Source organism: Coturnix japonica, chromosome 14 (assembly GCF_054131305.1).
Source record: "Coturnix japonica strain WE chromosome 14, WE-NBRP24, whole genome shotgun sequence".
Classification (NCBI taxonomy): Eukaryota; Metazoa; Chordata; class Aves; order Galliformes; family Phasianidae; genus Coturnix; species Coturnix japonica.
This window is the reverse complement of record NC_140676.1, coordinates 6,840,586-7,118,706: the sequence shown is the minus strand read 5'-3', so window position 1 is coordinate 7,118,706 and position 278,121 is coordinate 6,840,586. Positions and strand designations below refer to the sequence as shown.

The window sequence follows — 278,121 nt, the reverse complement described above, 5'->3', positions numbered from 1 at the left end:
ACTGGTATCATCTGCCCTCTCAGTGATCCCTATGTAACATGAACACGCACTGCTGACTCTGGACCTACAGTCTGGTGAGTGCCAACTTCTGTCTCAAGAAATAAATAACTTCTTTTCCTTTGATAATATAAGCCAAGATGTGGCTTGGCCACCAACTAACTCTAACAGCAAGCCACGGCTGAGGATTTGGGTGAAGAAATGCAAGTGGGAAATGCTGGTCTCATTGCTGCTAAGGGATCTGAGTGCAGTGAAGCTGTGAATCTGGAACCTGTCCTAAGCACTACATTTCCCATTATATCCACACCTTAATACGTGGGACATTTTTACATTAATGACAGTGTGATAAGCAGCTTATTCTGCTCTTTTAATTTTACTTGAAAAAGTCCAGTGTAATAAGGAGCTTTGGAACCTGCATTTAGGGACAAAAGGCCACCTTGGAGCTTATCAAGTAAGAAAAGCTGCAAGAGTGTTTCCAGTTGGGTAAGCTCCCAGAGAGAAGGGAACAGAGTCAGACTTGATCATGTATCAGAATGTATTTGAGAAGAGAAACTTACTACCTGGATTTGGGCATTCATGTTTCAGATTTTCTTTCCTGATCCTCTCTGTCCTTCCATCATGACAGCAAGTTTGGTTGTGTGTTCCCTCTCTGGTTCTACCATTTGCAAATGCCTTATGTTTGCCCTTGCGACTGTATAACTGCTCTTCTTCTGGCTGGGAATGATTGCCTGGCAGTGTGAGCTCAGTTAGAAGAGAACTGCTGTGTCCAGCAATCTAACAGCTTACACGATGTGCTGTCTTTGTTGCTCCTGACTTTGCAGAGTATCAGTTCTAACACCATCTGAGAGTGATTTGCACATGTCATACGACACAAAATTATTGCTTTTCTTCACCAGAGCCAGGCCTGTGTGTTCTGTTGCTTTCTGACTGCAGGGGCTGCCTGTTTAATCCCTCAGGAGATGTGAATAGAGATTATCCTAACCCGGACCAACATATTCTCTTATTATTTCTAATTCTCTCTGTAAACAGAAAGTAAAAGGTGCTGTTCTCCTTTATTAAAGGAGGAGGCTGTGGAACTGAGCAGGCATGGTTATGCAGTGCCCCAGTTTACCTAAAGTCATTGTGGTTGTGCTTGGAATTACTTCCACTCTGAATGTGAAGTGTTTGAAAATAGAGGTTGCTGAGCAGGGTAACTAAGTGTGTCTGAAGACCAAACTTGGCCTGTAGCAGCTCTTCTTTTTAATATTGAAATGAATACCACTAGAAGTAGGGCACTCTGCAGGTCAGGCCTTAATGGATGTGTTGTCTTCAAGGGCTTTTTCTTGCTACTTGTTTAAGGGTTGGGTTTTTTGTTGTTGTTTATTTACTCCATGTGCCTTTGAGCTGCTGGCGCTGTGTGGTCCATCCCTCTCTTGGTCAGATTTGGCCATTATCGTAGTGTCAGCAACCTGGTAAGGAAAGGAGAGGAGTGTTGGTGATCTACCAGCAGAGCCCTGGACACTCTTTGCCTACAACATGTATCTTCTTGCAAGAAGCTGCATTATAAATTCCTCTCAGGGGACCTCTTGGGTACAAATCAGATCTTAAGCTGGTTTGAAGACTGATTCCTCTTTTTCCCATGCAGTTCATGGGTAAGGGGGAATGGATTCACACACGTATGTAGCCCTGGCTTAGATAGATGTTCCTGTGCTCTGCAGAGGGAGCAGGGTGGTTTCTTGCCCACGTGCCCAACAAACACCGTGCAAAGACACAAACCAGTCCTTGATGCTCCTCCTGAAGGGGCTGGGGTGGCTCATCAAGTACAGTCTTAACCTGGGAGATGCAGCAAAGAATTTTCAGCCTTTCTCAGCCTTACCTGTTCCATTTGGCATAACACGGGTCAGAGCATACAGGAGTAACTTTACTTGATCTCAAGCACTAATACTGCCTTTCTGCTCCTCCACTGGAGGATAGCAGTTTAACATACCTTAATGTAATGTGACTGAAGCCATGGGATTGCAAGCAAATGGAGAAAATCCTTTTAGTGCCTTTTGTGTGTGTGTTTCTAATTTGACAGCTGGAATAAGGTGAGCTGTTTGAACACAAGCAATAAACTTTGGTGTGTATGACACTGCATCTGTGTGTGACTTTGAGGGTGGGGAAAAGCAAAGAGATTCTGAAGGAGTCCCCTCTCAGATCACTGAGATTTCTGGAGTTGTTACAGACGTTTAATGATGAATTAAGGGCGGAGAGTGGAGACTGGCATCTCCATCTGTGGTGGGGAGGGATGGAGAAGGGATAACCAGTGCTACTGAGCTCCTGCTGGTATCTTACTGCTTACTCCTATCCCCTGCAACAAGAGCTTTACAAAGGCGAAGGCTCCAAAACATCATCCCCTGAACAATATACAAAGCATTGCATGCAGCAACGATTTAGCAAGACTTTCCTTCTGAATGACTGCTCTTACACATGCATTTCATAATAGTAGCAATTAACAGCAGAATGGTAAGTGAGATAAGTAATCTACTCAGACAGGAGGCTTTCCTAATGTTAACACTGCTTGGTGTGGTATTTCAGGAAGGGTGAGCTACTCAGCATTCCCAGGTGAGCAGCAGGAGCGACCAAAGGTCTAAAAACCAACATCTCCAGGGAGGGATCAAATGAGCCGTTTTGTGGAGGAAAGGTGACTGAGGGAGGGTGTGCGTGTGGAAGGTTTGCTGTCAAGTGGAAGGCAATAAATTAGTCTCTAGTCCACCTAGGGGGTAATACACATATGTTGTCACAAAAGGGAATTAAATCGTGACTGAAGAGATTGCCTGGGATGACAGTGCCCCATACGAAGGGGAGGGGATGGGCACAAGTAGGGCAGAGGCTGTGCTGTCTGCTGATCCCTGATCTCACTGGGCAGAGGGAAGGCTGGCACTGCTCCTGGTATCATGCCCCTTCACCATGGCCAATAGAGCAGAGCTGTGAGCAGGCACAGCTGCTGCCCTTTGTCCCACTGTCTGCAGAACCCTGAATCACTGCAGCACTGTGCCAAAACCTGACAGACACCCATGTGCCTCTGCCTGGGGTGAGCCCGTTAATGCAGGGCTGTGGGTAAGCCCAGGCTCTTCCAGGAGTCATGGAGCACTAAGATCACCCAGTACAGCCATCAGCACACCCCCACCATGCTCACAGACTAACTCCATCAGTGCCACATCCCCATAGTTCTTGAACACCTCCAGGGACGGTGACTCCACCACCTCCATAGGCAGCCTATTCTTCCTGCAGAACACTGCCCATATGCCCGTCCTTCTGGTCCAGGTGAGTAAGGACCCAGCCAGGTCTGCTTTCCCTGTGCTGACAGTCCCTTACTTTGTTAGCAGTAAGGGAAAGTGCTCCTGCTCATCCCCACTCAGTCCTTTTATCCTCCTGTCCTGCTGCTTGGCTACACCACATCCACTTTTCCATCCCTTCTTCAATTCCCTTCTCTGTATTGCACCAAACCCAAGCTGCACACCCACACTTTCTATCCCCCCCGCTTCTCCCTGGCCTTGGTGCACTGCCACAGCGCTGCACAAACACAGAAAGGTCTTAATCTCTTTTGCATTCATCATCTCCTCATTTGACACATGGGGATGATTTTGCAGCCATCCATCCCACAAGATGAGAACCTTTGGGGAGCTGTTTGCCCAGTTTCCCCAGCAACGCACGTCCCCCCAGCCCAGCCCAGAGGTGGAGCCTGGGGGTAGTAGTGCCCCAACACCACATATCCCAGGCACAGGACCCGAGTGAGGACAGATTGCTGAGGAGCTCTAGCAGAGGAGCATTGGCTCTAGAGTTTAACTGGTAAAAAGTCAAAGCTTGGGCAATGCCATAAGCACAGCACCCAAGGGAGCTGTGTGGCCCAGCCCAACCCCTGCACATCAATGCTTTGAGCCCCAGCCCAGCTCAGACCTCACTGCACAGTCTGCAGCTCTGCACTTTGCTTTGCAGGAGGACGTGGCACAATGACGGCAAGGAAGAACCAGCCTTTGCAGAATGGAAGGGCCAAGGTGAGTGTGGGGAGAGGGAGAGGAAAGGGCAGAGGAGGGGAATAGCTCATACCATGCTGTCTTGTGTGTTATCTTTGCTTGTAATAATACGGAGCAGCCATCAAAGTACAACCATTCACATACCTGCAATTAAATAACTGAGAATCAACAAAGATAACCTTGATAGCAGCCTTCAGCACTGTATCAGCAGTACCTATATTTCATCTTTGTCCCCATGGTGGACCAAAAACCTCCAGCAATGCACAGCTGGGAGCACAGCTACAGCCACTGGGGTCACTTATCCATGTGATTTCTGGGTCAGCTGGCTCCATGGCAAGATGAAATTAGCAGGAGGTGTATTTTCCTTATTGAACACGCAGACTCGCAGACCAGTCAGGCCACAAAACCAGACTCAGCTTCTCTTGAGGTGCAGCTGCTGGCTGGCCCCTAACTGGTCCCCATCTGATGCACAGGAGAACGTGCTGCAGCGGGTCCTGCAGCTGCCGGTGGTGAGCTCAACCTGCGAAAGCTTGCAGCGGACCTACACCAGCACCAAAGAGGTCCACCCAATTGTGGCCTCGGTGTGTGAGGTCTATGAACAGGGCGTGAAGGGTGCCAGCGCCTTGGCCATGTGGAGCGTGGAGCCTGTGGTGCGCAGGCTGGAGCCCCAGTGTGAGTCCATCAGGAGGGATGTGGCGGGGTACCCTCAGTGGCACAGCCCCCAGCCTTCATCTCCACCCCATTCTCATGCTTTTGCCCTTGGCAGTCTCAATGGCCAACAATTTGGCGTGTCGGGGCTTGGACCACCTGGAGGAGAAGATCCCAGCCCTTCAGTATCCTGTTGACAAGGTAAGTCATGGGTGGGAAAGCCTCTGGGACCCTCTAGGCCCCCCTGCAGAGCCCACAGTACTTCTCCTCTGGGCCAGATCCTAGTTTTGCTTCCCACCTGGTCACCAGTGATGGCAAAGGGCTTCCATAGAGCACCTCAAAGCAAGGACTTGGCCACAGGTGTGGTTGAATTGCTTCTCAGTATAGGCCAGCAGTGTCCTGTATGGCTGGCTACCTGCAGCTCAGGCTATAGGAAATTGTTCTGCTGCTCTAGGTTATGTCTTCTTGTGCAGCCCACAGTCACTCCAGCTGCCCCGTGCCATCCAGAGCACATCAGAAGGGCTCTTCTCCATCTCTCTGCCCGCAGCTTGCCTCCAAAGTGAAGGACACTATCTCCACTCCCATCCAAAGTGCCAAGAGCACCATTGGCAACTCTATGGACAAGATCCTGGGGCTGGCAGTGGAGGGCTATGAGACCACCAAGAGCACCGTGGAGACCACAGCAAGGTACACGAGGAGCAACTCAGTGAGCCAGATGGCAGCTGCCGGGATGGACACAGCTCTGGATGGGCTGGAGAAGCTGATGGAATACCTGCTGCCAGAAGAGGAGGAGGAAGCAGGTAGTACTGGTGCCAAGATCACCTCGGGGTGTCCTGGTAAGGTCTGCTGGGGTGGAGGAATCACCCAAGGCTGGCACCATGGAGGTGGGGTCTTGTTGATGGGGTGCAGGTAGAAAGAGGAGGATCTTGGAGCAGGGCCGTCCCATCACGCTGTAACATCCCGCACTCCCCCTGTGCTGTTCTGCCTTTAGATCTGAAGCCCAAGCAGCCCTGTAGGCCACCAGCAAAGGTCTCACAGCAGCAGTCCAGGACTTACAGGGCTCACAGTGCTCCCAGTGCCCCCAGCAGTGCACCCAGCACCCTGGGCCGGATCGGAGCCCTGGTCAGCACCGCCTCCCACCGTGCTTACTATCACACCGCCCAGAACCTCCAGCGTGCTAAAGCCAAAGGGCAGGAACTGGTCGTCTGGATCCCCATCCTGGTGAGTCCCAGCCTGTCCCAAAGCCCTGGGACCTGGGACTCACCCCAAGCACTGGTTTCTGTCCCCCCTGCAGGGCAGTCTGGTCAAGCCGAGCCAGCCTGTGGTGCAACAGAGCCATAGTGAGAGGCAGAGCACTGCAGGCAGCTGGCGGCAGAGCAGGATGCCAGAGCAGAAACAGGAGAAAGCAGAGAAGAAGGAGGACAAAAAGAACAGTCATGCTGGTGAGGTAGGGAAAAATGAAGTGAGATGGGGTCATCTCAGTCCCACCATGTTCTCGTTCTCTTCTCCAACAAGCCAAATCAAGGCACTTCCCTTCTGGCATTCTAACAGGGGCTGGGTGCAGAAGGACCCAGCAATCAGCATCTCTTGCTCAGTCCTCCTTAGGAGAAAAAGCCCTGAATTCCCAAACAGGGCTGCAGCAGCCTCTGGGCCAGGCAATGCTCCAGTTTCCAATCAGCATCTTGATCACAGTTGTTGATCTGGGGTCTCAACACAAAACATACTCCCACTGTGGTCCCAGCAGTGAACAGGAGGACCCTGGGTGGGGGTATGGAGGTCTGGGGGTACCCTGCTGACAGCACACAGGCTGGAGGACTTACCCTGGAGGTAGCAGCTCTTCTGGGACACAGGGGCAGGAAGCTGCAGGTCGGGGTCGGTGCCCTTCACCTTCACTTACAGCAGAAACGTGAGGTCCCAGAGGGCTGGGGTCTGCCTTAAATGATGGTGTTTTCTGCCTGCAGGCAGGGGATGGCCTTGGGCTGGTGGGCAGCATGGCTCACAACCTGCAGAGTGCCTGCGCCTCTGGCATCTCCACTGTGAAGAAGGTCCCCGCTGTGGCCTGGGATGCGGCGGAGGGGTTGATCCTGTTCACACCACGCAGGCTGTCCAGGGCCATGGAGACAGTGGATGCTCTGGGAGGGACACTCATCAGTGCCCCTAAGCACCTGCTGGGCAGCCTGTACAGCTATGTACCGGTGAGTGCATCCCAGCACCTTGGGGACATGCAGGGAGCAGGTCCCACCCACCTCCAGCAAAACCCCTTTGATCCACTCCCTGCATAAAGGGGAGGCAAAGGTTCATGCCAGGACCACACACCCTCCCTCCCTCCTGCTCCCTTCGTGCCTGCTCTCCCCCGGGGCTGTTCTGCAGCCTCCCATTCCCTGCTCTGAAAGTCTCCATGGGCACAAACCACCGGTCCCCAAAGTCTCCCCAGGGAGAGCCCCGGTGCTCAGCCCAGCCCTCAGCTCCGCAGGCAGTCCAAGGACGAGGCGGCAGCGCGGGGCAGCAAGACAGGCCCTGAGGCCGAGCAGAAGGAGGAGGAAAGCAAGCAGGCGGGCAGCAGCGCTGAGGAAAAGGCCCAGCTGAGGGGTGACTGGCGGATGTACCGTGGCCATCACCCGCTGTCCTTCCTGGGCCTGGAGGACCCTCTGTTCATACGCAGCAATCTGTACCGCAGCTCGGCCCTGGAGCCTGAGGCTGCACCACGGAAATCAGCCTTCGCACCCTACAGCCGGCGTGTGAGCGAGGGCTCATACCACTTCAGCCCTGAGGCCATGTACAGCCGGGCCTACTACGCCAACCTCTATGGCCCACCCTTCAAGAAGGACTGACCCTGAGAACCTCAGCCCCACATTGCGCCACAGCACGCTTCACCTTCATGTACCCACATCCCACATTGCCTGCTTACCCACATCCCCAACCTGGCATAGAATCATAGAATTACCCAGGTTGGAAAAGACCTTGAAGATCATCAAGTCCAACCGGCACACATATGGTTGCCCCTCTGGGGTTGTCCATCTGTCCATCGGTGTTTGAGGGTCCCTGCTCTGCTCCAGGCTTGGTGACAGCTGTGCTAGGGGATGTCCCCTCCTCAGGGCCAAGAGGAGAATAAAGGCAGCCTGAGGCACTGCTGCTGGAGAAGTAGGTAGAGAAGAGGGGATGAGGGAAGGAGATGCAGTGAGGGAGAAAAAAGGGACCAGCCAGCTCTGATACTGGGCCACCTGCTGCTCTTTAAAGAAGTGGTGTCAGCTGGGTGAGATACAGAGCGCTGAGATGGACCCGAGGGCAACACAACCATCAAACATCACCATAGAATCATCACAGAATGGCTTGAGTTGGAAGTGACTTAAAGTCCATCCAGTCCCAACCCCCTGCCACGGGCTGGTTGCCCCCACCAACTCAGGCTGCCCAGGGTCCTGTCCAACATGGCCTTGAGAACCTCCAGGGATGGGGCACCCACATCTCGGGGCAGCCTGGATTCCAATCCCTCCTCCCACAGTTTTGGGATCAGGCACAAGACCAGGCAGAGCACTGGGACTCCTGCACAAAGGCCCCATTTCCCACAGCTTGTGACTGTATCTGCTGCAGTAATAAACCTTCCCCACATCACCCCTTGCACAGTCTGCTTTACACGAGCTGCCCACTGGCTGGTGAGCCATAAAGGGCTGGGAACACTGAGGGTGGGTGAGCACTCCGGGTGCCGAGGGCTTTTTGCAGTGCGTGAGCATTGCCCAGCACTGTATGTTCCCCTTCCCATGCCTGGAATACTAACTCAGAGCCACCAGGGGCTTCTTGCCAAAGATTTATTCCATTTGCAGGAGAACAGCACAGAGAAATCGCTGTCTGCACTGCACACACACAACCTCCTTCCTACACACTGCATTCCCAGGGAAGGGGAAAGGCCTCCCTGCCCTCCTCCCCCAATCCCTTCCTCCCTGGGGAGGAGCAGGCTCAGAGGTCTGCGTTTATGAGACACGCAGCGCAGTCCCACATCCTGGGAAAAAGGCCAGCGCCTGACTTTCCCATGCTGAGCATGGGCTGTCACCAAAAGGCTGCAAGAGGGAGGTCAGCAGCACAGCACTGCTTGGAGTCACATAGGATGAGATGGGGTGGGAGAAGATGAGATGCGATGAGATGGAGGGGTGAAGGACTCTGCCTGCAGTCCTCCAGGCTCATTACTGGCACAGCCAGGGTGACAGCAAGGACGCAGAGTGGGATATAGCTGCATGTCCTCCCTGTTAGCCTGCAGAAGGAGCTGGGGATGGTGCAGCCAACAACAGAGCTGAGGGCTGAGCAGAGGAAGGCCCTTGCCTCACTGGCCATATACAACCAGAGACCCAGATCCTGGGGTTTGGAGAACGTGATGTGCTCCTGGAATGCACCCAAACTGCACAGAACACAGGAGGCCTCATCCAGCTGCACAACACAGGAGTAAAGGCACAGCTCAGAGCGAGTCCGTCCGCTTACGGGCAAACACAGCTGACACGGTCTTGACGATGCCCCGGATGCCAGCACCTCTTTTCAGTGCCAACCTGGTGTCGGGGATGCGCTCAGCCAGTCCATGGAACACCATGAGAGCCCCGTGATAGGCCTCAGCTGCAGAGACCTCATAGAAACCACAGTCCAGAGACAAGGCCAGGAGCCGCCCCTCCTCACTGGAGACCACCCGCTGGTGCTGCAGGTCCCGCTTGTTGCCCACGATGACGATGGGCACCTGGCCCTGCCCCTCCTTGGCCGCCCTTATGAACTGCACTTTGAGGGGCAAGAGGTCAAAGCTGGCGCGGTCACAGATGCTGTAGACCAGGACAAAGCCATCCGCCCACTGGACTCGTTTCTCCTCCGAGGAGCCATCGTCAGCCTGGTCCTGAGGAATGGGAAAGGGAATGGACTGGGCTTCCTCCTTAGGAGGAGGGCACACAATAGGAATGGAGCCCCCTCACCTGTGAGTTGGGGACATCCCAGATGTGGAAGAGAACCTCTCGGCCATCCACGGTCAGTGTGTGGCTGTAGATGAACTCTGCCAAAGAAATGAGACTGAGGCCATTTGTCTCTGCAGACAGATCACTCACAGCTGATTTCCTCCAGAACCTTTAAGGACCCGGGGCTGTTTGCCCTGCAGAGAGCTCTGGGGATACAGAGCAGCACTGCCCCTGTGCTCAGCCCACACACAGCTGCCTCTGCCACAATGCAGTGCAGTGACAGTACAGCTCGTGGTCAAACATGGACACCAAGGCTCTGGGGAGCTCTAGAGAAATATGGGAGAGGACAGGAAGGAAACAAACCCCGCAGGAAGTTAAGGCAAACCCTGCAACCTCCCTGTCCCTAATGGGAATGGAATGGGGCTGGCACAGCCGGTACTCACCCATGTCTCCGTACTCCCCAATAAAGCGCCTAGTGAGGAAACGCACAGTCAGGGCTGCAAAGGGGAGAACAAGGATCACAAAATAATTCCAAACCTCTGAGCTTTTCATCTTAAACCCAGCCTACATGCAGCTTAGACCTGACCACACTCAGGATACATTGCATTCCCCCACAAACTCCCACTGCTGGGACCAAGCTCTGATTTTCCCCTTTCTGGACACCAGCAGAGAGGCAGAACTGCTTCTTTCAGCTCATTCCCCAAACTGCTGCAGTTTGCAGCCTATTTTTGCAGTAGAAATGGGTTTCCCTGCCTGTAAGCTCTCAGCTCACGCTCATTCCTCACCTGATTTCCCCACGCTGTCCGCTCCCATCACCAACACGTTGGCTTCTGCTCTCAGGGTGGCAGGGCAGGGCAGTTCCAGGAGGGCCGGGTGCTCAGGGTTGAAGCTGACACTCCTGCGCAGCCGGAGCCGCATGGCAGCACACCCAGCTCCTCCATGTGCACCCGGGGGACCTGCCAGGGCTACAGCACTGCCCGCAGCTGCAGGCAGCGGGATTCAAAGTGATGCTATGGGTTGGATCATCCCCATGGTACGTCAGCGCTGGGGCTGGCCCTGTCACCTCCCAGCACGCAGGGCTGGCTGCAGAGCATCCCAGGAGGCTGCTGTTCCTCTGCAGGGACGTGCAGTCCTCTGTCTCTTCCCGTGGAAGGGGGAAAGTCATCTAAAGAGCATCACATAATAGATGTGGCTTACAATAGATGTGTCTTACAATAGATGAAGCACCTCAGAAGTGATGGAGCGTATCGCTGCTGACGGACCATACCATGGATGGATGATAGAGCATGTCGTGACCAAGCACAGAATGGCTTAGATTGGTAGGTACCTTAAACATCACCCTGCTGCGGTGGGCTGGATGCACCCCACCAGCTCAGGCTGCCCATAACACCTCCAGGGATGGGGCACGGCATAAGTGACGGAGTACTTCAAAAGTGACGGAGGACCCAACCCCATCCATCCCACCCCACGAGCATCCCAGCCGGCACGGAACACCCCCCGCCCCTCCTCTCAGACACTCCCACCTCGCTCCCAGCGCTGCCGGCCGCCTGACGCCATCTCTCGGCGCCGAGCAGCGCTCCGCCCGGCCATGGGCCCGGAGGGGGCGGCGGTGCGGGTGGCGGTGCGGGTCCGGCCGCTGCTGCCCAAGGAAGTGCTGCGTGGGCACCGCTCCTGCCTGCGGGGGGATGCGGACACCGGGGAGGTGGCGTTGGGTCATCGCCGGCGATTCCGCTTCGCCGCCGTGTTGCCCGAGGCGGCGGGGCAGGAGGATGTGTACAGAGCCTGCGTCCGGCCGCTGCTGCGGGCTTTCTTCCAGGGCTTCAACGCCACCGTGTTCGCCTACGGGCAGACGGGCTCCGGAAAGACCTACACCATCGGGGAGGCCAGCGTCGGTGAGTGGCGGCGACCCATCACACCATATCTCCATCCCGTCATCCCATCCCCTGCCGTCATCCCATAGCCCCCATCCTGCTATATCCCATCTATTCCTCTTTTAAAAGCTGTATCCCTATTTTAAAAGCTGTCTGTAGTTACCTTAGTCTGTGTGGCCATGCTTAACTGCGCCACTTAGGAACGCTGAGTTATGGCCGTACTTTAAGGTCCATCTCTGCTCTTAGATCAGGCTGTAGCTCCAGGTGCAGGGCTGCATTTCTGCATGGCTGCTGGAGATAAAAGCAGAACAGCTTAAGATCACAATGGCAGAGCAGACAGATAATGAGCTGGGGGGGGGAACTCTCATTTCAGAGGGCAGCACTCTTTGGCTTGATGCTCAGTGTTTGTTACCAGTGGGAACATTAACATCCCACCACCGCTGTGCAGGGAAGCAGTGAGCTGAGGTTTCCCTCAAGTCCTACAACCCCTTGCAGGGACAGTTTGAATTTAGGCAGTGCAGGGCTGTAGGAAGGCTAAAGGACCGCTCCCCTCTGGATGAAACCCATGCTGCAGACCTGGCTCCAGCCCATCCCCAGCCATCATGGTTCCAGGCACACACCATATCCATAACCATGTCCATGTCTCTTTGCCAGCTTCCATCAATGAGGATGAGCAGGGCATCATCCCACGAGCCATGGCAGAGACCTTCCAGCTTATCGATGAGAACGACCTCATTGACTACACAGTGCGCGTGTCCTACCTGGAGGTGTACAAGGAGGAGTTCCGGGACCTTCTGCAGGTGGATACAGCCAGCAAAGACATCCAGATCCGAGAGGATGACAAGGGCAACATCGGTGTGTGCAGCTGCCCACGGGCTCCCTTTTTTCCCCATTCTCAAGGTTGTTGTTAGGCTTTGTCATTCTGTTGGGTCCCTTATCTATTTGCCATTGCAGTGCTCTGCGGTGTGAAGGAGTCTGAGGTGGAAGGACTGGATGAGGTGCTGAGCCTGCTGGAGATGGGCAACACGGCCAAGCACACGGGTGCCACGCACATCAATGCGCAGTCCAGCCGCTCACACACCATCTTCACGGTGACGATGGAGCAGCGACGCGGTGCCGGCCGTATCACCCGCCTTGCGCTGTCCAACCAGCCCACCATCCCCGCTTCAGGACAGGTCCTGGTCTCCAAGTTCCATTTTGTGGACCTGGCGGGCTCAGAACGGATCGTCAAGACGGGAAACACTGGGGAGAGGCTGAAGGAGAGCATCCAGATCAACAGTGGGCTGCTGGCCTTGGGCAACGTCATCAGTGCCTTGGGGGACCCTCGGAGGAAGGGCAGCCACATTCCTTATAGGGATTCCAAAATCACCAGGTAAAGATGGGGAAGTGGGACCCCAGACATCCCATGGGCTGGTGGCCCAGCAGCGGGGACGTGATGCTTCTTGATGGTCCTTCTCAGCCTGATTTGCAGTCAGAGACCCCAGACTGAACAGGGGAAGCTGACAGGGCAAGTCATCCCTTCTGCTCTCATGCCAGTGAGCACAGAATTGGGTAGTACCGGGCTCCAGAAGTTATTCAGGCAGAAACTTGTTGTGGTGCAAGTTGTTACTCCTCTATCCTCTGCCATTCAGAGATCTATACAGGCTCGAGCACCTGATCGGCTGTTGGTGTTCCTGTTCAGTATGGGGGCGTCAGACCAGATTACCTTTAGGGTTCCCTTGCAACTGAAACAATTCAATGATTCTATGTTCTGTCATTCTACTCGCTTCATTCTCCTTGGGTTTAGCCTCTGAAAAGGACTGGAAACCTTCTGGTTCCTGTGCATTCCAGCCATCTCAGTCACCAATGTCTCTGCTTTCTGCAGGATCCTGAAGGACTCCCTGGGGGGCAATGCCCAGACTGTGATGATAGCGTGTGTCAGCCCTTCCTCCTCCGACTTTGACGAGAGCCTCAACACGCTGAACTACGCCAGCCGAGCTCAGAACATCCAGAACAAAGCGGTGGTGAACTGCCGCAAGGAGACAGAGCAGGTGGAGGAGCTCCACCTGCAGATAAAGAACCTGCAGAAGGCACTGGAGCAGCGGCACCGCTCCGAGACACGTATCATCAACCGCTCGGACACCGCCAAGCGCTGCCCCCAGGAACCCACTGCTCGGCTGCTGGCTGAGTGCGCGCACTACCGGACCTGCACGGATGCTGCTTACCGGCTGCTGATGGAGCTGCAGGAGGACAGCAACCTGACGGTGGAGCAGATCCTGCGGGTGAAGGAGTGGCTGTGTGCGGTGGAGAGCGAGAGGAGTGAGCTGACCTCAGCCGGGCTGGATAGCGGCATCGAGAGCACTTCTGCAGAGGATCAGAGCCTCGAGGTGCAGGGCTGCAAGCTGCCCAAAGCCCAGGTAGCAAACGGCTGGGGGCTTCAGCTCACAGGGACTGTCCACCTGTCCTGTATCTGCAGACTAACGTCTCTTTTGTATTACAGGGGCAGGCAGGCACCAAGGACAGTGAGGCCATCAAGGACAAGCATGTGGCCAACCTGCAGAGACAAGTGGAGCGCCTGGAGGAGGAGAACCGGGATTTCTTGGCTGCCCTGGAGGATGCCATGGAGCAGTATAAGCTGCAGGTATTGCCGAGATGTACTTTCTTAAACAGGATCTTCCCTGCTCCAGGGTACAATCCAGCCTTGGAGTTCCTCTGTAGCACCTCTGGGATCTGTGTTACTTCTTGACACTTTTCTCACTGCCTCCATAGAGTGACAAACTGCAGGAGCAGCAGGATAAGATCTCAGAGCTGCACGTGCGCCTGGAGATGGCGATGCCAAACCCATGTGTGCCAGAGCTGCTGGAGAACCTGCACCTGGTGACTGCCACCCAGAGACCACACACAGCCCCACTGGTGGCCACGCAGCCCCACAGCCTCAGTAGGATCCCCACCGAGCAGAGCAGAAAGGGCCTGTGTCAGAAGGTGAGTTGGAGCTCTGCCTTTTTGCTGTGCCTAGCAGCAATGCCCAGCTGAGAGTCAGCTGCCTTCCTTAACGCTGGCTCTCCTGCAGCATATTTCATCTCCTCTCAATTCTCTGCCCCATCAGCTTAACAGCAGTCCCTCCTTAAAGGCAGACACAGCCAGCTGTCAACCAAACCTACCCATCGGTGCAGAGCTCAGGGACACGGCCCTGAGGAGGGAACACAGCCAGGGCTTGGAGAAGGCAGCCGAGCTGTCCTCAGAAGAGGATGAAGAGTGGGAGCAGAAGCGGTCTCTGTATCAGCGCCGGTGAGCTGAGGCTGTCCCAGCACCACACATTGCCATGACGGTTGTGCAAGTTAGAAGTGACAGTGCTGCAGAAGGGGGTGCCCAGACCCAAGTGATCATTCGCTTCTTTTTCTAGGAATGGGATTCCCAGCTGGAGTAGGAGAGAGGTGAGCAGCAAGCTGAGTGAGGAGCCGAGCGGAGGCCATCCCTTCTTGATTCAGGAGGAGCAGCTGGAGCTGCCCAAAGGCAAGTGGCAGCCATAGGCTGAGGGACAGCTGTCCTGGTGCTGTACCAGTCCTAAGCTGCAGCTCTTACGTGTGATTGTCTTGCTGTCCCCTGGGCATCCTTACCCAGCAGTTTCTGTTACAGAGGCATGCAGGAGGCAGGAGCGCCCTGCAGGGAAGGACTCGGAGTGGAGGCTGGTGCAAGCGCAGCAGAAGATCCGGGAGCTGGCCATTAACATCCGCATGAAGGAGGAGCTGATCACAGAGCTCATCAAGACAGGTGCAGAGCTACTGGTGGGCAGAGCGAGCACCGGGCAGCTGGGGAGCTGCTAGGTGGGATACTCAGGAACCTGCCTTCCTGCAGGGCTGGGACAGCAGGGACCCAGAGGTGAGCACAAGGGGTTGTGTTACAGGCAGGGACGCGCAGGCTCTGAACAAGCAGTACTGCCAGAAGATCGGCGAGCTGGAGCAGGAAGCAGAGCAGGTGCGGGCTGAGCTGAGTGACAGCCAGAAGCAGCTCCAGGAGCTGGAGGGCAAAGAGCCCTGGGACCCTGGGGAGAAGCGCAAGCTGCAGGAGTACCGCACACGCGTGGCAGCTGCCCAAAGCAAGGCACAGGTGAGTATGGATGGAGAGCACATGGCTCTGCCCCAGTGGGAGCTGGCAGCACTGCCCAGAGCACAAGGGCAGACTTTGGCCTTCCGGCAGGTTCTGAGCAAAAAGAAGCAGGCAACCGAGAGGCTGGTGTCGCTTTCGGCCCAGAGCGAGAAGCGGGTGCAGGAGTTGGAGAGGAACATCCAGCTGATGCGGCGGCAGCAGGGCCAGCTGCAGAGGCGGCTGCGGGAGGAGAGCGAGCAGAAGAGGCGGCTGGAAGCGGAGATGAACAAGCGGCAGCACCGTGTGAAGGTAGGAACCAGCAGGAGCAGGGGTAGCTCTGATGGTGGCTGTGGTCAGCACAGCATCGGGCTTGGGGGTACTGTGCTTTTTAAGAGTTGAAGAGGTGCTGTGTTGAGAATGTAAAAGCTGCCCATCAGCCCACAGCCCTTGGTTCTGGAGAAGCAGCTGACATCCCTTCGAGATGGCTGTAGGTTGTTCCTTTCCCCATAGGAATTGGAACTGAAGCATGAGCAGCACCAGAAAATCCTGCGCATCAAAACAGAGGAAATTGCAGCTTTCCAGAGGAAGCGGAGGAGTGGAAGCAATGGCTCCGTCATCAGCCTGGAGCAGCAGCAGGTACAGGCACCATCCTGGCCTGAAGGGGCTCCTGCAGCAGTCCATCTTCCCTTTAAGAACAGCCCACGATGTCACTTCAATCCGATAGCAAAAGTCTCAGATTGCACCTAAACTGTAGAAATGTTTGTTTACAAAAGGGTAGTGGGAGATTCAGAAGGATAGAAGCAGTGATGTCAGGGCTGTGTATGTTAGCAGAAACAGAATCAACTCTGCTGCCCTTCAGTCTAGCAGCCCCTGGAATTGTTGCTGTCTATATACATGTATATGACTTACGCCTCCTCCCTTCAGAAAATTGAGGAACAGAAGAAGTGGCTGGATATGGAGATGGATAAAGTGCTGGAGCAGCGCCGGGCCTTAGATGAGCTGGAGGATGAGCTGAGGAAGCGTGAAGCTATTGTGGCCAAAAAGGAGGCTCTGCTGCAGGAGAAGAACGGCCTGGAAAGCAAGAGGCTGCGCTCCAGCCAGGTAGGACAAGAGTGTGACACCTGTGTCCCTGTTTCATTGCCAGCAGAGGTAGGAGGCTGAAAGACAGTGGTGCCACCTGGGTCTGGCAGAAGGCTGCAGGTCAGGATAAGGTGATGGCCACAGTGATCCCCAGAATTTCTGAACACCAGCAGGGATGGTGACCCCACCACCTCTCTGGGCAGCCTTTGCCAGTGCCTCACCACTCTGAAAATATTCATTTCTTAATATCCAACCTGAAACATCTGTTGCAGGCCCTGACAGATGACATAGTCCGTGTGTCAAGCCGCCTGGAGCATCTGGAGAAGGAGCTGACGGAGAAGAACGGGCAGCTGCGCCACGGCAGTGCCCATGACCAGCAGCAGATCCGACAAGAGATCAGCAACCTGCGCCAGGAGAAGGACCAGCTGCTGAAGCAGAGGCTGGAGCTTGACAACAAGCTGCGCCAGGGCACGTTACTGTCCCCAGAGGTACCTGCTCTTTGGCTGGGCAGATGCTCTTCCACCTCCTACCTTCCTGCCAGCGTTGTCTTGGCTGTGAGGTGATAAAGGAGGTAGGGATGGTGGTCACACAGCAAATCCTTTGCTCTTTTCTAACTGCTGCTCTGCACTTGCAGGAGGAGCGGATCCTGTTCCAGTTGGATGAGGCAATTGAAGCTCTGGATGCAGCAATTGAGTACAAGAATGAGTCCATCACATGCCGACAGCGCGTGCTGCGGGCCTCAGCCAGCCTGCTGTCCCAGTGCGAGATGAACCTCATGGCCAAGCTCAGCTACCTGTCTTCCTCTGAGACAAGAGCTCTGCTCTGCAAGTACTTTGACAAGGTGGGAGAGAACGCTGTCTATGCTGGAGGGAGCTGTAGTGTGTGACCAATCTCTTGTTTTCCTTTGCTGCCTCTTTTCTCACCCTGCACAGCTATGTGACCCTGTAGGTCCCTGCTTCCCCCAGCATCTCCTAGGAGTGGGGTTTAAATACCAGGGATAGGATGCATGCACCCCTGCAGGGCTCTGCCACACCAGTGTAGCCACACATGGCTCTTTCTTCATATGATACATCAAAAAAAACTAACTTGGTGAAGCAGAGCAGGACAAGTAAGGCTGCCCAGGCTCTGAAGGAGCTTCCTTTTGTGCCCTGGCCAGGTGGTGACACTGCGAGAAGATCAGCATCGGCAGCACATTGCCTTCTCAGAGCTGGAGATGCAGCTGGAGGAGCAGCAGCAGCTGGTGCACTGGCTGGAGGCAGCTGTGGAGCGGCAACGCCTGGAGATGGACCGGCAGCTCACCCTGCAGCAGAAGGAACATGAGCAGAACATGCAGCTGCTGCTTCAGCAGAGCCATGGTAGAGGCCCAGCTCCCAGAACAACATTGCTGTTACCTTTCCTAGGGCTTGTAGCTTGCAATAACCTGCTTTTCCCCTGCAGAGCACATGGAGGAGGGGCTGGCCAGCAGCAAGCTGCAGTACGAGGGGAGGATTCAGGTGCTGGAAAAGGAGCTGAGCCGTTACATGCGGGCAAACCAGGAGCTGAGCCAAAGGCTTAACAGCATCAATCTCCATCCAGGAGCAGCCAAAGGTGAGAGCAGGCACAGGCTGTGCTTTTCCTACCAACTTCAAGACAGGAATTTCTTTTCCCCATTGGGGAGAGCTTGGTGCACAGCTGAGCCCCCAAGGAACAGTGCTGGCACAGAGCAAGTGGTTTCCAGGAAGCAATTCTGACATAGCAGTAGAGATCCTAAAACTCATCTCATTCTTTCCCAGCAGGGATGGAGAGAAACACGCATACAGGGACTTGTGAGGAATTCAGCAATGGGGAGCTGCCCCTGCCTCCTGCAGAAGAGAACCATCGGGGTAGAGATGAGAGCAGGGACCTGGTGCACGCTCCTCTGCCTGCAACATGGAGACGTTCCTCCCTGCCCACTGACAGCACTGGAGACCCAAGGCATGAGGTGCACTTGCCTCGCAGCCTGGGGCCTGCCAAGCCACGCCGGGAGCCCCGCAGAGCCAGCCTTAATGTCACCCCCTTGCCTTACCACCCAGAGATGATCGATGTTAGGAAAAATCCCCTTTAGATACAGGCTTAATGCTTAGCTAGCAAGGGGCAGGAAGGATTAGATATTGCTGGCTTGAGATTAGAAGCCTTTCTGCCCCTCTAAGCCAGCCTGATGAGGCCCAAAGGAAGAAAAAAAATGCAACTTTTCACTTGCAACAAGTGTGCAAGGTGTGGAACAAACAGATTACACTGTGTTGCTGCCACTCATGGCAGCACCGATCCAACACTTCCCATTGCACCCTCAGCAGCTTGAATGCTGGTAAGTGGGAGATGCCTCCTACCCTGTCCTCTAACACTAAGAACATTTTTACAGCTTGGAAACCTCTGCTGGTGGCCTTCTCAGCCTCAACAGCCTGAGAGGGAAATGCTCAGCAGTTCTGGAGAATTTGTACATAGTTTTTTTTTTGTAGTAACTTCTTTATAAAACAAACAACATTTCTACTGTAACTTTTCTAATAAAGCAGAATGAGTTCTGTGAAACAGTGAAGCAGTCATTCATCAGAGATTTGGTAGACATGGCATGTAGGAAAGATGCATGTCCAGACAGCAACACAGATGCCTTAAACATCCAGGATAAAAGCAGCCCTGGTTCAGCACCATTTTCTGCTCCAACAGGGCAAGAAATAAAAGCCCAGGTATCTGATTTGAGGAGGGCAAGAGGGAGGGAAGCAGGTGCTCATCCCTCTGCCTGACTCTAAAAGCAAACCCCCCTGCTTCAGCTGAAATCATGAGCACCACAACTATTCTTCTAGGCATAACACACCAAAAGCCAGCATCTGAAGCACAAAATCACCTTCCTACATACTTAACCTTAGCTGCAGGGCTGGTTTTGATACTTGAAACAGGAAGTTAACATTATTGAGGACTCTTGGTTTGGCTAAGCTGCACATTTAAGTTCAGAGCCCTTATTTTCTACAGAAATATTCAGCAGAGAAAGGGAAAACTTATTTTTCTTTCTTAGAAATAATGAGTAGACTTAGAGCTCCACTGTATAAATTCACATCCCCAAAGCTTGTAAGAGAGGTGCACCTATCCCTCAAGCACACCATTCCTCTGCTTGGGAAAGGAAGCAGTCAGCTTTCCTGCCCTCAACAAATAAGGTTTCCATGAAGCAAATACCTTTGCATGAAAAGCAAGTTCCATTTGACACCATTAGCCCCTCGAAGCCTTAAAACCAATCAACAAGCTTCTGAATTGCTGGATTCAGGATGAGACAAGCCAGATTTCTGATGAAGTGACACAATGAGAATCCACATCCGTTTATTTTATAAGTAAACTAGAAGAGTGACAATTCCCCTTCTTTACCTAGCAGGACTGAACCCTTCACTGCAGAACTCAGCTACTAACTATACACAGGAGAAATGCCAGAAAGGATGGAGAGATGTTGCAATTCAAGTTAGAATATTTAGAGTAGTTCCTTATTTCCGCAGCCATCCCATCTCACATCACTGTAGACAGCTCCAGGCCACAACCAAGTAAAAGAGTTCCATGTGAAAACCCATACAGCACAGCTCACGTAACACAGCACTTCCCATAGTGTCCCTGCTCCAGACTTCAGCTGAGCAGCCTTTTCCGTGAGTAAGTCCTGCTGAGGGAACGCTTCCTGGAAGCCATGCTGTGGAATGGAGACAGCTCCTGATTGGTAACAACTTCAAGGTCATCAGATTTCTCATCTACAAAGAGGAAAATTAAAGCCACACTTTACTAAAATTCACTTCCCAGAGGCTCCAAGAAAACCAATACCTACAGAATCAGCATGCTGCACTTCCTGTTAAGTTGCTCTTATTCATTGCTAATGCCTCACCCTCCTCAACTTCCCAGCTCATGCAATAGTTTATTGGAAGCATGCAAGACAGGCATCATACACAGAAACGGCAAACAAAAGCACACACCTACATGAAGAACAATCCCTAGCACAGCCTGCTTTTGTTCTCAATTAGTTGTATGCACGCAGAGCACACACGCAGCCCTTCCTTACAGCACAAGAGGTTGGTTACCTTGAACACACTTCCTCCGAGACGGCGGCGTTTGTCCCTTACAGAGCAGCGGAGACTGTGTCAGTGCCAGGAGGCTGCTGGCAGACAGAGAGCTCTTCATTGGAGGGGTGGCACCTGGAGAAGCACAGTGACACATTGCAGCCAACTGACAGCTCAAGAGTGCTTTCAGCTAAGCCTCAAACACAGCCCTTATTCTGCCTTGAAGCTTCCATCAGCACAGTGCTTGGTGTTTATCCCTAGCAGTCTAGGCTGGCACAGTGCATTGCTACCACCAGAAGATGTCTGCAATAGCTCTTTCAGGATTTAGCTTTCTTAGTAGGAAAGCACTCTACTCTTACTGAACTTATTACTGCTCACAGCTCGAGTGCCCTGAAGGGAAATCACCACTACAACCACAGCTGGTAAATGAAAAATAAGGTTTGTAGGTACAGATGGTCCTCTTACAGAGCCAACTCAAGGTTAAGTACTGCTGCTATTTCACATCATGAATATGGACTAATGTTGCCTGTAAATTCACTCACTTCTTGGTAATACCTGTTGTAACACTTAAGACGTCACCTCTGTGAATAAAACTTTAAGAGATAAGACACTGAAATCTGGCACTTCAGGGCATGCAATGATTATAAAACACCATCTGCCTCAGTCCTTTGTAAAGCTGAAGGTTGTTGTAGAAAATAAATACTGCCTTAAAAGTATTTAAACGTGGCAGGGCCAAGTGGCAGACACCAAGTAAGAGCAGAGACATTGCCTAAACTTAAATGCCCGATACAATATCACTGCTACAGAGTAAAGGTTTCTGATACACGCTTTTAACAGATACACTGCCACAGGCCCGGGGAGAATTGGAGCACCAATAAGCATCAGCATCTGCCACATCCACTCCAAGGTGCTGCTCTACACTGAAGAAGCCAAGAACTTGAGACAGTTACATTCAGTGCTGGATAGAAACAGGGCAGAATCAGCCAAGAATACCCACACAAACTCAAAATCTGCTGCCCAGCTTAATTTTCAAAACACACTGCAGCGTGTTGCTGCCTGTCCCTCAAGTCATGCTTTGCATTCCATGCTGAGCACTGCAGTTACCTTACAGCATCCTTTTCCCCCCTACTCGAGTTTTCATTATTTGCTCCTACAGACAGCATTTGGTTGTAATTAAGATCCTCCCTTAAACAAAACCAAGTTCTTAATATTTCAATTCTTCCAGCCTCCTGCTCTTCCCTATTTGTAGTCTGTTAATTATTACTCCATTGATTAAGTGCTCGCACATGATGACAAAACTGAGGCAGAACTCCTCACACCTGATCTGCCTCTCTACATCATTAGCTTACATTTCATTTGCAACCCACTCTCCCCTTCCATCTCAGTCTCCCTCAGATAGTCAGACAAAACAGTTGTATTTTTCTCCCACTCTGCACTTCTAGCTCTCTCTGAATTTCAGCAGTGTCACTTGTTCCACTTTATTACCTGACAAAGGGAAGACATCATCATCCCCTATACAAATAGGCTGCACAGGAGTTGGAAGCAAACAGGCTCTGGGCTTCTCAGGAAGTACCGAGTCTGTCCTTGCTTTGTTTATGTTGCCCTCTTCTGGGGAAAAGGCACTGAGAACCATGCTGCACTTCTCAGTGCAAGCTCTTTTGGCCTCATGATTCTCCTCCTTCTCTGGTGATAGATACGTAAAGACACGTTTACGAGACATCACAACAAAAGCCCCCATGGAAGATCTCTCTTCATCTCTGGGTTCAGTGTCATTAGGAGATGTTTGATCCTGGAGCCTGTAAATCCCCTCCAGCTCAAACTCTCCAAAGGCACATGTTAGTTTGCTACTGCAGTTCTCTAAGTCCTTCAGTTTTCCTTCTCTGCTTGTAGATATTGCTTCATCTGCACTTTTTTCACTTTGACCACAGCTGCTATTAGCAGTGCTGCTGGCTGCTCTCTTTCTCCGAGGCCAGTCCTTAATAGCATCAGGAGTTGTCTTCCCCTTCAGCTTAGGAGGAGTCAATGGAACTTCTGCTTCCAATGGGGATGGGGAGGTGGTGTTAGAAGCGCAGCTTGTTGGGGTGTATGACTGACATATGAAGGTCTGTCCTCCACCCTTCCCAGGTGTACCGTGGAAAGAACGAAAGCAGGAGGGTGAAACACAGGCAGCTGCTAGTTTTCCTGGGTGTTTGCTACACCACGTCATAGAAAGATCGCCAAAAGGGCTTTCTCCTCCCTTGGGTTTGCTAACATTTGCTTCAGATTGAACATCTAATGCTGAGCAAGACCCGATCTTCTTAAAGCGAAGTTTGGGCAGGCCTGAAGCTTGCATTTCAAGCTCAACTTCGTAAGTTGTTGAGCTCTCAGAAGGTTGTTGGCAGTGAATTTTAGGAGTTGAGAACTTGGCTGGAAGCTCTGGCTTTCCCATCCGTGCTGCAGCCTCCCGTTGCCTCCTGTCTGCAGTACACCGTAAAGAATAGGCAGGAGCTGACTTAGGCAGGGGAGGTGAGCAAGTCTGGGCAGACCTAGAGCGTCTCTTAAGACTCAGTGCCTTTGGCCTACTACATTCTTCTCTCTGCAGAGTTTTTTGTTCCATCTCATCAATGCTTGTTTGAGAACTGCTTAGGAAGGATTCACAGGTGCTTATACTGGAGTTACCCTCCTTACTTGATTGCTCACATTCCATCTCAGCATTCAGCATATGTTCTCCAGCAGTCAGCTTTGGGGAGGAATGCTTTTTCAAGTCTTCTGAGTCTTTCCTTGGAGAAGAATGTTGTGCCATTGCATCCATTTGCTTATTCTCCAGTACGTGGGTGTTCTCAGGAATTTGGGATTTAGAGAACTGGAGGTTTTCTACACAAGAATTGTCACCATTATCATGATGACCATCCTTACTTCTGGAAGGTGTTTCACATGCATGTGTTCGGTTCTCTCCTGCAGAATCTGGTTCACTTTTGGCCTGCTTGGAAGTGTTAAGTGGGGACTCCAGCAAAGTGCCACCGACACCTGGAGATTTTAGAAGATGTTTTTCAGGCACATTAAATTCCCTGTCAAACTCTTTAGCCTCTGTGTGGGAAGGAGAGCTGATTGCTACAGAGTTTGTAGCTTTTTCAGAGAGAGGAGAACTGAAGGGAGATTCCAGTTTCACGGTGAGCTGAGACATCTCTACATCACTCAGTGGGCTGGCTGAGAGTTTCAAACCTGAATCTTCAGCTTTCCTGGGAGTAGATTCCATTGCCTGAGATGCTGGTTCTGGCTGCATCTCCATTTCACTTGGAAGGATTTGCCTCCGAGCACCAACTGGAGATGCCAACTTTGAGAGGCATCTCAAGGAACGTCTTGGAGTTCGCAGTTCTGCAAAAATGCTTTTCTGGGTGGCAGGCAGAGAATTAGCAGCTGGAGTTGAGTCTTGTAGAGGTAATAAAGGATTCAGAGTGCTCAGCATCTCCCTGTGTTCTTGCATATGTAAACTAGTTTCTTTGTAGGGAGAGAAAAGTTTTTCTGCTGGAGAACAGCCCTTAGTCACTTGTAGTAAGGAAGCCCTTTTGTCTTCTGTTAACGCAGATGGTGACCTGACCCTTTGTACAGGATGAGAGAAGTACTTTCCCAAACATTTAGCTACAGTCTGCTTAGCAGCTGGACTTCTGCTGGGAGTCTTCTCCACCTTTTGTGGTGTCCTGTGGAGGATGCGAGGTGATCTCCTCAGCGGTTTACTGGCAGAATTCAGTAGTTTCTGTGCAGATTTATGAGGTGTTTTCCTAGGAGTCTACAGAGAGAAGGAAAAGAAAGAAAGAATAAGGCTTTTCCAGAACTGCTCTTTATCCCTGTACATCTTCAGAAGTAAACTGTTTCATTAGACTTTCAGAAATGCTAAATCTAAGACACATAAGTCTCACTAAACACTAACAGAATAAAGGGATTGAAGAAAGAGTAGCAAGTGTTTGCTTCTACCTGACAGGTAGGCAGCTCCTCTAAGTCCAAGCAATCTTTTCCTGTTCTCCTCCTTCCAGGTGAATGCTTCACCACAGGACTACACGCATCAATGACTGCGCCAAAAAAAAACCTCTTGGGAGTTGGACACCCAGAAGGCAACCCAGCACCTAGAAAGTAGAACAGTATAATTGAACTAACATGATATAAATGATTGTCTCAACCACTTCAAAATGCATGGACAGGCAGCATATGCATCTCACAGCCATAGCAGTTCTTTTTTAGCTTGATGTTAAAGATTCAATAGAATTATTATTAGTTTTATAGTTTGGGAAATAATCATCCATAGAAAGAGTGCTCTAGAGAAAAAGAAAAACCTAAATAGCTCAGCTTTTTATTCTGTTTATTGCTCATAGCATCAGGAAAATTTCGTTCATGACTAAGGATCCTAGTAGGTATAATATAAAGAATTAAATGTCACCATTTATAGCTGATAATTCTACAAAGAAAGCCTGCAAAGATGCCATCAGTCATTGCTTTATGCTGACAGAAGAGACTGAAAGTAGCTTTAGGATTTCTGTCCCATATTTTACAGGGATTTCTTCACTGCATTTAAGGAATGCAGGCTGACAATCAGCTGTATTCTGTTACAGAGGCCTGACTAGTTTCTTAAGTTGGCAGTATATTATTCATTGTAGAAACAGCTGCCATTCCACCCTCCAAATTCAGATTCTCAATTCAAAAATTACTGGGGATTAATCCTGCCTACAGAAGACATTACATAATAGCTCTTAGCTCCTCACAGACTCTTGAAGAACCAAATCAAATCAAACTTAGAGGTATCCAGGTCAGCTTTTCAGAGCAGCAATATGAGCCTACTCAAATTCCATTTGGTACCTGCTCCATCCCGCTGAGTACAGCTCTCTTCTTGTCCCCAGTGGACTTGCTGTGAATTCTGTGAGCTGGGCTGCACAGTAGAACAGAAAACACCAGAATGGGTCCTATTCAAAGTCAGCTTTCTGATGCGTGGACTTCTTCTTAAACTTGCTTCTGAAATGTAATGATATCACAGACTGAGCCCTCTTTCTCTTTCAATGACGGGACATCTTTAGGAACAAATCCAGTGGAAAAAGCAACACTCTAAGAAGCAGCTTTCATACACTTAATATCTACACTGAGGTATTCATATGAAAAAAAACTTCAGCTATCCTGGAGCTCTGGAACACTAATGCACACAAGCCTCCTTCCAAATCACAGCACTCTGTCCTTTAAGTCATGATTACTTTCCTCCCCCTCCAGCAATTAAGTGAAAAGGAATACTAGAAAAATCCATATTCAATTCAAGTAGCATCCAGGCTTCAAGATTAGTTCTCCTATCTCTTTTTAGTAGAGATTTACTTCTCTATTTACCCAACCATCCTCTTTTTCCTCTTCCCTCTTGGACATAAACAGCAGCAGCCAGTTCTTTTGCAGAACACTTGCTTGTTACAACAGAAAACAGAGCATTAATAGGGCCCAGCCTGGTCCTATCCACTTGATACCCATCCTTTAGATATCTGGGGAGGTTGTGCTCCACCAATAGTATAATAACATTGTATTGCGGGATGAATGTGCTTTGAGTGCTTCAACACAGCAAAACCACCTTTAATAAACAACAACAAAAATAGTGCTTACCACTTATGGCTTTCTCTGGAGACTCTTCTACAACACCAGTCTCACAGCCTGGATCAGAAGACCTTGAACAAACAGCACAACGTTTGACTTACCATACCATTCACATTTACACAAACAGGACTTACCATGATAACTGAAAAGCAGTACCACATTCTACAACAATATTCTGCTCTATGGGGGTATTCTGAGCAATTAGCATGAAACTTTACCTTCTATTAAGTACAGCTAGAAAGACAGTGTCTATCAGTAACAGTTTTAGATGTTAAGTAAACAAGGTTTTAGCCTGAACTGCACAGGTTACAATACAGCACAGGCCTTTTCTTTGGAAGTCCTTAAAGCAGAAGCTAAACCTAAACAGCACCTTGTTGCAGGAATTAAAGTACCTTGACATGCACAACAAAGCAAGCAGTCGTACAACAGGACATGCCTCCACCGACATTCTTTGCTATCTTAGGTGAAAACAACACTCTGACCACAAAAAGGAGAGCCAGGCTCATAGCCATTAATTAAACATCCAGCACTTACTGAAGAAATTAAGAGCTCACTCACCGGCCTTTAATCTGCTTGTGCAGTAGCCTCCTAGAGACCTGTTTGTGTAGAGGTGTTTCTGCAACTCTCTTGGTCAGTAACTTGTGATGATCTTGAAAACAGAGGTAAATAAATTCAAGCAATGGATATAACAGCACACAATTATAAAGCAGTTAGAACAAACAGTTTCACATGGGCTTCAGCTTAAGAATAACTGCCAGTACAGAATCACTGTGTATCAGCTTCCCAGCACTCACAAGCTATAATCATATTTCAGAGTCCAGTGTCTATATCTATTTCCTACTCCTTCAGTATTATTTATTAATAGTACTGACTTTGATGTGACAGACGTAATAAGCCTCCTGAGGCAACTTTCATTCCTCATCCTTCATTCACACATCATTTCTGTAACTATTTTTAACATCTGATTTCTTTGAGAGGTGTATCAACTTGAGTTAAAAGTAGGTTTCTATTTCAGAACCATCCTGTTCACTACACAGTAACAACTACGATCCAAAATGTTTTCTCCTTGACTGAAAATAATGCACAATTAGTTATCAGCACTGCTCTTACAGCTGTTCTACACATGCAAGCCACATCCTACCTTTAGCCCCTTCATCAGTGCATTTGTATCTTAAGCCTTCCACAGCAGACACTGACTGACTTCTGGGCATCTTCTTTGCAGTCCTTTTTGATGGTGAACGTATCCCTTCATTGAAGAGGTTCCTCCTTACCTTTGTAACCTCTGTGAGAGGAGACAAAGCAAGAAATTAAAAGGGAAAAAAAAGACATATTTCAATCAGGCCACTGGAAATATAATCATATATCAGTGTAGAAAAAAACCAAACCAAAGATTAGGCTTTTTTTATGGGGGAGGGAGGAAGTGGAGGTTTTTTCTTTAAGTCTCAAGGTGGAATAGTTGTTACCAAAATATCCTTCCCTAAATCTATCCTGGACTTCTTACAAGTTTATTATACTATTCATTCTTTACAGGAATATGCTATTAGCAGGTGCCCCAGCAGAAAGTCTGTTATCCAGCTAAAGCACACGTGGGCTCAGAGAACACATTCAGGATTTAATTCTTAGACATTTCACGGAGAGATGCTTTTAAAGAAGTAAATGCTTCCTCCTGTCCTCAATTCCAATATACATATATTCTTCCAATAGAAGAAATAACCACAAGAATCAAGGAAGAACTGAGACATTTCCTTTTCAGGACATGACACAAGTCTCCTGTGTGTAAGCAGACAGTAACTATTTTTTTCCCCAACTCTCAATTTTTCTTGCAAAATTCAGCAAAACCTCCTTCAGAATTCCAGCATGCTTCAGCATGATTGCACCACAGCTCACTGAAACTATCAGGGATGATGTGCTGAAGACGCACCTTTCCATGGAAAAGCTAGAAGTCAATATACCTTGCACTGCTTCTTTCTGCAAAGGCATTTGTTGGGATTTCTCAGTAGCAAGGTAAGAACGTGAGCTCTCCTAGAAATGAAAGATAAATTAGACTTGTCAGTAGTTCTTATATCAATAGTGCTTATAATGCCTACTGAGTTACAGAGCAACTCATGTTACTTCACAGCAATGTTACACCCCTGCACGAGCAACCCACCCGCAATGCTTCTGGGAGAGTTTTACCTTCCTGATGGGATTCTTGTCTATCTTGGGAATCTCAATCTGACGCAAGTTCTGTGATGCTTCTGTCATGCTCCTGTGTCTGGCTAATACATTATTCCTTTAGAAGTTACAAAGACTCAGTTAAAATAAGATCAGAAATAGGGTTATCAATCTAATTGACAATAAAACACTGGTTTGACTCTAGGGATAGAAAATCTTCACCTAAACTCAGACTGCAAATTCTTTGTGGTGGCACCTCACTTACATTACAACACAGAGGTGATGTGCAACGTAAATAACTGTAATTAAATTTAAGGTTGGTATTAAAACTCATTTCACAGTTTGCAAAAAAATGAACACGGAATCCCCACCACAGAGGTCCACAGTAAATCTCAGTTCTAACTTCAATGATACAAGATCCCCTCGTGCATACCAGAACATCCTCTTGCTCTTACAGAAAAGACTCACAAACTCTATTCATGAATAGAACAGACATAGAATCCACCAAATTCACACAGAGCAGTAACAGCAGGCAACTAACATGAAAAATAGGAACCCTTCATATTTCCCTCAGGCTCACAGAGTTCTCAGCAAGAGTGAGCTTGCCCCAGAATCAGCAATAGAAATCGGAACAATTGAGCTACAGTTTAGATAGCTCCACCAACACACGTTAGATCACAACCAGCTGGCTCCCTTATTTAGGATGATTACCTTCTCTTTTGGGCAGATCGAGTGCGCAGTTCCTCCAGCTGATCACCCTCACTGTGTAGGCAAGCAGCAGTGGGAGTTAGGATAGATGATAAAGATGGAAGGCCTGGAGATTTGCTATCCACAGTCATTGAATCATCACTGAAGAAGTCTGAAGGCAGGACAGAAGCCAACTTCGGGGGTATTTGTGTACCCAGGCTGTAGTAAAGATCTCCAAGGGTCTTTGGTATAGAATCCATATACCTAGAACATCAGAGAAGCCACATCAAATGCAATAACCAACAAAACAGTCAATGCTACAGTCCCAAGACTTAAACCAAATCTTTGTTTTTTTAACTAATGCTTAAAAACATAAAACATTATTAGTTTACTTGCTTATTAGCTACGTTCCATTTAGCAGCAAACAATAGTCTAAACTTCTCCATGTTACAACAAAGCAGTAAATCAAAGCCGTACATTGCTGTTCTCTATAAAAGGTAAGTGACAAAACCCACAGTTCCCTGTAACATTCAAGTCACCCCAAAAAACTTACAGGTCTAGTATTTCCTCTAAAAACTTCGTAAGGTACCCCGGGTCTTCAGTCAGACACAAAATACGCAGCATATCTGTCATCTGGAAGAGAACATCGAGTGGGAAAATGGATTAAGGTATGACAGTTGTCAACACTAGATTTTTAACAAGGAACATCGAATGTCACAATAAATTCAGGGGAAAATTACAAGTTCTGGGTTTACTTTCTTGGTCTCTACAGTATACTTGCCTCTTCTAATAGTTGCTCCATTTCATCAGCGTTGCTTTGTAGTGAAGGACACTGAAGACACAATTCAAGCCTCAAAAGAACTTGAAGTCGGCACCTAAGAAAAGAAGTAGTCATTTACTGCCCCATTTCCTGGTGGAAACAGGGTATTTACTTCAAAACAACTGCTTACAAAGCAGTAAGGACTGGACAGCATAACTTGGTTAGCATTTCCTTTTGGTAGCAGGGGAGGTGCCACATTTTATATTTAGGCTGCAATGCTCATCATATAGCATATGTTATATTTGCATTTAATGTTTCTATTTTACCAATGTCAGTATTTTTACTTGAACATAAAGAGCTACCACTACAAAGTGCTAACCAACTCCCCTGCATCTTAGGAGTTAAAGTAACTAGGGTGTCTCATACTCTCTGACTTTGGTTTCCTTCTCTGAGCCATGCTGTTGTCTGAGCAACTTGCTTGTCTTCAGGAGATGGTTCCTGACTTTCTCCACACAGGCCACCTGCAGATACACGTAATCAGAACAAAAACTTCAAGTGTGTTCCTTGTGTGCAGGACAGGCTCTTCCCACCCCTCCCTCATCCCCCTCTTCTTAGATTTTGTTTTCCTCCTTCAAGGAAGGAATTCTCCCTTGCTTTCAGTAGTAAAGTCACAACGCAAGATGTAGAAAAACATGCAGCCTAACAACAAAAGGCACAGGACTGCTTGCAGCTTCAGGCCTTCAGTACCGATAGATCTGTCACAGTGCTTGCTTTGACTAGTGACAACCTTACCAGTTTAAGCTTAACTGAGATACAATCCATCACACTACTCAAAATTCAAATACTTTTGACTATTTCTCTTTCTTGGAGAATTAATCTGCCCAGATTAACCACAAAAAGCAAAAACAGGCACTGTATTTTAAAAGCTGTCTTCTAAGAACTTCTTTTCTGAAAATACTGTCTTTAAATGAAATTAAAATTCAGATGGAGGTCAATGTAAAGGACATCTGTAGCAACGCATTACCTAGAGGTGTAAAGCAATACCCGAAATGGATTTTCCTATGTTTTTTATAACTATTCATAACTTTTACTACCAATCCAGCACAGGTAGAACAACTTGGTGAAAGCCACTAACAAGTGTGTAAATAAATAACTTAAGTTGAAAGAAAAGTAGTTTTTAAGATCTTGCTGTTTCATACTCAAACAAGTAACAGCTCTGCTCACATGTTCTTACCTACCTCTTTCTCTTTGGTATCCTGTATTTTCAAGAACCTTTTAATGGCCATGATCATATTCTGGGCACATACAGATGAAAGAACTTCCTCAGCAACTGCCTTCTGATAGCTTGTAATTAAGTGAGACTGCAGCTCCTCTTCAGTTTTCAAGTCTGAAAGGGAAATGGTGCGAGTCAACCAAACACCAGCTTACCACACTTTACTGGTAGAAGAAAAAATAAACCAACTCTTTCCAGCTGAAGAAAGGAATACAAGTTATCATGCAAATATGCATGCAAGACCACAGAACACTAACAGAAGCAGCAGCCTTAGGTCTTAGGTAGATAGAAAGTTCAGATCTAAACACTTTACCAAGCTTCTAGGCTACTGTAATGACTCACTGCTCATCACACCAGCCCCATGCAGCTGCACAGAAATGCCTTACCCCACATCAGAATAAAGTCAGTACACACCTATTGGTGTTTTAAGTGCCTTTTCCTTTCCTTCCAACTTCTCATCCAATCTTTTTGCTGAAAGCTTCTGTGGAACCTTCTCACTCACCGCTGGCATACCATCAGGTTGAAACTTCTGTGCTTTTACATTTAACCTCGCCACATTGAGCATCTGCAAGGATCTGGACATGGTCTTCATCTTCTGCCTGACCGGAGTTCGAGGAACCCCACCTGTAACACCACAGAAGGTGGTTTAGAGACATTTGAGACATTAATTCCCATTAAGAAGGGAGTTTTAGAGACATTGGGTGGGGTATGAACATCAAGTTAGAACACAACACTGAATTCTGCATTGCAGTCAAGCAAGATGAGTAACCGTTAATCAAGACCACACTCTAGAAGGTTTATATTTCTCCATTAAATAAAGGTACAAGCAGCACAGGAGGTAGCAAGCTCTTAATGTCAAAAGCAGATAAAGGCTTTTGCTCTGCTTATGAAGTAGAATCAGAAACTGCATATATAGGAAAGAAATCTTGAGCCACAAATAGCTGACTTAAGTATACATCAAATGAGTATATATGCACCTTGGTTTGTACACTAAAAAGCAATGAAACTCTTTCATTTCAAAGTTTCAAATAAAGCAGAGGTATTACAATATTTAGCAGCAGTTGCAGTGGTCCCTGTTCCAAGAACCAGCAAAACTGCAGAGCTCTGCACACTGCTCTCTTAACAGTTTTGTAAGTCACCAAGTACCCCGCATTTAGGAGTCATTTGGATTGTTCTATACAATAATACTGAAATGTTAGTTATGCTGTCTTCAAAATAGAGAAGAAAACCTGAAGTATGTCACTACTCAAGATTCTGTGTAAGGACCATTAGGGTTTAGGCAATAAGAAGGCTTCTCTATCATCTTTAATTGATAAAATACAAGCAATCCCACACTATACATACGTCTTCTCTTGTTATTTCCTGCTCCAGCAGATATTTCGCTTGATTTTCTTTGGTACAGCTCAGATAAACTTTCTGAAAGTTCCACTTCAGTTTGGTCTACATTATCCTTCACATTAGTACACGGAACCTGCAGGAGTCTACGGACAAGAACAAGTCAATACAGGTATCAAAAGCAATGAAGACAGCACACTTCTTGTTCTTATTCCACAGGACCTGTTTTTCCTACATGTAATCTGCTGGGAAATACAATCCTATACCACAAGTAACACATGCTAATATTCTTCCAAAGCCTGTTCCCTAAAAGCCTTACTTCAGAAACACTGAGGGAAAAAAAGGCTATCTTAAAAGAACTGCACCAAAGAGAAAAGAAGCATAGCACTGTTTTAGAAGAGTACCTGAATGAATCCATCAGATCTGAGCTTGCTCCACAAGCATTTGAAGAAGAATACCACGCTTCAAGCACTGAAGGGTGCCAGCCCCCAGTACTGGACAGCTCTCGTTGGACCCACTCTGGCATAGGAGTTTCTTCTGAATAGAGAAATATAAACACTAGAACAAAGCTATAAGTGAAATGGCAGAATGCCTGGTCTCCACAAAGGCTCTAAAGGCAGAAGTTCCCAAAGTTCTGCTTATGGAGGGGCAGCTCAATCTTGAAAACACAAAGATTTGACTGGCCAGGAATGATCCATGTGACAACTTTTAGGAACCCTTGCTCTAAAAACCTATGCCCAAACACATGCAGCTGTGCTTTATCTATAAGCTATTAAAAACGAATGTACTTTACAGTCTTCTTGACAGCATAAGAGCAGATTTCTGCATATCAAAACCTGAGCCACAAAATGAACAAGCCCTAAGAAATGAGACTCCTCGCTAAGGAACTCATAAGCACCAGAGCCTTCCATCCCAAATCAAACCTATAGATGAACAACAGACTTGCTTTCTATTTCCTAATGCCTACCTGTATTAGGCAGAGAGTCTTCCACTGCCATATCAATTTCACTCAGCACACTATGTACAACATCTGGGAGACACAGAGCATCATCTTGGGAAGAGGCCTCCACTACAGCTCCCTCAAGGTTGCGTCGCTGAGCCTCAGCTGTCTTTTCAGTACAGAACAGAGTGAGGACAGCAGCACTCTCAGAAAGTGGCGATAAAACAGCAGTGCAGGGGCATGAAGATTTAGTTTGAGACACTTCAGCAACCTACATTAAAAAAAAAGAAAAAGTACTTAGATTTTCCAGAAATATACAGAGATTTAATAAGATGGATGTTCTGAATTTAGCTCCAAATGACCAATGCTGGTGGTATTTGTTATACAATACCACTATATATATACACCACTATATATATATACCAATAGTAGTGGTATATATACCACTACTACTGTCTTCATGATATGACATGCAAGAATGCCACCTTTCTTGCCACAGTTCATATAAAAACAGCTACTAACTTATGGCAAAGAGGAAGATTTACCACGTGCAGTTCCTTCATCACTAGATTCCTTAACAGCTGATGCAACCAGTTCTGCTCTGTGCATTCAGTCTCAGGGCTTCTCACTATCCAGCTCTCTGTGAGAAAGCTGACAGCCTGCATCCAGTTCCAGCTCGTCACACTGCCTTTCAGGATGATGTTGAGTGGACAACGCTGTTGTCTTTGGCACACAGTGAGAGGTTCCAGAATCACAGCACAGCTTTCCTTCTTTCCTTCTGTGTAAGGGTAAAATAAAGTACAAGTCTTAAGCATTACAAAATGTACTTCTCATCTACATGAAGAGAACTTTAACACAAGAAAAACAAATTGCAACATCAAATAGCTCTACAGTGAGTTCCCTCCAGCTTCTCTCATGAATGAGTGCAGAAAGGCCCTGCTAAACAGCAGATGCACACAACACATTGCTTTAAAGCTAATCTGTTTCTTTTGACAGGCCTTTCATAATTAGCTCCTTTAGATTAACCATATAGAAGAAACTGAACTAAGCCTGTAGAAAAGCACACACACCTCTGCAGTGTGGGTCCAGCAAAGAGCGGGTCCAGCAAAGAGCTCATCAGACTCCAAAGCTTTCCCAAAGTTAAGGTACATAAAGAGAACAGACCAGGAATGCAGACCAACAGCTCTCATATCAAAGCAATTAGAGCACCTGGATAACTTTGTTAATAAAAAAACAGGTCTTTAAATATGTTTCTCCCATACACACTCTTCATAAGGGAAACTCATCAAGAACTCAACATCACAGACCAATCATTATTATGTCTTAAAAAGAATAGAGATTACCAGGCATGCTGAGAAATAATGTCCCTTCTTGCTGGGGGAATGCTGCATGAAGCACAGAGGGCTTTGAAAACAAACTGTTCAAGGCTGAGTCCGATGGCAGAAGGGTCGTCCATGGCACAGAGCATGGCACTGGCGAACTTGAGTCTCTGAGAAAGTCATCAGTAAGGTCTGCCCTGTGGGGTCTCAGCCATTGCACTAAGGTTTCAGATGGCAAAATGGTGCCTCCTATTTGCTGGAGCAGTTGAAGCATTATCCAGTATCCACCGTGATCTGGGGATTTAATCAGCTGAAATAAAGACACAGAAAGGCCTTGAGTTAATGCTGCCCAAAGAGACAATGGATGTTCCAGCCCTGGAAACATTCAAGGTCAGGTGAGACTGGGTTCTAAGCACCTGATTGAGCTGTAGATATTCCTGTCTATGGCAGGAGAACTGGACTAGACTTTAAACAACCCTTCTTATCCTACAGTTCTAAGTCCAGCAGTAAGATATCATCCATCCAAACAGACAACAAGGACTGCATTGCATCCTTCTAGGACTGGAGTATGAGATGTGTACGGAGTACCTCAATGCAGCATCTTCCAAGTGTTTTCAAGGGAAGACAACAAAGACAACACTGCCATTGAAATAAGGTGCAGCCAATATTTTCAAATGTGGGCTTTTAAACTTAGCATTAAGTTACTTGAACTGTTGGGCTGCCATTCCAGATACCTAAAATCTCCACCCAACTCCAAGAAGGAGAATGCCCATTAATAAACTGCTGATACAGCTCAGTATATCCCTGCGGACAGGGCCCCACAAGGAATAGGCTCACATAGCATTAAGCAAAGACCCTTTATACTTCCCCCACTTAAAGATTACAACTGAGAGAGCAGAGGGATGGCATCAGGGCTGCAACACAGAACCACGCTCCCTTCACTCACCTGCGAGCTCTCGGCGGTGTCCACCCAGTACAGCGTGATCCTCTGCTCTGCCAGCAGCTCGCGGACGCTGCGGGGCAGCAGCTTCTCGGCCACCTCCTGCAGCGTGGGGGGCTCTGCAGGGACCGCGCCGCCCCCGGACACGAACTGCCGCAGCTCCCGGTGCGAGCGGGGACACGGCGAGAAGATGAACACGGCGTTCACGAAGCCGTGGGACGGAGCGCAGCTCGCGGGCAGCTCCCCACCAGCCCCGCGGCTCCTGCGTGGCGCTTTGGCGGGGGACGCGATCTCGGGCCGGTCCCATTGGAAGTCGAGGAGCGTTTCCTTCAGGCCGCTGTGAGTGAGGGTGAGGCGGGTGGCCGGGCCGGGCAGCGCGGAGGAGCCTCGAGCTCCAAAACGCTCCGCGAGCTCCGCCTCGAAACGCGCCCAGGAACGAGGAGCCGGAGGGCGGAAACCGCCACCACGAGAGGCCCCGCCGCGACCCCCGAGGGAGTCGAAGAAGCGGTAGGCCCAGCGCAGGCGGGGCAGGCCGAAGCGGCAGCACAGCTGGTTGAGGAGGCGCAGGGCGCACAGCTGCAGCCGCTCCCGCCGCCCCGGGCTGGCGGTGTCCAGGAGGAACACGGCGCTCGGTGAACAACCCGCCATCACGGCCCGGCCCGCAGCCCCTCACGGAGCCGCCATCGCTACGCGCCCGCCGCCTCCATCGCCCTCTCCAACCGCTCGCGCGCTCTCACCCCGCGCCCTCATTGGCTGCCGCCCCCTCCTCTCCTCGCTTCCCATTGGATCGCTGAGGCACAGTGGGAGGGGCGCGCTTGCGCGGTGCGGCCCCACGTTACGCGCCGCCAGGTGAGAGCGGAGCGGAAGTGCCGAGAGGGGGCGGGCATTGCAGAGCAGCTCTTCACCCATTGGTCAGCGGCCGATCGCAGAGGGGCAGAGCGCGGCGTTCCATTGGCCAGTGTCCGTGTCGCACTGAGGGAGGGGTGGGGCCAGCGGTACGAGCGAGCTGATTGGTCAATGCTGCAAATTTAAAATTTAAAGGCGGGAGTGACGTCACTTGTTGTCACCTCCACTCGGGCAGATTTGGGTGGGGACCCCTATGGGTGCAATAGGATTCTGCCAAGGGCGCGGGAGTATGGAGAGTTAACCACATATATGGGTGAAGGAATAGCGACACGAGTGTGTCACACACGAGATCGTGGACCCTATAAGTGGCCTAGGAAGTGTCCTATAAGTGACCTCCAGGCTCGTTCAGGGCTGATCACGCATTAAAAACACCCCTGTGGGGCTGCTGCTTTGTGAGCGATGCTCAGCACTCAGTGCTGCAGAACTAAAGCAGCCCTTCCTGTGGGTTCCACATCTGTGAGCCGTGTTAATGAGCTGGAACGGGGCTGGGCTGTTCCATTGAGAGCAAGGAAGGACCCAGGCTAAGTGCTCAGCCTGTGGTTCCTGCCGCTGGCCCCACCGCTCCCTTGCTGGCATCAATGCTGGTTTTTGGCCTGTCCTGTGGGCCAGCAGCTGCAGCCCGGCCCCGGGAGCTGCTGGGGATGCTCTCAGCCCCATATATCAATATTGTGTTCCTGTCCTGACAGAGAGCCTTTAAGCTCTCACTGTAACCACTGTCAGCTGGCATCTGTCCCAGCATCCTGATCAGGACACTCAACAGTGTGACTAACCCACCTTACCATGGGCTGCCGGGGACCAGAAGCACAGTCAGGACACAGGGACAGCACAGCAGTTCCCACTGTAGCACCCTACAGCCACCTCCCCCTTCCCCATGCTGCTCCCTCCCTTCCCACTCCAGCTGTTTGCTCCTGCAGCTGATCCAGCTCTCAGAAAAGCCACAGGAGACAGCTGAGCCGCAGGGAACCCGCTCGTTAGGCAGCTGGAGCTGCTCACACCACCCCTTGTCACACTGTCCCGCTGCTCGCTGGATCGTTTGCCCTCTCCACCCACTCTCCAAGGACACCACTGACTTCTCTTTCCACTGGGCTCTCTGGGCAATCATTTACCTGCTGATAAATGTGGTTTCATGGGAAGAGGGGAAGGATGCCAGAACAATCATTTGTAGATTGGGCTCACGTTTGGTTGGCGTTTTGACTTGCAAAGTTACGGTTTAGGGGTTTTTTTGTTTGGTTGGTTGGTTTTTGTCTTGTTTTTACTTGGCAAATCCTTGATCCATATTGACCTTTTTCCAGTGTTTCTGAGTGATATTTATGGGCGAGCCTCTCTGTGTACAAAACCCCACACCTAAAGGAAAGGTCTGATCTCCTGCTGTACCAACGCGCTCTTCAGTTTTGTTTTGGATTGCCTCAAATGCTTTGCTTACAGGACACTTCTCAAGGACCTGCATGAGAGAGAAGTCACCTGAGATGCTGCACAATGCCTGGGTACTGCCCTAAAGCACTGGGGACTGCATTAAAGCTTTGGATCTTCCCCACATCCCCTCACCCTCCCCATGCAATTGCTGGTAGTGGTCGCTGCTCTTTTTGCTCCTAATAATGGAGGAGCAAATTGAGAGGACTGGATATGCTTGTTGGACATTACAGACTGCAGAGATGGCTTTGGTGTTGTGATTGCCTGCAATTGAGGCAAATTCCATGTTTCACTGTGTTAATGGATGAGATCCGTCGCCATCTGCTTGTCAGCATGAGCTCCAACATAAATCCAGGCAGGAGCTGGATGTGCCCCACCACTCTCCCTCCAGATGAGGGTGATCTCTGGCACGTACCTTCTGAGGTCACCTTTGGGACCAGCTCCTGTGTCCCAGCAGTAGTGGTGATAAGATCTGCTGGGACAGTTCGCAGTGAACCAAGGAGCCGCCATGCCCTCCTCTCCTGGGCAAAGCTGCCCAGACTGCTCCAGGCAAGAGGGAGGGATTTCTGCACACTTCAGATTTGGTGTTTATGTCTCTCAAGTATTTTTAGTGCTCATAAAATTGAGAAACTGGGAGAGACCCAGCTGGGACCAGTATGGTACAACCCTCACCCAGAGCCTTCCCAAGGCAACCAGGACCTACCCGGTCCCATGTCCCATAGCAGAAGGACAAACAGACCTGTTCCAAGTCCCCTGCACAACCCAGTTGATTTCTTTAGGAAACCTTGTGGGAGTGGGGGGAGGTTAACTCTCAGATTCATTTAGTCGCATATATACTCATGAGGAAGTGGTGACTGAACTTCAAGGGTGCTAACTGCTGTGAGGGAGGGGAAGGGCAGCTTGCAATGAATCTGGTTTTATGGGTGCTGGATGCAGGGACAACCCTGATGTGGAGATCCATGATTGCCCATTAGAACAGCCTGAGAGCAGCTGCTACTGAAAGAGGTTCCCAAATCATGGGTGGGTATGAGCAGGTGAGGGGTGAGCCTTGAGTATGAGCAGCCAGTGGAGCATGCCAGCTCCAACAGGCCAGTAGAAGCATGGTGATGATCTGCAGATTGATAAGAAGGGGCCATGCAAGGCAGTGCAGCAAGGTGAGACTATCAGGCTAGTGGAAAAGTTAGTATCTTTTGTGCTCTGCCTGCAGAGGCTGGGGAAAGAGGCAGGGACAGAGCTATTGCCATGGGATGGCCCATGCAGGTCCTTCTGGGCTCTGAAGAAACAGGGCTTAGCACCCAGATTGGAAAACTGCAGTGTGGTTTCTTCTGCTGAGTTGTAACCATACAGTGTAATTGCTGGTGACTGTGCTATCAGGGTATAGCAAGTTCCCTTATGTTGTAAAATGCTCCTTTGTACCTCTGTGTCTCCTTTCTCAAGATTTCTAAGACCTGCTTGCAGGGTGGGGTAGTCTGGTCCTGCCACGAGGCTGTTAAGAGAAAACACAACTATCAACAGCGCTTTGGGCAATCAGCTCCAGTATTGCTTAGGGTTCAGCTTCTTTCTGGCTGTGTGTACAGCTGCAACTGCCCTGCAGAAATCACAGGTAATGGGATGCCCCGTCAATGTCACATAGATAGCTCAGATTGGGCAGCATCACAGCTTACTTGCTGCTCTACTCCCAGATGTCCCTACATGGTATGCCTGTTCTGCTATCGAGAAGTGTTCCTTGCACCTGATCTGCATTTCCAAGGCTTTTTCCAAAGCCCTGTATGGGGCCCAAATGAGATCTGACAGTGATTTTGTGTAGCCATCAGTCTCTTCAGGATCATCCCCAGCATTTTTCTGCCATTTGTCAGTTTGAGAAGAAAGGAAACAAGAAATAATAATCAACTCAAATTATTGCCTAATCAACACAGAAATCAGTGCTGCTTGCTCAGCCTGCAGGCCACAATTAGATGCCATCAGCAAATTCGGGCAGCTTGCCTGGGCTGCAGTCTTTCATCTCTGGAAGACTGACAAGCCTCTCTCGGATCTGCAGGCAGTGGAAGGAGCTGGGATCTGTCTGAAGGACTTGGCTCGTGGGGAAGGAACACATGGTTCAAAGCCACAGAAAAAGGAAAGTTATGTTTAATATAACACTAATGGAAGCCCTCTGTGCTGGAGGAGGGGATATTAAGCCTGCAGCTGAGGGCTGTAGTGCCAAGCTCTCCAGCCCCCTCTCTGTCACCATCTCAGGACACTGCCCTGGTCCCTGAAGCACCAGCTTAGCTTGTCTTGTCAAGAGGACAAGGTGGTTAAACCACCACGAAATGATGAGACGTGTCAGTTCTATATCCCTGTAGATATATGGCAGCTTTGGCAAGGTCACTGCATGCCCGTGCATGATCTTGGCTTTTGGTTGGAAGCATCCATCTTCCTCTTCCTCTTGGGACTGTCCCACAGACTTTCTTCTCATCAACAAAGAGCAGGACCTGCACCCAGTGACTCAGGCTGACTTGGTGTCTTCAGTAGAGGTGCTGGGAAAGGGCATTTGCAGAGCAGGACCAGCGGTGACAGGAAAAGGACTTGATGCAGGCAGGGAGGCAGCTAGGGTGGCAAGGTCAGGATGCCTGGCCCAGGACCAGGAAGGGGACAGGAAGGGGTGTGGGGCAGGACTGAGCAGGGGGCTGGACACCCAGGCTCCATAGCTAGGAGTCCTGGGGAGGCAGGGCTCATTACTGCTGCAAGCCGCTGGGAGAAGAGGTGCTGGAGCCCCGTCCTCCCTCCCAGAGAGGAAGGAGGGTGAGAGCAGAGAGCGAGCCTGGAGCCTCCCGCATCTGAAATGTGATCCTGCTGGAGGCACCTCCCTGGGCCCCACCTTGCGCTCCCCAACATATATATGTCACTCTCCAAGGGCACAGGGGACACAGGCTGACACACTGTGCCAGGGCCCCAGGCGTCCCTGCGGATGGAGCGGCCGAGGCACCAGGGGATGGCAAAGAACACCTACATGCGCTGGCGGCTCCCACTCATCTGCCTCCTCTGGGAAGTGGCAATGATCATCCTCTTCGGTGTCTTTGTGCGCTTCGGCCCTGAAGCAGATGCACACTGGGAGGAAGAGAAGCATGAAATGAACATTACCAGTGACATTGAGAATGATTTCTACTTCCGATACCCCTGTGAGTATTCAGGAAGCCCAGTCCCAGTGCTGGCTGGCCACCATCCTCTCCCATCCCATCCCATCCCATCCCATCCCATCCCATCCCATCCCATCCCATCCCATCCCATCCCATCCCATCCCATCCTGTCCCGTCCCGTCCCGTCCCATCCCATCCCATCCCATCCTGTCCTATCTGTTGTTGACCCAAGGGTTTTGGGAAAAGGTGATAAGCAGGTTTCAGGATAGTAGTCCTGAGTTCTTAAGTGCTTTATTTGTCTTTCCCAGTTAAATCTGGTTTGGGACAGAATCTGTCAGAGGTGATGTCTCTGATGACTGCTGAGGAGTTAGGCTTTACCTTGACACTGCTTTAGGGTGCCCCAAAGCATGAGAGAAGAACCTCGTGGCCATCCAGTGCTCTGGGGATCTGTTGACAGGGTGCCACCAGTACGTGATGTCTTTTCTCCAGGAATAGGGCTGACGCATTCTCAGCACCCTGCAAGTTTCAGCTCGCTGCCCCCTCTCTTGGCTTCCTTGTACATACAGAGAAACGGCTGTCGAGATCCTGTGACATCTTCCCCCTTTTCCTACACCCTCCCCCTCACTAGCAAATTACCCTTTAGCTGCTACCATTTTGATGAGTCCTCCCAACCTGCCAGCCTCCCATTGTCCTTCGGTCACTATGCCTTATTGCCATGGGGATCGCTCAGGTGGTCAAAGCTTTTCTGGCCAGGTGGTACACTTGGCTGGCTTTGATCTCTAGGGCTGGTCATCTTCTTTGTGAGCTGATGGGAACAGGCTGCTTCTGTAGGCAATTGTTTCCAAGGAAGCAACAGGCTTGAGTCATGCATCTATTTAGAATATTTCCATTAAAAAACACCTGCTAAATCAAAGGAGCTATAGAAACCTGTAGCTGCTGAGGATTAACTGGTTCAGAGAAGGATTTGCCTGCAAAACTCCTCAGCTGGTTGGTGTGAAGCAGCAGCAGTGCCCCAGTGCTGCTGTAATCTCTGACAGGACAGGAGTGCAGCAGAGAGGTCAAGAACCATGACACCCATGTCCATCCAGCTCTGTTTAGAAGAGAATGCAGTGGCTAAACACCCAAGGATCGTTTGTGTTATCAAATCTGTGACTGCTACAGCCTGTAGGACCCATCCAAAGATGTTGCAGTGGGTGAGCAGTGACAGCCTGAGATGATTAGTTACTGTAGGATGTTTGTGCCGTTGTGCCATTGGTGCCCATTGCCAGGGCTGCCAGTTCAACTCTAGGCAACACGACGTGTTCTTCTAATTTATAATCACACATTGATACTCCATAGTGAGTGAATCATCTGCTCTCCAGGGAAAAGAAATGAGATCCTTCAGCACAGTTAGTATTCTCAAAGCCCAAACACCACCTCTGGATAGTGACTGCAATTGCCTTCCCACAAAAGCAAGGTCACAATATCTCTTGAGCATGGCAGCACCTGGGCTGCCTGTAACACAAGTATTATTCTTCCAAAGGAAAAAAAAGGCAAGATTTAGAAAAATGCTTTAGGAGAAAGGTGATGAGAAAAGAAATATAGCTGCAGAGGGAAAGTGTGTGTGACTGCATGGTTAGAACTAGAGTTAAGAAGACTATTTCTTAGGACGTGCAGAGAAGATCACAAGAAGAGACTTCAGCTGAGCAGGGTCACCTGCAGGTCTAGTCTCCTTCATCTCTCATGAGTAATTTCATAGGTGTGGGGACATTTCTGAAAGCAAACAAATTAATCTGTCTCCACAACCTGACACTACATGGAGCCTGTCCAAACGTTTGTCCTTACACAAGCTGCAAGGTCTTGTAAAGCACCAGAGGGCAGAAGCTGAGACACACACCCAAATCCTCACCTGGAGCACAGCGGAGGTAGCAGGTACAGCCCCACCATCCCTGCAGGAGGGGGTCCAGGGTTGCTGGATGGCCAACATGCCTTAGGGCCAGCACAGGGTCAGGGGCACAGCAGATCCTTAATCACTGAATTTTCTCTGCCCTGAGCTTATTACATCTCCTGCTCTTTATACTGGAGTGGCCTCCAGTGTGAGGGTCTGCATGGTTCAGATTGTAATTATGCAGCATTTCAGCTCACTTAATTGCAAAGTGATGCTTATCTGAAATAAACGTTTAGCATTAAGAAGTACAGCAGGTTTATCGCTCCAAGAATTTCCCTCAAGAGGCTCATGCAGGTATAGTTTCCCCCAGGGAAGGGCATCTGAGGGGCTCCAGTTAGCAGGTATGAGCACTTGTTGGAAGAACCGTGTCTCTCTGCTTTAAGCACTCAAAATCCCACAAGGTGGGATAGCATAGGTATCATAGCAAAGGTATCTTGCCACTGATTTCTGTGGCAAATAAAAACATGTTTGTAAACTTCCCTTGTTCTTGTCTCTTCCCTAAGTGCTCGCACTGAGCCGTCACCAGGACCCTATATTGCATAGGCTTACCCAAAATGACCATTCACAAGGTTTAAAGAAATACTTTATCTTGCACATGGCTTGCAACAAAGATATTTAGGTTTGAAAACTGAACGTTTTCACCAAAAAGCCAGTTTCCAAAAGCCAAGTCATTTTCAGACTTAGAAATGGGAGGACATGAGCCAAATGCATGCATTTCTCCTTGATTTTTTTCCTTACTGCCACCATTGTTTGTTTTCACTGCTAAATTCAAAAGACACCCAGCTCTGCCTTCTCCTCAATGCTAATAATTCCCTCCCTGTGCACAGCTTTCCAGGATGTCCACGTGATGATCTTTGTGGGCTTTGGCTTCCTCATGACATTCCTCAAGCGTTATGGATTCGGAGCTGTTGGATTCAATTTCCTCCTTGCAGCTTTTGGGATCCAATGGGCTCTCCTGATGCAAGGCTGGTTCCACTCTTTCCAGAATGGGAAGATCCTTATTGGAGTGGAAAAGTAAGGAGGGACATGGGCTCTGGGATGCCACCTCTTGACTGTGCGATGGAAGAGCTGGGATAAGAGCCAGTGCCTATCCTTGTGTTATGTGCAAATTACAGCCTCCAAAATGTTATCTTCCTTCTGCATAACCCCACTTGCTTTCCACCTTTTAGTCCACAGGTACCTGTATGATGGTGGTACTGTTACATGAGAAATGTGAGATGTGTGCCATCTCTTAATACCCAAGCAGAGCACCACAGACCCCAAGGTTAAGAACACATAAGATCCTTCATTCTCATTATTTAAACAAATTGGATGAAAGCTCCATAACTGGACAGGTCAAGTTGGGAGAAAAGTCACTGTGAAACCCAGGGCTGGCTCTTAATCAACTATATGCCTTACAGTGGGATCTTCTAGAGTTTGGTGTGGGTGAGGGTGAGTAATTATGGAAGAGCATTTTCTTAGAGAATCACAATATTCCTTCCTCTCTTCCAGCCTGATCAATGCTGATTTCTGCGTGGGTTCTGTGTGCGTTGCCTTTGGAGCCATCCTGGGCAAAACCAGCCCCGTACAGCTCCTCATCATGACTTTGTTTCAAGTCACACTCTTTGCAGTGAATGAGTACATCCTCCTCAACCTGCTTCACGTAAGCTTTAGACAGACCCCTTCTCCCCAAGACTGAGTGCAGACTGGAAAGACAGATGGGTAGACAAGCTGGGCATGATGTAGAACACACCTCATCTCCAGAAATGAACCTCTGCTTTCCCATGGCTGCAGGTTAAGGACGCAGGTGGCTCCATGACCATTCACACCTTTGGAGCCTACTTCGGCCTCACTGTGACCCGTTTCCTATACAGACCCAACCTGGAGCAGAGTAAAGACAAGGAGGGCTCTGTGTACCATTCTGACCTCTTTGCTATGATTGGTGAGTCAGCCATAACCTCTGTGGCACTGGTATATGTGTACCAGTCAGCTGCAGAGAGCTGTTCCCTCCCATGTCTCTGGGGAAACCAGACCAAAGCCCAGGGCTGGGACAAGAAGCTCTGCATCCTAGTTTTCAACACCTTGGAACTACTCATCTCCCCTCACTAATGGTTGGGCTAACATGGTGCCTGTGAAGACAAGGCAGCATTTTGGTTCCTCTTCACTGCAAGCCCATTCTGGTGCTGGTCCCATCATGGAGGGCACAGCACTGGGGCATCATGACTAGGGAATTTAACTTCACCTCCTTTAGAGGCTTTTTCCAACCTCAATATTCTTTCTTTTCACTTCTTTTTTGCTTCCCCCTCCCCATCCCAACAGGTACCCTATATCTGTGGATGTACTGGCCCAGTTTCAACTCAGCCATTTCTGAACATGGGGATGCCCAGCATCGGGCTGCCATTAACACATACTGCTCCCTGGCTGCTTGTGTCCTCACCACAGTGGCCTTCTCCAGCATGCTGCAGAAGAAGGGCAAGCTTGACATGGTAAGCTGGGATCAGAGAGCACTACACTACCCAGGGAACTCGCAATGGATTTGACCAAGAGCCCAGGAATTGAGTGAGACTTGTCCTTTGCTGCAATGGGTTTCACAGTGTGTTGGTGCGATCGGCCTCCAGCCAAAAACTCAGGCTGCACTGAAACAAGCAGGTGGGAAGTGAATCCTGATGTTTTCACAATGCAAGCTGGTGCTGTCCCTGCATGTGATGGGCTGAGGGCACAACAAGGGCTGCGTTTACTCTCCCAGGAGAGCTACTGATGGGCATAATGCAGAGCCATGTTTGGCAGCACTCTCCAGCAAGCTGAGCAGGGCCTTGTGCAGCAGCTTGTGAGCAATCGGGGGGCTGACTTGTATGTGTTATGTGTGTGGGTGCACAGTGTGTGACAGCAGAGCTGGAGTGACACATGGCTGAGACAATTTCCATCTCATCACAATTCCCCACCCAGATTGGTGGATGCAAAGAACGTGTGTGGTATGGAGAGTGGGAGTCTATGTGTGCCTGTGCTACAGACAGAGGCTGCCTGTTCTTGTCCTCTTGTTTTTCACCAGCAAGCAGGAAAGTGGGCCCCAACATTTCCTCTGGAAGTATTTTCAGAGCTGATTCTCCTGCTTTACCATTTGCAAACAGTTTGAACAACCGTGTTTTCTCTGAGATGCCAAGACAGAGTGGTTACTCCTCCAGGTCCACATCCAGAACGCAACGCTGGCTGGTGGAGTGGCTGTGGGCACCAGTGCGGAGATGATGTTGACCCCATATGGCTCCCTCATCGTTGGGTTCATCTGTGGCATTGTGTCCACAGTGGGGTATGTCTACCTCACGGTGAGTGCTGCTCTGGGGGTCCGCAGCCCTGGTTCTGTTGAGGAGACCAGGAATGGATTCACTTCCCTTTGAGGGTTCCTGCTTTCCACTGTCCCTTATGGAGATGCACTCGTGACTCCATTTTCTGCCTCAAAATGCCAAGTAAGGCTCAGTCTCCTAACTGGAAAGTGGAGGAGAGCTCTTATTTTGTCCTGAGCTCGTTTCAAATATTTCTCTATCAGTCCTTACCTCTAGAATGAGACACACAATACCACTTTTCTTGCTCTACTTATCCCAGTCCTCCATGGAAGGAACTAATTATTTCCAGGGCTATGCTCATTCCTCTGATTTCTCTCTACCTCCCTCTCCTTCAGCCTGTTTTGGAGTCCAAGTTACACATCCAGGACACATGTGGCATCCACAACCTCCATGGTATGCCAGGCCTTATAGGGGGCATTGTGGGAGCCATCACTGCAGCCGCAGCCACAGAGGATGTATATGGAAAGGAAGGGTAAGACAGCTTGAAACTTTCACAAGTGTTCTTCTGGGAATTGTGAGCGGTCCTCACAATTTCTACCCTATGTAGGTTTATCAAGGCATTCGACTTCACTGGCAGCTATAAGACACGGACACCCAGCATTCAAGGAGGGTTCCAGGCAGCCGGCATTGTCGTTTCTCTGCTGATGGCTTTTGCTGGGGGAACCCTTGTGGGTAAGCAGGGATGAAGTGTGGAGAGGTGAGAGCCTGCAGCTGAAATGGAGACATCCACATGCTTTTCTGCCTTGGCTGGATGGGTCCTTGCCGCTTGTGTTGCAATGGACGAGCCATAGCGTGGGTCAGACCACAGCCTCCACTTGTGCTCGCAGGGTTATGGGGTGGGAGTTTGTGGGAGACAAGCCCCCAAAACCAGCCCCAATCGGCCCTGCTTTAGGAGCCATCCTGAAGCTGCCCATCTGGGGCGACGCGGCGGACGAGAACTGCTTCGAGGATGACATCTACTGGGAGGTGAGGCCCGGGGGTGGCGGGCGGCACAAGATGGCGCTGCCGCCCTCTGCATGAAGGCGGGCGGTGGAGCTGAGCGGGTCCCTCCGTGCTGCAGGTGCCCGAGGACGAAGAGAGCGACGTGTACCACATGCACAACCCCGACAAGGCCGCCTCGCCCTGAGCCGCCATGCTGCCGGGATGCCGCCGCCTCAGCGGGATGGCGGGGCTGCTCCCGGGGGCGGGGAGATGGCGGCCGCCATGTCAGCAACACAGCCCTGCCCGTGAGGATACAGCCTAGTGGGGAAAGGGCTGCAGGTGGAAACACGCACTTCCCTACTGGTTCACTTTTGTAATTAGTTCATATGAACGAAATAAAAGCATGGCTCTTTTTCATAGTACAGGCCTCTGATGAAAGCGGAGGGCAGTGGGGCACGGCATCCAAGCTAGGGAAGACTGGGAAGACCTCACTGTGGGCTCCCAGTACTTGAAGGGTGTTTATAAGCTGGAGGAGGACTGACTTTATACGTGGTGATAGGACAAGGGGAAATGGCTTTAAACTAAAAGAGGGGAATTTAAGGTTAGATATTAGGAAAAAATTCTGTATTTGGGTGGCGGTGAGGCCTTGGTACAGCTGCCCAGAGAAGCTGTGGGTTCCCCATCCCTGGAGGTGCTCAAGGCCAGGTTGGATGGGAATCTGGGCAGGCTGGTCCGATGGGGGACAACAGGACAACAGCCATGGCAGGGGGTTGGAGCTGGGGGATCTTTAAGGCCCCTTCCAACCCATGACTCTGTGATCAGACCAGTCTTTCCATTTTGTGGTCCTGTTCTGATGGGAAGGGCCCAACAACAGATCGCTGCCTCCATCTGTTAACTGGACCATCTTCCATCCAGGAAAAACATCAGGGTTCAACCGAAGCTGAAAAAGACAGGAATAAAAATCAGGCCTAAACCCTGTGTGTTTGCCAGCATGATATGTGAGGAGCTGGAGAGGAAAAGAGGGGGGGGGAAGAGAGAGAGAGAAAAAAAGGAGGTGGGAGGGCTGATAGGTCTCTTCACCGTGTCTAGCTGTAATTCTCACACCTGAGGGGGGGAGTCAAAAGTAGCTATTCACATCCCCTTGGGATATGACACCCTCATTTTCCATGCTGGGTAAAGACAAAAACCCTTTACAACATGTTTCTGGAATTTGTCAGCGGCTGCCAGCAGCAGCATGTTAATTAAATGTCGGCAAAGATGGAAGCAAGAGGCTCTGCTCTAATTGGACACTTTGCTTGGTGGAGCTGAAAAACATTGTGACAGAGGAGGAGGTGCCGAAACACTGTGTTCCCCCGCCATGTCGAGGGGACGGGGACAGCCAGGCACAGGAGATGCTCTGTTCTGAACCAAGGTTGTCTTTGCTTAGCCTGAAACAACCTCAGTAGTGGGAAAAAAAAGAGGAGTAGCGAAAAAGGAAAAGGCCTAAAATCCTCCACAGGAATCATCACCAGCACAGCAGCAGCGTAGGATGCAGGGAGACGGCTTTGTAGTCAAAGAGGAAGTTCAGCTAAATTGCTGTTCTAACAGGGCATTCCTGGATCCTTGGCTATGCCTGCTGTGGGATGAGCTTGGGGTATCTCAATATAGCAGAATCAGCATCCCTAACTAATAGACTTGAGCTACGAATCTCCCTATCTCATAACAGTTGCTGATGTTGTCGTCTATAACTCAAAAGGCTTCGGCCAGGGTAGTTTTGCTTCTGCCCTGGACTGTCCAGCTGGCTCACGCTTTTCACCTTGAACCAGTACAGGGACAGGAAAATGAGAAGCTTCGAGGTTTTGGACACGTCAGCCCACACGTGCTGGGGAGCCAGTGTCCCACTATGGTCTCTCTTTGCAACAGCTTGAAAACAGCCATGGGATTCAGTAGCCAAAAAACTGAGCAGCCCTCATTGCTTTAGCAAGGCTGTTAGCCCCCATCTCATACATCTCTGAGCACCAGGACATAGTCCTGCCCCATGTTGTGATGTGGATGGGAGCCCCAACCCCACTCCTTGTCCTCTGAGCTCTGCCTCCTCCTCGTGGGAAGACACCTGAATTGCCCAGACTCCAGGGCAGTGAAGCGTTTTATTACCCGTGCTCTCGCGGGGCTCAGTCTGGTCTCAGTACCTAAATCACTCTCTGGGGCTGGCCTTGCACTTTTAATTCCCTGATGAACAATGCCGGGGTCGGGCCAGCGCGTTTGAAGTGTGGTCACGGCCCCAGCGGTGGACAGAGGGTTTCTCAACAGGGAGCAGAGGATTGGCCTGCTTTGGCAGGCAGGAGGAGGTGTGAGAAAGGAGCTGTTGATACCCATGGGGATTAGGTGGTACAAATTGGCTGGGAAGCACCGGAGGCATTGACCAGAGCTGTCCTGGGGCAGGTTCCCATGGGGGGGCTGCCTGAAACAACCCTCCTTCAAGGAGGCTGGAAGGGCCAGCCTGGCTGCTAATCCCCTGGGAGCTATGGAACACGAAGCAGAAAAGAGGTTAAAAAAAAGAGAGAGAGAGAAAATCTCATGTAAAGATGGTGGTTTCCCCAAGGGGATGATAGAGAGAGAGGGAAGGGGGCGGGAAGGGGGGGGGGAACAGCACCATTTAATCCAGCTTTTAATAGGCAGGTGGTGGGCTTAGATCACACTCCCGCTCCTGCAAGCTGCTGCAGAGATTTTGGAGAACAGCCCTGCAGACTGGAGGGGACCCCCACATCCTTGCAAAGGGTCCCCATATGTGGCAAGAGGACATGTGCTTCTGTCTGTGCTCGTGTGTGTGTCTGTGTAGGTGTAAGTATACGATGTAACCCCAGATTGGGGCTGTGGTGGGCTCACTGCATGCCCCAAATGCGTGCAGAGCCCCTTGTCCCCGTGCCCACGCTGCAGCTGTGTGGGTGCAGCCTCACATGCACACACACACCCAGCACACACACACACCTTCTGAGCACATGCACACACTCCCTGGCACAGCAAGCACCAAAGTGATGTGCACATATCTGTGGGTGCGTGCTGGCATTGCACGTGCGTGTGCCCTTCAGGGACGTGTGCCAGCTGTCCGGCCGCATCGTGGCCGTGCCCATCCGTGCACCTTTGTGCTGGTGTGAGTGCGTGTGCGTGTCGGACCTGGTGCGTCCACGCCTGTGTGAAAGGCTCTCCAGCCCCTTCTTCAGGAGTGCTGTAAATTGTAATCAGATTAAGGCAGCCAATCACTTAGGGCCCTTGAAAAGGGCATACGTTCCCTAATCAGTACCTAGCATTGAGTCTCACAAAGGGTCTAAGTAACTCGGCAGGGGTCGGGCCCTCTGGAGCGCAGGGGAGGGGGCTTGCCTTTCTTTTCTCTCTGTCCCTTGTAATTATGTCAATTTGCTAGCCAAATTGTTTGCTTGAGTGGACAGTGGGGGCTTGCCCCCCTTCCCGCCTCCCCCCCACCCCCGGCCCCATTCATGTGCTAATATGGGAAGGAGCATGGCCTCCTGACTTCAGGAGGTGGCCGTGGAGCAGCACGCGGTGCCCGCACCCAGCCCCGTGTCCACAGGCTGCTGCCACCCCATGCCTCAGCGAGGACTTCTGGCCTCCATATGATGGACATGAAGACATAGTGTTGCTGCTTCTTGAGCTTCGCATCTCATTGCAGGGCTGCCTGGCCTCTGCCACACCAAGGGATTCACCCCTCTGGCTCTGGAGACGGAACAAAACCTCAAGACCAGCACAGAGATGGTAGGGAGAGATGGTGTCATCATCAATGGACAAGGAGATGCTGCCTACCTCTCTCATACCTTATAAGCAGGCAAAGCTGCCTGCTGGCACTGCCAGTTGTCCTGTGCCTACAGGGACGTGGAGAAAATGGTGACACTGAGAGGAACTGCAGGCATCCATGAGCTGTAGATGCTGCTGTGACAGACACACACAAGGCTCTCAGTCACCTCACTGCTACCAAAGGCCACCTTTCCCCACCCTGCCTTAAGACAGCAGGCAGCAAAGTACATGTGTGTCACAGGGAGTCCCTCTGCATGTCCCTGGATGCCTTTACATGCAGCCCAGATGACCAGAACCCTCTCCTGCTGGCTCCTGCTTGTGTCACCTCCCTCACCTGCACCACATCCCTTCCTCACCCGGTCGCAGGGCCTGAGCTGTGCCAAGCTGCACAGCAGCTCTTGCGACACACCTCCCCACCCACCTCCCAGTATTTGCATATATTCTGCCCGCAAATCCTTGTCAAGGGGAGCCTCTTTATTGCCTGTATAGATCACAGGGTGTTTGTTAAGGGGCTTCTTTGTATTGCCTCAGACAGCTGGGGTCATCAAAAGTCCTGCGGTGGGAAGGAGAGACAGGAGGAGGGGGGAAACCCTGACAATACGGACTGAAGGATTAAAGGAGCATATAAAGTTCCTATTGAGTGAGACAAGAGGCTGTTCACTCCCAAGATTGACAGCAACCAGGAGGCGATTCCCAACACAATGTCCAATTAATTCTCTACCCTCTTCACTGCCGTCTCCTCCCTCCCTCCTCTCCAGGGCTTGTGTATGAGCAGGGAAGGGCTGAAGCTAAGATCCTCAAGAAGGTAATTAATTATTCCTGACCAAGAGGAGCTTGCTGGGGCGTGAGCCTGTCCCTAGGCTCACTGGGAACCCTGTGTCCCAACCAACAGCCTCCATCAGCTCAGGTCACTTCAGGAGAGTTTTCCTTTCAATCACAGGCAAAGCTGTCCCTCTGACGGTCTGCAAAATAACCATGGTTAGTGCTGAGCCTAATGGGAAGATCTGGGCTAAATCCAGGCTTCTTTCTGGACTAGCAGTCCTTGCTGCAGGGCAAAGTAGTGAGAAAGCTAGGGAGCAGAGCAGGGCACGTGGACAAGATGCTCGGGTATGCACAGCATTTAGGGAGAGACAACAAAACCTCCTGCATTTTCAATCGGTTTCCGTGGTTTGGGCCGAAGTGTTTTGGTATTCAATTCCCAGCCCAAAGCACCACCTTCGCACTGCCTGTGTTCACTCACACCAGACCCCTGGCTGGGCTTTCAGCATGGCAGTGTTTGGAGCACTGAGAAGAGGGGCAGTGAGAGCACAGCCAAGCAGAGACAGGGGTCCACAGGCTGCATTGTCCCCAAGGTGCTGCTAGGAGGTATTTGTGAGTGTGCTCCTACCTCTCCCACTAACAGCACCTCTGGGTTCAACCCCCATGTAGGGGAGAGCAGAGTCTGGGTCACCATGTGAAATTCCTGAATATGAGTTGCTTGATTTGTCTGGTCTATTTTATTTTTTCCCTTTGAAAATTCATCAGCTAAGAGGCAGGGAACAAAACCAGGAGGGCACCTTCCTCAGAGCCGGCCACCTTCTTTTGTTACCCTGCACTGCTGAGCTGTGCAGGCACATCCATTCCACACCAACAAGCATCTCCAAACCAGGCTGGAAGGAGCAGGACCACGGGGACCCAGCTCTCACCACAGGGAACACTTTGGCCAACCCATCACTTCTGGCCTCAGGGGACCAGAGTTGCCCATCCCATGCACCCAGTGTGCAGGAGATGCCCTGGGGCTGCCCGTGGCTCCGCGCCGCCGCCTGCTCCCTCACCGCACACGCTCCCAGTGAAGTTGTTTGAAAGTCTTCCGGCAGTTTTAGCGGGCAGGAATAACAGATTAGCCATGATCTGATCAACCCAGTATCTAAGCTGTATTCTCCCCGCTGACAAGTATTTGAAAGAGGGGAGGGGCCACTTTCAGCCCAGCGATGAATCTTTCACCGACAAGAAAAGGCCCTTTTTTCTCCTGCGAGCCACAGGCTGCTCTGTGCCCTGTTGCTAAGTGAGACCCAGGGCTGTTGCTTGCATGCTTGCACGAAGCCCTTGGGTTAGCGGGATCAGGAGATTCACACCAGACATCTTGTTTTGGGGGGGGAGTTCTCTTCTCCCCCACCTTTGACTGGCAGATAACAGCTCGCAGGCGAGGCCCAGGGATGCCCCCGCTGCGCTGCTGGTCCTGGGGAAGGGAGGATGCAGGAGGCTCTGCTGAGCGGTGTCAGGGCTGGGAACTCAGCCCTGAATGTTTGGGGTGTGCTGGAACACGTGTGAGTTTCACCAGTGTGGCTGAAGGAGGACACTACAGCCCCTGTATCTTATTAGATCAGGGTGCATAGGGACTTTGAGGAAGTGACCTTAAAGGATGCTCCAGTGCTGGCCAAGCAAAAGCTGCCAGCAAGAGCCACCAAAAGTAATTTGGCTTCATGGATTGGTGCTTCTGGTTATAGTTTGAGAAGGGAACACAAGGCAGAGGAGCAGGGGGGCCGTGTGCAGCCCTGGGCCTGCTTTGTGGTCCCTGCAGCCCCATGCTGCTCCAGAGCACCCTCTCCCCCTGCCAGCCCCAGTCGACCCTGTGAGAAAGAAATCACTAAAACAAAGGTCTCCCAGACGATTTCTTGAGCTGCCAGCATGAGGTGCCCTCGGCTAAGCCATAGTGCTCACACCCTTCCTCTCCTGCAAGGCAGCAATGCAGGCAGGGCTGCCCGCTGCCAGGCTAGGGGCTGGCACCTTCCCAGTGCCCTGGTCGGGGGGATGGGGGGAGCAGGGGACTCTCCTTCAGATGAACCAGATGCCAGAAGGGCTGTGAGAGTTATTGCTGCTCTGAGCAGCACCAAGAGGAAAGAAACCCCCCAGCCATTGGGTTTGAAACACAAAAGGCCGGATCTGTGCCTGCGATACAGCTCCTTTCCGGAGCTCAAGCAGCACAAAGCAGCTGAAAAAAAAATGGCTTTTCTGGCAAGATGAGCTGTCCTCCAGTGTGGTATGATGGCAGGTCTTTGCCTTGCTGTGCAGCCAGGACAGACTGGCCCTTCCTTCATGGTGCAGTCTGCAGTCACCTCACACAATACTTCGTGGATGTAAGGACTTGCATCTGACTGTCCCCAGCCTTCCCATCTTGATGGCAGCGATGTCTAGGACCTATATGTGCTGCAGGTCACACGCCTCCAGCACAACATGGAGTGCTCCTGACTTCATTATTTTTACCTCGCTCATTTCTCCTGGCCTTGGCTTTGCTGGGACCAGTGCTTGGAAGGGTCTCAGTGCTGAGAGCTTTGCATTTCTGCTGGAACTCTTCAAGCACCAGGATCCATTTATTCTTCCACTGTGCACTGAAATGCCCCCAGAAAGCTCCACTAACAGGGCCCAGCTGTCCACCTACCATGCCAAACCCATGGGCAGCACGGGGGCTTTTCCCAACACCACATCTTCTAGAAGGAGAAAGGCAAATCTGTCTTCATGGAACAGTCAGCAAAACCCGAGCTGAGAATTCATGTCCCGGTGCTGAAATAAACCATTGTGCAGCAAAGAATAGTACACAATGTAAGCACTCAGGAAAGAAGCAAATAATTTTATCCTGATTTCTAGTGTCTTCCTGACTTTGTGCGCACCCTCCCATACTCACACATGTCAGCAGAACAGGCACACAGCAGAGATATTTACATGAAAATTCTGCTATCTCCACAGCTATCTATAGCAGATCTATCTGTGCCCATGGTTCCATCCCATGCTTTGGTTCCCTTGGTATAGCTCAAGAATCCAGACTGTCCCCATGCATCATCAAAAGGGACCAAACCAAAAAGCCACCGCGCCATGGAGGCAGCGGTTTGGTTGGGAGGACATGGGGGACAAATGATAGGGACCAATGGGTGCCGATCATCATTATTTGGGGTGCCACTGTGAGGGTATCGCCCCACTGCCCCCTCTACAGACAAGGGCCCCCATTTGAGAAGACGGGAAGGCGAATCAGTATGCAGAAGTGGTCTCCGCTCGCCAATAAATTAGCATAAACCACTCTAGGAGGTAAATAGACATACAAGGCGCCAGTGTGTGCAGCGTGGGCTGCGGCTTTGTCTCAGCGCCACTATTGTCACGGCCCCTGCTGCACGCTGACCGAGTGGGGCTGTGTGGTGGTTTCTTACACTTTTGACTGCTGGATAAAAGGGGGGAACATAAAGAGAGGGGAGAACTTTTTTTTTTCCTTTTTTTTTTTTTTTTCCTTTTTTTTTTTTTTTTTTAATAAGTCCAGACGAAGTTACAGACGTCTGTTAAACGTCAATTACAGCTGAATAAAGACGTCTGCTTAAGGCTTAGTTATGGCTCCTTTCAGCCACTGAGATTTTTCCAGGGCTGGCCCGGGATGCCTTCGGCAACCTAATTTGGAGATTGTAACTCTATAAACAGGCTCTGGCATTAATCAAGGCTGGTGGAAATGCAAATGACGGTGAGGAGGGGGCTTGGGGATGGGTTGGGGTCCTGTGCCTTGGAGCCTGGGCAAAGAGTAAAAAGAGGAAAGCAAAGGCAAAGAAGAAAGGGGCCGTGTGGAGATGCAGGGACCCGTAAATAGTGAGCTTGGTGGGTTTTTACCACTTTCCTGCTGGTGCTCAGAAATCTGGGCCCATCAGGTCCCTCCGTACCCTCCCAGTGCTCTCAGATGCACAAGCCCAGAGCCAGCTGGCCCTGGAATCTTTCCACACCAGTCTGCCTAAGCAGTTTCCCCAGCCAAACCAAAGCCAAAACATGAACAAAGTGGGCATTTAAGGCTTTCAAATCCCAGAGGACCATCAGGTGCTTGGGAGATCACAACCTATATGAGAGTGTCCAAGCAATGGGGAATTCAATGCTGCTAAGAGGTGCTGCTACAAAAGGGCAGATTGCATATTCCCATCTTTTATTGCACAGCCTGTTGATGTTGTCTCCATTTTGTTGTAGGAAAAGGGCCTCTAGCTGAGCAGGAAATAAAGTTCCAGAGCACGTTGTGCCCACTATAATAAGCTGCCCTGATGACCACAAGGACCAAAGCATCTTTCCATAGGGAGAATCTAGGGACCTTCTTCCCTCTCAGATATCTTCATGGCAGGTGGATGAGGGTGGGGATCAGTGTCATTGCCATTGTGTCATTGCCACCCCATGGGGAGCACCCTTCTCCACCTTGGGATCGTTATTGAGAGAGAACAGCATAGAGGGAGGACAGGGATGAGTTTTGTTGGAGAAGGTTAAAATCAAAAAGCACATCCCAGGTCCTTCCTCAAGAGAGTCTGTGTCTTTCCCAAACCAGCAGAATGAAGCCAGGAATATTTCCCTTGGCTGACATTCACCCACCCGTATGTCCACCTCAATGGGCTGAAAACATCAGAGACAACATCTAAAGGATCGTGCCCAGCCTGGGCAGAGAATGCAGGTGGGACTGGAGCTGGAGGAGCTTCTTCTGGCTGTGCTTTCTACGCAGCTGTGATGTTTCCTCACCAAAGTCTCCTAAGAAACCCAGTGCCTTGTCCCAGGGAGGTGTGAATGAGGGAGGTGATAGGTCCGGGTTGTGGGGAAGCCTTTGCAAGGGACCTGTGTTAATGAGTGTCTTTTGTTTTTGATGTCTGGGTGCCATACCAAGAAAGACCAAGAGGAGGCTGGGAGGAGAGACCTGGTGCAGGCACAGAGGTTAAGAGCTCTCCATGGTCCCATATTAATGATATCATTCTCCCTTCACCTGGAAAATAAAACAGACCAAACCAAAACAAATAACAGATAGGTCACTATTTTTTCCCCCAGGTAAAATAAGGTCAGACCTTGCAGTGAGGAGGTATCACTGAGCCCAGAAAACAGGAGACAACAGACAAAAAGATGGGTTGGATGTAGGGAGATCAGAGGGTCAAAATTGGAGATGTGGGTTGAGGTCTAGAGCAAACCCCAATGGATAGAGCCTGGGGCTCCCAAAACACAGGAGGATGGTGGACCAGCGACAGCTGGAAGATTTAATTGCTCCTCTCCGCAGACCTGCTCGGCTCCCTCCCTCTCAGATCTGCATTTCAATATGAGAGCAGCAGTAAGTGGGATGCCGCTGGAAGGGGTTAGAATGATTAATCATTTAAAAAGCAAGATCTTAATTACAGGGTGCAATTTTTGCTATTTAAGGAGTCCATTAGTTTCCAGAAAGGAGGGGGAAAAAAAAATATATAGATATTGCAGGTTATTCTCCTTTTGAAGCAAATTGGGGGGAGGGCCGAGGGGGCTGCAGCGCCCATGTTGTGGCCTGCGGGGCCGAGGGTTTCACAGTGTGAGGATGGTGAGGGGGAGGTGGTGGCACTGCTTCCCCCCATGGATATTTTTGAAGGGTGCCAACCGTGAGCATCCACCGTGGCACAATACGCGCCGCAGCCTTGCACAGCCTCCTCCCCGGGAACAAGGGGAGGATGCGGCCACAGTCAGCCCTGCTGACCCCTCGGCCCAAATAGCTCCCAGAGGGCACATCGGGGTGTAATTGCCGTGATAACAGCGCGTCCGCTGGGAGCCGGGCCGAGACCTCTCACCCGCGGATGGGAAGTGGCCGGGGGCTGCCGAGCACCGCACACTCACCGCCAGCATCGCGGGGACGCAGGGAGTGGGATCGGCTCCATCTCACCCCGCGCCGCAGCCGGCAGGGAGGTGACGGGGGTTAATCGCCCACCGCCTCCCCTCTGACCCCTCTGTGGGTTTTTCTCTTGTATGGTCATTTAGCCGTCCCCCGACACAAAAGGGAGCGATTAAACACAGCTCAGGCCCTTCATGCTTTAGTGGATTAATTTGCTGATCCCCCACGGATTAAAGGTCTCGACAGGATCAGCGGGAGCAGCGGTGCAGACCCCGACGGGAGGAGGACAGCGATAGTGCCGGGCAGGGCCCAGCCCCGAGCAGCCCGCGGGGACCTCGCCCCTCCTCACGGTGTCACCGAGCCGTGTCAGGGTTCAAGGCATCGGAAGCTCGCCTAAATACCGCCTAACCCAAATCCTCCCTCTGCATGTCGCTCCCCTTGGATGCAACACTTGGATGGAAAGCCATACCCAGTGCTGCTGGGAACACAGCGTGGGGTGCGCATCCCTGTTCCTGCTGCAAAACCAGAGCAAGGCTCGACCCCAAAGCCTCCAGCCAAGGTGCAGAGGGGTGACCAGGGACAGGGGATGGGGTGGGGGCACAGAGCTGGTGGGGGCTGCTCGCCCTCCCCAGGCCTGCGGGAAGCGGGGATTGCATCTGCCTTTAATTACTCCCTCTCTGCATATCAGATGCTCGTGCACCTTCTGCACATGAATGCTGATTAATTGCAGGGTTAGGCTCTGAGGCAGGCCGGACCACATTATTTCTGATGTTTGCTCTTTTCACGAGGAGAATAAATGCCATGAATCCACAGTAATCAGTGGCTTTTAGCTTGTCACTCTTATGACACTCTTTACTTAGACCAGGAAATGGCAAATGTGGTGGAAATAAGAACTTTATTATCTATTTCTTTTTCTTTTTTTTTTTTTTTTTCCGATCCCAAAAGGGAGGTGTGCGCTGGGGAGGAGGGGTGGCAGAAGAAGGTGGTGGGGCATCTCACCGAGCAGGAGATGGAAAAAGAGTCTCCATTTTCTCTGCAAACGAGGAGCTGCACTTCACCACATTCAGTGATGGAGAGAAGAAAAGCAGCAGCCGTCCCTTTGTGGCGGCTCTTGGGGAGGAGGCCCAGCAGGCAGGAGAAGGCCGCACCATCCCAAGCCACTGCTGTCATGGCTGTGAGCGGTGTCACAGGAAGAGAAGGCTGGGGATGACCCTGGGCTCAGCTGAGATGCTCAGGGCTGCTCTGAGCTGCTGGTGGCTGTGCACTTGGGTAGAAATGGTAGGCCGCAGGGCTTCACCCCACTGTGACCTCCGTCATGGCCTTGCCATGAGGGACAGCCCAAAGTACAGAGTGTGTGCAGCCCCCACGTACAACATCCCCTATCCCTCGAGGGTCATCCCATCCCCTCACCCCTGACAGCACAAGGAGGCCCTGTGATGTAGTGCAACCCAAGGCTCCCATTGCCCGTCCCTTGTCGCAGCCTTCCTCGCCAACAAAGCCCGCCCGGCCCCATCGGCTCAGGTGGGAGCGCCTTTCAGCGCCTCCCTCAATGCCCTGCTAGCGATCTCATTGCCACCACTTAGCTCAGTGCGAGGGCAGCCCTCTGCTTTTCAGCGCCGAACATCTGGCGTGCAGCGGGCGGGCGGCCGCCGGCCCCCTCCCCGTGCCCCCGCAATTAGGCAGCCCCGAGCCCCAGCCCCAGCCCTGCTCAGGTGAGCACCCGGCCGAGGAAGGGTAATTAAGGTTAATCAGAGGGCCGGGGGTCAGGGCGATGGTGGGGAGACCCCGCCAAGTCTAATGGCGGCCGTAATTAGGCAGCTGTTGAGAAGCGGTTAATGAAGACGGCGACCGTTAATAAAGCTCTTCCTGAGCAGCCTTCTGGCCTGGGTAATTGAGGGATTTGCAAGTGCCATCTCCCCCTTAACCCTGTAATGAGGAGACCTGCGTTAACCCTTCCGGGCACGGAGCCGACGTTGGGGCCATGGTGTGCCCGCGGGGACGCGCCATCGCTCGGGCTTCAGCCTCTCCCACGCCTGGCGCTCTGCACCGGGTCCCCGGGAGCCCTTTGAGCCCTGCTCAAAGCGGCTGGCAGGGACTTTGCTCGCAGATGCTTGGGTTTCCCACGCCCGCCTCGGCATTATGCAATCCCCCCCCGGCCCCACCACCCACCAGCGCCGGGATGTCATCATCAGCCCCGGCCCTGGGAACCCACATTGTTAGCTTAGTAAATAGAGAAATCCCCACTCAAGCATTGCAAATGAGGGCAGAGGGGGAGCCGGGGAACCGCTGCGGCCGCTGCGGCCACGAGGTCTCTTCCCTCGCTCGCTCCCTTTGAGTTGTCAGATGAATTCAGCGCTTAACAAAGAGCGAGGAAGGAGCGGAGCTGCCGCTGCAGCTGGGCAGGGCAGGGGGATGCAGGATGGCGATGCCGCTGGGCCGTGCAGCACCAAACCCATTGCTCCGTGCACCGTACTTGGGCATCGCGGTGTGCTGTGACAGGGGGGACATCTCTGGGCATGGGGTGGCCAAGGTGGGGAAATGTCCCATGCCCTCTCAGCATCTCTGCTGCTGTTTGTGCCTGCGTGGCTGCAGTGCCCAGGAAACCCTGCAGACATATGGGGCACGAGGACCCAGATCCCAGCCCCTGGAGGCTTCTGAAGTCTTCACAGAGATGCAGTGATGTGGGTGCCTTTCTCTGACAGACATCTTAACTCTGAGCCTGAGGAGGTCACGGTGCCATTTGGGAGCTTAGCAAGCTTCCTCCTCTCTCATTCCCTGCATGGTGCTGCCCCAAAAGCCTGTGTTCTGCAGCGTGCTGAAGTGTGCTGGCCATGCTCTGCTTTGGGATGGGGGGATGGAGCACCCACACCATGGGCACCTGGCTCTGCCACAGCAGAAATCTGCTTCTCTGGCACAAGACCAAAGAGGGAGGGTGTTGCATGTCCTGCCCCCATACATCTGCATGTGTGGAGATAAGGAGCTGGGAGGAGAGCTGCCCCACATCCCACAGCGCCTGAGGTTGTCACTTCCAGCTATTTTAGGGGATCTTTTTCTTTTGTCTTGAGCAGATCAAATTCCTTTTAAACTGTAGAATAAAACATTAATAAGAAAAGGCTCAGAGGTGACCAAATGCAGCCCGATAGCAGCCTGGCGCTGCTGGCATTGGGTGTTACCAGCTCACTGATAAATACATTCTCACCCCAGTATTTGCCAGCAAACCCGCTCGGCAGATCCCACATGAAACACAACACTTAGATTTTCATGAGAACGTTTATTTCCTTTATTTGTTTCTTTGTTTATTTATTTGGCTTTGGCTCCGTGTTCCCTACCGCACTTTCACCTGGTCACATGCAAAATACATTTATCCCATTTCCTTAAAAACAAACAAAATAACCTCTCTTCTCCATCTGGCCTCTTTCTGTGCTCCTTTCTAGCCTGGTCTGCTTCTCTACTCCTCGCAATATGGAACATGACAGGGTATTTTCAATGCTATTTTTGTCCGTTGTGTCATAGCTTATATTTAAAATAGCATTTAAATCTGCCAAGTAGTGCAGTGTTTTAAACTGCTGTCAGACTGAATTTCTCCTCCTACATACCGCATATTTCAGATACGGCTTCAAGACAGCTGAGGGGAGCTTGGAAGGAGGAGGGAAGTGGGGGTGGCTGGGGACCCAATTGTCTGCAGGTGTGAGGACAGCCAGAGGGAGGGCAGAGCAGGCAGAGGTGCTGATCATGGGGGCAGAGGGGGGCACAGAGCTGTGCTTAGTGCCCAGTGAGGGCCCATTCCCCCTCCTTACATCTGCTGGGGTCTACAAATGCATACATGGGGAAAGGGATGCAGCTTGTGGGGAACCTCATGGATGGGCACAGGCATCACTAACCAGCAGCCCCCACACTGGTCATGGACCACTATGGGTGCTCCCTATATGGGAGGAGAGATCTGAGCATCCTTTCAGCATGCAAAAGCTGCTGGTCTGTGCCATTTCCCCTCAGAGAGGGCTCTGGGATGGCTGGACATGGTGTACAGCAGCCCTGGCCCTTGTGAGGCAGCTTGAGAACTGCTAAATCCCTCCCAAAACTTCTTCAGCACCATTTAAATTACACCTATCTCCAGAATCTGCGCCATGCCCAACACTTGCTATAAACAACTGCCTGGTGCCCTGGGTTGAACCTGAAGCTGTTCCAGAAATGAGTTTTCTTTCCTATATTGGCTTTTGCTTCAAAATGATAAGCTTCAGGCCTACATTCTGGGTGCTGGAACAATCCTGCATGGTGATACCTAGTACAGCAGAAGGTGGAGCATCCCTGCTCCAGGCTCTATCCCATAGCAGAAACTCCTAGGATCTCTTCTTTCGCATCTCATCTTCGGGTGCATGGGCCAAAAGCCTCGTGCTCAGCAGGTGCAGGGATCTTCTCACTCCATCTCACCTTCCCCAGCACTGGGGAAGCTGTGAGTTGGTGATTCAGGGGCCTCCAGCTCTCATGTGGGATTTGAGGTTTTTTTCCCTGTGGATGCCCCATACTCGCTCTCATTTCTCTCTCCAGCATGATGCCCAAAGTCCTGCAGATCCTCTCCTGGGACGCACATGTCTGCTGCTGATATCTCCTACCCATCCTCTTCTGTCAACACCGCCTGAGGAAGGGAGAATTTCATTTTTAGCAGCGTGCCCTCTGTGTCAATAACCCTCCCCATCTCTGCTCAGCAGCACAGCCACATCCTTGCCCACCTCCCTCCCTACTTCTCCACTGTGGGGACTTAACCACACTCTCCCCTTCGCAAAGGCGGCCCTTCCCCTGGAGGTGACCCTTCCCCAATCTCCTCATTGTCACGGGGCTGCCGGGTGATGGATCTCTCCTGGCAGGGATGTCAGAGGCCGGGGCAGCCCCATTTAGATTCCACAACAGCTCCTGCCCTGCGCGAGGTGGCTTGGAAGCGCCTGGAGCCGTGACAGGCAGACAAAGAGCCTCCCGTGGCCGCCCCCCCAGCTCCGAGAGGCAGCGCTGTCTCCCCCCCCCCGGCTCCCGGTCCCGCTGCCCCGATGCCGGGTGGCACCGCGCGGTGCTCAGCTCCGTCCCCGTCCCCGCAGCCACTCCCCGACGGAGCGCTCCCCGAGTGGAACCTCACTCGGAGCGTCTCCCACCCCCGGCTCCGGCCCCCTGTCCCTTTGCCAGGGCCCCGGTGGCTGCAGTAATGCGTTTTGCCACAGGGTGCCACTATGGCAAAGCTGGAAGTGGCCCCGTTGTGTAAGCGGTACCTGGCGCTGGGCTTCGTGCCGCTGCCCCTGAATCCCACAGCCAGAGGGCAAGCAGGACACCCCGGGGCTCGGCCCGAGGGAATGGCATAAGGAGGGTGATGCAGTCCCTCCACGGTGTCCTGACATAGGGACAGTGAGACTCCATCTCATCCAGTCCCAGTGGATGCAGAAGTCCCAATGGCTCTGGGCTGTGAGCAAGGGGAGATGCTGCCTCGGCTACCTGGGTGCCCATCTGCATGGTTACAGTGTGCCCACTCTGCTCCCACCACTCCGATGAAGGGGCTCAGCTGAGGGATGGGGTGAGAGCGAAGGCCTGGCAGGGTTGTGCATGGAGCCTTGGGCTGGCACCAGCCCTTCCTTGAGCTTAGAGCCTTCCTGCTGGAAAGGGGATTCTGCAAACAGGGCTCCCCATCCCATCCCATCCCATCCCATCCCATCCCATCCCATCCCATCCCATCCCATCCCATCCATCCCATCCCTTCTCATCCCAAAACAATGACATTGTGCCGTACTCAGAGCACTTCATCCCATTCATCAGCCAAGCCACAGCCCTACAGAGCCCAGCACCTCACCCATGTGTGTGCATGGCTGGGATGGTGAGAGGCCACAAAGATGGGATTTTTGAGGGTGAAAAGTGCTCTCTGCCAATGGCAGGAGGTGGGATCCTGCGCTGCATCCGCCGCAGGCAGAGAGAGAGAAGATTCTCTTCTTCCCTCGCTAATAAAGTCTGGCTGAAATGACACAGTATAATCAGTGTTTACCTGGGAGTTTACATACGGTTTGTTGTAATTATAGTTTCAATTCCTGCTTTTGCTTTTTTTTTTTTTTTCAAACATCTATTTTTCAATCAGTAAAAGTAAATACTATTTTCAGCCCGATGTAATTCTTCCACTCCCGTGGCCACAAACACAGCGAGCGGAGCGATTCCATTTGCGCTCTGTGCAATTGAACAGAGAGAGGAGCCCGCCGGCAGCACAGCCCCATGAGCGGGGCCACAGGGCTGCCAGCCCCACTGCCAGCACCAGTCAGACCAGCACCAGGCCCAGGCACTGCTTCCCATCACCTCTGCATCTCATCCAGGCACCAGGGAAAGGCTCAGAGCCGTTAGACTCAGCGTCATTTATTTCTGGCTGGCAAAGCTTTGTTCCAGCCCAGGGACTGAGTTGGCACTAAAAGCATTGCCATCTCCCCTTCATTTATTTTTTTCCCCCTGTTTTTATGGGCATGATTTATACAAATAGAGGATGTCAGGTCCCTTCTTCACCCAACTATTGTGGCTGATGGGAACCGTGCGGCCCCATCTGGGTCCTCCTCACCCATCCATCAGCACTGGGAGCGAACACAGACATCGCTGCACCTCCCCATAGCCAATACTGGGCATCTGTATGGAGGTGGATGTTTATAGGTGGCTTTGCTGATGTGGTGCCCCTAAATCCTTTCAAAATATTAATAACAACAATAGTAATAGAATGATAGAATCACAGAATTGCTGAGGTTGGAAAAGATGTTAAAGATAATCAAGTTCAACCGCAACCTGCCCATACTACCATACTAATATCAGGGAGGTGAGGAGGCAGCAGGCATTGTTGGGATGAATGCCTGCAATGTCGCGTGGAGCGTCGCTGCATTTGCCACTCTGCTTTAATATGAGCATTACAGCCCTGAATTAGGCGCCATCTGGACACGCTGCCAAGCCACAGCGTGAAGCAGGCAGGTAAGGGCAGCACAGTGCAGAAGGACACTCTCCCAGCCCAGGGCTGCCCAGGACCCCCTCCACAATCCTCATTTTGGGGTAAAAAAGGAGATGCAGACGCCTCCTAGCAGCTGCATCCTTGGCCCCTGCTCTTGGGGAAACAATCCTATCACTCCTCCAGCACCCAAAAGTGGTTGTGGGAAAACACATAATTCCTCCCACTATTTAAAAAACATCTTGGTTTCCTTTAGAAATAATTTCAGGGCCCGCACCCATCGCCATCACTCTGCATCCCCAGCCGTGTCCCTGGCAGCCACATCCCCATCCCCACACTGTGCTGCAGCAGCCACACAGCAGCTGGCAACCCTTTGAAGTTTGCAGTGCTGATAGACATGGTTGATCCCGGGGCGTTTTGCCCCTCTGTGCCCGTGTTTGGCCACCGTGTCCCCGTGATTCTTTTGCCTGTTTGGCCAGCACAGAAGGACACAGGAGAGTGTGGTGAGTTGAGTTCTTTCTCTCTCCCACCATTGCACTGCCATGAGTAGGAATTATTGAGAAGTATTCATCTATTTTAATTAAAAAACATATATCCTTTTCCTTGCTGCTACAAAGCTAAAGCTTTTCTCCCCGCGTCCCAAACTCGTGTGTTATGCTGCCTATATTTTCTTAGTAAATCATTCTTAGTACATTTCCTCCAAGCCTACCGCATTCAACCTTTTTTCCCCCCAAATTAAGAATTATCTGTTTTAAACCATCACCCAAAATATTTATCGCGCAGAACAAAGGGATCGGGATCTTCTCCGTGGTTTGATTTCAGTTCTCCTTTTCAGGCTTTTATCTTTTCAATCCAAATTTCAGTGACAATAATCAGGTTTTGATTGACGTAAAAATTATTTATTGTCACGTTGTGGCTGTTTAATAAATTGTGCCTGATTTTTTTTCTTTTTCTTTTTCCTTTTTTTTTGCCTACTAAATGCTGTATCTTTGCTACCTTGTTGCTCAATCCACGCGAAGGAGTCAGTGCTGAAGGCATCAATACGCCGAGCCCAGACAACTGCACAAACGCCTTCACATGCAATGGCCCCGAGAGCAGAAAAACAGCCCCACCTTGCCACTAATTCATACATAATTTTAAATACCCCCGTCCTACCAAATTTAGCTGGATTTTATAATGGCAAAATACGTTTCTGCGTGCAAAAGGGAGAGGGTTTTAATCTCCATTCAGACGCAGAACAATTCATTGGTCGGAAGCGTCTATTTTAAATCAATTCAGAACCGCTTCTGTGATCCAGATCCAGATCCGGGAGTGAGTTCATCCCAAACAGAAAGAAAGAAAGAAAATAAAACAAAACCCCAAGACGTTCATTTTGAGTGCTATTAAAATCTGGGTCGAGTAGCAAATTATATATGTATATATTTATTAATTTCTATAAATTACTGAAAGTTAAAAGAAGCATCGGCCCATTTTACTGGGGGGAAAAAAAGGAAGGGGGGGGAAGAGATTTTTTTTAAGCCTTGAGAATCACACCCTTTTTAGAATAAACCAAAAGCGGCAGGGCCGTGCTCTGCACCTTTGCAGGAATATTTTCCCCAGCAGAAGTACGGCAGCAGAGCTTTGGGGCACACAGACTCCTTTTGTTGAAGGATCCCCATAGTTTTGCCCCCATCTGAGATGGGGAGCCCCATCCTACCCCCCTCTCCCCCAGGACCACAGACAGGGGCTGCCCAGGGGGTGCCCATAGCGGGGATTTGGGGCACGGCCGTTCCCAGGGATGTGGAGCCGAGTGGGACAATGGAAATGGTGGTTCCCACTGCAGTCCCCTCCTCGAGCATCACCGCCGAGCATCGGGCGGCCGCAGCCGCGTTTGTTTATGGGCTGAATTTGTATTAAAACGGTTCATTATTTCCCTGACTGGCAGGTTTCCAGTGTCCGTGCTAGTTAATAATTGCAGCCAATTAAACGTTCACAAAATATGCATTGCGGGAGTGCAGGGGGTGGGGGGCACGAGGAGAATTTCTTGCCAGCCTGCGCCTGGTGTGGTGACACCGTGGGGATGGGGCGGCTGCAGCACATGGCACCGGGATGGCACTGGGGTGGGATGGGGTAACATTTGCAGCGGGTGCTGCACCCAAAGCCCTACACCTTCTGGCTGGGATCGGGCGGGCATCGCCATGCTGTGTGCACCCCAATCATTGCTTTGTTCCATTCCCCTTCATCCTTTCCCATCTCTCCGATGCATTCAGGCCCTGCCTGGCAGCACATCCCCTCTGTATCTGACAAAACATTTCTCACTGTACCCAGACACTAAACCCCATCCAACCTGGGCTGAGGCCGCTCAGCTCATTCTATGTGTGACCTCAGGTCCCTTCAGCGAGCAGCGAGGCCGGGAGCCCCGTTTATCTGTAAGGCAACTTGAAAAACAGCCAAAGGGAAGGAAGAAAGGAGCGTTCTGGCTTCCACATTTGCACCGTTCTTTGATGCTGCCGAAATGCGAGGTTTGGTGGGGGGTTCCGAAACCACCCCGAGAGCATGGGGAGGGCGGCTGGGGGGGGAACACCGCCTTTCAGCAAGGCAAATAATCACAGCCTAGGTTAGGGCTTGTGTCGGGAGAATAATTGTGCTTCTAAAGGCCCTGATATGATGAGCAGCACCGCTTTGAAATAGAAATAAATACATAAATAAATCAGGGATCTTGGACTGATTAAGGCAATTGCTTCCCTTGCTTTTGCAACCCCTTTGGGTCCCGGTTCCCAGAGCCAATTACATATTTAAAAAGTTTCCCTCTGAAAAAAAAAAAAAATATATTAAAAAAAAATGGGCTGCAACTCTAAAATAAAGTTTCTTTGTGGTTGCCTAATGAATAGCGAGGGCTGGAGTGGTTTGCAGATTGTTAATTGGGTTTAAATGGCTCTGGCTCGGAGCACCTTTAGGATCCGGTTGCATTATACACATGGGCACCACGCTCCTCCTGCGGGGCTGTAGCACAGAGACAGAGCCAGCATGGACAGAGTCTGCTCCCAGCACATGAATGATAAGGACATGGATCTGTTCTGGTGTATGTTTGAAGTGTTGTAATTGGTCCAACAATTTGATAAAGCGTTTTAAGCAACCTGTCCCTGTGTTTCCCCATTACCTGTAATTCTGGTGTTTTTAACCCAGCAGTGCCAGCTGCAAATATCTGTGAGCAGGAGCATGGCAGCCTGGTACCTTACTTCTCTTAGCTAAAAATCCCTAAGTACGTGACTGTGCACTTCTACACGTGGCATATAAGCATCCCATAAGTATCCCTGGCACATAAGCATTCCCTCAGAGGAACGGATGTAACTGGGGCAGAGGAGCTGCAGAAGCATCGAGGATCCTCAACCGCTGCTTTTGCAGAAACATTCCTCATTTCTCCAGCTACTTTTTCTCCTTGTATCGCCAAGGGCTCCCTGGTAGGGAGATTTGCTTTGCCACCCTCTCTCCCTTCTGTCCTCTGCTATGGCACGCTGCAAAAACAGCCCCAAAACATACAGAAGTTGAGTTGGGAAACACATTGAGCATGGGGACCTTTCCCTGGCACCATCACAGATCAAATTGGGATCTCAGGAGTAGGCTATATGGAGAAACACGTTTTCTCTTTTGCCTCTTCCAGTGTCTTCTCTCCATAAATGTGCATAATTATATTGGGTTGGGTTTGGGAGGTGAGGAAATGCCAATAGTTATTGGTATTTTCCATAGCTGCTTTCCAACCTGGGGGTATTCCTGGGCTCAGGTGCACTGTGTGTGTTGTCAACAATGAGCATTTTGGAGCTTTAATTAAAAAAAAGAAAATAGCATAGTGATGTACTACTAAATAAGGTCTTATCCTGGCTGTCCGTGCATGGTTGGATGTGTGCTTGTGTGGGCCTGGTGTGTGCACAGTGATGTAATGAGATGAATACCCAAATCTGGAGCGCCTGGGGAGAACAAGCTGCTTGCTTTGGGTAGTTCAGTTTTGTGTTATGGGTGCAGGGTCTGAACCAACACATCCCAGTTCCTAAAACTGTGTACAGGTCAACTGCAGCAGTGCTGTAGGTGCGGTGTGTGGTTGTATGTGTCGGTTTGTGAGGGTGATGGATAAATCTGGGGTCTCTCTGATAGCACTTTGCTGGTGATTGCTCATGGTCTCTGCCCAGCTCTCCTGGTTTTATAAAAGGCTCTGGAATAACGCTGGGAATAGCAGTGTGTGGGAAGGAGGAGGAAGGTTCTAGCTGCATGGGGTCTTCCATCTCCAGCTCTGTTTCTATGGATATCTGAAGGGAGTTTATATTTATCCCTCCTGTTTGAGCCATTTGTGCAACTTTGGAGGAGGAGGAGGAGGAGGAGGAGGCGGAGGAGGCAGAGAGGAGGCAGTGGCGGCCCCCCGCTGTCAGATGCGGACAGAGCATCACCCCAGGCACCACTCCTCCTCCCTGCTAAGGGCCGAATTTGTAGAGAGAAAGGGATCCCCCATCCGTCACCTCACCCTCTGCTGTCAGGAGAGGAGCTGGCACGGGCTTGCAGTGGGGCACCAGGGCAGTGGGAGCCTCAGCCTGGCCCTCATGCACCAGCTCCCAGAGCACTGCCGCCATGGCTCCATCATTAATTGATCAATCACGGGATGACAGTTAATTAAGTAGAAAATAAAGCTGCTCTGCCCAGCCTGGCATTAAGATTTCTGGATTACAAGGTGTGTGGGGGGGAGGTTGGGGGGGGGGGTGCATAGAAGAACAAACGCAGCTGGGAGAGCAGAGCCTGGCGCTGGCTGGGGGTGGCACTGCCACCAGGAGCTGTCCCTGGTGCTATCCATGCCCACGGTGAGCAGGAAAGCTCTGCGAGGTGGTGGTGATGGCTGTCCCATGAGTGAGGAAAGACAGACAGACAAAAAGCACGAGTCCCTGTCCCCATCGCTTCATGTGCCTGGGATTGTCTCGATATGAAAAATTATGGTTTTTGTTAAAAACTATTACTAATGAGGCGTCTTTCCTGCCCTTAATTGTTGCCAAGGCGATGACCCCAGCCAGCCATCTTTAATTAACTTAGACTAGATCTCCTGAAATGAGTTCCTCGGGTAAATTGCTCACCACAGCTTTCAGGCACGGAGCCGTGTTTGCCGAACCCACCACCCCAGCACACCCAACATCCCTGACAGCATGGGACAACATCCCCTGGCTGCTCCCTGCCACCCGGCCCCACGTTGGGCAACCCAGAGCAATGGGAACTCCAAGCAATGGGGCAGCAGCATAGAGTCCTATGACAGGGAATGGGATGGAAGAGGTTTTCTCCATCAGATGGGGACTTGCACTGGTTCTTGCTCCTCCCGGTGTGCTGGCACCTCTCCCAGTGAGCGGGGAGAAAATCACATTTCCTGCCTGACAGATAACGCCGGTCAAGAGAATGCCAGGACAATTCCTGAAAATGCCATAATTGTTTTAATCTGATCGCGGATAAAAGATAATGATGCTAACAATATTTAAACGTAATTATAGTTTCCTGCGGCTGTTGGTCTCTCTGAATACTCTCCACTCAAGTGGCTTTGTTTACGAGCGGTTTCAATACCACTGGGCCTATTGCTGTGGGTGCTATTTTCTCTTCTGACGCTTTTACACCTGCACCTCCATCCGGGGGGGGGGGTTGGGGGAGGTGGATGCTGGCCAAGGGCTCTGTGCTCAGAGCTCAGCATCTCCCCCTGGACTGAGACGCTGCCTTGAAATCGGGGCTGTGAACTCATGGCTTGTGCCCCAGTGGGACCCAAATCTGGGGGAGACATAGAGAGAGTAAATCCCCTCCAGATGCATCCTTGGATGTGACATTGGGATGGGGGAGATGGCATCAAAGAAAGCAGTGGTAATTCCACTCAAATAGTCCCAAATGTGTGGGGCGCAGCTCTCACAAACCCCATCGACCCCCAAGCCAGTCAGCACCTATCGGTACCCGTGGGGATGTGGATGAAAATCCAAAGGAGCATGAACAGAGCAACTTCAACGCGGGTGTAAACAAAGAGGTTTTTGAGAGCACTTTGCCAATGGCAAATGGAAGCCCCAGAGGTGGACGAGCAGGCAGAACTGGGTGGCAGGCAGAGGGAGGGAATCAGATGGATTCCCTATGCTGGTAATCGTCAACAGGACCCCACTGAAATACCCCACCAAGGAGCTTTCTAATGGGAGCTGGGTGTGCTCACAGGCTGGATAGTGGTCAGAAAGGTTGTAAAACTGCTCACACCTAAATAAATAGTGACAAAAGATGAGATTTACACCAGAGTTTTAGAAGGGTTTAAATATGAAATGGGTATTTCAGGAGCTGGATTGTACCTCCCGCGTGAATCGGTCTTTGTAAATGGGAATGGAGGATCGCCAACTGCCGAAAAAGGGCTCTATGGGGGGTCCGGAAAATCACAACATCCCGAGTTTAATGGGGAAAACAGATAGAAATTGTAACAAAGAATGAGTCGAAACAGCAACAAACCTGATTGTTTGGTAAATAAGGCCAGTCCTGTCGCTGCAAACTGAGGTTTGAAAAGCAGCTCGGGAATGAATAACCGGGTAAAAGTTAGGAGACAAAGTGGTGTAACAAAACCTGGGGCTCCCGCGGCGGAGCTCGGCAGTGCTTGGGGGGCTCAGGAGGGGCTGGGAAAGGAACGAGCAGCCCAGTGACAGTATCCAGTGCTGGTACAATGTGGCACTGTGCAGAGGGGCGTAGGAAGGTCTTTCTGTGCCAGGAAAAAGGATCTCTCTGTGCCAATGAACTCAGCCTTAAAATAAGAGGGGGATCCCATGTTGAGCATGGGCAGAGAAAACAATCCCATTGCTTGCCCAGCAATGGAACAGCCACAGTAATGCCGTAAACTGGGACTTCTCAGCCTACAAAAAAAGAGTGGCTGAGGAGGGTGAGAGAGTGGATGGTGCAAGCATGAATGGAGAGAGAAGGTGAACGGGCACTTCTTATTCACTGCTTGGCTCAGCAGCAGAGGGCACTGGATGTGCCACTGCGTGCCCAGCAAGGGGAGCAGCATTCAGCAGAGGGTGTAGGGACAGAACGTTCAGGGAGGTTGGGAAAATATTCGAGAAATGAAGAGCAGAGAGGTGTCTGGCTGCTGGAAGGGAGCTGGTGGGGGGCTCTACTCTGTGATGGCAGCAGGAGGGGACGTTGCTCTCTGCCATCGCACTGTGCCCTAAGATGCATGTGTGGAGAAAGTGGCTCATCCTTGAACTGCCACGGGGTTGGGATCCCCTGCTCACCCCCAAGCCGGGGCAGCACCTCGTGAAGGGATCTCATTCCTAAAGCACCAGGTGAGACAGACTCACTCCTCCCAAAATACGTTTCCCAGAGGGATGCTTTGCAGGGGAACACACACACCTCCATTACAAGACTTGTGAAACACAGCTTATCCACCCTGCTCGCACATGCAGGACCGACCCACGGCTGTGGGCTTTGCGAGGGAAGCCCTGCCCAGCCCTGCAGTTCCCGGCCCCGACGATGGCCCCGCGGCCGCGGACACGCGTGGCAGGCACGGCGCGGCCCCGACGGGGCGTACTGACATCTGTAACCAACACGCCGGCTTCGGCAAAGGCAGGGCTGCCCGGCCAGGCGGAAAATTAACACTGACATTGAGTTTAATTAAACAAAACAACCGGGCTGCGAGTTGGAAGAGAATTGGCAGCAGCTGGAGGAGCCGGGATGGGCGCGGTTCGGGAGCGACCCCCGCCGTAGCCCCATCGGGACGGGCCCGGTCCCGGTCTGCCCGGATCACGCTGCCGCTGCCGGAGCGTCTCTTTAGGGACGGGAAACGACGTTCCTTCCCACGTTTTCTACGTATTTCTCATAAAAACACGCGAAGCGAGCCAAATAATGGCAGGCCGCGCGTGTCCGTGCCCCCGCATAGAGCTGCGCGGCGGGGCGGGATGCGGGTGGGAGACGAGGGGTGCTGCGGGAAGCAGATTTCGTTGAAGGGTTCGAAAAGACTCAGAGAACCTCAACGCCGAGAGACACCGACGGCCATCGGCAGCACCGAAAGGGACACGGGAAAAAGGCCGGGGCTGGGCAGAGAGAGCTCGGGAAGCTCCGCAGCCAGAGGGGAAGAGGGAGGGCATTTCCCGCAGAGCCTCACAGCCGCGCACCAGTGACACCAGTATCACTGCTGGTACTTGCGCTTCTGCTGCCTCGGAGACAGGGAAGCGGGCAGTGGGAAACGACAGCCCGGCTGTTCAGCACGGAAAACGCTCGGCTCCAAAACCCTGCGAAGGAAAGTGAAGCAGGGCTGGAAATAGCGCGCACCGCTGGCTCAAGGCGAGTCATGGGCAGCCCCATAGAGCCGGGCAGCTGCAGCGCAGGTGTCCCGTGTTTGGGGCCGGGAGGTTTTCCCTCTCCTTGTCGTTTCTGTCCCCCCCGCCTCCAAACCCTCTGCTCTCTCAGGGGTTCCCTCCAGTCTCCAGCCCCCGATTTTGCTCAGCGCGGGTCCTGTGCTCAGAATCCTCTTCCTCCGTTTACAGTCCGTATCTTGGGGGCTCTTCGTCTGGTCATTTTCTTTCCTTATTTTTTTCCCTTTTTTTTTTTTCCCCCTCCTCTTTTTTTTTTGGAGGGGGGCTGGGGGGGGGGGCGTGAAATGTCGGCTTTGAAGGATATTTGTAATAACATAACCAGCAAAATGAATGTCATATTTTTGCTCCAATGAATTGGATTTCCTGAAATATTGTCTCCGTAATGATGCCTTTAGGCTCCTCTGGATTAGATAACTCTCCAACCACATCAAGAAGGCTAATTATCCCAAAGCCACTTTCCCCGCATTTTCACATCTATTTTATATATGTATATATATATATATATATATATGTGTGTGTGATTTTTTTTCCCCCCCGAAACCTCCAGAGCTGCTTGGGCACACAAAGCAGGTGGGGAAGGACGGGTTGTGCCCATCATCGCGGCGTCCTCCCCGTCCCAGCAGGCAGAGCTGTGCGCGCCGTCGGGGCAGATATTCCCTCCCTTCCCCCACCGATTAGAGCCGGGACGGGGTAAAGCGCTTTGGGAGCGAACTCCCCCCCCACCGCGGCGGGGAGCCCCGTCGAACAATCGTGATGCCACAGAGCAAAACCAATCGGTAGGGCCTGGGAGCACGTCGTCAGTCCGAGGTGGCCAATGAGAGCCGAGCGGCGCTGGTGCGATCCCCTCGACGGCACGACGGGGCGGCCAGGGACCCGCGGGATGGGGAGGAGATGGCGACACGGAGCCGGGGGGGGGGATAAGGCTGTGGTGCCCGGTGCGTTTGGGCTGTGATGGCCGCGAGGTGCAGTGGGGAGAAGGCGCTGTGCTCGCTCCGAGGGTTCCATGGGATCCCCGCAGGATTGGACAATGGGACACGGGGACAGCACGGAGCAGGACGCGCCGGGCGCTGCTGCTTTCCCAGCTTCTCACTTGGGACGGGAGTTTGTCCTTCGGGATTATTCATCTCCTGCAAGTTTTTTGTTAGGCGGTCCTGAAAGGCCTCAAAGGCTGGGAATACCATTCTAATTACAGGGAAGCACAGCTTATTTAGAAGATAAAAAGAGACTTGTAGTCTCATAACAGCTTCTTATATCCGTCAAATAAGGATCTCTAATGACGGGGTGAGAGCCGGTGAATGCCTAAAACAAACTAAAAAAAGGAGCGAAAATAAAGCAGCCAGGGGCTTAAGATATATTAAATTACCCTGATTAGGAATTTAGGCCGTGGCTCGAGTCTGCTGGAGAGGCTGACGAGGGGGGGGGACGGAAAGTGCTGCTATTCATTTCTGGGGAGAGGGGTCAGTAGGTCGGAGGAGTTCACAGGGCCTGGCTCTATTCTTATGCTAACAGAGAATACAAGCGCTGGCCTGGAAAATAGAAATGAATTTGCAATAATCCGAGCCCCTCTGTTTGCAAGGCGAGCGGCTCTATAGCTAATTGCAGCCCGGCCTCCCCCGCCTCGCTGCGGACAGTTGTAACGATGCATGGGAGATTAGAGCCCGAGGGGGCTTATTTTTTTTTTAAGCTGTCTCTCCCCCCCTCCCGCTCCCCGACGGTGAAATATTCCGGGGCAGACACTGATGTTTGGGCTGGCTCACTCACAGGGAGTGGGGCCAACCAACTTCTTGAACTTCCCCGGAGCCGGCGGGGCTGCGGTGGTGCGCATGGAGCGAACCGCGGGGCAGCGCCGTGTGGCTGGGGGGGGGGAAATGGGGGGGAGCGGTCGGGCCGGCTCCGCACGGCCCCGGGGCGGGGGGTGGCGGGGCAAGTCCCAAAGAGCGGGGAACGCATTGAGTCGCCGGTGACAAGCAGTAAATCGGGGAAGAATAGCTGATGGAAACGCGCCGTCGGGGCAGCGCTACAGCTGCAGCCCCGTCTTCCCTCCCGTAGAACCGGTGGTTCTCCCGATGAACGCGGCGGAGAGGAGCCCCGCGTCCCGACGGGTACAGCCCGAGCCCGCCCCGTCGGAGCTGCCGGCTCCGGTCGAGCGGCCGCTTTCAGGACCCTGGACAGGAGGGGGCGGGCGGGGCCGTCCGTCGGGGCGCGGCTCCGCGGGGCTCCGCGCTTCCCCGGGCGCGTCCCGCCGGATGCTCGCGGTGCTGCCGGGCTCCGCTCCTTTCCCTTTACCCAACGGGATGCACGCGGGCACAGGAGCCGAGCACAGAGCAGGATGAATTTGCCTGCGAGGGGGAAAGGTTTATAGGGGACGGAAAGGCAGCCGGGATCCCCCCCCGCCCTCTCCGGTGCCGGGATGCGCGGCTGCCGGGAAGACAAGAGCATCCCCGGCCCTGCCCCGTGCGAAGCCCCGCCGGGCCCCGATGGCGGAACGGGACGGCAAAGCCTCGGGCTCGCCCTGCTCGGCCCCAGCCGTAGAGAACCGACACAGATACGGTTCCCGTTCGTTAACCGGCGCTGGCCCCAAAGGCGGGGCAGGGGATGCGCTGCGTGCGGGCTGTGTCCAGCACCGCTGTGTGCGCGCCCAGAGCCAGCGCCGGACCCACACACGGGAACTGCTCCGTAGAGCCGGGACACATCCCGCACCCCCACCCACGGCACTAATAAACTTTGTTCTGCACTCCCCCAAGCCCGGCACTGTCCGTGCGGCGCCTCTCCAGTCGTTCTCCCGGAAACAATCGGGCAAGAGGAGAAATTATCAGCGTCAAAATAAACAAAACCGAAGGGACGGAGAAGGGGTGAGCGGGGCGGAGCAGCCCCGCACGTCCCCGGGAATCGCTCTTTTCGACCCCGCGTTGGTTACCGAATTTTCTGGCTCGGGACTGCAATTAAAAAAGATGAATCCCGTTAAGTCGTGTCCGCCGGACACGTCCAGCCCCGCTCGGCATTGTCCTCCCACAGCGCTTCTCCCGCAGGCTTCGCCTAATGTGGAGCTAACCAGAAATATATACACGTATATTGGTCGTTTTAAAAAGAGAAATTCTGGCTGTTATTCGGGGTTATTCCGCAGGGCTGCCTAAGCTTAAGAAAATTAGATTTCGGGTACATTATATATATATATAAAATAATAATAAACCGACAAACAAAACGGTGTTTCTAAGTTCGGATCGTGCATCGAGTCGCTGAGAAAAGAGGCGGCATTATTTGTGACGATGATCTGTTAACTCTGTTTGGGAGGAATTTGCAGCAGTCACAATTCGCTCCTGCTCTGCTCCGTGTCCTCCCGAGGAAACACGGGGGGAAACGGGAGATGGATACACTTGAAACGTTACAAATGGTTTTGGAAAACCAATTGCTCGGCGCTTTCCTCTGCCGTGCGGGGACGCAGGAGCGGTGCGGTCGTTCCACGCGAAGCGGTGTCAGCCCGGAGCCGCAGCTCCGCACCGCAGAGAATTGCGGGGTTCGTTCCCTCTCAGCGGCCGCAGCCGCGTTGTGCCCACGGGGAGCGGCTGCTGTGGGACGTACGAGGAGATTGAGGGAAAAGGGATCGTCCCTATCGAAGTGAGCCCCGAATGGGGACGGTCCCGGGCTGCGGAGCGCTGCCCCGAGTCGGGCAAGGAACGGGTGCTGCCCGCTGCCCGCTGAGATCCCGCATTGAGGCGCGGGATTTGGGGGAGAAGCGCGTCGGGCACCTTTGACATTCGCCCCTATCGGGCTGGATTCTCCCCCCGATGCTTTTTCCTCGCTCCGCGGCCCAATGCGGGCAGGAAGCCGCGAGCTGATCCCACCTCAACGAAAACCCGCGGGGCTGCGCACAGGGCACCGTGTGGCTGCTGCCCCCCGCACCGCAGCCGGCAGAGAATGGGGTGCGGGGCCGGGGGGGGACACTCCGAGTGTAGGGCGAGCGGTACCCGCGGGGTGTGCGCTAACGGCCTCGTGTGCCGAGTGCCCGGTGCCCAAAGGGATGGATGCTCCGCACCTGAGGGGGCACCGCGGTGTGTGTACCCCGGGGTGCGGGTACCCCGAGGTGGGTGGACCCCGAGGGCTGCACCCCGATGTCCCCCAGCCCCGGGGACTCTCAGAACCCTCTGCTTGACCCTGCTCACAGCCCGGGCCGCGCTCTGCCCGCATCACCGCGGGTTTTTATTTCCTTTCCCAGCGCTATTTGGGGTTGCAATGGGCGGCGGCCGAACGGAGCCCCCCAGCTCCTCTGTTCCCGTGCACGATGGGGAAATAGGGAAATAGCCCCAAGATCGCGTTGCCTCAGCTCTGCCATATCGCTGTTGCCTGTCCCTGTGCCACACAGGGCCGCACCCGGCCGGGAAAGGGGCACCGAGCACAGGGTGTGGAGGGGCCCGGGGGGGCCCAGCTGTGCCCGCATCGGGGGATAAGGGGGAACCACGGGGCGAATCGGGGCCCGCAGGTGCCGCTGCCAGGAGCCTTCGGCAATGGCTGTTTGGGTGTTGCATTGCCACACGCTGCAGTGCGCACATACAGGCAGCCCCTCCCCCCCCAATCTGCCTGTATGCTAATGACATGCAAATCGCTTCATTTGCATGTTTATCTCTGTCAATGGGCGAGCGTGGCGGCCGAGGGAATACATTTCCCACCGTGGCACCGAACTACCCCCAACCCCGAGCCCCACCGAGGGCAAAGCGCTGCGCCGGGTCACCCCCGGCCCTGGCACGACGGCAGAGCAATGCCACAAAATGGCTGCCGGGAGGGGGGGCCGGGGGGCGCCCACCTCTGCCCCCAGACATCCCCCGGGCCCCCTCCCCTCAAACCCAGCGCCGGATTTTGTGCTGAAACAGCCAATCAGGGGCGCGGCACCCTTCCCCCCTCCCGCCCTCCTCCATCCCTCCTTCCCCCTCCATCCCTCCATCCGTCCTTCCCCTCCTCCCCCCCGCCGGGGAAGGGCCGTTTCCATGCGCGGGGGATTTCTGATTTCCGACCGATCCTGTTGGGGAGGTGGAAAAGCCCCTTCTATCCCCCCGAGGGGCCCCGACGCCGGCCCGGCCGCTGCCACCGGGGCACTGCGGGACAGCTGCGGGTGCCCCGAGGGCGCGGGTGGGGACCCGGAGGTGATTTGTCCCCCCCCCCGTTCGTCCGCTGAGAGGGCAAAATAGCCGTGTGTGCTGACACGGGGGTGGGACCCTATTCCAGCAGCAAAGGGGGGGAACGCAAGAATGGGATGAAATTCGGAGGCACCTTTGCTCTTTTTCTTTCATTCTTTCTTTCTTTCATATTTTTAATAGCTACAGAAAAAAAAAAAATACTAATAAAGCCACATCCCCCCTCCCTTTCCCTCCCTTCATAGCAGGCGTGTCCACACCCCGATGTGCCACAATGCTGCGATTTTCAAACGTGCGCCCTTTCGGAGTGCTGCGCTGTGATTTAGTGAGCGCCCAAAGGGGAGCGATGAGGGTGGGGCTGCACCCCGCGACCCCCCAGGACCCCCCCCCCCCCAAACCCCCACCTCCCCCCGCAGCCCACCGGGATCGCGGCCGTGGGGAAAGATGCGCGGGGTCCCCGCTGCCTGCGCGGAAACGGTGCGATCCCGGTCCGGGCATCAACGGGGTGAAAATGGGGCACCCAGTCACTGGAGCAGCCCCCGGGGGGGGCCGCGTTGGTGGGAGCACAGCACAGAGCCGTGAGCCGAGCGCTACATCCCTATAATACGGCACAGCGCTATTTACATGTTATGCTGTATTTTATGACACCGGATTGCTACGCGCTCTGTTGCTGAGCTATGTGACATTCTACGGATGCGCGCAGGGCCGCCCCGCCCCGAAGCTCCGCAGAAGGGAACCGCGGTGCTGTGCCCGAAGTGGGGCAGTGTCCTGGCACCCGGGGACCCCTCTGCCTTCCCCACACCATAACCCGCAGCCTTTCAACACCCTTATTTTATTCCTCCTCCCAAATCCCGTCCCCTCTCCCTAATTAAGGTATTTTCGTTCTTTCCTTCTCTTTTCTCTGTTTTAATCCCGGGAGGAAAGCTTCATTTCATTTCCTTCACCCAACTTTGCCTTCAAAAATAAAACTAAATTCAGCCGAAAACCAAATCTGGAAGAGGGCACAACCACGGCCCCGTGCCCCCCGACGGCGCACCCCGCCTGGTGCCGTGCTCCCCATGGGCACCCCGACAGCACCGGACGGCCCGAGGGGCTGTGCCGAGGGCTGCCCCCCCTTCCTCCCCGTCCCTCGGGCTGCAGGAACCCGGGGCTGGGGTTTGCCCCGCCGGGAGCTCAGTACCCTCCCGCTCCGCCAGCAGCGGGCCCGGTGCCCCGACGGCTCCGGCTTGCAGGTGCGAGGCCGTCGGGGGTGCCTTCTCGCCGGGGTCCCCCTTGAGCCAAGCGGCCCGCTTCGAGGTGGGTGTTCCCCTCCCGAGGGGGCGGAGAGAGGCCGAGCACGGGAAGTTTGGGGAAGTCTCCGTGGCCTCCCGACCTTCCCCGCCAGGCAGCGCCAGGCAGCCCCGGGCCTGGGGGGGAGCACAACCTCCGTGCGATGTTTTATTCTAGACGGTGGCAGAGGGGGGGGGAGGGTGGACGCAGAAAGATAGCCCATAAACGTGCCCGTGTCAGCGCCCCAACACACCAGTGGGGTGGGGGTCCCTTACCTGAGCGCTGTCCCGGGGCAGCACAGCCTGGGGGCGGCTCCGGGGGGGGCTGTGTGGATCCGGTTCGCTCCCGTGTGTCTGAGCAGGAAGTTCGCTCCGGCCGCGGCTGTACCCGACGGGCCGGGACCGGTGCGTGGAGCCGGGGGGGCCGCACCCGGGGAGAGCTGCGTTTATACGGGGAAAGAGGGGGAATTGGAGTGCTTATACCAAGAACCGGGGTTGTTAAGTTTGCAGGCAGACAGCTAAACGGTGCCAAGTGCGGGAAGGCGGGGGGGTGGGGGGAGGCTGGGGGGTGTGTAAGAAATAAAGAGCAATTGTCAGAGGCGAACAAAAGGCGGAGGATGGGAAGGAGCCGGGAATCCCGGGGCAGAGCCCCTCGGCGTGGACTTGAACTTGGGCTTTGACACCGTCTGCGAAGCGGAGAGCGGCTCTGCCCCGTCCGGGCCCCGTCCGACAGCTTCGGGAGGGCATCGCCCCCTCCCAGACAACCCCCCGGAGGGGTCCCCCTCGATTCAGGCCGTGCCGGGGGCACTCGGAGGGCTGAGCGCTGCTCCCGGTGCGAGGGGGGCGGGGGGGGGATCCCGTCGGGGCGCCGCGCCCGGGGAGGGGCTGCCAGACGGCCGGTGGGGGGGCCGCCCGGTTCTCACAGTCTGCGCCCGAGCCTGGATTCTCTGCACGTCCCGGCCGGTCCCCCCTTTGCCGCTATTCAGCACTTAATTGAACATTAATGGCAGCTGGGGATGAGGTCATTGGAGCCGGCTTTTCTCACACATTTTTCATGCAAATCCGCTAAACTCTAAACAAATTTGAATAAAACCCCCTTTGTGCGGGCCCTCCATGGTGTTTTTCCACGGGCCGCTCCGCCTGTCTCCACACACTTCATCCGGGCCGGGGGGAGCCGCGCCGCAACGGGGGAACCGGCGGGGAAAGGGGGGAGGATGCGGGGGGGTGGGAGGGGGCGGCTGCCGGGAGGGGCTGAGCCGTGCCCGCATCCTCTGCGGGCGGAGATGCCAAAAACAGCCCCATCCTGCAGGCACAGCGTGGGCAGTGCTGCACCGTGCCATCTCCTCCCCGTCTCCGTAGCACCGTTTTCCCCCCACGGTATCAATTCTCAACCCTCCAGCACCGGTATCCCCACCGATATCCACCTGCGGTCCCACTACTCTAAGCGGCGCTCACCCACCCCGGCAAGCAACAGCACCCGCATTCATCCCAGCACCCCAAATCCCTCCCAGCAGCATCAGCACCCCTTGCTACAGCGGGCAATCATCCCCACTGCTGCCCTGCAAGGTGCTTTTAGGATAACGGCACGCAGAGTCCCCGCTCCCCCCCTGCTCAGCGCAGCCCCATTAGCATCCCCGCGCGCCCGGCCCCCTGCCCAGCCTTGAACTTGGCCATGCCGGGCTGCGCTCCTTCTGCCTGCCTGGGCGCGCACAATGCGGGCCTTGACCCATTGTTTGCTTTTTTCGGGTTTCAGCTGGGAAAGCAGCCACCTCGAGCGTTCTGCCGAGAGCACGCCGGGAGCCGGGCACAATGGGGAACCCCGCTCTGCAAGCAGAAGGAGCTCCAAATCATTGCGGAGACATATTCATTATGCCCTTTCACAGGGGCTGTTTGCATTGGGTTTAACGGCAACTTCCCAGACAGGGCTCAGACCAAATAGAGATCGTTCGCTGGGGCGCGGCGCTCGGCTCTGGGCTGCTCCCATCCTCCCCGGGTTGTGCCTGCAGGCAGCTCCGTGCCCATCGCCTCCTCTGTCTCAGTACTGTACCACATCACACAGCTGGCTTTTGCAGAAAGGAGTGTTTATTTGTAACAGTGCATGGGGTGGGGTTGATTTTAATAGGGGAGAATTACAGTGCATTAATCTTACAGTGCAATGGAACACTGCCTGGACCAGGCATGGTCAGCCCATGGTCAGTCCATCACACACAGCACGGACAGTGTAGGCCAAGCTCTGCTCCATGAGCAGAGTCCCTAAGCATGGCATCCATCCCGCTCAGACCTCCCTCCCGCACCCAACAACACCCCCAGACCCAGCTGGGACAGTGCTCACACATCTCTGCCCAGTGGTATTTGGGTCCTGGAGGTGATAAACAGGAGTTACATGGGATTTCTGTCAGCCTCCCCATCTCCTGGCTCCCTCCCCACAGGTGTGATGCAATGCAGAACCCCTCCATGTCCAGCAGCCGATGCTGCCTCTTGTTGGGGCTGTGACAGGTTGGGTCCCTCCTGGAGAATCCTGGAGATATCGGGCACAGTGTGAGCAGAGCACAGCCAGGAAGGAGCTGCTGGGCTGGGGACGTCTCTTTTCTCTCTGGGATCTGAGAAGGAAAGGAAAAGCACACGGGTTACTGTCTCTTCATCAGCACACAGAATCGCAGAAGCTGAGAACAGAAATGGGAGCATGGATGGACCGAGGCTCCGACCCCATCCCCATTAACACCCCACCACCTGCTGCTGTCCCGCCGTGTGTCACCTCACTCCTTCCTGACCCACGGAGCCATGGCCCCGTGCTCCCCCTGCCCCACTGAGGGGCTGCAGCTTGTCCTTCCCTGTAGGCTTTGGGGCAAGGGATTACTCTGCATGTCAGAGCCACTAAAGGAGCAGCCCTCTGATGTTTTAATCTCCACGTTAACTTTCCCTGCCCTCAGCGCCCTTGGCTGCCTGCGGAAAGTGATACCTATGAGGCACGGAGCTGCGGCCGAAGCTGTGACGCTGAGCCAAAGTGCCCTCATCCCCTCCAAGGTTCCCCCTGCAGCTCTCACCCCACACCCTATAGCAGGTTCTTCCCTCTTTTCCTGGAGTTTTCCACCATTTTCTCCGCATTAACCACAAGCACGGGCCTTTAGCATGGAGCCCAGCCCCGTCCTTCACCATCCTCCCTTCGCTTTGCTTATAAACTGCAGTGCTGGGAAGAGCAAAGTCAAACACACCTCTAATTCTACCACGCGCTTGGATCTAGGGCGCAAAAAGCACCGTCAGGCAGCTCGTTTATTCTTTTTAGTGCACCAAATTGTGATTTTATAAAATATTGCAAATTGTATAAAATATTTGCGAGCCCATTTTAAGATATAAATCTGACGGCGTGGCTCTAATGAGGCGCCCTGGGAGCAACGCCACGCGATCCGCTGTAGGTCGCAGCGCTGCGCTCGCGGGCTGCGGCTGCGTGAACCACCGGCACTCTTTGAACTGTGCAAATACTCCTCACTCTGGGGTCCAGGCTGCCATTTCCATGGGTGGTTTGTTATGTGGGTTTTTTTTCTTCCTCTTTCTTTCTCTCTTAAAAATAGTTATCTCCTATAACCCCTTTATTGCAATATTCATAGAGCGCTTGGTGGGAATCCGAGGAAAATCCCTTTTCTCTTGCACAACTTCGAAGCGAGCTGACACGTTAGAAGGGCAGAAGGAAAATGCAGCCCACATGCATTGGTTTGGGGATGGGTCACAGAGGGCTGACCCCACGCTGATGTGTGTGTGTATGTGCAGGGAGCACAGAGCCAGGCTGCAAAGCAGGGGAGCAGACCGATGCTGCATTGCCCTATATTACACAAAGTCACCCCAAATGTCCTCACATGATGGGACACAAAGGATAGTGAGCACATCTCCAAGCCCAGGAGAGGAGGCAGATGCTGAGCCATTGAGCTCATCAGGCAAAACCCACGCTGGTGTTCTGGTGCCATGTGAACGTGCTTCATACTGAGAAACTCAACCATTGTGCCAATGAAGAGGATGCTCTCTGCAATGGGACAACATCCACTTGCCCCAGCACGGGGTAACTGGGGCTGGAGGGGCTGGAGGAGATGGCTGGGTGGAACCCAGTGCCAACAAAGACAACCCCAATAGTGACATCCCCTACAGCAGTACCCCCAGTGATGACACCCCCAATAACAGCACCCTCGATAGTGGAACCCCCAGTGCCAGCCCACCAACACAGGCGGCTCTGCCTGACGGGACCACCGCTGTGTGCCAAAGGCCTGTTGTTGGGGCTGGGCAGGAAGGAGGGGCTCTGCTCCTCCCCCAGCTCAGCCCCGCTCTGTCGGTGCGGAGAAACTTTCTGGACAATTTAATTGTGCCGAGGTGTTACTTTGAAAACCTTTATTCACTGCTTATTTTTTTTTGTCCCTCCCTTCCTTCTCCCCCTTTTTTTCCTCCCTTCCACCCCTGACTGCATTTTGCAAGCCCCCGGTATCTGCCGTTTTGCACACACACACACTTTGATGCAAATAGAGACTTCATACCTCATCCCTGGCTCAAGATCTCCAACTCCAAAGTGACCAAAGCTGCGCTCTCTCTTGCAGCTCCTCAGCATTACACCTCCATTCTGCTCCAGGGACCTGGAGAGAGAAAAATCATTTGAAATTAAGAAGATGTGCTGTTTGCTTTGGGTAATTACAAGCAAGCTTTGGATTCTTCAAGCAATGAAATGCTGTGTGCAGTGGGAGTGGGTTCTATCTGGGCACGGTAGTGACGGGTCGGTGGTTGGATTGAATGATCTTAGTGGTCTTTCCAACCTTTACGATCTCCAGCACTGCTCCCTCCATCCCACACCCACCCTGTGCACCTGGGCACATGGTTGCATTTCCTATGGAGGAACTTCATAGTGCTTTGGGCTCAGTGAGAGGAGAATGCTGCTGACATTTTCTTATCTCAAGTTACAATTTCCTGTGAGCATCACAATGATAAAACATGGGTGATGTGCAGCTTGCATGGGGTGAGTGCATCGTGCACAGCACCGGGGGGCAGAGGATGCCCGCGGGATGAGGCTCTCGGTGCTGTCATTGTTGTCCCCCTGCCTGTCTGCAGGGAATTTTATGGGGAGGGCTTTTGGCGGGGCGAGGAGGAGGAGGAGGAGGGGAGCTTTCCCCCAAAGCACCCAGGAATCTGTCAAAAGAGGGACAGAAAAGAGAAGAAGAAGAAGAAGGGAGACAGAGAGTGGGAACGTCAAGGACCCCTGACTAATGAATAGCAAGTTTGCCCTTGAACCTCCCTGGGCTTTGCCATTCCCAGGCTCCAAACAAGGGCTGATGCATGCTTGGGCCCAGCTGCAGGGGGACCGGGCTATGGTTCATCTCAGACACTTTGACAGCCCGGGCCTTTTCCCCGCATAGCTCAGACTCGCCTAACTACTCCCCTGGCAACAGCTCAGTGCAGGAACCTGCGCGGAGGCCCTGCCTGCTGCATACAGAAGCGCGAGGAGGAGGGGAGCGCTGGGAGAAATTAGCTGGAGACCGGCTTAACCCGTCAAATGCTGGGCTGGCACCCTCTGCCCGGCAGCACGGCACTGGGGGGATCCCCAAGAGTGGCAGTGGGATGGTAGTGGGGTCTGTACATAGACACTGCCACGGTGCTGCTGGGGATGGAGCTCCAAAGGGTGGTGGGAAAGCCCAGGCTGGGATGGAGGAGATGATGAATGGTGAATGAATATTGAATGCTGCTTGGTTACAGAGCTTGTGCCAGCCGTGTCACTTGTGCCACCAGTGTCACTTGTTTCACTTGTGCCACTTTTGTTACCTGTGTCTCAGGTGGGGCAGCAGCACCAGCAAGGGTGCAGCCCAACCCCAACGCAGCAGGCACAGAGCATCCCTCAGCAGCTGAAAGCAACGCCTGGGACACGCAGGAGAGGCACCAACTTTCCCCACCACTCTTTTTGCATTGCAGATGAAAGACGCGGGGAGCGCCAGCCGTAGGGGTCTGCACTGAATGGAGCAAACAGGCACTGCAGACGGCTGCAAACACCCGACGGCTCCAAAGCACGACCCAGGAACGTTCCCACATCTCGGCCCCTTATAAATCAAGGGGGAGAGGGGGAGGGCTCCTTGCCGGCCTCTGTTTTTACAGAACATCTTTCATGTGCAGCCCCTGAGAGAGAGGGCTTTGCCGAGCTTGTTAAGGAGGGCTCCTGCACCAGGCAGAGAGGGGGACGCACCATATGGAGAGGAGAAAAAGAAAAGGGGACACTGAAAATGGAAAATTATGCAAATCAGGAGGAGAGAGGCTCCAGTGAAAGGGGGGAGGGAGGCGGAGGGGGATGGGAGGGAGCCCTGACTTGGGGACACCAACAGGAGGGACGGCAGTTTCCCACGATCGGTGTCCAGGCGTTGGATGGCTCTGGATGGCACCTAGGTGATGTCACCCCCACCAGGGTATGGCCATGGGGTACCCCACTGCAGGGTACCTCTCCAGCCCAGCCATGCTCAAGCCATTGGGGATGCCCAGCGCTTGCCATGAGCGGCAGCAAAACAGGGTCTGCGGTGACCTACTTCATGGAGGTGTCCTCAGGACCTCTGTTACTATGGCAATGAGGTGGAGAGCAAAAAAAAAAAGAAAAAAAAAAAAGAAAAAAAAATATTTTCTTTTTTGGTCAGATCTTTTGGTTTGGGGCTTTGTAGCAAATGGCTGTGAGCAACAGCAACAAAGCAAAGCATGGAACTGCCCCACACAGTGATAAGGGACACTCAGGTGATGCAGCTGCGTGTCACTCCTGTGTCAGCACCACCTCCAGCCCTGCAGCAGCTCTCCCATTCCTCATGGCATGACCACACTCCTCCTCATCCCCCCTTGCTCTCTGCCAAACCCTGCCCTGGCTGCTGGGCTCAGCTCACCTTTGGTCCCTTCCGTCCTGTTCACACCTCTCAAATCTGTCAGTCACTTCCATTGAGACCCACCAGCCCTTTTGCTCTATGCACCACACAATACCTCACACCACTCCATCCACCCTCAGCCCATAAGAAGCTCTCCATACAGGGCTGGTGTGCCTGGGCTCTGCTGTCTGCCTGTCCCTGGCCATCCCATCCCGCTGCCAGGGCAAGACAGAAACGTGCTGCGGTTGTGCAAAAAGGAGGCAAAGTCATTGCTGGGGAAGAGCTGGCCCTGGTGGGTTGCAGGACTGAGATGTTTCACAGTGCCAGGCTGGGGCAAGCCGGGGACATGGCCCCTAGTTCTTTATGTCCTGCTTTGACACATCAGTGCTTGTCAGTTCCTTCCCACCTTGGCAATTCTGAGCTTGTGCATGCCCGGAAAGCTGGAAGAAACATCCAGCAGATAAATCAACCTTTGCAATCAATTCAACTCTTTCTCTTAGAGATCCAGTTCCATTTAAAAGGCTCTTAAAAGGGATGCCTCCATCCTCCCCCTGTACCCCACAGATTCAGGTAGGTGAGGAGCATGGGGATGGTCTGCCATGCAGGCACACGTGTGACCATGATGGTGCAGATGGGCACGGCTGTCCCAGCACACGTGTGTTCCTGCCTGCACCCGCCAACACCTCCACGCTCCTGCCCACGTTCCCTCTGCTGCTCCCATGCTGCCAGGAGTGGGGGGAGCTCTGCTTCTCCCCCACCCAGGGCACGTGTGAGATCTGTGCAATGTGGGATTTGGACTGCTCAGCCCTGTAGCCACTGGGAAAACATGCTGTGTCCAGCTTGGAGCTTCTCAAAGAGCCGTACCCTGGAGGAAGGCTACATATGTTGGCCAGATCCTCGGTAAAGCCACGGAATAAGCTGTAGGCACTGAAGAGGATTCATGTAAGCAGCACGCAGAGAAAAATAACAAAAAATCAAGTTCACAGGGGTACAAGGAAAACAGAGCTCCCACCCACAGACCAGCTGCGTGGGGCCTCAGGGACAGCAGACCATGCAGGAGACAGTGCAGAGCTCATGCTCAAGATGATGTATTTGCAACCACTTGCTCCTGCAGCTGCTGGAGGTACAATGAGCAGCCAGTCCCACAGCCACACATCTCCACCCCACATGCGTCCTTGCCCCACTGCTCACCTGGGCTGCTTTAGGGCTGGACACCACCATGGCCAAATTATGCAAGGAGAAGACATGGAAGACAGAGAAGGACATCTGATCACTTTCTGTATCATGAGACACAAGCAAGAAACTGCTCCCCTCAAATAAACCCAGAAGAAGGGGCTGCAGATTCACACTAACTCTAGCAATGAGTGGCTGCGAGCAGAAGGGAATTGTTCAGGTGTCCTTTGGATCAGGCTGGCCTGAAGCTGAACCCCTTCCAAGGAGGATACAGCAAGAACAGTGAGTGCTGCCCGAGTGACGGGCCGGAGCGCTGCTGGCACTCAGTCCTCATTCAGCATCGACCCAGATTCCAGCCCCTGGCTTAGATCCAGGTTTCTTTCTCCTTGACCCATCTCCATCAAAAGAGACGCAGTGATGAGTCTCTGCTCAGAGTTTTTATTCTACAAATAGAAGCAGAGAAGCGCCTGCTCTACGGCGGAACATTTCCACTAAACCCTATTTTGATGCTTGTCCTGGTGCAAGAAGCCTTTGGGGACTGTGCCCTTGGTGTGAGATGGCAAGACAAGACATTAAACCACACGACTGCCACATCCCCACATCCCACCAAGACACACCTCCAGCAAGCTTTGTTGTGAATGGGGTTCTGGGGACAGCCAGGCACAGCATCCCCAGCTGCCACAAGCATTTCATTTCCAAACAGGGCCCTGGGGACCTCTTGTGCAACGGGGATGGGGACTCAGAGCAAAGAGACACAACGTGCCCGCGCTGCATGGCACCGAAAGCAGCAGAACCTCCTGGCCATCAAACTGCTCCCTGGATGTGAGGCCAATGGGACTCCACTGCCCTCCTGGAAGCAGAGAATGGCTGTAATTCCACCACCAGTCGGGAAATGGTGAATTGGGATTTTTTTTCCCCTCATTTCCCTCCCCCGGTTCCTTTTCCGCATCATAAGCAAAGTCCTAATAAAGCTCCCATCCCTGCTGCCAGCCCCGCGCCATGCTCCCAGCAGCAAAGAGATGCAAAGCCACGCTTGGAATCTGATTCCCCGGCTTTAAACGCTGCTCTGCCAGCAAAGTGCGACTTGAAAGCTCCCCTGTCACAGTTACAAAGCTCCGAACAGCCCTTCTTCGGATAATCACGCTTATCTCCAGATTAAGAAAGAGAGACCTGCAGCTGAGGCTGGTCACATGGGCTGGGATGTGGGCAAATCTCTTTTAAACAATCCCCATATAGCTGTGACCTCCACCGCAGCCCAAACGCACGGCCCCTCGCTCCCACTCGGAGCGTGCGGGAGGGGAACGTGCTGGATGGAGAGAGCGGGGCACGAGAGGGGCCGGGGGAGGAGTGACAGTGTGATGGAGATGGGAGAGATGAGTGAAGGGAGGAGGTGGGAGAGGAAGAGGTGGGCTGCGGTGAGGGGGAGGTGAGGAAGGACAGGTCTGTGCCACCCATCCAGCTGGGATTTGTTGTCCCCACGCTGTCCCCATGTTAACTCTTCCTGTTCTGTCCCCGCTGGCAGCCGAGCATGATTACGTGACTGTAGCAGTGCCAAGAAGCCTTGGCAGGGCGAGCGCCTCACCTACTTTGCTGCCACGGATTCATTAAGAGGCTTTGCTTGTGTGGGAATAGTCATCCCAACAGGGGAAAAAAAAAAAGCCTTTCTGCAGATCGGGCTGGCACAGAGCTCTGACAAAGCGGTTTCCATTGCCCTGCATGGGGCTGGGAGCAGAATGAGGAAGAGGTGGGATGCATGGAGTGGGATGGAGGGGTGGGAGATGGACTGGAGGGGTCTGCAGTGGGTCTGTGGGTCATTTCCCAGCTCTTCCTCATGATTAAAGGCCACGTTGCACCAGGGTCAGCTGTGGATAACGCGTGCACCCCACAAGCCAACAACAGGTCCAAGCACTTGCATGGTGACCTCTTCCAATGGCACGTTCCCCTTTGGTTTACAGGGTACATACTAGTGACTGGCAACCCTGCCCATGGCAGCGTCTTTTAAGTCCCCTCCAACCCAAGCCATTCTGTGATTCCATGATTCCACGATCCTACGATTCTATGATGTGGAGTTAACACAAAGGCTTTGCAACAGAGGAGCCCAGCAGCTCTGAAAGGGGCACAGATGCAGAAGATGGGGCTGGCCCTCTCTGAGGACCCCCACCATGTGCTGGCACTGACTCGGGCTCTCCAGACACTGGCTGCAGCCTGTCAGGAGGACAGCAGAGCTGCCTCCCCCACTGCTCATTATTCACCCTGCGCAATTAGGCACCACTGATAAGCCACATGAAATTGCCTTTGTTCTCCAACCTGCATTTCTTGGGGGTCCTTTTTTCCTGCACACTCCCCACGAGTGCTTTGAGTTGCCCACTGTGCCTATTGCTCCAACAGCAGGGAGGATTCGATGATCCTTATGGGCCCCTTCCTACTCGGGCTATTCTATGATTCTTTGATTTAAGACATTTGCCCTATGCTCTGCTGCTCCAACCAAGCCATCTCCCAGCCAGAACCAGCCCCACTGCTCTCCACACCCTTGGTGCCCACGCAGGGAACCCAGCATAGAAGAGAAAGCAAAGCCACCGAACCCTGCATACAGCAAAACTTCCCCAAATGACCTTCGCTTCAGAGCAGCCCTGTGGCAGTCGCTGCTCAGCCATGTAATTCCCTGCTCTTTCAGCACAGCAGCTGCTCAGCAGCAGAGGGGGGAATGGGGAGGGAAGGCATCCCTGGCCATTCTAGAGCTTCTCGCTCAGTAAATGTATGTTGGCTCTCGAGCTTTGCTGGTTTAAGTGGAAAGATGCAAAAAATAATTAACAAAGTGGCGTTAACATCCCTACATCCTATAGATCCTTGTGTGAATCTGAAGAATGCAGTTGGGCGGATGGATGGACAGACGGGGGGATGGATGGATGGATGGATGCACTCTAGGAATGACACTATGTGCTGGTCCATATGCTGGGGAAGTGGAAAGACTTTTATCTTTGTAATTAATAACTCTGTTCTGAACAAATGTTGATAAATCCTTGGTAGCACTGCTCCCTTTGTCTCTCCAGCTCTTGTTCCCACTGCTCCGTGCCCTGCACACCCCAGCTCCGCTCCTTCCCATGCTTTGTAGCTGGCAGTGGATCCAGCTGCCTCACTGGAGAAGCAGGCTGAGGTTTTGTTGTTGGGGCTTTGTGTGAGTGATTGCATGTGTATGTGTACATACAAAGATGGATACAAACCCATTGGAAATAAACACCTTTTAAGGGACTTGAGAGAGAGACACAGGGCAAAGGAGAAGAAAGAGCCCACAGACCCTCAGCCAGACAATCAGTAAAGACGAACAGAAAGACCCAGTGAACCAAAAAAAAGCTTCAGTTCTCTTTTAAACTCTCTGCAATTTGCAAAGGAGGCAGCCGACCCATGGCTGGGAAGCCCAGCCCCGCTGATGCAGTGGGCTCTCAGCCCTTCTCCTCCAGCCCCGCACAGCTCAATTACCCCGGGCTGCTCGGAGCACACCCCCAGCGCCCTGCATCTCCCCTGCCGCCGAGACAGCTTTCGCCAATGGAAGGACAAATATATTCATTGGCACCTTATCAGACATGCATGCAAAACTAATTAACATGAGGAGACATGCAAGCTGCCACCCAGCCACAAATACACACCCACGAGCATGCACACACACACGCACACACGCACAAGGCAACCCTTGTCTAGGGGGGACATTCAAAAGGCTTTGTCACTAATTTAGGCATCTGTCTCAGTCTGGTCCGGTCCTCCTGGCTGGGCTGGAGTTGTGGTTTTTTTCCCACTCTGTTTGACAATGCTGGGAACATGCCCGGAGACCCCTCATTCAAATCACCCCTTGACAATGGTCTCATTGTGTGAGCGTACAGAAAAGGGAAAGGATGGGGGAGAAGATGGGGAGGGGGGCAAGGAATTAAAATGTGAACCCAAGGAAGTGTTTACTAACACAAGCCCCGCAGCTGCCCCGGCTCTCCTCCACCCCCTTCTTCCGATGGCCCAGCCTGTCCCCATGGAGGCTGCAGAGCACAGAGACGAAACTCGGAGCGTTTGAGTTCCCAGAGCAGGTGTGGGTTTGGGAAGAGAAGAGCCTGCAGCACCTTAGAGAGGATTAGGGACTGAATGTGTCCTGTACAGGACGTCTTTGTGGGGGTGAATGGTGGCCGGTGGAGCGAGGGATTTGTCGGTGGGACCGCTCCCAGGCTTTCTGGATAGGGACAAAAATGGTTTGAACTTGGATTAGACTGGTAGTGCCGTTTGGATGCTTTCTGCAGCGCCGCTGCCAGCGTGAGAATGGAAGGGGGGGAGCAGAGGGGGTCAGGGTTGGGGGTTGAGGGAACAACCCTTCGAGGACCTGACCATCTTCCTACGGCGAGTCAGAGAATATTAAGAAAAAATGCCCCTGATGTCCTGACCGCCCCCCAACCGCCCCACTGCCCTCTAGGGAAGGAAGCAGCAGACAGGGCTTAGCCCCCAGCCCCACATGCTTGGCTGGGCTCGGCAGCACCGTTCAGCTGGAAATGCCCACGAGTCTGCAGAGCAGCATGAGCTGGGGAAGGGGGAGGAGATGATGACAACGTTTTCCATATATGCAAATGCATCTGCACAAGGTACTCAGAGGGAGACAAAACAAAGAGACCTCCGAGACCCGCACAAAGGCAAACACCTCCGTACACCTATGATGCTCTCGTGCAGCGCTGCTCACAGGTCCCCCCCATCCCAGCAGATAGCAGCCCAAAGAGAGCCTCACCAAGCAGCACAGCGCAAGCTGCCAACACAAATGCCACAACCCACGTCCGCCTCCAGAAACAGATGCACCTTAGGAGTAAGAAGCTATTCCTGTCCATCAGCTTAGTCAGAAAGGAGACAAGCTGTGATGCAAACCCAACATAGCCCTGCCTCGTTGCGGCAGAGGTCTGGGGGCTGGAGGAAGCCCAGCTCCCATCATGCAGCTCCTGCAGCCAAACCACCGCCTGGAGCTCTTTTGTTTGCCGCGGGAGATTTCTGGACATCGCTACCAACAAACCATGGCAAAACCTCACACAGAAACCCAAGGACCCGAGTGTCAGCACAGCATCCTTCCCATGACCACTGTGACAAAATGAAAGCCTCTGTGCAAATATTCCTGCTAAAAAGGGGAAGCTACTGCCAAGTAAGCAAATCTGTGCTTTTTATCCAAACAAGTAGTCGCGAACAGTTTTATTGCCACATCCCTCTGCTCCAATACACATGGATATGCACTTGACATGTACAGAATCGGGAACAGGGCTGTGGTTTTAATAGGGCAATGCAGACACCATATGAAATAAAACTCTACAGAGATTAGCTTGCCAGGACTCAAGGCTGAGAAAAGCTATTTGACGGCACCGAGAAACAAGGACACTTGCAATTCTGCTCTCATTTCCGTGCTGTAAATTTGGGCAGATTTTACTGAATGCAATTAAATCCTCACTTAGGATTGAACCCAGCATGGCTGAGAGCAGAGATTGGTACAAGAGCCACCTCTGGGCCCTCCTCCCTGCCCTGCTCTGAAGGAGTTGGGAAGGAATTGAGCACAAAATGGGTTGGTAGATCCCAGCCAATGTGGCCATTTCAAAGAGTTCTCCAGCTGTCTGGAGTTCCTTCTGGCTGTTCCTTCCTTACCCACAGATTTGCCACTTGGCTCATAAAGCCTTGGCTGCAGGGGAAGGTCAGCACCAGCCTCTTAAGCACGGAGATGCAGTGAGATGTGGGCATCTCCTTCCCTTTACCTCTAATGGGGTCTGAAGACCTCAGGATCTTTCAGCACACATCGCTGTGGGCTGTTCCTGCCTTTTAAAGACCTCAGGGGTCACAGAGTGAATCCCACGCAATAACCTTGCAAGAAGCTACGCAAGACCCTTCATTAACGTTTAATTGAACATGCTCTGCATTTTACCTTTTCCTAAGACGGTGCCTTTTGAAGCGCTGGCGGACCTCCTCCCCTGCCTGCATCACCCGGGTAGAGTCACCTCCACTTCAGGACAGGCTTGGCAGGCTCTGAGTGCTTCTGTGACCTTAAATCTATCTATCCCTGCCTTTAAATCCATCTACCCATGCTCCTTCTCTCAGACATGGAGACGTGTAAATCTCAACATCTCATTAAATAGATCCGCCAATCGCTCCAAACGGATTGCCTCCCAACATAACTTTTCAGCTGGTCACTGTCCATGAGCAGATGGTTTTACATGACATTTATTCATGCAAATTGCAGAGGCTGTAGTCTGGTTCCCCAGTTAGAGCGTAAAAAATTACAGTTTAGATGCATAAATGCTGGCACCATCAGAGAAGGCGAGATGAGACTGGAAATACATCCCTGGCTTTCAATACAACACGAGAAAATTTAGAATGAGTCCTCATCAGATGGGAGCTCAGCAGAAACAACCCCCCCCCCCCCCAGCCCCCAAAATACTCGGGGAGACAGAGAAGGCCACGTGCAAAGCTGCAGCGATACAGAGAGATGAACTTCTCCTGCTGCATGTGCAGGAACCTGCCACGGGGAGAGTGCACACGACATTTTACGTCACTCACAAAGCCTACCCCGTCCAATAAAGTGTGGAAGTAAAACAAAGCATGAAATCCAGGCATAAATTAGCATCCCTCCAGTCTAGCTTTATTTGTGCTGCTGCTGCTGCTGTGGATTAGCATCTAGAGAGCTGACAGGCTGATAGGCAGACAGAAATGGGGAGAAATGAAAAAATCAGTGGGTGTCTTTTTTTCCCTACAGTTCCCAGGTCGTCTGCCATCAAAGTGCAGACAGTGCTCATCCCTTCAGGACCAGAGTTTTCCTCTCTTCCCCGGAGTGCAATAGGATCTGCAGGAAAGCAAATCCCCCTGAAACATTTGTGCCTGCACCCTGCAAAGATGGCACCCATCATCTGACTGCAAGCCTAGCACATCCATGCTGGTATCCCTCCAGCAGCATTTGCAGGGAGCTGCAGAGAGCTTTAGGACAGCACTTTGCTGCAGACATGCAGCAAACACCCTGAGATTGGCTCAGGATCATGTTCACCAACACTCAGGGCAGCTGCTGGCGGCCACGGCCAGGCCTGGTACCTGATCCCAGCTGACATGACCAGGATCTCACACCAGCATCTCCTCTCTGTTCATGTCAGCAATGTGTCACCGCTGGCTCCGCAGGCAGGAGACCTGCCGAGAGCATCCACTGCGCTGTCACGCAGCCTCCCGCTCCCCGGGGCAGTATGGCAAAGCAAGCAGTGGTCAGCAGAGACACCCCTTCTCCCTGGAGCTTGAGGTCCCCTCTGCCACCAAACCTCTCTCCCTGGTGCACCTCTGTGAGCCCCACATCAGGCAGCAGAGGGGAACTCAGGGTGGATGGTACCACTGTGCCCAAAATAGAGGAACAACAGCGGTGAACGTGACTGAGTTCAAAACGACCTGCAAAACCCATTTCCACCCTTGCTGAGCTGTTCCCAACTTCATCAGGCTCTCAGGTCACAGGAGATCTCAAGTCCCTGCCCATCACTTACAGAGCCAACGAGAGAGCTCAGTTTTTAGGCTAAGGAAAGCAAATTTTCAGCCATTTTCGAAAGTGGCCTAGAAAACGCAGAGTAATTCTGCATAGCCATAAAGCTGATCCCTCAGGGGTACAAGTGTACGGTTTGAACAGCCCAGTGTACCCCTGCCTGCCAGTGTGACACTTACTGGGTCTGATCAGAGGATTCAGGTCTGAAAATTCACCATTCTGTGATTCAGGATGATCAGAGGTGCCAGCAATCCCAGCAGCTGGGCTCTGCCATCGCAGTGGGCAGGATGTGAATCCTGCATGCAGCAGGCATCTGTCGCCAGCTCCAAATGGCCATGCCCAAATGGGGCAGGAGAATTAGCCCTTGCACAAATGAAGATAAGTAGCCCAAGCCTTTGTTTCCCTAAGTCATGTTGCAAGCTGTGGATTAGGGAGTGGAGTCACCACATCCTTAAGCTCTTGTGGCTATCACAGGCACTCATTTAACCTCTGGCATTTGGGATGGGAGGAGGCAGAAGTCTGAAAGCCCACCAGACAGAGCATTCAGCAACACAGACAACTGCAGGTAACATCTTCCCTCTGCAGGGGAAGCCCTAATGGGCTCCCCAGCCAGCACTTATGTACGTGAACCATTTACTTCCTCCCCAAGCTCCCAGCTTGCTCTGCCATGTCACCCATGAGCCTGATCACAAGCAACATGATGGGTCCCAGCTTAGCACCCGCTCATTAGCCCTGCATTTCCACTCCTCAGTTCCACCCCACTGGGAAAAGCCCAGCCTGGGGACAGTGCAGGACCAGCACTGCTGTAACTGCTGCAGATGAACAGTGAGGGCTGTTAGCTGAAAGCAGACCTGAAAGAACCTCAGAAGCCACAGGACCAGCCCATACAAGTCCCAGCTTGCTCCTGCAGTTTTCCTTCATTTTGGTTAGCTCCAGTACATTCCCACATTAAAACACATTTAAAACCACACTGGTTACAGCACATTCAGACGTGTCCATCGGGGTGAGGGTGATGCTTATGTAGCACATCACAAATAGGCTGAAGGAGCACATAACCCTGCAAGTCTGCTCTGAGTGGAAACCTGGATGGAATGTGCCTGAAGCAACCCAGGGAGCTCCAGCACAGCCCCAGGAGGACAGCACAGGGACAGCATCTCCCCTGGTTCTTAAGCAGTCTTCCACGATGCTGAGCACAGTGCTGAGTCCAAAGCAAGTTTTTAAAGGCAGTGTGCCTGTGCAGCCTTGTCTCCACCACCTCCATAGGCATGTACACACATGGACATCCCTTGCTTGGCCCCTTACAGAACAGAGCAGCCGGGACCAGCATTACCAATTACTACATTTCAGAGACTGAAGCACAAGCTACAGAACTTTGCTTCCAAGTTTCCCTACAACCAGTGGCTTGGAGCACTCCTAAGAGTCATTGGTACAAATCCAAACCAGCCCCCATTCAACCCAACATAAACCACAGTGCTTGGGTTTGTCAGGCTCTCCTTCACACCATGTTTGATATTATGAAGTATCCTACACTTCCATCCTCCAGCTCTGAATACCAGCAATATGACTACCCAAAATTGCTAAGGCTGACTAAAAAAAAAAAAAACTAAAAAAACCAAAAAACAAGGAGATAGAGAACCTTTCTTCAGATTGGTAATTCCAGGCCCAAACGTGTCTTTGTCTTGTTTCCAGAGTTTTCCCTGTAATAATGATGCCCATAAACCCATTTCTCATTAGCACCATTTGATTCTTTTTAATCGAGACCGAAGCTTCCAAGCAGCCCCTGATTCCAGGTGCTGTGGTTTTGCAACAAACACCCCAAATCCCAAGCCTTGTGATAATGCCCCTGAGAGCCATTCTGGCCAAGCCTTGCCAGCTGCTGTTCTACCCAGAAGGCATCCACCCGAGAGAACAGGATGGCAGGAGAGGGGAGGAAGGGTAGAAAACAGCGATTTCTGGGGCCCTGAAGCGACTGTGGCTTGCTAGGTGCTCAGCCAAGCTCATCCATAAGGCACACTCAGCCTGCACAAACCTGCCCTGATGCCTTGGACATTCTCCTCTACCCCTCACAAAGCACAGAGCAGCCGTGGCCATGCAGCAGCAGCCCACACACTCCTAACCCAAGTCTTTCTGCCAAGCCAGCCCCAGCACAGGGCACGCAGGCAAAAGAGCTGCCTGAGGAATCCACGCCAAGCGGCGCTGAGCACGACCTTTCTTCTTTACAATGGCAACCTGAATCCTAAATACTGGATTTCTAGGCACGCATTAAAGCCATGAGACAATGGGGACCATGAGGCTGGGGCTGGCTGCAAGCCAGCTCCTGCCCTGCCAGCGTCCTACATTTCCCATTTCCTTCTTTTTCACCCTAGCAGATAAGCAAAGTCCCGCTAAGCATGCAGAAGCTCGCTCATGACCCAGGGACTCACCCCCACCGGACGGTGGATGCCTGAGAAAGATACAGAGAGGTCTTCCCCCCCTCTCCCTCATACAAGCATCGCTTCTCCTTTAATTGGTTTCATTCATGGCGGCCCTCCACTAAATGTAATTATGCCAGGCTCTCTCCATCTGTCTGTGTTCAGTGTTTTTATTTTCAATCTTTATTTCTGCATTAATTCCCACTCTGCAGCTCACATGCACAACAACGTCCAGGACCTCACGAGGACATGCAGGCACCAAATGAAGAGCCGGATTTGACCCTAAGTTTCTCCTGGCTGGACCCACTGAGCATTTTTTCATGGGGTAAGCCCCATACCTCAGCTGCTCTCCACAAGACCCACACAAGTGGGTCTATTTGTGAACACTCAAGAGCTGTCTGGCAGCCCAAGAAAGAGGAGATGTCTTGATTTTGTCTGCACCCCACTGATACATAGGTATCTCTGTGCTGTCTTCCCAAGCCTGGTACCTACAGCTAGCAAGGGGAGATGTCTGCTCAAGTGGGCATGAACCCCTTTTTTTTTTCTTTTTCTTTTTTTGCATGAGGACAGTATTTAGTCCTACAAAAGCAAACACGCTAATTTTCCTTCCCATGAATGCAGACAGGGTGAACACAGCTGAACATGGAAATTAAACAATCTCAGCTCTGCAAGGGCAGCTCCTATCTGCAAAGAGCTGAATGCTCCCAAAAGTATCTCCTCTCTGGAGTACATCACCCAGTGGTCCCTACACCATCTCTAACTAGAGTGGGTAGATCTTGGGGGGATACAACATTGCAGGGCTTGTTGGCTTACAGAGAGACCAAACCCAGTGACACATACCCTGGGCAACCAAGCACCATCTGGTGACCGCCGGCTCCCGACACAATAGCCCACGTTGGCATGTTTATGATAGAGACCAGAGGCGGATTCCCATTATCCCCATCGGATCCTGTGATGTGGTTTCAGGAGAAGGACCACGAGAAGCAGATGGGATAGCAGAAGAGAAAAGAACACGGCGAGACAGACAGACAGGAGAGATTTATACGAAGCTAAAGCGCATACCCATAAACATGGGATAAGCAAATAGCATGTAAGTATGAAATTAAATGTGGAGAATCCAAGGTATCCAATAATCAGTCAAATATCTCCTTCACCTCTTTTTTTTTTTTTTTTTTCTTTCTTTTTAGTTTGTCATCTGCATTTTAAAATGAGATATTTATGCCAATAAGTAACCCAGTTGTATTCTGTAACCCTGCAAATATTGGCTAGGATCTGAGAGATTCATCCTGACAGACAATTCATTTTTTACAGTTATTTTTGGACTCCCAGCTTTCGTGGAACACCGGCTCTCTGTGTTGGATTTTATGCCCCTGAAATGTATTTACAATGCATGGCATCTGTATTGTGCATTACACACTTAAATCGTTGCTTTTCATTCGTTGCTTATAAAAAAAATAAAATAAATAAGTAAAAATTGCAATATCCTGAAGCCCCAAATACTCAAATTCAAAATATTATTGGTATGTTTTCAGAGTAATGCTATAAAATCACATTGTGTTTTTAGATAAAGGAGGGAAAAGCGATCACGAGGAACATGGATTCCCATGATCTGGGAAGAGGAGGAGCCTGGATTTCAAGCCAAGATAAATGCAAAATAAAAAATAAAAGCTGGGGGGGAAAAAATTAATAATAATAATAATAATAAAATAAAAAAACCCAACCCACCGAGGTTTATTTTCTAAACAAAAACATTGAAACATTTTGTCATTTAAACAAAGGGAGGAAGGCGGGGGAGGCTCCGCATCCTTCGCTTGCGCTCCGCAATGGACAAATACTATCAGAAACAAAAAGCATGGCATAGTTAGCAGGAGCAGAGCTTAGTGCTTTAGATTTAATGATATGTATTTAAGTTCCTTTTAGGGGAAGCCTTCTGCAATCGTTGGGGGGGGGGATTGAGGGGGGGTGAAAATCATGGTTTTAAAGGCTTCTGTCATTGTTGCCTACAAGCCGAGCAGAAAGGCGCTTTCTTTGTCATCCAGGGGTTTATGGAAACACCTTAATGTGTCCTTTTCATAGGTGAAGCAAGCCACACAAAGCAGCGGCGTGCCAACGCGTCCCCCCCGCCATCGGAAAAATAAATAAATGGAGGAACGCGGGGAAAACGGCCATCGTAATCCACCAACAAAACGACAGCAAGGATGGTCTATCTCGGTAAATATTGCACGTCTCCTGCCAAATCCCTCATGGGCTATTGTCCCGCCATCCCCACCCCCACGCCACCCCTTTTATATGTCATTAAGGATTTTTCGCATACAACCAAACGAGCAGAGGGGGAAGAATGCGCGCCCGCTCCTTCCCCACCAGTTGGATAAGCCATGACGAGGCGGCTGGGAGACGGCGCGCGGAAAACACAGGGCAAATTAGGAAGTATGTTAATTCAATTAATATCACAGAGGGGCTGGCGGGCGGGGGTGTGCGTATGTGTGTGTGTGTGCGTGTGTGTGTGCAGATTTTCCGCCCGAGGAAGGAGGTGGCAGAGAAAGAACTGGGGCATGCCAGCTCCCGTTATTGTTCTGCCTTCATTGGTAATTAGCAAGATAAGGAGGGGACGGCGTGAGGGAGGCAGCGTGGTGAAGACGAGGCAGCGCTGCACCCCACCTCATGCCCATGCGGCCATCTTACAAGCAGCGCTCGCCTCCCTCAAAATGGCCGCCAGGGCCCACGCTACCTCAGGGCCTGCCCCGGTGGGCTGCCCTCTGCCCAGCATCTGGCACATGGGGCCTGGAAGCATGGGCAGCCATGCTGCTGCCCTGAAGACAAAGGGAGACAAGGAGACACCATCACAGGCCTGCGCGTGCCCACAGGAAGGGCAGGCGGCCATCTTAGCCAGGCCGTTCATCTGCAGCGCCAACTGTGGATCTTTACCTCAGAGCCCGTGGGGAGAGTCCCCACAGTACAGCTCTCCTTCACAAGGCAGCACACATTGCCACGTGTGCCTGACCACTGCAGCAGCCATGTTCTCACCATGCCTGTCGCACCAGGCAGGTCCCATGTTTGGAGCCTTGAGGGGAACCAAGACCTGCCCAGACACCAGAGAGTGAACCATAGAACTGTTTGAGTTGGAAGGGACCCTCCAAGGCCATCTGGTCCAACTTCCCCGCACTGAACAGGGACACCTACAGCTGATCAGGTGCTCAGAGCCCCATCCAGCCTGACCTGCAGTGTCTATAGGGACGGGGCACCCACCACCTCCCCGTGCAACCTGTTCCAGTGCTTCACTGCCCTCATCATAAAAAACCTCCTCCTCATTTCCATAAATCTTCCCTGTTGTAGTTTGAAACCATTTCCCCTTGTCCTGTCACTAGAGATCCTGCTAAAGAGTCTGCCTCCTTCTTTCTCACAGCCCCTTTAGAGGTACTGAAAGGATCCTGCCTTTCTCCTCTCTGAAACAGTACAAATCCTGAACTGAAACTGCAGAGGCACCACTAAAGGACACGCAACCTTCCTAAGCCTCAATTTAAGACAAACTTAAAACAAAATGTGTTATGAAAGGAAAAGGTAAAGTCATATAGACGGCGCAGACAAAGCTACACCTGGTGTTTCCCATTTAATGGGAACTTCACAATGGAAACACTGGTGTTGTTTGGTTGTCCAAGCAAGCAATACCAGACACAGAATGAGGAACTCTCATCCGTGGTCATGGGCTGTCCTCAGGATGGCTATAGTAATTACTGACATAAAAGCAGTGTTTGGGAAGCATTTCATGTGTCTTTAGCCAAGATGGGGCTATTTGCATGGCAAAATAGGCACATGACACACATTGAAAATTTGGCATCTGCTCCACGACTCCGCTGAGAACCAGAGCACGCGTTACCCGGGCAAGAGGGCGATTATAGCCACACGCAGACAAGCTGTGTTGTACATCTCAGTTAGACAGTGAAACATAAGGGATGGCAGGCTGGCTGCTCCACTCTGGCGTTGTCTACATGGAAAGCCCCACCATTATCATGACAGCACTATAGGTCAACCGCTTCTGCTGCTCACTGCTCCTCTTGTATTCCAGGCCAAGACTGGCTTTCTCCAGTTGAGCTTAAACTGCTTCCAGAATGACGTAGCCATACACAGGACAGTCCTGCTTCTGCTAAAGGAAATATCCATGGCGGTTGTACGCATACAGCTCCTTACTTTAAAATCCACCCCCCAACCATGCATCTGTAGCTAGACCTGCCCTTCGGCTAACCTTTCTGTACTCCGTGCACTTCTGGGCCGTTCACAGTGCCCGTGAAACACTATTACACCCTGCTTCCCTTGGGTGCTAATCCTGCTTGTCAACCCAAAGGCAGAAACAGACGGTGGCTTGGCATTTTGATTACATTGTGATCTGTTTGAACCTTCCAGACTCTTTTGATGTCTGTGCAAATTTGAAAGGGGGAGTCACAATCCTCCACAATGAAACTCCGCTATCGCATGGCAAAACTTCTCGGGACTCCTGTGTCTGTAGGCAGCTCTGGATTTGGAGCAGGGAGGGGAGTTACAGCTCCTCCAGGAACAGCCTGAATTTCAGACTACCCAATTCTGGCCCTAAGCGGAGAACACTATGGGGACAGCGTGTTGCTCTTCAAACAAATGCATGCACAGGGGGGGTGTGCGCATGCACAGAGACACCATATTTATACAAATAGATGCATTCATAGGAAAATGCAAATAGCATCCTCTTCTGTCCCAGTCTCCCTTTGAGCTCCTGACATCCCAAGGTTTCAGAGGAGTACAGCCGAGCCTCAGATCAAACATTAGCCCTGCGGGGGTTCCCTCAGGGAAGCAGCCATGCATCGGGGTCTCTTCCCCGCTTCCGTGCGAGGTTTCCCGACCTGGCCTTCCTTGGGTGCTCTGTTCTGACACACGTACAACGCACGCGCGCGCATGCAGAGCCTTTCTAAAAGGCGCTCTGGGAATTGAGCTCCGCTTCCTCCTTCTTCCGAATCAGTTGTCATAAAACAGCTTTTGTTTTATTTTTAACAAAGCGACAGAAATAACCTCTGCTCGCAGCCCTTCCCCCTTACACAACCCCATCCTTTGGCACAACATGCTGCCCAGTGCCCCCAAGGAAGTGGGCAGCAATGCTTTCAGGAGCATGGAAACAGCTCCTCTGCCCTTTCCCTAGAGACCATTCCTTGGATGGAGAGTGAGGCAGTTGAATGGGAAGGGGGCATTCCAAACATCCTCAACCCAACTCTAGTTGTCCCCTTCATCCCTAGCTGCTGAGATGCCCACTTTTGACCTGCATTTTTCCTTGTGCTCTGCAAACCATGGTGTTTCTCAGTCTTGGATGTCACTGAAAGGTGACCGTGCAGCAAGCTACAGGCTGGCATACAACCTGTGAGAGCTCAAGCTCTGCTTTCTGTGGCACATCTCTTTCTTCATGCTGGCTAAGCCAATAGACTTGTCCCTCCTCCTGCATGGCCTTGCTCACCCAGGCCCAGGACTCAGACATGCAGAGACACTTCTTGATGAAACCCATCAGCGGGTGAGTGGCAGCTGAGCAGGTACTGAGCAAGACGTGGGGCCAGACAGCAGCCAGGGGGGAAGGCAGCGGGTGGAGGGAACGTGCCTCAGGAGGAATACTCACAAAGGGCTGCTTTCATTAATAAAACATTCCCCCCTCGGTCGCCTTTTGATTTGGGTGTAAGAATTAACCCCATCTGCCCAACAGCACGCTACCTACCAAGTCATCTCTGCTGAGGAAGACCGTCTGACATGTGTCCGCTCAATTGCTACGCCTCCCCCTGCCAGTGCTCCTCAGCTCTCCAGACCCCCTCCAAACAGCTCATGAGCCTCACTGGGTCTGCCCTATTGAAGAGATCCTCTTCCCACAAGATAGATTAGACCCAGTGAAAATAGGCTTAGTGAAAATACCATTTCACTATTAATGCCCCTTCCCCCCCTCCCCTCTTTCACACTCTCACACACCCAGAAAGATTATAACAAATCCCAGTCACCTTTTGCCCCTGCTAACTACTGCTCCAGTCTTTGCACTGCATGCCGTCTACTGCGAGCTGGAGAGCCGGATACAGGGTAGTACTTACACACAGAGACACACATGTAGCTAGCCAGCATTGGACACACTCAGCCACAGTGCACAGCTCTCCCTGGCATGAGCTTGCTTTGCTACAATGCCCAACCTGTCCCTCTCCGCTGTAATTGCTGTGCCTGGTCTTTGGGCATCAGCAGAAAGTTGCAGCAAAACCTGCACTGGTTTAATCTCTCTGTTCCAAATTGGTGGGGGGTTGCTTTTACGTCACCGAGACATTTCTATTCTCTCCTCTTCTGTTTTAAATAAAGCCAAGATGAAGAGATGCTTTTGAACAGACAGCCCCTTCATTTTCCAGAGGTGTGTTTTAATGAGTGACTTGCCTTCCAAAAAGGGGCCGGCAGAGGGGAAGGGCAGCAGATCCTCCACACAAATTCAATAGCGGGTAGGTTGCCATGGGCTAAAGCATTTCTTTGCACACATGAAGGGAAGGGACTCCGGAGCACTAAGGGTTTTGCCTCCCATGAGTTATAGCTCTACCCTTCAAGAGCGGAATAAATGCTTTATCCCATTGCAGCCTGCGATGTATTCTACATAGATGGATTGATTTCCCCTATTGTTCTTAATAAATCCTGGCGCATGAAGAAACTCACTGCACAGCCATTTTTCCTGCCTTGTTCTACCTTGCAGAAGTAATAAGGGTCAGATGTGACTGCGGTGGGAAGCAAAGGCCGTACACAAGGAGGTGCATGCAGTAGTTGTGCTTGGTGGGTGCAGACAAGCAACGCCCTTTTCTCTGCTTATTCTTCCTGCCTGCATCTAAACCAAGGAACAACAAACAAAAGCGAAATGCCAGACCAACTGCCCACCTGAATGACTCCCAGCTACACCTCTCACACCACCTCCCAGCTACACCACTCCAACCTTCTGCTTTTGCTGTAAGGATTTCTTCCTCCCTGCTGCTTTCCTTGCTTGCACAGGTTTGCACCCACCCTCTCTCCCAGCTCCAGGAGGGTGTTTGCTGGCCACAGCCTTGGTGTGTGGCAAAGAGCACTGCTAGGCTCTGGGAAGCAGGTAGGCTTTGCACAGTCCATCTTGGCTGTTTGCCTCCAGCTCCATACAGGCTCACTAGGTTATCACCGCTGGCCTTCTCTAGCAGCAGCTAACAACCAGCCCTGGTTCAATAGCTTCACTGGGAAATCTGGCTGTGGGAGGGAGGGATCAGGTCAAAGAGCTGCTCTCCCATTGCACACAGGGACTCAGTCCTTCAGGACAACTCACCTCTCCTCACTCAGGTGGAGATGTCCCATCCCTTCCCAAGGCATCCTGCTCCATGAACTCGCAGTCAGCTCTGATTAAGGAAAAGAGAATTTGTCTCAATTAGAAAGTGGCTCCTACATGTATGGATGGATGTCAAGTAATTACCAAACACCGCTCACGAAGAAAAGGGCTGGAAAAGAGACCTTAAATTTGGAACCCTGCAAACTCATGCACACAATTGCAAGTGAGTTACGGACCTTGGCATGCTTCAGAGTATACCTTGTGCAGATGCTTTCAAGCCCATCCCCTCAGCTGAAATACATACAGCCACATAAAATACAGCCAGACACAACCACATCCTCTAATAAGGAAATAAAGCGGAGTGGACCTGCGCTGCCAGAGCCCAGAGAGCAACACTGTCTCTTTAATTTTCTCCCTGGCTATCTCATCCTTTGCACAAACTCTTTCCTCCCCGTGGCTTCTTCCAGCCTGGTGGGCAAAGTGGGAAAACATCATTAGGGAGGAAAAATAATTTAGTTTGTTAATCAGTATCCAGTGGTGGGAAACAAGAAAGACAGAGAGCAGGGCTGGCGGTTAGGGCTTAGGAAGGGCCAGCACAAAGCCCACCATTCATGACATCTGGGGCTGGGATTCTCATTGAATTAAACAGACACAAAGAGCAGAGGCATTTCATGCTCTCTTCACAAGAATTATCATATCTCCCTGGCACTAGGAAACCTTCAGCATGGGAGAGGGGGAGAGAAAGAGAAAGGGAGAGAGAGGGGAAAGCGGGCAGGCTGGGTAGAAATATGGGGCAGGGTAGAGGAGGCTTTGTTCCAGGCTTGGATTTATGGATGGGATGCAGCGCGGTGCTTTGCTGGGAGAGACGGGGCCCTCACGCGCTGGGTCTAATAAGAATCAGCAAATGTGAAACAGGGGGCCCCTGTGTACCATGAAGCTGGGAAACCCGCGTTTGACAAGCCAACAGAATAACCACTCGCATCTCAAGGCTGCGGGAGGATGCTGACGTTCGGAGGAGATGTGTCGTCTCGTGTGTGTGTCAGCAAGGAGAGGGAGAGGGGAGCGGCAAGGAGCATAAACAGGAGACCAGGCAGCATCGTTTGGTCATGAAAATTAATTAGCTAATATGCAAACCAGAGATGCCCTGCGAGCGTTCCCCACAAAGCTACGGTGTGTGCTGAGCCTGTGACTGGGAATGACAGGGGCAGATTAGGCGGCTCTGTGGGATGCGCCTGGCAGCAGGAAAAGCACAGCCCATGCAAAAACAGTGAGGAGGGGATGGTCGGGTCCTCGGGGAAGCCAGTGAGCCCAGGAGACAGGTGTGGGAGAGAGTGGGCACCAGGCTGAGGCCAGGCATCACATTGCTGCAGCTGCAGGGACTGGGCTGGAGATGGAAAAAAGGAGCCCCTTCTGGGCCTGGTGGCAAGTGAGAGCACTTAGGATTTAGCAGAACCTGTTATTTCATACAGGCTCACACAGCAGAGAGCCATCCTGTTCCGTCTCTGGGCATCACCACTGGATCTGCTTTAAATACTAATTGCTCTGTGACCAGGACCTCAGAGCTGCTGGGAGACTCCCCATAGTGTTACCTGTGAGAAGAGGGGACAGAACTCTGACCTCACATCCCCAGGGTACTGTGACCCCATGCACTAGCGCCATAAGCAGATATCACAGCCCAGTGATGAAGATGAGAAACTCACGACCAACTTTGCATGGCCCAGTCCCCAAGGTCTCAGACCCCAGAACAATATCGTGCTCTTTTTTTTTTTTTTGGAGAAAGAAGGTACTGGCAGCAATTACCAAGGGAAAAAAAAAAAAAAAAAAAAAAAAAAGGTACTAAAAGAGAATGAAGAGATTCAGCAAGCAATTGGTAGGAAAAAAAGCAGAGAATCTCCTTTGAGATGGGATGTGTGTGGTGAACGAGGAACGTGCTGGAAACAAAGGGATGCAAGGAGAAAGGAGAGGCTGGGATGGGCATCGTGGAGACATGGAGGTAAAAGTTGAAAAGGAAGCACTAATTAGCACCCAGACCATCACTTTCCATTAATAGCTTGTCACCGTTTCCTTGATGTTGCTGAGAGCAGGAAAGTTGGTATGTGTGATGCTTACCTGTCTCTATCTCATTAACAGAAGTCAGAGTGAGAACAGACGTTTATTGCCTGCATCCAGATAGACAGGCCCTTTGCTGAACTGAGATGTGGGAGAGAGGGGGAAAGTTATGAAGAAGATGCTCACGGAACACCAGGCAGTACCCACACAATGGAAACCCCAATGTGGCGCGCATAGATAGACATTGTGACAGCACAGGAAAAGCCCCTGTAGGGTACCAGGCTGCAGGAACCCACAAGGCAAAAATGGCTGGAGGCCTCTGCTGTAAAACAGAGAGAACCAAACATGTCCTCACGGATATTGCAAGGCAGAATGGAGAGAATTCCCAGGAAACAAAGAAAAGGAAAAAGAAAGCCATCTCCAGCGAAGATAAACCTGCATTGCACGCCACCAGATCCCAAGGAAAGTGGAGTAAATTCTTCCATCAGTTAAAGAAAAAGATATAAGAACTCCCATATAGCACACAAAGGCCTCCCTTTTCCTTCCAGCATGTGCTCCATGGGAAGGAGGACCCGGGCAGCGCACATCGGGAGGTGTGACGCTGGGAGCACATGCCTGTGCACCCTCCTAAGGCCACACCACCTTCCCCAAGTGCAATTTCAGTGAACACAATGAAGATTCCTCAAGAGAAGGAGCCCAAACCTCCCTAGGAGTGAATGAGGCAAAACCAAAGGCAAAGAAAACATCGTGGCTGGTGCTGGCGGAACAAAGGCTTCCCCCTTTCAGCTTGGAGACATCTTCTTGGCCATTGAGCTCAGATCAAGTGTAGGCTCTGTTGACTCCCCCACCTATTCAAAGAGCACTTTCAATAGTCCGATTGGGCTCCGCTGTTCTATGGCTTCTCTATGCCTGCATTTTTCATCCCCTACCAACGCCGTTAATGCCACATGCAGAAACCCAGCCCTGAAAAGGCCTCGTTTGAACTCCGTGGTCAAGCACTTCACAAGTTAGGAAATGCTCAATTTACGGCTGTCCGTGCAACCTCAATTCCACCTCGCCGTGCATCTACACCGACCAGGGAAGGAGGGAGTAAGCTATAAATAGGCTGTGACCGAGTCACTGCAGCCCAACGTGGGCACGGGCAGCAGAGGCTGAATTACATGCCACGGCCGAAGCGCAGTCGAGCGCCCCGACCTGCGAGTACTTGGTTCGGTGCCTTAAACCCTGTACATTTTTAATCGGCAGAAATCACGTGCATTCTAAACATACAGAAAATGTATTATTTATGCCTGATAAATAATACATTGTTTATATAAGCAAAAAAAAAAAAAAAAAAAAAGCAACAAAAAAAAAAAACCAAACCCACCCAACCCAATTGTACGCAAGTGTAGCAAATTCCCCTCCCTCCTCCTCATGCTCATCGCGGGGAGAGGGATTTCGAGCCCGGAGCCTCGGCACAGATTTCTGCCACTATGAAATACAGAGCTAATGTTATCTGGCAGCGGCAGAAGGCTGCTCTCCCGGGGTCGGCGGTGCAGGAAGGCGAACCGCTGGGGCTGGCAGGACCCATGCACACAAATGCAATTTCTTTTCTTCCCAGCATCGAGTCTGGTGCCGGGAGATCGGGGCACGGATCGGTTGGATGCAGAGGGGGCTCCTAAAGGCGGTTGCGATGGTTCTTCCATCCTACCCAGCCATGCCAGGGCACCGCACTCTTGGTTTGTTGTGATTATTATTCCGGAGAAACAACACATTTATTTTTCTTCCCCCTGCCTCAAAGAGGCAACTGAAGGGAAATTGCGATTCTGAATGATTCATAATTCAGCTAAACCTGAAAGGAATTTAGGGGACAAAGAATAGGCATCGCTCTCCGCCGAACAGCTTCCCCCCGCCGAATTTCAAGGGCCCGCAGCAAACAATGGGAGTGTCAGAGGGTCTCAAAAAGAGAGAATAAAAAAGTTCAACAATCTTTACAATAAAAAGTGTTAGGCAACACAGAGGTCAGAGCCGACCCCTCCTATAATAAATAGCAGCACGATCTTACATTAACTATAGGAGACATTTTAATGCAGTGCCTCAGCTTCGCGCTAATTATACTTTTTCACCATATTTTGAACCTTAGAAAAAATGTCATCAGTTAATTATAACAGATGAGGGAGTGTGAAGACTTCCTCAATAAATAATGCCTTGATATCTCATATCCAACACGCTGCGCGCACGGCTCTGAAGGTGCCCAGAAATATGTCCTCCTAGGAAATACATCAAGAAATGATGGTCCCATAAGCTGGCTTTGTTTCCAAGCCTTGATTTTCGGCCCAATAATTAAGTGATTTTTATGGATCTGGGAGAGTAAAGGTCATGGGACTGCTGGGATGGTGCCAGAGAGATTCGGTGTAAGGGGAAAAAAATAAAATCCCAAACCAAAATGAGACATAAAAGGCACACGATTTGGTGCTGCCAGCTTTCCCCAGGTCCCATCCTTCTGCTCCTCTCAGCATCTATCTCTGTGGCAGCCTTGAAGCCAAGGTTTAATGAAAGCAGGATGGTGCTATGGAGCAGGGACCCATCCCCATGGAGCAGGGACCCACATCCCTGCACTACCACGGGGTGCCCATCCCTGCAGGAGCTGGTGGGTGTCAGGGTAGTAATGGATCTCCAAGCACATCACCCTTCTTTCAGCTCCTTCCCCACCTGGCACCCCACACTTCCCCCTCTAAAGGGCTGGGATTTGGCGTGGGAAAGATGGCTTTGGGCTTTTCACAAATCCAGTATCCCCTTGAACCAAAACCAATTAGCCTGGCCCAAGGTCCTGCCATTGAGGGACTGTCCCTTCTTTTCAAACCCCCGCGGGCTCAATTGCTCTAAGGAGCCTGGATGTGAATGAGCAAAGCCCACTTAAAGTGGTACTTAAGGCCAGACCAGGGCGAAGGAAAAGAGAAAGCCTCTATAGGAACAGCAAGCCGAGTTTCCAAGAGACAGCTAACTGACAGAGACTGTGTGCTTTCCTCCCCAGCCCGTTTTCTTTTTTTACCCCCCATTCCTGAGCTGTGCAGGCGAACGCCCCTAAACCCAACCTGAACTGCTGAGCAAACACAGATGTGGCACCCAGAGCTCTGTCCACACCCTGCACACCTCGCTTCTGCCAATGTGTTCTGGGGCAAGAAACACCACAAAGCAGCAAACCAACCTGGGCAGGGTGGCACAGGTGGTAATGTTCCCATCTTACACCACCAACCCCAACAGCTTGTGAGGATTTGGGGTGACAAAGCGCCCCGGTGACACGTGGAACCCACACCACGTGTGAGATGCAAACACCTTCATGCTCACAGCTCTGAGAAGCTCCCAGTGCCAAATTAGCACCTGGCATCCACAGAGCACCCTGCCCTGAAGGGATGGGAGCTGTATGCTTCAGACATGGGCAGGGCCCCCAGCACAGCCCCATGGCACAGACAGAGCCGGGATACGGGGCCAGGTGGGTGCAGGCAGCACGCGATGAATCAGGGAGACAAAAGGAGCGACAGAGCCAGGCCTCCAGCTCCACACCAGCCATCGCCAGGCAATTCCACAAAAATGCCCATTGATGGGATCTCATCCATAACTGAGTGGCCCTGCCTCCATTCAGAGCAGCTTGTTGGAGCAGCAGGCACCGGGCAGCCCCATCCCCACCCACTCCATGCCACACAGGTTGGGCACCGGGTACAAATCTTGTGAGCCCATCCCGCTGCATGGGGAGAAGTTTTGGAGAAGAGAAATAAATAAAGCAGATTGAGCATGCGATGCCCTGCGGCACTGATCCCCTAATGGCATTTTCCAATTACCCCTGAGGATCCTTACATCCCCATCTCCCTCTGCCCACCCCTAGTACTACTGAAGAACAAAGACATCACACCCGGCCTTGGAGATCTCACCCCACATGCACTGCACCCTGTACCTCTGCAAAGGGACCGTCACCAGCAGCAGGAGGGATGTGGGAGCCACGCTCTGCTCCCTGCCTGCAGCACTGCACCACCCCACAAGTGATGGGGGCACCAGCAGGCACCGACCTTCTGTATTTGGGGGCAAGGATGGGGCTGACACTGACACCAGCAGGGCACAGGGCCAAGCAGCAGCAGGCTGCTGGGATGCTTCAGGTGTGGCCCCGCTCACCAAAACCCATCTCATGCCCAAAGGAGGTGGGCCAGCAGCCCATCAGAAGGCAGAAGGCCTTGCATTGGGCTGCAAGGTGGGCACTGTGGTGCAGATGGGTGCGCCCTGACTGCCAGCTCCCAGTGTGAAAACGAAGAATGAAACCCCAGCAAAAATGTGACCACAGCTCCTATTGCCTGGAACATAAAAAGGCAAAGTGCTCCATCCCTGCCTCAAGCCTGCTTTGTGGGAATGGCTCTAGGATACATGGACCAGCCCTACAGCCTGCAAAACACCTGAACAGCTGAGAGCAGGGGGCTTCAGGGAGGGAAAACTGGGGAGCTGAGGGTGCTGTCTGACACCTGGTCCAACAGCAAGGAGACAGAGCTCGCCTTGTCCTTTGTGGGAGTTCACGTGCACACCCCAATCACCACGCTTCCATTTTACTTCATCAATTATATATGTGTATTTATACACACACACAAACACACTTATTATACACATGTATATGTATATATATATATACACACACACACACACACACACACACACACACTCTTTTTTTCCTTGGATTTCCTTTTTAAATGTCCACCTTTTGCCATTACAAAAGCCAGGGACAGAACTACCTCCTGGGCAATGCCATGTAGCAGCACTCCAGCACGCAGCTCTCCTCCACCACCGCTCCAACGCTTCCCCCTGAATTACATTCATTAGGAATTTGAATGTTTCTTTCTTCCATCCCCCATCAAATCATTACTCCGGAATAAATGCATTCATCAAGCACCTTGCTCGCTTTGTTCGCTCCAGTTTTAAAGCATCTCCACCTCAACGCCTGCACCTGACTCGATGCCATCACGCGGGAGGGAAAAAGAAATAAAGAGAGGAGCAGAGCACCACATACACAATATCACACGAAATCAGCCCCAAATTATTTCTTATTCAATAACCAACGGGATGGAGGAGCGAAAGGGCCGCGTTCCTTCCTCCCACCTCCCATCCCTTCCACGATTTCTGGGGTTGCAGGGAGCCGTGCATATTCCAGACGGAGAGAAGGGAGGTCGGCTCCTAACGACACGTCTTTGGCTGCCTTTGGAATGAATGATTCATTCGGCGCTCGCCGAGCCGCGGAGCCGCCGTTGAGTTACATTTCTCACCAAATCCGTCTCTTTAATTCTGGCGCTGCGTGTGGGACCCAGCAAATCACGGAATTACCGCTGTAACTTCAGATTAGTAACGCTTTCTAAATGATAGTCTAATTCCAGGCCTTCATGCTTCCCAGCGCTCCCGCCTGCGCTGCCTTTCCCTGGGAGGTTTCCTGCGGAATTAGCGCTGCAGCCGCCGTCTCTCTTTGCCCCTTTTTAATTTCTCCAATGACTCCTCATTAGAATCTCTATTAACAGCGCTCCTCGGAACTTTGCTTTCCCACGGTACAGCCGAATTCAGGCTGAGATCCTTTCTCCTGATGGGGTTACGGCGGTGCTTTGGCCCTGGAAAAGGTCTCTGCGGCGGCTGATGCCGGCCCTGCGCTGGGGATGGTGCCGAGCCCCCCGGGTGCGTGGAGCTTCCACTTTTCGCCCTCTTACACCCAGATGGGTGCGGGGCTCGGGCCCCTACTCTGCCCCCTCCCCTCTGCCAAAAGGACGGGGCCGAGCACAGCACCCATAAGTGCAAGCAGAGGGAGCGCGGCAGCACCCTGCCCATCTCGCTCCTCTCCCGCACCGCGGGGGCAGCGAAGGGCCCCGGGAAAGCGGTGGGGACGGCTCCCTCTGCATCCCCCCCCGCCCCGGAGCTGTCACGGCCCCCGAGGGCGCAGCGATCGTCCCCGCGGGCACCGGACAAGGGACTGCGGCCATACCCTATAAGTGCCCCACGGAGCGCCCAGGGACTCCAACCCCAAGCGGGGGTGCTCACCCCACACCGGCTGCAAAAACGTGCCGGGGCGGCTCGGCGGAGATCGCGGTGCTTTGTGTCGCCATGGGAACGGAATGCAGATTTGCCAATTGCTTTTTTTTTTTTTTTTCTTTCTTTCTTTCCTCCTTTTTTGTTGTATTTTTCCCCCCCCCTCCCTATTATTTGCCAGACATTGTCATACATATTACGTTCCAACTTCTGGGGCTCGCGGCGGAGGTGCGGGAGGTTCTGTGCCTGCGCTGCCGGAGGGAACACCGGGCTGCGAGACCCGTCCTGGGGATCCCCTCCCTACAGACCTCCCCAGCAACAGCGAACTCACAGGGAAAGTGCAGGCATGATCGCCAAGTTGGCCTTCAAGGGGAGGCCGGGATCATGTCCAAAGCCGGAAAAAAGAAAGAAAAAAAAAAAAAAAAAGAAAAAAAAAAGAAAAGAAAAGAAGGAAGGAAGGAAAAAAAAGAGAGAGAGAAGAAATAGGGAAATAGAGAGGAGGAGAGGATAGAATATCACTAAGCAGGTTTGTATCGAGGTCTGACCGCAGCATGTGCCGGGGGGGGGCTTTGTTAGCAGAGCAGCCCGGGGGCTCCTCTCTCCCAGCCCGCTCCCATGTACCTGGAGCTGAGCGCGTGTGCACGGGGCTCCCCATCCATCCATCCATCCATCCATCCATCCATCCATCCATCCATCCCTCCATCCCTCCCTCCTGGTGCCGCGAAGCCGCGGGTCCCGCTGCCCGGAGCGCTGCGGAGCGGCCCGACGGGGCGGGCTCTTACCTGGAGCCCCGAGGTGACGGACGGAGGGCGGCGGGCGGGGCTGTGCGGGCCGCGGGGCCGCCGGTGCTGCTGCAGCCTCTTCCCCCGGGCGTGCAGGTCTGGAAGTCATTTCTACTTTCGGTTATCTAGCTTTATGATGGCTCCACAACACTCATACAGCTAGATAACCAAAGACAGAAACATCCCTCCGGCGGGGGCTGCCGTCAGTCGGGCGATGGGGTGAAGGAGCACAGCCGGGGCAGAACGGTCGGGATCTGCCACCGGGAACCACGGAGACACAGAAAAAAAAAAGAGAAAAAAAATAAAAGATGAATATACGGAGCGGAGACGGAGCGGAGCTGCGAGGAGGAGGCGGAACGAGCCGAGCCGAGCCGAGCCCGTGGCGGTACCGACCCGGCAGCATCTCGCGCTCCCGCCCCGCTGCCCAACTTCTACTCCCCTCGCATGGTAATCGCCCCCTTTGGGAAGTGACATCACACCACGCTCATCCAATCCTCGGCACACATTTAAATCAGCGCCCCCTTTCCCGCTCTCTCGCAGCCCGGCCCGGCCGAACCCGCTGGACGGGGCGGGCTCTAAGGACCCGCTGGGCTCAGCTCGGCTCGGGACGCCCCTTCCAACCCCCCCCTCCCCCTTATCCCCCCCATTGCATCCCCCCTGCCCGGCCTCCCCCCTCCAGCCGTGCCGCCCCTCCGCTCTTGTTCCCCGCAGTGTCCCCCCCGCACGGCCCTGCAGCCAACTTCTCCTTTCTCCCGGCCCTTCGCCTTCCCTTCTCCCTCCTTCCCTCCACCCTCTCCCCTTTCCCCACATTTTCCTTCCCCTTTCCCATCCCTTTTCCTTCTGTCCCTCTCAGTCTCTCAGCGCCCGCCCCGTCCGTGCTCTGCCTCAAAGGGCCCCGTCCCGATGAGCTCCGGGTTGCGATCCCTCCCCGATCCCTTCGACCCCCTTTTTCTCCCCCATTTTAATGATTTCCCCTCCTCTTTTCCTCCGTTCCCCTCGCGGGCTGTCAGCGCCGTACGCGTGTAGTGACAAATCCGGCACATACAAATAATAACAACGGTGAGAATAATAACCGAATGCCAGGAGGGAAATACGCTTATCTGAGACGCCGATCTGACCTACACGGCGAGAAATAAATAAAGAATGCCATCTCAAGAAAGAAATACAAATTCATGGGATAATCCGTCTCCTTTCCTAAACCTCCTTTTCCCTTCAATCCGGGGCTCGACTAAAACGTGACCTCCCGTAAAACGGGAGAGATGGGGACGGAGCGAAATGCTGCGGGAGCGGCCGCGGCTCCCAGCGCCGCCCGCGTTCCCGGCGGCTCCGTTATTCGGGTTATTTATTCCTTCCTCTCCCCGCTTCCCATCTCCTCTTTAAAAAAATAAAATCATAAAATCAAATCCAAAGGAATGAAATAAAATAGACGAGCTCAATTAAGCTAAAAGCTGTAGGAGCGGCGCTGCCAGCTCGGCGCACAACGCAGAGCTCCCGGCTCCCGGCCGCCTCTCCCTAACGAGAACCGGGCCCGGGGGTGCCCCTCCGCCCCGACGGCCCCGCGGCGGCCGGGGGGGGAAACCTCCGCTCCTTCCTCAGCCCCTCGGAACCATCCCCGCCACCCCGAGCAGCTCGGGAACGGTTTGACCGGGGATGTTTGAATCAGCCCTGGAGAAAGAGGGGGAGGAAAAAAAAAAAAAAAAAAAAAAAAAGCAAAAACGCTACAAATCGGATCTGCTTCATTTTCCGGCTCCGGATTTTCCCCTCATTTATTGCTGCCGCCGTGACCGCCGATCGCCGCCGGTGCGAAGGGAGGCGCACCCCCCGGGGCACAGCGGCCGAACGCTGCCTCAATCCTCGGGCCGCGGCCCGGCCTCAGTTTCCCCCCGGGGGCGGCCTCGTTCTCCCCGCGGGTCCCATCCGGCCGCCTCCCCGCTCTCCCGGCCCCGTTGTCCCCGCGGCTCCGCTCCGCTCCCCGGCCCCGTTTGTCCCCGCCGTCCCCGCTCCGAGGCCGCGGCAGCGCTCGGCTGAAGGCACCGCACCCGAGGCCGGGGAGCGCGGCCCCCTCCCCGCCGGGTGAAGGACGCGATTTATCCTCGCAGAAGCACGAATATCTCCATATATTTATTCCCGCTTCATTCGGCAGCGCCTCGCTCGGCTGCCATCGCCCGCCTCGGCCCGCTCCGTGTAAGCAGAGGCCCGGGAGAAAAATCGCTGTCTGCGTTTGCGAGGTTTCCGGCGTTGTTTAAACGTCGGGCTGGTATTTATTATTATTGTTATTATTGTTATTATTATTCCTTATTGTTTTTATTTATTTATTTCGGGAGCAATTTAAGCGCACAAAATGGCTCCTTGGCACCGAGCGAGGCACAGCGGGCAGAGCCTGGAGGCGGCCCGCAGCCCCCGCACCTGAAGGCACGGAGGGACAGGGGGACGTGGGGACATGGGGACGGGGGGTCTGCGCTTCCTCTGCATGCACACATGCAGAACCGGGGCAAAAAAAAAGAATAAATGAAAGAAGCCATCACACTTCCCCGGCTACAGCCCGACAACTCCGAGAAAAAGCGGGGAGATCTCCCCATCTCCAAGCGGAGGTTCAGAGTGTTCGCTCCCCTCCATCCCCCGGCGCTGCTCGGACAGGTCCGGCCCGACCTCAGCCCCGACGTGGCGGCCGCTGCTCTGACCATGGTGCTGCACTGACGCCGCTCCGCGCCCGCGTTGCCTCCGCGCCCTGGGCCCTGCCCGCAGCGCAGAGCTCCGCACCGTGTCCCGGCTTCGCCCCGCTCCCTTCCCCGAGGGAGCGATGCCGTCCGCCTCAGCCGTCCCGCATCCGGAGCCGGGCTCGGGGAGCCGCTCGCCGCCCGCACCCCGGAGCGGCCCCGGTGCCCGTTCCCCTGAATTACTGAACGTGATCGCCCCGCGCCGGGTCCGCTGCCTTCCCCTCTTCTACGTCCTGCACGTCTGACGTCACTTTTCTTTAATTAGGAGAAGTTATTTTTAGCCAACCTAGAGTAACCCCCGCTCCTCGCCGCCCCGACCTGCATCGTGTCTTAATTGTTTTTCGCTTTTCCTCCCACAATTTGGGCTTCGCCAACTCGCAGGAGCGGCGGCTCCCGACGGGCGTTCAGGAAAATCTTTGCTTTGTTTTGCAATTAAAAGCCGCGTCTAAGAGAGCCACGGAGCTGGAAAGGCTCAGCCGAAGCGTCCCACAGCCCGGCTGTTCCTTTCTGCGGCCGTCGAGGGCCGGGACTGAGGGTGGGACGGTCCCGGACCCTCCTCGCTCGGTGGGGCGGGAGCACGTCGAGGGGCTGCGGGGTAGGTCCGGGTGGTGAGCACTGCCAATGCACCTGCACTGCTACGGGTCGGGTTTCCGTAAGGCTGAGGCCTAAAATGAGTTTTACTTCCAGAGAGACACGGGAGGAGGAGAAGGTTGGGAGGGAGGGGAGGAAACAGAAAGAAAGAAAGAAAAAAGCAGCAAGGAAATGAACGTCCGCGGGAAGGAGAGAGCAGAAAATGAATGGGAGAAAAATACCAGAGTGAATAAAAAAAAAGAAAGAAAATAACATTATAAATAAAGATATATCTATATATATTTAAAAAAGGAAGAAAAGGCCGGGGGAAGGGGGGAGGGAGGGGGGTGAAGCAAAGATACAGAGAGAAGCAAATGTGAAATAAAAAATCCTCCCCCAGCAGAGGCTGCCGGCAGATCGCACTACGGGCAGCGGCGGCCCCGGCGCTGTCCTCGGAGCTTCACCCGAGGGGGGAACGCGGAAAGCGGCGTCCCGGTGTCTCCCACCCCCACGGAGCGATGCCCCGCAGCAGCCCTCACTGCGTCCTTAGGAAAAATCCCGAGCTCTGGGTCTCACCCGGGGCCTAACGCCGCGATGCGCCGCGAGGCTCGGCCTCGGTCAGGCGTTCCGCCCGCTGCACGCCGCTTCTTTCGGCCAGCGGGGACATTCAGGAGCCATCTGGCTGCAGCGTGCGGCTCCGCTCAGCCCCGGCTCCCCGCCGCCCCGTCGAGGCACCGCTCGCCCCTTCGGGCTGTCCCGTCCCGGACAGGCGGGGAGCGCAGCCCGGAGCAGAGCGGCCCCGGCAGCCAAAGGAGCCCGGGGGCACCCGCTGCCCCCACCTCCCGCTGCGCTGGGCTCCGGAGCCGCCGTGGCCGCCCCGACGGGCGGTGGAGCTGGGAGCGACGCGGGTCAGCGGGGTCCCGCAGCCGGAGGGACACAACTTCCCGGCGGGGAGATTCTCGACTTCTCCTCCCATTCACTCCTTCCTCCTCCCCTATCGGGGCAGAGCCCCCGCGCCCCGCAGTCTCCCCAGGGACCCCCGGTGCCGCCACACTCACGCTTGCAGCCGAGGCGAGGGCAGCGACGGGGCCGTCCGTGGGCGAAGCGGGCGGCGGGGGCCGCCCTTCCCGGAGGGAGAGCGGCGGGGCGGGCAGGGCTCTGCCCCCCGCGTCCCCGGTACCCCCGGTGCTGGGGGCGGCGGTGCCCGGGCTCTTCGCGTCCTGCCGGCTGCTGCCGGTGCCGGTTCTGGTCGGTGTCCAGGAGCTGCCGCCGGCGGCAGGCTCTGCCCGCACTGACGTCAGCCCGGCAGCCTCCGATTCACTCCAACCATGGCGGAGAGGAGGAGGAGGGAGAGGGGGAGGGGAGAAGGCGGGGGGAGGGAAGGAGGGAGGGTGAGAGGAGGAGGACGGGAGGAAGGCGGCGGCGGCGGGGGTTGGTCGCCGGCAGCTCCACCGAGCAGAAACCGCAGCCCCTCCGTGTCACCCCTAATTACCCCCCGAGGATGGGGGAAACGGGTCTCTCCCCCCACACCCCATTGAGCCGCCCGCTGCCGCCCCCTCGGGGCCCCGCGCCCTCTGCGGAGCTGCACCGCACCTCCGGGGCACAGCTCTGCCTACCGGAGCTCTCTTCTAGCTGGGAGGGGGGGGAGGGAGGTCGAGGCGAAGTTCCCCTCCCGGGGTGCTTCCCAGAGCCCCCTCGGCCGTGTCCCCATCCCCGGCGTTCAGGCAGGGTTGTCGCCTCCCCATTGCTCCCCATTGCCTCCGCCGCACGGAGCATCATCGCTGCTCGGCTCCCCACGACCAGCCCGGCACGGCCCGGCACGGCCCGGCCCCCGCACCGCTGTCCAAGTGCTGAAAGTCCGCGAGGCTCCCCGGAGCGGCACGGCACAGCACGGCACAGCACGGCACGGCACGGCCCCGAACAGCACAGCCCGGCTCGGCATGGCCCGGCACAGCCCAGCTCATCGCAGCCCAGCACGGCACGGCACAGCTCAGCACGGCATGGTGCGGTGCAGCACCGCAGCCGTCGGGCAGAGCAGGACCACGAGCTTTCCTTGGGGGGCGGCGGCAGAAAGGGAGAAAGAGGCAGAGGGTCCCTCCAGCCGGCCGGGCCGTGCTATACCGGACCGGACCGTGCTATAGCGGACAGGGCCGTGCTATACCGTGCCGTGCCGTGCCGTGCCGTCCATGCCGCCCCGACGGTCAGGCCGTGCCGTGCCGTGCCCGCATCATCCCGCCGGTGAGTTGCGGCCGATCTCAGGACACGAGCACGGCGATGCCGCGTGCCTTTCTTTCCTTCCCTCTCTTCCTTCCTCCGCTCCCCTCCATTTTTTCTCATCCTTATATTCCCCTTTACGCAATTATACATTTAGCGTTTCGCCTGCAGCTTTTGCAAAGCGAGGGAAGAAGAAGAAGAATAAAAAAGATTATATACATAAATATCTATTTCATAACCCCCCTTTGCTGTCACAGCCTCGCTTCTCTCCCGACCTTTTCTCGCCTCCTTTCACCTCATTTCTCCCACGTTTTATCCCCGATTCACCCGAGCTGTGCCCGCGGCTCCGGGAGCTGAAGGCGCTGCGGTCACCGGGCGCGTTCCTATGGAGGAGAAACGCAGCGATCGCGGCCGGGAGCTCGGCACGCTGAGCAATGCACCGCATCGCCTCCACAGCCTCTATTTTCAATTTCCCCGTTGTTTTTTTCCTTTGGAGTCTGCGAGTTGCCACGAAAGGAACCGCGGCCCCAAACGCCGCTGGCAGCAGAAAGAGGAACCCGGTGCCAAATTCGGCAGTGTTTTATTTGAAAAGCAATTAAGAAACGCCACATAAAAAACAGAAAACCCACGTATTCTCCTCATCCCGGGGAGTGGAAGGAATCCTTTCTCTCTCCCGGAGTCGAAACCTGATGGCATTGTCGTTAAACACGAAAAGGAGAATATGAAGAAATTGCAACACTCCCTCCCGAGCTCTTCCCCCTTCCCCCTCCTCTCCCCCCCCCCCCCCCCAGTTTATTTGCCCTAATAATTAATTCACAAGAGCTTAACTTCGGTGTAACCCTGGCGGTCTTTTCATTAAAAAATCCCCGCGTTTCCTATTGAATTAGCTCTGCTCCATTGTCGCTGAAATGAAGACGCCAAACCAACTTTTACCCCGAGCATTTTCTCACCAGCCCAAAGAAAAGTCTCTCTCCTTTTTCTTTTCTCCGATTTTTCCCCCCCCCTCCCTTTTTCTTTAATTCAAGCACCCAGGCGATGGACGTGTCCTGCAATTTAACTACTTTCAAATTCTTTGTTCGGGTCCCACTGGGGCTCTATTGTCACCTTATTGAGAGAGCTTATTGCCAAGTCAAGCCTGAGTGAATTGAGACACGCACGGGAGGAGCCCGGGGCCGAGAGAGGGCTGCTCTGCTCGGGGGACCCCGGCCCACGTCCGAGGGATGGCGATGGGCGCGGGGCAGATGCTGCCCGCACTGCCGGGACCGCCGCGTTCTCCGGTCGCCCGCCGAACCCTCCTCGGTCCCGGGAGACGGAGCTCGAAGCCGCGCAGGGCCCGGCCCTGAGATGAGGGTGGAAACGTGGAAGGAAACGGGGCAGCGCTCCCCAGGATGGGCCCCGCAAAGCCCCGCAGCGCCGGCACCGCCCGTGCCCGCCGCTCTCTTACCTGCACCGCCCGCCTCCCCCGCCGCTTCGCCCGGCTCTCAGAGCTCGGGGACGGGTCCCGGCCCGCTCCCCGCCGCCCGCCTTCGCCCTTCGCTCACTTTCGGAGCTCCGGGGCTCGTCTCCCGAGCGGGATAAGAAAGGGCCGCTTTTCTTTTCCCTTTTACTGTCCCCTCCCGCTCCCCCCCGCACCCTCCCCCAGCCTGGTAAAGGGGGGTGCGCGCTACGGGAAGGTGTCGTGTCAGTAGAAACGGCGCTGGCAGAGCGGTGCCGGGCACGAGCTCCCACGTAAGCCCGTACGTCACCTATAAAATGCCCATTTCTCCGATGCCTCGGCTCCCGGGGAGGCAGCAGGAATGTCTCTGCCCCGCTCCGCAGCTCCCTCCTCCCGCAGCCCTCCCCGAACCGACAGGCGAAGGCAGATCCACGGGGTACCGCTTCTCCGCCCCCGTAGCCCCGCAGCCGCCCTCCAAAACCATCCCCGGCCCTCGCCACGTCCTCGGTTCCGCGGCTCCGAAGGGCTCCGCGACGTGACTCTCCCCGTGCCCCGGCGGACGGCGAAGCCCTTGACCCCCTGCCCCCAGCCGGCTGCGGGGCACCGGGGTTAAGCAAAGTCCCGCCGCCGCCCCATTGTCCGCCCGCAGCGCTCGGCCCCGACGTTTCCTTCGGCCGCTCCGTGCCCGGCCCCGACGGGGCGCGTCGGGCTGCGGCACAAGGACAAAGGGCCTGAGGTGTTTGGGGGGTAGAACGGAGAAGTGCCCCCATCGGCCCTGCCCCGAGTCGCGCATTGATGCCCTGAGCCCGGTCCCAGCCCCGCTACAATTCCAGCGGCCCGTTTGTTGGCTTTGGTTGGTGTTGGGTTTATTCTTTTCCCGTTGTTTGGATACAGCGGGTGCTGCCATCGGCCCGAGCGGTGCCGACAGCGCTTCGTCGGGATTTATTTCTATTCTTTCCCTTCAGTGGGGATTCGTGAGAGGAGACAAAATAACAATGAAATCGGAAAAAATAAACAAAACAACGACAACGCAGCAGAGGCAACGGGCGATAACAGCCCGCAGAGGCGGGAGGGCAGCCCCGACCCTGAGTCCATCCCCGGAGCCGTTCGCGGTGCAGCCCCCCGACCCATCCCGGCCCTCACCCCCCCCCCAGCCCCGTCCTTTTTCTCTCCAGCCTCAGGGACAATCCAGGGCCGTTTTCTACGCACACAGCGGCGCCGCTCGGCGCACAAAGAGGGGCACGAACGGCCTCGCCCCGCTGGCACCGCGTCCCCACGACCCGCTGGGGCCTCCCGTGCTGCACCGCCGGGTTTGCGCTCGGGGCTTTGTCCTCGTTCCGCCCCGTCGGCTCCTCACGGTGGGTTCGGCCGCACGGTGCCCCCCGTCACCCCCCGAACCGTGTAGGAGCGCCGGGAACGGACGAACCCGCGCCCCGACGGCCCCGCGTGAGCGGCAGCGGCGGGTCCGCAGCGACACCTGGCGGCGCGGTGCGGTACTGCAGCTCGCGGCTCAGCGCGGCGCCCTGAGCTCCATCCCGCATCACCACCGCCCCGCAGCGCTGCGGGCAGCACCGCCCGGTACCGCCGGTTCTGTCCGGTCCGGTCCAATAACGCAGCGCTGAGCGTGTGACCCGCTGACAAAACGAGCTGCGGGACGAGCAAAAAGAAACGCTTTAACCCAGCGCTCCAACACTCGACCGCGGCAGGACTCGAACCTGCAATCTTCTGATCCGAAGTCAGACGCCTTATCCATTAGGCCACGCGGCCGCCCGTTGCAGCGCTCCCTCCCCGCGCCCTACACGTGTCGTGCCGGCAGCTCCGCGGCTGCGCGGGGCGGGGCGTGGGGCGGAAGTTTGTGCCGCGCTGCGTGTCCGGCAGCGCCGTGTTGGGCCGCGGGGACGAACAACCAACATTCCCCCCCATTCGGGTCCATTTGGGTCCCCGCCATGCTCCGTCCGTTCCGCCGTGGCTCCGCTCCGCTCCGTTCCTCCTCCCGGCCGCGCTCCGGCTCCTCCTCTCACCACCCGCAGCCCCGCGGTGACGAGCCGGAGCCGTCGGAGCGGAGCGAGCGGCGCGTGAACCCGCTGCGGATCCAGATGTTGTCCCGGAACCTGCACGAACAAATCTTCCGCGGGGCTGCGGTACAACACTCGGAGGCGGCGGTGAGACGCAGCATCGAGCACCTGCAGCGGCACGGCCTGTGGGGCCGGCACGGCTCGGCTCTGCCCGACGTGAGCCTGCGGTTACCCCGCATGTTCGGCAACGACATCGACGAGCATTTCCGCCGCCTGGCTCAGAAGCAGAGTCTGCCGTACCTGGAGGCGGCCGACGAGCTGCTGCGCTGCCGGCTGCCCCCAGCCCCGCACAGCTGGGCCCGGCAGCGGGGATGGACGCGATACGGCCCCGACGGGCGGAGCGAGAACGTGGAGTGTCCGAGGGAGCGAGCGCTGGTGCTGGACGTGGAGGTTTGCGTGTCCGCCGGGCAGTGCCCCACCATGGCCGTGGCGGTGTCACCGCACGCGTGGTGAGCGAGCAGCGCGGTCACGCCTCCCTCCCTAAGACACGGGGAAATGGTTTTAAGTTAAAAGAGGGAAGGTTTAGGTTGGATGTTAGGGGGAAGCTCTTCACTAGGAGAGTGGTCAGGCCCTGGAACAGGCTGCCCAGGGAGGTTGTGGATGCCCCGTCCTTGGAGGTGTTCAAGACCAGGTTGGACGGGGCCCTGGGCAACCTGATCTAGTAAAGGTGTATGTTTGGTGGCCCTGCCAGGCAGGGGAGTTGGAACTACATGATCCTTGAGGTCCCTTCCAACCCGGGTCATTCTGTGATTCTGTGATCCCTTCGCCCCCATTGCATTGCATTGCGGTGCTGACCGTGTGCCCCATCCCGCAGGTACTCGTGGTGCAGCCGGCGCCTCCTGGAGCAGCGCTACTCGTGGGGACCCCGCCTGGAGCTGCACGACCTCATACCACTGGAGGAAGGGACCGGCCGGCAGCAGGAGGGCGGAGAGAGGGTGGTGGTGGGACACAACGTGGCTTTCGACCGAGCCTTCATCAGGGAGCAGTACTTCATCCAGGTGACTGTGTGTGGCTGCTTTGCTGCCGTGTGTTGCTCGGGGCTGTGCAGAAACATCGTGGGTTCTGACTGCTGTCTCCTTACAGGGCTCCCAGGTGCGATTCCTGGACACCATGAGCATGCACATGGCCATCTCGGGGCTGACCGGCTTCCAGCGCAGCCTCTGGATGGCTGCGAAACATGGGAAGAGGAAGGGGCTGCAGCAGGTCAGGCAGCACATGAAGAAGACGCGCAGCAAAGCTGAGGGGCCGGCGGTGAGTGTGAAGCTGAGCCCAGCTGCTCAGTGAGGCTTAGGAGTGGTTCTGCTGCATCAGGTGCTGGTGGAATGGAAGGGGATGGGATGAAAAGGATCCAAATGGAATAGGTTAGAATGGAACTGAATGGGTCAGAATGAGGTAAAACGGAGTGAGAAGAAATGGAATGGGATAGGATGGAATGGAATGGAATGTAACAGAGTGGGATGGAATAGAATGGAATGGAGTGGGATGGGATGCGATAGGATGGAATAGAAAGAAGCATGTTGGAATGGGGTGGAATAGGATGCTGTGGAATTGAATTGGGGTGCAGTAGAAAGGAATGAGGTGGAAATGGGAATTGAACTGGATGGGATGAGATGGGATATAATAGAATGGAGTAGGATGGAATGGAATGGAATGGAATGGAATGGAATGGAATGACCATCCTTTAATGCTTTACTGCCTGCTCCCTTCCCTGTGGGGCTGGGCTCTGCTTCCATTCTCTGCCTGCTGCAGGTCTCTTCGTGGGACTGGGTGCATGTCAGCAGCATCAACAACCTGGCAGATGTGCACGCGCTGTACGTGGGAGGGGAACCGCTGCAGAAGGAGGCACGAGAGCTGTTTGTTAAGGGGACCATGGCTGATGTCAGCAATAACTTCCAGGTATGGGCAGTGAGGCAGGAAACAGCTTTTGTTTGGTTGTTTTTTTCCCCTTTGGCGCATGGCTGGTGCTCATTGCAAAGGGTTTGTGTGTATGAGGGGAGCTGTGCTGGGCTCTGTGGCTTCTCCCAGTCCTGGTGCCATCACGCTGTGTCCCCAGGAGCTGATGTCATACTGTGCCAGCGACGTCCGGGCTACACATGAGGTGTTCCAGGAGCAGCTGCCGCTCTTCATGGAGAGGTGAGAGGGGCTGGGTGCAGTCATGAATGCAAGGTGTGCTCACACTGGGTGTAGGTGCTCAAAGGGCAGCTCCGCTCCAGGAGGTGCCCAATTCCCAACCCCTGGCTTTGGGCTCCAGGTGCCCCCACCCCGTGACGTTTGCTGGGATGCTGGAGATGGGGGTGTCCTACCTGCCGGTCAACAGCAACTGGAGGAGGTACCTGGATGATGCTCAGGGCACCTACGAGGAGCTGCAGAAAGAGATGAAGAAGTCCTTGATGAACCTGGCCAACGATGCCTGCCAGCTGCTGCATGAGGACAGGTACGGGGGGAGGCATGGGACCAGGTTGAGTGCTGGTTGCAGGGAGAAAGCCACAGTGTGCCCACAGGTACAAGGAGGACCCCTGGCTCTGGGATCTGGAGTGGGACACACAGGAGTTTAAGCAGAAGAAACCCCTGAAGAGGAAGAAGGATCAGAAAATAAACAGTGAAGCCTCCGAGATGGGCTCTGCTCAGGAGTGGCAGGAGGGTGAGTGTGGGGGGATGCTGCGGTGTCTGCAGGGCGCTGGGATGGAGGGATGTACAGCCCTCTGTGCTGTCAGACCCAGGTCCCCCCACTGAGGAGGAGGAGCTGAGACCCCCCGAGAGCCACAGCTGCCTGGAGCGCCTGAAGGAGACGGTCACACTGCAGCCCAAGAGGCTGCAGCACCTCCCCGGCCACCCAGGGTGAGTTGAGGACCACGAGGTACCCAGTGCCTGCTCCCTGCTCCCTGACCCATGGCCGTGCCCCACAGCTGGTACCGCAAGCTGTGCCCACGGCTGGAGGAGGAGGGCTGGGTGCCGGGGCCCAGCCTCATCAGCCTGCAGATGAGGGTGACCCCAAAGCTGATGCGCCTGGCCTGGGATGGCTTCCCCCTGCACTACTCAGAGAAGCACGGCTGGGGCTACTTGGTGCCAGGGCGGCAGGACAACTTGCCTGCAGCCTCTGCAGAGCCGGAGGGGCCTGTCTGCCCACACAGGTGAGGGAGTGCGGGGCATGGAGTCCATGGCCGGGACATAGAGCTCTGTAAGGGGCTCGGCTGCAGCGTTTGGTCACACTCTGTGCCCTGGCAGGGCGATTGAGCGGCTGTATCGGCAGCACTGCCTGCAGAGGGGCCAGGAGCAGCCCCCAGAGGAGGCTGGTGTGGAGGATGAGCTGATGGTGCTGGAAGGCAGCAGCATGTGGCAGAAGGTGCGTGGCTGCGGGGTCTGGGATGAGGAAACACCCCGTAATCGAGGCTGGGAATGGTTATTTCAGCTGCCCTGCTCTGTCACAGGTGGAGGAGCTGAGCCAGCTGGAGCTGGACATGGAGCGGCCAGGCAGGGCAGAGCAGAGCCAGATGCAGGTAAGCAAAGTTCCCTGCAGGATGCGGTGGTTCCCAGCAGAGCAGAGGGAGCACCGTGCCCTGCATCACCTCACGCTGCCACTTGCAGGATGAGGATGGGCTGCCAGAGCTGATGGAGGAGAGCAGCCAGCCCTCGTTCCACCACGGCAATGGCCCCTACAATGATGTCAATGTTCCCGGGTGCTGGTTTTTCAAGCTGCCCCACAAGGTAATTCGGAACCATCCCTGCTCCCTCGTCCCATGGGGTAGTGGCAGAGATGTCCCCAGCTGAAGCCGGAGGGTGCACGGGGCTGCGCTGTGTTGAGCCTTGGCATCTCCTTGCTGCTGAAGGACGGCAATGAGAACAATGTGGGGAGCCCCTTCGCCAAGGACTTCCTGTCCCGCATGGAGGATGGCACATTGCGGGCTGCTGTGGGTCGCACCCATGGGACCAGAGCCCTGGAGATCAACAAGATGGTGTCCTTCTGGAGGAACGCTCACAAGAGGGTCAGGTCAGCCTGGTGCTTTGAATCCCTGCGGCTGGGGGCTGTGCTGTTGTGTTGTTGTGTATTCCTCACACCACGTCCCTCAGTTCCCAGGTGGTCGTGTGGCTGAAGAAGGGGGAGCTGCCTCGCGTGGTGACCAGGTGCGGAGTGGGATGGCTGGGCTGGGGGAGCCCATAGGGTCTGCACTCACCCTGCATCCGTGCAACAGGCACCCGGCCTACAGTGAGGAGGAGGACTATGGGGCCATCCTGCCACAGGTGGTGACCGCAGGCACCATCACCCGTCGGGCCGTGGAGCCCACGTGGCTGACAGCCAGCAATGCCCGGGTAGGGCTACGTGCAGGGGGCCAGGCAGAAGGGATTGGGATGTGGGATGTGGTGTAGCATGTGTTTGCTGATCGGGGTGCCGTGTCCTGCAGGCTGACCGTGTGGGCAGTGAGCTGAAGGCCATGGTCCAGGTGCCGCCCGGCTACTCGCTGGTGGGTGCAGATGTGGACTCCCAGGAGCTGTGGATAGCGGCTGTCCTGGGCGAGGCTCACTTTGCTGGGATGCACGGTGAGCAGGGCTGTGTGTTCGGGCACCACAACCCCATCCCTGTGCGGTGTTTGATCCCTCCCTCCCCGCCGCAGGGTGCACGGCCTTCGGCTGGATGACCCTGCAAGGGAAGAAGAGCGATGGGACTGACCTGCACAGCAAAACAGCCGCCACAGTGGGCATCAGCAGGGAGCACGCCAAGGTCTTCAACTACGGGCGCATCTACGGGGCCGGGCAGCCCTTTGCTGAGCGGCTGCTGATGCAGTTCAACCACCGGCTGACTCAGCAGCAGGCACGTGAGAAGGCACAGCAGATGTATGCAGTCACAAAGGGCATCCGGAGGTGGGTGCTGCCTGTGGGGTTAGTCCTGGCTGCCCCCTGGGCACGCGTTACCCTGAGCTGGGTGGTGTTCTACCCCAGGTTTCATCTCAGCGAGGAGGGCGAGTGGCTGGTGAAGGAGCTGGAGCTGGCTGTGGACAGAGCAGAAGATGGTACGGTGTCAGCCCAGGATGTGCAGAAGATCCAGAGAGAAGCCATGAGAAAGTGAGATGCTCTGACCCCAGTGGGTGCTTGTGGTACAGCTTTCCCTGCAGCCCCGCTCCCAGACGCACCCCAGTTAGGTCTGGGGGCTCTTCCAGTCTCTTCCAGTGTTAAGGACGTGTCCCACGCTTCCAACAAACCTTCCCTCTGCTCCCATAGGTCCCGAAGGAAGAAGAAGTGGGATGTGGTGGCTCACAGAATGTGGGCTGGAGGCACCGAGTCTGAGATGTTCAACAAGCTGGAGAGCATCGCCCTGTCTGCCTCACCACAGACCCCGGTGCTGGGCTGTCACATCAGTAGGGCTCTGGAGCCTGCAGTGGCTAAAGGGGAGGTGAGATTGTGGCTCCTTGTGCTGCTTGTCTGAAATGGGAACACCAAATCCAGCCCTTCTTGGAGCTGGGGAGCCACACGGGCACATGCAGCTGCAGAAGAAACCCATTGGTGTTGGATCCTGTGCCCCTTTTCTTTGTGTACCATCAAGGAAACCCAACAATACTGCTTCCCCAGCCCCCTCCCTTGTAACAGGAACACTGCTTGGACACTCTCCTAGCATTTCCCTGTGTCTCCTTCCCCAGTTCCTAACCAGCAGGGTGAACTGGGTGGTGCAGAGCTCGGCTGTTGACTACCTGCACCTCATGCTGGTCTCCATGAAGTGGCTCTTTGAGGAATACAACATCAACGGGCGTTTCTGCATCAGCATCCACGACGAGGTGCGTTACCTGGTGCAGGAGCAGGACCGCTACCGGGCAGCGCTGGCCCTGCAGATCACCAACCTGCTCACAAGGTGAGATGTGGGGGGAGGCAGCGAAGGGAGGGTGGGCAGGCTGACACAGGGCAGGGTTTCTTTCTGCAGCTCTCGAGTGCAGCTCCTTTATTTGCGGCTCTGATGGCTGTGCACAGAGCGAGCTTTGGCTTCCAGAGATAATCTATTGGCAAGAGGGATGCGACACTGGCTCTATCCTTACTATGGAGGGGCTGTGAGTGCCTCTCTTCCTGTGTGCCTGGAGCCCTCCTGCCATCACACCCCCTGGGCTCCTTTTGCTCTGGCTCCAGCTCAGGCAGCTTTGTGAAATCCCCTTCCCAGTGCTTTATGGTATTTGGTTTTATACAAGAGGTGGCCAAAGCAGAGCTATTTTCTGGCGGGCTGAGGTAAGGATACAGCAAACAGCCTTTCTGTGCCCAGGCAGCGTGCGCAGCAGGAGGAGACGCCCTGATGTTTGTGCCTTTATAGCAGCTATTGCAGGCACAGGGCTTCCTGCTGGGAAAATCCAACATCTGCTCTGCGTGGGAGGATTAGCCAGAAGTGAAGGGCCGGGTTGGTCCTTTCTTCCTAGGAGGCTGAACGTACTGTTACTCTGTTCCTCCCACATCCACTTTGGCAATCCTTGACCCTCCCGCTACCCAGTAGTTACAAAGCACTTTGTCTTCCAGCCGCTGATTGACATGGGTGCAAAGTAATCTGCGACAGCGGCTGCCCGATGTTTTGTGAAGCTGCTTTTGTTCCCAGCCCAACCTGCGGCTGATCAAAGCCCCTGCGTGCAGGAACGGGAGGGCTGGCTGAGTGTGAGAGAAGGTAGCGGGTTTGCTGTAACTTTTAAGCAGCAGTTGGTTTCTTCCATTGAAAGGAAGGGCACGCGGGTCTTTCCCCACCAGAGAACAAGTGGTGCTTGCAGAGGAAGAGTCACGGCGAGGAGTTTTCGGTCTAAGGTTTCTTTCTAATGGGGTTCTGCTCTTTGGGCCGTGATGTTCCCTGCAGGCACATAACATGTATGACAGAGCTGAGTGTGATGCGTAGCACTGCCCTGCTGGCTCTCTTGTGCTTCCAGGTGTATGTTTGCCTACAAGCTGGGTCTGCAGGATCTGCCGCAGTCTGTGGCTTTCTTCAGCGCTGTGGACATTGACTGGTGCTTGAGGAAGGAGGTGACCATGAACTGTGTGACTCCATCAAATCCAACTGGCATGGAGAAGAAATACGGCATTCCTCGAGGTGAGCAGCGGCTGCTCGAGCTGCATCCCCTGTTAACACAGCCTTCCTGTAGTCTTTTAAATACAGCTCTGAAACGAGGTGCCTCTACAGGCCTTGTATCTTCTGCCTTCCATTCCCAGCCTTCAGTGCTTTCCCTCCCCCCCCTCAGGGAGCTGCCCACGCTGCAGGATTGAGCCTTAGCACTGCTAAGTGTTACCGTGTTCTCCTCCCTCACTCCCAAGGCTTACACTTGTTCCTATTTGCACTCAGTGTAACCTTCTAACTGCTGCAAACGAACGTTTAATTGTTGGCTGGGAGCTGCTTTAAATAGCACCTTGTCGATACACAGCAATGTTTTGGCAGTTAAGAACCTCGCTGAACAACATCAGACGCTTCATCCTTAGGCAACCTTTATTAAGAGTTTTACAGGCAAAGTGTGCCCGTGGAAAAAATACCTGGTAGGCTGATAACAAAGCAAATTAAACAAGTGCAATGCATCAGGGTCAGCAGGAGCGTGACACAGCCTGTGCTGCTGGCTCTCCATTGGAAGCTGTCACCTGTCTCCTCAGGAGCAATGCACAGCAACAAGCTTCAAGGGAGAACAGCCCTTGTTTCCTGGTGCTGTTTTCTGCCCTCCCAGCACTGCACAAAACAGAAGTTTGAATCAATTTAAGGCTTTTTGCCCCATTCTTGCTACATGCTCTGTACCAAAAGCAAAGAGCGGCTGTTGCTCTCTTACTCTGATGCTGTACAGTCTCTAAGTATATACTGCAGAACATAAGGAACTGATTGTCCCATTGCCTTCCAGGAGAAGCACTGGATATATATCAGATAATTGAAATAACCAAAGGGTCACTGGAGAAGAAGTGATAACGTGACAGTGCCAGAATGTGCAAGTTGTCAGAGTGCACACAGGAGAACCTGGCTGCCCTTTCAGAAGCACATACATGGCAGGGACCGATCCTGGCTGCATCGCTTCCTTCTCTTGGTAAGAAAAAGATGTTCCTGAGGAAGATTTTCATAGCAGCACAGCAGAGTGGCAGAGCTTGAATATCTGAATGGGCAGCAGCCAGCTTTAAAACCTGAAACACCTGACAGTCACTGCCTGCAAACCCGTGGGGATGAAGAAAGAAGTCTGGAGTATTTGGCAGGAGACAGAATGAATGGATCAGCTCTGTACATTGCAGTTCTCCAAGACTGAGGTGGGGCTGCCACAGCAAAGGCGCAGTATGAGGAGGTGGCAGCAGTTATAACCACACGCTTCATTTTTTTCGCCTTCTTTTCTTTTGGGGTTCCTGGTTTTCATCTGGCTGCTCTGTTGTGCTGGACTGGAGAGAAATAGAGTTAAGAGTATTGAGTGTGAATGTATGTGAGTAGTCCAATGAATGCTTACTTCAAGAAACTAAATGTACAGAACAGGATTTAGCACACTTTTCTCCTATGCAAAAATGACCTGAAATCTGGGTCTCCTCTAACCCCCTGAAGCTTTCCCCGAGGACCCCATTAATTCATGCTGCAACTCCGAGCCCAGGTTACGAATGGCACAAGACAGGGAGTGTTTGTGCAGTGCTGGATTTCAGCTTGGTGTTTACACTCAGGGAAATACAGAAACACCAATAAACACTTGGACAATCAACAAAGAAAAGTGGTCTGTTTTTTGTCCAGCACAGGTTGTCCTGCCTTCTCCAGCACTGTCTGCTAAAGGATATGAGCCAGCTGGTCCTCAGAGGTAACGGTGGCAGACCTCTGCTTGCTGACACAAACACCAAAGCCTTAAACAGTCTCAGTCCTCTAAGACCAGATTGAGAGACAACTGATACACAGACATAAAGATCACTAAAGGTGAAGGGCTGGACCATAGGGGACTTCAGTCCTCTTCACTCCCTCCTGTCAGCTTAGCATTAAAGTGAGGATTAACCCAGCTGAGACGAACTCTTCTAAAAGCACATTTACCTAAATAGCAGACACCTGACAGCACAAGGGGGGAACCCATCAGTCACAGCAGGTAAATGAGTTCTCACCTGGTTGTTGTCTGGTTCATTCTCAGCATCCTCTGTGTTCTGCTCTTGCAGCACACTGTCTAGCATGGATGCATTGATGCGGAAGTCCCGAGAGGTGCTTAGCTTCATATATTGCATCAAGTTCACCTGCAGCAACCAAAGTGAAACCAGGGGAGAGGGCAGAGCATCACAGCATAAGAGAAGAGCTTGGAGAAGAGACCTTATTGCAGCCTTCCAGTACTTGAAAGGGATCTTACAGGCAGTGGGAGGAATGACTTTTTATACAGTCCAATAGTGACAGTACAAGGGGAAATGGCTTTAAAAGGGGAGACTGAGGTTAGATGTTAAGAAGACATTTTGTACTCAGAGGGTGGTGAGGCATTGGAAACAGGTTGCTCAGAAAGGTTGTGGGGACTCCATCCTTAGAGACATTAAAAGCCAGGTTGGATGGGGCCCTGGTCAGCCTGATTGGGTGGTGGCAATCCTGCCCATGGCAGGGGGTTGGAACTAGATGATCTTCAAAGTCCCCTCCAACCTAAGCCATTCTATAACCTTAATGTGCTATTCTGTCTAGTCCTCTGCACTGCACTAGAGTGAAGTCATCACAATAATGATGTAAGACTGAAGCAAGAAGGCGAAAAAGCACCTGCCCCTATGAAATCCAGTAGCCCAGCCTCTTTACAAGAGCAAAGTGCTTGCCAGCTAGATTCTGACTCACACAATACCTCATCTTGGTACATCTCTGAATGCACATCTCTCTCCCATTTAAGAACTGTGCTGGGGGAGGAAAGCTGGAATTAGGAGCTTAAATTTTCTGCTTGCTCAGTACTACCAGTGCCACCTGCTGTCACCCTGATGTCAGCAAGCTGGTAGTGGTGGGTGAGGAGCAAAGGCTGAGAGAGGGGTAAGGCCCCTACATCTTCCTAATCTGAGCAGCAATCTGATCTTGTTTTTTCAGGGTGGAATGGCAGTAGCTCTCCACCATGCCATGTTAATACCATTCCACCGAGTTCAGATCACCTCTGCTTTACATTACCTTTGATTTCTTGGAAAGATGGATAAGGAACTTCTCATATTGCTCTATAGCAAAAATCAGGTTTGGGATTGGCTTGGTGTCCCGAAGCACCTTAGCCTGAAACATGGAAAACAGGACAAGAGCCACATTTGAAGTGAACAGCCTTAAGATTCCCTTGTACAGCCATCAGCATCAAGTATCCCAGCTATGGCACAGTGCAGCACCTGTATTTGTGTCAGCAGCTCAGATTCCCCCACAATCCAATGATGGTGTAGCATGACACGAAAAACACAATCATTCCGTTTTATAAACCTATCTTCAGTGGCCTGCCCCACCGAGCCTTGCCAACCTAGTTTGTTACTGGGTTTAAATGGCCTCCCAGAATGGTTCTGCAGCGAGGCTCTTCCAAATTGTGTAGTTTTACAGTCCACAGCCCTGATATACCTGACAGCCTGACAGCCTTGTCTCTGCAAAGGCTCTCCAAGCCTATGTTTGACAGGCAACGAGCTGAGCTATCATTTCATAACTTACACCAAATATAAAATAACCAGGTGATACAAACAAATCAGACTTCACCTGTTTCATCCCTGCGAGCTTTTAGCTTGCATTTAGTAAAGCTTTTTATTTGTTCCATTGTTCTGAAGCTTTTCTCAGAAGTTCAGATTGGAGGAATTAGATTTTTACTTAGAGGCCCAAATGCCAACGTGCCACTGCTAAGAAGCCACCAGATCAAATGAGTCTTGAGGGATGGATCTTAAGATTTCAAGCCCAGCCTGTGTTCTGATAGACTTTAGTCAGTCTCACCATGACTGTGGAGATTGCAGCAGTTTCATCTTCTTTCTTCTTCTTTTTCTTCTCTTCTGCAAAGCTTAAGCTCTCACTATGGATGTTCTGAAGAAAGAAACCAAGAGATAGGGCAAGCAGGGAGCAAAGACCAGCCAAATAAAGACCAGTCTTTGCTCTGGCCAGCTAACACATGAACTTCATCCAAAAAACCCACATGAACAGAAAAGGGTGGGATTTAAATGAAAAAAAAAAAAAAAGAAAAGAGTTCCCCAAACATTCTTCCTCCCCTGCTTTAACAGAAACCAACATGCTTGGTCTCAGCGGTACTGAAATATCTTAAGCTATAGTCATGTCAAGAAGATTAGTAATCTTAAAAGGTGCCTATGCACTGCACCTGATTCACCACTCAGCATCAGATAGACTTAAGTGTGATTTTGCCATGGTTAATTTATGCCTTACCTGTACATAAGTAATGAATGAGTAACACTGTGGGGTCAAATGGGAACCGGAGAGCTTCACCTGCAAAGAAGCAGAGGCTAGGATTACTCCGAGCTCAAGGCAATGAGCCATGTACTGCAGTGATTTGCTCACACTCACCAGCTTTTCCAGCCTCCCTGGAACTGTATTTGAGGTGCTGCGGCAAGCTTGGATATACTGCAAAGAAAACAGGAGTCAGTCTCTTCTAGATGCCCTGTTCCTATCCTGTAACTTGTGTTTCCAGTCAGGGGCTCAGAGCAGCTCACCCAGTTAACCACTGACAAATCAAGAAAGGAGTGCTGAGAAAGCATGAGGAGATTCCCATGTTCAGAGGGACCAGCTCCCATGTCCTTATCTCCCATCCCCACTGCCCCAGGTCCAGTGTTTCAAGTCTTGGGTGGGAATGAGTGGAAAGGGCAGGACTGCTGAGCACCATGAGAACACTGCTGGCACTGTTCACTGTGGCACATAGTTGCACACTGAAGAATCTAAAAGAGGCACTGGAACCACTCAAAGCCAAGAACAGCCAAAGTCAGCTTGAGAAAAGCTTTTTCTTTATCTCCTCTGCTATAGCTGCTGCTACTGTAGAAAGGTCACGAAAATGAGCGCATGAAAGGCAACAGAAAAAAGACTCATCTTATACAAGAGATCAACAGCCCAGTCCTAAGTGTAGCTGCTGCCAGGGGTCACTGTGAGCTTGCTGTAGCAGACATGGAAAAAGTTTTTAGATCGCAGGCATTCCACTGCCAGCAGAGCTTCACTCACATGCTTGATGAGGGAGGTGAGGATTGCGTATGTCTTGCTGAGGCTTCTCAGCAGTGAGTCCACACAGCTCCCTGCAGGAAGTGCTGTCTGCACCAGCTCATGAAAAACTGTCAGCAGAGTTCCCAGCTGCAGAATCACACCTTTCTCCAGAGCCTGGGTTTGGTTTGATGCCTGAGTCGAGTCTTCTAGAAGAAAGAGATGAATACCACATGAATGTACGTCTAATGAGCTCAGTTATGCAGGTGGGAGACACAAAAGACCATCTTTTGTCAGGTGTGCATAGCAACAGCATGGCACAGGGAAAATAGTCACTGGAGGAGTTCTGTGACAACTCACTGCCTTACACTGGTGACGCGGAACCAGTTCAAGGGAGAGCTTAAACTACCCTCAAATGACACCACTTCAGAATCCCAAAATAACGTTTTGCTTGTTATCTTCACCTGTCTTTGACAAAGGTGTAACAGTAAGAGTCAGCCACTTCTGTTACCTGATGTGTCTGATCCCAGAATGGTAAGCCTCTTGATAAGCCAGTCTACCTCTTCAAGGACCTTATCTGCCTGCCCCAGAACCAGCAGCTAAAATAGAAACAGCAGTAAGAAGACAAGTTGTTGGGGGGAGTTTGGCACAGCAGGGATCTATAAGCCACTTGTACAAGAGTAGCTGCTTGTTTTGTGCACAGTTTTGACTCACGCAAACAGTAGGGGCTGCAGTCTTCACATTCACTATGGCAAAATGGGACCGACTCTCAATTTCTATGTCCTGGTGGAGGGAGAGAAAAATTCTGGTGAGCAAAACTTCATCTGCTCTCACATATTTTGCTCCAGAGATGAAATCAATTCTGCTGTGACAGCACTAAGTGATGCGAGTTAAGCTGCTGTGGACTCTGCATCTTACCTGATCTATGTCTCCCAGGCAAGCATGGATATCTTGTGCAAGTTCACGCAGCAGACTGACAGGACTCTTGTACAGAACATGGAGACTAAAAAGCAAAGTCAGCAAACCCTTACAGCAAGAGAGATCCTCTGCGGGGAAGAGAAAACAAAACAGGATGTTACTTGATGCAGAATTCCCTTAGCTACTAAGGAACATTGGAAAGTGAGGGAAAGCCTCAGGTTCAGTATGGGTTTAACAGTCTACACTCTCAGAAGTGATACATGGTAGATGATAATTCTAATCAAAATCTTTTAGTTACAACAATGGGCATTGATATAATATTACAAGGGGGAACACAGTGTACTAGAGCCCCCAGCTCATAGCAGAATGGTGACCAGAAGGAATAACAGTATGAAAAAGATATGTCAAGAGAATTGTTTTTGCAGTGTATAAATACAAAATTGAGCAAGAGATCTGAATAACAAGAATAAAAAGCTAAGTGGCCTGCCTCTCTTTTGTTAATATTTATAGAGATGGAGTTTCTTTTCTAATAGCCACGCTAATAACCACAGTCATGGCAATCTGCCACCAAATGGCACCTGAATGTATCTGCAACAAAGAGGTGAAAACAGGACACAGAGTATTCAAGAGTCTAATATCAGTTGTGACACATTACATCTGAACATACCCCTCAAAGCTTACATACCTAAAGCATTTTCTTTGCAAATTTTGACTGTCCAAGTAAGGAATTGAAGGAACTGTACAAAGAGAGAAAAGATACGGCTTTGAAACTGAACTGAAAGCACAGAATTAATAAAAACCAAAATAAAACATACCCGTATCATTCAAGATAATGAATCACACACAGCAAAAAAGAGACCTGCAGAGTCCCCTTCTGGCAGAAGGGCATTCAGCCATACTTATGTTCAGCAAAGAACACTTAACCTACAAGCAAGTGAAAAGCTGAGATCCAGTACAAGGCAATGCGACGTGTTCCTTTGGATGGAGTAACAGCTCCATTTAATCTAAGTTAAGTGATGACACCAGACTTCTGGCACACTTTTAGTGCAGCCTCTAGTCTGTAAAATGGGGGCACCTTTAGTCTTTACTTTCACAAATGCCTCCTGCATGGAATGAGCTAGGCATCGAGCCAGTCTGTTCAGAAGAGCTGTAATTGGACTGGTCACAGATCTGCTGGCCTATTTTGGCTTCATTCCCACATGGAAACAACACCACATCCAGGCTCTACTAGGAGTCCCTGCTCAGGAGAACAAGCGGTTCAGACCCCAGATGCCCAAAGGTAAAATCAGAATATGCAGGAGTGGTGTGGGAAGGCAACTTGTTCTTCACTGTTCTCGCAGGCATTTGACAAGATAATGCTTGACAGCTTATCAAAACTGTAATTTTAACATGGTCTAGTCTGGAAGAGAAAGCAGAACACACACACAGACGTCAAAGCTTTCAGATATCAATCCCATCTGCTGATGTTCTTTCCACACCTCTGGTTACCACACACATCCCCACACCCTGAGAAGGCTGTGAATTACCTGCTGGGAGCCTGGGTCCAGGAGTTTGGACAAAGTGGAGAGAATTGTGATGATTAACTGTGTTTCCTTGGAGTTGAAGTCATCTTCACCACTACTGAGCTGGTTCACCAGACACCTCTGATCATGAAAAGGAAGGACAGAGCCCATAAGTATGCATGCTTCTTGCAGGGCCATGTTAAGATGCAAACAGCCAGAAGCTTCAGCAAATAAGGGAATTGGAAACATTCAAGAATGACAGAAAAAATTAAAAAAAAAAAAGAAGACTCTTCAAAGAGCATGTGCTGTTCTTTGTTATGAATGCTTACACAGAGGACCACATTCAATTCAGTCAAGTATGCTTTATGTAGCATTATGGGACCTTACAGCTCTCTAACTACATGTACATTTCAATCCTGCTCTGCACGCTGCCCCATATAAGCTTTCCTTAAGGATCAGAAACTTTTCTGAACAGCCAGTGAGTCAGACCACCAGAGTTGCTACTGCGCACTCGATTCTGTGGTCAAGAAACAGAGAACTAAACAGCATTTGCTGCCAGAATTACCATTGCTTTGGAACACTTGCAGCACACAGTGGTACTTACCTGAAACTGTCGGATCTGGAAGGCAGCTTTCTCTGTGACATTAATATCCGCTTCTTCTGCGTCACCATCAGTAATATCTGGCAGAGACAGAGAGGTGCAGAAAAGAGCTAAATGCCAAGAGCAGAACACAGGATTTATTTCCAAAACTGGGAAGAACTGCAACTGCTCGCAGCTAGGGGAGGAATACAAAACCACAGTGAGCACAAAAACACTAGAGGCAAGTCTTGAATAGAAGAGGGCTATAGTAGGGCTATATCTCACTCCAACTATCCTCTGCTGACAAACTAAGAACAGGTAAACATATCTCTAGAACTAGCTTCTGGAATGAAAATCCAGGGCCACCAAGGGACAAGGACTGGACCCCTCTAGCTATTTATGGATAAAGAGCATACAGGCTAGAGACCAGAATAGAATTGTACCACATGCCTACCTAGGGCCTGTAGAAACTGGGGGATCCTAGCAGCATACAGCTGCTGCATGGTGTTGAAGATCCGCAGCAAACCTTCCAAGCACAGCAGGGAAATGCTTTTACCCTTCTTCTTCCCTGACTCTTCAACAGCAGTGGGAATTGAAGTGTACCTCCAAAGCAGAACCCTGTGGGATGGGAGGAGTCAAAATCATGAGGTCCACTAAAGCTAAATGCACAGTGCAAGAGCTAGAACGGGGCTAATCACACACTCTACTCTTAGGTTCATATTTTTAATATAACTAAATGGTAGTTCTTTTTCCTGTAAGAAAGAAGAGGGAAAAGAAATTCACTTGAAAGAAGAATGTGGTTTGATGTGATTAAAATATCCACTGCTTTCTTCCTGCACAGATAAATAACTTAATCCTTCCCACATGCCAGAGGGACCTTCCAATCCCATTTCAAGTCCATCTTTATGAACTCATTTTGTTCACGGTTTTCTGTCTATCTCAGATGCTATCCAGACACTGACCACTGGAATCAAATCTGTCAACGACAAAAAGAGCTCATCTCTTGGCAGTTTGAATGTGTGAAATGTCAGCTGTTTCTATAGGGCTCCACATAAATAAAATCAGAAAGGTAAAGTCAGGCAAAGCAAAGTGAACAGCTTTGAAGAAAGTAAAATTGGCTGGCTCAAAGATGTCACTTCTATTTGAGGTAAACATCTTTTTCCTGCTCCCCGAAGTATGTTCCTTCCCTTTTTTGTTCCGACTCCTTTCTTCCCATTAGCTCTCTGCTGTGTAGGTGATCTTATTCTATTTCAATGTCCAGTCATGCAAACATGTACCTTGCATGTAGTCCTAACGGCAGCAACAAAAATAGTTTCTGACCCCCCAAATGAACTGCTACTTTTTAGAGCTGCTGTCTTCATGTTCCACAGTGACTCACCGTGTGATTTTGCAGAGGTTCTGAAACATCTTCTCAGGGTTTTGTCCATCTGGGCCATCGGTTTGTCCCGTCTCCTCCAGCTGCTGCACCTTCTGTAGTGCCACACTGACAGCATAGCGCAAGAACTCCGTGCTGGAGCGCAGAACTGCCAGGCTCTCCTCGTGGCTTTGGGCATTGTCCCTAAGGATCAAGAGCACTGTCAGGGAATTGAGGATGCACTGAAAAAGCACTCAGATGACTTAACCATCTCTTCACACCGGAGTTCAAACCACATGCAACACGCTACACAGAACAACTCTCTCTACATCTAGTAATTGCTTTCAATTTGCCAATTCAAAATCTAAATATGCATCTACATAAGAAATCACCAGCTAAATCCAGAGTGGAAAAGACCCTTTGAGGACAGAGTTCACCAGCACTTCCAGATACACTAACAGGCATGGTTCAAAGTTGATATCTGGCACTGTTTTGGAGAAGACTGGAGCTCAAGCACCGGTATTTGTTGACTAAGAATGGCCTGTAACTGGAAGAACAGAAGCTTTCCAAAATATTACAAGTCATAAGCAAGGTCTGAGAAAGCTTTGTCAGTACCATGATTTTCACAGCCTGGACTATGATGCTGCTCACACAGTATATGATTTACATAAATTAAAACATCTGTACTGTGTATACAGTGCAGAAGACCAGCCAGCACACAGACACCATGAAAGCAGCTTGTGAGTAGGCCTTAAAGCTACTCCAGCTGTGACAGCTCATCTCACCTGAACAGAGCTGTGAGCAGCGTAGACACAAAACCCATAGAAAGGAAGCTCCGTGCAATTTTGTTGCCCAAGGTTGATTTGTTCTTTCCAGCTTTCTCCTTCAAAATCTCTGAGAGTTTGTTGTAACATGTAAACAGGCCCAGGACATCTTCAAATCTGTTCTTACTGCAGTAAAGTAGTAGAAAGCATTAGTAGAGAATGTTATATCACACCTCCCACAACACATGGCGTTCAAATGAAAGATGCTCCCAGGGCTCTGTTCACGTCTGTGTCACAAGGCATGTACATTCAGAAAGCATTATTCTAACTCTGTGTTGGGACTGTTATCCTGCACTCTGAAGGCACAGTACAGAAGCACTGCTAGTACTAGAGGGTAAGATTTGATGTTCTACCTGAAATTCCCTGTGCTGAAGTTGTACTCAATCAAGACCTCGCAAATTCCCATCACCTGGATGGCATAGATGTTATTCTTTACACCAACACCAGAAGATGGAGAAAAATCTGCTGATTTATCCTAAGAGGCAAAGGAAATAAGTGAAAGAAATCTTTTCAGAATCTAATGAGAACTCAGTGTCTTCTTCCACTGAGTCAAACTGAAAATCTGATTTACCAGTTCAAAGTCTTCCAGCTCACTCTTGATCATCCGTCGTGTGACAGATTCTAGCATCTCTTCAAAGTTTTGCTCAAATCCCACATCCTCCTCCTCCTCCTCGTCTTCAGCTCCTTTGCACAGATGCACAGTGCTCTTATACCAGGCTAAACAGTGCTGGATGCAGCACAGCAGATGGGCCTGAAGGGTGCAACCAAATCACATTCAGCATTCTAGACAGAGGTCACTGGCAGATAAGGACAGGCTGTTCAACATCACAGGACAGACTGCCACAGAGATGTAAAGAGCCATAGATGCCTTCAAAGGTTCATGTCACTTTCAAGGATATGTTTAATTCCCAAAAGAAGCTTTCTGTAATCCTACACAGTTACCCATTTCCAGCTTCAGACAACACTGTCTGCAGGAGCCTGTCTATACAGGATGCACAGGTTTATCTTCCACTGCTCCTGCAACCCAGGTACTCTAACAGCTGAAGGAGACAGAAAGGGAATTGCCGAAAGGGCCCTCACTCAAGATGAAGTGTGTGCTCCCTTCTCTAGATGTGCTACTGGAGCACTGCATGGGAGCTTCCTTAGGGGAAAACAAAGGAGTGAATTTGATTTTGTTCCCTTGGAAATCCTGCGAATTGAGATCTCATCTGCAACATTATCAAAAGAGCAAGATCAAGGTCAGACTCTTCCCTCCACTACACACACTGCACAATTATTTCATGTGGAATTATGTTCAAAGAGGAAAAGTAACAGGGTGAGCTCAACAGAGGATAACAAAACTACGGTGTCAGTGCATTTTTCACACAGGTACCCCAACCTACTTTGATAGTGGAGTTCTAATATATAGCTTCAGACAAGAGTAACATGCCCAGCTCTATGTCATTAAAAGAACTGCTCCAAGCTAGAAGAGGTTGAAGAAGCACAAGTTATTCAGCTCATGTAGTAGCACAACTAAATTCCTACGAAACAGAAGATCTTGAGGTTGTGGCCACCCAATACAGCTCTTACCAGTGGTTCTTGCAAAAAGATTTGATCTCCTTGAGCCATTATACATCCCTCAAGTTTCAGTGGAGGCAGGAGATCTGGCTGGGGCAAGTAGTATTGCTTTATCTGACACAAAAAACAAGGAATAAAAATAACCAGTTCCTTAGTAACTGAGCCTCTTGAGTTGTTTGAATACAGAACACAATCATCTTTGTGCTCAATCCTACAAGGGGAAAACAAGCACTGTGATAATGGGACCATATATGTAACTCAGCCACATAATCTGCTCTATTAGTAATTAAAATTCTTTCTTCAGGTGCTCATGCACCTCTCAGCCGCAAGGCCAGGTCACTGCACTGAAATAAACCTACCTGATCACTCGTACTGTTTCAACGTGCAACATCACTTGTTTCACCTGCAGTCTTATCCATCCTTTATACAGTGAAGAAAATTAACTGTTCCTGTTGCCCAGCCCCCATACCAAGTGCTTGGCCCTGGTATGATGCAGCCTCCTGGCCTAAGGACGCAGGCCGGTATGGAGGGTATGCTTGGAGCTAAAACAAATCTGTGAAGGATCATGCTGGCCATCTGACACAGCACGTGAAGGAGATATGCTCCAAGCATATTGATGTAGGATTAGAATCAAACAGGGGAAGTTTTATATAATGATGACATAATATGTTTGCACCAAATTCCCATTAATTGCCCTCTACTACCCCAAAGCTGCCTCGGCTCTGTTCTTGTTCCCTTCCCAGACCCTATACTGCCATGGGAAAGTTGGAATTAGTCAGCATGAACTCGGGATGATTAAAGTGAAGAAAATTATTTGTTGCAAAGAAAGCGCAGCCTGTCCAATGGATTGAGAAAATGTGATTGTGTCGTTGCCATGAGCAACGCTGTTGGTGGATGAGTTAATCCTCCCAGATCCTACAAAGACTTGGGTACTCTCCCTATAGGAATACAGTAATAATAATTAAACATCCTTGGGGATGTATGGGAGGCTAACTGTTGCAGACTGCTAAGGAACAAGGAACACATAAAGCACTTCTCTGGGCACCAGTTCTAAGATGCTGCAAGAAGTATCGAGGATTGAAAAAGGTCCCAAGCCTTCTTTTCTCTTCCATCTTGTGTCCCGAGACAGGCTATATACCAGTTTCTAGACATTTACCTAGTCTGCACTCCCAATATAACAAGGATTCAAACACCTCCCTATATAAGTGCCACAGCATTTACTCATCTTTCAAATGTGTGGGAGAACTATTTTCCTAATATTTAACCCAAATGGCTTGCTATGCTGGTCTCTGTGTGGAATTAGCATTTCTGCAGCCGTGTCATAGGGTAGTACCTTACCTGGGACAAAAGTGTTTCCATTATAGAGCTGGCCAGCTGGGAGTTTCTGCGTAGGACATCATAAAAACCCTGAAGAAAGGAAGGAAGGAAGGACAACTTGGCTTGCAAGAGAAAGAAAACAAACCATATGCATAACAAGTTTGCATCACAAGACGGTAACGACCCTTTGGCACTGCAAGTAGCTATGAGCAAGAAACAATGTGCTCAGTGTAAAACCCCATACCTGGCAAAGCAAAGGCTTAACAGAAAGAAGGTATGAATCAGAATGAGCATGAATTTCCTTGCAGGGGCTCTCTCACAAGCTGTATCTCCCTGGCAGCAGTGGCATCGAGCCCAGAGTGACTTTCACTGCTATTTAACACCAGCACTAGATCCAACTTCAAACTGTGAAATCCTGCTTCAAAAGGCCAAACAAGTCAGTGGGGAAACTGCAGGAGGCAAAAATCCTTCCCAATAAACAATCTCAGTGGATGGATAAGGCAAGTACAGCCCTGTGCCATACCCAGAACTTGCAGCTCAAAGGTCAGTCCAACCAAGTCAAGAAGGAAACAAAGTTTCTCTGGTCTAAACAGTGTTCCTTTTCTCAGGATAGTACCCCACAGTTCGCTGTGGAGCTCAGAGGGGAGAAAGGACAGATTCTATATGAAACTTCTTTGAAGTTTTCCCATAGTCTCCACTCAGGACTTTATTTGGAGCCCATTCACAGTCAGCAACACTGTTTCTATCCAGCGCCTCTTATAAAACTGCTCCCCACTGAGTATCAAACATGTTTCCCATTTCCTAGGCCACACCACATGAAGAGAGACACTGACACATCTTAACTCTTAAGCAATGTAACAGACAAGGAAAATACATTAACCAGTCTGGGCCCATAATGGTCCAAAGCAAAACAACTGCAAGAAACATAGTTCCTGGGATAAGCATGTATCCTGCAAAGAAAATCAATGAGATAATGCATGGCTTTCCACAACAACGTGATCGTTGTTTACCTGGGACTACAGTAGAACCAGACTACAAAACTGCTGCTAGCTGTTTAAAAGGAGGCCAAAAAACCATGTTTACCTCATATAGCATGAGTCGGACATCCGCTTGCTGGCTCAGACATCGCCTCAGGCTGCCCAGGATTTCAAGGCAGAAGGCCTCATTAGCTGCAGAATTATAGCAGGCATGAACATCTGCCTGGACCTGAGAGGGAATATTAGCCACGTTATACTGGTTGCAGTTGGCAAGTATCACAGAACAGAAGCAAGGTGATAAGGGGCCTGATCTCTAAACAACCACTGAAATAGTCCTTAGTGTGCTGCCAGGCTCTGTATCACCACTGCAGAGCAGTGTGAATGCTCCATAGAGCACTGGTGCTATAAGATACAATGACTAACTTATCTTTGCATATTGCATTTCCAAAAGTTCTGCTTCCAGGATTAACCCTTTCTCAAGATATATCTCCATTCCAGGGAAACACACAACTCTGAGTTGTTTCAGACTGTATAATAAAAAGGAGACTGTCTCACATGTCTGCACTGAAGGCTGTAGAACAGCACTTACCTGAGTGGCACCGATGGCCTGGCTGCACTGGGAAGAAGTCAAGCTGCCCAGAATCTTAAAATTTCTTAAGAGAAGCAAAAAACCAGCAACTGCAGCTTTACGAGCATCGAGCTGCCTGTGAGCCAGTGAGAGAAAAGAGAACAGTAAGGAAAAAAAGAGAAGCAAGAAGTTCAAAAGGAAATACAAGAGCAAGTCTGTAATGAAAAACCGTTCACAAAAAACAGTGTGATTGGGCCCAGTGGCACCCCCCAGGAGAGCAACACAGCCCCAAGCAGTTAAAGAGCTCAGTAGTTTGCTGGGAACTCCTTTGCTCTACAATCACAACATTCCACTTCTTTTTCTGCCCTCGCAATGCTCAAAGTGAAGGAGAGCCCCAGATCAAGACTCAAGCAATAAACACCCCTTGAAAACCTAAACGGGAGCGTCTCCCAGAGCTGCAAGGTTCCTTACAAAAAGCTGCTGTTTCTCTTTGCTCACTGAAATCCCAGATCTTTCCCAAAGACCAAGTTCCTTGCCTTAAATAACAGCGCTCAATTATGAATTCTGTTTTCATAATCAGACAGCCATCGCCCCACAAAACTCAGTCTGTGATCACAGCATTATGAAGACAGCAGGATGTATTGCTCAAAGCATTACCAAGACAACAAGCCTGTTTCTCTGCCGTTTTGTAAGAGATCAGAATGCTGAGATGCCACCTTCCCTCTGAGTCAGCGGCTCCGTCTAAACTCTCTGCGGCATCTGGAGGCACTCAGTTGTGCAGAGTATTAGAATTGGTTTTAATTCTGTATTCTTATTTGGAGTTCCCAACAGCTTTCTGAATTTCCAAACACTACTCATCCAGGGGTTGGGATTTGTGTCTCAGTGGGTACAGCTGCAACTGTATTACAGTCCCAGGCTGAAGGGATAGATGTCACTATCTAGTTATGGGAAGAATACAGTAAGAAGACACTTAGCCAAAGCACACAAAAAGTATTTCTGCTCCAAAAAAATGGAAATGAGTTGCAGAAATCTCTTTAAAGAATCCCTTCTCCAGCTTACCTGGAAAAGATAGCTTTCTGGAGAACAAGTATCAGGGAGTCCCTCACCGACATGCTGACTTTGAGTAGGGGCTGGAAAGGAACACATACTTTGGAGAGAAAAACACTATGGCATGCCAAGCCCTTGGGGCCTATGAGCTCATCTTCCTCAGGTCCATCTGGCCCTTCATTTTTAATACTGTCGTCAGTACAGCAGGGAAACCAAAATATTTTAAAATAACATAAAATTAAACCCAGTGAGATGTAGCAGCAGGACACCTTGGCAGGCTAGTGAGGACAAAGGGCAAGGGTTTGGGAAAGAACTGTCATCCCCAGAGTGGACTAAGCAGGTAGAAGTTGAACTCCAGGGCAATACTCAGCTCAGGCAAAGAGAAATACTGACATGGAGCTTAGACAGAGAAAAATCAACACTGACAGCTAAAGCTGTTCAGCTGAACACCATAGACTGAGTTTTCCACAGTGTAGCATCTGGGCATCTTCCAGATGAAAGGTCAGCACAGAGCAGTTCCGGCACCATTCCAGACCTCACCATATGGTTGTTTTTTTCTTTTGCTAGAGGGCATATGCAAACCCAAGCTTGAAGAACAGTTCTATGCCACACTGAACAACATACAGCAGAGTATTAAGGCTTATTTTACAAGGAGGATTATTAGATCATGCATATAATTGTGGCCTAGAGCTATCACTGGAACTAAACTAACAAGGATGCTTATGAAGAAATGCAAAGCCTTACCTGTACTGCCCGGAGGAGCCCTTGCACTGTGTCGATGGGCAGAAAGGACAAATTGTCAAAGGTCTCTGTGACTCTGGAGGATGAGTTCTGAAGCACAAGAGGAGCAGACACAACAATACTGGACAGCAATTCTGAAAAAAAAAAGAAAATAAAAGGAGCAGATGCTGTCAAACAGCTAGAAAAGTCTTTATTAGGGAAGAGAGCAAAATATTTCTATAGGGTTCTAACAGGATGAGCTTCGACAAGCTGAGTTGTACTGCAGGCATGAAGCACAGCATACTCACAACCCAGCTGCAGGGCCTTGCCCCACCAGAGGGCACTGAGGTATAAGAGAAGAGGATTCAGCATAGGCATCCCTGCAGCCCCAGGGACTCCCAAGCACCTACCCAAGGATGACGAGGAAGGTAAGGCTAGGAACTGACGGCTACCGATTTTCTGTGCGTCAGTTATTCCATGGCAACTGCCTGGAAACATATTTTTCTCTTGCGACAAATGCAAGGTGATTTGAGGCAGCTGACACCTCGATAAAAAGAAGAAACAACTGATTGTCTTGGCTTCAAGTCACTCCTGTAGGAGCTGAGGCTCTGAGAAGTCACATCCAGAAGTGTCAACAGAGCTGTACACGTTTCTCTCTTTACTTTTACCTATGAAGTGGCTGACAGGAGATGCTGCTTTCATGAGGACTCTGTTCAGGACTTGCTCAAGAATATCACTTCTGATGGGCTCATGAACCTGAAATGAGAAAGAGCAATGAGGCCAAAACCAACATAAGTTTAAGATATTCCTGTATATCAGAGCACAGGTCCTGTCCAGCACAAAGCAAATCCAAGTCCAAATTTACACCTTCAGTGAAGATTCTATTTTCAATCCCACCTTTACCACATTTTCATTGTACCTCTGAATTTCTCTACTTCCTATGCAGTTCCTATGCATAGGGATTACATTAAGTATCATAGCAGATGGAATAGATTAGGATTGGGTTATCATGAAGATGATCTCTTCGTGCTGGACAAAGGCAAAACAGAAACTAAATCTAGTATTGCTTGTAAAGTATTCATGTGGATGCTGCTGGCAAGGTTTTGATATCATTTACAAAGAGAAAATGTGAATAGTCTTGCCCAGAAAAAAAGCTCTCCAAACCATACACTACCTTAAAGGTTTCCAGCAGGATACTTGCTCCCAGTTTGCAAGCCTGCTGTGCTGGCATTTTTGAAAGGCCTAAATTGGTCTCAGCAGCTTTCCCTCCAAAGGGCTTTTTTGGTTCATATGATTCCATTAGGCTGAAGCCGAGATCTACCAGCCCCTGAGTGACATGGTCCCAGCCAAATGCACTGAGGAAAACATTAAACAGACCAGGAAAGAAACAGCTTAGTGACAGGAAACATTTAGATTAGACCAGTCTATAGTAAAATCTTCCACAGTCATTCCAGATCCCAAACAGCACTGAGAGACGCTTGTTCACAGAATCACAGAATAACCCGGGTTGGAAGGGACCTCAAGGATCATGTAGTTCCAACCCCCTGCCTGGCAGGGCCACCAAACATACGCCTTTACTAGATCAGGTTGCCCAGGGCCCCGTCCAACCTGGTCTTGAACACCTCCAAGGACGGGGCATCCACAACCTCACTGGGCAGCCTGTTCCAGGACCTAACCACTCTTCTAGTAAAGAACTTTCCCCTAACATCCAACCTAAATCTTCCCTCTTTTAACTTAAAACCATTTCCCCTAGTCCTGCTATTATCAGCCCTTTCAAAGAGTTTACTCCCCTCCTGGGAGTAAGTTCCCTTCAGGTACTGAAAGCCATCCCTCTCATACTCGTTGTCTTTAAGCTGAGGGGCAGGCGCTCAGCCTTCGTGTTTTGCATTCCTAGTTCCCCAACCATCAGACTTCTGATCCTGTACACACGTTTGCTTCTTATGGGTAATGGTTTGCACTCAGATCTCACCCAAAGTGACCCTGAGCTGCAGTCTGAAGGTATAGATTCTACAGATCCTGGATCATCAAGTCAGAACAGCAGTACCTTACATCAATCTAAAGGACAACTGATGACAGATAACAGGGCTATCCCGCAGGATGTTTAGAGGACTAAACACATGGGGAATGCAAATGGTGAGAGAACCTATCACTCATGCCTTGATCAGAACACAAACTACAGCAAGCAGAATGACTCACACCTTCATCTTCCTTCCTACAGACATGGTTCTGATCAGTTCAGTCCTCCATAACATCATGTGCCAAGATTTGGGGTGGAGAGGCAGATTTATCTATCTATCTTTTTGTTTAAATTTGCCAGTATAAATCTGTGATAGAAACTTTGGATTTTAACACTGTTCACTGCTGGCAAAGGGTCAGCAGCGATTTTGTGATCCCAGAGAACTCTAGCAAGGCTGAAAAACTCCCACTTCCAAAGTCCACTGAGCACTCTGCAGCACGTGGCAACAACTCACCTATTTTTCACCACTTCCAGAATTACAGCTGTTACATCATATTGCTGAGGACACAAATCCTGCAGAAACTTGGAGGCCTGTAGGAACTGCAGGTCCTTGCAGCTTCTGGTGATTGATGTTTTCAAGAAATCAAATATCTGGAACATAAAATCATAGAGTACGAGGAAATGATCTTTGAAATGGGATCTGTATAGTCTTGGGTATGTTCCAGTAAGAACTAATCTGCCAAAAGTCTTAACTCACTTCTTGCACAGAACAAATACACCAACCTCATTAAGTGCCTCAAGGAGGGTAAGTTGCTGCCAGATGCACTTTGGGGTAGCTACCACAGAGCCAAAACATTAAAGAGGCATTGCTTCCCTTCCCACACTACAGCACTAGCCCACAGGAATCATGATTCTGGAAAATTCTGATACTGCACCAGGGTCTTTTATAGTGTTAAGTAAACCATAGTGTACCTCTAATCCAACTGCCTCCCTGTGAGCATCCTGAAGCCACTTTTACCCTGACTCTCTGACTATGATTCTCATACCCTGACTATGATCTAATCATTCTCCCTTTCTGTTACAAGAAAGTGCAGTGTACAATCCCACTGAAGTTCTCTGCATATTTATCTCATACCCACCTGCTCTTGCAGTCTGTGTTTCACTGCAATCGAAAGCAAAAGGGCCACGCTGAAGGGACACAGGGCTTTACCAGGGTCCTTCTGTTGCTCAGTCTAGAAAACAGTAAGCGACTTCAACTGCAAGACCTCTCAAGCCAAAGAAAGCTAATAGGCTTATATCACACTGCTGTTGTGGTACAGAAAAGAATATAGCTCTTTACACTTAACCCTTCATAATACCACAGAATGATCGTAAAATGATTCAATCCCCTCTAAAGACAACCAGCGCTGATTGTAAAAGCCCTGCTTCAACACCTGCAAAAACAGTGCCTGTTCAGTTCTTAGCATACCTTTAGATGTTTGATTAGCTCCTCACCAATGTCCTGATCCAGGTTGATTGCAGAAACAATGTGGAGGATAACGGTACCTTCCACGTGGCGGAGCTGGTCTAGGGGCACCGTGGCTACCTCAAGGTCTGCTGACCTGTAAGGTTTATCAGAAAAAAGAACAAAAAATCCTTAAGAAAATCACCAAACCATCCAATGCCATAAATTATTTCTTAGGTGCCAAGAAGTACATACTTGTTTAAGATTTGACAGCTCACATTCAAGGAATACTGAGCAGGACAAAGGTTACTACCTGGGTATTTGCAGTCAAGAAAGGGAATGACAGAGAAAGAACTTACTGAGGAACCCTCTGTTCTTCCTTTTGTCTCTTGTCCAGCTGATTGAAAAAACTGATGATTCCTTCTAAAACAGTTTTCTTACTGCCCTGTAAGGTAGAACAAAGGTAGAACATTACATTAAGCAACTGCACGGTCCACAGGATCCCAGAGAAGTACACTCTATTCCCATACCAATTACAAATGTCCTGGTATTCTTTATCACCCTTGATAAATTGCTGAGGTAGGGAATGCTCTTGTATAGCTCACTTCTAGGTGAAGATACTTGGTTCAATCTGTCTCCTTCTTTTAACTGCAATTATTGAAGAGATGCAAGAAATTGAATATCTCAGGTGTTTTTGTTCGTTGCTTGGTGAAAGATCTTTTCCAATTAATAAATCAGGAAGGCTTTCAAACCCCTTAACCTTATTTCTGTCATTACATTTTGGCTAACGGATACAAATGATGTCCTGTAACAGACAGACAATTTGTCTTTGTCTTGATCATGTACGTTGTCACGTACTTGGTCACAAATAAAGCAAAAAGCTGATGAAGGGCAGGTATGTACCTGGCAGCCTCTGCCTGCTGGACAAGCACGGGAGGTGAGACAGTTCTAGTACAAATCAGACTACAACCCAGAAGGGAGTCACACTGCACAGGCTGTTGTTTTAATAGAAGCAGTCAGATCACAGATAGTGAGCAAAGTCACACTTGAAAATACTGAAGACAATCCACTCTGCTACCTCCTGGCTCTGAGGTCATCCCTTATTTCCCAAAGGTTTGCTGTTACAGTTTCCCACAAGCAAGAACAAAATTGTGTCTTCCTCTGAGCTCCTCCAGGCTAAAAACAGAGGAAAAAGCAAGAAAACCAAAATAACTGGCAATGTCCTGCTCTCCACAGCACAGTGTGGGAGCAATCAGAATGCCCTGAAATTCAGCCCATGTCTCAGCCTGTGTTATATGCTATATAACTTATGCTTATGATATATGCTCAAGGGTAGATCAGCTCCCATAATCTCTTACCTTTGCAGAAAGCAGCAGCAGCTGATAGACAAGAGGGGGTATTTCCTGCAGGTCTAATCTGGAGAACATCCTAAGGACCTTTTCCACCACAAACTGCAGCTCCTCTCCTGAGAGTGGAATATCCCTGTTGAATTGAACATACAGCCTAATCATTTTTTATTCATTTCTTTCAGAATCCTGCAGCAGATTCAATCCATAAGTGCTCACAAAGTCCTCATCAGAAGTACTTGCCACAGAACGGTCAAAACACTAATCAACCTTCAATGCTTGTGTTGCCTTCATATCATGCTTGTTCATTAACATAATGCTAATTTGTCAAGGCTCACGCATGGAAAACCACAGTCCCACTCAAAAGGCAACTACAAGCAAGTAAAATGAGTACAACCATATACCCACGCAGCCACTGGTTGTTCTGTAACCCAGAGCACTAACAACGTTCCCTATAGCACTGGGTGTACAAAGGAAAATACAACAGAAATCTGCTCTTAAGCTGCCAATAACTACTAAACAAGTGACTGTGAGAAGCCACTGAACATGGTAATGAACATTACCTGAACATGTTGGCAAGATGTATTACACACTGAGGATCCCACCTGGTAAAATAAATATTTATCAGAAAAATAAAAGAGAAAGTAGAATCATTTTTTTACCCCTTTGTCCACTTTCCTGGTCTCCCATATCAAGATTAGAAGCCAAATTTCCATCCAGAATCACCACTGCCACTCTAATTATCCAGCTTTAGAATGGTTCCAAACTGTCCTGGCCCCCACAATGATAAAGAAAGAAAGGAATAAAACCTAGCGCTTCCTGTAATCTGTTCATGAGACACTATTATGAAGCCTGGAAATAGGGCATTCCCTCACCCTTCCCACTAGAAAAGGCACTGTCATGGTGGGAACACTTCTCTATGTGTAACATGAAACACATAACATAGCATGCCACACAACTAAGAGGAGGCAATAGGAATGAGGACACATCTAGTGACTGCAGACTTAACTGGCTCCATAACTGTACGGTGTCAAAGGAAATTCTGTATAAAGCCCAGACAGAAATAGGCACCGATTGATTTTGAAACAAACTAAAGCACAGTAGAGCTGGCAGAGATGCACATACTTGCTGGAGCAGAGGGTATTTATCAGCTGCTTCTTAAATTCTTCCCCATTCAGTTCACCTGAAAAAATGTAAGTCTTTTAGGAACCCGCTCCAAAGGGAGTGAGAACAGACTGGGGAGAAGGAGATGAGAAGGGTTACCTTTCCCATAGGCCAGGCTCTCCTTAGAGTTGGACAGTGCGGTAAGAACAGTGGAAAACAACTCCAAGGATTTCCCATTAGACAGGCTGCCTCCCTTAATAACTTCAACAAACAAGGTGGCAAGTTCAGCCAATGCATGGCCTGGCAGCTGGCGAGCCTGGGAAGAGGTGGGATAACACAGAAGAGGAACACAGGAGAATTCCTCACACATTTCCACATACTCATCAAATAGCAGAAAAGGACATTTCCTACAGTGCAACATCTCTAAAGAACGAGTTAATCCCCAAGACCTCTATTTTATACTGTCCTTCATAGAACAGAGCAGTTAATCAAATAAATACAATCATGATTTTGGAGTTGACAGAATCACAGAATGACCTGGGTTGGAAGGGACCTCAAGGATCATGAAGTTCCAACCCCCCTGCCTGGCAGTTTAGGTCTAAATATCCAGAGATCATATTAAACACAAGGCAAATTCCAAGACCAAAGCAGATCTGTGGATAGGACATAACTCATTTGCCTTGGTGGTCTGGTGAAGTACTTCAATTTGCTCACTAAAGGACAAGAAGATCACAGGAAAACCAGCCCAAATAAGCTCCTACCTCCAGCATCAGCAGCCCTATGATTTCAGACGCTTTGCCCACATGCAGATCTCCTGATTCCACCAGTGCGACACAGTGCTTGTAAACCTGCAGCCTCCTGAGAACGCCGCTTTGCTGGGAACACGGGGAGCCTTATCATGTGAAAAATAAAGAACAGGAAAAGAGTTACAACGTGTCATTAAGCAGGAAATTTGCAGGGCTAAACTGTCATCCAACTGCAGCTCCTCTTCTTATATATTTCACAGAAGAGATAAAAAGAAAACAAACAACGGAGTGTAGGAAATGAGAATCTTTAGGATAAACCAGCTGAAACACTCAGCGCTGTTATCACATCCCATGGATCTTTCAACCCGCTGTTCACAGTCAGGAAGCACCAATGCTTCGAGAATAACTTGCTTGGCAATTCAGTTTCATCTGGCCAGTTTTTTTCTACTGAGAGACAACTAAAAGCTGCCAGAAGAAAATCCCATATAGAATCACAGGATGGCTTTGGGAAGGGACATTAAACCCACCCAGCTCCACCTCCCTGCCATGGGCTGTGTGTCCCCACCAGCTCAAGCTGCTCAGAGCCACAACCAACGTGGTCATGAGCACATCAAGGGATCACAGAATCACAGAATGACCCGGGTTGGAAGGGACCTCAAGGATCATGTAGTTCCAACCCCCTGCCTGGCAGGGCCACCAAACATACACCTTTACTAGATCAGGTTGCCCAGGGCCCCGTCCAACCTGGCCTTGAACACCTCCAAGGACGGGGCATCCACAACCTCCCTGGGCAGCCTGTTCCAGGACCTAACCACTCTCCTAGTGAAGCACTTCCCCCTAACATCCAACCTAAATTTTCCCTCTTTTAACTTAAAACCATTTCCCCGTGTCCTGCTATTGTCAGCCCTTTCAAAGAGTTTACTCCCCTCCTGGGAGTAAGTTCCCTTCAGGTATTGAAAGGCTGCAATGAGGTCACCCCGCAACCTTCTCTTCTCCAGGCTGAACAAACCCAACTCCCTCAGCCTGTCCTCATAGTTGAGGTGCTCCAGCCCCCTGATCATCTTTGTGGCCCTCCTCTGGACCCTTTCCAAAATCTCCATGTCTTTTTTGTACTGAGGGCTCCACACCTGGACACAGTACTCCAGATGGGGCCTCACAAGAGCCGAGTAGAGAGGGACAATCAGCTCCCTATCCCTGCTGACCACCCCTCTCCCAATGGAGCCCAGGATCCCATTTGCTTTCCGTGCTGTCAGAACGCACTGCTGGCTCATGTTGAGTCTTTAACATGAGCTGGAGGATGGACACCCACAGCTCTCTGGGCAGCTGTACCACCCTCTTAATGAAATAAACCCCCTTAATATCTAACCTAGACCTCCCTGAATAAAGCCATTCCCTCTTGTCTCACCAGCTCCTGTCCAGGCACATCACCCACCTCTGAAGATGCCCTTGAGCAGCGCCGCTGTCTCCCTGCCCCTCAGGGCCTGCTTGGTCACCATGTCCCCCAGCTGAAAGACAAGGCCGCGCTGTCAGCCGCCCCGCTCCAGCACAAGCAGGAGAAGCCGCTCCCCTCCGGCATGACAGAGCCGTGTCAGCACCGCCTCCCCCACACACCTCGGCCTCGCTCAGGCCCTGCAGAGCCTCCCGCAGCCCGTCGGGGTTCTGCTGTGCCGCCAGCTGCAGGATGCGCTGCGCCATGTTGGGCCCGCTGTCATCACACAGACACGAAATTCCCGCCCGGAAGCGCCGCTCATCGCCATAGCAATAAGTCCCGCCCCTTCCACTCATCGCTTCCGTGCTGCCTGCACACAGTCCAGGGTTCGAATCCCGCGTGGGGCGGGTCGGTGGCTGGGCACAAAGAGCCTTTGAGGTGCCCCATTGAGGTGCCCCATTGAGGTGCCCCATTGAGGTGCCTGCCCCATTGAGGTGCCCCATTGAGGTGCCCTATTGAGGTGCCCCATTGAGGTGCCCCACTGAGGTGCCCTATTGAGGTGCCTGCCCCATTGAGGTGCCCCATTGAGGTGCCCTATTGAGGTGCCCCATTGAGGTGCCCTATTGAGGTGCCCCATTGAGGTGCCCCATTGAGGTGCCCTATTGAGGTGCCCCATTGAGGTGCCCCATTGAGGTGCCCGCCCCGTTGAGGTGCCCTATTGAGGTGCCCCATTGAGGTGCCCTATTGAGGTGCCCCATTGAGGTGCCCCATTGAGGTGCCCTATTGAGGTGCCCCATTGAGGTGCCCCATTGAGGTGCCCCCATTGAGGTGCCTGCCCCATTGAGGTGCCCTATTGAGGTGCCCCATTGAGGTGCCCCCACTGAGGTGCCCCATTGAGGTGCCTTATGGAGGTGCCCCCACTGAGGTGCTCCATTGAGGTGTCCCATTGAGGTGCCCCATTGAGGTGCCCCATTGAGGTCCCACTTGCGAAGGGTTTCACATGGGCACAATCCGCTGGCGCCAGGCCGGGCACGGGACACGAGGGGCTCAATGCAGTGTTAACAATCCCTAAATCCGCGTGTTACAAAACACGCCTTGTGTAAGCACCGTGTGCTCCCCCAAATCCCCAGAGCAACGGGAGCGCGGCCAAGGCTCGGCCTCAATGGGCTCCTGTTCCCATCACAGCTTCAACACAGGTCTGGGGGAGCACACAGCATGGCACCAACCCCATAAAGACACCCCTAAAGGCCCTGTTTGCCCACCATCCCTGTGTCTCTCCCCCTGTGTTGTGCCCTCATCCCCTGGGCTGGCTGCTCTCAAGCACTGGGATGGATGGAAGCTCCACCCGTGGTCCCCTCACCCGGCTCCTGGGGCCGAGGCAGGGGGTGGCACGCTGCCCACCCATGGCCCCGCACTAATGAGCACAGTTACACAATGGGAAGCTTTTATACACCCTTAATCAGGCCCAGCATCCCGCCCCTCTGCTTGCCCAGCCGGCCCTCCTGCTCCCTCCTTCCCTCTCCCCCCATCAGCCTTTTGGAAGGTTTTAGTGGGGTTTCCTGCTTGGTTTATACGTGGACTTAATGATAAAGCTGCAGTGAGTTGATGCCTTGTGACGGCCTAATCCCAACCCGGTGACTCTACAAAGCTTTCGCTGGGATTTCGTGCTGCTCCACTCCAGTCCTGCTGCCCAGCCCTGCTCCAGCAGCCCCCAGGCCATCAGCCTTCACGGACAGTTTGGCATTCCCTGACCCTGGTGAGTATAGGGACAGTGCTCAAACATTGGCATTGGATGCCATAAACCTGGACTTCTCCTGACCTCCAGAGATGGGTTTGATTTTGGGGTCTCAAATAATGGGGTGCTTGTGGGGGAAACCTGGGAGGCATTGGGACACATGGCAAAGATGTCTCTGATGCAGGGTGAGCAGCAGGATGGGTGCTGGGCTGGTGATGAGGAGGGTGGCCTTCCTCCTCATTTGCCTGCATTAAGGGGAAGAAGACAAAGGCAACTGCCTGAAGGTTTTCTGCATTGCCCTCAAGCAGAGGTGCAGACAGCAAACCTTGGAGTGGTGAGGGAAGAGCCCAAGGACCAAGGGTAGCACTTGAAACCCCATTTGTTCAGTAGGACCGTGGCTTTGTCAGGGTTTCCTGGGCCGGCATGAGGTCCATTGGCAAACATGGGACAGCCCAACAAGCCAGGTCTTTGATATCTTGTCCCGTGCTGCTCTGGATGCAGGCAGAGGTGAGCTCACGAGGTTGTGGGTCCCCAGAAACCACAGAAATCCAGGGATGCCTCTGCCCACAGTTTCCCATCAAGAGGGAAAACACCGAAGACATCAGATGATCAGTACTTACTTATTTGTGCTGCAAACCGTTCTGATGTTTCTGAAACACTCTCACTGTCCATCAGGCTTTTAGCACATCCTCTGTGGTGATGGTGAGAGGGATGGGGCACAGAGATTGCAAAGTCTTCAAATACCCACAGCTAATCCCTCCTTCTCTCTTCCAGTGTCCTGCAGCTGATCAAGGCTAAAAGAAGACATGTCTGCTGTTGTGAGTACTGCCCTGTCCCCATCCCATTGCACCACTCAGGTGCAACTCCTTCCCTAGAGCTGCAAGGCACTGGGGCTGTTCCCAGCCTTGTGAGGCAGGTGGGCAGGGAGATGGGGGGCTGTCAGCAGAGGATGCCTGATGCCCCTCGTCCTCTCCTTGCCCCAGACGGGCACCTTCCGCATTGTCTCGGAAGAGGAGCAGGCGCTGCGCACCAAACTGGAGCGTCTCACCACCAAGGACCACGGCCCTGTTTTTGGGAGGTGCCAGCAGATCCCCCCTCACACCCTGCAGAAGGTGAGGCACGGCCCTACTGCGAGTGGGTCGGAATGGGGGTTATGTGCTCTGAGCACTCTGCTTTTTAGTGCCAAAATGAACCCTAGGCTGCTGGCTCCAGTGGCCTTGTGGGGTGTTCAGGTCCCCAGGGCATTGTGTGGGTGCAGAAGGTCCCATTCCCACTCTCCCCCAGGCAAAAGATGAGCTGAATGAGACGGAGGAGCAGAGGGAGGCAGCAGTCAGAGCACTGCGGGAGCTGGTGCAGGAGCGGGCTGGCAGTGAGGATGTCTGCAAGGCAGTGGCTGAGAAGATGCAGGGGAAGGATGATTCCTTCTTCCTCCGCTTCATCCGTGCCCGCAAGTTTGACGTGCACAGGGCCTACGACCTGCTGAAAGGTGGGGGTCCTCTGTCAGCCCCTTGCCTCTTTCCAGTACCTCCCATCACCCTCAGTCCCTGGGCTGGGCTGGCAGGGACAGGGAGCAAGGAAACCATTGGCTGGGTCCCACTCTGCTCCTGTTTCCTTCTGCCAGGCAGATAATGAGTTGCAATTATCAGTGCTGGCTCCCAGATGAGCTGTTTTGTTCACCCAGATTTTCCCAGGACGTTTCCATATTTCGTGCCCACACGGTGCCAAGTGGGGGGGTGGCAGAGCAGGGAGCTCCCCCAGCACTCTCCTGGCTCCCTGATGGGCAGGCAGCTGCTGTCCTGCCCAGCTTCTGTCTCTCCCCAGGCTACGTGAACTTCCGCCAGCAATACCCTGAACTCTTTGACAACCTGACCCCCGAAGCTGTGCGCAGCACCATCGAGGCGGGCTACCCCGGCATCCTGTCCAGCAGGGACAAATACGGCCGGGTAGTGATGCTCTTCAACATCGAGAACTGGGACTATGAGGAGATCACTTTTGATGAGGTCAGCTCAGCCATTGCTCCCTGAACAGCTCTGCTCCTGGGGTTGTCCCACTGAGCAGTGCATCCCTTATACACATGTTTGTATGGGCACACATAACCCCCATCCATCCAGGTTAATGTAGAACTTTGAATTTATCCTTCCAGGGGAATCTGGTCCATCTCAAGTATTTCCCCTTCTTTCCTTCTGATGTGCAGGATGCAGAGCACAGCTGGGGTGTGCAGCTCCCATCCTAGATGACACAGAGTGAAGGGAGGCATCACAGATCAGGGTGTGCTTTAGAAAGGAAAGACCTGCAGGGCTGAGAAGGAAACTGGCACAGAACATGGAAAAGGCTTCCAGGCAAAGAGACCCTCAAGCATGAGATCACAATTTCTTCCAGTTCTGTTTTCTCAGCTCTGAATTTGCTGGCACTATATCAGAGCACTGACCCAGATGCGAGATGCCTTGAGAGGGTTGTTGAGCATCCTCCGCAGTGCCTCCCTTGCTCTAAAGCTCTGGGGCTGGCTGGGACAACCAGCTGGAGTTGAGCAGACACAGACTAATGCTCCACAGCCTTGGTCCAGGGAACCTCCCGAGGTTTATGGGAGGTGAGACCTTGCAGTCACACCAATAGCAGACCCTGCTGTCTCTCCTCTCTACCAGATCCTTCGTGCCTACTGTGTTATCTTGGAAAAACTGCTGGAAAATGAAGAGACCCAGATCAATGGGTTCTGCATCATTGAGAACTTCAAGGGCTTCACCATGCAGCAGGCATCAGGGATCAAACCCTCTGAGCTCAAGAAGATGGTGGACATGCTACAGGTGAGGTGGAGAAGACTGTGCCCAGGGCTAGCAGGGGTTTTGGATTGCCACTACACTGCTACCATAAGAAAACATCACGGAGAGTCCATTTTCCATGTGATCTTGTGAAATGGGACTAATGAGCCATCTGGGAGGCTCTGCAGCTTCCCTGGTGCTTTGAGGACTGGGACAGCTGCTCCTCTGGGATCCTGTTGTTCATCAGAATAAGAAAGAAATGATGGAAGGGAAAATGAGAGGCTGGGGAAGGGGAACGGCAACAGTTCCAGGGTTTCTTTTGCTGTCCTGCCTCCTGTCCTGTCTTCTTGTGGCCAGCACAATCTGTAACCAGCCATGTCTGGGTTTGGCATCCTAGGACTCCTTCCCCGCGCGGTTCAAGGCTGTCCACTTCATCCACCAGCCCTGGTACTTCACCACTACCTACAACGTGGTCAAACCGTTCCTGAAGAGCAAACTGCTGGAGAGGGTGAGTGTGGGAAAGGGGCCTGGCAGCAGAGGCTGGGTAAAGCAGTGTGACTGGGGGGAAATCTCACAGCTCTCAGAGACACAGGGACAAACTTGGGCTGAGAGAAGCTGCTGGATGAGCTGGCACCTCCCCTGGGAAGGGGAGCCTGCTGCTAGGCAATGAGAAAGGCAGGCAGCCCATCAGATCAGCACTAGGGACCCTTGGCCACTTCTTTGTTGTGAACAGTCACTTATCTCTGCTGAGGGTTCCTCTTGTGCCAGGTGTTTGTGCACGGCGAGGAGCTGGAGTCCTTTTACCAGGAGATCGACGCTGACATACTGCCAGCAGACTTCGGTGGCAACCTGCCCAAGTACGACGGCAAAGCAACTGCAGAGCAGCTCTTTGGGCCCCGCATCGAGGCTGAAGACACAGCACTTTAAGACAGGGGTTACTCTCCTCCTCCTGTAAAATAAGATCAGAGGTGGTCCCCTAACCCCAATCACCTCCATACTGTAGCAATGGATGAGTGACTGAATGCAATGAGCTGCTCTGCGTGTGTTGCTCCACATCAGTTCCAGTCCCCAATCCTGGCAGCGGGCTGCCTGGCAGTGGTTGGGATGCAGCAAGCACGAGCCTTACTCCACTCTTAGCCTTTACTTCTGTGGGGCAATGCAGCCAGAGAACACTGTCTCCACAGCCAGTTTTAATGTGCCCACAGCTGGTCACTGGGGAGCAACACAGCCAGAAGTTGCCATGGCAGAATCCCCTGCCAGGGGCTGACTGAAATGTGTATGCAGAGAAATAAAGAAGCATTTAACAGCAGAACTCCTGTGTGTCTCAGGCCTCGATCAGTGGTTGTGATACAGTGCTACCAAGACCAAGCAGTAGCACAGGCAGAGATGAGCAGCCAATTGTTACTCTGCAGGGCAGCCAGGGAGGAAGAACAGCAGCCACTGAGGGCAGGAGATGAATGTTAACCACAGAACAGTGGAAGACACACAGAACGTACCCTCCTAAATCCTCTAAAAGCCTTAACAAAGCTGCCTCTCCTAGCACTGCACCTGGCAGGGAGCTCAGATCTGAGTAGCTCAGGTCAGAAAAGCTCCATGAAAAATAACCAAGGAGGGCAGGGAAGGGCACAATGGATCAATGAGGAGTGGCAGTACCCATAGCTTGGGGTCAGCAGGAGGCAGATAATGGTATAAGGAAGAGGTGGAAGTATATCCCTGCCAGGGAAAGCAAAGTGTTCTGGGTTATGAACCAGAAGCTCTGAGGTGATGAAGCAAAAAGTGGCTCATGCAGGAGCCGATCAGATGCTGGACTTCTTCTCACTTGGCCATCAGCCATGAGAGCAGCAGGGCTTAGATGAGAGCAAAGGGCTGCTGCCTGCCCAGGACTTGGTGGTTGCCTTCCCCATAACCCTGTCAGTACAGCACGGCTCTTTTTCCCTCCCCCAGCTCTGCAGTTGCACACAAATGCCTTTCATTAGCAGAGCAAGGACCAGAGCCCATCCGCAGCCAGCCGAGGTGCAGGGTGCTGACAAGAGCTGCATTCATCAGGGCACTGGGCTCAGGCTCAAACCAAACAGGATGTCTGTTCTGAAGCTGCTGGGAGGATGGGGCCTGTCTGGGCAGACGACTAGGGTTAAATCCATTTTCTCCAGCCCCAGCTGATTCACAGAGCAGCACGGGACACACAGCAGTTCCCAGCCTGGGGCTGTGCCAGGCTTGTGTTGCAAGGGCCTGGAAAAGGATTGAACGGCACCTCTGGCTGTGCTGGGCTCTCTAAAGCGCCAGCAGCTCCAGGGAAACAAGGTGTGACAACCATCCAGCAAACACAACAGCTTGCTTGGGTGGCAAAGCAATCTCACCACATTTGCAAGAAACAACCAAAGACAGTGGCACAGCAGCACTGCTCTTCATGCTGCAGTCCTTGTTCTGCTTCATAGAACACAATGCAGAGGAAGGCTCCAGGTGGAGCCGGTGGGGTAGTGAAGGCTGGCAAACCTACCCTGTGCTGTAACACTGAGCCCCTGGGTGCTACTCCCACCTTCTTACTGCTCGCTTCGGCTTTCCCTGAGGGCAGCGATTCCCCCTACAGGCAGGGAGGAGAAGAACAAGATTATCTTAACACCACCATAAACAGCATACATGCAGCCACTCCACATAGCGCTGGCTTCAATAAGTCCTTTATTTTTAAATAAAGAAATCCCACTGAATCAAAGATAACAAAAATTACATTTTTTTTGTTTTGCAACGACTTCCATTTTACATCACACAGAAGAACAAAAAAATTAAAGAAAAAAAATAATAATCAAGGACACTGTTTTATATATATTTATATATATATATAATTTTTAAAGGTAAACATCAGCAGATATAGAAAAATTGCATTGCTAGTTGCAAATCATCTCCCCTGCAGCTGTCAGCTTCAGAGAATGACTCAGAACATGGCAGCAGGAGGGTATCTCGGTACACAAGCTTTGTCAGGGCAGCATTTACAGATTGTTCCAGAGCATCATTTTGCCAAATTGAGAACATTTTCACAGTAAACCGCACTGCTCACCGAGAACGTCAGAAGTCACCCAGTCTGTTCTAACACAGCTACATGGGCAACATGAGAAGAGCACAGGCCTGCCTTTCTGAGGGCTCCACGCACCCCCTCCAGTTTGGCATTTCAGAGAAAGGGCTCCTCTTGCAAAGAGGTTAAAGCTTCCTCGAGAATTTCTAGCTATCTGTCATTGGGAAACAGGGATGAGCTGTCAGAAAACACGCTCCTTTGGAAAGACTCGGGCTGAGCAGTAAGGTTTGGTTGTATCAAACACAAGTTGTGTTTTTTGTTTTAAAGGACTTGCCATCGGAAGGGTCAGCATCCCAGCAAAGCTGTAATGGAGATCCTAGAAGGAAATTCTGCATCTAATCAAAGCTCTTGCATGTCTGGTGACAGATGATGCAAGCTCGTCATTCAGACAACAGCAGAAAGGCTTTGTGTAGAGCCACCTAGTGGGACTGCTCCTCAATGGCATTAAAGTCACCTGGGTTAGGCAAGGCCATAGGGTGAGGAAAATCACAGTCCTTATCCACACAGGGCCAGAGTTTTTTGAGTGTTATCAGACAGACATGGAAAAGGTTGACACCAACAGATCCAACCTGATAAATGCTGCCCTGGATTGCAGTGTTTCTGTCCATTGATTAACCAGCAAAACCAAGAGTGTTCAAAACAAGGTGTTCAAAATGGAATCGTTCAGGTTAATCCCACAAACCTTTTCGCTACAGTGTGGAGAGCTGGCAACTGCTTGGACTCATTGACAGCACTTATGTCTGAGCTTCCTTAAGAGCTGAGAGAAGTCTGGGCCACTGTAAGAGATACTCCCAGCAATAAAAGGGGAATAGTTACAAGGCAGCCCTTCCTTGGGTCTGTGCCGCCCTGCACCACTCTCAGTTTGGATAAAGCTCAGGAATCCCTCACACCAAGATGAACTGTTTGCTTTTTGCCTGGGATTAGAAACCTTGAAGGAAACACTGCTCGAGTCACTGTGGCTCTGGGACCTGCCCAACCAACAGACCTGCCAGAATAAGGACATGGAGCAGGACTTGACACGATGCTCTTCACAACAAATGACTTACACATGCTGCACAAGACCAGGGCCTTTTCCGATCTCCTTGGAAAAGGCTGTGAAGAATTTCAATGAACTGCAGACAGATATTATATTACTTTAAAAAACAACACCCAAATCAACTTGGAAGCAACCCAGGTGACTGAACTGTTTGGCAATTAATTCCTACAGTTACTGCTCTGATCTTTTGAGCTGGAGCCATCTTACAGCTATGCTGCTAAAGAGCTGATAGACATTAGAACTTTGGGGCTGTATGGTAGAAAGTCACATATTAAGCTAACCCTCCCTCTATGACTTAATCCCTATGGCCAGAGGCAGATTTGAGGAGCAGAGCTAAAAGATGATCCACTGCTTATATACATTGCTATTTTAAGCATTAGAATAGACTGTAGCGAGTCGTAGGCTGCCCACAAAAGTCCTTTAAGTCAGCACACACTGGTACAGTGTGCATCGCCAGAGGTGTCACACTGCTTGGTGTCTGAGAAATCCTTACTAGAAAGCAAAGCCCCAGAGCTCTGACAGAGCTGTTACTGAAAGTCTCTAGATATGCTGATGTCAAGGGAGAAGAAAAAGGGCAAGGCACCACGTGTCAAAGGGCTGCGGTCCAGGAACTTGTGACAGACCTGGGACAGATGACACACAAGTAGCTTGGCTAAATTCAATATTGGAGATAATAGTTCTTAATGTCCTTGCTTAATGCCCTGCCTTTGTAACCTGCATCTTCATAAACAAAGACCTGCAGAAAAGCAAACAGGAAAAGACTGCAGGGAGGTTCAAGTGTGTCTTTACAGTACAACCACAACACTGCTGATCCATCTGAAAACACCTTCCATTTAGATTTGAACAAAAGGATCATTAAACATGCTGGCAGACCTCACATAACAGAAGCTGTAAGTTCCTTGGTTTCAGCACGAGCAGGTCCCAGCTGCTCACCTACAAGCTTCAGATGTCTCCAGACACTAAGATGGTGGTTGGACCAGCCTAACCACCAAGAAAATAACAGTTCTGCAACTTGCTATCTGATTGAGAGAGTCCTTATTCAAGTGCTACTTACAGTGATGGGAAGAGAGGTCTATACTACATGAAAACAAATGAAGAGCTCTGCTAATGCATTTTCTAATCTCATTCTGGAACTAAACAGAGCACAAGATGGATTCATCACGCTGGAGGCTTCAACTGCACTACAAGGCTACACTGTAATGATCTAGAAGTACACGCTTTGACAACCTCATTTGTTTTGACATGAGATGAAAAAGACAACTTCACCTCGAAGACGAAAAATTCATATTGCATTTGGGGTTCACTGGGCAAGTGAAGACCTTTTGCTGACATTACAAAAGTAGTATTGCCTTATTTTGGGAGAGAAAAGTATTTCAGGTTAGGATCAGACAAAGTCCCATCCTGTCTGTTCTACTGGCATTAGATGTCATTGCCAGGCATTGTCAGAAGCAAAATCTAGCACTGGATTTCCTTTTTTGAAGGCCTTTAGATAACATGCACTGCAGCTTACCTTTCTCCTCTCCTACTGCTTCCTTGAGATCTACAAATTACTGCTGGAAGCCTGACAACATGAGTATTGCTTTGAAAAAGTAGCATCAAATTGGGTGAGATGGAGAGGACAGATTTTTATTGTTTCCACTTACATCCAGGCTAGTGAGGCCCAGGACCCTTTGCAAGCTACGCCAAAGCTCTTCCTTCCCAAACAGGCTACTTTATAGTTGGTCAAACCACAAGTGGTATGAATAGCTGTGGATGCAAGAGGAAAGTACAAAAACACTGCTGAATTGAGCAGGACAGACCCTGTATCACTTCTCTAGTTGAAAGTTTCAAAAATTCCACAGCACTTCTGAAATATGAAGGTACGGGTTGTAGGGCAGAAAGAAAGATTATTCCTTAAAAAAAGTCCTGAAGCAAAAAAATCTCAATTCACCAAAGCTACAGCTCTTGCTGCATTAAGAACTGCCCACATGTTTACCTTATTTGGGGAAATACATGCTTAAAAAGGTCTATGATTGACTGGCCATCTGCAATAGCAGCTGGATTAAAATAAAGGTGCATCTTCCTATCTCAGAAACAAGACACTGTTTCAAAACCTGGTTTGTCAAGGATGATCTCCACTACAAAAAAAGGAAGGAGGAAAAGTTCGTCAGGAAAACCTTTGCACAACAAAGCTCTGCTTTCAGTTGAACTGGCATGACTTGGTGGAAAAGCACTGTGTTCCCTCACCTCAACTCAGAAGCAAGTGAACTATTCTTTCTCACTTGTACCTTTCAAGTTCTGGGTCAGTCAACAGCTGAACAGTTCCTTCAAGTTTGGGGTCCTGTGAAGGAAGGCAGAATTCTGATCCTCTAAAGCTGTCTGGAGTTGATATCCATCTCACAGCACAGTAAAGCTGGACTGAGGGAGGACATGAAGCATTTCAAAGATGGTACCTCTTGCCATGGGAAGCGCAGCTTTGCTTCCTCAGAGCAGACTGTTGTGACCTGTGTAAGCTACAGATGTAGTATGTTATGAAAACTGAAACATTTCTGAAGTTGTGACCCACTGGAGAGAAAAAAATATACATATACCCTACACACCTAAATTTATGCTGTATCTATTTGATGTGTACAAAGGCTATTTATACTCTACTTCTGTTGAAGTGAGAATATATTCACGTCACACCCTGTGAGAATTACAGGAACAGTAACTTGAGCAAAAATCTGCATTTCTTATGTGACAGATTTTACTGATATACACAGATGCAGCATGAATAAGAGGATAACACAAGATATCCATCAGCTAAGAATACCCTTGCTAACTCATGCCCTAAAATAGCTCTGAAGGAGCAGCCACAAGCATGATCAAGTATTGCAGTAGCTTTACTTGGCCACATCTTTCCTTTGAGGAAAAGAAAGGAAACCTGGATTTACTAACAAAGAGAGAGCCACAGTTCATTGTAACAGGCCAAGGTGTCTGGCCTAAGGCAAACTGAAAGGAATTTCCTGATATGATAATGCACCTTTGCTACAAAAGTTAGTTATTGCTTTATTAAAATAAAAACCTACCTCTGCAACCTACTGAATGAAGTTCAGGGACAAGGCAGTCCAGAAGGCTTGTTCCCCCATATTACCACACTGAAGTCTTGCAGCTTGTTTCACTCAAACTATACGCTAAAGTGCCTGAAACACAAACCAAGGCTAAAGCAATAAAGTGCTAATTGATGCAAGAAGCGTGACGGGAAAAGAGCTTCACTGACACTGCGATAAAGGAGTCCCAAGCATGGATTAATGAGACAAGAATATTGACAGAACAAACAGTATAAAAAGATTTTCACCACAGATTTTCAGTCTCCAGATTGTCACGGAGCAACTTTCCTACCAAAGGATAAACTAGAGTCCTCAGTAACAGTCTTGGCACAGACCATAACAGCCACTTGAGGGAAAAGCACGAGTGAGTATGCATCTTTCCTGCAAACAGCCAGCTATCACACTTCACTTTGCATGTGGAAACTAGAAGAGGATGTCTGGGTGTGTGAAAGGAATTCGAGTGAGGAGCCAGTAAAATCCTGCAGCATTTACATAGATATGGAAGCAGTTAGACAAAGATATCACTTTAGTCACACAGGGCTAGACCCATCAGGTTCCCATCAACTGTAAGGCAAGTCATGTGTCTGAAAATCATTAAATGCTTTGAAAGTTAAGGGCATGAATTTTGGTATGATCTACCCTGATACAAGGGGAGTAAATCTAAATAGATACGTTCTCCCCCCACAGTTCAATCCCTAACAGAGTACCTACTACAAAATATTCTTAAAACATACTGAGCTCACAAAAAGGTCCTGCAGATTCTTAGTCACCGCCTTCCATTCGGAAGCCAGAGCCAGCTTTAAAAAGCCCTGTACCAAACAAGAAATCCATTACTAAAAATATGACTACATTTAAAAAGAAGCAAATGTGACAAGGTGACTGGTCTGGTCTTGGTGTGAATGCATGTTTACATTTAAGCATTAACTGGTATTACCAGTCTGCAACTTTCCTCTTCCTGGAATCCCAGTATAAAGATACCCCAGTCCACAGATATCTGAAGCACGGAGAAGTTAAACATGTTTCACCTGACAACTTGTGTATCTGCACTCCTAGGAAGTAAAACATTCCCTTGAGATGGTGCAAGGCTGGTACTCCACTTGCAGTCAAGCATCTGTTTTTTCAAGCCACAATTTAGTGGCACACAGTCTGGACTACTGACTGGCCTGTGGCTTGATACAGGGTTTTTCTAGTACTGGGACAGAGAAGAATCATAGGTACCCTGCCATCTACACCTAACTAAATGCTGCAGATCAAGTGATCAAGTTCTTGATCAGCTGCTGAAGTGATTCTGACATCTGAAACTTCTATATCAAAGCAAGTTGTCTTCAACTCAATAACCCTGTAACAAGTCACAGTAAGCAATCTAATTCTTCAAGCAGTGCAGTAAATTACAAACCCAAGTGACAATATAAGCAAAGACTCCCTGACCAGATATTAACCTCTGTTTTAAATCCAGTTCAGAAGGAAACTTGGTGATCAAACCCAGCCATAGGATATCAAAAGGAATGGAAACCTGAAGCAGCAGGTGAGGGAACAAAGTGTTCCCAAAGGGGGGAGATATACTGAAGTGATCCAGTGTCTTTGGGTCAATTACTCCTGGCCAGATACTGGCTGCTCTGTGTCCGAGCAGTGCGACTTTGTCTTCTCCCACTGGCAGATGGCATTGGCATACTGCACCACAAGCTTATCCATCCAGGTAAGAGGCTCTGGGAATAGTACAGACCCCTCGAAAAAGCCCAGATGGCCTCCATGAAGGGGCAACACATGCATGACATTTTCTTTTTTCTCTGTAAAAAAAAAAAGAAAAAAAGAAAAAAAAAGTAGGAAAAAAAAAGCACATAGGTTCTGAATGTTAGCACCTTGAAGCTGAGAACCAAAACATTTTAAGCTGTGATAATGAACTCAGTTCTTGGTATAGGATCTGAAGCAATATTATGAAGTGAGCAGAAACAATGACCAAGGCCATTGATAATGTGAAGTCAAAAGCATGTAAGCTTACAATTTCACAGAACAAGACAGTCCACAGGAGCCAATTCCATCTGCCCAAGAAATGCTGCTGGCTAGGCCCATGCAGCAATACACACTGCAGGAAGGTCATGTCCTTCCATCTTTAATTCATACACTGGAACTTGGACCATTAGCATCATGTCAAGCTATACTAAAGCTCTGGCACGTTAGCCATCCTGGTCCATGTATAGTGAGAAAATCCCTGTGCTTGGATCCACATGGAAGCAGCTGAAGATTAATTCACCCATCAAAAAGAAAGAATGAATCCTGTTTTCCTCCCCATGCACCCACTATGCAAGCAAAAAAACCCAACAACCAGCTCCTTCTCCAGAGTTTCTAAAGGTTATTTGCCTATTTCTTGGCTGAAGATAGCTGACAAAACTTCTTTTCAGAAAAGGAGATATCTTAGTTGATTACCAAATATTGCAACTATGAATGAACTCCCTTCATCAGCAACACCCCTTCTACTAAATCTCAGTGAGTAATGACATGAGGAAGCAATTTTATCCACTCAGGACTGTAACCTGAATACAAACTGCTGGTGATCAACATAAACTTAAACAGCAGAAGATGCCAGAAAGAAGGATTCAAGTTCTTCCTGCTCGTGGTTGGCCTCATTAGTTCTAGCAGCTGATGTTTTAAAGGGGCTTAGTACACCTCCCACACGATTACAAGCGTAAGAAGGCAAGTGGAGCTGCTTTGTAATCATGGATCATGAAGAGAGAAGGGAGATGCAGGTACACAAAAATGCACTCCTGGAGCAGACTGCTTCAACATACCTGAAAGAGCTCTTGGAATTGATAGAAGGCTCTCATGCACAAGAGGGTCATCAGCAGCATTAACCAGCAGAAGAGGAACATAGATCTATATCCAGAAACACAGAAAAGAAAAAAACCTGTAAGGGGGTGCTATTTGAATTTCCATTAATTGTTAAAGCATCTTATCTTGGCTCATTTCAGACATCTTATTTCAGAGTTATCCTGTACCTGGAAAACCATCAGGAAAACAAAGACAAAAATAAAGAGTGGTGGCTTGTTACTTATGGAGTGAGTATTCAGTAGCCCATGTATATTTTTTTTTTCCAATTCAATTGTATGAAAAAAGAGATAGGAGTGTAACAGAACAAATGCTGACTGAGTCACAGATCTTCCCCATTCTCAGAATTCAAACAGTCACACCCTTTCTGCTCTGCACTGCTTGGCACATGAGGCAACTACAGTGCCAGCTCTGTTATGGACACCTTGGTTAAAGTCCAGGAAACTCCCTTGGAGTATTTCCATCCAGTGGTTCATCAGACTAAGGAGGAATTATCATCCCAGTTTTATTTCTGCAGCACTTGCTGAACATCTGCCTTTCCAGATAGTGTCCTGTTCCTCTTTCAGAGTATCTAGTACCTTTTTCCTTAAAGCTGCATGCCACCATGTGTTTCCCACCTTATGCACCTAGACACAGAGGGGATCAGCTGATTGTGTGGTTTTATCTTGACCACTTGGATGCTTCTACCTAGAGTTATATGCACTTAAGATCTTAAGCATTCAGCACCAGCGTTAGGGGTAGTAAGAACTGAAATCTTACTCCAGGATGCTGTATTTGATGACTTCTAAAAATCACTGCAAAGACAGCTGTGCCTATGTAACAGCAACAGAAACCAGCAAACATTTTCATCTCCTGTAGAAAAAAGGTACAAAAGCAGCCTCAATTGCAAGAGCTTACCCTGTGCAAGTAATGCAGGCAGCTTTCCTCTTCATAGTATTCCTTCAGGGAACTGTAGCCATGGAACTTCCTGAAAAGGACAGTGTCATTGCCATCATCTGTTTCTAGAACACGTGACTCCCATTTGCAAGTAAGGACATAAACACAGAGACAGGAACAATGCCTGGATTTTTATGGACGATGCCTTTTTCCTACCCACTGCTTCTGCAAAATTCACCTTCAGCAACACCTTCTGTTATGCTTTCCGTGCTTACTCAAACACTGTTAGCAGGATGTGTATTTTTCTTTTATACACAGTAGGTTAATCACACAAGTTGAAATACAGCAGACTACAAGGCGTTTTTAAACTTAACTTGCTTTCTTTTGCATGTATGAATTACTTAATGATCTTCTTCACCTGAAAGCCTTTTCAAATGTAAAACCATTACAGCTTACAAACCTCAGACTTACTTGACCCAAAAGAGTCTGCCTACAAGATCCACAGAATTCACTGCAGATGCAATTCTTTGCTGTATCCTTAGCACTTCATCCTAAACCAGTGCGTCTCTATTCAAGTATCCCCTCTTTTTTTCCTCTTGGAGAACAGGAGACAATGATGCAGCTGTAGTCAGAAACTACACAGGTCTCAGGGATGAGGGACAAGTAGGTAGATTTCCCCTAGGAATCACTTTCAGAAAGACAACAGACAACAATGCTCCTAGTCCTCCAAAAGCCCTTAAAGCTGTATAGCTGACAGTGTACAGCTTCAGCATTTTGTAAAGGTGTCAGTGCTTGATACAGAACATGCTATGGCATGAATTCAGACTCTGAACAAAGTGCTGTGTTGTTTTCAAGGATACAAGCAGCAACCAACTACAGCTTAATAAAGCAGAGAGCTTAATTTAGCTGTTAGCGTGACAAGGTAAAAGTTCATGTCATCTCAGCCAGCCCTTAACATTTATGGAGATGTTGGTAGTTTTTTGCAGAAGGAGGGTTTGTTTCAAAATGCAAGCTGGACTAAGAACACTTGTGAGCAGCTCTGAGCTGCCTTCCACATTCTGCACTATTTTTTTTCTAGACCTTTTGGCAGGGCTGGTTTCTTCCTAGTGTATTCTAGGCCACAGGTTCAAACGTTACTTATAAGTAAATGCCTCCTGGATGACTTTACAGAAGCCCTGACTGTCAAGAATAAAGATCGTAGGGTGTTTTTGTGGTATGTTTTATTCAATGTAAAGGCAAGAAAGGATTTCTGAGGACGTCAGCACTGCGCTTTAGCAGATTCCTACAGGCATACCAAGAGGTGTGCAAGAGCAACACTTGAAACAGGAGAAACAGAGTCCCCTTTCATACCTCATAACATTGTCATCAATCTGCATAAGGGATGTTGCTGTATAGAGTTTGCTCAGATCAGCATCTGACAGGCTTTGTGGCTTCTTCACGTTATCTCCAAAAAGAACTTGCCTGAAAGAGGAATAGCAAGAAAAAAAATCATTCAAACATCACGACAATGGCAGCAAAGCCATGACCTGCTCAAGGACCAGTCTGACAAGAATAGAAGTGAGCTACATACGCATGAGGCTTTCTTGAGAATAAGCACAGCTTATCCATCCACCTCCCATCACAATACAGCATAACAAACTAACAGCCACTTCAGAGAAAAATGCTCTCCTATTATACTGAAAAACTGCATTAAGGAGCCTCTATAAAGAATGTTCCCAGAACAGGCTGCACTAAGGGCATTTAGAACAGAGGCTTCACATGTTGTTAGAGGTAAGGTCCTTTGGTTTCAGCCCAAACCCATGGCTGACGCAGGCAAGAGCATAGCAGTCCTGGGCATAGCACCTCCTTCACCATCTGGTCCTAAAGTCTCCCCCAGCACAGACGTTGGGTTAGCTCATCCAGCAGAAATTACTTGGGGGCATTACCTTAGCAGAAAGCTATTTACTATGGACTCTTGTCATAATTAGTTATTGCCCTCAGGAGAGGATGTGTTTCTTCACCAGAACAAACCGCTCCCTTAACAAACAGAACAAAGGCCACAAGTTGGAACGTTTGCTTTTGGGTGTTTTGTTTTTCCCCCACTTTTAGAGGCAGCTGCAGGGCAGAGCAGGGGGGAGACTAGGTTTGTCTTGGGAGAGCTGCCTCAGAGCAAAAATGATTGTGGAAAAAAAGATTACTTAACTGACTCTCCCCCAAGCCAGCGGTGCCTTCATCTGGCTTATGAATCTACGCACATTTAATGGGGGCTTATTATATACCTTGACATGTTAAACTTGGTCAAGTTGTATAAATATTTGTCAATCTGGAGTGAATTACGTGGATCATCCTGCATGTCAGCTGACCTAACCCCTTCTGCAAGTATTTCATACTGCATAGGAGCGTAAGCAACAAACCAGAAGTTTGCAAGTGACACACACCCATAACCAGAATGACAACAGGTATTCTCCTCTTTTTCCTTCAACTCAGGGATCTTCAAACACAACAGATGAGGTACTTACACATTCATTGCCTTAGAAGCACTCAGATAATTTTTCATAGAGGCAACACCAATAATGAGCATGTTACCTGTTTAACAAACACAATTCTTTCATACGTGAGAGCCACAGATCACAGCAGTAGCACAGGGATACTACAACTACATCTGCACTCCAGGAAGGGCAGCACTAAGTATTCTGCTGGCTACATGCTCTTTGCTGAAGAACAGCTAGAAGCCAGATCTACAGACCGACTGTTTGCTTATCAAATAAGCAGCAGCCCCATGCAGCAGATCTTACAGATTAATCCTACCTCTGGTAGGTGGCAGAAAGAACAAGAGGCTCCTTGAATAGGGGATTCTTTGGCTAGAAGTGAAACAGATGCTGAATACTCCACTTTGAAGTTTAATAACAATGTTTTCCTGTGCTCATCTTGTTTATTCATTAAGCAAGTCTCCTCAGAAGGAAAAAAAGAAATCCCCAAACAGCCCATGACAAAGCTTGCTTTCTTCCATCAGGATCACCAGAGTTTGTGTATTTTACAGTGCATGAGATTGACACAAGGTTCCCCTTCTCTTCCTTGCTTCATTTACAAACCACCAAGCAAGGAATTTGTAACCTTTTAGAAGTATGGATTTAAAGGGCTGAGAAGACAAATCCAATATAGCAACTGACCCAATCAGCACCATCAGTGTAAGTGACATGTTACACTACCTGTGAGAAAGGATGATCTTCTTCATGTTATCTGCCATGAGGAAGTTATAAAATCTTCTACACTGATCCCATTGCATGAAGGTTTCCTGCGCCCTAGAAATAAACATAGTGCAAAACAATCAAAGCTGTTCAAGGAGATCTTTAAAGATCAGAGTAATACACCGTAACATCCTATGGCAGCCTACAGGATACGTAAACACATCTCTGGGCTTTACCTGCCACAGCTTAACCTTTCCCAGGAAATGACTTTCACTTTGATGAAGTTTGATGGTATCAGAAAACAGATCTGCAGTCTCATTTGGCACAATGCAATTAGCCGTTCTGATCAGAGCATTTAAGAGCCATCAGTCAAGATCTGCAACACTGACAAGAGGATTCTGGTATCCCTTTTCATACATTGAGAGCAATTTACCTAATGGAACTAACAAGGAAAAAACTAAAACCTGCTGCTGAAAAAAAAACCAAACATTGTTTATTTTGTGTAATAGCTTTGCAGAGAAAATCATTTGTGCAGATGTTTCCAACATTCACATACACTGTCGCTGTTTCAGCATCATTGCCAATAACTGTAGGAATAAATACTAGTTGCAGCTGCAAGAAGCACAGTTGAGGTCTCTACCTTCTCTCATATCAGAACAGCACTTCACAGCTTATCTGTTGTTAAAACAGAACTAAAGTTGTCCAGACTTCAGTGAGCTCTGCCAGATACAGGGCACTCCTTTGCTATGCAGGGTCATGGGCGGGTTATAGCTTTACTCTTAAAAGGGTTTGCTGTTACTGAGGAAACACACTATCATTTACTGAGCAACCTAAGAATGCTGGGAGCCAGTAGTTCCAGCTACTGAAATACTCCCATTTAAACATTAACATACTATGAGAACTGCAGTAGATTTATCAGGAATTCTCAACCCACAAGTTCCCCAGCAGAGCATAAGCAAGCTGTTAGCCTGTAGTAAGCCATGCTGGAGCACAGACCTGGCTATAGCCAGCCTTAACCTACCATGTTTATGCCCAGCCATAGGAATAAGGTCAGAAAAAGATTTTCCAAACAAAACTTTAAAGCCATTTCAAGACAACTAGAGTTAAAACTACATTTCGCCACAGTTAGTGTCATGTTAATGTGACTGTTAATATGTTGCAAGCACTGACAAAAATGCAGTTTCCAACACTTTGAGGACTGCACAGGTCTCAAAGGCAGGGACTCTCCCCACAGCCTGTAGCTATGGTGAAGGTGCATTCCACAAGATCAAATAGTAGAATCAAGTCTGTGCAGGCAGAGATTAAGGAATAAGGAGACATGTCCCTGCTTGGCCTCAGGGAACAAATTCCCCAAACTTTGTGTTAATTCATTAAACCAAGAGACCCATTTCCTGCTCACAGAACATTTTGTTGCTGCTATTTTACCAGGTCCATCTATGGGACACCTGCTTAATTCCCTGGAAAGGCTTTTGCATTTCAGATGTCTGCTTCACCTTGCTCATCATCACTTCTTCCCAGTTTTTCTCCCTTTGCTTTACCTCCTCTTTCTTCTACGGGAGGGGTAGAAGGCCCACACTATCCTGTCTTTCTTAGTGGATACTTACTGACCTTGCTTTCCGCTAGCTCTCTCTAATTAGCATTTAAAAGCAGCACTAGATATTAGGTAGGCAGACAGGGGATCTGAACAGCCTTCCTGCCGAGTGCACTGTAACACAGAGCAGATGTTTTGTGACTGGAGATTTCCTAGTAGATGTTTACCCAGCAGGTGGAGTCAAGAGCTCAATAATCCACAAAAACCCACAGAGGGCTTATATTAAACTCAAGCAAGCAGCTGTTATTTTTCCATATGGATATCCAAGTGCAGAAGTGTTAAACAGGTTGCCCCTACGCTGCCCTTCCACAAACACATTGTGACACAGTACTAAGAAACCAGCTCAGAGAATAGCATTACTCACAGCATTTTGGAGACCAGAAATACAATGTTGCATAACTTCAGAAAATAAATCAAACAGGCCAAGGCCAGATGTGATCCTTGCAAACCCTGTTTGATGGCTACAAAAACAGTTCCAGGAGCTGCCTTCAAAAGAATGCATGAAGAGAATTCTTGCTACCTTCACCATTCTGGGAGGCCAGATTCCACGGCAAGTCCCTCACGGTGCTGTCACAGTTTCATCTTTATCTGTCCAAAGGACCTTGACACAAATAGCCTGGGGGTATCAACAGACTCCTTTGCTTTTCAAACATTCTCATGGCTCAGTGATGCAGTTAAATCACTGTACATTCAGCTACATATTAGTAGCTGTTTGTATGTGCATACAGTACAAAGTGGAAGCATTAGTTTAGCAAGTTGCGCTGTTTAAATCTTCATTAGCTGAGCATACACGGAAAGTTACTTCAGTCAGTTGAGCTACCAGCTTCCAAGCAGCAGTGCTGTACACTCGTCCTCCATCAGTGAATACACGTGTTAACACTAGATGGAGCCCTTACAGCTCTTGTGAAGGCTACAGCCTTGGCTTCCAAGCAGGAAAGGACAGGTTAACCCGTAGGCAAGCCATCTAAAAGCCTCAGCCTCTCCACTTTCCAAATTTCAGGCCAATAGCACGATTGCAAGTGCCCCTCCATGCCCTCAGAATCCTACTGCACTATCTATTTTGGTGACACACAAAAAGAGGGGAGCACGAACAGTTTGAGCTTCATGTTTTTTTTTGTGTCTGCAGATAAGAGCTTGACAGCTCTTATGAAACTCCACAGTGAAGCCAGAAGAGCTATTATGAACCAAGTGATACTTTCCAGAGTGATGAGAAAACATAAACTATTGCTTTAATCCTGGCATCAGCTCAGCAGTTTGTTATGCTGCCCAGTCAGGACTGGATGAGGAATGCCTCCTCTTACCACACTGCAGCATTTCTGCCACGACAAAGTTAGGCAACTCACGTGTGTAGAATGGAAGCTGCCAGTATTTGTACCTGGTGAGGTACAGAAGGCTTGTCAGCATTGTTGATAAACTATTTGTTTGTGCTGCCAAATCAACAAAATTGGGGCTGCTCCTTTGGCCCTTGCACACCGCATTCATGAAGACTAAATAAGCGCAAGAGAAGAAGTCCCCTCTTCCACCAACACTGCAGAAGAAACAAGGACAGAACTCCAGGCTCACCTGAGCGCGCTGTACCCCTGGCACACGCTGACACAGCACAGAACCCGCTCCTGGTTGGCCTGGTTCTCTCCCAGGTACTTGCACACGATGTTTCCACCCAGGCTGAAGCCTACCACAACCAACTGGGTTTGAGGGTAGGTCTTCTTGATGTGATTGACCATGGCTCCAAATTCCCAGGTGCAACCTGAAAATAAGGACAGTGTCAAGAGGCACCTTCCAACAGTCCTAGACTTCTACTTCAAGCTCAACTTGTATGCTTTCAGTTCAGCTTCCTACTCCTCCTGATTTTACAATAACCTCAGGGTTTAAGGTCTCTGATTCATATGCTCAGGCATCTGTTTTATGAGTCCTGTGGACCTCAGCTCATGCCTCATTTTGGATCAAGTGCCAAATTAAGTTGAATTAAATAAAAATCATGGGAACAGTTGATGCGACAATCCACACACTTCCTTTCCAAAGCAGCTTAAAAATAACAGCATATCATTGTCTTCCTGAGGCAATTTGCCACTATTGAACACAAGTGAGGTACCTGGAAAGCAGCCCTGCTTATTGCTTTCAGCAAGACAGCCACAGATTCTTAAATCCATGTTGAAAACGCAGAGCTGGCTTGTCAGGACAGAGAACTCAATGGACTGCAGAGCCTAACCAGGTGCTGTCTGGAACTAGAGGGAATGGTTTAAGCAGAAGCAGCCAGACCTTTTCCAGCCACTTGAGGTAAAAATACTGCAGTTTCTTACAAGAAAAATGGGCCTCCCTACACCAAGTGAAGACGTAGGTACCTCTACACAGATGAATGCTGCTCTCAGCTCATGTTCACTCGCATCCCACAGGCTGCAACACTGAGGGATCAAACTTCTGGCAGCACTGTGGTCCTCAGATTGTCTGAGAAGTGCAGACAGTGGTACCAACTGACTATGCACTTTGTTAATCTTCCAGATGGACTCAATGCTGCAAACTGAGCAAGCCACACAAAGTAAAATTCCAGCTTTTAATCCATGTTTATCTCACATCTGTCCTGTGGGGCTGCTACAGGAAGGTAAATCCTAAGAGTATGGATTCTACACTGTGCCATCCAAACACTGCTCTAGTCTGTCTTCACCTCAAACACCCTTGGCTAGACATCAGCCTCAAATTTCAGCTAGTTCTGGAGCAGATGCTGAGTGAAATTTGTGTTTACTTCAGTGAATGAAAAAGCTTCTGGATGAGCATCTCATCAGGGCTTGGGCACTTCTTTGTGAATGTTCTTAATGAGCAATTTCCCACAAGATGACAAATGCTGCATTGCTTTAACTTCCTCTGGAAGAATCTAGCAGTCAAAACACTACAACATTTGACTGTCACAATTCGAAAGCAGCTGGCAACCATTTCAGAAACTCAAAGCTAAAATAGCAACAAGTCCAGCCTGATGTAAAGGCTTGAGCAACTCAAGTTTATCCTGCTTGTTTCCCAAAAACATATCAGGAATCCAGCAAAAGCTGAAAGGACAAGGGGTATTTGGATTACAGACAGAGTAAAGTTTGCTCAGGGTCTTGCTGGCACTATTCTTGGCAAACTCATTTCTTAGTGATTTACTGACTAGCTCAAAGGAAGTGCTAGGCATTCCTTGCCCTCCCCAAGGCTTTAGAAGATTTAGAAAAGCATGTCTTCAGAGCTACATACAGAACAGCTCCTTAAGGCCTAATGGAAAACTACACAAAGTGAAGAAGGTCTACCATCAGCTCCAGCACTCTGAGAAACTGAGACTAGGGTTCAGAAATTGAGACCAGCATTGGACATCATCACCTTACTCCAGGCAGAGCTGTTACAGATCTAGACCCAATGGTGGTACTAACCTCCCCTGACCCTTACTAACCATTTCAGCTAATTATTCAAGAATTCAGGCTATAGCATAATAATTAGGTATCAGGTAGCACGATACTGCCAAAGGCCTCAGAGAACAGTCAGTAAATTTTGGAAGTGTACCCTGCCCTATGTAGGTACTATTTTTGGAAGGAAACCCTCAGCTTCTATTAAAAAAACAAATGCTTTAATGAGGTCAGGCTTGATTCCCAAGACATGGTAGACTCAAAGCAACTACCAGCCTAGAACTTCGTAACAAATCATAGCAACAAGGCATTAATGCCTACCTACCTGCTACATTCAGAGTTCTAAAGCACAAGATATCTTCAATAAATAAATAAAGGAACCTAACACCAGTCTATTTATCTCACAGTTGAGTCCTGCCATAAGGTACCTGTGGATGTTTGCAACACATGAGGGCATGACGGCTCAGCAGAACTCAGGAACAAACAGATCAGGTCTCTGGCCAGAAGACCACATTCTACCAAGATCATGTTACATGCTGCAGGGCAGTTAAGAATAGCTCTTAGGCCATCTCATAATATTTCATTCCTTAAAATTTCTTGGCTAAGAAGTGAAATCCAAAATCATAGTAGTTAAGAACTACCACTTATGTAGCTTCACTGTCATGCTGCAGAACTGCTGCATTCCTTGCTATCTGTGTTACATTCAGGAGCTAGTATGACCTTGTCCTTCCTGGGATGGAAATGTACTTTCTGGATAGGTTGGTACACAATCGTCTCATTAGTTTTCATAACCTCAGGAATAATTTTTATCCTTCAAGCCAAGTTTGTTCATATTCCACTAAACTGGTGTTTAAACATCACTCAAATAATTTGGGCAGGTTCTCAGTAGCCACAAGAGCCTTTTAAAAAAGCTTTTCTTCCAAAAAAATGCCTCCTTGATTAGGAGTATGTTTAAGAACTTGGATGAGAAAGCAGGAAAAGTGAATCCCAGTACTAGTCTCCTTCCTTCCTCATAAGATACAGTTACTTCCTAAGAAACAGTACAAAACGATTAGCCTCATTCAGCTATGGTAGTTGTGTTATAAGATCTAGAAATTCCTCAAGCTTGAAAGTCTCCAGCTGTCATAAAGTACTCACCATACGTGAACATTCGTGGAGAAGTGAGCTCAATATTTGGTAAGGCCCCCAAGTGATTCAGGACAGCACATCTGTACCCATTCTTTTGTGCATAGTCAACAAAAGTGCGGATATACTGCTTTTCACTGTGGTTAGCAATCCCAGGGCAGATTACCATCGTGACATCCTCTGTGCAGAGAAAGAGAGAAAAAGAGAAAAGTTAAGTAAATGTCACTGCATGCAAATTAAGAGGCTCAGAAGCTTTCCATTTCACAGCCATGGGAAACCACGTGCTAGAAGAAAGCCAAAAATCCTACTATTCTGCCAAAAAGCCTGATATGGGACAGAACAGCAGCAGCCCTAATGCTAAAGATGTGGAAAGATTAATTCATGTTATAAGAGAAGAACATTTTTCTAACTCTGGGGAAGGCTGGACAAACAGTTCTACAGAAACTTCCTGGAGACCAAGTGAAAATCCTTCCCTTTGAAGAAAGGTGTCTTTGGCATCATGCATGTTCTGCTGTCTGGCAGCCCACTGCAACTGTTAAGTACATGGAAGCTACAGAGCCTGCTGCTTGTCCATGCTTCCAGAGTCCAGCACAACTCCGATGCTCAAAATGAAGCTCTGCTAGGCACAGAAATTCTGACTGACTGACATTCGCCATCCTCTGCCTCATGGCTAAATGATAATGGTAACTGATCTGCCAACCCTGTTCATCGGTTTAACAAGATATCATTTTATCAGCTAAGAAAGTCATTGCTGTAATTCAAGTGAGCACAGTAAATTACAGGATTAGCATATGCTCTTCCAATTAGCTACCATACTCCGCGCTGCTGTACAAAGCTCTGACTTGTAGTTCTATCCACTGTGAATTTCTGCCTCATTAGGAATGTACTGTTCAGATTCTCTTCAGTGATAACAGAAATCGTTAGTGTAATATTATATATCACAAAGAACTCAGCTCTGACCATGTTGAGAACTTGACCTGAAGGCAAAATGGGAATCGTGGGCTTACCATAAAATCACTTACTGCAGAAGTTAAGTTTGTACTACTGAAGCCAAGTTACAGCAATTCAGTTTTAAGTATTGCTCTTACCACTACTGAGTTTCAACTCTGACATTCACTCTGAATATACATACATAATGCAGGGGAGAAACACCAGGATTCTCTTCATTTTCCATAATTCTCTCAAGGCTCCTTCATACTGTATGCAGTTTGCTTTCATATAGATCCAGAAACACCTATTGTCAACAAAAACTATCCAGAATCTGTTTGTAAGGGGGAAATAAAAGCCCAATTTCTTTTCCATACACACCAAGCTACAAGGAATGCTATGCTGCTATTCTCTGTTCTATGATCCTATGGTCTTTGCAGGCAAAGGGCACACTGAACACAAAAATTACCATCAGATCATTGCCAGCATCACGCTTGAGAGAGAGGTTGTGGAGCATTTATTCTGCTCCTTAACCCCCAGCCCTTGTCATACAAAGTCAATTTAGTGTAGTGGGTTCTCCCCTGCTGTGTGAGATATGGGTACACAGCAAGACAGTCTCAGCCTCCACACATGGGCTAGTACTGTGCAGCAGCCCTTTCCCATCACCAAAATTAACACCTAACCTTTCCAAGAATCAAGTGGCAGCGCTCTCATCTGCTCCCCCTCCCAGCTCCCAGAATCGAGGTTAGCAGCTAAATGCAACCAGCAGCTGTGTGACTGACCTCCAATGCAGTGCTCAGACTGCGGCTCAAAGAGATCAAAGGTTGCTGTTGCTCCATCTGGCATTGTGAGGTACTTGCGATGTCCGTACGGATGTGGTGATCTCACTCTTCCCATTTTTCCATAAAGGGCAGTCTGGATATGCCCACTCTTTCCCCAGATCAAGGGTGGAATGTACCTGAAAGAGGCAGTAATTTAATTGTGTATCCTGCTGTGCTAACGAGCCTTTCAGAACAGATAAACAATCCCATAACAAAACTCCCCCTCAGTACCAAATACAGTAACAAACTGGGTTTTTTGCTATGGCTGAACTGGCAGCACTGATCTTTGCAGCCTTACCAGAGTGACGAGACTGATAGGCTTCTAATGCTGAGCAATCAGAGGCCAAAAACCCAGACATTCCTCCACATGGAAACATTACATGCACAAACGCTCCTTGCAGACTACACAGCGGCACTGCGTCCTTGTGAGGCTGGAACAGCATGTTGCCAGCCAACCAAACTGACCTTCAAAACTTGTCAAGTGTTGTAAATCTGCTTTAATTGAAATACTGAGGCCTGCTGGGTTGAGCCACACTGACTTGTGTAAGCACTTCAACACATAAAGCCCAGCAATGCAGGATTCATAGCAAGGTCTAGAAGACTAAAACCACAAGACTCGTGCTGGTTGCAACAATTTTGCATTGAAATGCTTTTCTTGGTTAAGTAAGGAGCAAGGTACAAGGAAATTTTGCCTCAAGTAGGGTTTGGTAATAAAGCAGGAACAGTTTCAAAAGGTCCTGTAAGAGAATTTGCTAAGCCAGTTCCCCTGGATGGTAAATCTCTTTCAACATAAGAGGGGCATTCTACCAACTGTGTTTATCAAGGACACATTAAAGCTCAGTGATGAAGCAGAATGCCTTTTTCCTTCTGGCTTAGCGGCCTTCAAAAAGACACGGGGCTACACCGCTATTATCTGGAAGGGGTTAAAGGGGTAGAATCTGTTTAACCATAAGCAGAGCTCCAGTGGTTTAACCAGAGGTACTGCTAACCAAGCGGTGGTGGCGCAGTCACCTGGCCACTCTGCAAAGGAGAGACTGAGCGAACACCTTGAAAAAGGGAGTTACATCAGCTCTTGAGAAGAAAGCATGAATGATTCATTATTTAGGAGAACAGCAGCCCCAGAGAGCTCACTCCCAATTAAGGAGATGTAGTCTCTGCTGCACAGAGCAGGGGATCCGGAACAAGCTTGAGAGCTGCCTGCTCCACTGTGGATACCAAGACATTGGTAACTCCCATCCCCTTTTAAGCGCAGGCTTCCTGCACGTACTCCCTCCCACTGCTTGAGATCATATGAAGCAATGATCCTGTTCTTTCGTGCTTTTCCCTGCTCTCATAAAACTAGGCAGCTTTTAGGCTCATCCGATTTACTGCTTAAGCCCATAACCCATTAGAGTGTGACTGGACAGAAGCCCTGCTTTATGCTCTGACGCTGCTCACAGTTGGACCTGCTTTCTCATGGCAGTTCTTACATGTCATATCTGCAATCTTCTGTCCCTCTTATGTACTCCTTAAATAAGAAAACAACACTTTGTATAAAAGCTCTCACAGCTTGTTTAGCAAGACAAGAGTTGAATTCTAGCAGAAGGATACTCATTCTACCCTATCATCCATGAAGGAAATGTTTTTATAGCCGAAGTAACGCAGTAAGACTCGTTGCAGTTTCACTTTTTGCAACTGCAATTCCCAAACAGACCCAAAGCAGATCTCCATAGAAGCAGATACAAATTCAAAAAGTGAAAGAGTCTACAAGCCTTGTAGACTCTACAGAGTCTACAGCCTTGTAAATTGCTCCCCCCTCCACTGCGTTCTATCACTCACCTACAAAGCTCTGCAAATAATCTACATGAGAGCAGCAGTATTATCCATCTTTATCAGTTCAGCATATCCATACTGGGAGTACACACTGCAGCTGGGTGCTTGCCAGGAACAGCCTGTAGTGAAGATTCCCAGCAACAAAGGGGACTGTACAAGCTCATTCTTTTTAACTGCTGCTAGACATGGAGAGAAATCAGTGGATTGTCTCACGATGTGAAGGATTATGACAGACAAGCATAGAGTTGGTGTGATGGGACAGTCAATGTAAACAAGGCTGAACAAGAAGGGCTACAGATGGCTCTGCCCAAGGCACACGTTGCTCATTGCAGAGGTTTAGAACAGATTCTGCAGCCATTATGAAAGATAGAGAAGTCTCTGCTCTTTCGATGCAACAGACATCAGCTACCCTCAGTCATCCACTTCACAAGCAGCTCAGGAACCATATCCCAAACAAGATGGTGCTTGGCTGATTTCTTAAAGAAGTCCTTTATGGACAGATTTTGCTGGCAGCATTTTTTTTTTGTGGATGAGAGATTTATCAAATAGAGCCCATAATAAGATAGTGCAGCTCTTCCAGAAGAGACTCAGACATTGACGTTGTTTCATGGATCATATCCTGGGATGTGCACATGCACTGCAAAGCTCTGGTGACTTTCTGCACAACTGTTAGAAAGGAAATTAGAAGTATTCAAGACATCAGCACCACTGCTGGAATTTAAGTCCAGACAAATGACTTCAAAAGCACTGTTTTCCAACAGCGTGCTACCTACCACAGCCTGCTTCCTCAGGTCACATCTGGTTGCTTTGGGGGAAGAAACCAATAAGGCTGACTTCAAATAACTTGACTATTAAGATTTCTGAAGCACTGATTTTAATAATAAGTCAATCCTTTATTCCCTTCTTATACAAGCAAACAGCACATGCAGTTTCACCACTGTCCACCCTTAAGGGAAGGACTGAAAACAAGGCAGGAATACCACTGGCTCTGCCTATAATGATGAACAGAGGCTGCCTATGGGTCGCACATCTCCATCTGTGTGCTAAAGCAGCATGCAGCCCTATAGAAAGGGTGCAATTCACATTAGTGTTTCTAAGCATCCTATGGACAAGGAAGAAAAACACTCAGCTTATCTTTTAAGTTAACTTCCATCAGTTGTTTCAATGCCACACTGCCTGCAGCAAAGATGCGCGAGTATTAGTCACTGCACATGTAACTACACTCTTCTAGATGAATATTCAAAGGCAAAATCCAGCATGAGTAATGTGCATAGGACAGTGTTCTGATGCAGAGATTTGTTACTCCCACTTAGTCTTACTAAAGAACATCATGTTTATGCTGATTGCAGTTAAGGAAAAGCAGTTGAAACAGAAATACATGCAAGCGGTGGGGTAACAGACTGTTATTTCACCTGTCCTTTCTTTTCCTCTTGCTCACCAACCTTTACGCTATAGACTTACAGCAAGATAAATAATCCAAAAATCCCTTCAGAAGGATTCCAGGAGACTGAATACCACAAGACTTCAATGGGGAGGGGGAAAGAATTTGCCCAGATTGCCTAAATCCTGCATAGCCAGTGAAAACTAAACCAGGTTAAAGCTCATCTTTAACAGACTGTTGCAAAAGCCTGTCAGCTAGTAACCATGACTAAAAATATTAGACTTATTAACAAGACAAGCTGCTAATTTAACCTACTACAGAACTTGTGAAGTCTAGATAGTGGCAGAGGGATGTCTGTATCAGTGTGTTCCAGTAAAAGCTGTTCTCAGCTGATGGACAAGTTGGAGCTGGCAAGGCACCCTTAAAATCTGTAGCAGCATCAGGCATATGATCTGTCAGGCTATTTCTGTTGACCATCTATTTTGGCAGCACATAAATCTACTTTTTCAGGTCTCTGTGTGAGTGGCTTTTTGTCTGCAGTTTTCAATGAAAGCAGGTCTACAAGAACTTCTAAAACCAAGTATGGAGCCCTACATTGAAAGGCTGCACAGGACCAAAGGACAAGACACATCTTTTAACCAGGGTTTAGACAGACTCTTAGTTTGCTTTGCTACATCCATACACAGGAGAGAACATAGAAGAAAACTCTTAAATCACAGAAGCTCACGATACTGAAAGAAAACACTAGTCAGGAATTATACAAGCAACTCTACCCTTTAAAAATACAGATTAGATAAGCTAATGTTTATTTCAGTCATATATGAAAACCACTTCCATACTCAGTCCAGCTGAAACCACTTACTACCTACTGCTGATAGCTACAGCTAGCACCGTTTGTTTTGCAACAAGGCCAACATTCCTCATGGCAAACAGCTGAAAAAAAGATGCTTCTCTGTAATAATCACCCTGCAGGCAGAAGAACACATGCTCAGGTTTTTTCCTACAGCTTACCTTAAGCAAACAAGCTCAACAGCATGTGACACATGGAAACTTGAGCTAGATACCATCCTGACTGAACTCTTAAAGGCAAGTGACTCAAGGAGCACCCAACTTCATCCTTTAGATTTTAATGTGAATGTATCATGACTGCTAAGTTTAACCGTGTATTTCAAACAAGGGCCCCTCACTCAAATGCAGGTGGCTCCCCTGACAACTAGCAGGAAAAGTGTTCAAGGACATGACAGACTCCCTGAGCTTCTCCTTAATGCCTCCAACAAACCGAAGTGGCCTTAGTAAAACACCGTGCTCGTAGGGATTATCCCAGGATAGCAAGTTTCACTGTATGATTCACTGTGTATTCCCCAGCATGCTGTGTTCCAGCAAAGCACAGACATGAGAATCCAGGCACAGGCTCTGTGTCCTCAGGCAGCTGATCTGAGTGATCTTCCTATTTTGATTTGGTGAGCTGCAACAGGTATCAGGTACCAGACCCAGTTCCATAAATGTGCTTCACAAACACAAGCCTTTTAGCTCCAAGTGCTTCATTTTAGCTGTAAAGCCCATCCCCACAGCAGTCTCTGAGAGCAAGAGAAGACCCCAGGTGTTCCAAAAATCTCTTCCTAGTATTTTAAGATTAAGAACAATCCCAATATGTGTATGTAGATTAAGTTTTAGTGACTGTCAGAGCAGATTATGATTTTAGAGCACGTACATTTCCCAGTATACAGAATTTAGGAAAGCAGCAGCTGCATAAGCAGCTCAAACAAAGCACAAAAACGGTGCTATTTTTATTAGCAAGCATCAGCATTCAGATGCTCAAAGAACTGAAGCAGAAGTTCAGCAACAAGCTTATTTCTGGAGTATTACTTCATTTCAATTGAGGAGGTTAACACTTTAAACACCAACTCTTGCATCAGTTTTGATGTACTACAGTACAGTGGATACCAGTGGCAAGAAAGTGCAATTTGTGCACACTGGGGGACAGCCTAAGAGCTGCCTCCTGCATTACAGCAGGGGTTTGGTTGGGTTCTTTTTGGTGCCCTTTACAGACCTGTCTGGAAGAATTTAAAGGATGCTTTACAAACCAAGCCTTGCTTGAACCTCATGTTTCCAATGCTAGGGAAAGCAATTACATTACAATCAAGAAATCTCATTGAGAAGTCTGCAGGGTTCAGTCTTCCCCCTCAATATGCAGAAAGCAGCTTTTTCTGCACCAGCTCAGCCAGACTGTTCAGTGTGATGGAATACACAGCAAATACCTACAAAACCCTGATTTTAAAAACAGTTTTGGGAGCTTCCATATCCCTACAGCCTCTAAAGATGAAATTAACGCGAGTAGAACTGTTTGCATTCTACAGAAAATGTATAAAGCCAGAACTACCTAAAGGAACAGCTGTCCTCCTCGATTAAACTACCTCCTTCCCCCATTTAGAGAGCTTTTGTTTAGGAAAGCACACAACGTGCTCCTCCTTGGCCTTCGGTGACTACAAGAAGTGCTTTAGACAAAACAGTGAGCGGGTATTACAGCACATCATCCTTGCTGATGAGAGCTGCAGAATGCCAGATTGTTTCCACAGCAGTACACTCAGCACAGACTCAGTCCTCACAAGGCTACTTTTCTCCCTAAGGTCAATGCTTCAATTAACCTACAGGGAGCTGCTGCCCTTCTCTGCCTCTCAGCATGTTCACCTGCAAGAGCTCCAGGAGGAACACTGTTCTCAGTTTATTATTCTCCTGAAAGAGCTTCACCCAGGGTAGAGCATTAAGGAGCTGACAGGAATCAAACACAGTTGGCTACAGGATGGAGGAACAGAATATAAAGCCCAAAGCCAGCTTTTCTAACTGCTTCTCTCCTTGCATCTACAGAAGAACAAGGACAGTCCAAAAGAATATTCTGGTATCAAGTTGCCTGCTTATCTAGTACAGATTAATGTGCAAACAGTAGACAAGAAAAGCCTCCCCTGGATCTTTAACAGCATTTAACTAACAGGCCTAGCAGTCCTTTGCTCCAGTCTCTGCATTAAGGATGTATGCAGGAAGCAATTCTCTTCCATAGGGATGATACCTACCCCATGACTCTACAGGAATAAAGATACACAAGTACACTTGACAGAAGAATATTGGGAGCAGCAAAAAAACCTCTATCCCAGCACAGAAGACATAGGCCAAATTTGTCTTTGTGAGTCAAAGGAGCCCATGTTACATTTCTACAGTACTAAGAGATGACATATGTAGTGATATGAAAGGCCGGAACAGGAGACAGACAGTGGACAGGCCTGAATGCTTCAGGGTACCAATAACCGAACCAATATCAAAGAGGTTTCAAGCAAGAAGCAGAACAAAAAGGTCTGATCATTCTACTTCACTTGTGAAGTACAGAGCTGGACAGGGGTTGAGAAAGGAAAATAAAGAGATGAAACTTCCTTCTGAATTGGGAAGAAAGAGTCTTTTGTTTACGAGATACGCAGAAAGCTTCAAGCAGTTCAGAGAATTGTCAGAAGCAGTATTAGCATCTGCAAGTACAAGGTACCTGGCTCACAGCCATCCCAGGCAGTTTTACTATCCAAAGCTCTTAAATTATTCACCCACCACCACTTGGCTTATTGAATGATGCTGCTTACAATTTATTCAGCAAGTCCAGAGGTAAGAATGGTGCCGTAAAGGGAAAATAAAATCCAAGAGAAAGTGTTTTTCAATCATCTTTCAATAGCTGCACGTATAGAACAGCCTTGCCTGTTTCTGCTTTCTCCCTGCCACCCAGTTTTTAATACCCTTCCTCTTTTGAGCATAAGGGCACTGAACAGACCACAGCTAAAAGTCAGTTTCCAGCTGTACAGAAGAATCAGTGGGGGTTCTTACAACAAACCAAGCACTGATATAACAGGAGGGATTGCTGGGTTACTTATTTTGCTTTCATGGTAGAATTTGAAAAGAGCTGCTTAATCAGCTTTCCTCACACTCCGAATAATTAGCAAGTAATCAAAGTCTTACAAGATTTTTCAGTGGAGTACAGCACAAGCTGTTTCCACATAGTTTTCCTAATTAGTCCTACAAACTATTTCATGCATAATTGCGGGAATTTAAATACATTTGTTCTCCATTAGTCTCCAGGTGATTTCCATGCATAAAAACAGGCCGCTTTTGATATTTTTAATCTTTGCATTTAAGAAAAAGGTGATAACCTCAACAGAAAAGCATAGTCACAAACAGCTGAGTTGCCCCTCCAAACACCAACATCATTATATCCCCCTGTTGTGGCAGATGTACCACAATTTCTAGACACGTCCTGCATTTTCACTCCTTTGGGAGCACTTTCTTCTCCAACCGTGTGGAAATCCACAACATGTTTTTAATATGATATTGCTTAGGAGCCTGTGCAATGAGAACTGTACTGAAACTGAGGTGATAAAGACTCTGAATTACTTTAAAATAAGCACATTCATCTAAGTTTCCAAGATTACCCTGATATTAATATACCTTCAAGACCGGTGATGAGCACAGCTTCATGGCCGTTCTTTCAGTGACTAAAGACATGCCAGCTTGGAGTGCCAACATTTACATGACAGGTGTCTAAAATATACTTAAGAAGGTTCTGGTAATTTGATATTTTCTAGGGAAGTAACTACTTTACAGTCACAGCACTAGAAATAATCAATATTCAATTTCAATGCTCGGCTTCAACAGAGATGTTACTCCCAAATTCAGAGTGCATTAGGGAACCCCCCTTGGGCTCATATTTAAGAGATAATGCTTTGTATTCTCTAAGAGTTTACAAACCCCACGGCCTAAAAACTTACACCTTATGCGATCAAGGCACCTAACAGCACTGCTAAAAGCCTCTCAGATCCCCTACAATGGCTATAATTAAGTCAGCTTGAGTTTGGAGATCTAAAAGGAAAGGCCATCAGGCAGCACTCAGTGCTTATTGTGTACTTAGTGCTTTTAAATAGGACTGGAAAGAGTGATTGTAGGAAAGATACTGTAACCAAAGTCCTTGACCCTCCCGTCCAAAGCCTCACCAAGTTGTAGCAAATGCTTGATACTTTTGGTGAAGTAGGGGCAGCTGCACTGATTCTGGGAGGTCAAGGATCAGCCTCAAATGTACAGTTGAGACAAGCTCACATTGACAGATTTTCTTAGGGCAGTCCATTATGTCATTACTTTATTAAACAAGTTATGATGATGAGCTTTACTTGGTAATAGATTTCAATAGTCTTCAATCAACTTAAGACACTTCAAATAAAAGTAGGCACTTTAAAACTAAGAGCCACCCTTGCATTCATTATATTTACATGGACGCACTATGAAAATGCTTCCTTCCCATGAACTCTGACAGACATCCTTTCTACTCGAATGGAGAGTGTATGAACAGGAATAAGAGACGACTGCAGCCATCTCTCACCTGCTTCCACAGGCAGCGTGCTGCACAGCACAGTACCTGCACACAGATCCTATACAGAAGGGCACAGATGTTTTTCCACACATCCACAGAAAGCCCTTGTGCAGCAAGGCTTGGTCTTACCCCAGCTACCTGGTACACTAACAACAATGAGATGTGTGACTTTAAACATGCATTTCCTCATGAGAATACCCTGCCATTCATTAGCACCCAGGTTTACGAAATACAGCAGGTAAAAGGGTGGTTAAGTGCAGCTCTTCACCCCACAGCACAAGGGAAGAAGATCCTACTTACTCTTTGGTCAACAGTGGGCAGGATTTGAGCAGAAAGCGGGACAAAGCAGAGTCCTGGTAGATGAGTTGAGGAGGGGCAGTCGGGCTTTTTAAATTCAAGCAGCGAACAATAACATAGAGAACAGCAGCAACTGCAGCAAGCTTCACCCCATCAAACACTGCCGGCAGCTCAGGGGTTTCCAACATCACACTCATGTTGAACCTGGAGATAAAATGTCATATTAAAGCCTTCTACAATGGATATGAATTATAAATTGCCACATTGAATACAAAACTGAATTAGATACCTTCATTAGTCAGTTAACAGTACTGCTGAAATCCTACTTTATCAACTCAGAGCAGCAGCTTCTAAGATGAAAGGGAGATTGTTTTGTACTGCTCAAAATACCCTGACCACAAGGAACGGAAACTGGATAACCAGCTGGGAAGGAGATTTGTTCCTATCAGTGCTGCACTAGAACTGTAACAGCATCTCAGACATCAAACCCTGCAGCCAGTCCATGCTTTTGGGATCTTAGCCAAGACTACCTAACTCAGACAAAGTCAGGTTATAAAGGAATATCAGCAGCGTGGATATTTCTTCCAAGACGTTCAAGTCTTGATATAGAGAACCTGAGAGAACTACTGTGATTAGTTCCTCAGCCTGAACTCTGCAGCTCTATGCAGATATTGCTACTAACTCCTGTCTGTGTTTAGGGCGATTACTTCACGTGTCACTGAGTTCAGAGTTTCTTTGAATTCACAGCTAAAGGAGGACTAAGTTAAAAAGTTAAAATCTATCCCTTTGAGAGCTTCAGAGTAAAGGAAGTAAGGGGAAGGGTGGGAGGGAGAATTAGAGGAACTAAAAGCAATATAGCAATACCCTTCCAGTTTGAAAACAAGTTCTTGAACTGATCAAGCTGCTTTTGAACACCTGGTTCAAATAACTGGATGTAGTTATTACAGAGAGATTTCATGCATACTCTTCCCTCAACCACACAGGGAACCCCAGAAAGATATTGATAAGTCTTACTAATGTCCCTTTTCTTCAAACCAGGAGAAATAGTTGGTTCTCAGCAGAATCTTCAGTGTCTGGACCCACAAGTGACCCTACAAAAGACAGGAAAAACAAACTGATTAGTAGCAGTAAGGCTTCATATCTCTGTTACAAGGGAATGCTTCAAGCAATCTCCTCACAGACATATTACTTGATTTCTGAATTCACTCCGAGCGACTTCAACCCTGACCCACTCCCACTGCAAACCCCTCTTACCTTTGGAGCCGCCAGTCTAGATCAGCTGCCTATAGCACACTAATTTATCTGCAGCACAGGAATATCTTCATGAGAAGGGATAGACAAAACAGTAATGAAAACTTACCCAGCTTCAGAAGAAAGCTGAACTATGACCTTCCAGACAGAGGTGACATTCCTCCCAGTTATAACAGCTACCCAAACCTCTCCACACTGAGCAGAACTAACAAGGTTACCGAAGTGCAAAGCTAGACTGAAAAGTTTCCTGCTGCTTTTACACAGCCTCTTACAGACTGAAGTTTGTAAACATCTCCTGCCTGTTCACACGCTTGCATTCTGAGAAGTTCTACATACAACACTTCAACAAGAAGGTGAGAAGCACCAGCAGGCTGAGATACAGCCACCTAATTAACACTGCTGCACACACACCGAGGCTCATTACAGAAATTTGATAGTACTAATAAAAGAGAAAGCTTTCAGCCTGTGTAACTGCAAAGCACAAGCAGTATGTACAATTAGAACTGGATTCCTTACAGGCACAATAAGCTGAATTAGAAATGGAGCTTCCAGGAAACAGCTTTAGCACTGTCTGCTCCTTCTGACTTGGAAGACATGCCAACAAGACAGGCTGTACTGAAGCCTCGCTCTTCTTCCTCTCAGGAGGACAAAGCCTCAGAAGTACTTTCTGTACTCAGTGCAGCTACACCAAAATCCCTTGGAGGAAAACAAGTCTGATATCAGCTATTGATCACCAGCAGGCTGAAGAGCCACAAGTGTCTGGTATCTGTGCTGCAAGAAGACAGAGGGTGAAGAAAATGGAGACATTTAATACTGGACAAGTCTGAAGCTTCAGTCTCCCAGTCCCAAGCACTGTAGGAGAAGAGAGTAGGCTATTAAAAACCACATTGCTGGTAATTGGAATATTACATTGGTATCATTTATTGCAATGAAATTCAAGTGAAATGCTCAGCTGCAGCACATTACCTGGTTTCCACACTCAAGCTTTCACCAACATTACAGCCAAGTGAGAAGGAAACGACAGCAAACTGCAGCAATGATGATGGTTTCATGGCCTGGCTAACAGCAGAATAGAACTGTGCTCCTGAGCTGTCCCTGCCAGCTGATGAGCACATCTTCCTCAGCTACAACTGAGGGAAATTCTGCTGGCATCTTCTCTTCACTGCTTCACTTAGAGAAGTAATAGAGGAATGTTACCTATGACCTTCCTGCCACCTGGACCTTAAGCCAGTTTGCTGTTTACAGCTCTTACATCACTAATGAATTTGTTTAAAAATAAAACTGGGCACGATTAGTCATCAGCATTTTGTACCAGTGACTCAATGTAACTCACCCAACTAGTCTGCACTGTTCTGAGAGCCCTCTCTCCCACATCTTGCATAGTACTGCTATAACCAGTTTGTGCCTCTTGCTACCTTACGGTATAATGGAGTTGCCTAGAAGAAAATAAGCAAGTTGTTTGTAAGAGGATAGCGCTGCCTACCCAGTATTTTTCCCTGTAGAGTCTATAAACAAAAATCACTGATGATTCTAGATGCAGACACCTCAAATATGGACCAAAGGTTTGTGTGCTCGGGACCTTAGCCTGCAGGCTCAGACCTGAGTGTTTGTGCAAGCAACTGAGCTGGCATTGCTGCTGCAGTTGCACAGCTGTCTGCAGCAATCTACCTACGCAACAAATCTACTCTAAAAAGGCAACGCTGTTGAGTCCAGTGCCCAGAGCCAGGCAGTGCTTTCAGCATCTCTCTGGGTCTGAAGCACTGGGTAGATCCATCTCTGCCAGGGCAGATGTGCAGGAGCTGAGCCAGAGCACTCAGCTCTAAAATCATAAGGGTTTAGCTTACCAAAATGGATTTGAGAGCTCTCTACCTCTAATCACACACATCAAATGTCTCTATTTATGAGCAGAGATGAGGTCACCTTGCTTCTCTTTCATTAAACACTTTTTGCACTGACCCAATGGATTTGTCAGTTTAAGAAAAGCTATGGATAAGCAAAGCATCGAGCCAGGCAAATTTTGATCTTGAATCTCCTCAAAACGGGCCAGCACTAATATGGACAAACAGACATTTGGCCTTTCTATATACAGAACATGGGACTCACTTTTAGCAAGCAAAATTACTGAAGCACAATGAGTGCATCACTGGAAGCAATCAAACCTGCCTCTTCATCCATCACAGAGCTTGAGATCAACACGGAGAAGTACTGAGAAGCTGAAGCTCTTGGGGCCTAAGACGTCATTTGGGGAGAAAATTAAGTGCACGATTCCTTTTTTTTCTGTTTTTATAAATCACTTACAGGCACGACAGCCTTCACGAGCTACAGTGCCTCCAATCAATATTGTGAAGCCCTGTTTGTGACTGAAGAGTAACTTTAAAGATCAATCAGCGCAAAGCAAGAGCTGGATTGGTGAAGCTTTGTCATTTACCCTTTCAGCATGGAATGAAAAGCTGAAAATCTATCAGGAATTAATTAGTTCAGCACTGCTGTTCACAGAATGCACCTCTTGTGTATATATAATGAGAAAAACATATATATATAACAATTTATTTCTTTCCAAGTAGGGATGAAAGAACCTCAAAAGGCAGCAGGGATGCAGCAAATTCCTTACGTATGAATGACGCCAGGTATTGGGAAAGCCATCGCCAGCATATTTCAATGTACAGTAAGTGATGACTGACAACAAATCAGACCTACACACCTTTGTGTTCCTGGTGAGAGCAGACTTCGAGGCACAGAGGTCGCTTCCTCCCCATGACTCAAGGAGGCACAGGCAGGATTTGGGAGCTACCAAACATTACAGCTCCTCCACCCATGTCAAAGCTGAACTCAGCCCTGCATTCTACAAAGCCAACATGGGCATTGATGGAAGCCACTCCCATAGGGACCTTCCCTCAAGCCTTCCTATGAGTAACTGTAAACCTGGAGGACTCATTTCAATAAAGCAATGGTAATATTCAGGTCTAAAGTGAAGGTACAGCTGTATGGAAGCATCTACAGACCAAAGAACGGGCAACCTCTGCATAAGGACTATACTAGGAAGTTATTTTATGCTCAGTTACATTTACTGAAAAATCTTGAAGGAATTCAGTTTCCAGGAAGGAAGTCCAATACAAAATCCTCCCAAATACCCTCTTAACCATTTGTGCTTAAGTTTACTAGTGCTTTCAAAGCTCAAAAATACCCAGAAAAGATTAAAGGCACTGAAAAGCTCCCTCTCCTACCCCTTCAAAACCTCTCCTTTTCACTACAATTTGGAAGTTTCACACTAGTTTAATTTGGTTTCAGCACTTACACATAGAAGAAGATCCTGAAAGCAAGTCTACGAGACAAGAGAAATGAAACCCAGTTGTATTTTGGTCAGATGAGAACCAAGGGTTGTTTTTTCTTCCTTTTTTGATGAGAAAAGGGGAAGGCTGCGTTGTTAAGAGTCTTTTAGGGAACGTGTCCAGGAAATTCTTTAATAACAGTCCAAGCCAATGCCTCTCCCAAAAGGATCACCATAAAACCAGAAGTTATGGGCCTCTTGCTACCATGCAGGGATTTAGACTTGTAATATGGGGAATATTAATGCCATATTAATAAGGAAAGGGTGGGAACTTGAAGCACTACAGTGTTCTGGAACGATGCTAAGCTTTATGTCAGCGTTTTACTTAAAATTTGCTCCAAAAAGCATAGAGGAGTGTGTCACAGTGTGCCTTACTCACAGCCAATGGTTTAAATGCATAGAAAGATGGTTAGAAACCAACCTGATGAAAATCAATGTACGGAATATATGCCCCTATACATCTGGGGAAGGACCTGAAGCAGCGTCTCTTGATAGGAAAGTGTTAAGCCTAGACTGCTACTTTCAGATCTCCAAAGAAATACAAAGATACAAATATGTCAGTTGAAGTGAGCTCTTTAAGGAACATTCCCTCACATTGGGCCTCACCAGTACCAACCTCATCATTTCAGGTACATGCAGCAGAAGTAGCTTTAATGAGAACACATCGGAAACACACTGAGATCATCTGGATGTGCTCCTCAGCACATCTGGCTATTTAAAAGAGATGACTGAGTTTCAGACCTCCAAGCACAGAGGGATTAATTAAGAGTCAGCTGAGCACTTTGAGCACTTACACTTATAGGAGATGTGACTAAGAGATGCAAAGTGCAGCCTTCACCAGAGACATCATGCACCTATCAAAGCCCAGTGCAGTTTTGTCATCAGACACGTGAGATTTGTTATCTCCAAACAAACAGGGCATGCTGACATGCACTTTTGCTTACTGGAACCAGTGTTTGGACAGCACACAAAAGTGCTCAGAGTAAATCCCTCTGCCTTGTGCCAAAGGCAGCCAGGATCTGGCTGGTGTCTTCCCTGGAATTTGACCTTTTCACCAGATACAATACTTGGCTCATGCACAATATCTGGAGGTACCGTGAGGCTACAGGGACAAAGTTCATGACAAGAGGCAGCATCGGTGCGGCCAGAAAGGCAGGTGTCTTTAACTACAGCTATTTTTCCTTTGGACTTGGAGAAGTCCATCACATTCAGAGCAGAAGCCAAGCACCCCAGAAGGAAGGGAATCCATGCCAAGGCAGCCAGATTAAGGAAATACCTGAAAATAATTCTATAGCCCACAGGGCTAAAGACTCCTTTTGTCTTTCACTTCCCCACAAAGGCTGATTTACTGTCAGATCAGCCTCCAATTTCACTTCCTTCCAAGCGACAGAACTGCTTTTGTTTCTTCACAGCATCATTTCAATGTATCAGAGTAGTTCTGCTGTACAGCAGGCAGCTTTTGAATCTTACGTAAGGAGGATGGCATATATCGGAGTCTACACAGCAATTTAGCTGGATCTTGTTTGTCAAGCATTGAAAAACACCGTATTAGCTTTTATTGCACACACCTGGTATACAAGGTTCCACTATGACGAGACCATTAAAGCTCTGATGACTCCATAGAAATCAATTAATTGCATCTTATCTTATCTGAAAGGCTTACATTCTTTAAGCAAACATAATTCATCAGTTATTGAAGAGACTTAGGACTCTTAACACACCCTAACTGCTGCATTATGAAGCTACAAAGAAGGGCTTCAGCTCTTTGTAGAGCAGGAAAAATACTGGCTAACATCTTCCTGCAGTCTTACAGCATGAGCAAATGCCAACAACCTGCCTCAGAGCCTTGTGTCAGTGGGCAGCATTAAGGTGGAGGGAAGGTCAAGCTGCAGAGAACCTCAAAATCCCCACTCAGAGTGCAATGCTGTGGGTATCAAGCCACAGTTAACTCAGCTAATATGAACCGTGTTACAGATTGAAAAGCACCAGAAGAATCTGCTTTATTCCTTTCTCTGCATTTTGAAAGACAGCATCACACTGTCAAAGCCTCATTTGTCCTCAAGGCTTGATCCCTCCACCCCCATGCTGTCAGAGCTCAGAAGAGCAGCCTGAAATCCCAGCTGCCGCATGCACAGCAGGGAAGCATCATCCATTGAAGGAACAGGAATTGGACCAAACCTGAATTAAGTGGCCAGAAAACACCAATACCTGACTATTAACAGAAGCTGAGGCGCCGCTTCATTCTGAAGCCCCCAAAAACTTGCTTATTTTCACCCAGGTGAGCAGCTCTGCTCCACCACAGTACAGGAGATGCACAGAGTCATTCATGATGATGATGCCTATGGCAGAAGGAAAGCTGATGCTCAAAAAGTTTGATTCACATAATTGCATTGAAATCTGGATGCAGATCTGGAAGATGTAAATAAGTTTAGAAGCTAGGATAGAAGTAGGGCAAGTTGTGAACAGTGAAGCCCACACCAGCATCCAGTCACTCTTTATTGCTGTTCTTTTCTGCAGGGAGCCAGGATTACACTACATACTCAGCACTCAGTTTTAATACCAAATATCCCAATGATAAGTACAGCAGAAGTTTCACAAGGGTTTGGTTGTTAGCAGAGGAGCTCAGTCCATACTGACAGAGGAAGCTGTCATTACTACTTATCCTAGACAGACCGAGAATGAGCAACTCAAGTATTTCTCAGCAGTAAAGCAAGTTTCCAGTGCTAGGTGCTTCCTGGTGAACCTGGAGATGAAAAAAATGCTCTATGTTGCTAACTATGACACTTCTTCCACTGCTGTTACTGCAACAGAGCACAGGCACAAAGATGCTTCAAGCACTTGGGTTGTATAAAACTGCTTCATAAAGCATTTTGTTGCCCAATGTGCAAGGCTGCTACAGAGATTTATTTATTTATAATTATCAAGTCAATTGATACAGATAGAGAAAAGACAAGCCTCTGGGCAAACAAGGCTTCCTAGAGATGAAAGAGCCTATGAACACTGCCTGACTAGGTTAGCGTCATTGCCACCCACGTATTTTGGACAAGGGAGACTTTGTCTTCTCTGGAAGGACAGATTGCCCTTGCACACTGAAATGAACTGCTCGATACTGAAGTCAATCAGTTGAGTTTGATTGGTTTGTTCTTTAAACTGCTCATAAGCATAATCTTCAAGAACCAGCTAGGTTGAAGAAGTGCAAATATTTGTTCAGAAGTTCATATTCCATACATAGAAACAGCTGATCTACAGCACACATTACTAATAGCTGTTAGGAGCTGTACTCCAATACATCATGAAACAAGACCTTCCAGAGCAGCTCAATAAAAGTGGGTGACTCCTACAATGCAGCAGAACTTGAAGGATTTCAGCTTTAGCTGGGAAGTTCACAAAAGCAGTTGACGAGCACCAGGAGCCACCAGCCATTCCCAGCACCATCGGGAAAAGCTTGTTTGCCTTTCCCATGGTATCAGGCTACTAAACACCTGGCCAGTTCTAATACCCTAAGGACAACATCAGCCTAGATTTGTTGCAAACAAGTGCATCAGGAAGGTGAAGCATACCATTAAATGCTAAACTTCTAACTTATGATGCAATCGTAGGAAGGTAGAAGCGGTCTGAACTTTCAATAATGCCAGCTAAGCTATGAGTCTGCTTTGTACCTGCTAATTTTATCAAGCTTTCGTGCAGCTCTTGTACACTCAGCTAATACACACCACATGACAGCGCTTCTCTGGTGTTTGATGTGCTTGCCAAAGCCTGAACAAATACGATCTGCAGGCCCTACGTCAACTGAGGTTGATGTCTGCACCACTGAACTGGAACTAGAAGCACTAAAGACCCCAGTCTGCAGCATACCCCTACTATAGACTTTGCTAAATCCAGCTGTTTGTTAACGTCATCCAAGTTCTGGTGCTGCCAGAGCTGGCAGCATGAAGGATGAAGAGGAAGGAGGAGAAAGATGAGCAACAGCACAACAGCAGCACCCAAAATACATTCATTATCCAGTGAGGTTAAACTACAGAGGGGTAGAATCATTGCTGTAAAGCACTGTTTCCTACAGAACAGCGTATCCATAAGTAGAGCTGTAATTTGGAAGACTTGGATAAGCTCTCTATTAGCCTGCTGTGGAGAAATGATGATATTTGGTCACCTTGCCTTGTCTACACCACAGAACGGCACCCATTTCAGTGTGTTTCCACGTGACATTGAATAACGCAGCTTTATGAAATGCTAAAAACTTCACCTGCTGTGAAGCGAAAGACAAGTAGAACAAACCCATTTTTAGCCTCACTTCTTCAATAAAGAGTTATGCAAGATAAAAAGCGTTACACACAACCTGTGTGGTGCTCTGCAGGGCAGAAAGGGAAGAGATTTCACCCCTAAAAAGGGGCAGAACGTGGCACAGCCCTCCATCAGCCTCATCCCCTATGTAGGTTCTAAGGAACGCTGAGGACCTGCTGAAAAATGACTGTTCTTAAGAATGAGATGGGAACAGAAGGAGCCAAATATTACCTTATAGTTCCTTAAGATCCTTCCCGTTCCTGCTGCTGACTTTGGGACTAAAACAAACGATGGATGGGTGAGGAAAGGCTGAGTTCACTGCTACAAGGAGAGCGTAGATCACTTATCCAGGCTGTCCTCATAAGAACTGAACACTCACCTAAGAAGCTGAAGGAGCTGAAGCCAGAAGAGAGAACAACACCACCAACACGAGGTGAAGCACAGCACTGCCTACCTGGGCACAGGAAATAAACACTATGGGAGGAAATGATAGCCCTGAAAGTCAGATATGAAGAACGTTAATGGCTCGAGGCTGCGTTCGATGGACACCACATCAGCACTGATTACCACACGCCAACGCAAGCAGTGATAACCGCTGATAAACAGGGCACGGCAGCAGCCAGCTGATTAATAAGGCACATTATTACACTGATGATGTGGGAGCAAAACAGGAATCACTGCAACTTACCACCTGAAGGACCACGACAGCGCACCAACAATAAGAGGAAGCTGCTCGACGTCCCCCGAGGAGGGGAACTCAACTATAGAATGGAACCCATCCCCCACAGCCTCTCCGAACGGAAATAAAGCACCACAGGGACCCGGCCGCCTTCACACACCGACAGGAGCCCGCACCTGCCGCCTCTCACCTGCAGGCCCGGCCGCCACCGCCGCTCCCGCCCGTCTGTCTGCGGCCCGCTACCCGCGGCCCCTTAGCAACCTCCCTCGCCCTCCGATTGGCCGCACTCGCTCCACCCCGCTCGGTGATTGGTTAGGTGGGAAGGTTGAGGGCAGCGCTGCTCTCGTGTCATTGGGTGGTGGAGGCGCGGCGGGGTGGAGTTTTGCGATTTTATTGGCTCAACGGGCTGTTAGTGAGCGGTGATTGGCGTGTGAGGAGGGGTGGGGCGGGGCTGTCGGTGGCTGTGGGGAGTCGGAGCTGCGGGCGCCATTATGGAGCGGGGCGGGGCTGAGGGAGGGTCGGGTGTGGGGTTTGTCTCTATCCGCTTCCTGCTATTGGGGTACACCCCCACCACAGGGACTGAGGCTGCAGGAGCTGCCCTGACTGAGGTGTACAGCTGCCTGTCGGTATCACAAGGCTGGGCTCTCCTCAGGGAGCTAAATGTGGCCCATTTAGGACTTCTGAGGTGGTTACTACATCCTCACCAGGCCATGGTTGCACCTCAGTGCACAGATCTGGCCCCGAGCACAGAGAGAAAGCAATAAGAACCAAAGAAATGTCTGCAATGTGATGTTTACACACTTAGTGTCCTAAAAGAGCCGTGTGTTCTGCTTCCAGTAACATCAACAACCCAGCCGTGTTTTCATTCGCTTTATATAACCGGGTGGAAAAATCCCCCCATCTCAGTCATTTCATTACCTCTGTTTACCAGGAATTGGAGCTCCCTGCACCCAGAGAGCTCTCACTCACTCACACTCACATTTTCCAGAGCTGTGTATCTGGAGAGATGAGTAACTGCTGCACACTGAGTCACAGGAGGAAGGGAGAGGTGGGAGAGGCAGCCAGGGCACTGCTGGGTGACTGCCGTGCTGCCCTGCTCACCCCCCGGCTCCAGATGCGATCTGCACCTTGCACTTCAGCTCAGCTCCTCGTTGACAGCTATTAATTAACCTTATGGCAATGTCTTGGGTGTACGGTTAAACCTGATGATGACTTCAGCTGGGCTGAAGTCTCTTGGGACTGAATACGACTGAGTTATGCTTATGATTAAGCTGCGAGATAGGCTTTATTAGATAAACTTCCTGTATCAGCCTGTTACCCGAGTATGAGGCACATACCCGAGTATGTGAGGCATGTTTGAGTTTGATTACACTCAATTGCAGTCCAGCTGATTCCAGCTGTACCTTTATGCTCACTGTAGGACTGCAAGAAAACACAGTGAAGCAGCGCTGAGCCTCCAGGCAGAGCTTTTACTTTGAACCCCTGAGGCTGTTGGGCATTTCTCAGACCGGTTTGGCTATTAAAAGACTGCTTTCAGCACGCAAAGCAAAACAAAACAAGCTCTTATCTGCCCGCTTCATGCTGAGGAAGAGAAGTAAAACGTAAAGCAGCCTTTTATATCAGAGGTGCTCAGGCACCGTGAGGAGTGAGATCTGAGAACCAGGGGAGGAAAACGCTGAATAGGTGGCAGCAGAAATTCACGCATGGAGGTGATGCTGGGCCCAACTGCTGAGCTGTCTGGTTATTGCAAGAAGAAGAGATGCGGTGAAAAGCTGCTGATTCTCCAGATGGGGAAGGAGGAACCTAGGAGAAAATCAGGCTGTTTCAGCCACGCTTTCTAGTGTGGGAGCTGAGATGGATGGGAGGAAGCGAGCGTGTTAGTGAATGCAAACCCTGCTACGTGCTGTTTACAGCCTCCTTGCAGAGGAAGCTGCCCTCCCTCTGAGTGCGTGGGGAGCTGGTGTTGCTGCGACCAAAGCCATGTGATGATTAGCATGGCATGGCACGGCATGCTGCTGTGGGAGCAGTGCTGTGTGCAGGAGAAGGAGCTGTGCCACTCACAGCACACAGCTCATGCTTGGGAAAAGCCATCCAAGCAGTTGCTTAAAGCATCCTGGAAATATGGGCTGCCGGGAAGAGCCAGCTCCATTTCCAGCCTGCCTGCATCATAGGGAGTGATTTGGCAGGTCCAGGCCAGCAGGTCTTTGTCTGATGTTCGTGCACCAAAGTAGGGTGGGGATGGCCAGCAGCACCATGATGCTTAAGGTACAGGAGAATCCCTTTCTGATTAGTACTGCAAAGGAGGCCCAATATATTACTTTCCCAGTTAACACTGCGCACTTACCCTCTATACAATGAGGGCAAGAAAAGGTTGACTGTAATTTTGCCTTTAAAAACCCAGCAGCTGGGGAGGTACCAGGCAGAGAGAACTTGGTGCAGTGCTGGGCCAGGCTGGCACTCACCTGTGCAGTGACCTTCACATCCCTCTCTTTTGGCTGCTGCCACCACAAGGATTTCAGACTTCTCTACTTCATTTCACTGGCCCGGCTTTTCTCCTGCTCAGCCAACTCACGATGCCCCGATGAACTTAAAGACACGCAGGAAGTTTGAACCTCTCAGGAAACCTTTTTGCTGGAGGAAACTTTGGAGTGTTGATCTCTGCCAATGCAACAGCAGCAAAGAGGGAATGCGTCTCTTATGACAGGGTTCGATTGCCAGCTGAAAGGAAGTGAAGTGCCTGTCAGGGACACGTGAGCAGAGAAAAGCTTTATAGATGGAAACAAAGGCAATGATTTTTCCTCTCTGCCTTCCCTGCCATTCCAATGAGGTGCTGCCTTGCCGGCTGCAGCACTCTGCTGTTTGAGAGCCCGTTGGATCTGGATGCACGGTGCTCTTTGGACTCTTACGTGTTCTCTGAAAATGGTATCTAAAAGCGTAATGAGCACTTTGCAGATCTCTAAATAGACCAGCCTTCTGTCCTGGGGAGCTGACAACGTAAAGAGTCAAATGCCAGGGATGGGGGAACGGCTGCATCATACAAACCATCCGTGGAGGTGGCACGTGGCCCACCTGCTCAGTATTTTTCCATCACATTCTCATTCAGTTGCTCATTGCCAACTTCCAGCTCTGTCGCTCTCTTCAGAAGTTTCAGCTCTGGGTTTATTTAGCACGCTATTTATTTCCTAATTATAGAACTCACTGACTAACTTCAGCCTCACCGGGTTACAGCTGTGCACCCCTTCATCCCATTATAAACCAGAGCTTCCTGATCTCTCCTTGAATGTCTTCTACCCCATTGCAAGAGACATTCTGACTTGTTCTGTTGCCTTTTCTTTTTCCTGCCAAACCAAGAGGGCTCTGCTTGCTGGCACAGGGACCTTCACTAATTGTTTCAGAGCAGATTGGCTGTTGCATTCCCAAATTCTTTAGGCCAAAAGAGAAATACCACCCAACTGAGCTTTTAGCCAGGCTGCGCTCAGCTGGTTCTGTCCACAGATTCCTGACTACCAGCTCACTCCTCTTACCCCCATGTCCAGTCACAGACCTGTTCCCAACAGCAGCCACTTCTTGTTTGCTCAGAGCCATTTCTCCCTCTTTGTCCCAAATTATGGTAAATAAAGACACAGCTGCAGGTGCCAAGAGGTGTTTTGGTGTTGTGGGGAGGGGGAGTGCAAGCAGCAGGTATCTGGCAGGCAGTGAGCAAGGAGGAGAGCTGTCAGTAGAAAGCAAGATGGAACAAATGAACATAGCAAAGCCAAAGAGATGTATGAGCTTCTCCTGGAGTACTTCCAAGATGTCATACTGAATAAAGGAAACTGTTTGTCTTCCATTTAATTCCAAGTGGTCTGTCTGACATTTGCCGTTATACTGTGTTCTTGAGGTTGGAGTATGGAAAAGCTATGATTATCCAGCCTCAGAAAGACAGCGAGGGAGGCTGCTAAAGCCACACTTCTTCAGGGACTGCTTGTGAAATAGTGTGGAAAAGTTGCCATAGAAGTAGTGGTGAATGAGAAAAATAAGCTGGGGACTGCAATGCTGCAAACAGAAAAACGCAGTGAAGTGAACAGTAGGTTTATTAGTTCCCTGTAAAAATCTGATTGCTTTTCCTGCTTTGGGAAAGGGGAAGAGCCGCTTCCTAGTGTTTATGGAAATAAAGTGAGCAGAGGTGGAACCGCTGCCTCGTGCCAAAATAGTGCACACTGGGATAGGCTGGGAGGTGGGAAGGCAAACTGGGATGAGGGTGGAAATTGGCTTGTTTATGGAGTGGGGAGGTGAGTGGTCTCTGACGGGGTGTGAAGATGGAGGCCTTGGGGGGTTAAGAAGTGGGGGAATCTGAGGAGTGGGGGCATGAAGGAATCCCTATATGCCAGTCCCAGCCAAGCGGGGAACTTGTGTTGTTACATCCAGAGCTGGGGTGACCATCCTAGTCCATGAATTTTTGCTCTTTGCATGACTTCTGAGCTGCACAGTAATCACACCGTGGTGGCACTGCACGGGGCTGGGTGTGCACTGACAGGAATGGACCGTGGTGGAATGGTTGTGGTGGTGGTGGAAGTCCTCCTTCCAAACCAGCACAGAGCTGTGGCCCTAGTGGAGGCTAGAGGGTGCTGTGCAGCAGGGAATGGGCGTCCTCCTCCCTCCCCACCAGCAACCCTTCAAAGACAGGTAAAAGGGTGCAGGAAATGCTGTCTTTGCGGTGAGATAGAGAACAAGGTGCTGGCTGTGGTTACTAACACCCCTAAGGCTCTTTCACACTAAAATATCAGCCTTGTCTAGCTCACGTTAGCCCCCAGAAGATGACACACAGAATGGCTGGCTTTCCTCTGGACGGGGCTTTGTGGTTTCAGGGCTGTGGGATACAGCGTGGGGAAGGATGTGGCCTGCAGACAGCTGCTGTTTGCATTTTGAGGTCTGATGAATGCTGGTCTCATTTGTGCATTGCACAGATGGAGCAGAGCAAGAGGTGTCCCAGGGTTAGGCTGGGACATGGGAAGAAATGAGGAAGAATGTGGGAGAACTGAAATGATACATGAAAAAGGAAAAGGGAGGGGACAGAGATAGTGGTGGGGAAGGGGAGTGAGACAATAGGGGACAAATCAGAAGATGAAGCTGAGGGTAGGGAGGAAAGAATATAAAATAGATGCACACCGGTGCCAGGCTGATCCCAGAGCCCTGCAAGGAGCAGAGTGGGTGGGAGGCAGGGGGGGCATGATGGCAGACAGGGCCGTGTTTGTGCAGCAGCTGGCAGGCAGCTGCAAGACTAGGCAAAGCCACGGCATGCTCCCAAACACGCTGCTCTCCGCGTCGCTGGCTGCTCCTGCAAAGCATGCCAGCTAACCACAGGCAGCCCCAGTGAACGTGCCTCCTGCGTGGGGCTGCACGTGCTGTGCAAAACGCAGCCCTGCCACCTCCCTGCTGCGGCTGTGAGGCCTCCATCCTTCCTTATGACTCTATCTGTCTGTCTGTCTGTCTGCCTGCAGCATGCGAGGCAATGCACAGACACGGCTGGAAGAGGAGGAAGAGATTTCCTTACATTTCTAGGGCTTGCAGAAGATAACTTCCCAAAAAGCAGAGGACACAGATATGATAAATGAAGAGGCAGAGTGCAAAGGAACCCCATTTCACAGCAGCCCTGAAGGGATTGCACCTACCTCAGGGCCGTGGTTTATCTGCTGGGTCCCATTGCCAGATGGGGACTCAGCCCTGGCACTGAGCCTATGTAAGTCCTCTAGCAGCCCCTGGGATGCATGGGGTTTGCAGCCAGGAATCTGTGCTGTGGGGCAGGGTGGCAAGGCAGCAGCAAGGAACTGTAAAATGGATATGCCAAGAGGGGATTTGTTGGCAGAATGCAAACTGATTCTTTCAATATCCAGGAAATTGCTGAAATGTTTCTCTCTGGATCTTGTAACATCCTGGTCACCGTGACACAGAAAATAAGAGAGCTGTTGCAGTGGGAGCGGGCTTCCTGTTTTTATGTCTTCTTTTTCCAGTAGTTTCCCATCTCCTCTGTCCTTCCAGCTCAGCTGAGATCTGGGCAGCTCTGATGCCTGCAGAGGTGGTGGCATGGGCACAGCTGCAGCAGATGTGCAGGTGCTGGAGCGTTGCTGGTGTGACAGCTGCTGCTGCGGGTGATGCTGCTCCCAGAGCCCTGGGCAAGGTCAGCAGCACAGTGGACGTTCCCATAGAGGAGGAGGAGGAGGACTGGGGTGTGACTAGCAGAGTGGATGGCTTAAACATGTGTTAGTGTAAACCTCAGGGTGGGGAAACAGGAATGCCTTCCTGTTTGGGAGGCTTTATGAGGGTCTGGTGCAAAGCAGAGCACTAAGAAGTGTTCTGCCATGCGTTTGCTGCTAAAAACTCTATGGAGGTTCCCCAGTCGTGTTGTGCCTTAGGTGTGTGTATCATCCCTGTTGGGTTTGGGCACCTGGAGCAAGCAATAGCTCTTCCTGGCTCTGACACGTGGGTTTCACTGGGGACACATGTCTGGCCTGGAGTTTGTTTTCATTTCCTTATGAGGAGAGGAGGAGCTGTGTCAGGGGAGGAGCAGGCAGCAGAGCCGGCTCTCCTGGGCGTGTTGCTTGGTGCCAACCACGCTCCTGCTGTGGTTTCCGCTGTGGCTCTACACGATGCAGCCCACAGGGCTGGAGGCACCTGGGAAGGAGCTTCAACCCTACCAGGATCTGTTTGGGTTGGGAGAGCAGCTCCTACCGCATGGTGGGCTCTTCGCATTATGGGGGGACCCTATGGCTCTTGGTGGCCTCCAAAGAGCTGCTGTGGGCTGCAGGGCCTGTATTGGAGGTACAACCCCAAGGAAACAGAGATGGGGCTCTGTGTTCTGCCATAGATGTGGCTGCTGGAATGCACCTCAAAAGGCACCAAACGTGCCGCTCTTCAGGATGAAACACATCCCAGTCACCTCACCTGGCTATGGGGGGATCAGAGCGAGGGGGAGCATGGGTAGGGGGCAAGGCAGGGCTCAGCCTTCTAATTACCCTCTGAGATACAGAGATCAAAGGCAGTTTGGCAAATGAAGGAGGCCCAGGGCTCGGCAGAGCCTCTCCTGCACGGATGGGTGGGTGGGACAGAAGGGGGAGCGTGTCTTAATAAGCAAACCACCCTCAACCAGCCGGTAGGACAGGTTCTGGGCTCCCCGCAGCTCTTGGCCCAGCACCCAAAGTTCATTATTGCTGGTACATATTCATAAAGCATTAGTGCTGTGGGGCCCCAGGTGTTTGATCAGATCAGGAGCTCGTTCTGGCCCTACTGTCCTGCAGGGGAAGCGTGTGCTGAGAACACGTGCATCACATGGATGGCTTGAGCAAGGAGCCGTCCTGATAGTAGGAGAGCTGTCCCTTGCCATAAAACCTCACTTATCAGAGGAGCCTCAGTGATAATGTTATCAAGTGTGCAATTTAGTGGGGATTTTTTCTTCTGTTTGTTTTTTGTCAAGGGGGGAACTTGCCAAGAGCTTCTTGAAAAAAGAACAAGAGATGTGGCTTATCTGCCTGTGGCATCTGCTCACAGTGGGGCATGCCAGGGTCACTCACACTGATCGATGAGCTGTTTCGGTCATGCACTGAGACACAGTGCCAGTTCTTGCTGTGGGATGGGGGCTGAATGTGGGGTCTGCTTTGTCCTTCCCATCCTGGGAAGCACTATGGTGTATTGCCACCAGCAGCAGCCAGGCTGATCCAAGGAGTTGATCCCAAAGTGTGTTGGGATGAGCTTTGAGAGCACATCTGTAAGAGGCTGAGCCCACATCCCTGCCTATCAGACCAAAAGAAGAGAGTCCTGTCCTCTCCTCAAGCCCCACCAGCCTTGGTTTCCCATCTGTAGCATGAAGAGAAAGCAACACCTTTTCTGTTAGAGAAACAGGATGCATAAAACCTTAAAGACTGCACAGCACTTGAATTCACGGAAGAGGTTATATAAAGGTGCTTAAATTAAGCACCTTACACAGACACGGCGGCTCTAATCTGGATCTAATCTTGTTTATCGAGGTTAGAGCAAAGGACTTGAAGCTGAACTGGTGGGGATCTCATCTGAGCCCTGACACCATCAGCAGCGGGAGCTGAGCAAACTGGGGAAGCGTGCTGCCCTTTGCTGCCTTCCTTTTAATTCACACCCCAAGGGAACTCATAAAGAGCTTTCCATGCCCTAAGGATATTCACTGTCTAGGTTCCTTCAGACAGCCCTGAATTTCCTGCTACCTAAGCATTAGCATCCCTGCAAGTTTAATGTTTAAAGAAACCATTGCCCTTTTCATGGAAAGGGCAGAGGATTTGGAAACCTTTGGGGTTTTGTGTTTTTTTTTTCTCTTTCCCCTGTAGAAAATAAACAGAAGAGCTGAGCCAGATGCGAGGATTGGCCTGGCCACAGATGTCTCCTGCAGCCATCGGAAACCATGAGCTGGCAGCGGGCGGACGGTGACGTGGGGCAGATTGGGCTGAGGGAGGCTCGGGATGCTGGCACTGAGCACTGGGTTATCCAGTTAGGGGGATTAGGGGCGGGCTGGGGCTTAAGTGTCTGAGATGGTGCTGTGAGTGGCTTTTCCCTCCTGCTCAGAGGAGCAGACATGTGTCAGGACAGAGGCTTTGTTCCACGGGGCAACAAACCTTCCCAGCACTTTGTATGGAGCTGCTGGAGGAATGGGATGGGTTCAACACTGCGGAGGCTGCAGTGGGTCAGTAACCCTCCTGGGTGTAACTTTGCTCTGATTGCCAGATAAATCAGAGCCTCTGAACTTCTTTACAGGATAGCTGAAATAATAGCTGAAACTGCAGCAATAATCGCTGCAAACACATGGGCTGTGAGATGAAACCCATGGGCCTTTATGGCTGGCAGCCTCTGGCACAGATTTTGTTCTTGAGCAATTGGAAGGCTGGGGGTTGCTTACCTCGGTCAAGGGGAACATCTCTATATGAGACTGGAAACAAAGAGGATTGTGCCTCAGAAACATGCAGCCCCATCACTATGTCCTTCCTTATCACCCCACCTCTTTGGTCCAGGATAGGGCTATCTGTGTGACTCACAAAGGGTTACAACACTGCTGGGCTTAGAAAATCATCCCAAAGGAGAAACCAAACCCAGTGGTAAATCCTGCTATAACAAGGCCTAAATAGTCCCTGCAGAAAGGAGTGAAATTATGCCTGACCTCTGACCTGCCAAACTCTTTCAAGTAGAGCCATCCCTTGCGAAAACTTGGCTGCTCGAAGCCGGGTGTGGTGCGGGGCTCTCTTCATGCATCACCACTTCCATGTGCTCCTCAGGTTACTGCTCTCCCTTTGTGTGCTTCTTTCCTCTTCCAGCTGGGATCCCCCAGCCCAGGGTCCTCCCAGCCCTGCAGCTCAGTGGTCACCATCCCTCTGCAGGTTCACGTTTGTAGATCCCGGTGCAGCCAGGACAAGGATCCTACAGGGAACAGGGCTCCTCCAGCCCTCCCCATCTCTGTTTTTAATATCCTTTCCCATGCATGTTAGTAGGGACATCAGCATTCATGCCCCAGGAGACAGAAGGAAAACATTCTCTTGCTGTTTTTAGAGAGGCTGCTGATTCCTCTGTAGCTCCCTCCAGGTCCCACATCCTCTCTTAGACACGTCCAGGCAGTTGCCCCTCGAGCAGCAAAACAAACACCCTTGTCCTACTTGCTTGTGTACAGCCCTGGGAATCTTGCCCTGCGCTCTGCTCCTCCTGACCTTGTTTTCCACTCAACACAACAGCAGCAATTACCCTGAGGTTCAGGGGTTGTTTGAAAGCAAGTGCTGCATCCCATCTTCTTCCTCCTTTCCAGCTACTGCTTCTCACCGTGATGGAGCTCAGTGCTGGCTGGACTCTCCATCACTAAGGGATGGAAATCTGTGTGGGCACTGTATGCGTGTGCTCCCCACATTCCTCACACCCCACTGCTCCAGGGATACGTACAGGAGTTTGTTAGCAGGACGTGGGCACCTGGCTGTGCCCGAGTGGCTGGGTGCTGGAGCGGGGATGGAAAATGAGATGGGTTAAAGTGCAGAGCAACATGGCCGGGTTATTGAGGTGCCAGAGCCAAGGAGAGGTGCAATTCTAGGGAAGAGTCAACACTGAGCAGCATGGAACTATCTGCAATTGATCAGTTAATTCTAAAACGGGGCATTTTGCAAGAGGAGATAAGATCAGCTTTGTGTTCAGTTGGAGGGAGAGGAGCAGATTTCCAGCTCAGAAGCAAATCATCCTGAATTCATTTACCGTGTGGTTTCCTGTACCCTCCTCAGAAGCGGTTGCTGCTGAATATGAATTCAACCTGAGTGTGCTTAGCCCCACTGTGCCTGCTTTGTGGGGCCGAGCTCCTCGCTTGGCACCAACCCCGGAAAACACAGCGGGGCTTTTCCAGCACGGGGTCTGAGCGGACACCACTCAAAGAGCAGCTTGTTCACACCGTTGTTCACACCCTTCTCCTCAGCGTGCCGTGCACACCCGCACTGCTGCTGTGTGGGTGCAGCCCAACACCTCGTTTCCAGGCTGATAACTCAGCACCTTGCCCTACCATGCCCATTTTGCCACCCCATGGCCGCGACCCCCGGGGCAGCCGGTGCTGGGATCCGAGGGGCCGGGTCGGGACCGCCCCGGGGGCGGGCAGCGGAGCACGTGGGGCCGGGCCGGGCCGAGCCGGGCTGGGCTGAGTCACTCCCCGCCCCGAGCCCCGCGGCGGAGTGGAGCTGCACGGCTCGGCTCGGCTCGGCTCGGCTCGGCTCGGCTCGGCTCTCAGCATGAAGACAGTGAAGCAGTGGCAAGCGCTGCTCCTTCTGGCGCTGGGGCTCGCGCTGCTCGTGGTGGTGGCCGGTGAGTTGGATGCTGCGCTCCCGGGACGGTGCGCAGCCCCAGGAGCGCAGGGGATGGGTAGGACGGAGCTTGGAAGCCGAACCTCTCTGTCCCGTGCTTGCAGGCGGGGATAAGGGTGCCAGCGATGTAAACAGCTCCTGGGAGCGGTTAACGCGGTACCTCCCTTGCGTCCCGATGGGGTTCGTGACCCCAGAGGGTTGGGTGAACGGGGAAATGGGTGCAGAGCTACGTGCGGGCTGTGGGATGGGCAGAGTGGTGCTGTTGGAGGCTCTGCTGGGGCCGTTCTGGGTACCCGTGCAGGCAGCTCTGACCTTGCCTCCCCCAGCCCCGCTGGGTTTCGGAGGATGTTGTTTTTGTCTTCCCTCCAGCCCATGGGTTCATGTAAGCAAACAATTCCCAAAGCGGTGGCTGCTCTGTCGCTTCTGCTGTCGGCTGGCCAGTCTGCGGCAGCGCTGTCTTTGACCAGAGAAATCCACGTGGGAAGGATGGAGGTGCTGAACCACACCGATAGGGCCAAGAAATAGGAGCATCTCCATCTCCAAAAGGAAACCGTGTTTGCTGTGCTGCTGGGCAGGGGGCTGGCGAGGAGACGCAAGAACGTATGGGATAAATCTGGGAGGGGATAAGAGTCTGCTTACTTGCAAAAAGCAAAGCATAAATCTACCAGTGGGACCCCTCCCGTCCCAACCCTGGGAAGAAATGTGGGGAATTTTACACCGCTTCTCCTTTGCTTTGCTTTGTCCCACCCCAGGAGCTCTGGGCTGCCGAGGAGCACACAGCACAGGGAGCTGCAGGGCGCTGGCAGTGCTGTCCGTGGGACCCTCAGCACGGGGATGCACCCCAGCCCTGCGTGGGGCAAAGGTGTCCCAGTGTATCAGCCTGAGCCCTCTCCTCCCGCGCCGTAGCTCATGGCAGCGCATTGATGGAGCATGAGGTCATGCGGAACGCGCTGGGCAGCGCAGGCAGCGATTTGAACCACTGCCCAAATTTTTCTGCCTCCCGAGGCCGGGCTGAGGGATACACTGCACCTTTTGGAAATCAGCCTCTAACTTGGGGTCCTGCTTGGCCTGCCTGCCCCCAATGCGCACCCTGCAGTTGTGGAGCAGTTGGGAAGAGTGGGATTACTTTGGAGGAGCCCTGCTATTAAAAGACTGATGATAGGAGCTCGCTAAGTGATAGCTTAGGCTAATGAGAGCTATGCTGGCTGCTGCTTGTAGGGTTTGCAGGTAGTGGGGGTGCTCCCTGGGTCTCCACCTGAGTTCAAGCCTTGCTCTGAGCTCAGCAAAGAGCTGGCACCAAGCAAGGCACTTGCTGCCATGCAGTTAGTACAACTTTCAGCCACGTTGGTGGAAATCTGCTCAGTGTTTATGGAGAGTGCTACCATTCTACAGCTGTTAGGGCAAAATACATCGGAGGTGGGGGGAGTTCCCTGATGCCATGCAGCATCATGCAGAGTAGGACAATTCTTCCCCCTGTGCCTCCAGCATCTAAGTTGAGGCATGTGGGCTCCCCCTACAAGGACTGTTTTGTCTTGCAAATGCTTACTTTTGTTAGGAAAACCCAGCAATGTGAGCTGCCTGAATCCCTGCAATAATCCTGTCCCGCTCATGGCATGGTGCCCCAGCCTGGCTAGCACTGCTCCCTGGTGCAGCAGCGTTCCCTGGTCTCTGATTTTACATTCAGACTCTGTCTAACACATTTTTCTGTGCCCAAGGAGCCCTGGGTGCCTGTCCTGGCTACCTCTGTTGGTCACTGCCCGTCCTGAGACACCCAGCACGTGGGTCCCACCAGGCTGAGCTTCTCCCCCCAGCCTGGATTGGGGCCATCTCCACGTGGAGCTGGGGCAGTGGCGGCTGCCCAGCATTGGGATGGCTCACAGTGACACGTGGCTTTGCTGGCAGGTGACTTCTGCAGTGAGAACTACTGTCAGAATGGGGGTACCTGCCTGACTGGCATCAATGAAACCCCCTTCTTCTGCATCTGCCCTGAAGGCTTTGTTGGGATCGATTGCAATGAAACAGAAAAAGGTGAGGCTTGGTAAGGGACTTGTGTCCCCACTGCGGGTGATTGGCACATAGCAAGGATGTGCTGACTGCTTCACCAGAAATGAACTGTACTGTATCTTCAAAACACACTGGGTGCTCTTATTTCCCACTTGTGCCCAGCTGAGAGCCCGTTTTCCTCCATTCTCTTTCCCCAGGCCCTTGCCACCCCAATCCTTGCCACAACAATGGTGAGTGCCAGTTGGTCCCAAATCGAGGGGACGTCTTCACCGACTACATCTGCAAGTGCCCTGCGGGGTATGATGGGGTGCATTGCCAGATCAGTGAGTACAGCAGGGAACTAAGGGGATATACCAAGGTGACATGTCGGGGACCACAGGGCTCTGTGCTCTGGGGGATGCCCTGGCTCTGGGATCACCTCCTGAGCCCCCCCATCTCCTCTGCTTCCTAGACAAGAATGGGTGCTCCTCAGAACCTTGCAAAAATGGGGGCACCTGTGTGAACTTGAATGGTGACTACGCCTGCAAGTGTCCTTCTCCCTTCTTTGGGAAGACTTGCCATGACCGTAAGTCCCCAGTGCTGATTCTGCAGAGATCCCTTTCCATCCCTGCCCTATAGAAGACATATAATCAGCAGTGCAGTGCGTGTGTGCTGTACTGTACTTGGTCCTGATGGATGTGGAGGTGCCACCTCCTGTCCATTACTCTGACAGAGACAGATGAACTCCCGGCATTGCTCCCTCATCACCTCCTCCCTTTGCTGCCATCTTCAGGCTGTGCCATTCCCCTGGGCATGGAAGGAGGGGCCATCTCTGATGCACAGCTCTCAGCCTCCTCCGTCTACTATGGTTTCCTTGGCCTCCAGCGCTGGGGGCCTGAGCTTGCTCGCCTCAACAACCATGGCATTGTCAATGCATGGACCTCCAGCAACTATGACAAGAGCCCATGGATCCAGGTACCAATGGGAGGAGTAAAGTGTAGGTCTGTCTACATCTGGATGCAGACCATGCTCACCTTCTTGTCCTCCCCAGGCCAACCTGCTGAGGAAGATGAGGCTGAGTGGTGTTATCACACAAGGTGCCCGTCGTGTGGGCAAGTCGGAGTACGTGCGTGCCTATAAGGTGGCCTACAGCCTGGATGGGCGTGAGTTCACCTTCTGCAAGGATGAGAAGCTCAACACAGACAAGGTGGGCTCGGATATGGGGCTGGCTGCTGAGCTTGGGTCAGGACCACGCAGAAAGCCATCCCAGCAGCATTTGCTTGACCAGAATCACAGAATCATAAGAATGGCTTAGGTTGGAAGGGACCTTAAAGGCCATTCTGTTCTGACCCTCTGCTGTGGTTTGGTTATCCCCCCACCAGCTCAGGCTGCCCAGGGCCCCACCAAACCTGGCCTTGGGCACCTCCAGGGATGGGGCACCCACAACTCATAGCACAGCCAAAGGAGCAGCACTGATTTATTGGGGTCATTTGGATAATGACTTTGTAGCTGACACATGGTGGGATGTGGGCATGGTCTCTTTTCAAGCAGGTGTCCCATTTTGGGGACTGCAGCCATTACTTCTGTATTAAAAGAGTTAGGGATTCTGCCAGCCTGTACAGTCCTTAAGTAGCTCAGCTTCCCTGCTCTGCACCAAACTGTGCAGTGAGCAGGGGGCTGCAGGATGCTTTGGGTTCAACCTTGCTTTGTGTGTCAGGTTTTCCAGGGGAACGTGGACTACGGCACCATGCAGACCAACATGTTTGACTCTCCCATCACAGCGCAGTACATCCGCATCTACCCTGTGTTTTGCCGTCGTGCCTGCACACTGCGCTTCGAGCTCATCGGCTGCGAGATGAATGGTAAATGCTCCCCTGGGCCAGCGCTGCTCCCTGTTCAGTCAGCGGGTGTTCATTCTTCTCATGGTGCTGGGAGCTTTTGGGGCACACTTTTGGGGCTGTTAATCCCACAGCTCACAGCATTCACACTGCTTACACCTTCCCAAGCTGCCTCACTTCGGTCTGTGGTTTCTCATTGTTCCCTATCCGAGCCCTGACCCAGCTCATTTTCCTGCTGGAGAGCTTAACGAGCAGCAGAAGATCAAAGTCCCATGGGAAACGTGACTGATGATTAGCCAGAGCCCTCAGCTTGCCCCTCACCTCCCCACATTCCTGCCCAGCACACGTCCCAGGCAGTGCCTGGCGCTGGGCTCTGGGCCACATCCTGCTGCTGCCAAGGACCGAGGTGTGTCCTTGTGCCGGGCTGTGCTGCGGGGCTGCAGCAGGAGGCACTGTGCTGCAGGGAATAGCTCTGCTCTGAAAGCAGAGCTGCACCCAGGAGAGTTGGTGAGCTGCATCCCTGCACTTCTGTGGTGCTTTCCTGTGCTCCCAGGTCCTGCTATGACCACGAGGATCTGCCACTGGGTGTGTGGGCTTCTGCTGGCTGCGGTCGGGTGATGGTGCTTTGGACTCTTTCACTGTCTGTATAAACCATTGTGTTACAGTGTATTTCAACACGGCAGGTTGCTCGGAGCCTCTGGGTATGAAATCTCGCCAGATCTCTGACCAGCAGATCACAGCCTCCAGCGTCTTCAAGACATGGGGCATCGATGCCTTTACCTGGCATCCCCATTACGCCCGCCTGGACAAGATGGGCAAGACGAATGCCTGGACAGCACTGAATAACGACCAGTCCGAGTGGCTGCAGGTGGGTAAGGGCTGGGAGGGCTCATATCACACCTCTCTGCACCCCAGCCCAGCTCCTCCCCTCTGTTTTGCAGCAAGGATCAGGTTTGTGCTTCTATTCCCAGTTTGGAATGAGAACAAATAGTTCTGAAATTTCCTTCTCGGTTTCCTTTGCTCCGCTGTTTTGATGCTTTTCACATGATTTCATGACATAATGGGACAAAGCTGGTTAGATATTTGTCCTGCTTTCCATTTTATTTGGGGAATGATTAAAAGCAGCTGCTCCTCAGCCCTGAGTGAACCAGCTTATCAGGACATCTCCCCATGGGGTTACAGTGACACGCTGCACTGGGCTCTGACAATGAAGGCTGTGTGCTTGTGGACGTGTAGGTAGATTCACATGTACACCCATGTATATATAAATATATACGTATATATAAGTATATACATATGTGTGTGGCTAGTATGACTCTCAATGAGCACAAAAAAGGAACAAAATGAAGGAGACCTTCAGCTCTTTAGCTGCGTTATCCCGCAGTGTGGCAGGGCAGCAAGCAAAGCAAACAGAACAGAACCCATCTCCCTTGCAGCCCAAATGTCAGCCTGCATTCAGCTGCGTGTTTTCTCATCCAGAATCACTTTCCATTGGAAATGCATTTCCTCTGGGAGTCCTTTTAAATTATTACTTTTTTTTCAATTGGGATTTTTGCCATCATTCCCTCATTGACCTCTCCAACACGACGTGCCAAAGCAGCCGCAGTGATGTGTGGGGAACAGTTCCCTGCCCTGAGGGTGCTCAGGGATCAAATATTTCCCCACAGTGTTTTTTCAGTCCTGCTGGGATTAGTGCCCTGCTGGGGCAGGGGTTTGTTGAGCAGCACGCAGGAACTCAGCCCCAGCTCTATTCCAGATCGACCTTCGGGACAAGAAGAAGGTGACGGGCATCGTTACGCAGGGAGCTCGTGACTTTGGCCACATCCAGTATGTGGCAGCCTACAAAGTGGCATACAGTGACAATGGCACCTCCTGGACTGTGTACAAGGACAGCCAGACCAACAGCACCAAGGTATGGGGCCAGTGAGCCGCGGGGGCTTGGGGACACCCGGCTTGAGAGCCATGTGTAAGTGCTGTCGGGGTCCCTGTGATGCTGATTGCTTCTCTTCCCCCCAGATCTTCCACGGCAACAGTGACAACTACTCGCACAAGAAGAACGTTTTCGATGTGCCCTTCCATGCCCGCTTTGTGCGCATCCTGCCCGTGGCCTGGCACAACCGCATCACGCTGCGTGTCGAGCTGCTGGGCTGCGACGATTAGGGGTGGGGGGCGGCACGAGGAGGAGGGACAGCCCCGTCCCCATCACCCGGCCCACACCCTGCCCACCCCACACACCTCCCGCTCACACCTCCCTCTCCTTCTCCCTGAATTTTGGAGGGAGGCTCCGGGCGCTGCCTCGCCCCAGGGGGTCCCCTGCCCTGTGCTGGGGCTGCAGCACTGCACTTTATGGGGCTGCTCTGGGTAGGATGCGGGGACGGCTCCCGCCCTTCTGCCCTACAAGCTGTGAGTGAGACCCCCTCCTCTGCAAATGGATCTTGGCCGTGAGACCCTATCCTGCACGCAGGGCTTGGCTGCAGCCTCCCCTAAGCCTGGAGATTACTTCTCTTCTTTTTCTCTCTGCTTCCAGCAGTCAACAGCAGTGCCCTGTGTGCACCGCACCAAAGCTCGGGGCTCAGCCATTGTGGGGGACCAAACCTAACCTCTGCCATCCCTTCTCCCTGCATGGCCACGTGAAGGAGCTGCAAGCCTCAACCCTATCCCTTCTGCCAGGCCCTGAGGCTGTCTGCGGGCTGTGTCAGTGCTGCATAGTGTGAGGGGAGTGCTGAGAGGGGGAGAGGCTGCTCCTATCAGCAGTTCTGTCTGCTGCATTGATCTTGTGGCTGCTGAGAGCCCTCCCCAGCCCCCAAGAGATACATACTGTGGGTCTGTGGGGTCGAGTGGTGAGGGACACCCACCCTGGGCACCCTGCAGCCCAAGCCAGAGGGGTCTCCAAAATGTTTTCTTTTCCCTTTTGATCACAGTCCCAGGGTGCCAGCACTAGTGTCATGGAGCAGCTGGAAGAGGTGGTGGGACAGCCCCCAGAACAGACCCCTGATCCTTTTTGTAACCTGATTTTTCCCTTTTTGGGGTGGCGATGCTGGAGCTGTTGGGATGGGCAGCGGGAAAGCATTGTGCCAGCACCAGTGAGTGGGATGGCAGGTAGGAAAGTGTTGGTGGTACACTCCCCCCCATGGACTGGTATGGGATGTGACCACAGGGCTGGGCTGGCTTTGGGAAGGACCAAGGGGACCCAGGTGGCACTGCCTTGCTCCAGGGTGTTGTTGACAGTATTAAAACTGAAACTTCAGGTTGTTGGCTCATTGCTCTGTGTTTGTCGTCTCTCAGAGGCATCTCTCCTGCCCTCACACCCTCCCGGTCCCCTTCCTTTCTCAAAAAGCAGTACCAAGGCAATGTGCATCCTCCCCCCAGCCTCCACCCCATCCCAGCTGCTGGAACCCGTGCCTGCAGCTGGCTGAGCACAGCGTGATGGGACGTGGGGATGGGAAATTGCTATCAGCACCCCACACCCTGCGCATCCTCCTTTGGCTTTGATCCTGGAGCAGATCCCCAGCTTGGAGCAAAACCGCTCTCAGAGCCGCAGCTTTGAGGAAGCTGTGGCCAAACCTCCTGGGCATGGTGCAGGATGGGGGCTGCTGGTTGGGACCCCATGCCTGGGAGAGAAGGGGCACTGGGGTGTGGTGGAGGAGCTCTGCCACTGAGCAGGGACCCTGAAGCTGACACAAATGGGCCAGGGCCACCTGCATCCCCCCATCACCTCGTGAATTCACCACAGCTATGGCTGCTTGGTGACAAACAGCACCCAGAGCCAGAGCAGGGGAGACAACGCTCCCACCCAGACGTGCCCCCCTTATCGCCGGGAAGCGGCAGCAGAGATAAGAGCAGCCTGCTCTGAGTCTGGCGAGACAGCCCCGAGCCGGGGAGGGCTCTGCAGGGAGGGCAAAAGGAGCCGAAGCCACATATCACAGCAGCTGTCACCACCGCTCCACTGAGGGATGCTGAGCCCTTCCCTGCCTCACGGCATTTCCTTCCTCCTGCCCAGCACCAGGGCTGCCCTTGAGGGCAGTGAGAGCTCCCTCACCCCACGCAGATCCCTATCCCTGCCCCTTGGATGTTGTTCCTGGCGGCAGGAAGGCTGGCACGCTGCGGCACCCCACTGCCCGCCTGCAGGAAGCAGCTGCAGGACAGCATCCTCTCACCAGCACCGGGAAACCCAGCGCTGCTCACAGCCCCTTCCATTTTGCAGCAGATCTGGGTTTCTCTCCCCACTTGCAGCCTCAAGAGCAGGTTCCTGCTGGAGCCTCCATGTCCTGTACAAGCAGCATTTTGCCAAGGAATCCCCCACCACAACCAGGTTGAAGCTGCCACTCACCAGCTTTGAGGTTGAGCAGCCGGGCTGACACCTTGATGGCTCTATTTGACCCATCCCTAAGCATGTACCCACCCCACGCACTGCTGGGTTGGAGCTGTTTGCTCCACAAACCCACCCAGGGCTCTCCATGGGGAGCTCAGCCCCAAGCCCAGCTCTGGGAGCATCCTCCAAGCACTGAGGATGGAGGTCACAAAACACCCTTTGTCCCTTCTCCCAGGGCCGGCTCTTTGCGGGGTGCTCTGGCACAGTGCAGCTTTTTCCTCCTCCAACAAACAATGGGGTGGCAGTGCCAAGGAGCAGTGTGCCCCAGCGGGAGGGGACCGTGGTGTGGCTGCAATACAGGGACACGGTGCTGGGAGAGGTAATCACCCCATTGTGGGCCACGGAGCAGCGCGGCGTCGTGCCGGCCGTCACGCACTGGGGATGCTCCTCTGTGGGGACCCCATGGCAGTGCCACACAGCTCAGTGCCAGAGAACAGTAGAACCATTAAGGCTGGAAAACACCTCTAAGATCATCCGGTCCTGTTCTCTACCTGCAGCCAGCAGTGCCCACTAACCGTGTCTCTCAGCACCCGAATCTCAGCTGTGTGCACAGCACCCACATCTCTGTATCTCTGCCCCTCAATTAGGATGGCAGAGCAGAGCCGTGAGACCCTCTGTGTCCCAATAGTCCCAGCCATGCTTCCCACAGGGACAGAACCACACGGGACAGGGCTGATACCACCATGTCCCAGCCCCTATCAGTGTGCTCCAGTGCCGGACGGACTCAGTGCCTGCAGGATGGGGTCGGCGGATGCTTTATTTTCACACGCGGTGTTTTCTTTCCGGTTTGACGCCGTCCTGCACGGAGGAGCAGGGTGCAGGGAGCAGGGCCCGGCTCCTCATTTAATCACCATAAAACAACAAAGCAGAGCAGGGTCAGGGCACACGTTTGGCCCTGAGGCCTGGCAGTGCCCAGCCTGGGGCTGGCTCCCGAGTTACATGGGTGATGCCTGGCAGAGGGGTGCAGCCGGGCAGCCTAGAGATTGTGGCACAGACCCCATGAACCCAGCATCCTGGAGCTGCTTGTGCTCATGGCAATCCTGCAATGTGTTTGCATGGCACTGCCACTGCCATAAGTTGGTTCCCGTGGTGGAACACAAGGTGTTCTGTGGCAGTGCGTGGGGCTGCAGGACATCACAGGGCTCACCCCCTGCTTTCAGCAGCCCCAATGGAGCACACCTTTCCCCTCATCTTCTCCCCAGCACTGGGCAATGCTGGTGAGCCACACGTCATGCAGAGGTATGCAGTGAAGGGCACACAGCACTGGCCGTGTATGACATGCGGGCAGGGGGCTCGGGGCACCCACCCCTTCTCCATCCTGAGAGCAGGGGGCTGGGAATAGCGTGTGTTTCCCTTTAAGAGGCAGGCCCTGGAGCTGCTTCCTCTCAACTCTGCAAGAGCCCTAAACACACTGCATCTGCCTGCAGCCTGCCCGCTGCCTGCTGCTGCTGCCCGCCGTGAGTGGGGCAGGGGATGGGGCTGGGGACGGGGACGGGTGGCACATGGGGTGAGGCACTGTGTGGGGTGAGGAGGGACGGCAGGGGCAGCATCACCGCATGGATGCTGGGCATCGCCGCTGGGCATCGCCGTGCTGCACACCACGAGCACTGCGAGCACCGTGACCACCACGCTGCCCAGCGGAGCGGTGGAGGATGCTGGCACGCTGGCACATCACCGTGCCGTGAGGTTGGGGATGCAGCGGGGTGAGGCTCAATATCCCCAGCCCAGCTGCGGGTGCCTCGTGCCCATCCCATCGCCCTGTGCCCCAGCACGTGGCATTGTGTGTGCATGTAACACAGAGAGGTGACACCGGGTGACGGGGGACCATCCCATCCCATGCTGGGAGCATCCAGCTGCACTCCCTTGCCCTGGTGGCATGGCTGGAGGTTACCTCTGTTCCCAGCACTGTCCCCGCTGGGGACTCCAGCGCCTTCTTGCAGCACTCCTAAACCTCATCTCAACGTGGGGTGCGGATGTCAAACCCCTCCTTGCAGGGGCTGCGAGAGGCTCCGTGGGTGCCGGGCCCCCTCTGCCGGCTCTGGGGGAAGCCTGCAAGCCCCGCTGCCCGCCCTGAGTGCCACCCTTGGGTGCCAGCAGGAGAAGGGCTGCAGGGACGTGGGGCACCGGGATTCTCCTATGGGATGTGGTTGGTGTGTTGCATGGGGATACCCCTCTGTTTGTATCCTTGCGTGCCAGGAAACATCATCCATTTTGGGGTCACCCTACAGCATGAATAATGGATGGTGTGGGGCTGTCTTGAAGCAATTGTGGGTGGCTAACCAGCTGCTAAGGGAACACTGGCACAGCTTCTAGACTTCGGTAGGATGAGGGGTAATGGCCTCAAGCTGCACTGGGGGAGTTTCAGGTCAGATATTAGGAAAATATATTATCTGAAAGAGTGGTGCTGCAGTGGCACAGCTGCACAGGGAGGTGGTGAAGTCACCATCCCTGGAGGTGCTCCAGAACCATGGGGATGTGGCACTGAGGGACTTGGTGGGGGTGGGTTGATGGTCATATTAGGTGAACTTAGTGGTCTTATCCAACCTTAATGATCCTATGATTCTATGAAGGCCCAGGGTCCGGCCTCATTCCCCAGCCATGCTGCTGCTCTCACTGCTCCTCAAGGGTGCCCTTCTGCGGCTGGTCAACTCCTACCACCCCTTCTACAATGGCTTCTATTACAACCATGTCATGAACGACGATGACAATGGGCACGAGAAAGGTACCATGGGCTGAGGGGACTGGAGAGTCATGGCAAGAGTCTGAAATGCTCCCTCCACCTCTAGGAAGGGGTTGGGACCTACGTGTTGGGAGCATGTGGGCCTGGAGGAACACATGGAGTGCTCAGGGGATGCTCAGGCAGCTGAGGAGGTGGCTGGAGGGAGGGAGTGGAGCAGCTGCAGGGAGAGGTGAGGATCATCCCCTCACATCTTCCCTCCTTGTCCCCAGTGTTTGATTTCAATGGGGTCAGGCTGGTGGTGGAGACCTCCAAAGATCCCATCTATAGCTTCAGTACTGCTAATGTCACCTTGCCGTGCCATTACCACCACGAGCCTGAATCTGAGGCTAAGCACAAGATCCGCATCAAGTGGTCCAAACTGCGAGATGACTACACCAAGGAGCAGGATGTGCTGGTGGCCATTGGCAAGACCTACATGGCCTTCGGGGACTTCCAAGGCCGTGCTCACCTCCACCGGACTGGACAGCGCGAAGCCACTCTGCTCATCAGCGATGTGCGCCTGCAGGATGATGGCAAATACCGCTGCGAGGTCATCGATGGGCTGGAGGATGCGAGTGATGTGGTGGAGCTGCGGCTGCGAGGTGGGGCTGGCAAGCATGGCCCTTGGATGGCAGCAGGGCGGGTGGGTTGGGAGAGGCTATGGGCAGAAAGAGGTTGGGATACTTGGAGTGATGCCTTGGGGCTCAGTGGGGAGCTGTAGGCTTGTGTGTTCTCATGGGCCAGCCATCCCCTTTACAAGGGTCTGTCCATCACCCTGTTGGCATCCGTGGTGGTATTCATCACAGAAAGGCTTGGGTTGGAAGGCACATCTAAGATCACTCAGTTCCAATCCCCTGCTGCGGGTTGGTTATCCCCACAAACCCAGGCTGCCCAGGGCTCCGTCCAACCTGGCCTCGAGCACATGCAAGGATGGGCAGCCTGTGCCTGTGCCCCACTCTATGTCCCTGTTCCTGCAGTCTGTGGTGATATTCCACCCCCCTGAGACATGGGATGCATGCTTGGACCGTGCTCCATATGTCCCTGTTATCCTAGCCTGAGCACCCCATCCCCATGCACTCCAGTACTGTCGCCATGCGCGGTTGCACGTCCCCTGCACTGAGCCCCTATGTCCCTGTGCCACCAGATGTCGCTGGCATCTTGTTGCTGGTGGCTGCATGCCCAGAGTATCTCTGTGCTGCTGATGGCCCTGCACCCTGGGGTGATTGAGTTTGACTTTGGGGTGGGTGGGTGTGCTGCCCTCTGAGTGCCCCGTGTGCCCCCAGGCATCGTGTTCCCCTACCAACCACCCCGCGGGCAATACAGCCTCAACTTCCACGAAGCCGAGAGAGTGTGCCAGGAGCAGGGTGCCCTCATCGCCACCTTCCACCAGCTCTTCCAAGCCTGGAGTGAGGGACTGGACTGGTGCAACGCTGGCTGGCTGGCTGATGGCACCGTGCATTACCCCATCCGCCTGCCCCGCAAACCCTGTGGTGGGGTGCACCTCGCCCCGGGCATTCGCAGCTACGGCCCCCGCCACCGGCACCTGCACCGCTTTGATGTCTTCTGCTTCTCCTCCATACTCCGAGGTGGGTACCCAAGGGGTTGTGCCACGTGGTGGCATCCCATGTCCTTGTCATCCCTAAGGATATGGCTCTTGGCGATGCTGCGGGTGATGCTCAGCCCCATGCACTCCCCTCCTGATCCCGCTCTCCTTCTTAAGGGGAGGTTTTCTACCTGGATCACCCAACCAGAATGAAGCTGGAGGAAGCCAAGCAGGCGTGCCAGGATGCTGGCGCTGAGATTGCCAAAGTGGGACACCTCTACTCTGCATGGAAGTTCCACGGGTTGGATCGCTGTGATGCTGGCTGGCTGGCGGATGGCAGTGTCCGCTACCCCATCGCCAAGCCCCGTGCCAACTGCGGCCCTGCGGAGCCCGGCGTGCGCAGCTTTGGCTTCCCCAGAAAGGGCAGGTTTGGGGTCTTCTGCTACAAGGATAGATAAGGAATGCAGAGGGTTCCTACCCGGCCTGAGGATGTTCCCATCCCAACGGTGCCTGGCCTTGGGTGTACCCAGGGCTGTTTTGGGAGTGACTGGGTAGGGGGAAGCTTCTTTGGTTTGAATTTTTCTTCCTTTATGTTTTACACTTTCTGAATGTAGCAGGATGCTGGGCTGGAGCATCCTGCTCTACAGCAGGGGACTGGCTCCATATGGGCTACATGCAAGGACGACGGCCCCTCTCCCTCCACTCTGGTCCCCTGACCCTGACTGCATGGGACCAGGGCATGGAGTAGGCATCTCCCTTACACCCCAACCCCGCTGCATCCCATCCCTGCTGCAGTCTCGTCCCATCCCACTGAAGGATGCTGCTGTGCCTGTCCCCGTGGTGGTGCTCGTGCCTTATATTCATGCACCCCGCGTCCGGACCCCATTTGAACTCTGGTGCCTTCTTCTTTCAAGTGTTTTGTTATGAAAAAGATGATGTATTTTCCTGGACCTCTTCTAAATAAATCAGTGGAGAAAGCCATGGAGCCATGTAGCAGTGTCCCCACTTCTGTCTCAGTGTGAAAAATGGAGAGAAGTTGGGGCCCCCCAGCAAGACACCCAGGGATGTGCACGGAGCAGCGAGGAATGTGCCACCTCATAATGAGAGCAAATTAAACCCTGACCTAGAAGGCAGAGGGTGAAGCATCTGCTGGTAGCGGGTTTTCCTGCTGTTGAGTTTTAGCTGGAGTGTGTTCCTGGGGTTAACCCCTCCTGGGCACCTCCCACTTCATCCCGTTCCCATCTGCATTCAGTACCAGGGTTCCCCCAGCCCTTCTGCCCACACAACCCCTTTGGGATCCATTCCTTCCCGCTGCCCCGATTCCCCTCCCCCCCAAAAAAGAACCACAATGACCCCTTCCAATTTCGCTCTCTTTATTATTTATCACTCTTTCAAAATAGGATATGTTCAAAAAATATAAATAGGTGCAGGGAACGCTGGTGCCCCGCACGGTCCCCTGGAAAGAGCACGTCGTCCCGGGATGGGCGCAGAGCTGTGGGGCGGTGGTGGGGGGCTCTCAGCCTCCCCCCAGTTCCCCCCACCGCAGCCCCCTGGCCCTCCGGTACATTCATTGCCCCTCTCCCCACCCTCCCCGACACGCCGCAGCAGTAGGATTCTGGAAAAAAATAAAATAAAATAAAATTAACCCCAAAAGGTGCTGGCTCACCCTGGAGATTAAATAACAGAAACAATTACATTTGTTCATGGATAAAATCAGGAAAAAAAAATCATCATCATCATCATCTTTATTATTTAACTTAACCCCCCTGCCCTCTGCTATCCCACCCCCCTCCCTGTCCCCGAAGGCACGACGATAATTGGAACCGGACCATTAGTAAGAATGCTGACTCCTAATTTGCTTTGCTTTGGTGCTTGGAAAACATCTTTTTTTTGTTGTTTTATATATATATATATATATATATATATACACACACAAAGGTGGGTTTGTCTGTAATATAATTTGTTTGTTTTTTTTTCTTTTTCCCCTATATGACAAAAAAGCAACAACAACAAGAAGAAATGGACTCTGTTAATATAAATGTTCCGTAAAAATCTCTCTTTTTCTCTCTCTGCTCACCCCTCGCCCAGCTCTAATGGGTGGGTCTGTGCATGACACCGGGTCTCGACCGGCTCCGGGGGCTCCTCTTGTATAGCCGGCGCTGGTAGCTGGAGGCTGCGGGGAGACATGGAATGGTTAGTGGGACAAGGAGAAACAGGGGAAGAAGGAAAGCAGGGAAAACACAGCACCAGGAGTGCAGCGTTGTGCTCTCCTCCGTCCCTCCCGCCTGCTCTCTCCAGCTCTGGGACTGGGCTGGAGTGGAGCTGGCCAGGAGCCGGTCGGCATTTGATGGATGTGATTTGGCTGAGCTCGATGTCATTGTTGGGAAGCTCCGAGCAGGGATGGGAGCGGGGTGTAGGCAGCCTGGGAATGGGCTGGGACACCTCGAGGAGGGCCAGGAACCCAGCCCCATCCCTGAGGTCAGCCCTGTCCCCTCGGCACAGCTCCCCACTCCCATCCTCTGCTACTCACCAGCTGCAGGAGCTGCTCCTTTTTTCTTCTATTCTTTAAGCAGCCTTGGCTCTTATTATGCTTTTTGCTCCATCCCACAGCCCTACCTCAGGAAAGCTTCCAGCAGTGCATCTCCCCATGACTCAGCACTGCCCTACACCCAGTGCTACCCAATGCACCTGGAAGTGCTCAAGTCCAGGTTGGATGGGCCCTGAGCAGCCTGATGTGGTGAGGGGCAACCAGCTCACAGCAGGAGGCTGGAGCTGGGTGCTCCTTAAGGTCCCTTCCAACTTAAGCCATTCTGTGATTCTATGATTAATTAGATTCCCATTCCTCCCAGCTGCATGGATCTTGCATATCCACATCCCCAGAGGGTAGCTGTGGGGAAAAAACTGGCCAAGTGCATCCCTCTCCATCATCCCACAGGTGTGGATTATTGGGGTTGGGATGGCTGAGACGTACGGTTTATGCAGGATATCCGCGGTTCCTCCCAGTGCCCGTTGGGCTGGCAGCGGATGGTGGGCACGTGGCGCTGGATGAAGCCGTGGTCACACTGGTACCGCACCAGGGAGTTGATCTCATAACGCTCCTTCTTCCGGCCAAAGGTCCGGGCGTTCTCCACTACAGGTGGGTCCCCACAGGCAACTGCAGGAGATGGGTGAAGACAATAAGAGATGGAGAACCCCTGATAGCTGGGCAGGCAGCTCCCAACCCACCAGCCCCATTGCTGCTTCTCCTGTGCTGCCTCATGGAGCATACTGAGACTCACCCCACTGCATCCCCAACCTCATGGCATGGTGATTTGACAGCACACCAGCATTCTCCATCACTAAGCTGAGTAGCTTTCCTGGCTAAACATGGAGCTGGTACTCCCAAAGAGCTCAATGGCAGAACATGGGCTCACTCCCCTCATGCCCCAACCCCACAGGCACTGATTGAATCACCTCCATCTTTCTGGTACACATCAGGGACTCACCTGTTCCCTTCTTGCACGTGAAAGGCAGGTGATAGTTGCAGGGGACGTCGTTCCATTCGCCTTGCTCATGCCAGATCATCACAACGCAGTCCTCACCCGCGGAGAAGAAGTTGTCAGGTTGGTTGGGCCGCCAGTTCTCAAATTGCTGGGGGGAGAAGAAAACAGCTGAGCCTGAGCCCCCACTGTCCTTCCCTCCTTTGTGCCTCCTCCTGCCTACACCTGCAGAGACCACAGCTACCCGCACTGCTACTCCAGAGATATGCCTATGGTCATAGAGCCATGGAGATCAGCCTCTGGTCAGGTGTGGTTTCACTAGAGCTGGTTAAAACCAGGAGAAACCATTTAGCTGACGGCTGCCTTCACACCTTATCCAAGCACTCACCGTGTCACTCGAGGGCTCTGTCCCCAACACTATTCCTCCCACCAAGAACACCAGGCTGAGGATTGGGTCTGTCCCAGTTACTCACCAGCGAGTGCCCATCAGACCAGCGGAAATCGTTCTCCACAGCTCTGTCACTGAGGCCGATCCACTGATAGTCCTGTGCATGGCCTGGGAAAGCAGAACAAGGAGAGAAGGGTAGGTGCTGACTCACTGTGCTGTGTGCAGGCATCCCTTTGCCAGCTCAGCTCTTCTGAACCTGGAGCCCTGGGGTCATCTGGCACATACTTTTTTACATTATTTTGGATAAAACTCTCCACCATAAACTTGGAGTCCATTGGACAGACCCCTCCCTGTTTTCATGCCCCCCAGGCAGCCCCCATCACTCACTGTTCACAAATTCTTGTTCCTCTGGAGTAATGATGCTGCTCAGGTGGGCTTGATGTTCTCGGCACCTGGACTCTGCGTCCATCCATGTCTCCCTCTCTTCAAAGTGCCTGTAGCAGTGGCCCTGGAACTTGATCCAGCCTTCCTCACAGTCTGCCAGGTCTGAAACACACAAAGGAGGGTTGGCAAGAGGTTGGTGCAATGTCTGACAGCTTTCCAACTCACCTCTTGGCAGCTCGCACACTTGTGGTGCAGGACAACCAATGGTCACCTCCACTAAAAAGCAAAACCTGACAGTGTTGTCTGCATGGCATCAAAGGGAAAATAACCAGAAGGCACCAAGACAAACGCAGAAGAGGGGGAAGCCTATGCTGAAGGTCCCATGTTTGCTATAATGTGACAAATGCTATTGGAAAACTCAAGTGACACAAAGTTATTTCAGAGTAATTCCACCCCCTTTTGTCTTCTTCGACTATTTTTGAGGATCTGACCAAAGCAACAACCTCCTTTTTTTTTTTTTTTCTTTTCTCCTGTGGAGTTTTGTTGCTTTGGAAAGCGCCTTAGAAACCTGAATCTCCATGCCAGAATCGACATCCATACATCAAAAAGGAATTGAGGGATGAGAGCCCAGGATGAGGTGGTCACATTCCTTGCTGTAGTTTCAGGTTCTGGAAGAAAAGCAGCCCTACCAAGATGGGAACAAAGAGATGTGAGCAGGAACCTGCTGCTCTTGGGGTGGAATTCCATCAGTCCTCATGCCTCCCTCCCTTTACAGTAAGGTTTTCTGTGCTCAGCTTCTTTCTTCTGTTGTCGATCCTTGTAGGTCAAAACACTGTTGCCTTCAGTAAATGGTAAATACCATCAAAAACCTCACGTCCTGCTGGGGACACTGTCATTGTGACAGGAAGGACTGACCCCTGCAGTATCCTGGTCACTGATAGATATTAGGGAAAGGAAGACCTGCCTCACAGCAATAATAAAGAATTACATTCACCATTGAATTCGGGTCCTTTCTTTCCTCTTGTATCACACAGAACATTGGATGCAGGCATTATGAACCCATATATCATAGAAAAGAGAGAAAATTAAGTCTTGCTCAGACCAAACAAGGTCATGAGCAGCTGCAGGGTAGGAGTCTTCTGGCAGAACAGAAGGCAGGAAAGATGGGTAAATCACAGGCTGATTAAGTTGCATTAACGAAGAGACATAAAGACAACACCATTTCTGGTCCTGAAATCCTGGTCTACTCTGTATGCTCATATTGAAAGCAGAAGGAGAGATGCAGTGAAAGATGAAGGAAAACCCAATGCACATTAGCGTGACTTGCATCAAGGTGAGTAGGAAGCGCAACTCATTCCTCTTGCTTGAGCAAGGCAGGGGACCTTCCTCTCAGTTCAGCTGACAGAAGTTTGGCCTTTCATCAGTTCTAAGAACAACAAAAAAAAATGTTTTTTTCCCTTCTTGCAGAAACAAAAAGAAGTATTAGTGCAGGTCAGGGTGCGCCTCATTTTGAAGTAAAAATAGGTCACTTTGTGTTTTCTCAGATATACATTCCCTGCTGGCTTTACCACAGGAAGCTGTGTTGAAGAGATGACAGAAATGTCATGCTGTGTCACATCGGTGGAGATTCCTGGAGTGAAGGAGGCTTCTTCACAGAGTGAAACACAATCATTTTTACATGGCTCAGCTGAAGCATCCTTCCATGAAATTCCAGTCTAGCAGAGAAAGTTTGCCTGGGGTGGAGATGTACTCAGATGTTTCCCTACTGTCACAGATGAACAGAAAGACCCTTGATCCAAAGATGCAGCAATCAACACCATCACAGTCTGCATGCAGCTTCAGCAGAGAAGCTGAACACAAACACGAAAGCTGAAGAGGACACCAGAGGTCCCTGCTTGGGAATCTCAGAGAACACGATGCTGTGATGAAGAAACACATCAGAATATGAAAAGCAAAAGGCTCAAAGCTTTTCCCTACTGAGTTCCAAGCTGCTGTTAGAGGTTAGCTAATGAGATGAGGGCAGGGCTGATGGGAGCACCTGGGCTCAGCTTTCTGGGGCTGGGGCTGGAAGGAGGTAATGAGGCTGTTAGTAAGATTAGCTGAAGCCGAGTAGACCGTACCGATCTCACACAGGTCCCCTCCGTAGCTGGGAAGGCATAAGCATTTGAAAGAGTCGATGCCATCAACGCAGGTAGCTCCATTCAGACAGGGGCTTGAGTGGCACTCATCAGTGTCTGCAAGAAATCAAGGGCTTCCATTAGGGCTCTGGGCAGAGAGTTCCACCAAGAGGAGAACTTGTTTCCTTGCTTGGTTGGGATGCAATATCGGTCGTTCAGGTCTTATTTGAAAACATTCTGCCACTGCTGTTGCTGGAGGAATGAAGTCAAGAGACCCAACCCACCCCATGAGGAAGACATTCTCTTGATGCCACCTAATGGTTGAATGCCACTCTGGACATATCAGAGCAACCTCAGCAAGACATTTCCAATTCAAAGTACTCAGTGACTTTGACAGCTGTGGAAACTTCCTTGCCCAGCATCTACCAGATGGGCGGAACACACCAACTTCTGCTGGGTCACAACTAGAAGAACATTAAGAAATCTCATCTCAGTGAAGCTAAGTGCAGGAAAGAAGTGGGTTCAAAGATGGTTCAGCCTTTTCCTTTTCAGGATCATAGAAAAGACTATGGTAGCCTTTTCCTTGGTGAAGAACACCCGAGTGCAGTGAACCTCTCCACACTACTTGTTTTTTGCTTGTGATGGGACTGGAAGAAGCTGTGCATCTTTCTCAGCCACTGATTCCATCTTGGTGGTGGAAACTATTCCTATTTTCCCATCTAGAGCAGCCCTTAAGATGCTTTCTGCTTTCTCAGAGGTGAAAAGAGAAGTTGGTATGGGAGGAATTGGACCTCCAACTCTTCATTGTTTCTCAACTTGCTAATTAGCAATTAGTAAGTCTGGGTACTAAATGCCATCATCTGGCAGCCCTTCCATCCTCTGTCATCTTGGGGAAGAATGAAGCACCGAAGCAGGTCACAGGTAGGCAGCTTGATCTATGTACTAGAGAATCTAGTTTGTGCTGGAATTAAAGGTCTTCTAGTCTGTCTCCAGACTGAGCCTTAATCCTACTTATTGATTTTAAGAATCAGAAAGAAAACCATTCAGAATGAAAAGATCTCAAGAGATGTTCAACTCCATAAAGAAGACTAATGAAGAAAGTGGGTGGACACCCATGCAGGTTATATTGAAAGATTGGTTAGATCTTCATGCATCTTTCATTGTTTTACACTCAGAAGAAATAGAATGCTGTGAAAGTGCTGACTAACACTCCATGCTGTCCTTGTAAATGAGAGGGGTTAGTGAGGAAACGTTCAAAGATGATGAGCATGCTGGCTATGGGAATACCAGAGCAGAGTAGCAATGTGAATGTCTAGTTGCTCAGCAGCCAATATCTGATCTGTGAACTAAAAGCTGACATGCTCTGTAGTGTGCTTGAGAATTGTCTTCTTTATTCTAGATCATACCAATGTAAGCAACATATTTGTTCCTCAGATGGTTGAAGAACCACTTAATGCCAGTTTTGCAGTTAGCCCTTCACTGAGAGAAGGAATTTCTTCCTCTGGATCTCCCTTCCAAATGCTCATGAAAGTTTTCTGGATTTCTATATTCAATACAATGCAAAGAAAATTTGAGGTCTTGTTTCCATGATGTTACGAAATACTTTGAGACGTTCCAGTTTATATGAGGGGTGGTGGGTCTGGTAAGAGAGAGGACCTCCAGCTGGATGGCTCTTGTCTGTAGTAACACTTAGAGTTTGTAGGAGACAAAAAACATAGAGGAAAATGAAATATCCTCAGGAATGATGACAGCGTTGGAGGATCCCTGGTCTTCCCAACAGCAGTGGCAGCAGATGTTTCATTGATCCCAATGGGCTCCAGCTGAAGAAGGAAGGAAAGGCTCTTCTTTGTCCATTGGGCTTCACCAAGAGGAAAGCACACTGCAGAGGTGGGAACAAAGCACGTACAAAGCAGAACATTTAGTGGGGAAGAATGAGTCTTTGGTCATCTTCAGCAATATGGAGTAGAGTTTGGGTGCATCCAAGGTCTCTTCTGAGATGCATGGGACCCACTGGGAGCTGCCATCCCTGGTGCTGAAGGAAGAAGGAGCAGACACACGCATACAAACTCATTGCCACAACTCTCCAGCTGGGAAATAACACTGGAAAAGAATTTCCTTTTACAGATAATGTACATAATATGACTGTGCATATTATATATGCTGTAAAAACAAAGCTCTGCATGCAATACGTTGGTTAGATACATACACACATACACTCATATATATCAGACAAAAAGTGTATACTCATTGGTAGTGCTGGAAAACAAATGAGACAGTATTCTTTTCTTCCATGACACCTACAGCTTGATCAGGTTACCAGGCTGATATCAGGAAACTCAAACATGTTGGCCAGTCTGGAGGAAGTGTGGAGGATTCTGTTCTTATAGAAACATAAGCTTTAAATTAGCAGCCACGATGCCTATGGAAACCATGGCAAGCTGGTTTGTGGGTATTTCTAGGATATCACATCAAAGCCATAGGATTTACAGGAGGTGAGAACTCCAGTAAAAAAAATCCCATCTATCACTCAGTGCTTGGTTCTTCCTTCTTAGCCTTTTACATACCATAAGCATATCCCCTTCCACAGGGTTTATGGCTGGGTGAGGTCAGTAAATCACTGCCCATCCCCAGCAGCTGGAAAGCCAGCAGCAGGGGGGAGTTTGACATTCTTGCTTGTAAGTGAGCTACTTGTTTGCTTGGCTGAACAGCCATTCAAAAGTCAGCTCTGCTTTGAGGTGCAGCTAAAGAGCTTATCAGCTAACAAGGAGGAGAGACTACTGCTATCATTACCCAGTGCTAACAAAGGAATACGAATGTGGCATAGGATGCAGAACAGAGGCAGCCCTGGCTTTCAAGAGCTTCAGACATGAAACACAGACAGGGAAGAAAATGCTTTGCAGTACTGAGAATAGGAAGCCTGCTTAGAAATTATTATTAACTCACTTCTCAAGGATAATGCAAAATCAAGAGCTCTTTGGGAGATGCTTTGCACCGCAGTTAATATCACCCAGAAGTTACAAAGGATTATTCAAACCTATTGTGACAACAGATCCTATTTTATACTACTAACAGGACCCAAAGGCTAACTTTGGGATTACTTTTTATTAATGAAAACAAAAATTAAAACAAAACGAAACAAAACCCTTCTAATGTAAATAGGGTCTTGCATCTGGAAGTTGTAAACTGTTGGCTGGCAAAAGCAAGGGGAGTTACAGAGTTGCAGTGCAGTCTTTGAATTTGCTTCACACCATTTGCTTCCTCAGCTTTCTCTTACACTGCCAGATACTCACTATATTTAGTCAGTACTATTTTCTTTTGATGCAGCTAAACACTGCATAAGTATTCTCCCAGTGCCTTTGAAGACATTTGCTGTACTAGATCATGGAATTGGAAAGAGAAATCCTTTAGAAATGAAAGAGAAATAGATCGGTCCTGGCTTTGCTCAGAAGGCAAATGGCGTGCGAAAGTGAGCCCACAGTGAGAGAGAAGGGAAGACTTTCAAAATCCTTCATCCCAATACTAGAAACAGTGTTAATGTTCCATAAAACAATACAATCTGTGCATTCCTCCCAGTGAAAAGCCTGTATCCATGATAGCAAAAGTGCTCGTGAAATGAAGCTACCTTGGTGTTTAGAACACTTATGGCAGAGAAGCCGACTGCAGACAGGCTGGGTGCTACCACCCATCCCCTGAACAAACTCTAGTTTTAATCACATTGAGAGGAACTGGTTCAGAAGAATACTCTATGATTTGGATTCCTGCTTCTGTTCTGCACAGAGGAAAACATAAGGCTGAAACACGAGGCATTTTCTGGATGTCCAACAGTCCCTGTGGAGCTCCTCACCCCTTCTTTATAGACCTTCCTATGTGTGATTAACTAAACAGGGATTCAGAGACCAGCTACATCATTATCTTCTAGAGACTGAGGTAAAATTCCAGACACAAGTCAAATGTGCCTTTCTGAGACTCCAGGGGAGTTTGAACTGATCACTCAAATAGAGAAGAAAAACCTTTGACTGATTGACTCCTACAAGGAGGGAAGTGGAGTCGTTGAGGAGAGTAATTCCTCCATCACTTACAATGAGCAATTAAGTTACTAAAAGAATTAACTATATTAATTAAACCAAAGCTGCTTCTGGGATGATCCTTATGAGCCAAACATAAAGAAAACAAATAGAAAAAAAAAAGGCTATCCCTTGGATTTTTGGGGGCGTGAAGGAGGAAAACCCATCAATACCTTTTCTCACTTGGATTCTAACCTTCAGCTGCTTTGGGGCCATTGGTGGAAAACTCCATGGGTTCTTTTCACCAGAGACAAGCAAAACTTAGCACAAATTGCTGCCACTTCAGCACATTTCTATTTTTCTCTTAAGTTTTTAAGATGTTGGCTGGTCAGACTGCTCCAAACCACGGCCTCTCACTGACGCTCCAGCACGCTTTTCTCAGTTAATAATTATTTGTCTTCAAATGTTACCCAAAGCAAAAAGACCCACTGAGCTGGCAAAGCTCTGGATGGAGAAGCCAAGACTATGGCCATTTCTTTATGCTCTAGGCTTCCTGTCGTCAAGGAGGAACCCAACTGCTGACAAAGACACGTGCAAGCAAAGCCTTCCATTTTGTTAACAACTAAAAAGTATTGGCAACCCAAGTGTTAACCTCCAGTCTTCTTGTCCTTGTGGCTTTGTCTCTGAGAGAGAAGCAGAGCCTACAGAAAAAAAATGCAATTCTTCTGAAGTTATCCCACTGAAAAGACTGCTGAATCAAACTGGAACACTTAAATGGCAGGACAGGAGCCCAGCAGCTGCATGTCCTGCCCTGAGCTCCAAGCTCCTTCTGTGAGTTGAACCAGCTTTGGTCATGCCTCAGTGGTAGTTGAAACGCATTGCATTTAATGAGCATCCACAGCACCCTACAACCCTGAGCACAGCACAAGGTTCCAAACCATGGCTCCAACCCATGATTCTTCTTTGTAGGCTTTTCATGTTCACAGTCACTCTGAAGAGCAATGATTTCAGAAGAGGATACCCGAGAATGCAGACGTGCTGCACATTCACGGTCAGCAACACTTTCATGCTGCCTGGATGAGCCTTGTTCAGACCCTGACCTGGACTGCATTTCACCCCGAAGAAATACTACAGCAAAGAAGCTTATCAACAAAAGGATTCTCATACCCTGGATTATCTTCTAGAGAAGCAAAAACCAAGCACGTGTTCTGAAGCCCAACTCTAGTGTACAAGGAATCCATAGTTAAGCTTCGTGCAGTTATCACTTACCTCTGTCACCTGTTAAGAAACCCCAGCTGCTATACTGCCATTCCCATGACTCACAAATACACAACATATTCCAATCTTGGAACATTTTTCAATCTTCTTCACACACGAGCTGCCTAACACATGGTTTTCTTTCAAAATGCTTCACAAGAATGTTGGCTAACAACTGCTCTGAAGAATCTGGCAGTTGCCTTGTGGGTAATTTATAAAAAGAAAAAGTGGTGAAATAAAACAGCACTTTGGGGCCATGTTTTTTTCTCCTTTTGCTGAGCCTTGCTGGCTGGTTCTCTTCCTTCTCCTTGTCCTTCTGACTTGTTTTTCCCTCCAGGTTAGGACGTGGCAGCAAACACAGCCCAAGGGCAGAGCCCACGAGGGGTGCAAGGAGGGTTTTGGGGGCTTTCTGCAAAGACAGGTGGGATGTGTGGGGAGCAGCGCTGAGTTGTGGCCACTTGTTTTCCTAAATGATGCAGAGTGAAATGCAGCGATTTGCACAAAGCACTTTGAGGGTGGGAATGAAGCTAGAAACCAGGCTGAGAAGCACAGAGCCCTGCATTACAGACCCATACCAAGTGCAGGGCTGTGCTTAGTGGTGGGGGTTCACCAGGAAGCAGCAGTCCAGGAGGCAGCATGGGAAGGGAGTGGAGTGAATACTGCTTTTGCTAGAAGCACATCTCTTTGCAAATGTATTTTGTGCTGTATTTCTGCAACATGGCCAATGTGAACAGAACCACGAGACATCTAAAAGCACCAGAGTGTGTTTATGTGACAAGATAAATGATTTTGCAGTGAGGACTGTGCCTCAGAGCCTGCTCCTGGCTGTAGCAAAGTGAAATCAAGCCATTGCCAGGGATGCTGTGGGACATCCTACATTACCAGGCTGCTTCCTGGCCAAGAAGTGGCTGGGAAGTATGAAAATGTCCCTGCTTGTCTTCTCATTGTAGCATCCTAGCGCCTGCGTGGCATGTAAGCACTGCTTGGTGGAGTGCTGTCAGGAAGCTGATGAAGCATTTTCACCATACAAGGTTACTCAGATTTAAATATTGCATCTGTTTATACTTGGCAGCAACCAGTCCTGCTAAAGCACCAAAAAGGGGCAGGGTGAAGGGAGCGTATGTATCAGCACGGCTGCCAGAAGCTGTGAGCATCGTCTTGTGCTTTTTGCCTGTCTGTGCTGCGGGGAGCAAATGCAGCACTCAGCAGCAACAAGGCTGAGAGCAGAGATCTCTGTCCCCAGCTGGCTTGTGCCTCTCAGCCCCTCGGCACAGCAAAACAGCTGATGGACGGCTGCTGTGGAGCAAGAGATTGGAAACACCCAAGGCAGCGAGTCAGCACATCATAGAGAAACAAAGCAGGGCAGAGGCTCGCAGCCTGCCTGATCCAACTTCCCAGCCACACCAACCAGCCAGGGTGGAAGTCTCAGGCGGGTGGAGCCGTCTTTGCTCTGCTTTTCACATGATGAGAAAAAAAACACAAAAACGTTGTTTTCTTGAGATGAGAGCAATGGCTAAGAGCAATTTCAGACAGGGTGTGAATGTCCTGGGTGCCTTCCACTCAGCTATCACACCCAGCGGCTCTCACTGATCATTCACAGAGTGCACTTTTTCCAGCCCCCGTTCCAGCAATACAGAGAGGAGAGGTCTCCTACATCCCAACCACCACCCATGTAACCCAGGGGTACAGGTAAGTGATGCTTGGTCATGCTCCTAGCAGGTGCCAGCTCCACCAGGAGCAGCAGCTGGGAGGAGCAGACGATGCCTGCTGCCATACTGCAGCAGGGGAAGATCCCCATGCACCTCCTGGCGCTTCCCCTAGGCTGGCCCTCAGCTCTGCCATGGGCAGGCAGGAGGAGATGTGCCCCCCTCCCTCCTTTCCCTTCCTTAGTATGTTAGGAAAAGGCACAGTACCTTCTGTCGTGGGTCCTAGTGCATCTATTGCTTCTTGGGAGGCTGGATGCAGGGCAGCAGTAGCAGTGGCTGGCAGATGGGGATTGTTGAGGACAGCAGCTGTTTCTGTCTCTTGTCCTGACGCCGCAGGAGTGGAGGGCTCTATTTCAAGCTGAGTCTCTTCAGTGTTTCTGGGTCCCTGTGTTAGTTCAACATCTGGAGCGCTGGTGCTAATTACAACATCTGGGACAGAGGTTTCCCCTGAAATGCCTGTGATCAAGTGTGATGTATCAGGAATTTCCTTCTCAGGAGCACCGGAGGGCTCACCACTGGCCAGAGATGTGACAGCAGTGTCAGTGCTAACAGCAGGCAGCCCAGGAGTTTCCCCACTGCTTTCGTGGGCTGTGGATGTCTCTATGCCAATCTCAGGAAATGCAAATGTTTCACCACGGGCTTCCTGACTTGTGGATGTTTCTACACTAATTTCAGGGAAGGCAGGACTTTCGCCACTTACTTCTTGAGTTGTGGATGCCTCTATGCTAACCTCAGGATAGGCAGATGCTTCACCTCTGGCTTCTTGTGTTGTGGAAGTTTCTATGCTAATTTCAGGAAATGCAGATGTTTCCCCACTGGTTTCATGGACAGTGGATGTCTCTATGGTAATCTCAGGAAATGCAGATGTTTCACCCCGGGCTTCTTGACTCGTGGATGTTTCTATTCTAATGTCAGGAAAGGCAGACGATTCACCGCTGATTTCACGGACGGTCGAAGTTTCTATGGTAATCTCAGGAAAGGCAGATGTTTCTCCACTGATCTCTTGAATTGTGGAGGCTTCTATGGTAATCTCAGGAAACGCAGATGTTTCACCCCGGACTTCTTGACTCGTGGATGTTTCTATTCTAATTTCAGGAAACGCGGAACTTTCCCCGCTAATTTCATGGACTGTGGATGTTTCTATGCTAATTTCAGGAAAGGCAGACGTTTCTCCACTGGTTTCATGGACTGTGGAGGCTTCTATGGTAATCTCAGGAAACGCAGACGTTTCACCCCTGGCCTCTTGACTTGTGGATGTTTCTATTCTGATTTCAGGAAATGCAGACGTTTCGCCGCTGATTTCTTGAAAGGTGGATGTTTCTATTCTAATTTCAGGAAACGCGGATGTTTCCCCACTGATCTCTTGTATTGTGGATGTTTCGGTGCTAATTTCAGGAAAGGCAGACGTTTCCCCACTAAGTTCCTGAATGGTGGATGTCTCTGTGCTAATCTCAGGGTAGGCAGATGTTTCCCCACTGGTTTCCAGATTTGTGGATGTTTCTACACTGATCTCAGGGTATGCAGATGCTTCCCCACTGATTTCTTGATCTGTGGATGTTTCTATACTGGTTTCAGGGAAGGCAGATGTCTCACCACTGACTTCATAAGCTGTTGATGTTTCTATACCACCTTCTGCAGATGTTCCCCCACTCAGGTCTCCAGATGCAGAGCCCTCACCACTTAGTCCAAAGCCATAGGGAAACGTGACAGCTGTTTCCCCACCCAGCTCCTGTGAAACCGTTGGCCTTGTCACAATTTCTACTAAATCTGATGTGACTAAAGTGACTTCTGGAAGTCCCGAATACTCCCCACTGATATCAGTCACAGCTGAAGGTTGTCCGCTTAGATCTGTGGCTCCAGAAATGTCTCCACTGAAATATGGGATCCCGGATGGCTCTCCGCTGAAGTCTCCTGTTCCTGAAGGAAGCCCACTAGATTGCACAGCTCCAGACCCTTCTCCAGATAGTCCTCTGTCTCCAGAAAGAAATCCACTGATTTCTATCATCCCAGATGGTCCTTCTCCCACCTCTTGAGCAACTGATGCCTGCGTTACAACTTCTACCAGTGTGGTATCCACGAGAGACACGGTTGGAAAGCCTGAGGTGAGCCCACTTTCCTCTCCAGACGTGAGGCCACTGATGACTTCAACCCCAGAGGTTTCTCCACTGCTCTCTACTACTCCACTTGGAAATCCACTCATCTCAAGCACTCCAGAAGCGCTCCCACCAAAGTCTATGTGTCCCGAAGGCTGACCGCTGACCTCGAAGCCCCCAGACACCATGCCTGATGTCTCTCCCGAAGGCAGTCCGCTGAACTCCACAATTTCTTTTGCTTCTGCTTCTGCAGCTGATGGAGTTGTCACTTCTTGCAGGCTGGTGCTTATAAAGGTAACGCCTGAGACCTCACCACTTCCATCAACACCAGAGGTAAGGCCACTCACGTCCACCAGGCCGCTCACCCCGTGTGTTCCAGATGGTTCCCCACTGATGTCCAGTCCTGAGGGAAACCCGCTGAGCTCAGGCACCTCAAAAGGCTCTCCACTAAGCTCAGGCACACCAGAATGTTCCCCACTGAGCTCAGGCATCCCGGAGTGCTCCCCACTGAGCTCAGGCACCCCAAAAGGCTCTCCACTGAACCCAGGCACCCCGGAATGCTCCCCGCTGAGCTCGGTCACCCCAGATTGCTCCCCACTGGCTTCAGCTCCTGAGGGCAGCCCTCTGGCCCCACTGCTGTCCCACTCTGCAGATGGAAACCCTGACAGCTCTCCTTCACCGCTGACTCCAATTGATCCTTTTCCCTCCTCTTGCCGTCCTGGTGCTGCCGTTACAACTTCTACCAAAGTGGAATCCACAAGGGAGATGGTGGGAAAACCAGAGGTGAGCCCACTTTCCTCTCCAGACGGCAGGCCGCTGATGAGCTCAGTGCCAGAGATTTCTCCACTAAATCCAGAATGCAGACCACTGCTTTCAGCTCCAGATGGCATCCCTCCAACTTCTGGGATCCTTGAAACAGACACTGATACCTCTTCCTCTGCAGAAGTTAAGCCACTGGTATCAACAGTGCCAGAAGGCAACCCGCTCACATCCCCTGAGGGAAAGCCACTTTCTCCAGGTACAAAGCCACTGCTCTGCAGGTCTACAGATGGTAATCCACTTTCTCCAATCCCGGAGTGCTCTCCACTCAGTTCAAAACCTCCAGAAGTTGGTTCTCTGCTCATGTCTGGGGCTCCAGATGCTGAAGGTTCACCACTGGTTGGGTGCTCTCCAGACTCAGGGAACTCTCCGGACACGTCAGGGATGGAAGCATTAGTACTTGTTTCCTCTGGTATTATGGTAGCTGGAGGGAAAGCAGATGGTCTCACTGGAAAAGGAGGGAACAAAGAGGAGGAAATAGGACAACTAGTTAATATTAGCCATTTCCTAATCTACCTCCAAACTGACATCTAATAACATCGTATTTGGGATAAAGGGCTCTGGTAGAAATCTTTTGATGCCCTCAAATTTGTTAATGAGGATATTATCTTAAATAATAGTTACATACAAATTGCTGGGAAACAGACAGAATATATCAACTTCTGGCATAGGACAACTGCAGCAGTGACACTAATTCCCAAGAACCAGAATAAATCTACAATTTACTTAGACATGGCATATGGAAGAGAAGTTCGGTGCTGCCCTGAGCCCATCTTGGCTCTGTCCCCTGGGCATGCATAACCTGGGGTCAGTTTCTAGGCTGCCTCCTGGACACACAACAACATACTTTGTGAGATGCCCAGGCAATGTGAATGTTGTTCTGCAACAGCTATGCTGGCCAGTGCCATTCTGGTAGCGTAGCTGGTCACGCAGCGAAAAGTTCTATATACTTGTGTAGCTCCTCCTGTTGTACCTTTGTGCACAGCTAATTTGCTAATAGGGTGAAAAACACAAAACAAACAAGAAAAGAAAAGTTCTCTGAGTGGGACTGCATATCAGTTCACAGCCTGTTCCACAACAGTATGGAAAACCAGCAGAGCAAGAAGTCCTTCCTTCAGTTTGAATAACTGAAGCTCCTTGGTCCCACACTGAGCCTCAGCGTGCCCTTCCCGTCCCATTGCCTCCACTTTAGGGTAGCCTGTGGAGGACGACGTGTCCCTAAGGAGCACTGTGTGTCTCAAGTGCCTCTGTGCTTCCCAGCACTCTCCTCTGAAATGCACCTGAAGCTGTTACATGAAAAGCTAACTGCAATGAAGAGCCCTCTGAGATTTCACACCCTCCTCCTCAGTTGCATTTGGAAGGCCCTCCCTTCAGCAAGGACACAGTCAGTTTATTTTAGGAGCGCTCTGGTTCTACAACAGTACACATAATGACTCAAGAGTCAATGCCTGACCCACCTGAGAGCAGTGACACGTCGGTTGGGAAGACCTCTGTTCCCCAGGCTGTCTGATTCTCAGGCTCAGTGGAAAGCTCTGTCTCCACAGTTGTTTCCTCCCCAGAAGGTATTCCCTCCACCCCAGGGATCACTTGGGTTACCATCACCTCTTCTTCAAAGAGTGAGGTCACCCCCTCCTCCTCCGTGGATGGCAGAGCTGAAATAGAAAGACATGGGATGGAGTGTCCAAGAGTTCAAAGTCCCAGATGAAGCAGCTCCATAAGTGATGTAGATACCAAAATAAGAAGCCATGGTGAAAAAACAACCTGAGCCCCTCATACTCGGACACAAGCTGAGCAGAGAAGAGGAGACAGTGGGGAACTGGGTGAGATTTTCCCTCTGAGACATTATGAAGGCCAGGTTGGATGGGACCCCAGGCAATCTGATCTAGTGCTTGAGTTAGTGGGTGGCAACCCAGCCTATGGCAGGGTGGTTGGGAGTGGATGACTGCTGAGGTCCCTTCCAACCCAAGCTGTACTATGATCAAGTTAATAAATACACAGTTATGAGGATGTGCTTCAGAGGTCCCAGAAGAAGCAAGGCTTTGGTGAATCCCACTTAGCCCTAAGTAGGAGGACCCTGGTGCACCCACGCTCTCATTGCAAAACCCTGTTCCCCAAGGAGGAAGGACCTAGGAGGAATGGGACAGTACCTCTGAAGCAGAAAGCGTGATGCCGTGACTGAGGGTCGGGAAAGCCTGTCTGGTTGTAGTGCTGGTAGATGGTCCTCACACCGGGTGCATCCCCCCCACAGGCAGGCCGGGGGCTCACGATGGGGTACCGCAGACTGCCGTCAGCCAGCCACCCAGGGTAGCACCTATCCAGACCTTGCTTCCAGGCAGCGTGGAGCTGCCCAGCAGAGGCCAGCGTGGCATTTTGGCTTGCACAGTACAGCTGGGCTTCTTGGAAGGTGAACTGCTCCGGCTGGGTCGCAAAAAACACTTCACCTGTGGGCCAAAAGACAAGACAAGCGTGAGTCTGAATCTCAGCACCATTGGCAACCTGCAGCGTGCCTGCCCACATGGAGGAATGGGGAGAACGTACCCTTTAGCCTGTCAATGTAACAGTACACATCATAGGTCTCTGAGGCCGGGCGCATGCCGTATGACCGCACACCCGGGGAGCTCTCTTTGTCTCCTACACAGTTGCTGCGGGGATTCACAATGGGATACCTGATAAAAGAAGAGAGGAGGTGAGCCATGCTGCATTGGGGCAGAGAATATAAACTTTCCTCCATTGTTTTATACGTGAGCTCACTGTGAAATTCATCACTAGTCACGCAGTTGAGGAAAGAAATGGAAGAGGTTGAGAAAAACAAATCTACTGGCTGCTATATGAGGTGACAACTTCAGGTTGGGACAGCTTTAGCTGTAGATAAATAGAGCAGCAATGCAGACCAGAGGGAAGCCTCAAGTTCAAAGAATGGTTTGAGCTGGAAGGGACCCTTAGAGGTCATTTAGTCCAACTCCACTGCACTGAACAGGCACAGCAACAGCTGATCAGGTGCTCAGAGCCCCATGCAGCCTGATCTTAGATATTTCCAAGGACGGGACATGGTTGAATAGTCATTTCATAGAGATGTATTCCCTTCACCGATACGGCTTTACCTGACTGTCTGGTCCCGCAGCCAGCCGGCATCACATTGATCAAAGCCAGCCTCGTAGGCAGCCTGGAGCTGCTCAGGAGTGGCAATAACAGCGTTGTTCTCCAGGCAGGCCTGCTGGGCTTGGACGAAGGAAAGGGCATATCTGCTGGTGGCAGCACGGTAGTGAAACACCACGCCTGAAGGAAGAGTAACCATGGTGAAACAGGGCATTAGGAACCCCCAAACTGCGATGTGTCACCAGACAAGATCTTCCCAACAGCAATGCAAGGATCACTTCTGCAAACTCACTTGGATGGAGATCCCTCATTCATTGAGTTCTGCTGCATTATAGGGTGATGTTCTGGGCACCTCTATAGCCTTCCTGTGGGATCTAGTTCTCCTGACTTTCCCCTCACACAAGGGAATGCAAAATGCAAATTACCACCACTGCAGCCCCAGGCATCAGACATTTGATCCCCATCCTGCTTATGATGAAGAAGCCCACAGTCCCCCTCCAAAGCCCTTCCATCCCACCCACGGTAGAAGCATTCAGACTGGAACTCCAACCACCCAAACAGGCCTGTACACCTCTAGAGATCTGGATGTCCTTTGTACTAGGTGAAAACCAGACTATTGCTGGTGACTCACCAGTGGGGGAAATGGGTTGCCTGGGGAGGAGGGCAACATCAGGGGCTGCTGTCACTTGCACGAGATGATCTTCTACAGTGAATGGCGAGGCAGACTCCAGTCCCGGTGTGGCAGTCATTCCTATGGCCTCTTCTACTGAGCTCATCTCTGCCATTCCGGTGGTGAAAGCAGTGCCCAAGACTGATGTAGTGACCTCTTCAGGCACAGCCCATACCCCTGTGACCTCCTCTCTGGTCACATTCTCTTCCCCCGGGGAAGCTGTCTCTACTGTGACACTGGGGGTGAAGAGGTCAGGCAGGACAGTGAAGCCCTCATACAGCTCAGTGGCGGTGGCTGTGATCTCCATGGGTTCCAGGGTAGCGATGCTGCCACGGGCCTCCTCCTCTGTGGCATTGCGTGGCAGGGGCAGCTCTACCTCAGTCTGTGTGACCGTCTGTATGGTGAAAGCACTGCCCAGCTCAGTCCCAACCTCATCGGTGAACAGTCCTGGGACCAGAGCCTCGAAGTCATCACCTATATTGGGAGACAAAGCACAGATTGATGGACATGGTCAGTCCAGCAATGTGTACAGTGATGGTGCTGTCATGGAGGGGAAGATGAGAATTTGCTGGCTTCAATGGCAGGGCGTGGAGTCACAGAATCACAGCATGGTTTGCGTTGGACCTTAAAATACCATCTAGTTCTGACCCTCTGCAGTTGGGAATCTTCCACTAGATGAAGCTACTGAAGCCCCATTCAACCTGGTCTTGGATATCCTTGAGTTGGAGGCAATGACTCACCCCATGCTCCACAGCTGGAAAAGCAGCCAGCTTTCCCCGTTCTCCCATCTCTGGTTCCCGGCAGCACCCTGCCCAAATCCGAGTCTGCACTGACCTCTAGTGCCTGCTGCAAAGAACTCAAGGTGGCATGGGAGCAAGGAAAACACCTACAGCAGCTCTGAGCCTGAGGAAGGCACGGGGATCCTCATATTAACTGCACGAAGTCACACCAGGATCACTACCTTCCTGCTCTTGCACAGCTAGGGACCTAGGAACTCATCACATAAAAGCATGCTACCTCCATCACGGAGACAGCTGAGGCCACTCAATGTAGCAAACTTAAACAAGTGCTTTGCTCCCACCTTCCCCCTCCCCAATCACTTTTCTGCATGAGTCATGTCCCTTAGGACAATATGCTTGTTGACATCCCACTGAGCAGGTCAGCCTGCAGATGGGGACCTAAAGAGTAGCACTGAACCGAGCAGGTCAGGGAGGGATGGCAGTGCAGCGAGGCAGGTCTCAGCTGGGGAGGGAGAGCTAACAAGATGTCATCAGCCTTTGCCCATAGTACTGCTGTCCCCACTCTATTTAGTTCCAATTCCATTTTCCTGCTATTTCATTTAAGCCAGTGCCTCTCAGATCTTAAAGGATTCAATAAATTAGCTAGAGATGCTCAAGCAAGGACTGGCTGTACTCAGCAATTTTGAATGAATGCCCTTAGATAACCGGAAGGCTGTGTTGCTGGAACACAGGTCACATAGATGGATACCGAGAAGCCTGAGAGGTTTTACAGAGACAGATGCATGGGCCTCCTGATGCACAGATCACATATATATCTGGGCACAATTGGTTTGAATGAGAGGGTTTTCAGAACATATTATTTTTGTAAAGATGGACTCCCACGTGAATGCTGTCCCCTCTGGCAGCCCTAAGCTGATCCTGTTCAGCTGAGCTTTGTCCTCTCCTTGCTGCAGGGAGAAGAGGGAAGGCAGGAGGAAGAGGGCGTAGCAGGGACGCTCTCCACTTGCCAGGCACGATTTTGCCAGAGGATGCTGCACTCTGATTTATCCCAGTGTGGACACTCAGATGTGTGTCTGCACTGCGTCACGGTGCTACACAGAGTCAGGTCTGTTCTCTTTTTCCTTTGCTTCCATCTCCAGCACTCAAAGTCCTCTACATGGAGCACCTGAGGTCTGTTCCACATCTCCTGAACTGCTACCTGGGCAAGCATCCATACACTTCTGGGACTCTTATTTCCTACCTGAATGTGAATATATGAATGAGAGGCTAATTCACAGGTACCTTCACAAAAATAAATAAAGAAATAAACAAAAATCAAAGAAGCAAGAAGCTCCTCTGCCTTAGTTCAGAGAGGGTCTGTCATACAGGTAAGTATCATACAGAGAGAGTAGCAGTGCAAGTGTTTGGAGGCACTGGCTAATGAGGGCAGTGAAACAGTGAGCTGTGATCTGTCTTTTATACTGGTGTGCCTTCTGTGCTGCTCTGCAGTGACCAGAAACCCTGAACCACTACCTGGGAGTTCCTGAGATGAAAAATGACCAGCAATGGAATATTTCCTCCCCCATGGTGTGAATTACTATAATTACATTAACCTGTGCTCCTAAGGTGCATTAGTGAATGGTTTTGAAAGAGAAATTGGAGTGGACCCACCTTGTCCTGATTAAAAACAGCAGAAAAACATTTGGTGAACACTGTGATGAAAATACACAGAGGATATTTGCAGATTAAGTCAGCTGCAAACAAGGAGCTCCTCCTTGCTTACGTGGGTGAAGAAACATCACTCAGAGCACTCACCACTGTAGCAGATGGCATCGTAGCGGGAGCTGGGGTGAGGATACCCCGTCTGGTTGGCAGGGTTCAGGTAAACGGTCCTCACGCCCACCAGGTTCCCTCCGCAATTGGGCCGTGCTCTGGAAATGGGGTAGCGAACGCTGCGGTCAGCCAGCCAGCCCGCACTGCACATGTCCATGCCATCCTTCCAGGCCAAGTACAGCTCGCCCGTGGTGGCCAGGCGGGCTCCCAAGCTCTGGCATTTGTCAAAAGCTTCCTGGAAGGTGAACTTCTCGGGGGAGGTGGCGTAGAAGACTTTGCCTGCAATCACACGTTCCATTAGCACAGAGGTTAGTTGTTGAGTTTAATCCCAATTCCCATTCTATCTCCCTCCCACTCCTGAGTCTGGATAAAATGAGAAGTCCTGTGTCCTACAGCTGAACTGCAGCATCATGTTGGTGACTATCTCTAAAGACCAGAATAAAGGGGGGTCTGAGGGAGTGAATTAGTTGGAGGAAGACATACTTAACTATCTGGAGTCAAAGGACAAGTGGAAGATAAAGGTCAGTTTCAATTCTGATGTGCTGAATGGATCCCTGATGTGGGCACTTCTAGAAATCACATCCTGGAATGGATGTTCAGAGGCATGAGGGATGGCAGGGCTCTGTTGGAGACTAGACCATCCGCACCCTCTATGCTGCATTAGTCATTTAACACTAAAATTCTCCAAGGTCTTACAGAAAAACCATAGAGAACATTTGGCCTTGCTGGGGGGTGTGATTTCCACCTTTAAATTGTCATCTTCCAGGTTATTTGTGCCCTGTTGTCTGGACTAGGCACAATCAGAGTATTGGCTGCTTCTGCATCTAGTGAGAACCCCCCATTCACCTTGCATTTGCTCTGCATAGCAGTAAACATCATAGGTTTCATCTGTCTCACGGACACCGTAGGTCCTCACTCCTGGAAACTCATCCTTGTCACCGTAGCAGCGTTCCCGGGGCAGATGGATGGGGTACCTGGGGGACAAGGTGCATAGAAGCAGGATGGGGCAGCAGCACAGGGCTGGAGGAGCCAGCATCCTGCTTTCCCTGTGACAGTCCTGAGAATCAGGTAAAGACATCAGAGGCCAAGGTGCCCACTAATGGGGGACACAGGGCTCAGCACTTATGGATTTTCTTAGCATTTCCCAACTGTTTCTCAACCATCCTGCATTGGTGGCTTTATTACAATAGCCCTTACCTAAAGTGGCTTTAATCTCCCTTTACCTGACAGTCTGGTCAGCCAGCCAGCCGGCGTCACACTGCTCGTACCCATCCTCATAGGCAGCCTGCAGCTGCTCAGGGGTGGCAATGACAGCACTGTTCTGGATACAGGCCTGCTTTGCCTTCTCAAAGTTCAAGGTGTACCTCGTGGAGATTGCTCTGTAGTGGAACACGACGCCTGGAAAAACACAATGGCCATCATGGACGTGTCTGCTGGAGAGCAACCAGCCCCTTTCCCTCCACTTGAGTTAGGGATTCAAAGAGAGGGGAGAGAAACAATGAATTATTTTTGTACTGGTGATCTAACTTTGAGCATCTCAAGCTACAGGGTGACTTGGTGGGCCTTGTAGAGCACACGGCATTTTATACCAAGGCACACCACTTAAAGTCTGTAGATTTTCTGGGACTCTACAAAGGACAGCTATCTGTATGCTCTGGGCTGGCATCAGTTCAGTGCAAAATTCACCAGGAGGCAACGGTGTGGATACTGCAGTGCATGCAATCAGCAGAAGCCTCCTGGATTTTCCTCTTGTGGTGGAAGCTGTCCTCTTGGACTGCACTGAAAGCAAAACCCTTGATAAAGGTAAGGATTGTAGGAACTCCAACTTTACTTATTTTATCCACTTATTAATCAAATGATCTTTGGGGAAAAAGAATTCCAGAGCAGACCAATTCTCCAGCTGAGGGCATCCCTTCCCCTGGAATATTTGGAAGAATTAAAAGGCTTTGCACTAGCCCCTCTGCTGATTCACTCCTCTGAGCAATGGTGCAGCATATCCAGCTCCACCTCCTGCCAAGACATCATCTTACCATCTCTGTAACTCACCTTCTGTCATAAGAGTCATTTTATTAGCATCATATTCTGCCATGAGTCACTCTACTGTTCTGTTTACTCTGCTGGAATTAATGCTTGGCCCATGGCTTGTGCTCACCTGCACATGGCCCTGTGTGACCTGACCAGAACAGCTGGTGCTTATCAAGAGAGCAACATCTTTTCTCCTTTCTACCCAGGCCAGATTCTGGGAGGAAGCAGTAAAGGCAGGGTCTCACCTTTCACCAGGACCTCTATTGTGTCTTCTCTGTCCTCAATCCCATACATCACTTCACAGCGATAAATCCCAGTGTGGTTGGATCTCAGCGCCTTGATTTCCAGGGTGGCATCGGTGGGAATGGCAGGATAATTGGGCAAGGAGATCACCTCTCTGTACTCTGCATTGAGCCGGATCTTCCCACCGGTGGCCACTAGTAAGACAATCTCTGTTCCATTAGAAAGCTTGCTCCATTTGATCCGTGGGGTTAGCAGAGCATTGGTGTCCTCTTCCTCTGGGATGTTGAAATAGCAGGGGATGTTCAGGGAGCTTCCCAGGACAACACGCAGGGGAGACTGCTCAGGTATCTTCACTTCCAGGCCATCACTACCGTCTGCTAGTTCCCAAACAAAGCAAGGGATACATCGGTAATGCACTTCATCCTAAATATCCAGTGTTTCCATATGCTACAGAGCCTCTGTCTGCTTTGAAAACCTTCTACATGCACATATTCAAGTGTACTCTTTTTGTCTAGGCTGTTGAAAAAGCCTTGGAGAAATGGAGGTTACAACAATTACCCTTGCTCCATGGTTGCTCTTGGGAGCTGGGAGCAGCACCACATGTGGGGATAAATGGAGTGAAGGGGCCTACCTCAGTGTGGCCGCAGTCCACAACATGAGATCACAACTGATAGGGCAGAAGAAAGGGGGAATGTTGAAATTCCCTTGACTTCCCATAAACCCATGTTTGACTGAACTGTCCTTTCAAGCACAATAACAGTGACAGAAGGTGGCATCACACCCATCCAAAAAAGGGCCCAATCCATACACAGAGCAAGTCTTTGGCACACCTAGAGATGTCCCCATTTGGTGATGGCACCAGTGTGCAGCACCTTGCCCACTGCTGACTCCTCGCACCCTGTAGCACGTACCTGAGAGCTCTGCGAAGGCAGCTGTGGTGATGGCTTGCAAACACACAAACACTAGTAGTAGAGTGGTCATAGTTTACCTGCCAGGAACAACACAGGGGAAAAGGATTTATAACAGCTGTATGTTTGTGTAGAGAAGAGCTGTGGGTGATGCAGTGGGGCAGAGCAATGCTTTCAGCACCAGCTCTCAGCAGGGGCTGCCCCTGACCAGCATCTTCCATTCAAGCCAACATGGCTCTGGGGCCAGTTGTTTGGATGCATTTTGTACATCTTAAAGGGAAAACTGTCTCCATACAGTGGAAAAACCAAAGGTTACAATGCTTTAATTCCATTCATTGCAGTGACAGCATACACAGACTTAAATGCAAATGGATCCTGAATTGATATGGGGAATCCATAGGATAAAATTCTAGGCATTGTAACCCGATACAATAAAGAACTTGTCAGGATCTATCGACTAATCAGAGCAGCCTGATACTTTAGAAAACTTATGAAAAGAAAAGAGCATCCTACTGACACTGAATGACAGAAGCAATATAGGCCAGACCAGCTAAATTAATCCTAAACGGATTATCATTCATAATAGTTCTTCTGCACCATATCATTAAATATAAAATAGCTGCAAGTGCTCAAGTTGGCATTAATATTTCCAGTAAAAACCATGTCCTCTGGCAACATGACATTGTTTGGCACCACATTTCGACAGTGACTCAGGAGGATGGACCACACCTACTGAATCACCGGAGTTTCCTTTGAGGTCACCTGTCCAAATATTGGCCATTTCTCTTCTGTGATCCAGAAAGATCCCAGCTGGCAGGGAACATCCTGAGTATATAACCTATCAGTCTAGCAGAAAGGGCCTCTAAATAACACCACTGGCATCATTTGTGACCAAAAATAAACCTCTTCCTGAACAGTCCAGCATTAGCCTTTTGATGCTGAAAAATTGACCTCAGTGCACTCATTCATTTCAACGTGATACATCACAAAATGTCATCTCTGTGGAGCCTTTAGTTAATAGAAACAGCTATACCAGAGGAAAACAGGACAGAATGAGGCTGGACCACATTGGCAGAGAAGCACTTGTAGGCCAACCTCAAGGACAAACTGCAGAGTTGTGTGTGCGTGTTTGTGTGTCCTTTTAGTTAGGAATGATTTATACATGTATAATCAACTTATTAGGAACAGAACAAACCACAGCCATGGTACTGGCCATCAGTAGGGGGAAACAAAGACAGTTGTGCTGCAGTGATGCAGAAGAGGCCAAGGGGTTTGGCACCCAGAAGATGGACAATACCAGTGACAAAGTATGGGATGGTCTAGGGACAGAGAAGTGCCTTCTGCTCCTCAGAAGCAAGAATTGGAAACACCATCTGCTATGGATAAACAGAGTGAAATCAGCCATACTCAGGAGTCCTTAAAGAGCTGGCTGCAAAAATTGCTGGCCCGCTGATGTTTGTTTTTAATCTGTGCTGGAGCACTGGGGCAGGTCCTAAACACCGGAGCACTGTGCCAACAGTCAGCAATGACACGCAAAGAACAGACTCCTGGTTTGACTGACATCAGTTGCAGGCAAAATAATGGAAAGTCTGATACTGCCTTCAGTTCACTGAGCACTGAAGAATAACTATCATACGTATTTTAGCTGAGGCGCTTGCAGAGAAAAGAGGTGCTTCCGTACTCTGTATTGTTGGTTGGTATAATCCTAAATTTGTCTGATAAATCTGCCTGCATGGTTGTAACATAATGTAATTAGATTTTGATAAGGTTTGACTTTCACAGGGTTCTGTGCTACGAGGATGGATAATATTGATAATCATAAAATCATGAAGTTGGAAAAGACCACTACGATCATATAGTCCAAGCATCAACCCCAGCAAGGGCTCTTTAATCTAATAGAAGGGCATAACAAGAACTAATAGTTGGGCGCCATATGCCAACCAAATTCAAATGGGAAACAAAGCCCATGTTTCATACACGTGGTGATGGACTGCTGGAACTTGTGCCGAGGGAAGCAATGGAGCTTCTATCCCTTGGTAGCTTCAAATCCATACTTGGAGAACCTGTTTGCAAGATATGGCTTAGGCAAAGTAAGTTACTGCATTTGATACAGAGATAGCTGGGTGAAGTTTGAAGGGTCTAGATGCACAGGAGATCAGGCCAGAACGATTCCTTCTGACATTAAAATTCATGAATACAAATATATCAGTGTTCCAATCCCTGCTCTTGTATTATTCATCTTGCCTGGCTCTAGGCAGTACAAAGAACCATGAATATCATGCAAATTTTTTAACAGCCTTATAGAATCGAAGGCAAACTCACAGTGTAAAGTTAACTGCTTTCCCTGTTCAACCTAAGCCAGCCATCCCTGAGGTCTGCCCAGGAGAGGTATCAGAACGGAGAAAGAGATTTAGGGGTAAGCTGCCAGTGGAGGAGATGGATAAGGGCTTAATCTGTATTTTAGAGAACATCTCCAGGTTACAGATGAGTCACTGCTAACACATGAGGCATTGCAAAGAGCTTGAACAGCTTCAGTATTTTTGCATACCTTTAAAGTTTTGGGACGAGCCCATGCACTCCTGGTCTCACTCAAACTCTATGCTGATCTTTCACATGGAAAAACAGCCTTCTAGGTTAACAGCTGAGACAAACAGTATCTTCACAGTTTGGCTTAGCTGCAGGGAAAAAATCCAACCTCCCCTTATCCCATAGAAGCCCAGAGGCAAAGCTTTTCGCTGTGAGCAGTGGTTAAACAAATCACAATAATATTTTGAGTGTATTCTTCCAATGCATTGACTCCCTGCCAGTAAGAAACCCAGCCTAATCCTCAGGGTGCTGTTTCCAACGCTGATCTCCATTTTGCATTCCCTATAAGCATGCCAAAGAGATCTGGCCCTGAGCCTGCACACAGCACTGGTTGGGATTTGCAGTGTTGGGAGTGCCTCTGATTCTTGTCCCATCTGTATGGCAGAGGTTCCATGCTGTAACACTTGCATATCTCCAGTGAGATGGCCAAGTGCACGATAATGAGCAAAGTGCTGCTTCAAGGAGCAGTTCTGGATTCGTATAAAGACAACAATCTGCTGAGACAACACCAACAGTGCAGATGATGGAGACACAGTCTGCACAACTCAGGGAATTGGGTCACTCTCCTCAACATCTAAACCAGACCATGCAACATACACCTCAGAGCTGATGACTGATCTCCACTGCCTATAGTTATGAGCTCCTGCTCACTATCTTCCCGATGGCCCCAGCTGTGGCTGAAGGGTTAGGGAGAGAAGTGGATCTGAGCAACACATTAGGGATACAGTCAGTGCCTCTCCCATGTGTGTCACGAATAGCACAGATTTCTGGTAATAACTCCATTTATCTGCTCGAACAAAGTAACCTGTCTGCTAGAGAAAGGTGTGCTGCTAAGCCCATAGAAGCTACCAGGTAATTGCTGACAAACTCCAACACAGCTGCAAGTTCCTTATTTTCTAGTAGAAAACATCACGTGGAAGAAGAATTCTGCAGACACTTTGAGGTGCTCTCCTTAGGGTAAGCACTGAGACAGGACTGCCTTGAGACTGAGGGAGAATTGTTATTGCAGCTCACAGCCTGACACACAAGGGAACTGTGATCACGCTATGCTTTCTACAAGGTCTGTGCTACAGAGCACCTTCTAGTCCTACAAATGATTTTATTGCAAAGCCCTTTTTGCTTTTGCTGGGGGAACAGCTGGAGCAAGCAGCTTTTGTAGCAGGAGAAGAAGAGGAGGGGGGACAAGCGGTCCAACATCACAAGTATCCCTTTAAAGCAGAAAGACCATCCCAGCACAGGGCACCAAGCAGCAGAGCAAGAATCCAACCAAGCTGCCACAAAAATCCCAGCTATCCTACCTGCCCTAACCAGTGACCAGCTCAGCCCAGGCCAGGAAGAACTGGGGAAAAGCTCTTGCCTTTCCAAAAATGACAGAGCCGGGAAATGCTGGGAGGCTCAATATGTCTCTGCCCCAGAGAACAACTATCTCTTTTACTGAAGTTTATTGCCACTTTATTTTACGCCTTAAAGCTGTGCTTCTGTATCAGGTTGTGTGCGGACTATCCTAAATTGGCTGCATATAAATATGTTTATTTGAGTATCTAAGTGTGTGTGTGGAGCAAAGTGTGTACATATGTGCAGACAGGTTTAATCCCTCACTCTTCCAACCCTGTCCCCAGCTTTTCAAAGCAATGAAGAATCTGGAGAGAGCAAGAAAAAGAGAAGTCACGGCAGTCAAAGTCCAACAAAGTGCCTACACAGTAAGACTGTACAGTGGAAAATAGCCAGATGGCCCATTTGCAGCAGTCTAACTTGTTTGCTCGCTGGAAAGCATTTTCTCCTCTAGTTTATTTTAATTGAGCCCCATCTGCAGTTTCTCCTGTGGCCTTTGCTTGCTCCATACCATGTTAATCACTCTTGTTGCAATTAAAATCATTTTCATCACCCTTAATCCTGCTGTTGTCCTGTTATTTATTTATTTATTTTGAAGGATCACTTCAAGCTTCCTTTTTTCTCAGATTTGGAAGACCTTTAATACACTTACGTATTGTTTCTGGCAGCTAATAAAATGCCACTTATTAAGTAGAAGATATGCCTGGGCATAACAGAGTTTCCAAAGACAACATTTCCTTCAAAACCATGGATATAAAGAAGCTCCTGAACAAGACTCAAAACCAGCACTTCTTATTTAGCCTAGTGCTCTCTCTTCTCAACTGGTTTTCCATCCCCTGTTTGTTCACCATTAAGGAATAACAGTTTCCCTAGGACACCTCCATCTAGCATGATTATTTTCAGGCAGCAGCTGTGGGGATGGTGAGGTTTGAGGAGGCACCAGGTGGGCTCTCAGCTCTATGTCTGACCAAGAGTGGTTTCTCCTCTCCCACGTAAAACTACAGACCGCTGCTCCACGATCTCTCTGAACAAACACCTTATTGTCCCTTCTGCATGTTCCCAGCCTCTGTGCAGCACTGAGAGCTTTTCTGTTAAATACCTCAGCCTGGTCCAGGAAAAGGGAGGAAAGGAAGGGGGGTTGGAGGGGGAAAGTGAGGGGGGTGGGCAAAACACGTTTTATTTCTTCTTTTTTTAAAATAAGGCAAACTTTGGAACCGAAATATGGTAATAAATGCACTCCTGTGATTTTTCGTGTTTTTTCAGCTGTAAAGAAAATAGGCGAAATATTCCATTTTGTCTGGCTTCCAAACCATTCTGAGAGTAAGGTCTTTATGCACAGAGCAGCCTGGATGCTGCTCCTGCCTGCTCTGTTTCTGAAACTATCCCTGGAACAATAACCTCCTTTTTTTCCCCCAATCAGAAAGACACGTGGCAGAACTGCTCTGATATTGTGTCATCAAGGGACGGAATCCTTCATGCCAGCAGTTCTGCAGCATTGGCTGCTTGGATTGCTACAGGAGATAAGAAACTGACACAGAGAGGTGCGCTTCGTGCACAGGGCAGAAAACAGATTTGGGTTCTGTGTTATTCTTTCTCAGTGTTGTTACCGGCTTCTCCTTCTGTAAGATCTCCAGCCTGTTATAATTTGGCTATTTATTTAATTGCATTGCACTTATACTACAGGAAGAGCCAAAATACCCAAGGATGCACAGACGAGCCTTCAGCAAGTAAGATCCAATGGAAATCTTAATAAAACCTGGACAGTTGAGTGCTAGATCTAGTTATCTACCCAGGCTCAGGCATACAGCCTGGAACTAACATTCAGCTGAACACACAAAGCTTTGTAAGCATTTCTCTCTTCTGGTAACTACCACAGAACAGCTCTCATTCTCCCCTAATTTATACTGGTTTTACACTACATCACCATTAATTTCAGCAGCATTTCTCCATCAGAAGGAAGCTGAACATCTGGGCCTTCTGCTCCAGAATGGCATAAGCCCATGCCATTGGCCACCCAAAAACAACCAGCTCTCACAGAAAAAACAGAGCTGGCTGTCACTTGCAGCACACACTGGCAATTTTCCTGACCCTGAAAGGGCAGACATGTCCGTTGTGGTGAGACAACAGCTGGTCTCTCTCATGCAAGGTACAGCATCAGTGCTAAGGTAGAACTGCCACAGCTCTGTCTGCTCAATATGGAACAAGAGCCGCATTAAACAGCACTTTGAGCATCTAAATTCAAGGGAACAATGAGCCTTTGAGGCTCACTGAAGCTCCTACTCAAAACCCTCACTAGTCCAGAAGAAACAGATGTCTTGGCTGAGAACCTTCATAGAGTGTCTCAGTCATTTCAGGTAGCAGAGCCTGGAGCACCATTCCAACTTGATGTCTAACTTTTAGAGAAGAGAGGATGATTATGGTCTTCATAAAACCTCCTTAGGATGTTCTTCTTGCACTGCTGTTGTAATCCATACATAACCCTCTGCATGCAAGGAGGAATTTAATCCACAAAGTAGAAATGGAACTTGGAAATCTCTTTCCTCCTAGATATGCCACCTGTGGAAGTGACTGTCACCCAGACATCTTCATTTATTTACTTATGGGAAGCAAGAGGTTTGTAAACCGTTATAACCCAGAGAAAGTAAGTAACAACCAGCAGGTGCTTTGTGGACCTGCCATTAGCCTTGAGGAGTTCTCTTTTAGGCACATGGAATAAAACAACCAAAACCTCTCTTGTGCCTGTGAGATCATGTTTCAGTACAGAAGCCATAGGCACAGAGACATAAGCCTGATGCTCGTCACTGGCTTCACTAGTTAACTGTCCAAGTCTGATATCTGTTAACACTCTGCTACCCGAAATTGCCTTGGAAATGTGGTGTGAAAATTCACTTAATGAGGCACTGGGCAGGACTAGAAGAGACATCCTGAAGCTGGTCCCTAACATATCAGCTTCACAACATACGAAGACTTTTCCTTTTGCTCCAGATAGAGAAAACATCAAACTAGCACAGAAAACCACACAACAAACCTAAGAGATTTGAGGGGAGAGCCAGATTTCATGTGGTATGTGCGGCTGTAGGGCCCCTGCAGTAACTGCATCTTGAGTCATGCTAACGACAAGGAGTGTGATCGCATTTCTGGTTGGTATCAGTGTAATACTGTGCATAGCCTTGGCTTGTATTAACATCCCTTCACTTGAATATACACCACATGTAGGATACAAAGGCTGCCATTACCTCTCACCTAAGATACCTCCCTCTAGTGTTCTGCAGAACATCATGACTTAAGCTGAAGCCATCCATGCTACAAACACACACAGCTGGTAACACCAACCACCCTCACATCATCACCCCATGGACACAAAGGTGATAAGTGAGCAATCACTTCCTATCTAGTCTTTGCTTTACAATGTATTGCATAATGTTGGTGCTTGACCGTGGAAAAAAACAACCTTCTCCCCAATGAGGAGGAAGAGCTTCTAGCTTCATGACAGGCTCAGTTCTGGCCTCTTTTTGCTCCCCACTTTCTCTTTCCAAAGTTGGCACCTGAAAGTTTTCTCTGCATTAATTCCAGACATTGTGTAAACACTGTGCTTAGATTTACTTAAATGAGGCTGTTTCAGATCTAGCTTTCTTCCCAAATAGATTTCCTGTCTCATAAATTCAAGACATGCACGGTTTAGTTTTGCTAGGAAGGTGGAATCTTGACTTGTTCCTCCCTTCAAGGTGATCTAGGAGACAAAAGGGCAAACGACATGGGAGAGGGTCAGGGCCTTTCTGCTTACTAGCTGGGAAGGGGAGAGTCCTACCACCAGTGGTAGAAAACATTACTACTTGCTATAAATAATCTGTAAGATCTGAAATCTAACAGTCCTTTAGCAATTTTTTCCCCCTCCATAACTCCAGGTTATTATATATATATTTTTACACAAAACACCCTCTTCCTCCTGAGCAGATCTGTCTCATTTCCAATGGAGAAGGAAGAGACTTGTATTTTCTCCTGTTTCCAGCTACTCCAACTCTTTGTGACTCCTTAAAGCACCTATTCCTTGTGCAGATAAGCAGAGTCTGCCAGGAGACAAGTAGCCCTCCCTCTTTTATTCACTAGCCTCTACTCACCAGCTTATACCAAAGACTTCAGATACCTATTCCAACAGCAACATGAGCCCCTAACCACAGTGCAACCATGGATTTTGCTGCTGATGTTGAAGGATCTCACACACCTTTTTTATGCTGAAGAGGCTTTACCAAAATGTTGGAGCAGGTTTTCACTCTGAGCGTTAGATCTGGAGGCTCTGAGCCTGCTTTGCCTTCCAGCTGATGAATGGTACAGAGACCACAGACTTCACATTCAGAATGTAAAGATGGGTTGAGAGGTCAGGAAGAGTTTGGTGCTTCTGCTAATGCTGGCCCCAGCTACTCACACATCTCTCCAAGATAGAAATGTCAGCTTTTATATCAAGTTTCTTATTCCTGTAGCACAGGAAAGAGGTCTTTTGACAAGAGCATCACCAAACCAAAATACCTGCAATGTTATATAGATCATCCCTCTGGAGCACTACCTGGGGTTTCCTATAAGTATGTTGAAAATCTGTTCAAATCTCCCTGTTCTGTCTCTTAATCCAGTTTTTTTCCCCCTTTTCTATTGATCCAATACCCAGCTGATGCCATCTCACAGCACCTAGTTGCTCTCCATCCCTGTACAGTTCCTTCCTTTTCTGTATGCTCAAACCTTTCACATACCAGGAGGCTGTTCTGGCATGCGGTGTCCTCTTCCCTCCCAGCCAAGACATACAGTGTGTGTTTAACTCAATTCACCTGGCTCAGTCAATTAGGGCTCTGTTTATTGCTCCATTCCTTTTGGGGAATGGAGCTATCTGCCCTGTCCTATCATTCCAAAGGGATTTCACCACATTGGGAACACTGAGGGATGCTCAGCTCTCTTTGCTAAGTGCAGTCCTGCTGAGCACCATTCCCTTGTCAAATCACTTTATCCAAACTATAACTCCTGCCTTTGGTTCAGCCTGCTCTGTGCTTTTGGGACAGAAAGAAACTGGGGATCCAGGCAGAAAATAAATCTTTCTCTTTTCTTCATTTGCTGAGGGAGATTTCAGCATCTTTCAAATAACTGACCACAACGAATGGCCTGTTCGCTTTGAACACATGGTGAAATTAGCCTGAAGAATAGAAACATTGCTCTTCATTAACAGCCAGACTCTTTGACTTGAACGTATGTTGTGCAGAAAGAAAACTCTCCCTCTCAACACACACACAATGCCTTAATGGGCAATGGAATAGTGTTACTTAGGAAGTAACCACCATGACATGGCATGGAAAGAGAGGGTAAAATGGAGACAACTGGCTTCTCCAAAATTAGTTGCAGGCTGGGGTCAGTGAATGCATATCAATAATCTTTTCATTACAACTCAGACCTCAGGGCTCCACTGAATTAGCCCTGCACAGAGAGACAACAGACCCTGCCTAATAATCTCGCGAACTAGAAAATATGCTGTTGACCAAACCTGTGGAGCACAAATGTGAATCTGAGGAGACCACGGGAATCCTGAATAAAAACAAGGTTCTTACATGAAATATAGAATCATTCTGTGAGGTGTAAGCTGCAGAAAGACATTTAACCTTAACACAAGCCACAGACATCCGGAGAGACAATGCTGTTAAGTCCAAATCTAGTTTGCTAGACAAAGGCAATACATCATCCCTTTAGAAAGAGAAAGGGAGGTATGGAGGAAACCAGAACGGCAATTAAATGGGAATACAAAGTTTTCTGAGAGGCAAATAAATTCCTGCGTATGAGATGTGGTTGAGAGGAGAGCCAAAACATTGCCCACCATTTGGTGAAGCATTCTGTAAAGGCAACAGAAAATGCTGTTTTTCCAGAGGTATGTGGGACAGTTTGAAACCAACAGTACCCACATTTTGGGAGGAACGAAAGGCACCAACACAGATCCCCTTGTGGGGGAAATAACTGCTTAGCAGAGTGTTTCAAACCAGCAAACAGGCTCAGACACTGATGGAAGAGCACGTTGCACCAGTATTTTGACCCCAAGCACAGTGCACTAGCAAGAGAGATGGCAAAAAAGTAAAACTTGTTTTATAGTATTGGTGTAAAAGACCAATTCAGAGAAAAGTAATGATTATGATCTATTTTAAACAAGCTTTCTTCCAATTTTTCCAGCAAGATGGGTAGATAAATTATCTGGTGGATGGATTCAGTTTCCACTGGACTCAAGAGAAACGTGCCCATTTAATCCTGAGGTTTGTGACATCAAACTGGGGTTCTGGTTTTAAAGCCTAGTCTAGACATGTAACTGCTTGAAACAAATAGACAGCAGGGAGAGCGCTTGAGAGGAAGTCCCAATCCCTACCACTTTGCTCAGTTTTCAGACAGAAGAATTAATTCCATGAGACAACACAGCAAGGAAAATCCTGCTTGGCTCTTACACACTTACACAGTATGAGAACTGGATCTAATCACGCATAACATTTGGCACTGTCACCAAACAGGCTGCAGACTATGGCAGTTCCATGTCTGTGACAGAAAAGCCGTCGTGGCATTAGAGCTCATCAATCCATACTATTTGCATAAAGCAAGCAATGGGAGTCAGATTGAGTAAGACTAGCTGCTGAGTTTCATAACAAAAATATTCTCTAGCATTTAAGATGAGCATTCTGGAAAACACAAGCCTGCTTCAAGCTATGACTAAAAGGAAGCATAATGGGAAGGTGAGGGGCAATGGCTATATAAGTTCTGACCCTGAAAGGTCAGTCCATGCAGACCCCAAGCTTGTCCAGCCAACAACTGGGGCTTCCAGAACTCTACTTGCTGCTGCAGCATTGAAGATGTTCAAAGCCATGTTGGGTCACTCCCCTTGGGTTGGATGCCCCATGGTTGCTCTCTCAGATCAACACATTTCCTACCATAAGGATGTTGCAAAAGGCAGTGAAAAATATAAGTGTTGTGGAGAGCAGAAGAAACACGCACTAACTGGTCATTAGCAAAACTAGCAAATAACTTCTGAACCGAACTTTGAAAGATCTTGATGATAAGTCAAGGCAAAACAGCAACAGATGACATTCTTACAGTGTGCTCTCCAATAGTTGCCACAATATTTCTGGGAATGTCCAAATTGTTGAGTAAAAGTCTGATTACCTGCCAAATCATCCACCATATCTCAGAATTTAAAGACGTAAATGGATGAGTGAGGAGCCTAATGGGATTTGCAGAAGTGCTGCTCTTTGTCTCCAGGCACTTTGCTGCAAAACATGGCCTTGAGTCCCTAAAGCTACTTCTGGATAAGGACATAATATTATGAGAGAAATAAATCCAATCAGCTCTCTGAGCATCCAGTATCACTATTCCCAAATATTATTGTTTAATTACACTAACAGCACAGATAAGAGAGATATCAGTGAGGTATGAAGCACCACAGGACTAGCAGTATATAGAAGAAATCGGTAACCAACTATGCCAGGATTGAAGAGAAGATGCCAACCACTGTGTCTCATTACCTTCTATTTCCCCAATATAGAGGATGGAGGCATGAGGAAAGCTTCAGCATTGCTCTGAGACTGAAGCATGAGAAAGCTGTTAGCATTTTGTGCATAAGCAGAGCCGGCCTTTTTGTCTTTGATGCTAGAGTGCAATTCTGAAGCTATTAAACACAACACACAAACAGGTGAGCAGAGGTCTGAGCAGCCAAGAGAGAATGGGCCGAGTGTTTTATCCATGAAATACACTGGTTTATTGTGTGGATGGAAATGCTGGAAGGAGGGTTTGTGTTAGCCAAAGCATCTTTGCCTACCATCTCAGTCACGTGCCTTGCATTGGCTGAAGGAGAACATGTGGTATCTCTAGCAGAAGGAAGGACAGAAGACTACTAATTCTTTGAAATGGAGACTCTAAAGGAAAACATAACTTTTCTAATAGAGAATGTGGGTGACAACCGAGGGTTACCAGCCCTTATTTCTTCATAAAGTTTCTGCAGGTAATACTGAGCTGGCTGCCACCTGTCTAAGTACCTTGCCTTGGCAGTGCGGTGTCTGTCAGAGCCCAGCTCACCCAAGAACCCATCTTGTCTTTGTTGAAGTGGTAATTGTAATGTAACTCACTTTGGGTATGACAGTGGGAACTGAAAGCACAGCACTAAAGATGAACTAAAGTGAAAGATGAGTAGTGGATGCCCCATCCTCCAGAACATTCAAGGTCAGACTGAACTGGGCTTGAGCACCTGATTGAGATGTAGGTGTCCCTGTTCAGTGCAGAGGAATTGGACTACATGACATATAAGGGTCCCTTCCAATTAGAATGATTCTATGATTGACTTCCCAGCCACTGAGATCTCAGTGCCTAAAAATCACAAGCCTACCTACCCCAAACAGAAAAGTGTGAAGGAACATATGCATGCCAATCATTGCCTGATATGGGAATAATTATGGAGAAGAAATGGGTACACGCTACATGCACTGTAGTCTCAGACACTGCACCCTCCTGCTGGTGTGTTCAGCAGCATTAGCAACCCAAGCACCCTGCTGTCTGAGGGTATCGCTTACGTATCAATTACTACAAGGCACCAAGGTAGTATTCATACAATAAGTGCTATAGAAAACTGCAGGGTAATATTTAGAGGGCAAATACAATGAAGAGGAAGGCTGCAATTTGTTCAGCAGCAAAAGGATGTTCTCTGATCTTCAAAGTATTGTGCAGAATCAGGGTGACACTAAGATGCCAAGTATTGCGGGAGGACAGGGTATTATTTAAACCCCAGATACAATAATATGGAGAGAGTATTATTTACTAACCAGACGGGATGCAATAGCAGCAGTAACTGCATGGTATAATTTACAACAGGGGAAAAGACATCATTTACAGACCAGTCATTACAGAATGGGAGGGTATTCATTATGGTACAGCACTGAAGTATTACTTTGAAGCTGAGCACCATAGAGGCACAGGGTATTATTTATACACCAAACACCACAGAAACTACTTTTCTGGGGTAAGTAACAGTGACAGTTAATCATTTATACAAAAGCCATCCTGTAATTTCCAATATGTGAACTACGTGATTATTTCAACCTTGAATCTGTGGCACAGATGATGTCACGTTAATTACACTTGGGTCTGTGCCTGCTGTATCACAGCACTGCTAATCCAGAGTAGTCCTCTGAACTCAATTAGTTTGTGCCAGCTGGGCTGAATCTGCCTTGCCCTGTGTAAAGGCTGCAGTGATGGGATTTCCAGGGCTGTGCTGGGGGTTTACCTCTGACCTGCTAGGATCTCAGCAGGAGCAGCAGGTTTTGCTGTGCATTAAGGTTGCTCAGTGCTGGGTGCTGCTCATCTAACACAGGTGTGAATGAGGGATGAGAGCTCCAGCTGGAAGGGATAAATGCCACCATTTACACCCATTTATCAGCTGCTGGCCTATGTGTTTTCTTTGCACAATTTTTCCCCTTCAGTTCATGAATCAGGAGATATTTTCTGGTTGTTTACTCTTAGTTTCCCCTGAAGAATATCTACCATCTTCTGGTCACATTATTTCTATTTAAATGTCTGTTAAGTCAGACCTGTGGCCACACAGACAATTTCTTTTGTCCTTCAGTAATTGTCACTACTGCTAATTACACATCCAAGTCCTCTGCTCACCATGAGGGCATTTTAAAAACCAAAGGCCCATGGAAACTACCAGCCTATCTGAAACCAGCAGTGTGTCCAGGCCAGCATCCTGTCTTGGACAAAATCAGTATCACCAACATCAGAGCAAAGTTCTCATCATCGAAAAAAATAGGGAAGAAAGTGCTGAGGAGGAAGTTTCTTTTTCACACTCGGCATTTAGTGGTTGCCTTATGCCTTGAAGCATGAGTATTTACATTCCATACCCTCCCGCTAATGTAAGCAGGGTTTATTGGGCATGTCTGGCTTTACTCAGGACTAGCTTGTGAGTGCAGCCTGCTCTGCCTGGCCAGGAACATCACCCTGCCCTGACTGCTTCCCTGCAGCACGGATCCCTGTAACAACAGGCACAGGACAAGCAGCACAGGCCTTGCTTCCCCAGAACAACCCGTAACCCAAATTTCACACAACCTACGTCTGTCATAGGGCTCCACACCAAAGTAAGGCTCATGGTCTGCTTCACCACAGCTTGCATAGCAGGAACAGAAAACTGATGGGTCATGCAGTGAAGTCCCAAAGCCAAGTCCCTGCATTTACTTCTCTTTCTGTGAGGATGGGACCATGTCCCCATAATGTGGCCACATCTGAAACCGTGATGTGTCTAAGCTCACTCAGATAATTGGGTTTCTAAAGCAGGGGAAGAAAAGCTGAGAAAAGCAGTGTGCTTGTCTGCTTTTTGTCTGCTGAGGCTATTTCAGCAGCTAAATTATATGGAGGCTGAAAGAGCTGGAGATGTTAAGCCTGGAGAAAAGAAAGTTCTGGGGAGACCTTATGGTGGCCTCTCAGCATCTAAAAGGGGCTGCAAGGAAGAAGAGGACCGAGTCTTTAGCAGGGTCTCTGTTGCAGTAGAGAAATAGTTTCAAACTAAAAGAAGGGAGATGTAGTTTGGATATAAGGAAAAGGTTCTTTACAATAAGGGCAGTGAGGGACTGGCACGGTTTGCCCAGAAATGTGGTGGGTGCCCCATCCCTGCAGACACTCCAGGTCAGGCTGGATGGGGCTCTGAGCACCTGATCAGCTGTAGGTGTCCCTGTTCAGTGCAGGGCAGTTGGTCCCGATGGCCTTTAGGGGTCCCTTCCAACTCAACTGATGCTATGATTTTAGAGTACCCCACACAGATCCTGGCCTTTCTCATTATTCCACCCACCCTTCTGCTCCCTGGTCTGTACTGAGCAAACACTGGGAAGGGAAGAATATCATTCAAGTGAGAAGTGGAAATTTCTATTACAAAAAAAAGGGAAAGCCCATCGTAAAGCACTCAGAGGAAAAATCTCACCGGGAAGCATCTCAAAAAAATAAATAAATAAAAAAATTCAGCACGGTGAACATTACAAATCCACCCCCCCACACCTATTCATGGGGCCAACAAAAAGCTTCTTGAGCTCGGCACTGTGAGCCCATTGAGAGCAGTGCAGGGCATGGCACACACCCTGCCTTGTGCACACAGCAGCGCCCGCAGCCCCGCCGCGCACACAGCCCGGGCTGTTCGGCCCTCGCACAAGGAAACACTGAGTTTTTAAAAGTAAACTCTAAGGTTTCCGTTGTTGCACTGGGCTCAATTTTCTTTTTCTTTTTTTTTTTTTTTTTTTAATATATATATATATATATATAACAGCTCCCTCTCTTTGCTGTCTCTTTCACTCTTTAAACAGCCCTGAATGCAGCGGGCCGCTGAGCAGCCGTCGCGCTCTGGCTCCGTATGTGGTCCAGAGCTGGGATGAAGACGGCTTTTGTTGCTGCTGCTGGGAAGCTGCCTGCGAGCAGCACACACAGCCTGGCTTGTTCACACGTGGAGGCTCCGGGGGGAGCAGGAGGAGGAGGAGGATGCAGTTTGGGGAAGGCTGGGCTTGCGGTGGAGCAGCCGTCCCACCGCCAGCAAGGAAAAGGGGAAAGCAGGGAGATGGCAGAGGCTGGTGGTGGAAAAGATGTCTCAGGCAGTTAAGAAAGGTCCTGTTGATTTTTGAACTGGGAGCAGCTGGACCTCCACCAGCCCATGTCCTTGCTGTGTGTAAGGCAGTGTGGGGAAGCAGTGAGGTCACCAGACCTGGGCCATTTGTGAATGCAGAGAGAGCGGAGGAGAGAAAAGACCTGCAATGGAGTGAGTTTTTGAGTCCCTGGGGCTTCTGGTCACTGTACACATGGATGACACCACAGCACTTAACAACAGTTAACAATCATTCATTTGTCTTTTATGGGATACCAGCCAACCCCTCCTACTCAAGAACCCCTTAATATTCCCCTCAATACAGGTTATGTTTTACAGTACTAAGCTGCCATTTTCTCCACTGGTTGAGCATTAATTTTAATGTCCTCATCTCCTTTCCCTCTGCCTCCTTCACTCCCTTGATTTCCTATCTCCTGGGATCTCTTTGCCCACCTGCCTTCCAGCCCTCATGATGCTGTCCAACCTCAGTTTTGTCTACAATTATAGGAAACATTAAACAGGAGTTCAAGCAGAAGAGGTAGAGTTTTTCCCTAAGAGACCACTGGAGCTGCTGAGAGCACATCATGAGAACATCCCTGGTCCAGCAAGGGCAAAAGGGGATGCCTGTATGCTCTGATAGCATCTCCAAACGTATTGGAGGGGACATATCTCCTTCTAACTCACAATGTGAGTAGGAAAATAAAACCCCAAAGAACCACAGCAAAGAAACAAACTTCAGCTTTCAAAACTCCCAACAGCTCTTCTTGGTGAGGTCTGAAAACCCACCTAATGCAGTCCCCGATCCCCAGCCCCTCTGCCCAACCCACGTCCTCTTTCTGGGGGCTGTAGACAAAAAGCAAACTGGTGAGGAATGCTAAGAAATTCCTCTTTCCCAAATGTTTCGTCATGGGATATTCCTTCCCTTCCCACATCTGGCAAAGTTATTTTAGAAAAGTAGGAGAACTTTTCAAAAGTGCATTTTTTGGCTCAAAAGTTTGGGTTAAAACGCATGCTTTCCGCTACGTGCAGAGGGTAGACTGCTACTTAGCACAAGATTCAAGTGAAAACTCTTAAGACATGGTGAATGAGCTAAAAGGAGATATTTCTGATGCAGATTCCAAAGGATGAAACTTTTTGCTCTGCCTGCTCGTGCAGAAGAGCTCAGCAATGCACAAACCACTGCTAAAAGCACACAGGAGGAGGGCAGGTAACAACCAGAGCTGGGCTCTTGATATCACCCAGCAGATCCACCAGCACCAGGCATCGCTCATAGCCATCCGCATGCACGTGCTACGCTGTCAAATCTCCCAGATCCCGTCCCTTCTTCTCCTCCTCCCTCTGAGCCACCCTCTGTGTTCTCAATAATGATGCAATTACAGTGATCAGAGCAACAAACGGGAGAAGCATCACAGTGCTCCGGGATGTTTGCAACAGGTCAGCTCAGCAGCAAGATGAGAAATGCCACAGGCAGCAGTAAGATATCACCCCGATGCACTGAGAGCTCAGAGAGGGGTTTGCGGGACAAGAAGAGGGGCAGTCCCCTCTCTGCTGTCCCCACTCCTGGCACAGGATGCATGCTCTCAAGTCGCATGGTTTGCTTTCCCTTCCTTCCCAAAGAAAACTGAAAGCTCAGTGCACAGCCCATGTCTTCAGTGATGGGTCTCCATTCCGTAACCTCACAGCAGGGTTGGGGAGAACCCCGCAGCACTGCTGGCAGCACTGTCCCATCACTCAGTCTGGCTCCTCAGGCAGCAGCTCTCTTTGCAGGAGCGCAGAAAACTTGCCACCAGCCACTGCACAACTTTTTGCACATTTCTCTGCTCAGGGCAAGAACCAAAGCACTCAGAGCCTGCCATACTTAAAGCAATGAGGAAAGAAGTGGGAAAGTTAAGGAAAAAAAAAGCACTGAAAAGAGAGGAAAACGCAACTCCTTACCTTTAACAGTTCAGTGCAGTGCTCAGAGAATCTAAGTCCCATACACCTGGCAGAGAAAGTAGGTGCTTTTCGGTGCTCAAGACGGAAGGAGCTTGCCACTTCTTGCTGTTGCTGTATGTCTTCTTTGCTATCTCCAGAGGACTTTTCCTGCCTTTTTTTTTTTTTTCCCAGTTCCCCAGAAGAAATCACAATTCCCTGTGTGGTATTTCAGGTCCTTTCAGGCAGTGGCAGCAGCAGCAGGCTTAAAGAGTAAGTGCTGTGTGTGAATGGCAAAAAAAGAGAGAGAGGGTTTCAGACCACATTAGCTGCCACTAGCTGCAAGAGAGACCATCAAACTCCTGTCAGCCTCCTTAGATACCTCTTGAAGAGCTGGCACACTAAGTGTATTGGATCCTCCTCTGGATTTTAGAGTAAAGGTAGGCAGGCATCCAGGGGGCAGGGGGAAATAGGAGGGCTTAAGGACAGAAAAGGAAGCCCAGCCTCTTGGAAAGAGGGAAAAAAAAAATAGAAAAGAAAAGAAAAGGGGAAAAAAAAAAAGGCATTGCCAAAAGAGAAAAAAAAAAAGGTACTGTAAATGGAGAAAGCTGAATGGGGAGTGGGGGATTAAATTTAGCCCTCTGGTTTGGAAGCAAACTACACAGAGCACCACAAGTGGTTGAGAGAGAAGAAATAGTTTATGCAATAAAAAGAGAGCACGGTTTATGCAAACTAAAATAAGATGAAGCTAATTAAGGAACCTGGGCAAATTATGCGTGTCTGCAATGCAGTCAATATCACTGCAGTCTGACTAGAAATGAGCACATGTACTGGGGAGCCCAAAGTGAGCAGAGAGCTTAAGAACCTGCTCTCTAGGATCTGCTGGCTGTGGGGGTGCAGATGAAGGGACAGGTGATGGAAGTGGTCCTGATGTGGGAACAGGGAGGGGATGCTCAGCGTTGGGAAATGCAGAGTACCTGGTACTTATCAGTAACTGATGTGTGATAGAAAGGCAGAGGAAGGGGGTTAAGAGATGGAGCTGTTTGTAGGTTGTGTGGGTAGAATTGTAGAAGGACTTAAAAGTGTTGGAGACTGAAGCAACCACCCCAAAACCCCATGGAGAATCCTGTAATGGAATTCTCAGCAGTTCTGGTGCTGTGGGGAGGTGCTGAAGAGGCTGTTCTGACTTTTTATTCCTTCTGTGGGGGTGTGATGCTGAGTTTGAGTAGAAGAAGCTGTGATGGAAGAGAACGCAGTGGGTTTGATGTTACAGGCCTGCTCTTAGGCTTGTGAAGGGTCTGGGGGAAGCTGGGAGGAGGTGGGGAGCACATAAGACCATTGGGAAAGCCTCTTCTTATTGAGGAACACTGCATGTCTGCTCTCTGAAAGCTGCGAGTGGGCAGAGTTGGGACTGAACCTGCACAGTCCCCTAAGATAGGCTGAGATTCCCTACAGTGTGCTGCTTTTCATCCAGCCATTCATTGCACTTGGTCTGTCAAGAGATACAGCCTTTTATCTTAGCATGGGAAAGAATACCACTGGGGTAAAGGAAAAGTAAAACTTGCATGGTGCTACATGGGGAGAGACCCCCATCCTGGCTTTTCTCTCCCTGACACAGTATGGATCCTTCTCCTGAGTGTATTGTGCTTTAAAGCCATGAGCTGGTTTTGGGACCCTTAACCTGCCTGGAACAGCAGGCGCACTTCTGTTGGCCCTGATCCATGTACCAAGCCTCACACTTGTCCTCTGATTCTTTCCCTTCTTCTCTCTTTCAGTATGATCTTTAATATCTGCATTTCTACCTCTTTTCCCAACACCTATGGGCTGAGCTGGCCTGTATACAGTTGACACTGGTTTATGGTGTAATAGATTTCTCACCCCCCAATAATTATTTTGATACCATGCTCCATTTCATAGTCTGTTTCCTTGGTTGTCTCACTCCTGAATTTGAGATTTGTGAGCCCCTTGTTGCATTTATGCCCCCTCGTGAAAGCTGGGTGTCCACCATCCTGACAGCAGTGTCCCAGCATAGGACATTAGGATCATTAAGATTGGAAAAGACCGTTGAGATCATTGAGTCTGACTTTATTCCACCTTAGGGACTCACTACCAAATTCTGGTTGTGAATCTTCCCTTTGGATCACCCCTTTCTTCAGATGTGAAAACTCAGTATTAAACCTTTCCTAGTGCTTCAATGATAGAGGGCAGAAGGACATTGAGGGTAAATTCGTTGTGACCACTAGACAGTGCAAGGCATTTGTAGCCCTGTCCCAAATTCCCATACTTTATTTCCTCCTATGCGTGTCTTCTGATGTAGAAGAACACTACCTATCAATGTCAGATTTAATATTCCATATTAAGGTCAAGTGAGGGCTCACCACTGACTTAAAGGGCATTGGGTCTGTCTCAGGGGCTGCTGCCAGGCCGTGCTGGAGCATCGCCTGCCTGGGCAGCACAAGGACAGGCGAGGCGTGCTTCAGACAGAGCATGATGGCTTGTGCTTTAGGCAGGGCTCGGTATTTCCAAGTGGGGTGAAAAAAAAAAAAGGCACGTAGACAGGAGCTATAAAATGTACCCGGAGTGATTTTGTTCTGACTCATCTGTGCAAAGGACTCTGCAACATCTCACGCCTCACCGCAGCCCTTTCTCTGAGTAACGTAAGGTCCCTTTTGGGAAACATATACATTGAGCTGTTTTGCTGCGGAGGGACTGGGAGCTCCGTGTACCCTCAGCTGCCACTGTGGTTTGGCAAAGAAAACCCCATGTGAACCTTTAGTGAGCTGAAGCCAGGGAACAGAGAAAATTCTCCTTCGGGGCTGACCAGCTTGGAAAATGTGATGCTCCACACAAAGTGGTTCCTTAGCAACTTTGGGAAAGGGATAGGCATGGCTCAGTACCTGCTGGCTGTCCCTGTTCTGTGTCTGCATCAGGAGCGATTGGAAAAACAGTTTGAGACATGCAAGAGAAATTGTGATTCATAACCCGCGATTGGAACTGCTGGTGTTTGTTTGTTTTTAGACTCAGCAGAGGCTGGGTCCAAAAAGTCGTATAAGTCGCTTTTGGTTTTTTGTTTAAAGCAGGGACGCCACAATTCAGAGGTCTCTGGAATACAGGTGACAAAATGGAGAAGTGCTCACAGTGAAATAAAGCTGTTACATGTCATTATGAAGATCAAAGGAGACCTGTATCTGTTCCCAGTGAGGCTCAGCCTTCAGGGAGAGCAAATATTTGATCACAGAACAAACCCTGTGCCCAAGGAAGGGTGAATAATAGATTTGCCTCTTGAATATCCAGAATTTGCATGGTAGAAGCAGTTGCTGGATGAAAACAGGCAGAAAAGGAAATAACAGCAGACAGAAAAAGATTGAATCGGTATGGCTGATAGTTATTTGCAGTTTTCCAAGAGCAATGAAAGGCAGGCTTGGTGGCTTCCAAGCCAAAAAATAACTCCCAAACCCCTCAAAGAATAAATAAAGAGAATAGAAAGGAGAACAAAGAACAGTCAGAGGGATAAAGAATAAAATCCTCAAACCATTTATAAATGGTGAGACCCATCCACTCAGTGTGATGAAGTTGCCCCTTCTTCACAACCAGCAGCTCGAACCATCTCACAGCCCATAGCTCAAACCCTTGTGTGCCTCTCAGGGTGAAAAGGAGGGCTCGGTGTCCTAGAAACGTTACTTCTAGAATTGTTTAATCCTATTTAATGCTAACTAGGCACTTAGGAACCAGCAGGGGCATGAGAAGAGGGTTCAGGATCCCAACCGATCCTTGAGCTGAACGGGGCAGTGTGCAATTTAAACATCTGTGTCAAGACTTCAGGAAGAGGCACTGGAAATCTGGGGGTAACGTGGGAGCTTTGAGCTTTTGCCTAAAAAGTGCTTTTACAGAGAGCATCTGAAGAGCTCCTAGATCAGCTGTTGCTTCTTATCTGTAGCAGCATCTGTGGTAATTGTCTTTTCTGAAGGCACCCTGGGCAGTGCTGCTTGGGGTGGAGCTGGCAATCACTTTGAATGCTCAGCTGTCTTTTGATTCAGGTGGATAGAAGCTCTGAGCTCACCTTTCCTCACAGTAGGGAATCATGGAGTGGAGGAGTCACTGCCCAGCAGCATCCTTGTACCTCCCAAAAGTGAAACATCTGCAGTAGGAGGAGGAAATCCTTCCAGAGCTGCTGCTGGGGCACAGCAAGGATTGCACTGAAGGGGAAAGGCTCTTTGGGAGTCTCTGTTGTGTTAGGACATGGGGAAATGGTTTCAAAGTAAAAGAGGAGAGGTTTAAACTGGGTATAAAGAAAAGGGGTTTTATGGTAAGAGCAGTGAGGCACTGGCACAGGTTGCCCAGAGAGGTGGTGGGTGCCCTATCTCTGGAGAGAATCAGGGCTCTGAGCATCTGATCAGCTGTAGGTGTCCCTGTTCAGTGCAGGGGAGTTGGACCAGGTGGCCTTGAAGGGTCCCTTCCAACTCAGATGATTCTATGATTGTATAGAGCAAAGCCTGGATGTCTCCTGTCCAAGTGTGTCACCATCAGTTTGGAATGTCATGTTTGGGTTCTGCACTAATCCAGAATATGATCATAGGCTGGGGAGAGCACGATGTGATGTACAAGTGTCTGCATAGCCCGTGCCACTGGGTCATGGGAGGAACATATGGTCTTACCTTGGGGTTGCATGGCAGGATGAGAAGCCAGAGGGATGGAAAGGCAGAGCCAAAATCATGCTAGGTAAAAATTAGGAGGAGCCTGAAAGCTCCCAGGAGATGCTTTGCCCACAGAGACCATGGGAGGGGGCTGAAAAGTCAACACCAGGGGTAAAAAGGGCACAGAAGAGCCTCCCCCAAACACAGCACCTGTGCCTCTCCTCCAAAGTGAATATCCTCCCTTGTCGGCGTGGGTGGAAAACTCACCCCATCTTTAAAAAGCAAACCCCACACTCACACACTGCTTCTCCCAACCCTGTTTGCATCTCAGCTTGGGATTGCTGCCCTTCCTGCGCCTCCGGCTGCACAAGGCACCTATTCAGCCTCAGCAAGTGGGACTCTCTCAATGGGCCGCCTTCTGCTGCCCCATGCAGGCAGACGTAAACAGCCGGGCTTTGCCCTGCACCCCTACCCCCACTGTGTGGCTTATTCCTCACCTGATAAAAATAGCAGCCCCGGCCCCTGGGTGGGATGGGGAGCACAGAGGGGGCTCTGTTTGGCAGGGAGTATTTCTTATGAAGTATTTTCTTCTTTTTCTCTTCTCCTGTCCTCTCAGTGTCTTTCCCACTGCTTAGTGGTGTTGTATGAAGGGGTGAAGATATCTCTGGTCACGTATTCAGTGCTGGGATCACCTGGATGGGGTGTCTTGTCCGTGTCTTAGCTCCCCATTTCTGTGCTTGGATAGATGCAATTGGGGTGTAAGGGACGGTGTAATGGGGGGAATGGGCTCCAAAGTTGTCTGTGCTTTTAGTGTGTACACTCCCCACCCACCAAAGGGCTGCTCAGCACCATGGAACAGTGACCCTGAGAATGCCCCCCTATGTGGTGGGCTTTTAGGGTACTGGATAATGGTCATTTTCCCTGCAAGAGGCAGGAGCAGCATCCCAGAACCACAGCCTGATATGGGGCTGTTAAGTGGAATGTTATGGGGTCTGGCTTCGTGCATAGTATCCCCACTGGGCATTAGGAACATGGCTAGTGAGCATGGTGGGGATGGGTTGATGGTTAGACTGGACAATTCTTCCAAACTTACTGATTCTATAATTCCTTGCATAAGGGACCTGTTGTCCCTTAATCCACTCATCTCCATGTGCCATCTGTGTGCAGCCCTTTCTAGTCATCTCTGGATGACAGTGACATTGGTTTTCTCTCAGAGGGTCATTCCCTTGGCTGAGTGATGCTGTGTGCATCGCCCACCCATCAAAGCTCCTCTCCTAAATGCACCTTTGCTTTTTTTTCCCTTTTGCATATGTGCATGCCCTCATCTCACCTTACTAAACAGCTGTTTGGGCTGAGCTTAACTTTGACCCCATCCCTAATGGGGAACTGTAAGGAAATGTGGGAGTGGGCGATACGCACAATATTTATACGATGAATGAATGAAAACAGTGCTATTTTTATGTTTCTTCCAGCCTGGGATAGAGCAACACGGGAATACAGAACCTTTTGTGCAGGCAGAGGACATCTCCTCTGTTTGCTTTCCTCCCAGAATGCCTCCCCTTGCCCAGCACCATACAAACAGCTCGCTGTTGACCTTGGAAGCTGGTGGGGGGATTACGTCAAGCGATGAGGGCTGGCCGGGCTGGGTGCTTTGCTCTCCATCCCCTTGACCTTAACCTTGTAGGTTATGCACACCATGCACATGGGGTCAGCTGCTGACAAAGGGGACTGGGGGCTTCCAGGGCCCCGTGCACAGAGCTTCTCCCTATGATTTCATTATGACATTACTGGCAGACCCATCAGGGTTCCTCCACCAGGAGGTGTCAGTCCCGTGCAAACCCAGGGAAAGGCAAATAAGACGATGTTTCTGCTTTTCTCAAGTGCCAGCCAGCACCCCAGTGAGGAGCACTGTCACAATCCCTCTTGTGCCTTTGAGGTTACCAGGGGGGTTGTGGGGAAATCAGGGGACATGGGCATTTTCTTCCCTATCCCCACTGACTTGGGGTGGGTAGGTGCCATAGAGCATCTCTCGAGAAGCCTCAGGTGGCCACTCTGCTATATAAGAAAAGCAGGGACAAAAAGGAAGATACTTAGGAAAAAGTCAAGGGCCGCCTTAGGCAGAGTTTCCTGCTTGCCACCCCCCTGCAGAGGATGAGGCCAAGGCATTTGTTTTCACTTTCCAGGAATCCCCCAAACTAAGCAGTTTCAGCCAATAAACAAAGGGATCATGGATGGATGGCCTGCTTGGCATGCAACAGCCCAGAGGTCATTTTTGCAGTAGAAAGCCCAAGAATACTCACAGCAGGCAGTGGGCTTTTCTTGCTACAGTTACATCTGATTTTGCTCTTTTAGCAGCAGTGGCAGATACTTGTCTTTGGAGGCCAATCTTTTGTCATCTCATTAACACCAGATTCCCCTGAGCCTTTTAACCCACTCAGACCTGTCCTGGAGGACTCATTTCCCCTCCCCCATTTATATCTCAGTTTGGGGTTTTTTTAGCTAGTGAGTAAGAAAAAGATGTGAAAAAAATCAATCTGAAAACCAAAATCACACTAAAAACCCCACAGTCCAACAGTATGGACCCAGATTTAGCAGATGTGAACGTAGGATCACAGCTAGAGCAGCTAGCTGCCACCAGCCCTTCTTCTAGAGTGATCAGAGCTGAGACTTAGATGGAAGGAGAAATGTACCAGGGGTTTCTCCAGACCTAACACATGCAGAATTCTCCATCCACAGTCTTGACGGTGAGTGAATAGTTTGTTCTTCCTAAACCCCTTATTGATTTATTATTAACCTTGGTTGTGAAACCTCATCCTTCAGTTTCCATGTTTCACTCCTTGTTTTTGAGTCTTCAGTAAATGCATCTTTTTGTTTGATGCAGAAGAGTAATCCATTCTCTGTCTGCATTGTGGGGTGTGTGGATGGAGCTGGAGTTCTAATTCAGAAGCTCAGAAATAGCCTCAGGGTCACTACAAATAGCATACGTTGTCTTTTTCTGTCATTGGAAGATATAACCTGCCTCACCTTTCAGCTCTCAAATTTCAGAGCACCAGATCAAACCTGCCATTTAAAACCCATCATTATGGGGCAGGTTGGGGCTCTCCTGTCTTTCCCCCAGGGCAAGTGGACCTTAGAGGGGCACTGAAGGTTACAGAGGTACTCATATGTTTCTTCATCACCAAACGCGCCTCTGGACATCCTTCTTTTTAGCTCCTTGCAGCTGAGCCCTTGGCCACATGTCCCTGCTCCTCTGTGTACTGCTGCTTTAGAAGGTGGATGTACAGATCTCCTTTGCTCCATTTAGCTGAGTCTTCTGCTGAGTCCAGAGCCTGAGCTTCTAGGCTGAAGTTTGTGACTGAGTTGAGGCATATGGTTGGACTTAGTGGTTTCGCAGGTCTTTTCCAACCTAGGTGATTCCACAAGTCCATGTTTCTGTGATTCTGTTATTTCAAGACTATGATTCCTTGACCGTATGATTTCAAGATTGAATAGTTTCACGACACCACAATTCTATGATTCCAAGATTCTGTGATTGTTTGCTTCAGTGATTCTAGGATTACACATGATGAGTCCATGATTCAACAATCATTTGACTGCATGATTCTGTGATTCCAATGTCCACAAGCTGTCAGTGCTGCATACACCTCCAGGCTTTCCAGGGGTAGAGCCATTGGGGCAGAGGGCCATTAATATGGAGGGGATCAAACAGCTCCATGTGTTCTGAAAACAAATTAAACTCTCTTTCTCACCTTGGGTCCAATAAATGTATCTTGGCCTTTGTTCCATCACTCAGCAGACAGCCTTCCCTTTGGCCTGTGAATAGATTGGGTGGGAAAATAGGCACTTAGGGCTTTGTGATTTGTTTGACCCTTTCCTTTGTTGGGTCCTTTTACAGGAACCCGAAAGTGCTGTTGTGAAAAGACAGCAGAGACTGTGTGGACCTTGGTAACTTTTCTGAAGGCCGTGAGACCTGCCAAACAGCCCGAGAGAAAGGATCTTACTGTGTTGATTTGTTTTCTTTGGTTTATGGGGGGAAAAAATATTTCACACATAATTAGAGCAGCCACAGAGAGATTGTATTAAAGGCGCTTTACTGGAAATTTCAAGGGACAGAACAAGGGAAACCTGTGTTAACACTAGCAACCAGGAGAAGGACCTTGCTTGCAAAATGGTGGCGAAGGACAATGTGGAGTGTTCAAGCTGCAAGAAAGAAACTGTTCAGAAGGGCAGTATGTGCATCGGGGCTGGGATTAAACTAAGCTGCTGTGGGCTGTGATGCTCCCTGCCCACCACCCATGAGCCCCATGGCTGGGCAGCCTGGGTGGCCAGGTGTGGGAGTGGTACCACACTGTGTTAAGAGGGCTCCAAAAGCTTTGGTGTTTCCTACTGCTGTAGCCACCCAACTTCTGCCCTGTGACAGAGGGTATAGCCCGTCCTTCTGTCCTGAAGATCTCTCTGACGTGGTGAAAGAGCTCTTGTCTGCTTCTTCCATCCAGTGATGCTCCTCCTATCTTTTAACGCTCAAGTTGTTCAGCCTTGCCCATGTTCCAGTCTCAAGCCCACCATAGACCTATATTTCTTAGGACATCTCCATGAAACTCATCAATGCAGCCCCTGCAACTTGGAGTTTCCTAGTGGACCTTGCTACATCTCTGTTGTCTTTCCTTTCATATACTCACCAAAGAGAGAGCTGCATTGGTGGGACGTGACCTTACTTAGGTGGAGTTTTTCACTGTTGCTGGGTTTTGGGGATTATTTAGGCTCAAGTGAGAATCCTGTTTCAGTTTTACCCTAGTTTCAAGGAAACAGACTGACGTGCCCTTGAGACCTGTGTTGCTTCTGTATTGTGTGGCGGCTGCTCTTGAACCATCTGAGCTCTCCACACACATTGGTGACATTCGCAAGTACCATCGTTACTGCTTTAAAAGCAAAGCAGTGGAACACATGGTCTTGCCAAGGGCCATGCTAAAGTCTTAGATTTACACATATTTAACTGCCTACAAATAACATCACAGTGGCCCTGCGTGCTTTGTTACCAGGCAAGGCAAGCAGCACTTAAACTCACTAGCAAATCCTGCTCTCTCCTATGAAAATGAAGCACTGGCTGCCTGCTGGTTTGTCCCTTTTTTGTTGCTGCTCACTTTGTTTTCAAACCTTACATCATCCTGTGGGCAGCACTGTCCGCGCGTCTCACAAGAGCCACTCTTTCCCGGGTTACCTGAGGGCAGTGCAGAGGCTGAACAGCAGCTCTACAGACACACTGAGTGTACTGTGGACATTTATTTCCTCCTGTATTTAGGAGATGAGGGAAGCATATTTGTGGTAGCTGCTATTAGACATTAGGGAGGAGCATTGCCTGGTGGTTAGCATAGGGACCGACAGGCAGGAGTCCTGGGCTGTATTCACTGCAATGCCACTGACTTTGAAGGTAAGGTGACATGACCTTGTCTCTTCATGCAGGAGGCACTGGTATATTTAGGATATTAGTATTCAGTATATTTAACTACTCCATGAGTGCTGCAGATAATTCAGTAATTCAGTATGTGCTGTTTTCTTTATGCCTTGCAGAGCTCAGTGGCCATTGCATGCTGCTCTGGCTATATGGTGCTTGGCTAGAGGACATACAGAGAATCACTGAATCATTAAGGTTGGAAAAGACCACTAAGAGCATGTAATTCAACCATCAACTCATCCCCAACATGTCCCTCAGTACCACACCCCCACAGTTCTTGAACACCTCCATGGATGGTGATTCCTCTACCTCCCTGGGCAGCCTGTGCCAGTGTCTCAACACTCTTTAGGAGAAGAAATTTATCCTAATACCCAGCCTGAGATAGATATTAGAGTTAGAAGTGTTAAGCATTCACAGTCCATGGGGGACAGTGGAGGGAAGCAAAGTATACAAGTTCCTCAGCACTACCTTTAAGTTGTGCCCATCCCTTTCCTCAGGATATGGTCTTCTTTCTTCTTTTCCTCTTGGACTCTGACCCTTCCTCTGCCCAATACTCCCTCCTGGTCTCTGCCCCATCTCCTCTCCAGATGGCCATTTCTCTGCTCACCTCTGCATCACAGCCCATAGCTCCATGTGGCCATGGACAGCCAGATGTCCTCCATGCACTATGGAGGAGCCCCAGGGAGCTGTTGGGCAGCTGTGTCCCAACCAGTTGCTGGAGACCAGGAAGAGATCAGAAAGGAAAGAAAGCAGAGAAGCAAAACCCAGATAAAACCTCAGCTGTGGCAAGGAGGAAAGCAAGCAGAAAGGTGCTTGAACTGAGACAAGTGAGAGGTTTCACCGGTGCCTCTGGGTGTGAATTGGAATTGAGGAGGAGGGCATGCTTCTGTCCTCTGCTGACCAAAGGCACCTGGGCACTGGGAATTAGGTAGGTAGGTGAGTATTGCTGCCTGATATAGAGCTATAAACTATATAAACTAAGGATGCAGCTTAATTGAAAAGCAGTACCAGGAGGCGAGGAAGGCTTTGGGACGGTGTTTACAGCCCTTGTCTTCAGTATAGGGTGAGGGTGGCCAAGAATAACCTCTACTCACACTGTCAGCAGGGTGAGCTCGTTGGATTTTTCCACTTGTCCTGTGTGTGGCTCTCATCTCTGTCCCCTGACACATGCCAGCCTGGTTATGCCTAAACAAGCTTCTCTATTCAGTGCTGTTGGGCCTGTGGGGAGGAGGCTGGGGTGGAGGGAGGACTTCAGCATCCCAAGAGCTCTTGGGACACTTAGGGGTGGCCGCCTCTTCCTCACCACTCTTCCCACACTATTTACCTCCACGTCTGGGTGCTGAGGTGGAGGGCTGGCAGGCATGCAGCACCCCAGGGCAGCAGACAAAAGGTGAAGAGGGAAATGGGGCTGTGGACGGCCAGCCGGGGCTGCAGGGATGTTCCTTTGATGTGTGCTCCATTGGCTGCTGGAATTATGCTGCTCTCCTCCCAGCAAATTTTCCATGTCCCTTCGTACTGTTGCTGGTTTGCAGCACTGCTTCTTTCCCTGCTGAGGTGGACAAGTGTGCTGCTGGCATGTCTTTGCTTTATGAATGCCAGTGATGCGGCGCTTTTGCCACTGCTGTGTGGCAGACCACGAGCAAAGGGAGTGCACGACAGAGCAGGTGGCACAAGTGGTGGGAAGGGGTTTAGCTGTGAGGTGCTGCAAACACAGAGCAACAAGGATTAGGAAACCTGAGAGAGATGTGAGACTGAGAACAAATGGCCATTTCTCAACATGGCGATACTGAGATAACATGAGAGATGGGATGGGGAATTTATGAAAGGAGATGCTTCCAAGGCAACAGCATATTTGCCCCCCCAGCATGGATCCCACCTCTCCTGAAGTCTGCACTGTGGCAAGAACCTGCTGGGATCCCTCTGGGGTGCTGGAGATGAGGAATGAGGTTTCCTTTGGGGTAAAGTCATGGGATGAAGAGGAATGAAGTGGAACTTGTTATTAGAGCAGAGCCCTCCACAGAGCAGCTCGGGGCAGGCTGACCTCACACACAGCTCTGAGGAGCAGGGATGAGTTAAGGCAATAGGGTACTCTTTGAGGGACTTGCATGAACATGGCCAGAGCTTTTGGTGATCTTAACCAGAGTTCCTGGGACAGTTTCCTTAATGTCTGCATGGTGGAAGTGATAGAGGGATACAGAAGTGACCCTAACACAGCATTCCTCCTTAGAACTTGAAGGTACCAAAGAGGATCTAAAACCAGGTCAGTCTTAGTGGCAGCACAGATCGCATCACAGCCTTCACGTAAAAAGCAGAGCAGTGTCTCATTTAAAACTGTTCTCTACACCAGAGAGCAATTTATGCAGCTCTGTGATTTGAGGAGGGAGGAGGCAGATCTGGTCACCTTGTCCTGGTGCTCCAGGGCTGACGACCACAGGCGTCTGGCAGGGAGCTGTGCTCTGCAGGACTGGGAGTGCTGCTGTGTCCATGCACAGAGCGTCCTTGTTCACAAGGCTCAGGTATGGCCCCGCACCTCACTGCACAGCTTGGCTGGACAGCTGTTCTCTCCCTGCCACCTCCTTAAGTCAACAGGCTCCTGTGCCAGCCGATGTGTTTTTCCCTGCAGAATGCAGCAGGTATCTGTTGCTGAATCCTTTAATTGGAGAAAGCACGAGGGGCCAGAGTGACTTCTGATCATTGCCATTACCCTCCCTGTCAGTGGCTGCACCCTCTCAGCAAGAATATCCATGCTGGAGAAGCAGAACTGTGCCAGGAACTTGACTGACACCAAATGGAAAATCAACTGTCAGTGATGCTCAGGTCAGAGGACAAGCTGTATTATGGTACATTGTACAAGATGTCTACTAAAGTACTGACCTTACATGGATTACCTTCACCCTGGCAGGAGGAAGGATGCTCTGTTTAACACTGTGACAACCTGCAACTGTTTTCTTCAGTTCCTTGTCTTGCTGCTGATGGTAT

The 278,121-nt window shown here is 50.2% G+C and overlaps 13 protein-coding genes, 2 long non-coding RNA genes and 1 other non-coding gene across 46 annotated transcripts in view; 8 read left to right on the top strand and 8 right to left on the bottom strand.

The window, feature by feature from the left end:
* PEX11A (peroxisomal biogenesis factor 11 alpha) overlaps window positions 1–2,105 on the top strand; it is a 5,043-nt gene extending 2,938 nt beyond the window's left edge. For both annotated transcript variants that reach the window (XM_015873059.2, XM_015873060.3), the window contains exon 3: window positions 1–2,105. This exon is cut by the window's left edge and continues 1,085 nt beyond it. The gene's annotated coding sequence lies outside the window, so the exon portion shown is untranslated.
* The window catches only part of PLIN1 (perilipin 1), an 8,312-nt gene extending 63 nt beyond the window's left edge, over window positions 1–8,249 (top strand). The window contains exons 1-9 of one of the 6 annotated variants that reach the window (XM_085515393.1): window positions 1–74; window positions 3,955–4,013; window positions 4,466–4,664; window positions 4,759–4,841; window positions 5,188–5,440; window positions 5,632–5,861; window positions 5,935–6,087; window positions 6,602–6,835; window positions 7,106–8,249. The exon at window positions 1–74 is cut by the window's left edge and continues 63 nt beyond it. In XM_085515393.1, the coding sequence (XP_085371519.1) occupies window positions 3,969–4,013; window positions 4,466–4,664; window positions 4,759–4,841; window positions 5,188–5,440; window positions 5,632–5,861; window positions 5,935–6,087; window positions 6,602–6,835; window positions 7,106–7,471 (1,563 nt within the window). In that variant the 5' untranslated portion in view covers window positions 1–74; window positions 3,955–3,968 and the 3' untranslated portion in view covers window positions 7,472–8,249. Of the gene's footprint in view, window positions 75–3,157; window positions 3,283–3,757; window positions 3,808–3,954; window positions 4,014–4,465; window positions 4,665–4,758; window positions 4,842–5,187; window positions 5,441–5,631; window positions 5,862–5,934; window positions 6,088–6,601; window positions 6,836–7,105 lie in introns of those variants that run through there. The other 5 variants (XM_015873056.3, XM_015873055.3, XM_085515394.1 and 2 more) reach the window with 5 other exon arrangements.
* A 180-nt stretch (window positions 8,250–8,429) lies between these two features.
* On the bottom strand, window positions 8,430–11,068 carry LOC107318809 (ras-related and estrogen-regulated growth inhibitor-like protein A). 2 transcript variants are annotated; one of them, XM_085515397.1, is made up of 5 exons: window positions 10,887–11,068; window positions 10,345–10,724; window positions 10,003–10,056; window positions 9,581–9,657; window positions 8,430–9,504 (listed from the first exon to the last, which is right to left on the bottom strand). In XM_085515397.1, the coding sequence occupies exons 2-5, from the start codon at window positions 10,475–10,477 to the stop codon at window positions 9,085–9,087; spliced, it is 684 nt and encodes a 227-aa protein (XP_085371523.1). In that variant the 5' UTR covers window positions 10,478–10,724; window positions 10,887–11,068; the 3' UTR covers window positions 8,430–9,084. The 2 variants fall into 2 exon arrangements, with proteins under 2 accessions (XP_085371523.1, XP_015728547.2); XM_015873061.3 differs by having other exon boundaries at window positions 10,345–11,068.
* Window positions 11,069–11,121: 53 nt separating this feature from the next.
* KIF7 (kinesin family member 7) lies at window positions 11,122–19,119 on the top strand. Of its 2 annotated transcripts, none has more exons than XM_015873054.3 (18): window positions 11,122–11,451; window positions 12,085–12,285; window positions 12,385–12,802; window positions 13,295–13,826; window positions 13,910–14,050; window positions 14,179–14,391; window positions 14,516–14,697; window positions 14,813–14,922; window positions 15,046–15,180; window positions 15,314–15,516; window positions 15,607–15,804; window positions 16,006–16,131; window positions 16,420–16,596; window positions 16,848–17,063; window positions 17,210–17,416; window positions 17,732–17,930; window positions 18,013–18,162; window positions 18,351–19,119. In XM_015873054.3, the coding sequence occupies exons 1-18, from the start codon at window positions 11,148–11,150 to the stop codon at window positions 18,656–18,658; spliced, it is 4,020 nt and encodes a 1,339-aa protein (XP_015728540.2). In that variant the 5' UTR covers window positions 11,122–11,147; the 3' UTR covers window positions 18,659–19,119. The 2 variants fall into 2 exon arrangements, with proteins under 2 accessions (XP_015728540.2, XP_015728537.2); XM_015873051.3 differs by having other exon boundaries at window positions 18,348–19,119.
* Window positions 19,120–19,882: 763 nt separating this feature from the next.
* TICRR (TOPBP1 interacting checkpoint and replication regulator) lies at window positions 19,883–36,341 on the bottom strand. 3 transcript variants are annotated; one of them, XR_014934310.1, is made up of 22 exons: window positions 35,625–36,341; window positions 34,703–34,988; window positions 33,905–34,137; window positions 33,387–33,630; window positions 32,824–32,956; window positions 32,429–32,565; window positions 31,499–31,708; window positions 31,050–31,198; window positions 30,238–30,332; window positions 29,833–29,926; window positions 29,605–29,684; window positions 29,076–29,315; window positions 28,386–28,482; window positions 28,132–28,232; window positions 27,352–27,492; window positions 26,769–26,859; window positions 26,220–26,281; window positions 25,443–25,595; window positions 24,567–24,715; window positions 22,101–24,381; window positions 20,637–20,750; window positions 19,883–20,312 (listed from the first exon to the last, which is right to left on the bottom strand). XR_014934310.1 is itself a non-coding variant. In XM_015873050.3 (22 exons), exons 1-22 carry the CDS (start codon window positions 36,264–36,266, stop codon window positions 20,194–20,196), a joined length of 5,820 nt encoding a protein of 1,939 aa, XP_015728536.2. In that variant the 5' UTR covers window positions 36,267–36,341; the 3' UTR covers window positions 19,883–20,193. The 3 variants fall into 3 exon arrangements, 2 of the variants coding, with proteins under 2 accessions (XP_015728536.2, XP_085371517.1); XM_015873050.3 differs by having other exon boundaries at window positions 28,163–28,232; XM_085515391.1 differs by lacking the exons at window positions 28,386–28,482; window positions 29,076–29,315; window positions 29,605–29,684; ... (8 more) ...; window positions 34,703–34,988; window positions 35,625–36,341.
* Window positions 36,342–40,617: 4,276 nt separating this feature from the next.
* Window positions 40,618–47,637, top strand: RHCG (Rh family C glycoprotein). Its single transcript, XM_015873057.3, has 10 exons — window positions 40,618–41,092; window positions 43,805–43,991; window positions 44,469–44,619; window positions 44,751–44,898; window positions 45,276–45,442; window positions 46,139–46,276; window positions 46,630–46,766; window positions 46,842–46,966; window positions 47,187–47,260; window positions 47,355–47,637. Exons 1-10 carry the CDS (start codon window positions 40,882–40,884, stop codon window positions 47,418–47,420), a joined length of 1,404 nt encoding a protein of 467 aa, XP_015728543.1. The 5' UTR covers window positions 40,618–40,881; the 3' UTR covers window positions 47,421–47,637.
* A 13,221-nt stretch (window positions 47,638–60,858) lies between these two features.
* Window positions 60,859–80,001, bottom strand: LOC146758444 (uncharacterized). Its single transcript, XR_014934169.1, has 2 exons — window positions 79,540–80,001; window positions 60,859–62,235 (listed from the first exon to the last, which is right to left on the bottom strand). It is a non-coding gene; the product is annotated as an uncharacterized LOC146758444 (long non-coding RNA).
* A 42,007-nt stretch (window positions 80,002–122,008) lies between these two features.
* On the bottom strand, window positions 122,009–122,081 carry TRNAR-UCG (transfer RNA arginine (anticodon UCG)). Its single transcript has one exon. It is a non-coding gene; the product is annotated as a tRNA-Arg (tRNA).
* Window positions 122,082–122,164: 83 nt separating this feature from the next.
* POLG (DNA polymerase gamma, catalytic subunit) lies at window positions 122,165–131,055 on the top strand. Of its 6 annotated transcripts, none has more exons than XR_014934167.1 (22): window positions 122,165–122,838; window positions 123,204–123,387; window positions 123,473–123,640; window positions 124,139–124,285; window positions 124,443–124,522; window positions 124,641–124,823; window positions 124,891–125,030; window positions 125,104–125,227; window positions 125,296–125,520; window positions 125,615–125,732; window positions 125,818–125,886; window positions 125,975–126,094; window positions 126,217–126,377; window positions 126,458–126,511; window positions 126,580–126,697; window positions 126,790–126,925; window positions 127,000–127,246; window positions 127,325–127,479; window positions 127,604–127,775; window positions 128,020–128,228; window positions 129,271–129,431; window positions 130,219–131,055. XR_014934167.1 is itself a non-coding variant. In XM_015873094.3 (22 exons), exons 1-22 carry the CDS (start codon window positions 122,261–122,263, stop codon window positions 130,278–130,280), a joined length of 3,579 nt encoding a protein of 1,192 aa, XP_015728580.2. In that variant the 5' UTR covers window positions 122,165–122,260; the 3' UTR covers window positions 130,281–131,055. The 6 variants fall into 6 exon arrangements, 3 of the variants coding, with proteins under 3 accessions (XP_015728580.2, XP_085371086.1, XP_085371087.1); XM_015873094.3 differs by having other exon boundaries at window positions 127,325–127,447; XR_014934166.1 differs by having other exon boundaries at window positions 126,217–126,372; window positions 126,458–126,697.
* Window positions 129,799–154,111, bottom strand: FANCI (FA complementation group I). Of its 6 annotated transcripts, none has more exons than XM_015873090.3 (37): window positions 154,002–154,111; window positions 153,823–153,895; window positions 152,406–152,536; window positions 151,804–151,960; window positions 151,666–151,723; window positions 151,104–151,145; window positions 150,553–150,676; window positions 149,554–149,639; window positions 149,219–149,351; window positions 148,890–148,982; window positions 148,265–148,401; window positions 146,968–147,148; window positions 146,462–146,549; window positions 145,818–145,948; window positions 145,086–145,156; window positions 144,048–144,162; window positions 143,565–143,687; window positions 142,503–142,571; window positions 141,177–141,278; window positions 140,179–140,358; window positions 139,961–140,082; window positions 139,569–139,733; window positions 138,808–138,987; window positions 137,884–138,047; window positions 137,454–137,530; window positions 136,874–136,990; window positions 136,033–136,084; window positions 135,348–135,475; window positions 135,144–135,212; window positions 134,941–135,028; window positions 134,454–134,638; window positions 133,809–133,865; window positions 133,671–133,730; window positions 133,230–133,316; window positions 132,447–132,542; window positions 131,432–131,557; window positions 129,799–130,738 (listed from the first exon to the last, which is right to left on the bottom strand). In XM_015873090.3, exons 1-37 carry the CDS (start codon window positions 154,083–154,085, stop codon window positions 130,673–130,675), a joined length of 4,017 nt encoding a protein of 1,338 aa, XP_015728576.2. In that variant the 5' UTR covers window positions 154,086–154,111; the 3' UTR covers window positions 129,799–130,672. The 6 variants fall into 6 exon arrangements, with proteins under 6 accessions (XP_015728576.2, XP_015728577.2, XP_085371084.1 ...); XM_015873091.3 differs by having other exon boundaries at window positions 134,454–134,635; XM_085514958.1 differs by lacking the exon at window positions 145,086–145,156.
* A 1,170-nt stretch (window positions 154,112–155,281) lies between these two features.
* RLBP1 (retinaldehyde binding protein 1) lies at window positions 155,282–159,619 on the top strand. Of its 2 annotated transcripts, XM_015873032.3 has the most exons (8): window positions 155,282–155,575; window positions 156,329–156,372; window positions 156,538–156,666; window positions 156,839–157,040; window positions 157,376–157,554; window positions 158,197–158,355; window positions 158,708–158,818; window positions 159,079–159,619. In XM_015873032.3, exons 2-8 carry the CDS (start codon window positions 156,361–156,363, stop codon window positions 159,235–159,237), a joined length of 951 nt encoding a protein of 316 aa, XP_015728518.1. In that variant the 5' UTR covers window positions 155,282–155,575; window positions 156,329–156,360; the 3' UTR covers window positions 159,238–159,619. The 2 variants fall into 2 exon arrangements, with proteins under 2 accessions (XP_015728518.1, XP_032302845.1); XM_032446954.2 differs by lacking the exons at window positions 155,282–155,575; window positions 156,329–156,372 and having other exon boundaries at window positions 156,511–156,666.
* Window positions 159,620–160,969: 1,350 nt separating this feature from the next.
* Window positions 160,970–198,827, bottom strand: ABHD2 (abhydrolase domain containing 2, acylglycerol lipase). 4 transcript variants are annotated; one of them, XM_085514954.1, is made up of 12 exons: window positions 198,610–198,827; window positions 198,301–198,416; window positions 190,076–190,152; window positions 189,065–189,265; window positions 180,141–180,316; window positions 178,444–178,611; window positions 175,502–175,685; window positions 172,369–172,461; window positions 170,531–170,641; window positions 169,202–169,271; window positions 168,268–168,352; window positions 160,970–167,268 (listed from the first exon to the last, which is right to left on the bottom strand). In XM_085514954.1, the coding sequence occupies exons 4-12, from the start codon at window positions 189,256–189,258 to the stop codon at window positions 167,072–167,074; spliced, it is 1,278 nt and encodes a 425-aa protein (XP_085371080.1). In that variant the 5' UTR covers window positions 189,259–189,265; window positions 190,076–190,152; window positions 198,301–198,416; window positions 198,610–198,827; the 3' UTR covers window positions 160,970–167,071. The 4 variants fall into 4 exon arrangements, with proteins under 4 accessions (XP_085371080.1, XP_085371079.1, XP_085371078.1 ...); XM_085514953.1 differs by lacking the exon at window positions 198,301–198,416 and adding an exon at window positions 191,646–191,748 and having other exon boundaries at window positions 198,791–198,827; XM_085514952.1 differs by lacking the exon at window positions 198,301–198,416.
* A 1,033-nt stretch (window positions 198,828–199,860) lies between these two features.
* Window positions 199,861–201,643, bottom strand: LOC116653929 (uncharacterized). Its single transcript, XR_004308588.2, has 2 exons — window positions 201,063–201,643; window positions 199,861–200,403 (listed from the first exon to the last, which is right to left on the bottom strand). It is a non-coding gene; the product is annotated as an uncharacterized LOC116653929 (long non-coding RNA).
* A 7,625-nt stretch (window positions 201,644–209,268) lies between these two features.
* Window positions 209,269–216,484, top strand: MFGE8 (milk fat globule EGF and factor V/VIII domain containing). 4 transcript variants are annotated; one of them, XM_015873087.3, is made up of 10 exons: window positions 209,269–209,418; window positions 211,320–211,445; window positions 211,619–211,744; window positions 211,873–211,986; window positions 212,194–212,375; window positions 212,452–212,607; window positions 213,118–213,262; window positions 213,922–214,106; window positions 214,995–215,150; window positions 215,255–216,484. In XM_015873087.3, exons 1-10 carry the CDS (start codon window positions 209,346–209,348, stop codon window positions 215,396–215,398), a joined length of 1,407 nt encoding a protein of 468 aa, XP_015728573.2. In that variant the 5' UTR covers window positions 209,269–209,345; the 3' UTR covers window positions 215,399–216,484. The 4 variants fall into 4 exon arrangements, with proteins under 4 accessions (XP_015728573.2, XP_015728572.2, XP_015728571.2 ...); XM_015873086.3 differs by having other exon boundaries at window positions 213,904–214,106; XM_015873085.3 differs by having other exon boundaries at window positions 212,134–212,375.
* Window positions 216,485–219,018: 2,534 nt separating this feature from the next.
* HAPLN3 (hyaluronan and proteoglycan link protein 3) lies at window positions 219,019–222,857 on the top strand. Its single transcript, XM_015873088.3, has 5 exons — window positions 219,019–219,067; window positions 220,181–220,332; window positions 220,560–220,931; window positions 221,613–221,915; window positions 222,050–222,857. Exons 2-5 carry the CDS (start codon window positions 220,209–220,211, stop codon window positions 222,328–222,330), a joined length of 1,080 nt encoding a protein of 359 aa, XP_015728574.2. The 5' UTR covers window positions 219,019–219,067; window positions 220,181–220,208; the 3' UTR covers window positions 222,331–222,857.
* Window positions 222,858–223,777: 920 nt separating this feature from the next.
* ACAN (aggrecan) lies at window positions 223,778–265,571 on the bottom strand. 4 transcript variants are annotated; one of them, XM_015873080.3, is made up of 18 exons: window positions 265,439–265,571; window positions 265,081–265,336; window positions 247,617–247,693; window positions 246,708–247,079; window positions 245,661–245,835; window positions 245,284–245,411; window positions 244,420–244,716; window positions 241,847–242,359; window positions 241,221–241,395; window positions 240,658–240,785; window positions 240,267–240,560; window positions 239,577–239,771; window positions 235,415–238,567; window positions 226,127–226,285; window positions 225,825–225,907; window positions 225,358–225,502; window positions 224,844–225,026; window positions 223,778–224,045 (listed from the first exon to the last, which is right to left on the bottom strand). In XM_015873080.3, exons 3-18 carry the CDS (start codon window positions 247,684–247,686, stop codon window positions 223,963–223,965), a joined length of 6,153 nt encoding a protein of 2,050 aa, XP_015728566.2. In that variant the 5' UTR covers window positions 247,687–247,693; window positions 265,081–265,336; window positions 265,439–265,571; the 3' UTR covers window positions 223,778–223,962. The 4 variants fall into 4 exon arrangements, with proteins under 4 accessions (XP_015728566.2, XP_032302685.2, XP_085371075.1 ...); XM_032446794.2 differs by adding an exon at window positions 228,244–228,357 and having other exon boundaries at window positions 265,081–265,468; XM_085514949.1 differs by lacking the exon at window positions 265,439–265,571 and adding an exon at window positions 228,244–228,357 and having other exon boundaries at window positions 246,708–247,082; window positions 265,081–265,217.
* Window positions 265,572–278,121: the final 12,550 nt, after the last annotated feature.

Bases quoted from the DNA above. Each gene is read 5' to 3' on its own strand.
- RHCG (XM_015873057.3), top strand. From the start codon at position 40,882: ATGGAGCGGCCGAGGCACCAGGGGATGGCAAAGAACACCTACATGCGC. The intron at 44,620-44,750 runs GTAAGCTTTAGA...CCATGGCTGCAG, and splicing joins TCCTCCTCAACCTGCTTCAC to GTTAAGGACGCAGGTGGCTC. The intron at 45,443-46,138 runs GTAAGCTGGGAT...TTACTCCTCCAG, and splicing joins AGAAGGGCAAGCTTGACATG to GTCCACATCCAGAACGCAAC.
- POLG (XM_085514960.1), top strand. From the start codon at position 122,261: ATGCTCCGTCCGTTCCGCCGTGGCTCCGCTCCGCTCCGTTCCTCCTCC. The intron at 124,523-124,640 runs GTGAGAGGGGCT...TTTGGGCTCCAG, and splicing joins CTGCCGCTCTTCATGGAGAG to GTGCCCCCACCCCGTGACGT. The intron at 127,776-128,019 runs GTGAGATTGTGG...CTCCTTCCCCAG, and splicing joins CTGCAGTGGCTAAAGGGGAG to TTCCTAACCAGCAGGGTGAA.
- HAPLN3 (XM_015873088.3), top strand. From the start codon at position 220,209: ATGCTGCTGCTCTCACTGCTCCTCAAGGGTGCCCTTCTGCGGCTGGTC. The intron at 220,932-221,612 runs GTGGGGCTGGCA...GTGTGCCCCCAG, and splicing joins GGTGGAGCTGCGGCTGCGAG to GCATCGTGTTCCCCTACCAA. The intron at 221,916-222,049 runs GTGGGTACCCAA...CTCCTTCTTAAG, and splicing joins CTTCTCCTCCATACTCCGAG to GGGAGGTTTTCTACCTGGAT.
- FANCI (XM_015873090.3), bottom strand. From the start codon at position 154,085: ATGGCGCAGCGCATCCTGCAGCTGGCGGCACAGCAGAACCCCGACGGG. The intron at 149,352-149,553 runs GTAAGTTCTTTC...TAAACCTTACAG, and splicing joins GAAGAACAGAGGGTTCCTCA to GTCAGCAGACCTTGAGGTAG. The intron at 148,402-148,889 runs GTGGGTATGAGA...TTTATGTTCCAG, and splicing joins AACACAGACTGCAAGAGCAG to ATATTTGATTTCTTGAAAAC.
- KIF7 (XM_015873051.3), top strand. From the start codon at position 11,148: ATGGGCCCGGAGGGGGCGGCGGTGCGGGTGGCGGTGCGGGTCCGGCCG. The intron at 12,803-13,294 runs GTAAAGATGGGG...TGCTTTCTGCAG, and splicing joins AGGGATTCCAAAATCACCAG to GATCCTGAAGGACTCCCTGG. The intron at 14,698-14,812 runs GTGAGCTGAGGC...TTCTTTTTCTAG, and splicing joins CGGTCTCTGTATCAGCGCCG to GAATGGGATTCCCAGCTGGA.
- LOC107318809 (XM_015873061.3), bottom strand. From the start codon at position 10,477: ATGCGGCTCCGGCTGCGCAGGAGTGTCAGCTTCAACCCTGAGCACCCG. The intron at 10,057-10,344 runs GTGAGGAATGAG...TCCCCTTTGCAG, and splicing joins GGACAGCGTGGGGAAATCAG to CCCTGACTGTGCGTTTCCTC. The intron at 9,505-9,580 runs GTGAGGGGGCTC...CCCATTCCTCAG, and splicing joins GGGATGTCCCCAACTCACAG to GACCAGGCTGACGATGGCTC.
- RLBP1 (XM_032446954.2), top strand. From the start codon at position 156,511: ATGCCCCTCGTCCTCTCCTTGCCCCAGACGGGCACCTTCCGCATTGTC. The intron at 157,041-157,375 runs GTGGGGGTCCTC...GTCTCTCCCCAG, and splicing joins GGCCTACGACCTGCTGAAAG to GCTACGTGAACTTCCGCCAG. The intron at 157,555-158,196 runs GTCAGCTCAGCC...CCTCTCTACCAG, and splicing joins AGGAGATCACTTTTGATGAG to ATCCTTCGTGCCTACTGTGT.
- ACAN (XM_085514949.1), bottom strand. From the start codon at position 247,686: ATGACCACTCTACTACTAGTGTTTGTGTGTTTGCAAGCCATCACCACA. The intron at 245,836-246,707 runs GTGAGACCCTGC...GTGTTTTTCCAG, and splicing joins AATAGAGGTCCTGGTGAAAG to GCGTCGTGTTCCACTACAGA. The intron at 224,046-224,843 runs GTACGTCTCAGC...GTCTCCCCGCAG, and splicing joins GCGGATATCCTGCATAAACC to CCTCCAGCTACCAGCGCCGG.
- ABHD2 (XM_085514954.1), bottom strand. From the start codon at position 189,258: ATGAGTGTGATGTTGGAAACCCCTGAGCTGCCGGCAGTGTTTGATGGG. The intron at 178,612-180,140 runs GTCAGTCACACA...TTCTCTGCACAG, and splicing joins GTCTGAGCACTGCATTGGAG to AGGATGTCACGATGGTAATC. The intron at 172,462-175,501 runs GTGAGCCTGGAG...GTTTATTTCTAG, and splicing joins CAGGGGTACAGCGCGCTCAG to GGCGCAGGAAACCTTCATGC.
- TICRR (XM_015873050.3), bottom strand. From the start codon at position 36,266: ATGGCGGGTTGTTCACCGAGCGCCGTGTTCCTCCTGGACACCGCCAGC. The intron at 29,316-29,604 runs GTAAGTTTTTTG...CTGATGTTCTAG, and splicing joins TTAGAGGAAATACTAGACCT to GTATATGGATTCTATACCAA. The intron at 26,860-27,351 runs GTAGGATGTGGC...TCTGTTTTCAAG, and splicing joins CACTGATGAAGGGGCTAAAG to ATCATCACAAGTTACTGACC.
- MFGE8 (XM_015873084.3), top strand. From the start codon at position 209,346: ATGAAGACAGTGAAGCAGTGGCAAGCGCTGCTCCTTCTGGCGCTGGGG. The intron at 211,446-211,618 runs GTGAGGCTTGGT...CTCTTTCCCCAG, and splicing joins TTGCAATGAAACAGAAAAAG to GCCCTTGCCACCCCAATCCT. The intron at 215,151-215,254 runs GTATGGGGCCAG...TCTTCCCCCCAG, and splicing joins GCCAGACCAACAGCACCAAG to ATCTTCCACGGCAACAGTGA.